At 42.2% G+C, this 288,358-nt stretch overlaps 2 protein-coding genes and 1 pseudogene across 2 annotated transcripts in view; 1 reads left to right on the top strand and 2 right to left on the bottom strand.

The window, feature by feature from the left end:
* LOC145404899 (serine/threonine-protein phosphatase PP1-gamma catalytic subunit B) overlaps positions 1–39,527 on the bottom strand; it is a 177,880-nt gene extending 138,353 nt beyond the window's left edge. Inside the window, exons 1-2 of the mRNA XM_080276400.1 lie at positions 39,210–39,527; positions 16,841–16,972 (exon numbers count right to left, since the gene is read on the bottom strand). Of these exons, the coding sequence (XP_080132526.1) occupies positions 16,841–16,972; positions 39,210–39,264 (187 nt within the window). The 5' untranslated portion in view covers positions 39,265–39,527. The remainder of the gene's footprint in view (positions 1–16,840; positions 16,973–39,209) is intronic.
* Positions 39,528–101,983: 62,456 nt separating this feature from the next.
* Positions 101,984–283,503, top strand: LOC145404968 (protein O-linked-mannose beta-1,2-N-acetylglucosaminyltransferase 1-like). The gene is made up of 13 exons (XM_080276473.1): positions 101,984–102,050; positions 102,362–102,511; positions 109,319–109,475; positions 121,285–121,520; positions 130,121–130,273; positions 137,601–137,699; positions 200,547–200,813; positions 221,306–221,479; positions 234,763–234,895; positions 235,141–235,293; positions 238,856–239,032; positions 246,622–246,756; positions 283,136–283,503. Exons 1-13 carry the CDS (start codon positions 101,984–101,986, stop codon positions 283,230–283,232), a joined length of 1,998 nt encoding a protein of 665 aa, XP_080132599.1. The 3' UTR covers positions 283,233–283,503.
* On the bottom strand, positions 173,589–173,703 carry LOC145405142 (5S ribosomal RNA; annotated as a pseudogene).
* Positions 283,504–288,358: the final 4,855 nt, after the last annotated feature.

Genomic DNA, 288,358 nt, shown 5'->3' with positions numbered 1-288,358 from the left:
ATATATATATAGCTTACAGGAGACATCAGGTGTAACGAACTTACTTTACCCCCTTACTAATTAGTCTTCATACGATTATTCTTCTTTTACCCTCTGACATACCCAACGTGACTCCCTTAAACCCTTCAGAACAATGTACTGGGATATTGCCACCGCCAACGATTCCATTCAGCTTAGGGGTAAATGCTCGTGGTGAACCACTTACAATATTCATTTGTCCATTCTGTCCAAAGACATTTTCATGTCATTCTTATTAACGCCAAACAATTCCATCCAGCTTAGAGAAGGCCTTTAGTAGATGGGATTAACAAAAGCTCTCTCCCACCCTTTCTGTGTTCCTAGTATCGTTATCATTGTAGTTTCCGAAGTTCTTTATGGCCTTCCCACACACCAACTTCCTAATATTTTATCCTTCACCACTGGGTCTTGGATACTCCAAGCTAATTTTTTCTCCCCCCCCCCTTCCCCTCTCAGGACTGACGCCTGGACAGTTTCTCGCTTCTTCACTCTAGCTTCATTCTTCCTTTCCGTTACCTGGCTTCTTTCATCTCTCATACTCTTTCCCGTGCTTCGTCCTCCTCCGCTTCTTTCTGCATTATCCTTCCTCCATCGATATCATGTACTTCATCTTGCTTTGGTTCAATTATTTCTCCATCTTTGATTTTTTATTCCATTCTTCATTTTCATTTTCTCTGTCTATCCATATCGCGTCTTCCCTCCCTATTTCAGCTTTCCTTTCTGCTACTTTTTCCCATTCAGTTACACTACTTATCTGTCCAAGCTCCCTGCAGTCTTTCAGGCCCCTTCCCAACAGTTTGTTCTTCCCTTTGACTAAACCACCCAAATCTTTTCTCACTCACACTCCATTTCATTTTTTTTTTTTTTAACTCCTTCCCTACCTCATTATTCTTCTTCAGTCACCAATAACAGCCCTTTCTCTCCAACCGATACCTAACTCTTCAACTTTAAGCTAACACAGTTTTCGTCCTTTCCCTATCTCCACTATCACTTCATCCTCCGTTAATATTTCCTTCTTCAGTCTCCACTACTTCACCTTTCATCCCACACATCGCATTTCTTCCAATCCCTAGGATCATTTCTTCTTCCCCTACTACTCACTCTTTCCTTCTTCATCCTCCATTATTACCTTCTTCATTCTCCACTATCTCATTTTTCATCCCACAAATGACACTTCTTCCAGTCCCTAGGTTCATTTCTACTTCTCCTACTGCTCACTCTTCTCGCCCATTTTCCTTCTCTCCAATATAATTTCCCCTCAGACACATTCCATCCTCGGTCCACTCCCTTCACATGGCCTCCTCTTGACTCCCCGACTTCCCCACCATCATTCACACTCCCCTCCCAACTCCCCCTCTTGATTCACAGTTCCACCATCTCGACTCCCCCTCCTAACTCAAGTTCCCTCCCAACTCCTCTTCATTTAGTTTCCCCACCCACCCTGACTCCCCCCTCCTGACTCACTTCCTACCCCAAATCCCCCTCTTGCTAAATGCTCACCCAACTCCCTCTCTTGACTCACAATACCTCCTTAATCCAATTTCCCCTCAATCCCTCCCCCCCCCACCTCTTACCTCACTTCCTCCCTAATTTCCCCCCTTCCCTCACCTCCCCCACCGACCGTCCTTTCGTGTCAACCCTGCCACTACTTGTGGCTGTGAATATGATAATCACAATACGTAATCGATCGCACTCCTATCACCACAATCACAGCATGCATGCCAAATAAACACAGAGAACATAGCATAAAATTTAATACACAATGCCCCACGTTGTGAACGTGTATACGGTGTAAATCCTAAGGAAATATATGTGGCACTGAAATACCACCACCACCATCACCACTAATAATACTAATACTAATAACAATAACAATAATAATAATAATAATAATAATAATAGCAGCAATAATACCGGTACCACCACCACCTACAGCCTACGGTACTACGACTACTGTTGCAACTAATAAATATATAAATGTTAAATCGAGAAAGCCGTTCAAGGGAAGATTTATGGAAACAGGCATTATAAAAATAAGCTTCGATATGTGCGAGATGCTTATCATACGTAGACATATGCATGCAGGAAGTGCCTAAAACTGGGATCAATTCGGGACACCTCCAACTGAGATGAGGGGGAAATAATGAAACAAGGAAGCATGACCAGAAGCAGCTAAGGCTAAAAGGAAACACAAATGAGTGCTGTCAAATACAATACAAAAGCAAGAGTTGGGTATTGCTGCAACCACGTACAATTACCCATGTACACAGAGGGGGGGTCGCAAGATAACAGTACAACTTGCATAACCGAACACAGACAGTACACCCGAATGTGACAAACAGAGATGAAACACTAAACACTGGTACATTACGAAACATAACTAAAAGCTAAACTAGCCAAAAGGAAGCAATCACAAATGTCCCGGTACATGGGAACACAAATATCTGCATAAACGAAAAGTCGAGAGCATGGTGATAAGGCTGGGATACATCAGAAGTGACTTTTTTTTTTTTTTTCCGGCTAAATACACATTGATAAATACTGAATGGGACACAAACAACGTGGAGTGGGTAAGAATGCCTGGTGAGTTTGAATTTTTCCTAAGTGTAAAACATTTCAGCACGGCGCGCTAAGTTTTCTCTTCCCAAGATGATCGCACTTTACTTACATACAAAGCACACACACACACACACACACACACACAGGAGAGAGAGAGAGAGAGAGAGAGAGAGAGAGAGAGGTGCCTAACTAAAACATTTCGGACGTCTTCGTCCAGGTTATGCTTCCACCCGTAAAACCAGAAGCCGAGTGTACTCTTAAGTGCCGAAGAAGGTAACGAGGCTTGGGGCTTTGTGTACTTCAGCTGAAGGAATCAAAGGGACTTGGGAGTGCCAATGGTGTCTGCCATTACTCCGGTCATGGCCTCATGAGCGAAAAAATTCACCTTCTATTCCGGCCGATAGCAGACTAGTACAACGGAGAACAAGCCAGTAGCCTGAGTGTAAATACGATAGAGAAATGTGCTAAAACAGAATAAATAAACCTAGGGAGTGAAAATACTATAATCTGCTCACTTTAGCTTAGCGAATAATTACATTCTCCATCTTGCTTTCCGATATGTAACAACAGATTAACACCATAATGATGCTAGTCACTAACAAGTGCTACAGAGGATGTACAATCATAGTAGTTTCATTCTACAGAAGCAACGAAATGAGCTGCCGCAAAACCTCCGCCTAGTGAAAATGAATGGGCTACAGATACTCAACGTAGTGTGAAATAAATAAGGTAAACAGAGATGGTACTATAGTCGATAGATCGCTAGAAAGTGACGTGAGGAGCGGAGTCCCACATCGGGTTATGCTTCACCCCCCTTATAATGCCAAGGCCAGTCGCTCAGACCAGCCCTCCACTGCACTCACAAGATTATCACACCCTCTTACTCTATTCCCTTACTCTTCCCGTTGACTCTCTCTCTCTCCACACACAACAATATTACAAATTCCGCACCTTATCCCAAAACAAAAATTTACACCCAGTGCACCACATTCTACCCCAAACAATACCACAAGCTTCCGTAACATTTCTGATTTATTATCCTCTCGCTCCTCCTCCTAATAGTCTTCCCCCCATCCCTCAACATTACTATCCTTCTCCTCTCTTACATTCAACATCCTCTATTACATTTTCTAATCTGCGTCATTTTAAACTTTACCACACTTTCTCCTCCTCTTGCCTTCTACTGCATTCCCCTTTCTCTCACCGCTCGCATTTCTTTTCCCCCCGTCTTCCATCCAGTAACCTTTCCATTCTTTCTTCCCACTTCTTCCTGTGAACTCTGACTCAGCTAATCCCTCTTCTTACTACCTCCATTCTAATCTCTAACCCACTTCCCCCCCTCCCATCTTCTCCTTCATAATCACTCCTATCTTCGTGCCAATGTTAATCGAGACGGGATATGGAGAGGAGAGAGGGAGTAACAATAAAGTACCGGAAGGAATGGGCAAACCAAAAGAAAGCAAATGAGAGCGGGGCTGATAAAACAGCAAAATGGAGAGAGAGAGAGAGAGAGAGAGAGAGAGAGAGAGAGAGAGAGAGAATGGGAAGGTAAGCAAAGGAGTGAATGATAGCCGGATCGACAGCGACATGGCTGACAGATGGTCAGTGAATGGATTAACGAGGGTAACGTGTATCCTTCACCTTTACTATGCAGGCCGTGTCAGCACGCGCTCACACGCACACACACGCACACACACACACACACACACACACACACACACACACACACACACACACTATACTTATCTACAAATATTATTTCGTGGCGAATCTAAGAAAAGGCGAAAAGCAAAAGAAATACGTTTATCATTAAGTTTTAATGAATATCAAAACGTGTGGATTTTCTAGACTACAGTGCATAACTAAACACTGACAAATATAAGCAGTTATATAAATGTCAATACGGTATACTGTAGTATACTGTAGCTTATATATATATATATATATATATATATATATATATATATATATAATACCTATGGTACTGTACCTACCGTTTCTCAAACTCTGTCATTTCAACAGCCAATCGTATGGATATTATAGGCAATATAAGTTAATGAAAGTATAGTAGCGTTGAGAAAAAGAATGTGAAAATACATTATAACCCTCTCCAGTACACTTCCATACATTTTATCATTGCTGGAAGAAAACAGTTCGGGATACAATAATCTGCCCTATACCAGTTAAGACCATCCGTTCTCCACTGTCACGGATACTGAGTCATACGGTACCTGATTCATCAACATGACAGTATCTGTTATGGAGTGTTGGAGATGGGGGGGAGTAAACACCTGATTCAATATAACATCTACATGTATATAACATGCAACCGCTAACCCAAAATTTCAGCTCAAAAATTACGGTAGCTATATAACTTACAAGCTATATTCACTCGGCAAAGCACCGTCTTGTCTAGTCCCACGGCCAGTCAACATGCTATATCCTCAATCCCTTAATCACAATATTCACAAAAAAAAAAAAAAAAAAAAAAAAAAAAAAGGGGGCACAAATGGTACAATCGCTTCGCAAAGTCGTCCTTGCATGAATTTCACCCAAGCAAATCAACCCAAATGCGACTAAACAAGGAAATACTCTTTCCAGATCTGTAAATCTTAACGAGGGGGAAAAAAAAAATACAGGAGCACTGAACCTGCAGCAACATTTCCCCTTTCACTTTAAACGCCACTAACACACTAAGGAAAATCTGAAAAACATAAGCGCTAACTGTACAACCAATAAGAGCAGTAACCAGCATAACACATTAAAGCACAGAACTGTCACCAAAATAAACAAACTTAATGATAAGACATGTGAAGTTTAAGCAAAGTCATTTAGAAGTCCAAACACTAGAACCAATTAACCCTTTAATCCAAATGCTCTTATATTCTTGCTACCACCAGAGAAGACAGATGTAGCCTTCACTTTTTTTCCCCTTCACATGATACGGACATTATTTACCCCCCCCCCCCTTCACTGCATGAGGTAGCTATTTCTTAAAACTTGTTCGGAAGTGGCAAAAATAAACCTGTAAATTACGTTAGCGGATTAAGCTCAGCCTGAGGACAAACTTCTCTATCAAAACCTCTAAACTCCATTAACAAGCAAAATACCAGCAAGAAGTAAATCCTGGTAAACAAGGACCCACGCCTAAACAAAGAAAATATGTAAGCAGGCATCAGGGGAACTATTTATCAAGGATTTTAAGACTCCTGAATCACTGTCTTCCTATTTCAAAAGCAATTATTCACTCCAGTCAGGTATGAAGTCTGGTAGCTTTATGCATGAGTGGATCAGTGTAAACAACGGTAAGTTTAATCCCCTTACTACGAAGACGTATTGTTCCATTTCATTCTTGCTATCATGAAACTATTTTACTTGATTTAGGAAAACCATAGTGATGTGGTCAGTGAAGGCTGTATCTACCTCCAGTTAGAAACGTATCTCCATGAGATTAGATTGTATGCAAAGAGGAAGCAAAAGGGAAATATACGTCATCGAATGGAAGGCGTTAAAAAGTTCAAGTATATTTAAGACTACGGAGCCGGTCCCTCCAAGCCGGCGAGATGTGATCACAGCCGTGTGCTGAGGCGCTTTCTCCCCCCCCCCCCATTTAACTACGCCTCCTCGGATAACTCCCATCCACTTCCCGCCGCCACTTTTTCCTCCCATCTCTCCCTGCCTACCTGACTGCTTACCTCCCAACACACACACACACACACACACACACACACACACACACACACACACACACACACACACACACACACACACACACACACACAATCACTATTATCACTGGAACCCTCCCCACGGTACAACTCTTTACCATTGTTCCCAAATATCCAAGCCCAGACACATCCTCGAACCTGCTCTCAGCAAACTGTTACCGCAAACCTGCTCCACTGCTTAACCTCCTCCACTTACTGATCACTCCTTACCTTAACTACCTTGCCTAGTTCCTTTCCCTTCAGGTCTCCTGCCCCATCTCTCACGCTTACTTCCTTCTCCACTGGCTCACCCAAAAATTCTCCTACCCCTCTACTCCCTCTAATGATCTAATCCGAGAGTATTCATGCGTCACATTCACACCCTGCGTTCCCTCACACTTAGCCACATTCTCTGAACTCATGTACGAACTCACTTAATTCTCACATTCTCACTTCATTTTCTACTTTCCCCATTCCTCACACGTCATTTCTGAATTCCCTCAATGCATTTACAAACTCTCAACATTAACCAATGCATTTTCGCATCCTCCAGCCTCTTTCAATTCATTTCCACACAGTCCATCTCCCTTCACCCAAATTAATGTTCACACTGGCACATAGCAAACCTCGAAGCCATGTCTAATCTGTAAACACCTGACAACGCTCGCCGTCCCCCAAACCGGTACAAAACGTGACCTTCATTCTCAAACCTGGGCACCCAATCACAGTGGTCATTTTAGTCATCTCCTAGCATCATTCCTTTTTTTTTTTTTCTTTCCTTAAATCTTTTTAATCATTTTCCATAGACCTGCCAAAATAAAAGTACTCTCTTTCACTCCCCCCCCCCCTCTCTCTCACACACACACACAATCATCCCCTTCCCCCCTTCCCATCAACAACCTTTTCTCCATAACACAATCCTCCGTTACACTCGCCACACTCCGCTCACCTAGCTCTCCTTTACTCATTCAAATGAACAACCCTAAACCTACTTCTTAATGCTTCTCCCCCTTGACCGTTTCCCCAAATCGTCCCGCCCCTTACATAGTTCCTTCCCGTGTCCCCTTCAAACTGTCACCTCATACTACTCTCCTCCCTCCCCCGTGTCACTCTCCCAATTCTTTCCCCAGTACGTTTTACCTCTCACCTACCTCGTCCTGTGTCCCTCCTTTCCCCCTCCCCCATCTGCCACCAGCGACACCCGCATGACAGTGGCCTCAACCCCGCCCCTCAGTGCCAACACTCACCACACACACTTTCCTCACTACCACTACCTTTGCTCTCTTTCTATCTCTCGCTCTCCCTCTCAAAAATATTTCTTCATTCTCCGCCATCATTCACCTGTCCTTATTTAGATGGTCCCTCCACACTTACTCATCCCATACTCGCTTAATTTTCCACCCCTCACTCTCCCTTCTCACAGTCTCCACTCCCTTACATACTCCCTCTTCCCTTCCTCATCGTCCTACATGCTCTCATCATCATCATCCTCCATCCATCACAATCCATCTTCCTTACTTCTCTGCATCACACTTTCACTCTACCTTACTTCTGTCCCTCTCACTTTTTTTTTTTAAACTTCTTTTGCCTTTCACACTATACGGTTCCTGTCTTCCTTTCCCCTCTCGTTTCCTTTCTTCTTCTCCCCCACACCTTTCTCCCCTTCTACTACTCACACACACACACACACACACACACACACACACACACACACACACACACACACACACACACTTCAATCCTTCAACACCAGATAAATCCATAATGTGCATTCACTATTCAATCAGAATAAATTTGGCGACGGAACTGGAAGGGGGATTGAGGGGAAAAGTGAACAAAGAGTAAGGAGGGCGACTGGGCGAGACCAGCAAAAGTAGCTGTACTGTATTTCTGTCTTGTGGTGGTGGCAGTGGTAGGCAGTGTGGGATGCTGGCACTGGTACAACTCTTAACACTCCCCCTCCCTCTCTTCATCCCACTCCTTTTATCCCTCTCTCTTCCCTCATATCACCATTGTTTTTATTCAACGCTTTTTTTGCTATTCATTTGTTTCCAGTATCCGGCAATACATTATCTCCCCTCTCTCCTTCTGTATTAATTCCCCCTTTTCCCTCAACTTTCTCTACCTCTTTCTTCTACACTGAACTGCACCCTACCTCCTGTTTCCTATATTATCAATCCTCTTTCAAGAAGTGACAAAATAAAAGAGCAAAACCACTAATGTAACCAACAGAATGGAAGAAAAATGAAGGCCAAGCTGATAAAGACCACGAGATGTCATACACACTGACGCAACTTCCAAGGCAGATACCCTGCATTACTTCTAACCCACTCGTATCTGTTCTTTTGACCTTCAGTGACAACTCAAGTACGGTACAAACTACTGGAATACAAAAACTACCACACACCCATAAACATAAAATACTAATACTAATAATAATAACAATAAATAATAATAATAAACCCATTATAAGCCCACCAAAAACATGTCCCACAGATAATTCCAGCAAATAAAAATACTCTACTGAAGCCATGAAGCAGAGGTGCACAGCCATCCTTTAACAATGAGCTAAGCATGTGTCACGACATGTTACACCACAAATTCTTTAATGGTTCAGTCATAGCCAATCGTTCCCACCAAAGTTGGAGATCAGAACTCTTGTAACAGGACCCCAACCCTCTCAACTAATCACTGAAACTGGTGACGTATTCTACTGGTTTATTCTTGCTACCTCCAGATAGTCTTGCTTACCTTGAGAATGACCTTTTAATGTGAAGGGATCAGTGAAAGAATTACAGTACCGTATCTAGCTCCTTATTTCAGTTTTGTTATGACTGAGAATAATACGGTAGCTAATACAAGAGGATGAAGTACCAAACAGCATGGATGAAATAAAGGGTACATTAGATTCGGGGTTTTGTCTTATGCTTGATCTAAGTTTTGAAAGTTTCTGGGGTGCAGAGTAATTGCTAAGTCCTATCCTCTACCACATCCACCAAGCCTGTTTCACTTCACCATACAGGCAGACCCCAATATACGCAATCCCAGATTAATATTTTCAGGCAAAACGATCTTCACTTTTATACCTTCCCCAGAACAGGACTTGACCATCCCTATACAACTGCCATGGTACGGGTAAATAAGCTCTGATATTGCTGCAAGATGCCATAATTACACTAAAATCATGAATGCATTATCAGTATGAACTATACTGAATAATCACTTCCTGGAGTTCCTAAGTGAAAAGTCAAATGTGAGTAAAATACATAGAATATTACTTACCACAAGGTAAGGAAGCTGGCCTACAGACATCAGTACACTGACTGTGAACCATAATTATGACAATACTGTAAAGAATTAACATGAATTTGAAAAGCCAGTTTTGACATCCTTAAGTCAACAACAGGTGTAAATTACGAGATATGGTTTAGCCTAATCTGCTTTTGGACTTAGTTAAGGTTATGTAACATCACAGCAGATTAACCCTGACAGGCCTCCTGACAATGCTAACAAACCCATGTTTATTTGTCCCATTTCACAGTACTTCATTACTTTTTTCCTCCAACAAACACAACTCTATCGTACACTGGGTTCTGCCTGTAGTTAATTCAAAATTCACTATTGTAACACCATGATCCAAAGAACAATGCCTCTATACTCCTTGACCATGTGGAGAGAATGGAGAATGAAAGTCACTAGGAATGTGAGTGAGGTGGAGACCAGGGATGAAGTGAGAGGTATGAGTGTGGGTGGTACAAGCTGGAAGGACGATGGTCTGATGGCCGTGGAAGAGTTAACATGGAGGCAATCTTTGTGCCCACCTCCTGATGTCTAGCTAGTTATATACAGTAAGATACCCTATACTCAAGAACTTTTTCACTTTACATAGTTCTCATTCCTTCCTAGCTCTATCCACTTGAGACCTACGTAACCTAAATAGTTTCTCCCAGCACATTAAATTTCAATTTCAATTATATATATATATATATATATATATATATATATATATATATATATATATATATAACACACACACACACACACACAGGTATCATCATCATCATCCAAACCTCCTTTCCTACCCTAGGGCAGGCTGAGGAGTTGCAACATCCAAACAGCCCAAATTTGCCCAATCCAATGGACCATGCTGCCATTCACTCACCATTCAAGCCCCAGGAATTCTGGCTATATCTGATACGGCAAAAACATTCACCACGTTCTGTAGCTTCACATAAAGATATCCGACAGAGTCAATCCAGACACTGTCACATTAAAAAGGAGCGCCAAATCCCTGATCATGCGCATCTCACAATATTCATCCAGCCAGTTCGATCTCTTGTCAGCCATCTAGCCTTACCGACTTCCAAACCTCTCTTCCTCACACACTCATCCACCATACCCTCCACCTTCTCCTTGGCCTACCTCACCTCCTCCCAACTTCAAATTCACTCAGATATACCTTTTTCACCATTTTATTATTATCCATTCTCTCCACATGACCATTCCATCTCAGTACACTCTCTTCGATTCCGGTGTCCACAGACTTCCTCACTCCGCACCTTTCACGAATCACATTATTTCGGATCCTATCCACTCTCTGTACTCCACAAACATTCCTCACCAGTCCCATCTCCACTGTTCTCACCCTTGACTTTTCATTTTCATGCCACACCATAGTCTCACATCCATATGTTAATGTTGGCACTAGTACTCCTTCATGTAAGCCTTGTTCAGCTGCAACACTCAATCCTCTGTTTCTTATCAAGGTCTTCATTGCACCAGCTACTTTCCATCCTTGTGTCACTCTACTTACCACTTCTTTTTTTAACATTTTTCCTCTCTTTTCTATCACTATACTCAGGCATTTGAACTCTTTCACCATTTCTAGTCTCTCTCCATTCACTGTAACATCGCACTGGGAGTCACCTTCTCTCTCAATAATCATCTATCTATCTATCTACTGCCAGACGCCTTAATCCCGTACGGATTGGTCACAAACAAATCGCCTCCACGTCGCCCTGTCCCCCGCCATTTCTCTCCCCTGCTCCCAACTCACACCCCCCTCTCTCATATACTTCTCCACTCCATCCCTCCATCTCATCCTCGGCCTCCCCCTCCCTCTCCCCCCCTCCACCTCACTCACATACACTCTCTTCGTCAGTCTTTCACCTTCCATCCTCTCCACATTGCCAAACCACCTCAGGGTGTTCCTCCTAACGCTTCCTATCACATTCACATACACACCACAACGCTCCTTTATATCCTCATTTGCCAGCCTGTCTCTCCATGTGACTCTACAGGCTCCTCTTAAATGACTCATTTCCACTGCTCTCACTCTTGACTTGTGTCCCTCTAACAACGTCCAAGCATCACTTCCATACGTTCGAGTAGGTATCACAATACTGTCATGCAGTAACTTTTTCACTTCCATGCTCACTTCCCTGTTTCTTATCACTGCTTTCAAGGAACCAGCAACCTTTCTTCTTTGCTGTACCCTTTCAAGCACTTCACTCTCCAAACTTCTATTCTTACTCATCACACTACCCAAGTACTTAAATGTACTCACAGTTTCCATCTCCTCACCATCCAACCTCACTGTACTGTACATTCACTGGCTTCACCTCTCTCAAAGACCATTACTTTACTCTTCCCTACATTTACTTTTAGATTCCGTTTCATACACACTCTTCCAAACTCATCCACCAATCCTTGCAGTTCCCCAAGGATAATCATCACTTTACTCTTTTCAACATTTACTCTAAAGGCAAGATCCTCACAGACATCAGCAAAACTCTGAACTAGTCTACCAAGTTTTTGTCTGGTACTTGCAAGTAGTACTGCATCATCAACATATAACAAATTGGAGATATTCCATCCATCACCATGCATTACCAATGCCATCCCCCTCTCCATTACTCATGTTTTTGCTTCTCTCATCACCCCATCCATATATATATATATATATATATATATATATATATATATATATATACACTGAACAATCACGGGAACATCATACAACCTTGTCGCAAGCCCTCACCAATCGTGAACCACTAACTTAGAAGCCCACTTACTCTTACACATGCTTCACTACTATCATAAAAACTCTTGACATCTAGCAGCTTACCATCTACACCATACATGCACAACAGCCAATCCAAGTCCTCTACTGAAGGCCTCACCCAACCTTCTCCACAATCTCCTTGACAGAGTCAATCTCTGCCACGTTTTGCCTGCAAATTTCCCTCTCTCATCTCTCCACCTCCTGTCTGGCCTTTTTCTGCTGTGCTTGCAAACTCTTGGAGTCCAATCAGTCAGCCTCTTGCTCCATTGGTTATTCCTTATTCTCACTACATCACCTGCCCACTTCCAGGTCTGGTCTCTTATTACTTCTACAATGTCTTTTCCTGTCTCTGAAAGATATTCCTAACAGTAACCTTTCCAGTGCTCTTTGATAACAGGTTAATTGGTTTTCCATCGATTTTATCAGTTTACAGGTCTTACAACCGTATGGTACATCATACGCTGGAATGATACATTTGTTACATTTATCACTTCATAATTACTAGCAAGCTACTTTTCATTATGTTTCATGTATACTTAAAGCTTTCCATCGAAATGTAATGAGTCTTTGTTTCCCGATGATGATCTTTCATAAGTTTCAGTATTTGCTCCATGTAATTATACTCCTCACTTTCAAGAATTTCTTCATTTATTTTGATGACGCTCTTTGGTGCAGTTTTACTACAATTCATCTTCAGCCCTACTCCAAGGCTTTATTTAGGCCATTTAACATTTCTTGCAATATCTCTACCAATTCTGAAATTAGGACAATATCATCTGCAAATCTTAAATGGTGTAGGTAGAAAGGTTGAAGAAAAAAAGAAAGGGGGGGAGGAGGGGCAGAATATATGAGAGAAGTGGAGGAGCGTTTTGGTAGATATGATTAGGAGCAGACAGGGGAGGTGGTAGTGCGTGCAAGGTATTCACAGAAGAAATCTGTGCAGCATGTAAGGTGGTGCATGGGGTGAAGAGAAGATGAAAGGGGGTGCATGGATCTAAAGATGTATCGATGTATAGGTATCAGTGGTATCGGCCCATTTTTAAAGTATCGGTATTGGAATCGGTATCGGCTGATTTTCTGCCGATACTACCGATACTTAAAAGGATTTAGTGCGTAGCATATCACTGACTGGAAGTTATTTTGTTAAACAGAATTTGGATGTTTCATAGGGATGAAAAATAAATCATTGGTAATATCCAATTACTTAGTATATATCATATTTTGAGTACATGGTGCATAGTAATACAGTACATTCTTTGGTAATGAGCCACATCTGCCACCATGGACATGTACGAGACAGGTTGGTAGTCTCTCATCAGCAGCCCAGGGCCCTGCCACAGCCCTCAGACGGCAGGCATCTCCCTCCCTCACTGGTATCGGTATCGGTCTAATTTTGTGGAAGTGAAGGAACAATTGGGTAAATATGAATTGATGCAGATGGGGGACGTGGAAGGTGTGTGCAAGATATTCACAGAAATATGTGCAGCATGTGATGTGGTGTGTGAGGTCAAGAGGAGACAGAAGGGGGTGCAAGGAACACAATGTTGGAATGAAGAGGTGAGACAGGCTGTGGCACAAAAGAAGAAAGCATACAATGAACGGATGAGAAATAGGGGCGTGGAAGAAGTTGAAAGGCGGGAGAGTTATATGTAGAAAGGAAAAGAGAGGTGAAAAGATTAGTGAGAGAGAGTAAGAAGAAAGTGGATGAGGAATTTGGAAGGAATTTGAGTGTAAAGTGGAGGGACTGTAAGAAAATGTTCTGGAAAGAGGTGAAGAGATTAAGACAGGGTAGCAGTGAAAGATAAAAATGGTAGATTACTAGTGGAAAAGGGAGAAAAAGTGAACAGATGGAGAGGACACTTTAAGGAATTGTTGAACACAGACAATGGAAGTAATGCGAGTATAAGTGACTGGGGAATGGCTGGAAGGAGGGAGGTGAGAAGACAGGAAGAAATCAGTAGGATAGAAGTTGTGGAAGCAATGAAGAAAGTCAAACTGGGGAAAGCCCCAGGAATTGATGGAGTGTGGGGTGAAATGCTGAAGCATGGGGCAGATAGATAGTGGTAGAATGGATGTGGAAGATGTGCAGATTGGCCTGGGAGGAAGGTGGAGTCTCTGAGGATTGGAAGTCAGGTATAATGGGGTGCTTCTGAAAAGCCTAGTATTCCGGTAGATGTCACCACCGTTGGGACAAACACAGTCCCCGCGCTGTTTAACCCGCGTCGTCCCGGCGACGTGAATTAACGTCCGCACATGATGTGCACTCATGTCCCGGCGACGTGAATTAACGCGGCAACATTGCAAGGTCCCTAATTTGCACAATTTTCAATTTTCGTGAGTGATTTTTGGCACGTATACACGGGAAAACTTCCTCTATTCCTCTACAAGATGCCAAGCAGGGACAATGTCTTACACCACATAACCTCTCCCCCCCCCTGCATGCCATTGCCTGGCTTCTACTCTTCCTGTACTGATCTTGATCAAATCAGGCACCAGTGATTGCCGTTTGTTACAAGCAAATATATGCATAATAAGCATAAAATAAAAGACGTGAGAAACGGGAAACCAGGGGAAGTGCGTTCATTGATCTCTATGATATTTGGTAGTTTTACTAATAAAACCCTAATTAATAAATTGCCCTATCAGTTTTAAAATGGTCTTTACCATTACTGAACAAAAAAATTTCCAAAATGTTTATGTATTTATTCCAAATCTTATCCCCTTTTGCCATGTTAAAAAAAATCATTGAAGTCTTGTTTGTCAGTCTCTGAAAAAAGTTTAGGCACAAAATGTTCCCCTTTCATTCCTCTTTTGGAAGGTATTTTGCTTTTTTTCTTATGTTCAAAACTAATGGAGTTATATCACTCCAAAGGACAGTAAGCTTAATTTTGAGGTATCATTCGTTTTCTGTTGACTTGCAGTGTCTGTACGATTAGAAACATGATTAGAAACAACTTAGATACCTTTGTTTTTATCTTATGGGTTAGGATTAGGGATGGTTATGAAGAGGTAGAGGGCATTGGAGAAGACAAAGTTGGAGAAACAGATGCAGAAGGTTGGGGATTGTCAGGTAAGGAGGGAAGTGGCGATGGTGGAGAATGAATTGCTGCTTCCGACACATTTTTCATCCCTTGAAATGGCTGCTTTCCAACATTGCAGTAGCTTCTTATTTGGTCGCCCCATCTTCAAAAAGTGTCCAAAAAACGATGAGAAATGGCCAAGATTTGTGCAGACTGAGAACGGGTTGAGACCAAGACTGGCACATCTCACCTCTCCCAGTGTCACAGCATCTCTGGCGTTTCCCGCCTCGTTGCCCCACCCTCCACACACACACACACACACACACACACACACACACACACACACACACACACACTCCCATTGCCAGACGTATGACAATATTCGTAGAAAAAAAAAAAAAAGGTCATATTATACAATGCACAGAACACAGAGATTTCTGCAGGCACATGACCTCAAAATTGGAATTACAAAATAATTTTTTGAAGGGGGAAAGAAGTCGTACTGCTGCCACATTTTTACAGAGAATGAGTGATACTCGGAGCTATTTTACGGGATAACTTTTGCTAATGCCTTTGTCAGTCGAAAATTGGTCCCTGCTGGCGTCCACTCCCCTTAAGACTTTGAGGATCCCAGACAAACTGTCTTACATGTAGGATACCAACCGATAAATGGGAAAAACCATGTGGACCTACCAAAGAACTCTGGGACCACCAGACACTTTTGCATTTAACATATACTATTCATTACGTGAGGCATATGATGCATGCCTACCGGATTGCTTCCCACAAGTGGGGTGACTCAGAATGCAGTTACCAATGCTGGTGGCAGGCTTTCCCACCAACTTGGGCTAGTAATAAAGAAGTGCTATGACAAGGGTGTGAAATTATAGGCCAAGTTAATGTAAAATGGGCATAGTTTTCATTTTTTGTACTAAAACATGCTATTTTACTCATTTATTTCTCATTACGTACTTGAAATCACACTTCTGGGAGGGTTATCAGACTTACCGGATTATCGGCGTTATCTGATAAAACTCACCCCAACTGAGCCGGTAGAGAGGGGTGAATTGTATATATACATATCAATCCACCAACATGGTACACTACTACATTCTATCAAAGAACCAATCAATCAGTACATTAGTATTGCAAGTTTCAGTATATAGCTGATAACTAACTGCACCACTTACTGTATTTCACTTTCATATATTTAATCCCCAAGCACAAAATATTAACTTATTTTGGCTACCAGTACTGTCACAACTCTACTCAGTGCAGGAGGCATCTTATGAACCCATGTGATTTACCATGATTTGTTTTACAGCAAAGATTAAGTCTACACACCCCAACAACTCTGGTTTCAATCTAGAGAAAAAACATATACATGATATAGAGGACACACCTTCTCTAACTTAATCTTCAATACAGAAGCTTTAGTGGTAACAATTAAAAAACTATCAGCATGTACTTACCACATATTTTGAGGGGAGCTTCTAATTCCAGAAGTATTGGCTGTGAAAGGAAGATTTCTCTGGACTTTAAGCACAACCCCCGGATTTCATTTTCAGTCAATTGTACATTCTTTCCTGGACGAGAGCCACGCACTGAAAAAGGTAAAGGACCAAGTTAGTTGGTAATCAAAAATTACAAGAAACTAATAAAATTATAAAATTGCGTACTGCTACTCTGGTTCACTATCTGTACTCATCACTCTTAACATTGCTAACACCAGACTTATTTAATCCGGCTTGGGTGAAAGATGAAGACCTTGAAGGGATCAGAGAGAATCCTGAAAATCTTCATTAACCCCCTCAGGCTAGGTGATGCAAGATACTTTTATTCAGCTTATGTACTGCCCCAGGTTTAAAACATATTAGTTACTGTCCTTTTTTATTTCATTCTGGCCGCCATCAGGCAGTGTTATTCTTTTTCAGCCCCCAAAGTTGAAAGGATCAGAAAGAATCCAGAGATAATCTTCAGTAACCCCCTTAGGCCAAAAATGTACCACACGTTATACTTTGTTCTGGATGATGCAAGATACTTTTATTCAGCTTATGGATGATGCAAGATACTTTTATTCAGCTTATGGATGATGCAAGATACTTTTATTCAGCTTATGTATTACCCCAATGTGGTAGGTGGGGGCGCTCACCATCCACTCATTTGATATAGTGCTGCTCTCGGGTGTCTGCTCTTTCCTCTCCTCCATCCTTCTTTCCTTCCATCCTCTTCTGTCTTTTTTCATTATTTCCTTGTCCTTCTGTCTACAGGTGACTTTACACTCCCTCTTCTGTCTTTCTTTCCTTCATTCTTTCCTCTTCCTTCTGCCTGTGGGTGACCCTACACTGAGTGACAAGCAAAATGGTTTCCTATACACCAGGAAACCATTTACAGTACTATGCTGGATGGTAACCATATAACCAAATTTTGGCGCCTGGTGGTTTAGTGAGCAATTATGGCGCTCCAATCGGAATGAGCCAGTGAAGGTTTATATCCAAGGGATGGTTGGGGTTTACTGCTCATGTAATGCCATTCAGGGATGAGTGAAATTAGTCACTCTCATCTTAAATGTCAGGAACAACTTGCCTAGCCCCGGGCTCCTATGCTCCTCATGGGGTAATGTAGGATCGGATGATGAATGAATGAATAAATGTATTACCCCAGGTTCAAGACATATTACTGTTCTTTTTTTATTTTATTCTGGCTTCCATCAAGCAGTTTTATTCATTTTTCAAGATCCCTCTGACTGATGTCACAGATGAGTCTCATAACACCTTGAACAACAAAGCAGTACTTTGCTACTTGTATTTTAATAAATTTCAAAAAAATCCTTCAACCACACACACACAGATGCTTCATAGCAAGCAGCACACAACTGTTCAGAGGCCTACTGAACAACTAATACTTCCTTCAACCTCACACCAAGCTTATCTACTACCACAATTCATTTTAACTCGCTGACTCTGAGAAACTCTGCAGGGCCTGTGGTACCACTTCCCCAGTCTTTCCAACAGAGTTCATGGTCATATTCGCTAAGTACCGGTATATGTTCATCAAATTCAAGGTATGTGTGTGCAATAGAAGCCACTGCAGTATCCTAAGCTGCAAATTTTTCATGAGCAAATTTATACTCTACCTGTATATTGTATACATTTTTATTTCAACAACCAGTTTTAAGGGGACGGGTATCAGATGAAAAAGGAGATTCTGAAAAATGGGTATCCCAGTTTCAAGGTCTGCAACTACTATAATTAAGCCTCGTATTTATCATTCTTTTTCTGTGTCTGCCCTCCTCTCCTCCTAATTCTTCATCTTTCGTGTCGCTTTTTAATACTCTTCTTTCCTTTTCACATGGTTTTACATTGAGTGACAAGCCTAATGGTTTCCTGTAAAGCCAGGAAACCATTTACATTGCTGGGTGGTAACCATATAACCAACCTCAACATGTTACCTTCAACATGTGGGTTGGCAAACAGTTAGTGCCCCTCCCTGTAAAATCACTAACTCAACAACAAACAGCCACCCCTCATAGGATTACCACGTATGGCTATAGAGAGACATATTGAGGACCAACATATAAATAAAAATATATATAAATAAAAACTAGGGATCTTCAATTCCAAATGGTCACTACTGAGGTAATATGGGTCACACTTTTTTTTTTTTTTTTTGGTCCGACACTGGCATAGGTTTCACAGCCTGCTACCAAGTCCCAGTAGTCCTCCTACGTACCACACACCTCTACATGTCACCACTTCGGTGCTAACATCCACAGTCCTTATTGAATACATGCTAGGGCTGTCTTATACAGGACTGGTGTATTGGTATTAACGGGGGTATTTTTACGGCATATCGGCGGGTCTTCTGGTAGATCAGTAAAGTCTGATTTAATGAAATTCAAATCCTTAAACTGTTCCTTGCCCCAGCGGGGATTTGAACCTGGGTCCAGTAGGACTGCAGGCCACCTCTCTACCAATTGAGCCACTGCCTCCTCCCAAACTACATCTGGGGCCACAGAATGAAGGTCACTGAAATATTAGTGTCTGACCTACCACACACTGGTAGCCTTGATCTCGGGAGGTGTCATATATCGCTGACTAGCAATATCCTCTCGCAAACATTTAGCAAATGTTATGTTTATATAATCAGACACTGTTCACACACAATGAGGCATTGCAAACATCAGCAGCTGTTCACTGACTAGTAAAATCCTCTTGCAAACATATAGCAAATGTTATGTTTATATAATCAGACATTGTTCATACACAATGAGGCACTGCATCAAACATCAGCAGTTGTTCCAATGTTTTCAGTAGGCATCGGGCCCCCTATGCACCAATACTTTTGTGACCCATAGTACTGTACATCACACATAACAATCGCTAACACATACATTCCCCCCAATCGTCCCCCACACTACCACACAATTACTCTCCACAGATACACCACATCACTAACATACCCATCATCATCCTGGGTGGAGATTTCAACGCCAAGTGGTCGGCCTGGCATGTCAACAACCCTGACACAAGACAGAGGGCTGATACTACATTCCCAGACAGATCATCTTTTCATACTGAACAATCTAGACCAACATACTCATATCCCACACCAAGCCCTCTTCCTCCCATCATCTCCAGACGTCACCTTCTGCTCCTCAAACTTCGCCCCCACTACATCATGAAGAGTGGCCAAAACCCTAGGTTCTGATCACCTCCCAATCATCATCACTACCAAAACCAGAATCACCCCAGCTGGCCACAAACACACACACACTACTTATAAGACAGCCAACTGGGAGGCCTTTGTAACTGAAACAGAACAACATTTCAAAACACTGAACAGTACACCCATCACAAACATCAACACCGCTGTGCACACTTTCAATACAATTATACAAAACGCAGACAAACGACACATCCCTAGAGGCAACAGAAAGAGAGACAACCCCAACTTCACACCAGAAATTCAAGGCCTCATCAGACAATGGGACACACTGCAACACTCCCCAACACCCCATACACAAGACACCATACAACAAATACATGAACTCAACACTCAAATAAACAATATCAGAACAGCAAACACTAAACTGGAAAAATTACCTCCAAACACTTAACCACAAAACAAACATCAGCAAACTCTACAAAACACTAAACAGCATCACACTTCCCAACAGCAACACCACACAATCACATCCTGCCATCACAACAACAGACACCATACCCTCAAACAAACAACAAGCAAACACTCTCATCAATCACTTTTCACAAGTCAGCCATCTAAACCCCCATTGCGACGACTGACGTTATCATCTGACGTAAAAGACAGTTCCCCACAGACCCAGACTTCGCACCTGTCACATACAATCAGACAAGGCACATCATTAGCAACCTAAAGCACTTATCCGCCTATGGACCAGACAACATAAACAACATACACCTTAAACACCTTGTACCATAAGGCATACAAGCACTGACCAACTTATCAAACTACAGCTACTCACACAACATAATACCCAACATCTGGAAGCATAGCATTATCATCACTATCCCTAAACCCAACAAAGACCCCACGTTACCCTCCTCACACCGTCCCATCACACTCCTCTGCACCTCCTCTAAAGTCACTAAACGACTGGTACTACAACTAGTCACACCTCACATTCCCCTAGCCCAGTCACAACATGGCTTTAGGTCACTACACTCCACAAACACCCTTCTTACAGACCTTACACAGAGAGTTTTCGATGGCATGAATTCAGCTAGGCCACCACACAGAACACTCCTAATCACACTAGACATTAGCAAAGCTTTTGATGCCATCCCCCACCACAACCTCACAAACAAAATACTCAATGCAAATATGCACAATAACTCAAAACAATGGCTGGCAAACTACTTAGCAGGCAGATGTGCACACATAACATTTGCCAGTCAGTCTTCTAACATCAGAAACTTCACAAACGGCATCCCCCATGGATTTGTTTTGTCCCCTACACTCTTTTACCTACACATGAACTACATACCCACACCCCACACACCACAGATACACATAGCTTCCTATGCAGATGATATAACACATGTACGCACCAAAATGCAAACACAGCTGCACACATCATTCAACCTTACCTCAACACACTACACGAATGGTTCACCACAAACAGGCTCAAAATAGCCCCAGCCAAATCTGCAGTGACCCTTCTCACAAACTGGACAGCAGAACAGTCACATCCCACACCTCACCATAAACAACACTCCCCTACCACACAAACACACACACAAAAAATCCTTGGTGGAACATACAATACATCAATGTCATTTAAACAACACATCACAAACATTAAAAATAAAATAACACCAAGACTCAATGCTCTGAGGTCACTTGCCCATACAACATTTGGACACAACAAAGAAACCACCACCACAGTATACAAACAATACATATGTACAATGATGAATTATGCAAGTCCTGCCTGGGCTTCTAACCTCACCAAAATACACTACAACACTCTGCAGACCATACATAACAAGGTCCTAAAAATAATCACAGGCTGCACAGCTACTACACCCACAGACCACCTACATCAAGAGACCAAAGTCCTCAAAGTCAAGGATCACCTAGACATGAGAGGCACCCAGTTTCCTGCTGCAGCCTCCACAAACCCATAACATCCACTATATTACATGGCAGCACATCCACCCATACCAAGGAACATCAAAACAACACCCAGCACACGATACCATACACAAATACTGTACTGTCATCTCTCCCCCCTTGCCCACCTCAGACCAGCTTCCAGAAGCATATCCACACTCAGATCACTCGCCGCTCCATTCAGTTACTTAAAGACAACACACAGCTGCATGCACGGCCTCCTGACATCCATCCTTCTGAATCCTATCTCCCTCGTGAGGACAGGGTCCACCTGGCCAGGCTGAGATGTGGGCACCATCCAGCCCTCTTAAGCTACCAGAAGAGGCTGGATGACTCCGTCACTGATGCCTGTCCAGGATGCAACACAGCACCCTATACTATTAAGCACATTATGCAAGACTACATTGCACACAATCACCTACGCCAACAACACAACATACACTCTTCGAGAGCTCTGTGGGAAAGCCCGGTCTCGTGGCTGTTCGGCCAGACTGCCTAGAGAACAACTACTACTACTACTACACTTTATGGGTTAAGAAAAATGTGTTGCTACAATTCCTTACAAATGTCTGGTACTTTTAAGACCAACATGGAGAAGGTAAAGGTATGCTTAAGGGGGTCATCAGAAGTAACAGAGAAGGGGAGGCGGTGGTTCAATCGGTAGAGAGGTGGCCTGCAGTCCTGCCGGACCCAGGTTCAAATCCCTGCTCGGGCAGGGAATTTCATAAAAAAGCAGACTTTACCAATCTACCGTAAGACCTGCTGACATATCGTAAAATTCCCCCGCTAATAACATTACACCAGTCCTGTATGAGACAGCCCTAGCATGTATTCAGTATAGACGGTAGGTGTTAGCACTGAAATGGTGACATGTAGAGGTGTATGGTATGTAGGAAGACTACTGGGCCTTGCAAGCAGACCGCGAAGCCAAACCCAGAGTTGGATACATAAAAAAAAAAAATTTAAAAAATATAAAAAGGCCAACCGACCCTCCCCACCCCATATAAGCTAAACAATTTTCCATAAAGATCAGCAAGCTGTTGATCAAACTCTTGTGTTAGAGGTTAGATGTGTATACTATACAGTGCTACTGGTACCTTACGAATTTTAATTATCAAACAACAATTACAATTTAAGCACTAGAACTATAAAAATACCATACCATTACACAAAGGAGCATATAATTAAGCAAAATACTGCAAACAGTTTCACTGTATGCAGAAGCTATTACTAGTTTTACTGGGAATGGCTTGTATGGTTGCAGCTGTTGTAACAGGTAGCTAAATAACGTGGGAATTCAGTACTGTAATATTTTTATCTCTGTGCTGACGACAATAGTTATCAATATAAAACAGATCTTCTGGCATAAATTATCAACTTGTTCAAACATCCTGTGCTGCATCTACTGTTCAAAAAGCTCCAGTTACTGTATCAGTATACTGTAGGCTTATAATTGGGCCTTCAATAAAACTGTTAGCTACAATCACTGATTTAATCAAAATAGCAAACAAGAGTACAGTACAGTATAGTACTCTATTTTGCATACCAAACATGCTATACTGATGCTTGAAAAAAATAAATAAGTAAATAAAAAATAATAATAATAATACAATGTGCAGTACAGTATACTGCAGTCAGGAGGGCATAACCATCTAGTATAGACATATCTAGCATATCTGTATCACTGGTATTTCCATAGACAAATCTTCAGCTATGGTAAGCAGCTAAGAAACATTAGAATTGCCGAAGCCTCCAAAATAGCATCCTCTAACTGGTCTCCATGTTACTGCTCTACAGTAATGACAACCCTAAACTAGTAATGCTCGTTATACACAATAGATAGCAACTGAAAATTCGGGAAACATGGCAAATCTGTTTTACGGGTAGCAATGCAACTTCAGCCTTTTTTTTTTTCTGAAATCTTATAAAGTTCTACAAAAAAAAAAGCAGCAAAGGTAGCTAAAATGACTTACTATACATACTGTACTACACAGTAAACCCTTAGTTATCATGCATAATTAGTACCGAACATGGTTCATGATAAAAGAACTGTGCAATAACAAATGCATACAACCTAAGGGATTTATCCTAATTGGTACCTGGCATCCCAAGTGCAAGCCCAAACTTTTCCTTTGATGACAGTTTAGACCCACTATATACATACATACTGTTATGGTAAATGTCAGAAACAAACAAATGCACTGGTAGGTTAAGAGAAGTGATAAAAAGGGCACATTAAGGAAGAAACTCATACCACAGAGACCTGAGATGGACTTCTGGTATGGTGCTTGAGGGCAGGGGGGATGGAGAGTTAGTGGTCTCCACCACCTGGGATTAACTCCTGAAGTAGGGCCTCATCTTTGAATCCCTCAAAACCACCAGAAACCACAGATAATGTACCACCATTGTCGGCAGAGCTCAGGTGCACAATAACAATGCTTTTGCGCCGAAAAATGCGCAATATCAGCAAAAGTGCAGATTTTCATCTTGCAATGATGTTAAAAACCACTATGTCCAAGGGATCACTGCATTTATTAATTTCACAATGAAAAGGACAAGCAATTACTGTAATAACAAAATCCAATGAAAGATACTGTACTGGTAAAATTATAAACCTGAGGCTACAATACTGCATCCACTTTACAACTTACACCTGTTACTGTACATATCCAATCAAGCCCATGTTACATCAGATTGTCTCAAATCATCTTGTTTACTGTATAAATGCCCCATCATGCTTGCATGCATTGGCCTAGGTAACTAATGGCGGCTCCTAACTGCTTGATCTCTGAAAGCCTCCCTATTTAGTCCCTTAACCCTGAGGTCAAGCTCTATGACCACGTCCCATGTGTTTTTTGGTTTGCCTCTCGCAACCTGACCCCCGACATTCAAACATCTCATCTGCACCCAACTGTCATCCTCCATCCTCTCAACATCCCCAAGCCATCTCAATATACCCCTTCCCATCACAACACCAATACGTTCCTGCCCCATCCTTCCTCTCAACTTTTCAATCGCAATTCTAGCCCCCCCCCAAGCCTCCTATTAAAGGATGCATTACACATCCATATAATCAACATCAGATAAACCATACACGTACATATGAGAACACGAAGTACGTAAAGAGACTTGTGAAGAGGAAAAAGGTGGAGGTAAATGATGATCTAGGAAGAAAAATAAATGCATACTACTCTGAAAATATGAAGTTACTTTGGAATTAGGTGCAGAAATGCATAAGTGAAAACGGAGAGAAATGTGAAAGTGTGAAGGATGTAAGAGGTTGATTATTAACCCATAGGGATGAAGTAAAGACCAGATGGAAAGAATATTTTGAAAGCCTGATGAATGGGAATAGTGACAGCACAGCAACTGACAACATGATTGGTTTTCGGGGTGTGAAGAGAAGGAATGCAATGTCAGGAAACGTGACACTCACACAGGTGAAGAACACTGCGAAGCGGCTGAAAAATGGGAAAGCAGCTAGGGTTGATGAGGCGTATTCAGAGATGATTAAGTGTAGTGGAGAGAGCGGAATGAAGTGCTTGTTGGAGATATGTAAGAAGGCATGGATGAGTGAAACTGTGCCAGCACAGTAGAAAGCAGCTGTGATTGTGACTGAAGTGAGTGATGAACTATCGTGGCATAAGTTTATCGAGTGTGGGAGGGAAGGTATATGGAAGAATTACAGAGAAAGTAAGAGAGATATCAGAAGTCCCAGTGAGTGATAAACAGGGTGGCTTTAGGAGTGGCATAGGATGTGTGGATCAAATGTTTGCAATAAGAAAGATAGTGGAGAAGGCTTGTGAGAAGGATTGTAAGGTGTTTATGACATTCATGGATCTGGAAAAAGCATACGACAAAGCAGACAGAGAAGGAATATAGAAGGTTCCACGCATGTAGGCTAAGATGTAGATGTTAAGCTGCTAGGTGCCATCATGAGTTTTTATGATGGTAGTGAAGCATGTGTAAGGGTAAATGGGCATCTAAGTGAATGGTTCACAATCGGTGTGCGCATGTGACAAGGTTGTGTGATGTCCTCATGGTTGTTCAATATATGTATGGATGGGGTGATGAGAAAAGCAAAAACAGGAGTAATGGAGAGAAGGATGGGATTGGTAATGAATGGTGATGGATGGAATATCTCAAATTTGTTGAAAGCTGATGATGCAGTACTACTTGCAAATACCGGACAAGAACTTGGTAGACTAGTGCAGAGTTTTGCTCGTGCCTTGAGAATAAATGCAGAAGAGAGTAAAGTGACGGTTATTGAGAGAGAAGACGACTCCCAGTGTGATGTTACAGTGAATGGAGGGAGACTGGAGAGAGTTCAAATACCTGGGTACAGTGATAGAAAAGGGTGGGAAATGTGCAAAAGAAGTGGAAACCAGAATGACACAAGGAAGAAAACTACCTGGTGCTATGAGGGTCTTGGTAAGAAACAGAGGCTTGAGTGTTGCAGCTGCATGAGGCTTACATGGAGGAGTGATAGTGCCAACTTTAACATATGTGAGACCATGGTGTGGCACGAAAATGAAAATTCAAGAATGGAAGCAGTGGAGATGGGACTGCTGAGGAATGTACAGTATGTGGAGTACAGAGTGGACAGGATATGAAATAATGTGATTTATGAAAGATGCGGAGTGAGGAAGTCTGTGGACACCAGAATCGAAGAGAATGTACTGAGTTGGTATGGTCCTGTGGAGAGAATGGATAACCCTAGTAGTGAAAACGGTATATCTGAGTGAATCTGAAGGAGGGAGGAGGTGAGGTAGGCCAAGGAGAAGGTGGAGGGATATGCATAAGGAACAGAGGTACGATATGGAAGTTGGTGAGGCTAGAGTACTGACAAGAGATTGAGCTGGTTGGATGAATGTTGTGAGAAGGGAATCACCAGGGATTTGGCACCCCTTTTTAACGTGACAGCATCTGGACTCTACTGGATATGTTTATGCAAAGCTACAGCATGTGGTGAATAGTTTTGGTATATCAGATAGAACCAGGATTCCAGAGGCTTGCATGATGAGTGAATGGAAGCGTGGCCCATTAGACTAGGCAAACTTGGGTTACCTGGACGCTGCTACTCCACAACTTGCCCTACGGTGGAAAAGGAGGTCTGGATGATGATGATGATGATGATGACATCAGAGCCTAAAAATATCCCCTTCCATTACTACCCACATCTCACTACCACACAGCATTACACTCCAAACATATGCCACATACAAAGATTCCTTTGCACAGAGGGAGAACACTCTCAATGTTAGCATAAATGACAGCTCTTTGAACTTCCTCCAACAACTCTTTAACCATAGCCACAGAGCTAGCTCCAGCCCCACTTCCAGCACATGCCCCCCACATAAACTCCTTCACACACTCCAACAAGATCAATCCTTTCACACCTGATAATCTCTACATGCTCTCCTCGACACTGCACCCATGAAATAGCATTATTTCACAGTCTACCTCTAATACCATACCAGTACATCCCTTTATGCAAACACTTTTCACAAAGATTATCACCTAATATCCAATGAAACCACAGAATTAGACATTCTGTATATTCTTACACTACTGATACTGCCTGCAATAATATACTAGCTACCTGTAGTATCAAATATCTGTCAGCAGGGACTTCTACTAGTGCTGAACAAATTGCTTAAAAATCAAACAATGCACAGTGCTGGACATCATTTCCTTCAGTATATCTGTGTTTGAATTGAGTTATAACAGAGATACAGTAGGGCAGTGGATGTTGGTACGGCCCTAACAATAGAGGACATTGTTTGGAAACTTCATGTTCTGTTGTTTGCAGCTGATATTGTACTGGTAAGTGAAGATGAAGGGGAACTGCAAGGCATGGTGAATGAGTCTGGGAATGTGTGTAAGAAACTGAATACAGAGGTCAATGTAGGAAAGAGTAAAGTTGTGGTCTTCAAGACAAATGTGGTCAATGAATGCACAATGAGGCTGAAGAGTGAGGAAATGGAAAATGTGAGTGAATTTAAGTACTTGGGTAGTGTAGTGAGTAAGGACTGAAGTTTTGACGATGAAGTGCTTGAAAGTATACAACAGGGATGAAAGGTTGCTGGTTCACTGAAAGCAGTAGGAAGGGAGGGGGGGGGGGTCTGCACGATAGTACTCGGTACTGTGATAACTCTAAACGTATGAAAGTGAAGCTTGAATCTTGTCGGAAGGAAGCAAGTCAAGAGAGAGAGCAATAGAAATAAGTCATTTGAGGGAAGCATGTGGAGTTACATCAAGAGACTGACAAATGAGGAAGTAAAGGAGCTTTGTGGTGTGGATGTGGATGTGATAGAAGGTGTTAGATGAAAAACAATGTGGTGGTTTGGCCATGTGGCATGGATGGGAAGGGAGAGACTAACGAGGAGAGTTTATGAAAGTGAGGTGGAGGGGGGAGGAGATCAAGGATGAGATGGAGGGACGGAGAGGAGAAGTACTGCTATATGAGTTGGGTGTGAACTGGGGAGAGGGAAGCAAAATGACAAGGGACAGGGCAAAATGGAGATTTATTTGTGGCCATCCCTTATGAGATGAAAGTGTCCGACTATAGCCTAGATCAGTGGTTCTCAAACTTTTAAGTGAGTGACCCTATTTGGAATATTTCAAGACTTCGTAACCCACAGGGTAAAAAAAAAAAAGGAGAGAGAGAGAAACTGGTATAGAGCCTATCACAGTTATTATGATTATGCTAATAGTGTAAAATGGATAATTACAATTTCAATTAAGTAAATAAAATACTGTACATTGAATGCATTAGGCCTAGTCTATGTCCCCGCAACCCACTTTTAGGTTGCAACCCATAGTTTGAGAATCACTGGCCTAGACAGACAGATACATAAATACATGAGAAATTCACTCCAAACCTACCAATACTACAAATGACATGTAATGACCAGCATTACTGGACTGTATATACTTAAGATACAGGCTGTTATCACATTGGGGAGGCTGTGGCTGAATTGGCATAGAGGCGGCCTGCAGTCCTAATGGACCCAAGTTCAAATCCCGGCTGGGGCAGGAAACTGTTTAAAGATTTTAATTTCATAAAAAGCAAACTTTCCAGATCTACCAGATGACCTGCCAACATGTCATAAAAATACCCCCACAAATACCAATACACCAGTCCTGTATGAGACAGCCCTAGCATGTAGCCTATTCAATACAGACGGTGGGTGTTAGTGCCGAAGTGGTGACATGTGGAGGTGTAGGAGGACTACTGGGCCTTGGGATAGGCTACTGCCCCCAAGATATAGGCCCTGAAGCCTTTGCCCAGGAAAAAAAAAAAAATCTGTTGCAACATGGTAACTAGCATCTGCACACACCAACAGTGGCTAGAAAATAAAATACTGGCTGTACCTGTAACTGGTACGGGTAACCTACGATAAAAATCTACAAAATGACCATACAGACAACTTAAAGTCACATCAGTATAGGTTTAAATTAGCACAACAAAATCTTCATTAACAGGGTAATTGGTCTAGAACCCAACTACTTTACATCAGTTAATGCTCTTCATCTACATCAAGTAAAATCCGTCACTAAAAGACACTGCTTTTCAAGGACAGTCATCTGATCACAAACAACTTTGCAGAATATGATGTAAACAAATTGGAGTGTTAACTAGCATGACTCATCAGTGCCATGAGCAAGCAGATATGTGGCAACAACTCTGCCTTGCCAACAAGCCTGCTAGCCTACACAGTGCACTGCTGATGCACGCTGCAAGTAATTCATAGTTACACCCTTATAATATATACCCATTAACAACACAGGAAACCTGTTACCAAGATAAGTGAACATCTCTGTCCTTATGGTACCAACACATTATGCCTTTGCATTATCATAACTACGGTACCGGTATAAATTTACCAAAATATACTTCCAGCAAATGGCAATATACAACAACTACTGCTAGTGTACACCCAGTTTTACTGCTATCAGCTTAAATTATTATTCGCACATTACAGTACAGCAGTACCGGTATATACGGAATATGTGTGTATGTACCGGTATGTATGTATATTTTACTTACCGTATATATAGCTATACTGTATACTGTATATAATGACACACACACACACAGTCCCCCTATACATATGCTTAACTTAGTGGCTTTGACTTCCCATGGACTGTAACGAAAGTCTATCCCCATATCTGACTACCTATATGACCCATAATAACACACAGTACCAATACTGTATATATATTCATATAAGCAATATCCAAACACTTTTCCATATCAACTTCCCTTCAAACTAAGGGCAGCATTAATACTGTGGTTATACCAGTAATAATTATATTCAACTCAGTAGAAACTGCCTGTCCTTGGGCTAAAGGGGTTAAAACTCCATTAAACCTTTACTGCACAAATGATGACTTAGGTATTTTACTCAAAATGACTTTACTCAGCTGCAGAATAACCCTGCCCATACTATATATACAGTATATATACAGTATGGTGTATATATATATATATATATATATATATATATATATATATATATATATATGTACCATCCATCCATCATCCAACTCTATGTTGCGCCATAAGAAGCGGAGGAGCCCTGGGTTTGGCAAGTTGGTCCTGACATTTAAGCTGAGAGTGACCAGCCTCACTCATCCCTGTGTGCCATTATGTGAGCAAAACCCCAACCATCCCTTGGATATAAACCTACACAGGTTCAATCCAACTGGAGCACCTTTATTATCCACCAAACCACCAGGTGCCATAATTTGCTTATATGGTTACCACCCAGCACAGTAGCCTAAATGGTTTACTGGTGTACAGGAAACCACTTGGCTTGACACTTAGTGTAGAGTCAAACATAGGCAGAAGGAAGGAAAGGAAGACAAAAGACGAAGTGTACAGTCACCTGTAGGGAGAAGGAAGAGGAAAGAATGAAGAAAAGAAAGACAAAAGAGGAAGGAAGGACAAGAGGGAAGGGCACACACCTAAATCAGCACTACATTGAGTGGACAGTGAACATCCACACACACACACACACACACACACACACACACACACACACACACACACACACACGTACTGTATATATATGTACCAGTATATATGGTACTGTTAAAAATTTTACTGGTACCCTATATGTTATATCTATCTATCTATTGATAGATAGATAGACAGATAGATAGATATAGATATATATACCAGTATATCTATCTATATATATACCGGGCACACACACACACACATATACATATACCAGTATACACTGTATATATAATGTACCCTATATACATATACAGTATATATATCTATCTATCTATTGCCAGACGCCTCAATCCTGTTCAGGGTGGCCACAAACAAATCGCCTCCACATCACCCTGTCCCTCACCATTTCACTGCCCAGCTCCCAACTCACACCCCCCTCTCTCATATACCTCTCCACTCCATCTCATCCTCAGCCTCCCCCTCCCTCTCCCCCCCTCCACCTCACTCACATACACTCTCTTCGTCAGTCTTTCACATGGCCAAACCACCTCAGCGTATTCCTCCTAGCGCTTACTATCACATCCACATCCACCCCATAATGCTCCTTTATATCCTCATTTGTCAGCCTGTCTCTCCATATGACTCCACAGGCCCCTCTTAAATAACTCATTTCCACTGCTCTCATTCTTGACTTGTGTCCTTCCAACAATGTCCAAGCTTCACTTCCATACGTTAGAGTTGGTATCACAATACTGTCATGTAGTAATTTTTTCACTTCCATGCTCACTTCCCTGTTTCTTATCACTGCTTTCAAGGAACCAGCAACCTTTCTTCCCTGTTGTACCCTTTTAAGCACTTCACCCTCCAAACCTCCATCCTTACTCATCACACTACCCAAGAACTTAAACGTACGCACATTTTCCAATTCCTCACCATCCAACCTCGCTGTACATTCATTGACTACTTCACCTCTCTCAAAGACCATCACTTTACTCTTCCCTACATTCACCTTTAGATTCCGTTTCTTACACACTCTCCCAAAGTCATGCACCAAGCCTTGCAGCTCCCCTTCGTCTTCACACAGCAACACAGTATCATCTGCAAACAACAGTACAGGGAGTTTCCAAACACTACCCTCTCTCACCAGGGCCACTCCAACATCCACTACCCTACCTTGTACCTCTTTTATTACCCCATCCATGTACAGATTGAACAACCATGGAGACATGACACATCCCTGTTTCAACCCAACCTTCAAATAGAAAAATTCACTCAGTTCACTATCTACACGCACTGCAGCCTTAATACCATCATACATACTCTTCACAGCATTCAACAACTTCTCATCTACTTCATATATTCTTAATACTTTCCACAATCCTTGTCTATCCACCCTGTCATATGCTTTCTCCAAATCCATGAAAGCCACATACAACTTCTTTCCCTTCTCTAGAAACTTTTCCACTAAAGATCTAAGAATGAATATCTGATCTACACAACCTCTTCCCTTCCTAAAGCCTCCCTGTTCTTCTCCAACTAATTCCTCTGTTATTTCCCTAACTCTGTCAATAAGTATCCTACCATACATTTTTCCTATTATACTAAGAAGACAAATGCCCCTATGATTACCACACACTTCTTTTTCCCCTTTTCCTTTGTACAAGGGAATAATTATACCTGACTTCCAATCCTCCGGAACTCTACCTTCCTCCCAGGCCAATCTGCACATCTTCCACATCCATTCTACTACTATCTCTCCCCCATGCTTCAACATTTCACCACACACTCCATCAATTCCTGGGGCTTTCCCCAATTTAACTTTCTTCATTGCTTCCACAACTTCTATCCTACTGATTTCTTCCTGTCTTCTCACCTCCCTCCTTCTCTCAGCCATTCCCAAGCCACTCATACTAGCAGCACTTCCATCCAATATATATATATATATATATATATATATATATATATACAGTGCTCGTCAGAAGTATTCAGCGTTGTCCGCCGGGCGCGCAATACTTATGGCCCAAAAAGAATCACCCATTTTTGGGGGTAAGAATTGAGCCATAAGTTTGAGCTCCGAGCATGACGTCACGGTAGCCTGAGGCCTTCTGACGCGCTGGTTGGTTCCCGCCTCAGTCGCCCACGGGCTGCCTGAGAGAGAGGAACTCCGCCGAGTGTCCCTCTCAAATTGCGCCATTTTTTACCGAGTGTCCCGCAGTGTTTTGGCCTTCAAAACTTTGTTATGGCACCTACCCGTGAACTATCGAGTGAAATCATATCCCAGATCATTGCTCTAAAGGAGGCAGGCCACCACACAAAGGAAATTAGTGAATTGGTTGGTGTGGCACGATCGACAATGCGTCGTTGGTGTGCGCGGTTTTGGGAGGAAAATGGTGGCGAAGTTCCCACAAAGAAACCGAGGTCTGGTAGGCCTAGGAAAACTTCCCCAAGGTCTGTTAATGTTTTAAAACGTGCAGTGGAGTTTAATCCTTGTGTGAGTGCAAGGAAAATTAAGGAGAGCAACCTGGAAGTGTTTGGTGAGGTGTCAGTGAGAACAGTGTCTCGTAGGGTGCATGAGCTTGGTTACACAAGTCACAGGCCTGTGAAAAAGCCTCTTCTCTCTAGCAGCCAGAGAATTCGTAGGCTTGCCTTTGCTAATAAATATCTAAATTGAGGTGAGGAGCAATGGTTGTCAGTGTTGTGGTCTGATGAGGCAACATTTAGTGTTACCTGTAACAGAGGAGCATGCAAAGGTAGTGACCCACTTGACCCACGGTATGTAGAAAGCACAGTTAAACATCCTGATTCACTCATGGTATGGGGTTGTTTCTCAGGGAAGGGTTTGGGGAAGCTTGTTGTACTTCCCAAGAACCTCAGAGTGAATCAGGATGTTTACCTGGAGCTTCTGTGTGATCATTTACCAGACTCCTTCGAGCTAACAGGTGCACGAGTGTTTCAGCAGGACAGTGCACCTGCTCACAAGGCCAAATCGGTCACCAATTGACTTCGTGACTGCGAGGTATCATTCATGACAGACTGGCCAGGAAATAGCCCAGACCTCAACCCGATTGAAAACCTTTGGTACGTCGTAAAGAAGAGTCTCCAAGGGAAGGACGTGAGCTCTCTGCCTAAGCTGGAAGCCGCCATTCGTGACTCCTGGGACAAAATACCCCTCCAGCACCTCAGGAGCCTCGTCCTTTCATTTCCAAGATGTCTCAGGTCCGTGAAGAAACGTAAAGGCTACCCTACGAAGCACTAAAGGTAAATAAAATGCATTATTTATATGTTTTTTCAATGTTGAAAGGTTTGTTTCTCAGGAGGGACGCAGGGCGCCCCATACTTCTGACGAGCACTGTATATATAGTATATATAAAGAGAGAGAGAGAGAGAGAGAGAGACAGATAGATAGATAGATATATATTCATCCCTCCATCCATCATCCAATTCTACGTTGCCCCATGAAAAGCATATACGGTATATATATATACACATCAGAAACTTCACAATCGGCATCCCCCATGGAACTGTTTTGTCCCCTACACTCTTTAACCTATACATGCACTACATACCCACACCCCACACACCACAGATACACATAGCTTCCTATGCAGATGATATAACACTTACATGGACGCACCAAAACGCAAACACAGCTGCACACATCATTCAACCTTACCTCAACCCACTACATGAATCGTTCACCACACACAGGCTCAAAATGGCCCCAGCCAAATCTGCAGTGACCCTTCTCACAAACTGGACAGTAGAACAGTCACACCCCACACCTCACCATAAACAACACTCCCCTACCACACACACACACACACACACACACACACACACACACACACACACAAAATCCTTGGTGTAACACACAATACATCAATGTCATTTAAACAACACATCACAAACATTAAAAATAAAATAACACCAAGACTCAATGCTTTGAGGTCACTTGCCCATACAACATTCGGACACAACAAAGAAACCACCACAACAGTATGCAAACAATACATACGTTCAGTGATGAATTATGCAAGCCCTGCCTGGGCTTCTAACCTCACCAAAACACATTACAACACTCTTCAGACCATACAGAACAAGGCCCTTAAAATAATCACAGGCTGCACAGCTACTATACCCACAGACCACCTACATCAAGAGACCAAAGTCCTCAAAGTCAAGGATCACCTAGACAAGAGAGGCACCCAGTTTCTTGCTGCAGCCTCCACAAACCCATAACATCCACTATATTACATGGCAGCACATCCACCCACACCAAGTAACATCAAAACATCACCCAGCACACGATACCATACACAAATACTGTCATCTCTCCCCCCTTGTCAACCTCAGATCAGCTTCCAGAAGCATATCCACACTCGGCTCACTCGCCGCTCCATTCAGTCACTTAAAAACAACACACAGCTGTATGCATTGCCTCCTGACATCCACCCTTCTGAGGATAGGGTCCACCTGGCCAGGCTGAGATGTGGGCACCATCCAGCCCTCTTAAGCTACCAGAAGAGGCTGGCTGACTCCGTCGCTGATGCCTGTCCAGGATGCACCCCATACTATTAAGCACATTATGGAAAACTGCATTGCACACAATCACCTACGCCAACAACACAACATACACTCTTCGAGAGCTCTGTGGGAATGCCCGGTCTCGGCCATGGCCTTCCTGAGAGACTCGGGGCTGTTCGGCCAGACTGCCTAGGGAACAACTGCTACTACTACAGTACATAATACAATGTATGATATGGTACATCTTTTATTATGCTGTTTATGTACTGAACAGTACTGTACATGTATTATAAATTACAGCACACAAAACATACAGTGGTACTTAAATGATGTACGGTATCATTACAGAATAAAGTACAATACTATACAACTACTCTATTTTTTGTTTCTCTTTTCAGATCTGTAGCCTTGGAATACAAATGAAAAAAATCTTAATATCATTAGCCACTTCCCTTCAGGGAATAAGACAAGTTTCCAAACTGAAGGCTAAACAGAGTCATACTGTACAACAATTTAGGAGTGGGCAACAAAAAATATTCATACTTTTGTACCGATATGTACAAAGTTTATTTCTTCAAAGTTATTTTAAAACTCCTGGATGGCCATGAAGCCTTGCATTTCCATTAAGCTACTGTCCTAGAGTCAATGTGCCAGCAGCCTTTTCACCTACTCTGTGACCTTCACATATTTCATAGGTTAATAGTACCAGTACTGTACATTAAAAAGTTTTGATCACCATACATAAAGTTTGAAGAAAAATAATGCACAAAAGCTTATTTTAAGCACACTAAAAGAGTACAATATGTAACAGGCTCATTTCTGTGATGCAAAACCACATAGCTGTACCGGTACTTCAGGCTATGGTGATTTCTATGCATAGTACAGTACCTAAACTTATGATCACTGCTAGCAAGCAACCCAGCAGTTAGGGTCTTGAAGATTCAATAGTGGAATGTTGTATGTGTGTCACGTAACAAGTATTTGCAAACAGTGGCTCACTGGAGATAATACTCTCAAGCTTGGTGTGTACGGTATTAGCGTTGCTCTTACGTGAAATCGAACCAGTGTACAGTACTCGTAAACTCATCTATTCAGTGGCTACATAGGGATGACTGTGATTCCATGTATATACAGCTACACAGTTTTGCAGAGCTCATGCAAGCCCATTACACAGCTACCATTTTATTGTGCTTTCAATGAATTACCAGTACTGAACTTGTGCTACCCACTTTTGCTCAAAGTTTTGCACTTTGAATACAAACAAAGTTGCAGTTACTTATTTCTGAGTCTAAATATCACTGGTTTGCATAAAAACAAATAAATAAATATCAGACAGCCAGAGGTAACACCTAAGCTGCCTCCTTAATGACTCAAAAATCAGAGCCACTTCTGTTAATTAACCCATTTGTGACTGATGTCCTAAATACAGGATGGAAGTAGGCATTTTCAAAGATAAGTTAGGGAGGGAAAGAACCCCTGGGACAGGGACCAATGAGCTTCGCGACTGAACCTAAAGGCAGAGAGCAGTACGCTTAGTACCGTACCCGGTACCCTTCCCACACAATCCCTCATACAGAAGCCCTAGGCACAAATAAGTTGTTAAATCTTTAAATTCTTGCTTGAACACCATTGAATTTTATACCTGTACTTTACCGGTACTGCAATGAAAGTGTATTCCTTAGCTGCATACTTGTGGTAGCACAGGAAAAAAATTTTCCAACTCATAAATACCGGTAAATATATATATATATATATATATATATATATATATATATATATATATACTGCAGGTAAAATTATCGTTTCAACCCCTAACAGAATTACGAGATTTTAAACCTTTTCTTTGGTATTTTGGACAATTCTAAGACACTTCCTTCTATGGCATTTTTGTCGCAAAATTATTTTTATTTTACTCTTGAAGCTAAACTAATCTTCAGGAGTAAAATAAAAATAATTTGCAACAAAAATGTCATAGAAGAAAAGTCTTAGAATTTTCTAAAATACCGAAAAAATGGATCAAAAACTCGTGATTCTGTTAGGGGTTGAAACGATAATAGAACCACACACACACACACACACATATATATATATATCACAATAAACACTAACCACAGTATAATCCACTGAAACAGACACGAAATGTTCTCGGACACCGTGAAGTTGATAGCTACACTTGGTAAAGTACATTAATTTTATCAAGTTAAGTACCCAGTATGTACACAGTGAGGTGGTTATAATGGCTGAGGGGGTCTAGGCCTGAAATTCTAGATAGTTAAATTACTGAAGCCTGGTGAATGCAAAGTCCCTGGATTAGAGACAGATCAAGTCAGTGACACTGTATGAAAAATGCTACTGCTGGCATCTGAGGCTGACATATTATTGATATTAACCCCGTTGACTTCTCAAAGCTGAATAAAACAATCAGATGTTGAAAAAAACACTGCAAAATTCATAATTAGAAGCTAAACCATTACAGAATCTGTCAAATGAGGTGACCAGCTTAACCATAAATGCTGTACTTGGAAATCAAAACAAAACCTACCAATTTCATAAGTAAACAGAAAAGTCCTACTAGTGTCACTACCTTAAATCTTGCACATTTAGCAAGACCTTAAGTACCTGAAGATTAAAATATTCTTAATTTGTAGAACAAATAGTAATGTTTCTCCAACATATGGGTATTATACTGATATCAGAAAAAAAGCCTAAATATACTGTACCTTTTTTGGTCTGCAATTTCTACTTACAGTCCTAAGACCTGACTAACAATATATACAAGTTCATTTCACAGCCAATGAACCAGAAGTTACATATATTCCATAAAGAACATAAATACTGGTACCAGTACTGTAATTTTGTGACTGCATCTAAAATAACTACTGTAGGTATCATACATGTCTGCTTGGTTCAGTGAGTACATCGACAACCAAAAAAGGCCAGTCCTTCAGGCTGAGCAAAAGCAAATAAAAATTGTAAATTACTAGTCTTGCTGGTGTAACTTCCTTCCCACAAACCGATTTATATACCAGTAACCATTTCACAGCTTATACTTATAAACTAGTTTTTAAGTAGTGTAAGAGGAACAGTGAAAATCTAAAGTCCCTTTTCATACTTAATCAAACCATAAAACTTGGTAAGGAACGCACTGCAGCTGTGAAGCTACTGTTATACACACACTAAACCCATGCAGATACCACCAATACCAATCTGGAGCCTACAGGTTTGACGTTTCAGTGTAAACACTAGAAAAGAAATATGATGAAAAATGAGGAAGTGACAGTGAGGTCAGGCCACAGGTAACCCGGCACTAGCTACCTGAGGACCAGCAAAAACAGCCCTAAAACAACTCTCACATCCACTTCGTCTCATCAGAATTCGTTACAGGGAAGGAATATTCAAGTATCCCGGGAGCCACGGAGTACCAGTTGCTCTATGCTTTTGGGCGAGATACTTTCACCTTCAGGTCTCCTGTTGACGACCTGGTGAAAATGGGCGGCCACCAGTTCCTTACTCCTATCCTGTAGCTATTCTTTCCTCATTCAATCAATAACGTTAGCACTTATCTTTTGACTCCTCTTTATAATTAAAATGATGACAGATAAGCAAATACGACGCTAATTTATGGGTAAATGGCCAGGGTAACCTCCTAGTCAAAATACCACAGCCTAGAGAAATATAAACAAACTTACCTTCTAATAATCTGGCGATGATGCTGTCTATATTAAGCTTATCGGTTTCCGCCATTATATTTGTTGCACTGGTGTCACAGTTATATCCGTTAGAACAAAGATTGATGCACTCAGAAGCCGATATCTATGGATACCCGAGCACAGAGCCACTGGCCCAACCCCCTACACTGAGCAAGATGGCAGCCGTAAGCCGTAACCGACGTCACCACTTCAAATATCCCCCCACCCGCAGACTTCTAAAACGTCATAAATATCGGCTTTATAGTACTTCTTACCAACATACACTCTAAATGTAAGTAAATTGGTGTGAATACTAATACAACTCGATCCGACAAAGGTTGAGACCGAAGTGACTTTGACTTAATAGGTGGAGTTTTATGGAGGGGGAAGGGAGTGAGCTGACGTCATGCGCGCGCACCAAGCTGGGCCCAGCGGGAAGAATGAACCCCTTTTGAGTACTCGCGTCACTACACGCATCATTACTACAAATGTCTCCTCTCGTCATTTGACTGCTTCTTGTGAATGCTAGTTAAACTGTACTTTTAATATAACCGAACTACTTATCATTCCGCCTAGATTAAGTACTGAATGAGAATATTTATCCATTACAAGATGCTCGATATTCCGGCGGGAAATAGGGAATGCTAACTAATTTAGCCTACTTCCCACCATTAAACAAACAGGATACTAGCTAGTGGAATAATGTATTTTACGAACATCATACGCATTTTGAAGTTTATGTATGCCTTCGATGACTGTTGGCGGATCATATTATAGCAGAACCTTGCCCTCTATTCTCATGTACTACTCAGAATAGCCAAGTCAATGCAGCAAATTTTGTCCAGTTCTACACAGAAACTGAAAGTCCCGATCTCCGGGGCAATAACCTAATCTAAAATCTCCCTCTTTAATTTATATTAAATATCCTCTGCCATGTCCGCCCTACCTCCCTACTCCTTACTGTAGCCTACCTTCAAATCATGACATAGCCCCTTAGTCTTGGCTATGTGGCACTTGGAGTTTATTCATCGCCTAACTTTGAGGAAATTCTAGTAGCTGGGAAAAGGATGCGGTAAAGATTATATATATATATATATATATATATATATATATATATATATATATATATATATATATATATATGTATGTATATATATATATATATATATATATATATATATATATATATATATATATATATAATAGGTGTGTGATATGACATGCACAGACACTGACTTAAAAAAAAAAAAAAGCTACTCGTTTCCCATTCCCTCTTCAGGATACCATAATAGTAATCGATTCTAGCTAACGTCGGACGACATTATCAGCTGACAGTAGGACTACGTAACGAGTCAGAAGTTATTAAGAATGTCAAGGTTAACCCTCTCATGGTCAGGCCAACTCCAGCATTCTGTTCGAGCTGATGTAAGACAGTTTTATTCAGCTGAAAATGAGTAAGGGAGCCTGAGCGTCAGCTCTCTCATGGCTGGGACAACTCTAAATTTATTTTCATGCTAATACCAGACGATTTTATATAGTTGGAAATGGGTATAAGAGCCTGAGAGTAGTAATATTGTCATTGTTAACCTTTCCATGGTCGGGACAACTCTGTACTTGTATTCTGTCCCAGGTAATACTCAGGAGGCAAAAGCCATTTCTTCAGGTCAACGAGACATGGGTTGTTATAAGAGGTTGTGGCGCACCATTTTAATCCTTGGGTCATCAGGAGCAATATCCAGATGCACAGCCTTGGAAATCAACTACTGTACTGTAAGCTGGGAATCCGTGATGGCTTCCAAGATGGCTGCCGATTCTATTTTACTGTATGATGGTAACTTGTCAATGAAACTGTATGCAATCATATTTATTCATGTTTTAAGGACATTTATATCATATTGTGTTCAGAATTTCAAAAAAAAAAAATTATGTTCAAAACTATATACAAAAGATTGTTTGAATTTAATAATTTTCAAAAATGAACAATACGTTTTCTTCTCTTTAGAAATGTTACATACTTATAATGACTGAGAAATTTAGCAAACATACAATTACTGGGTGTGTGTGCCAGAGAAGTGTCAGCAATTGAACATGTCATGAATATAAGTCCTTATATCATCTTCTATAATATTCCAGTAATTAAACATTTAATTCTTACACCAACGCACATTTGTGTGTGTGTGTGTGTGTGTGTGTGTGTGTGTGTGTGTGTGTGTGTGTGTGTGTGTGTGTGATATAACACAACCGTTATAATTAGTAAAACGACTAATACTGAGATTTAGTTCAATACAGAGATAATCTTGCTCAAATTGGGAAAAAAGAAATATAATATTCATAGAAAATCTAATCAGAGTCAGGGCTATTCTCAATTTCCTGGAAGTACTGGACTCTGGAACAGCTCTCTGGAGATCCACGGCATCTGCAGGCAAGATAACATGGAACATTTCGTTTGGCACATGAACAATTTCTTAAACTACCTTTTCTGCAACCACACGAAAGGGATGTAGACATCTCTGGTGGCCACGATTCTGCAGTCACTGGAACTGGCACAAGTTCTGCTTGTTTTACTCTCCATCCACATTCATCCAGCGAAGGAATGCAAGGCTTTGCAATGTGTACTGTCTTATCAGTGATTGTTGGCGGGGTAGAACGTTTCAGATGCTGCATAAAAGCATCCTCAGTAGGTGGAAGGGGCTTGAGAAGTGTGGTCTTATTGGTAGAAAAGTTTTGAGTGCGAATCTCACTCAAAGAAACATCTGACATCGCGTCATTCTTTGTGTAGACGGTGACAGGTAACTTCCTAGTCTGACTGATAATATCTTCACTTATGATGGCATTGCTGTCACTGCCAAAGTCTTGCAAAACATCCAGCTGGATTTTGTTATATGCTTCTAACCATCCTTTTGTTCTAGTAAAAAAAGGGACCGCTGGTGGTATCCCTGCCACTCAAACTGTGAACAGTTCGAAGTGAGAGGCATCTGTGTTGTTGCAGTGCTTTGGCAATGACATGTATGGGAAGGTAATTCGTCTGTTGCTGTCTTGCCCCGAAGTTCAGGAAGATCTTCCAACATGGTGGATGCATAATAAGGACAGAGGGGGAGTAACATCTGTATCGTTGAATGAACAGTAACCTGATGGTGCTGCCAAAACATGAAGACTGGAGTTGACACCATTTATCACACAAGTAGGCAAGTAACTGTGCTTTGTTTGTAGAACAAGCAAAGAACTCTAAAGGATCTGGTGTTTTGTGCTGGTCTGACACATCAAATATTTTTATTGCTTTTGGCTCTACCAGTCCTCATCTGTCATCTTTCTTCGTTCATACTTGGATTTCTGTAGCGATCAAAACACAGGTGAACAGCCACTGCATTAGCTGAGGCTTCACTGAGAATTACTTGTTTGTATCTCAGAGCCATGGCGGAAAACTTTTCATCTTTCACAAATTACAAACAATGAACCCAGTGCATGACATCGATCACTAATGCACATGCTTTTTGAACGGTGGCAACTTGTCACAGCTGCTTATGCCTGCATCCTGCTTTAGAGCTTTCACAAGACTTGATTTTGTTCCACATGCTCACACTGTGCCATCCTTATCAAATAAGGATGGAAGGTATTTACAGGTAAAGTTATGTCAAATCACTTAGAAATTATCATAAATGAATTCCATGTCCTTAAAAATAGGCCATGAGCATTAACTCAAATTCGAAGGGAACCTGGAAAAAACATCAAGAAAGCTAATTTTTTTCAGGAAAGCTACTGTACTTGGAAGCATGCTAAATCGAAATCCTTAAACAGTCCACATGAGCTAGTCGTGTGGGACGAGAATTCAAGATTGCCACCAACGGCATGGGACGCTTATATAGTTTTGGAACCAGAAGTCACATTTTTTTTTTTTATGCAAAGAAGAAGGAACCAAAGGCCAGGGGCCTGCAAATTGCTCCCCCCCCCCAAGAAAAGAAAAAAAAAACAATACAGTAGCGAGTCAAATTCAAGAGCCATTCATTTCGAGATGTCTGGACACACTGCGTTTGAAAGACTGGAGATCGTAGGCAGTAGGAAAAACTGAGGAAGACAGTTCCAGGGTTGACCTGTTGCATACATGAAGGGCTGGGAGTAACGATTAACTCTTGCATTAAAGAGTTGGACAGAAAAGAGATGAGAGTTTGTTGCTAGACGGGTACTAAGTGCCCGCTGTAGTGGTGGAGGAATGCAAGCGGACAGTTCAGAGGAGCAATGACCATTGAAGTAGCAACAGGAAAGAGATAAAGATGCAATAGTGTGGCGAAGAGACAGAGACTGAAGGGGGACAGTATGAGGAGGAGAGTTAATGAGATGAAAAGCCCTTGACTCCACATGTTGAGAAGAGCTGTGTGTGGGGAGCCTCCTCAACATGAGAGTTGTACTCTACACAGGGGCGAAGAAAACCCGTGTAAAAAGTCATCAGCTGTGCAGGGATAAAGAAGGTACTGAGTCGGCATAGCACACCCAATCTCTTGAAAGCAGACATTACAAGAGAGATATTAGGTTCTTTCCAAGGTAAATCCCGAGAGAATGAAACCCCAAGTATGTTTATAGATGATGTAGGAGTGAGCTGGATATTGTTAAAAATTAGAGGGTACTCCTGTGGAAGATTTTGTCTGGTTGATAAATGTAGAAACTGAGTTTTTGATGAATTAAACACAACAAGGTTATTTTCACCCCAATCAGAGATATGAACAAATTCAGACATTAGGTGTGCCATAGCCTCATCCCTGTTCAAGATCATTTGAGATCTGTGTAAGGAGAGTGACAACATGTTTATGGAGAACATTGTCTTGTATGCATTCTTTTTTTTAGGAGCATCTCATACAGGGTTCTGAGTTAGTTCAAGTTAACTTCACTCAAATACTTTTGTGTATCATGCATCACAGACACAACCGAGGCGGCAGAAAACATGTTTGCACGTAGAGCACGAGGGTAAGCATGACCTGTCAATATTTGCTTTACTGAATTATATGCATAGCATAGAGAGTCTCCCTTTGCCCTTGCCAGCCACTATGTTACCTATTGTTCCCATGTAAGACATAATTAGATGGAATCCGCCTATTCTTACAATGAGTTTAGTGAGGTGTGGAGAAGACTGGACTATTTCAACAGGTTTAATGTAGGGAGGTTAATCTAATGTTACTGGAGACACACCCATCTTTAACTTTTCTGTCAGTTTTTGTGCGTAATTAAGAGCCGAGTAAATAGTGTGTGGTTCTTTGGGATTATGGTTTAGGGATGGGAGAATTTAATTTCTGCTTATATCAAACTCTCCCTGTCTGACTACTGTCTGATTGAACCCACTCCACGACGGACACTGTTAGGATTGGATACAAAATAGCTGGCCAGCCACATATTGTCCAACCACTGTTGCTAACTTCAGACTTCCTGGGTTGAGGTTTGATGGTTCCGGAGGGACAATGAGCACATGTCTGAGACCTGGAACTGCTGGTTTTCTGTATTTCTTGAATGGTATCCCAGAATATCGACCAGCAGTAGCAGCTGAACGTACTGTGGTTGAACGAGGGAGCTGTGGTTCAGCATAGTCCTTTCCAGGGGTGATGCCAGCAATGCCACCCACAGCACACCATGTTCCATATCCAGTTGATGTGTGAATGTTAATGTCTGCATTGTCAACTACAAAATTAACAAGTGCCTCGTCCCACTAATACTCTTTCTCCCCAGTTGGTATCATTGCATCATACAGGCGTAGTATCCCCTGATAGTCGTCTGCAAATACGATGCTGCTAAGCAAATCTACTAGTTCACGAGATTCTAACCTATAATTGACGTATACAGGTATCCCCAATAGAATTGGTGATATGAAGGATCTGGGACGTGCTGCACTTGTTACACTGTGTACTATTCCTGTCTGACGGCGCATACTTTTGATCAGCCGAGATAGCAAAGGTACCAGAAGTTCTGACACCATATGTTCACGGTTATCCATGTCAGAAAATTTGGGATATTTTGATATGTTATATATGATGGTCCTCATTTGGCCATCAATAAGTGATGGAGCCACGTCTACAACATCCTCCGGTGTCAGATATGGATTTATCGCTCCTCTAAACCCATAAAAGCTGGTATTACATGATCAAGTGTGAATTTTACTCACTAAGCTATGGACGCGCCCCATGCCGATGGTGGTCATCTTGAATTTTTCGTCCTACTCGGTTAGCTTACGCGGAATGTTTAGAAAGTTTTGTTGATTTTGACTTAGGAGGCTTCTATGTAGCTTTCCTGAAAAATTATCAGCTTTATCGAATTTTTACCAGGTGTATTCTTAATCTCCTGGGCTAGAAACCCTAGAAAACTTTCATTACACTGAAAATAGTGTAAAGTATAACCAACTTATGAACACTTATAAATATGGCAGTCATCTTGGACTCCATCTTAGATTTCAAGCTTACAGTTGTTGATTTTACAGGTAGGGGTATGTCAAATTACTTTGAAATTAAAAAAAAATGAAATCTTTGTCCCTAAAAACCCTTGAAAATCAGTTCTATATTACATTTAAAATTACTGCAACTTATGACCAACTTATGAACATTTATTATCCTGGATGTCATCTTGGATTCCCAACTTACAGTAGTTGGTTTCCAAAGTTGTGCACCTGGATATTGTTCCTGGTGGTCCAAGGATTAAAATGATATGCCACAATCTTTTATAACAATCCATGACTGCCGAATCCTACTTGCCCGCTGGGTATGACACCAGGCGACTTTATCCATGAGTGTGTATAAGAGGCTGAAAGTGTTAATTAGACCCCCATGCAGACATCTTGATCCCTTCACCTCGCGAGCGTAATTAATAGTTAATGTTTCGATCAAATTCAACATGGGAAGGATCGGTGGCAGTGAAGGGGTTAACAAAGGCGATAGTTACTGGACGCTGCCCAGCAACAAATCTGCCGATTGACAGTGTGAAGCCACCACCTTTGCCAGACCGTATGAAGTTCTGTTCTGGGGAGCCAGCCATATGAATGCTGATCTTAACTGCAACTTATCTCGGCTGACCTCTGTGCTGACTCAGCTGCGGCCCAGCTTGGAGCACGACTTATCAGCGATGAGACGAACCCAAGTGATGAGGACCATCCCCATAGCCTGCAGTACTCAGTCCTGGTAGAATGACCTTTCATGACTGGATATAGATATAGTGCTGCTGTCAGATAGGTCATCGGAGGAAAGAAAGCATGGCTACTGGGATGTATCGAGTGGCTATTGGTGGAAGAGGACTACATAATAGGGCATTTCAGTTCTAGACACCCGGTATTTGGTAACAGACAGAAATGCAGTAGGAAGACTTCTAAACAGCCTGATGGTGACAAATAATTAAGATTACTACGTCAAACGTTTTACACACTCTTGGAACAACGAAAGCTAACCAGTCTTGACAACATCTTTACAAATAATGAAGACGCCATGGAAAGGAAGATCTATCCCCCTGAAACACGTGGCGCATTCTATTGGTTTATCCTATATACTCCCAGACGATTTTATTCATCCGAGGGGAGACTCCGTAGTGAAGAGGTATGTGGCGAAAAAAAGCGAATTTATTGTTTTTCCATCAGAGCTAGAGAAACTGGCATCTATATATTACTAAATTTCGGCGAGATCAAACTTCACATGTAATTTTATTGATAGTTTTGCGACACTGAAGACTCTGTGACAGTTTTCTAGATATCTCTCGAGTTCCGTGCACCTACCGACATTTTAGTGCCTATAATTTAACAAGTCGGGCTCAGTGAAAGTTTCATCCATTGACCTTTTACAGTCTATCCGGAGCTGAAAATAATCGTGTGAATATGGTAAGAATGAAAGACAGGATTTTATAATTGTCGGAAGAGAGAGAGAGAGAGAGAGAGAGAGAGAGGAGGGCTATTCTCCTGTCCTCTTTAATACTCCAATATACTCTCTCTCTCTCTCTCTCTCTCTCTCTCTCTCACACACACACACACACACACACACACACACACACACACACACACACACACACACACACACACACACACACACACACACACACACACACACACACACACACACGCACGCACGCACGCACGCACAAACACACCCGCTCGTTCCCATGTGTAATAATGATAGTGCTTTGTGGCCCTGACCTTCGGCAGGTAAATGACCTCCAAGATACTGTAGCAAGAACTTGAGAAGGCACAACAGAATTTCATTATTATTATTATTATTATTATTATTATTATTTTATTATTATTTTTTATTTTTTCTCGTTATTATTATCATTTTTATTTTCATTATTATTATTATGAATACCCTTGGGAAGCAAGAACGGGTGTTATGTTTTCTGCGTGTGTGTGTGTGTGTGTGTGTGTGTGTGTGTGTGTGTGTGTGTGTGTGTGTGTGTGTGTGTGTGTGTTTAAAACTAATTCATTTTTTTCCTGTTTCAACTTGACTTGATGGAAGTGTGGTTGTGGGACAGCAACTGATTAAACCTGTTGTTGAGAGCAATAGGTCACAAGACTATATCCCAAATCTGACAGTTTTTATCCATTTTAGACCAAACCTGGAAAAACGGTTGAGTGTAGGGCAAAAATGAAGTAAGTCAGTTTGGAGAACAGTCAGTCAAAGGCCAAAGTCACAGGGTAAGGTTAAGGTCACCAGTGGTCTGCATAAAATCGTGTCTGGGTAGCAAGAATTAAAAAAAAAAATGCGTCCTTGTGTTGAATGAGCTAAGAGCGTAGCGGGTACCAGGAAGCGAGTGTGGTCGGAGTTCGAACCTAAACAGTGACTTGATACTTTTTTTTTTTTTTTTTTTTTTTGAGAAAGTCCACAGCTTCTCACAGATAGCGCGATAACACGGGTGTGGTAACAACCAGCATGTAACTTCCCTCACCTTCTCTGTTGTACGCAGTAGGCAAACGTTTGTGTTGTCTTTGCCTAGGTAAACTCTCTCGCCTTTGTCTGTCAACTTGTACCTTTCCTTCTTGCTGGAAGTTTGCTGTCATTCAGCCAGTCCCAGAGAAGGGTGACCACTCCCAACCCTCTAACTATCGTCCTGTACCTCAAAAGTATTCGAGTCAATCCTTAATATAAAAATTTTAAAGCATCTTTCCTATCACAACCTTCTTTCTGATTGTCAGTATGGGTTCCGTCAGGGACGCTCCACTGGCGATCTTCTCGCCTACCTTTCAGACTCCTGGTCATCCTCCTTTCGGGACTTTGGCGAAACCTTTGCCATTGCACTTGACATCTCAAAGGCTTTCGATCGAGTCTGGCATAAATCTTTAAATTCCAAACTTCCCTCTTACGGTTTCTGTCCTTCTATCTGTGCCTTCATTTCTAGCTTCCTTTCTGGTCGTTCTATAGCAGCTGTTGTAGACGGCCATCGTTCTTCTCCTAGATCTATCAGCAGTGGTGTTCCTCAGGGCTCTGTCCTATCACCAACTCTCTTCCTTTTATTCATCAATGACCTTCTCAGCTGTACATCTAACCCTATCCACTCGTACGCTGATGATTCCACCCTTCACCTTTTCATTCGATTTCCGCAATGTCCATCTCAACAGTTACTTCAACAAACAAGGGATGAAGGTATGGCACACCTAATGTCTGACTTGGCTCGTATGTCTGACTGGGGTAAAAATAATCTTGTTTTTAACGCATCAGAAACTCAGTTTTTACACATATCAACCCGACACAGTCTTCCACAAGAGGACCCTGTAAGGTTTAATAATATCCAGCTCAATCCTATATCATCCTTGAACATGCTTGGGGTTTCATTCACTCGGGACTTATCTTGGAAAAATCATATTGCATCTCTTGTAAAATCTGCTTCCAAGAGATTAGGTGTGCTAAGCCGACTCCGTACCTTCTTTACCCCTGCACAGTTGTTGACTTTATACAGGGGTTTTATTCGCCCCTGTTTAGAGTACAACTCTCACGTGTGCGTTGGCTCCCCACATACTCTTCTTAATAGGGTGGAGTCAAAGGCTTTTCGTCTTATCAACTCTCCTCCTCTTACTGGCCCTCTTCAACCTCTGTCTCTTCGCCGCACTGTTGCATCTTTATCTCTTTTCTATTGCTACTTCAATGGTCACTGCTCCTCTGAACTGTCTGCTTGCATCCCTCCACCTCTACGACGGTCGCGTAGCACCCGTCTAGCAACAAACTCTCATCCCTTTCCTGTCCAACTCTCTAATGCAAGAGTTAACCGTTACTCCCAGTCCTTCATGTATGCAACAGGTCAACACTGGAACTGTCTCCCTGTGTCTGTATTTCCTACTTCCTATGATCTTCAGTCTTTCAAACGCAGTGTGTCCAGGCATCTCGAAATGAATGGATCTTGAATTTGGCTCTCTTTTGTATTGTTTTTGTTTTTTCTTGGAAGGAACGGTTTGCGGGCTCCTGGCCTTTGCTTCCTTCTTTCTTGCATAAAAAAAAAAAAAAATCAGAGTTCGGACTACCTCCTCCCCGGCTATTTAGTACATTATGCCTTAACAATCTGTTATATGTTACTGACTCATACTGTGTCGATATTAAAAAGACATAAATTAAGTTACGGAAAGGATTATGTTAGGCGTCACATGGAAAAAAAAAATATAAAGACAGCTTCTTGGAAAAGGTAGAAGACGAAAATAGAAGGTACAAACACTGCAACCCAAAAACATACAGTAAATGGATGTGGGCAGGTCACGTCCTTTGTAGAGCAGATAACACATTGACCAACAGGGTAACTGAGTGGCAGCCCAGAAACGGAAAAGACGAAGGGGCTGAGAGAGAACAAGGTGACGGGACGAGATTCAGAGGCTGGCTGGCATTAGGTGAACCAGGCTAATAATCAACCGGCCAAAGTTAAAAATGATAGATGAGATTTTTGCCCTGCAGTTGACTCAGGGAGACGATGATGATGACGATGATGATGATGATGATGATGAGGAGGAGGAGGAGGTGGGTTATGATGATGATGATGATGTGATGATGGTGGTGGCAGTTATTACGATCATGATGATGATGATGATGATGATGGTGGTGGTAGTTACCAACTTATAATGAGGATGAGGATGGTTGTTACCATGTTGATGATGATGATGATGTGATGATGATGATGATGATGATGATGATGATGTTGATGATGATGATGATGGTGATATTACATTAAAAGGGAATAATAAGGCGTACTAATGCGCAACAAGGCCTCCAATGCCAGGGAAAAGATGACGGACTTCGTAGTACCTCTTCCTTAGCGATTTTTGAAAGTAAGCCTGAACATTCTCTTGTGCATTATTATCGTTATAAAATAGACTTATTTTGCATCAGTAACATACAGTAGGACATCAACGTGTAACGTGCAAAACACACCACAAAGGAACAGGTGTCACAAAATCCCCAAAGCCACGTGAAATGCGGCCATATTGTATATGCAGTTGGCAAAGGTTCATGTACTTGACACAAATGGAAAAATGCCGCTACATGTCCTAAATATCAACGCTGTTGTATTAGTAAAATTTTATATGCACACTGTTCAGCTGTCTGTATTCTAAGTATAAGGCTGTACTAACGTGAAGTTTGTACTATCACTAGGGATGATTTTTTTTTTTTTCTGAGGGGGGGATGGAACTTTTTTTTATATGGAGACACACTGACATTATGCTATAGTACTTCATACAGACGTGAAAACCTGCACCATATCGTGTACACCCATTAGTATGGTGACGTCATTTGTTTTGATGCCTCTCTACAGTATAATTAAGCTTAGGATAGACCTTTCGATTGGAGATGCTAAATATAGACTTCATTAACCTCCTCACACATGGAGATCCTTCCTAACTTTAATAAAATCTTGTTATTAGTAACCTAATTAAAATAAGTCACGTTCGTAAGTAGGAATACACACCTACCCATGTCGCCCATTGTAGCGTCCACTGGTGCGTATATGAAACTTTTCCCCGTACTGTCGGTGTGTAGGCTACAGAGCTGGAAATAAAATAGCTCCACGTACAATCAGAAGTGGACACCACATTAGAGGACACAAACAGTTAGGCATCCCCGCATCCCTGTCTATGAATGCTGCAGGACGCCATCGTAGTGACATACTATTTTATTGGTCATATTCCTGATCGTAAACAAATATTGTTTGCTTCACCGATTGTCCCTTCTGTTTTCATCATACTAACTTCCTGAGACAGCTTTCAGAATTAATATGTGTAACTTAGTAATCAAGACACAGTAACCCAGAAAGATACGATGAACAATATTATCATGTTATGTGACCCCATTAAGAAAGGACAGCGCCGAGTGAGTGTGGTGAGTCAAGCGATGGCCTTGAGTAGTGTTTGTGTCATTACTTCAAGGCGCGTATTCTAGGTAGCCCTAAAAAATTCGTGTTCCTTACATATTTTATTTAGGATATTATGCCCTTTTACCCTTTTGTATGTTACTGAAATTAATTATTCTCTACTGAAAATAAATGCTTTATATCAAGAGAACTTCAAGATGCTTGATGGGGGCGCTCACCATCCACTCACTCGATTCAGTGCTGCTCTCGGATGCGTGTCCTTTCCTCTATTCCTTCCTTCTTTCCATCCTTCCTCTTCTGTCTTTCTTTCCTTCTTTCTTTCCTCTTCCTTCTGTCTACGGGTGATTCTACACTGAGTGACAAGCGAAATGGTTTCCTGTACACCAGGAAACCATTTACTATGCTGGGTAGTAACCATAAAACCAAATCATGACACCTGGTGGTTTAGTGGGCACTTAAGGCGCTCCAATCAGATTGAGCCTGTGCAGGTTTATATCCAAGGGATGGTTTGGGTTTTGTTGTAAAGGTATACAGAGTGCATACACAGCAAAAGGTGGCGGTGGTTCTTGTCACACACCTTCTTCAGCAAATATAAAGTAGTTGTTCTCGTTGACATAAAAAACTTCAAGCTTATTTTCCATTATGGTTAACTAATTACCTCGCGACATATTATTATGTTACATGTTACTAATGAAGACACTGTCGATAGTAGCCAGACGTAAGTAGCATACAAGCCATGTCAAGGTGAAACACACGAAGAAAACGGCAATGGAGGTGTAGCAATGAAAATGTAGCCTACGAAGTCTGCCAAGCCAACGGGAATGACTCATAAACACACTGCTGTGAACGACCACATGGGCAACTTACAGATTTTATGATACATGACGCACTGCACTCACACCACAGAGCAAAAGAATAAACAAACGTGACTTATTGGCCAATGTTGCAACATTACCACTCTGCCTGTTGTAAGCTTGCTGTAACTGGTGACCATTATAAAAACTGCAATTTCATAACACGAACTAATACGTAGTCGTCTCTACCGGTATGGAAACTCTACTATAACATAAAACAAAGACCTAAACCGACGCATCTGTTCTTACTTTCAGAAAATGATTGTTGACAAGATAAGGACGATTTCAACGTCTGAAATAATTAGGAGGCTTGGCTTTGTGCTTAAGCAGCACGCTCCCGCTGATTATAGACTGGTAGAAGTTTGTTTTATACAGAGGAGACACACATGGTAAACATAGTTAACCGGAAAATATATATATATATTTTTTTTCGAAATACAAGAAAAGGAAACATTAGAAGGTTCATCGTTTAAAAATAGCAATCATAATAGTACTACTTAGATTACTGCTACCGTTGCTGCTCCTGCTACTACAGTAATACTACAGATGCTGCTGTTGCTGCTGCTAATAACAATAACACTATCTCCAATCCTTTAGTATCTCATCTGGAGCGTAGGGGCCCGGGACTAGGCTACTTACTGCATACATAAGGCGAGAGCGACCAGTACGTTGTTCTTACGCGGTATTATGTGAGCAATAAATCCCGCACTCTGCTTGATGTAAACCCGTATGGGCGTCATCCGACTGGAGCGCCTTGATCACCAGGTGTTCATCTGGTATATGTTTACCATCCAACACAGTAAGTGGTTTCCTGGGCTACAAGAATTCATTTGGCTTGTAACTCATGGTAGAGCCACCTGAATAATAATATGATAACATAATGATAATCATCATCATCATCAGTAAAAACCATTTGTCGGTGAGGTACGAGCAAGGCCATTTAAATCCGAAAGCATTTAAATTTTGCCTTGCACCCCGAGGATGCCTAGAGTATATTGATGGCTATCTACCTACCAAGTTTCAGCCCTTTACGACAAACTGTCTGGCCTGTGGCCCTCTTTTGAAGATTTTCGACATGCTACACTTGGCGTGTGTCACGTCCCACGTGCACCGCCGGGGTGTGATGAAACTTATGAAAAACAAATCTTCAAGAATTGGGCTATCATGGATGCAAACCACGCAGTGATCGTCCCTGTGATTGCTGAGATATAAGCTTCTCAAATCTCAACAGCGTTACGATCGGGCCGGATTGGGCCGCTCATGCGTAAGAAAATGTCACTACTTGACAAGTGACTCACGAGGGCTTCGCCCTCGCTCATAATCATCAGCAGCATCAGCAGCATCCCAGCCACTTTTTCCAACCTATGAACGGGATGAGGATTTAGAATTATATTTCGCAGGTATTGGTTTGACAATTTTGAGTCCAATACTTCAAATTAACACACACACACACACACACACACACACACACACACACACACACACACACACACACACACACTCACAAAATAAGTAAGGTCAATCACCCAGATAAGACGTATAGATACTTCTTGTCGGTGTGGGAACCAAGGTGTCTGTTAGAGATTTTGGTAGAGGGGGTGGGAAGAAGGTGAAGGAACGGAAGGTGGGGAGAAACAAAATGAGAAATGAGGAGAGGGGGATGTAAAAGAATGGATAATGGGAAGGAAAGCTGTTTTTATGAAAGGAAAGAAAAACCTAAGGCCAGAAGCCCGCAAGACTGTTCCTTCCAAGAAAAAATAAAAACAAAATAGCACAATCAGTTCAAGATCATTTCATTTCGAGATGTCTGAACACACCGCGTTTAAATGTTTGGAAGTCATAGGCAGTAGGAAATACAGACAAAGGAACACAGTTCCAAAGTTGACCCGTTTCATACGTGAAATACTGAGAGTAACGGCTAACACTTGCATCAGAGAGTTGGACAGAAAAGGGATGAGCTGTTTGCTGCTAGACTGGTGCCACGCGCCCGCCGTAGTGGTGAAGGGATGCAAGCAGACAGTTAAGAGAAGCAGTGACCATTGAAGTCGCGATGGAAAAGAGATAAAGATGCAACAGTGTGGCGAAGAGACAGAGGTTGCAGGGAGCCAGTAGGAGGAGGAGAGTTAATGAAACGAAAAGCCCTTGACTCCAACTTGCTGAGATGAGCTCTACGTGGGGAGCCTTCCCACACAGGTGAGTTGTACTTTACACAGGGGCGAATAAAACCCGTACATACAGTCAATAACTGTGAAGGGGTAAAGAAGACACGAAGTCGGCGTAGTACATCTAATCTCTTGGATGCAACTTTAACAAGAGAGGTAATATGACATTTACAAGATAAATCCCGAGAATGATACTCCAGTAGGTCAATGATGATGCAGAATTGAGCTGGATATTGAAAAAAAAAAAAAAAAAAAAAAAATTAGAGGATACGCCTGCGGAAGATTTTGACGGGTCGAGAGATGCAAGAGCTGAGTTTTTGATGTATTAAAAACAACAAAATTACTGTACACAAATAAGAGATATAAGCCAGCCAAGTTAGACATTAGGTGTGCCTTAGCCTCATGGCAGTTTGTTTAAGTAACTGCTGAGATGGAGGCAACCAGAAGCGAATGGGAAGATGAAGGATGGAGTCATCAGCGCATGAGTGGATAGGGTTAGATGTAAAACTTAGATGGTCATTGACAAATAGAAGGAGGAGAGTTGGTGATAGAACCGAACCCTAAGAAACACCACTACTGAAAGCTCTAGGAGAAGAACGGTGGCCGTCTACAACAACGGCTATAGAACGACCAGAAAGGAAGCTAGAGATGAAGGAACATATAGAAGAACAGAAACCATAAAAGGGCAGTTTGGAAATTAAAGATTTATGCCAGACTCGATCGAAAACTTTCGAGATGTCAAGTGCAATGACAAAGTTTTCGCCAGTCCCGAATGGAGGATGACCAAGAGTCTGAAAGGAAGATGAGAAGATCGAGCGCAGTGCGTCCGTGGCGGCTATCGCATAGGAGGTTATGATAGGAAAGGTGTTTTATTTATTATTTTTTTCTTTGTTAAGAATAGAGTCAGCCATGATGATGATGATGATGATGACGACAACAACAACTAAACAACAACAACAACAATAATAATAGCCTAATATTAATAATAATAATAATAATAATAATAAATATAATAATAATAACAAAACCAGGAAGGCCATTGCTGACAGATAAGGTCCTATTGATAATTCGTGGGTCTGTGAGAACCCAAATGTCTCTAACATCTGTTTTAGAGGGAGCAGGGGGTGGGAGGAAAGGGAGTGAGGGAGGCGAGGGACTGGGCGGGAAGGAGAGGTGAAGGGGAAAAGTGAAGGAATGCATGGAAAGGAGAAAAAGTGAGAAATGAGGAAAGGAAAATGTAAGAAAGGGGAAAGTGTGTGGTAAAGTTTAAAGATTGAGGGGGAGAGGCGGAAGAAAGGTGAGGGATATGGAGGAAGGATGGACAGAGGAGGAGGTGAAAAAAGTGTGAAATTGAGAAGTGAGGAAGAGAGGTAGGGAAATGAATGTGTGGGAGAGACAGATGGAGGGAGAGAGAGATGGGTAAATGGAGAGGATGTTGGGGGAAGATAAGGCATGAGGGATAGGTGAGAAGAGGAAAAGGTGAGAGGAAGACGGAAATAGAATGAAAGGAAGGGACAGGTGAGAGGATGGAGAGGTGGGGAGGGGTGAGGAAGGAGGAGGTGAAAGAGAGGTAAAGGAATGAAAGGGAAAGGAGAGGTCTGCTGGAGAAAGATGAGGAAATGGGAGAGAGGGGGAGGGAGAGATAGAAGGGAGGGAGAAGCGAGAGAGAGAAGAGACAAGTAAAAGGAGGGGAAGGAGAGGAAGAAATGAAGAGGTGAGGAAATGGAAGGGGACGCAAAGGTGAGGAGGTGAAGTGAGCGGGAGAGGTGAAGAAATGGACGATGGAGAGGGAAAGAGTGAAAGTGAGAGCGAATTTCACACGATTTTACTGAACATAAGGAAGGCCTCATATAAGAGAGCTAAGTAAGGCTACGTTTAATTCTTCAGTTCGAGAAGCCTCTAGTAAGTTGAATAAAGTCGTTCGGAGGGAGCAAGGATAATAGAAATAGGACGTCAGAGCAGTGAAGGAGTAAACACTCAGGCTCCAGTGATTCACCTCCAACTGAATAAAATCGCCAAGTATGAGGACAAATAAAATAGCATACATGAGCTGAAGTCACCAGATGAAAATTACGTGGGAAAACACTGACACTCTCAGGCTCCAGAGACTCATCCATAACAACATAAAATCGTCTGGTGTCAACCCAAATACTGACGCAACCATCAGAGGATAAATAAAGGTAATACTGACAATCTCCTTATGACTTGCTTAAACGCATAAATAATATTATCTGGTGTTGGCCTAGACTACTAGAACTGACGCAATCATGATAACCGTACCCACGAACTGTGTGTGTGTGTGTAATTTCACCTATTCTCCAGAGTGAACGTCAAAATAACTGAGATTAGTTTAGGTAATGGTGGTTGAAGGACTGTGTGGGTTAGTTTAGGTTAGTCTGACCCTTGTTTTAATATTTGTACCTGTTTTATCAGTTGGCGAACATTTTCAATCATTTTCTATGTTAGGATCAGGCTATTTTACTACCATCATCTCTTCTCCCTTCCTCATTACCTACTTGTGTCCTTTCATTCATTCCTTTCCCATCATAATCCTTCCTCCCTTTTTCCTTCTTTCCCGTTTTTCTCCCGCCCTTCCTCCTTTTCTACTTGTGTCTTTCTTTCTTTCTTTTCATCCTTCTTCCTGTATCCTTCCCGTAACATTCCTTTTTCACCTTTCATTCTCTCTTTCTTGTTATCTCCATCCCTCCCCCCTGCTTTGTCCTTCCCTTTTTTCGTCTCCCTCGCTCCCGAGTTCCTTACTTCTGTCCTTCTTCCTTTTATTCCATCCGACTTCCATTCCTTCCTTCCTTCTTGCTTCACTCCTTCTTTCTGTCCTTCTTGTACCTTTGTTCCCATCCTCCTTCTCTTTTTGCTATCCTCTCTCATTTTCTCCTATTTTCTTCCGTCTCCTCTCCCTCCCTCCCTCCCTCCCCCTTTCTATCCTTCCTTCTTTTGTTTATTTGTTTCTTTCTTTCTAAGCTCTTCCTTTGTAACTCCATCTTTTGATCCTTAATTTCCCTTTCTCTCTGTTTCTGTCTCTGTCTGTCTGTCTGTTTCTCTCTCTCTGGTGACAAACGACACGTGCACTGGAAATTCAGGGAAAACCAGGGCATTGACTGAAAATTGGCCAACTGACCGGCGCCATAGAGTGTTAGGAATAGGAAACATCTGACTGGACATTAGTGATGTGGAATTCTCCAGGGTTCAATTCTAGGTCTCTTTATCTTTTACATCTGTGATATAGATGTGTGCATCGTCAGCCATAATGCAAAATTTGCGGACGACACAAAGCTAGGAGGTAATGCCTCATCATTCGAGAACATAAAAGAACTACGCTGGGACTTGGCTAAAACAGGAGTGGTCTGAGCGGTGGCAATTGCCGCTGAACCTGAATATGTGTAAGGTGATAGATACTGGCCATGTAAATCCAAGAATATATTATTCATTGTTAGGCAGTTATTTCAGCAGCAATGACTTGGCGAAATATTTAGGTTTTAGTAGTGACCTCAAGTTCTCCAAACACCGCAGTGAAACAGAGAAGGAAGTTCAGAAGCTTCTAGGTTCATATACAGTGGCAGTTTAGGTACAGATACAAGGAGATAGTCCTCACTCTAGACAGTTCTCTTGTAAGGCCGTATTTGGAATATCCATGCAGTGCAGTTCTGATCGCTGACACGGAAGAAGGATATCGTGAGGCTTGAGAGAGTCCAGGCTCGAGCTATAAAACTGATATCCATCCATCAGGTACATGGAATACCAGAAAAGACTGCAGGCACTGGTCCTCGTTTCGTTAGAAACTGGGGATTTGCGCGGACAACTAATTGAGGTTTTCAAAATCCTTCGTAGATTTGGCTTGGGCAGTAAAACATATTTAGCTTAATCAGTAACTCGACAAGAAATCATGGATAGAATGTTGTCCTGAAGAGCTTCCTCCATGATACTTTAGGTAATTTCTTCTCATACTGCAATCGGCTGCTAGCAGAGGGACGCGACAGTTCTTTGATATATCAGTTCAAAGCAAGGTCTGACACAGTTCTGTTAGGCTTAACTTAATGGTAGTTTGAATACTTCTCCCTTTCCTATTAAGTTTTCTAGCACAGCCTTTTTCCTCTGGGTTATGTGCACTTCCTTTTCCTTGTCTGTTCTGTGGGTGGGTGAGCTGGGTGGGGAGAGCCTTCATTCTTACTATATTTTTCTCTCACTAATAAAATAGCCATGTGCACCTGGCAACTTCATGGTACTTCCTTGGTATGAAACGTAAGACTTTCTGAGGTACTAATTGTCCTTGTAACCCCCCCCTCTCTCTCTCTCTCTCTCTCTCCTATTCAGTTTAAATGATGCTATCAGAAAGTAAGTCATTCCAATAACACCAGTAAAGTGCGCTTTGTGAGCGTGTGATGAGCGAGCGAGCGTTTGTACAGTACATACGTCTATCATCATAATTTCATCTTGGTGTAAACTTTCAATATTCCTGGTGAGGTAGTTGAACAATAACAGAAGGATAATTGAGCTAAAATATTTAATTTCTCATGTTTTTTTTTTCTCTCTCTAACACACACACACACACACACACACACACACACACACACACACACACACACACACACACACACACACACACACACACACACACACACACAAGAGCGCGCGCACGTGTGCGATCAACGTATGAAAGTGAAAAACAACTCATACCTAGCAACTCGTACGTCTCATATCAGATCATTTGCTAAAACCGTTCCCCCAAAACCTGGATTATTGTACAAGTTCGTAGCTGCTTCACTGACGAGCAGTTGGCTACATTTTATGAGTCATGTGCACTCTCAGCTAGGATATTGCTCACCCTTGTGGAGTGGATGTGGGGAGGTTGCACTAAAACAACTAGACAAAATTCAGAACAAAGCTGTTAGAATTATTAATAACCCTGCTATTACATATAAACTACCTCCCCTACAGGTAAGAAGGAATGTTGCCTCCCTTGCATTATTTTACAGTTACTTTTATGGCAAATGCTCAGACGAAGTTGCATCCATTGTGCCACCTCTCCATGCCTTCCCCTATGCTGCATGGGCATCTGTTAGCGCTCATGACTGGAATGTCACACTGCCATATTGCAATACTTCCGCCTATCAGAAATCTTTTATTCTCCGAACTGCATCTCTTTGGAACTCGCTTCCCCAGAGCTGGTTCCCCCTGAATTTCAACCTACAGCTGTTCAAATCCAACCGTTGCAGATTTTTTGTGAATGGAGGACACCGGTAATCTGGTGTATGGAATATTTTTTTTTATTCGTTTGTTTTTCCCTCCTCTGTTCTATTTTTTAAAAAATGTGCCACTTTCATGGTGCTCTGAATAGATTTCATAGCGGAGTATGTCAATTGAAGCCCTCGGTACATTTCCTTGGAAAGCTGGGATTCCAAGAGGTTTCTTTGGTCTCATGAGTAAGTACTGTATATAGCTAAAAAAGTTTATTGAATGTATCTTCTACGTGCTGAAAGAATCTCTTCTCTCTCTTATAGTAAAAAAGTTATTAGTCTCTGAAAACCATCTCGGTCGGGCCATGTTGGGTCAGGTTGCACATTTCTCAACTGAACGCAGAACAAGCATCGCTTTACTACGCTTGCTCACTTCGCTCGCTGCTCTCGGTCGCTTGTAATCAAGGCCGGACCACCTGGAAACGACCGTACACTCTGTATGGTATGTGTATCTTTGTAATTATGTAACATCCCTCCCCCCTCTCTCTCCCACTATAACATAAAAGCCCCTTGATCACGGAGGAGGAGGAGGAGGAAGGAGGAGGAAAAGGAGGAGGAGAAGGAGGAGGACAAAGACGACAACGACGACGAGAGAAGAGGAAAGGAGAGAGGAAGATGGAAGATGGAGGAAGACGAAGAGATGTGGTGAAAAAAAGTAAAGAGAGGGAAGACAAGAGAAGGAAAAGAAAAGGAGAGGAGAGGAGGAAGGAATATAAGATGTAGGGGTTGAGGGAGAAGGGGGGGGGTAAAGGAGGAAGGAGAGGATAAGATCAGAAGATGGAGAAGGGTGAACAGAGGGAAGGAAAGAGGAGAGGAAAGGAGGAATGAATATAAGATGGAGGAGGAAGAGGAAGGGATGATGAGTGGAGATGGAGATAAAAAGAGAAGAATAAACAGAGAGAAAGAGAAAAAGGAGGAGGAGGAGGAGGAGAAGGAAAGCAGGGAGGAAAATGAAAGGTGGTGGAGGAAAGAGAAGAGAGGAGGAGTAATGGAGGAGGGAGAGGACGAGATGAGAAGACTGAGAAGAGTAAACATGGGGATGGAGAGAGAAGAGGAAAGGAGGAAGGACTATGAGATGGAGGAGGAAGGAGAATGGAGGATGAGTAGAAAAAAATAAGCAGAGGAGGAGCAGGAGGAGGAGGAGCAGGAGAAGGAGGACGAGGAGGAGTAGGAGAAGGAGCAGTATAAGGGGGAGAATGAGCAGAAGAAGGAGGAGGGGGAATACAAAGGAAAGCAAACAGCAATAGACCTTATGGTCCTTTCAAGGCTGCTTGTTAGAGTAGACTATGACTACAAGACCTAATTTTACATGCTGAAGGATAAGGATAGCAAAGCAAGAAGGCTCCCCCTTACTCTAAACCCTCCAGGAAAGAGTAAGAAGGACCACCATGTAGCATGGGAATAATGACATGGAAATTTTATAGGAAAGACTGACAAGGAAAGTTTACATTCTGCAATACTTTATGTATAAGCTTCCAGTCTGAATAACTTGAAAGAGAAAGTAATAAAGTAGTATGAATAATAAAATAAATAAATAACTAAGGCGTGACATTATGTACGGATACGTTGAGTTAACAGGGCCTTTAAACACAGTGTGGAAAATGCACAGCGTGGATGTTCAGGGATGGTGCTGGAACTTTGCTTGGCGCTTTTAAGGTCGGCAGCAGTCATTCAGGCCCCAGCTCCGTTCACTCCATTGTGACAGGGAACTTTCCCATGAGGGATAAGCACACAAGTTACCTCCTGAACCAGTGACCCCTGGTGCATTAAAAAAAATCCGGATGGTGGTCACTTAACTAACAGGAAGAGAAAGAAGATCAGTGATCTACAGCCCATCACAGGACGAAAGTAAGAGTAGTGACTATTAACTCACGGCTATCTGTGCAGATCCTAGTCTGTGCTTACATTACTTTATTTGCATTTAATAAATTGATAAATATATAATGACGTGATGCGATGCTGTGTACAGGTACACCCACCAAAAAAATTATCGTTACCTCTGGGTGCGATGAACTCTGAAATGATTTGTAAAAGTGAAACTGTGTTCATATGGTACTGGTAGTAGTTCAGAACCCTTGGTCCTTATGTCATATTGTATCACACCACAAGGGTAACGAATATTTTTCTTGTGGGTGTACATGAAGTTCACAGGGTGTCTTGCAGACAAGGGGAATGAACTTACGCGTAGCTGATAAAACTAAGTTATTCGGAGAGAAATAAGAGTCAACTGAGAATTCTCGTGCAAGTACTTGTCTATTTTGTTTTTATGTCTTAATTTAGATACTGTTCACGGTATCTGAGGTAATTTGTTCCAGATATTTACAACTGTGTTAAGTACAAATATTTTGCTTCATGTGATTGGAAATACCTTCCCATAACTTTGCAGCCATTACTCCTGGTTTGACTCGACTGGTCTATTTCAAAATATTTATTCTTGTCTTAGTTGTCATATCCCTTCATGATTTTGCAAACTTCAGTAATGTCACCTCTTAACCAGCGTTTCGTTAGGCTAAATTATTTAAGTTCTTCAAGGCGTTCCTCATATGGTTTCTTTAAGTCGTGTATCATTTTTTTTATTCTTTGATGCATTTTCTCTAATTTTTCTATGTCCTTTCTGTAGTACGGAGACCAGCACTGCACACAATACTCGAGATCGGGGCGCACTAGCGAGCTGTGCAAGGCAAGTATGACTTTTCCCGATTTGAACTTAAAAGTTCTTCCAACAAAACCCACCAACTTGTTTGCAGTTTTAACCGCCTCTGTGCGCTGCTTACTCGGTTCTAGGTCATTTGGTATTATCACACCAAGATCCTTTTCATTGTCTGTACTTGATAACTGGATATTGTTGATTTTGTAATATGCATGGATGTTGTTATTTCCAATATGAAGTACTTTGCACTTTTCTATGTTGAATTTCATTTGCCATTTTTCTGCCCAGCGTCCCAAAGTATTAAGGTAATTTTGCAACTGCTGCCACTGTAACGTTGATGTTACTTTATTGGTTATTTTAGTATCTTCTGCAAATTTGGGTATTTTTATTTTAAACCCTCATCGTCGTTTATGAAGATAATAAAAAGTATCGGTCCAAGTACTGAGCTCTGGGGAACGCCACTAATCACTTTACGCCATTTGGATTTCTTTCCGTTTATGAGCCAGTCTTGTAATCATTTCTGCGTATTTCCTTTTATTCCATGGGCTTCTATTCTGCTTACGAGACGCTTATGAGGGACAGCGTCAAATGCTTTCTGAAAGTCGAGGTAAATTATATCTATTGTTCTTGAGTCATATGATATGTAAACATAACGGAAGAAGCCCAGTAAGTTAGTTAAGCATGAAAGTCTATGTCTGAATCCATGCTGCGAGTCTTTGATAATGTAATTTTCTTCTATGAAAAAAAAGTTAATTAACTAATTTATCTCTTACGATTGTTTTCATTAATTTGCACACTACTGATGTTAAGCTGATTAGTCTTTTATTTCCTGGAAGCGACTTATTTCCTTTTTTGAGAATTGGTGTTACATTTGCTATTTTCCATTTACATGGGACTTTACCAGTATTTAACTATTTATTGTATAAGACAGAGAGTGGCAGCAATAACTCATTTTTTGCTTCTTTGAGAATTCTCGGTGATATTACATCCGGGCCAGGGATTTTGTTTATGTTAGTACTACGTATGGCTAAAAGGATATCGCTGTTGTGGATAGTGTAGTTACTGAGGATGGTGCTATTTGCTTGGTTTATGGGTGACAGTAGGCATCTGGTGGTGTTTTCTACTGTAAAAACAGGAGGGGCAGCAGAGGGAGGAGGGGGAGGAGCAGAAGAATGAGGAGGTGAGAATGTGAGGAAGGAAGAGAAAGAAGTTGGTGACAGTGTGAGAAGGGAGGTAGATAAGAATGTCACGTGATTACTATATCTTATCTCTCGCTTGTTATATAACCTTCATTAATACCACCACTGCCACCATCATCATCATCATCATCAGCAGCAGCAGCGGTAGCGACAGCAACAACACCGGTATCGCTATAAACAACAACAATGACAACAACGTACCTGCATTATTGTCGTCATCACTATCATCAGCACATGCGCACTATCACTATCATAATTACTGTACTATCATCATTCTCCCAACCATCATCTCACTATCACCATTGTGATCACTGTAATCACTACCACCAACACACCTACACCATCATAATTACTATTATATTAGTGCAAAACAAGCTAAGAGGTTTATATTATATTTAAAGATAATTTCTTTTTAATCTAAATTTTATTGGGCTTCTTAGAGTCTTTTAAATTATCTCTTGGTCGTTTTATATTACATATCCGACAGTCCATTCCCTGAGGCCCAGAAGTGATCCTATATGGCACACCACCACCTGTCTGCACACATATAAGAGGATAAAGGTTTCCCTCAGCTGCACAAAATTATCCGGCACTGATAAGTCATTCCTTAAATTTGGTCGCTTTGCTTTCCTGTTTAACGTTTGTCGTTGGGAGACCGGCCTGAATTTTATGCGGCAGATTTGCTTCGCACCAAAATTTCTTGATAATTTATTTTGCTTATTGGATTTTACCATAGTTTGCAACAGTAGGCCTATCATACAAGAGGCTATTGACGTGCTATGCGCAGAGCATATCGCCAGGGAAGAGGTGTTACGAAATCTGCCGTCTTAAAATACGCCCCATTGCGTCACCCGGTCACTGTACACTGACGCCGGTGTGGGTGGATGGAGGGAGGGAGGCGTTAGACATGAAAAATTATGTGCATGGCTAAGGTTGGCATATTACCATTGTTTTTTAACTTCATCCCTTCGGTCCAATTACGTATTTCTTTTTCCTTCTGTTTTGCTATCTCGAGGCAGTCTTATTCATCTTAGGAGAAAGTTTCCGAATGTGAGGGTTTAGATATAGCCTTGATTTTCCCATTTCTATCAAGAAATCTCCCGTAATAAACTAATGGCACCAATAGAAGGTGTACCGGTACTCATAATTCACAGACGGGCCACTAATAACCTTAACTCATATGCAGAATTCAAACTGACCGATCAGTAAGGCAGAGCCCCAACTCATGTTCGATGGTCATTAGATATAGCGCAACAGTGGGTGTGAGATGACGATACCCACTTAGCACAGCCTATCCATTTCTAAATGTCTGCAACTGACTGACTAAGGAAAATACCCGGTAGACTTTGCAGCATAACACCACTCTCTCTCTCTCTCTCTCTCTCTCTCTCCTGAGCGTGTATGTACTCAGCTGGAGAAGGGTTTATTTCCATGATTCTGTATAATAACCCTCCTTATGACGCATACTGTAGGGTTAATGGTGGTGTATGCCAATAAATGTGACAGGTATAATAGGTTTGTAACAAGGGCGTTAACTAAACTGGACTAAATTGGTCGAGAGGAAGAAGCTGTAGTTCTGAGTTATGGTGGTGTTGGTGGTGAGTTATGGTGGTGGTGGTGGTGAGCCATGGTGGTGTTGGTGGTGAGTTATGGTGGTAGTGGTGAATTATGGTGGTGGTGGTGAGCTATGGTAGTGTTGGTAGTGAGTTATGGTGGTGGTGGTGGTGGCGGCTGTGGTGAGCTATGGTGGTGTTGGTGGTGAGTTATGGTGGCGGTGGTGGTGGTGAATTTTGGAGGTGGTGAGTTATGGTGGTGGTGAATTGTGGTGGTGGTTGTGAGTTATGGTGATGGTGGTGAGTTACAGTGGTGAGGTTGTAAATTATGGTGATGGTTAGTTACGATGGTGGTGGTGGCAGTTTATGGTGATGGGTTATGATGGTGATGTTGCTGGTGAGTCTTGGTGGTAGTGGAGGTGGTTGTGGTGGTGATGGTAATGGTGGTAATGAGTCATGATGGTGGTGGTGGTGGTAATGAGTTGTGGTGGTGGTGATGGTAGTGGTGGTGAGTTATGCTGGTGCTAGAGCTGAATAAAACTGTCTGCAAACAGCAAATAATAAGAGGGAAAAAAAAAGTCAATCAGACTTGAGGGATTAAAAGAATTTAGTTACAGGCACACATCTGGACATAACACCATGAGACCTTTACTGGCAAGGTGACTGCAGTGGTGTGTGTGTGTGTGTGTGTGTGTGTGTGTGTGTGTGTGTGTGTGTGTGTGTGTGTGTGTGTGTGTGTTTGAACTCCCGACGCCTTCATTTGTGTCCAGGTGGCTCCAACATACTGTGTGTGTGTGTGTGTGTGTGTGTGTGTGTGTGTGTGTGTGTGTGTGTGTGTGTGTTTACTATCCACAGGTATTCGTCAAATGTGCAATAAAATTTATATTTACACATTTATGTCACTGGGTACTGTATCTGTTAACAATGTCCCCCTATTGGTTGCATGACGGGCCACCTTAAACTTATATAGCCTCGGTAGACAGGCTCGTAGCCAGACTTTTCGAAGGAGGGAGGGTCTTTTCTGCCGAGTCTGGACTTGCATAGCAGCCGGCTGGTCAAAGGTCTGCTGCATGCATCCTATTGGGGTCTGAGTTTATGCATAAGCGGCGTTATGAAGTAGTACAAAACTTCTGAACGGAGAGTGACTCTTTTTGCACTGATTTTAAAAATATTCCTTGAGAGAGTGAACCTTTAGGCAAGCAGTGGGGGTCGTCCGATCCTCTCGAACCTCCACCCCCCAAAATACGGGCCTGGTAAAATAATTTTCATTCCACTGTCCAAGATATCTCACTAGAGAATTTACCTCGGCTATGCAGTGCAAAAGCTCGTTTTCTCCGCATTTCAGTGATCTGAATAGAAACACAAGCTTCATTTTGTCATTATTTTCATTTCTGTCTGATAAAGATCAGTTTGGCTGCCTGAGAAAAAGTGTCATAAAGCTATGTTTGTGGATAAGTGCAAGGTCAACGAATGGTTAATGGAGAAGACTCTAAGAACTCAGTGGGGAAATCTCCCTTTCAGGCTCAGAGCTGAGTGTCATATAATAGTAGGCGCGACCTGCCTCACACCGTTATTGACAAAGATATACATACAGCCTAGGGGTCCAGCATTCGCGACTGGCCTGAGACAACACAAACACAGGTTATCTCAGTATCCCAGCCTTTTCACTTTAATTATAAACCTTCACTTTAATTACATACCTTTAGTGGATGGAATAATTATGCAGGTATTAACTGGAATATCGACCGTGGCAACTGAGCACCACTGGGACAAAGTGACACCCTCTCAAAAGGTGACCACGGAGGGGCTCTGAGGGCACAAGCGATGTCAAGGCAGTACGGACGTATGTCCCCAACTGCCTTGCGCCCCTATTCCCCGGAACAGACTCAGCGGGAGTGCCGCAGTCCGCGTGCATTACTCTCCGACCGGACTAGCCCTCGACAGGTTCGGGGTGGGGCTGAAAAGACAGTCCCCAGCAGCACCCCTGTGACGGCCTCTAACCGCACAAACAAGGAGACGGCCTCTAGCTGCTCCAAAATAGTGACACGCCCCCTATCCTTCTGCAGCTGCCTGTCAGAGTGCGACACTGGTGACGGCCTCCAGCCGCACCAGCAGGCAGGTGCTGGCCTCTGCCTGCACCTCAACTGCACATCACTCCCCTTGCAGGACACAGGTGACAGCCTCCAGCCGCACCCGTGGTCAGGTGACGGTCTTCGCCTGCACCTCACCCACGGTCCTGTTTGGGAGTTGGGTCTCGGTGACGGCCTCCAGCTGCACTGACAGGGAAGGGACGGCCTCTAGCTGCCCTCCCCCTGTTGCCTACGGAACCTCGGCGACGGCCTCCAGCCGCACCAGGGAGAGGCATCACCACCAAAGCCTCTCACCCCCTGTGACTTCCCCCACGAAGGACGATCCTTGCTCGGCTCGCCCCTCCTGTAACTGAGCGGGATGTTCCTCCGCCCCTTTCCACTAAGGCAGCCCGCAGGAGGAACCTCCCTGCCTGGAGGAAGTGTGGCAAGGTCCTATGCTGTCCCCGGGAGTGTGTGCCATCCAGCCAGCGCCCGTGGAAGATGACCACCTGCTGGATGCGACGCTGCAGTCCGACCCTGACGGCTGCCCAATGGAAGGGAAACCGCAGATCCCGGACTCCCCGAGGCACCCTTACAACCCCAGGGTGCTACCTCTACAGCCCCAGGTGATGGGGACCTTCTCCCCAGGGTAGGTGCAGACAAGCATGCCTGCTCGTGCTGTTTGGTCCAAGCCCCAAGGACCAGACCACCCTGCCAGGCCCCACGAGTAGAGGGCCTCCCACCACACCCGACCACAGCTCCCAGCAGATGTCACCTTTGAGGGTCATCCCGTGGCCCTTGAGAGAAGGGACACCAGACAGGATCCCTCCAACACCTGGCTGACACCTGGGGACCACTCGGCCTCTGCAGCCTAGCAGGATTCTCCTGGCCTGCCTAGTGTAATAGTGACTGCCCAGACCTCTAGTGACCGTAATGCTCGTGACACATATTTGGACAGTGTCGAACTAGTGCCCTAGTGACTACGTAGTATGCCTATGTGTGTATACTGTGTTGTACTAGTGCTTTTACCACTGTGTGATATATGGTGAGACACTTATATTCAGATTGATGTCGGAGCCCAAGTAACAAACTGTGTGCAGTTCAATACCCTTCATTGTGCAGTGTTTGTCCAGCGTCCTTCTGACTGGCTTGTAACCTGCGCGATACCCACCAACCTGTCGGGACCCTCTAGTTTGTCCATCACAGTTGATAGTAAACAGTGTGTCGTGTGCAACTCCCATCCATATTGTACCAAGGTTGTAATCTGGATAATATATGTGTAAGGTTGTTGCCCAGAGTTTTATATCCTGCTCTTCTCGTTGTGTGTTCTAGCTCCGGTCTCGAAAGAGGACCCGGGCGCTATCGCTGGTGTTTCTAGGACGAGAAGTCGCCCTTAAAACACCTAGCATAACACTAACAGCTTCCATGAAAAACAGTTTTGACCATTATTCCCACTGACAGTGGTGGTGGATTGAATTTATGTTATTATTCTGTTACTGCCTGACTAATATATCATACTAAAATACGAGTTTACTGTAATCACCAACAATATTTCACTTGGCAGAGATATCTTCATTCAGAATGGTGTGAGGTTAGCTTGAATTTTCTCTTTAGAGAAGCGAATGAACTGAAAAAAATGTGCATTATAAAAAAAAAAAAAGTGTTATGCAGTGCATTCTGAGTCCCGACTTCTTGGGTACAGGTACGGTGCAACCTTGGGTTCTTTGTTCTCGACCGGGTCAGTTACAGACAAGGAAGGAAAGCCCAAACACCACTGGTCAAAAGGAACACTTATATATTAACAATAGACAATTACACACACACAATCTATGAGCAAAACTGTGGAATATACAATAACCAAATATTCTCAGAAGGCTAACTCTTACAATAAATCCTTCCACCTAGTTCAGCAAGCTTGACCTTTACATAGTATTCTACCTTTCCTAATAAAGAGTAATTTCCACAGTGTCACGGGTATGGTTCATCAATGCACCAGGTGCATTAGGTCTCGAGTATATGACAAGGTCAGTCAAGTATATCTCAATATACCCAAACGCGTGACATAGATGGCGGTGTATACTCAAGTCCCTATGAATATACGATCGTGTAACATAGACGGCTTCCTATGCTAGTTATATGCATCTGCGTGACATGGACAATACCCTAGCTATCCATATGCTACGTGCACATTACAGAGGACGAGAGGATATAGCACTTAAGATCTATCCGTGCGTGAAGGGCTCAAGGGGCGGGAAGGGGGGGGAGGGCGGTAATATCGGATTTCCACCAGGGCAGGTGACCGGGGGTATAGGACTTGGGGTTTGGGGCAGCGGGGCAGCACATGTGGGGGGGGGTCACTGGTGTTATCGGTCCATGTGTAACATTGGGGGTAGTCACACTTGGGGTGAACCCGTGGCCTAGTGCCACGCACTCCGCATGTAAGGTTATGGACACAGGAGTTCACAATTGCACATGGAGGGGGCAACACTGGGGAAACATGCGGGGGAGTGCACTGAAGTGGGGAGGGGAAAAGGGCTGGTCCACTGGGCTGGGGCTCACAAACACTGTGGGGGGGGGGGATGCATCCTTAGAGTCTCTTACTTATGGTACTGGCGGAGAGGAGGGCACAGGTCATGGGCGGCAGGAGGCCCTACGCCGGGAGCTTTAGGTGGTGGCAGGGCGTGGGGGGTGGGCCGTCTGGAGTGCAGTAAAGAGGTAGGTCATCTGTGGGGTTGCCATGAGTCCTGGAGGAGTTGGTGGATGGCGTGGTGGGCGGCTTCCTTGCCGTAGAGGCCCAGCAGGAGGTGGGGCTCTCTAGGCTAGGGCCAAAGAGGGGCAAGAGATGTGCCACTTGGCGCTGGCCCTTAATCGCCGTCTGGGTCCTGGGGGCAGACCTGGGGTGGCCAGGGCCTAGGACCGGCTGCAGGGAGCATGGCACCCTGGCTGAGCCACCGTCATGTCCGGCAGGGGCGGCCATCAGGGAAGAACTGCAGCCACCTGCACCGGGGGAGGTATGGCAGATGCATCAGGCATTGGGGGAGGCCTGCTGGCTCCTGGGGCTGCGGTCTCATCTGCTGGAGGAGGCCGTCAGGGCTGTACTGTGGCCTCTCGCCCCGGCAGAGTCTGGCAGCATCTGGGGAGGACGGGGCTGCAGGGACAGGACTCCTGGCCTCAGGGACGTCTCGCCCGGTCTGGTCTCTGGCGGGGTACCTGCAAGGGAGCAGATCCCACCCCCTCGGAGAGAAAGGTGGGGAGAGGGGTGCCTCTCATTGCCACAGGAAGGGCGGGCGGAGCAAGAGGTGCTACCCTTTGTAGGAGCTCAGGGACTCTCGGAGGGAGGGCGGCCGAGGGCCGGCTCTCTCACTTGGCGGGCTCGGTAGACCTTGCTGAAACTCCGGTCCGGGGTGTGCGTGGGGGGTCCGGGGGACGCTCGCACCCCCAGGCAGCCCTGTTGGGTACTGCCTGTGCTCCTACTGAGGACAGGGGTGGAGAAGGAGTCTGAGGAGACTCCTCCTGGCACCACAGACCCTGGCGGCTGGAAGAGGGCACCCACCGGGCTCTCCCGGCAATAGCCACAGCTCCGGTGGAGACCACTCCTGCCATAGGGTCTGGGACACCTGTCCCAGTGACGTCAAGAGGAAGAGGCCTGGTGGGCACTCCCGGGCTAAGCCATAGCTCTGGCGTAGTCTGTCCTCCTTCCATCGGGGTTGGAGCAGCCCTGGGGGACGACCTGTGGTCAGTCCCGAATGGTACCTCCAGTGGAGTGTACCCTGGGGCTCGCCTCCATCCTGGGGAGTACCGGCAAAGATCGTCTGGTAGACGTGCTGACGTGCTGGCTCCCGAAGGTGGGTGGGTGGCAGAGGGTGGAGAACCTGCGGTCACTCCACCCACAGTATACCCACTGGATTCTACTGTGCCGCTGCTTCCCCAGGGTATACCAAACCTCGAGGCTCCTTCTGAGTCCTCTGTTATATAGAAGGCCGATCCAATGGACTCGGCATCCGAGGGTTTGTTTGGGATCTTGCCACTGCAAGTGCCACCCCGATTCTGGCGAGTGTTCCCTCCGCTGAAGTGTAGCGTGCTTTTCCTGTACACTGCCGGGTGGTCTGGCTGCGGGGAAGAGAGGCGTCAGGTCACGGAGGATATACGTCGCTCTTGCCTGGACGGCGAGTCAGGTAAAACAGCCTCCCTGTCATCTCCTCGTGGGGTGGGTGTCACCCCCTCGTACTCTCTTCCTGGGGTGGTGGTGTTGGGTTCACCCCGCCGCTCGGGTATTTCAGTTAGCACCATCAGAGGGTAAGCACACAGCACGATCCTAACAGCTCTCACATAAAGGATTAAAATTGTGGCACAGCGTCTGGCAACACCTTTGTTTACAGCCATGACGTCACGGCCACTACTGTTGCTAGGCAGGGTTCAACCAGTACTGGGGGGGGGGTGTAGTAGTGTACGTTGATTTTATCATTATTAGATCGTAGTTTCTTAATATTTTGCCCTAGCTAGATTATATCGTAAGGCTATTTGCTATAATTTAATATCTAATGCAGTGGCTGCCGATATATTGTGTACTAGGTGGTTAAGTAGCCTACGTGTTCATTGCAGTCTGTTAACACCGTCATTACTTTTGATTAAATTTTTGCTTCTATCACGGTTTTATTTCTAGAAAAACACTTTCAAACTGGAGAGGTTAGGTAAATCAACCCCTTCAGTACAAGACGTCTGACCTTGCTTTAAGTTTATATATATATATATATATATATATATATCATCAGCCGTTCGAGTGTCCACTGCAAGACCGGCCTATCCCTACCGAAATGGGGACGATACAGCCAATTTATCTCTACCAAGTAGCTTAGCATTTCTAGTAGAGATTGTATGCAGCGTAAGAAGTGCTTGTAAGTGTAATTGTTGTGTTGGAATGGCTTTGGATGTGTGTGTAGTCTGTGACCCAAGTGTAATTGGTCTGCGCAAGCCAACTGGGTGCAAGCACACTTTAGAGTATGCGACACTGCTTCAACCACAGCACCCCTTGTGTCCGCCAATGCAGTACGTGGCCAGAAGAACGCTCCCGAAGTTTATTACCCTGGCGGGGCGCGAACTCTCGTCCTTCAGTGTACAAAAACGCATACTTTACCACTGAGGCTCTCATATATATATATATATATATATATATATATATATATATATATATATATATATATATATATATGTGTGTGTGTGTGTGTGTGTGTGTATACACACACACACACACACACGAGGCTCTTTACCCATCCACCTGCCAGTCAGAATATCAATACACACAGCATTTATCAGTAATTTTATGCAGGACAGATTAAATATGGCTCAGCTTTAGTCACCCACCTGTACAGTACCCATCGATCAAGCAAGGACGGTAATGGCATCACAAGTGTGGAGCTGTGGTGCAGGTGTGTGTGTGTGTGTGTGTGTGTGTGTGTGTGTGTGTGTGTGTGTGGTGCCTGCACATGTGTAAGTCATTAATGTGCGGCAAGGAAGAAACCTTTATCCGTATGTATACAGCGCTGTGTCAGATGCTGGGATCCGGCAAAAGAAAGTGTGAAAGACCAATGATCCTAACCTACATCTGTAGAGTTAATATAGACACCTTCCAAATATATATATTATTATATTAACATACAGTATATATGTGCTTATTCCACGTCTCTCTCTCTCTCTCTCTCTCTCTCTCTCTCTCTCTCTCTCACACACACACACACCGCTCGCTGGTGCAGTGGTAACGCTCTCGCTTGCCATCTGGTAGACGGGAGTTCGCGCCTCGCTCAGGTTGCGAAAAGTTTCACTGACAAAGTGGGTGGTTACTGTCCCCCTTGAGCAAGGGGACGGGTGTGTGCGTGTGTGAAGGTCACAGCCTTGCCCTTAGATCGGACTATATGAGCTCTCAGCTCCCTTCCGAGAGGGTAAAAGCTGACGATCACGACCATCAGGTGATCCTGAACGACCCGGTGAATTACACACACACACATATATACGCGCGCGCGCCTGATCTGTTACATATCTATACACACGGTGATGCATGTATTCATTCATGTATGTATAAAAGTACCTCATGTATTTTCACACCTGTATACAACCACATGTAAAAGCTCCCATTCATATGTCTAGATCATGTTTTTTTTTTCTGTGTGTGTGTGTTAATTTATCCCTAAGGGGTAAAATAAACATACCTGGGGGTTGTTGTTGTTGTTGTTGATTAACTCGGTCTGTCTGGCAGAAAAGATTCATCAACAGCACGCAAGCAACCACCCCTGCAGGGAAGTTCCGTGCGGTGAACCGATGTTCCCTTGTGGCAGACAGCACCTCGCTATAGCAAGGTGCAGGGAAAAGTGTGTAGGTTTGGTTCCTAGGTGGACGCCGCATGTGTGTCTCCACCCAGTTGAAAGGGATACCATAGAAGGTTCCACATCATCCCGGTATCTGTGTATATGGTTACCACCCAGTGTTGTAAATGATTTCCTGGGTTATAGGAAGCCATTAGGCTTGTCACTCAGTGTAGAGCCAACTGAAATGGAAAAAGGATTAATAAAAATGACTGAAAGGATGTAAATGAGAAAAATTCAAAGTAGCCAATAAGAAAGGTATACTACTACTACTACCAGTAATAATAATAATGATAATAATAGTAACTGGAACACCGAAAAATTGTCCAAGGACGATTTTGATAAAGAAAAACCTCCCACGGCCATTGGCTACTAGAAGCAGAGCAATAAAGGGACCTTGGGGTCATTCATCTTTTGCATGTAACCTTGCGTCATCACGGTCTAAAATTCCACCAAATTTGGTGGCTCTAACTTTAATCCTTCATGGAAAATTAGATGACATCTTGAATATCGGGAAAAGTCCCAATTTTTTATCCGGGCAATCTCAGAGAATAATCATCCTATTGGAACCATACTCTTTTCCGCACTGAGTCCTCCTCAGGACTATATTGTGGTCAAATTTCAGCTTCCTTGCTTAAGCGGTTCTTGAGATAGCGTGGCAGACTCACTATTCTGTGTTCCGGATAATATCCGGTTATCTCTTTGACAGATTGCCACCATATTTGGCCAATAAAATCCGACAGCTGTCCGACTAAGTTGACCAAGTTTGAAAGGTCTAGGCCAAATAGCCTTTGAAATGTCGTAGTTTAAAAATAAATAAGACTAATAATAATAATAATAATAATAATATTGACAAAAACAAGAAAATTTCCCTCATGGCTGTGGGAAGTTTTTATAACAGCAATAGTCGTAAAGCAGATGTGCAGTTTCTTCCTGTGCAGTTGGAGAGAACATGGGACACTGCATACCCGATCCTGCGATATGTGTGCCGATTTCGTTGAAATCCATGTACTCATTTTCTTCTATTTCTGATTGCTTGTGTTTTTGGGAGGAGGGGCTGGCTCCCCCAAAAATTACTGGGGGGAGGGTCGTGCTCCCTAAACATCGCATTATGATTGTACAACATGTACTATGATATCAAAGCCATATCTGCTCTTCTTTCACTATATCTGAGAATTTTTACTCTGGGCTGACACCCCTAAAAACGATCATTGGAAACTTGTATATAGCGGAAGACTTTCGGAGTAACCATAACTCACCTGGGATGTCTCATTTAAATCTTTTCCCCAATTACTGACCTTTTTTTTTTTTTTTTCCTTTGAGGGAGGACTCATCCCCCTAAAATCATTGGGGGTTACGCTTCTGAAATATCGCATTACAGAGGAGATATAACATGTACCCCCATAAGATATCGAAGCCATATCTGCCCTTCATTCACTGTTTCTGAAAACTTTTTATTTGGTGAGGGGGGCGGGGCTGATCCCCGTAAAAATCATCGTTGGAAAATTGCATGTAGTGGAAGACCTTCAGAGTAACCAGACGAACTCACCGGGGAAGTTTCACTCAAATCTTTCTCTTATTTCAGGTCGTTTTCATTTCAGGAGGGGGCTGACCCCAAATAATCATTGGTGGTGGCGGTAGGAAGGGGGGGGGCGGGGGCGGGCCTTGAATATTGCATTATGCATGAGAGTCCATTATACAACATTTAAGATATCAAAGCCATATCTGCTCTCCTTTCACTATTTCTGAGAATCTTTAATTTGGTGAGGGAGGCTGTCCCCTCTTACTCATGGTAGGAAAACTGTATATCACGGAAGAACTTCCCAGGAACCCGGCGAACTCATTTGGGCAGCTTCGTTCAAATCCATGTAATAGCCACACAACACACACACACACACACACACACACACAATATATATATATATATATATATATATATATATATATATATATATATATATATATATATATATATATATATATATATATATATATATATATATATATATATATATATATATATATATATATATATTGTATATGTATGTATATGCATATTAAGGGTATATTTGGACAGGAAATTTTCTCTAATACATACCTCGTTGAAAGGGATTGCAAGTTCTGCCTTGTGTTATATTCTTCAGTATATTTTCCTTACACCTCAGGAGTGCTTTAGTCTCGTCTGGTAGGTTGTGTACGATTCGCCGTGGTTTGATCCGTCCATTTCATTTCGGGTGCGACGCAATACCGAATCGGTGGTCATTTACCGAATCGCCACCGAATCCGCACTTCTAACTGGAAAATATTATGATTTTTATCATCATATATATTCATGCACACCTAATTACTTGAAATCCGGTCAAAATTTCTTGTTTAATTAATTTGGCTATTGATAAAAAATCAGGATTCATAGCCAAAACTCAGTAAAGTTAGCGGAAGTATTTTACTTTTATCTCGAAAACTCGGCTTGCCAGACTTCTACTTTGTATAAATATTGATTTAATATGCAAATACATTTACTTGCACTGTAAATCAATTTTTATGCAAAGTAAAATATGTCAAGGCGTGCTGTCGATCTAAATGGGAAATATCCGCTAGCTTTGGAGCGTTTTCGCTCTGAATCCTAATTTTTTTATTAGTTGATAAACTAATTTATGGTAGGTGGGGGCGTTCATCATACACTCACTCGATGTAGTGCTGCTTTGGGTGTCCGCCCTTTCCTCTCTTCTTTCCTTCCTCTTCTGTCTTTCTGTCCTTCATTCTTTCCTCTTTCTTTTGCCTACTGGTGATTTTACACTCCATCTTCTGTCTTTCTTTCCCTCTTTCTTTCATCTTCCTTCTGTCTATGGGTAACTCTACACTAGGTGACAAACCAAATGGTTTCCTGTACACCAGGAAACCTTTTACTACGCTGGGTGGTAACCATGTAACCAAAATATGGCGGCTGGTGGTAGTGGGTAATTATGCTGCTCCAATCGGATTGAGCCTGTGTAGGTTTATTTCCAAGAGGTGGTTGTGGTTTCTTGCTCACGTAATGCCACGCAGGGATGAGTGAGGCTGGTCACTCTCATCTTAAATGTCAGGACCAACTTGCCTAGCCCCGGGCTATATATATATATATATATATATATATATATATATATATATATATATATATATATATATATATATATATATATATATATATATATAAAGGGTATATTTGGGCAAGAAATTTTCTCTAATACCTAACGGTACTTCGCTGAAAGGGACTGCAAGGTCTGTTTTGCATATTTTCTTCAGTATATTTGTATATTTACCTTACACCTCAGGAGTGCCTTACTCTCGTCTGGACGGAACAAACTACGGCGAAATCATACACAACTTACCAGACGAAACTAACGGCCTTAGTCTTAGAGCATCTAATGCCAGCAAGAAGACTCAGCAGGTCATCGATCCTAAGGATGAAGTTACAAGAATGCACCTGGGGGGGGGGGTGAGGGGATGTCATCAGGAAAAATAATGGTAGGGGTTGGCAAGAAATAACTCCAAATATAAGCAGTTTCTTTTCACTTAACGAAACTGTGTTATTCTCACAATCTAAATCGAAAGGCGTGGTTGCATGTCATTCATTGGACATTGTTTATGAGATAGGAATCTTTTTCAGGTTAAAATAAACTTACTATACTCATATCGACTCATCAGTCAGATTTCTGTACAAGAGGCTATCAGCTGAACTGACCACAAATAAACCCACTACAGTAGGGAGTGTCATAAGAACAGTACAGCTATCAAGGTATACATTGTACACACATGAATATGTTTTTTATGAAAAAATGAAATAATTCATTGTTTGATTGGTTAATCAGACTTTTATTTGCAAGAAAATTACCACAGTATATATTTATTCCTCCCCCCCCCTCTCTCTCTCTCATTAGTTATTATGCTAAAAAATGTATGTTCATCAATATACCTTTCCTTATCAGCATCCCCTACCCTGCTTCCCGCGTAAGTGGTTTGGTTGGATGCAGTGGGAACAAGAGCAGAGTAGCAGTGTATAAGACTTTTTTTTTTTTTTTTCCAGAAAGGTATGCCTTCACGTGGTGTCACCGATATTACCGGGTGGTTCCTCTGTCCGGTTATGCAACTATCCCCGAGCTTCCTCTGTTCTCCCGAAGACGGACGATGGACTGCGGACGATCAGCGTCAGCCTTGGGTTTACATCCCAGATGAACTTGAGGCCACAATAAGAAAAATCGTTTGTGCAACTGTTTAACCCTCTAATGGGTGGGGCAGCTTTAGTGTTCTATTCTATTCAATGCTAGATTATTATAATCAGCAAAGAATGAGCTTTGGAGTGTGAATGTTATCAGTCTGTCACCGTTAAGCCTCTCATGGCTAGGACAACTCTGGTATCTTTTTAATTCCACCAGACGATTTGATTCAACTAAGAGTGAGCACCGGAGCCTCAGAATGTTAATTAAAGGTATACACCAGGTTCCCCCGCGTCCCAGCACTCTGTCTTATTTAGTCGTCTGGACCACGAATTCACCACAAAACTACGTTACACAAATTCGCCACATAACTGCTAATCTATTCGACTCTTAAGCACAGGTGTGCCACAGTCAGTATTTAAAATCCTTCTTGAATTGTGCATTAAACTACACCTGTATTCTTTTCCCTTCACATAGTTACCATACACTTCTTAAATATAATCGAGTGAATAATAGAGTATAAGAATGCGAAAAACAAAATCTGATGGTTTGACAGGGCTTCGGCGACTGGAGAGTTTATGTTAGTTAAGACCTTTGGTGAATATGATGTCAGGGTCGTAATAGCAAAGTTAGAAATGAAATGCTGATCCAGTTTAGTTACAGCCATCACCAGGTCCACTACAACCACCACCGCACTTCTACCACCGCCAATATTCCTGTCACTACCTCAGTCATCACCGCAACCAACACCACATTCAATTCACAACGAACACAACCAGCACCGTGACCAGTACTATAACCAACACCACAACCACTATAACTACCAACACCACAATCACAACCTTAACCAACTTCACAATCGACACCATAACCAACATTACAACCAGCGCCACACAACCAACACCACAGACACTAAAATTACCAACACCACAACCAACACTACAACCAGTACCAAAACCAACACCACAACCAGCACCATAACCAACATCTCAGCCACTTGTGAATCTCAGCTATTGAAAGTATCACCATCACAACCAAACTTCCACCACCACTACCACAGCCATCACCACCTAAACTACCATAACTACCACCATCTCCGCTACTGAATCTATTAACAGTATCACTACCGAAACTGCCACTACCAAACCTACCATTGCCACCACTACCAAAAGCAACAACATCACAGCCAGAACTGCTACCTCCACTACAAAACTACCACCACCACTGCCAAAACTACCACCATCACGACCAAAACTACCACCATCACGGCCAAAAACTACCACCATCACGGCCAAAACTACCACCATCACGGCCAAAACTACCACCATCACGGCCAAAACTACCACCATCACGGCCAAAACTACCACCATCACGGCCAAAACTACCACCACCTAGACCAAAACTACCACCATCACGGCCAAAACTACCACCATCTTGACCAAAACTACCACCACCACTACCAAAACTACCACCATCTTGACCAAAACTACCACCATCAGGCCCAAAACTACCACCACCGCTACCAAAACTACCACCATCTTGACCAAAACTACCACCATCAGAGCCAAAACCACCACCACCACTATCAAAACTACCACCATCACGGCCAAAACTACCACCACCACAACCAATACTACCAGCACCACCACTATCAAAACTACCACCATCACCACTATCAAAACTACCACCATCACCACTATCAAAACTACCACCACCACTACCAAAACTACCACCATCACGGCCAAAACTACCACCATCACCACTATCAAAACTACCACCACCACTACCAAAACTACCACCATCACGACCAAAACTACCACCATCACCACTATCAAAACTACCACCACCACAACCAAAACTACCACCATCAACACTATCAAAACTAACACCACCACCACTAGCAAAACTACTACCACCACCACCACCATTATCAAAACTACCACCACCACCACTATCAAAACTACCACCACCACCACTATCAAAACTACCACCACCACCACTATCAAAACTACCACCACCACCATTATCAAAACTACCACCACCACCACTATCAAAACTACCACCACCACCACTATCAAAACTACCACCACCACCACTATCAAAACTACCACCACCACCACTATCAAAACTACCACCACCACCACTATCAAAACTACCACCACCACCATTATCAAAACTATAACCGCCACTTCCAACATGACCACCACCTCTGCCAAAACTACCACCACCAAAACCACAACCACCACTACCAAAACTTACAACATCACTACCAAACCTGCCACCACCACTACCAAAACTACCACCACTGCCACCACTGCTGTTAAAACCATCATCACCATTACTAACAGTGTCACTACTATAACTGCCACCATCACATATAACACACCACTATTGAAGCTCTCAACACCACTACCAAAACTGCCGCCACCACCAAAAATACCCCCATTTCCAGAACTGAATGTACAAACCGCTACCAGCTGTTACTGTTGTTGTTGATCAACCCCAGTCTGTCTGGCTGAGCAGACCCACCTACTACAGGCAAGCATCTGTCCCTGCCAGACCGTTCCAAACAGTGAACTGATGTTCCCTTGTGGCTGACAGCGCCTCGCCACAGCAAGGTGCAGGGAAAAGTGTGAAGCTTTGGTTCATGGGTGGATGCTGCAATTGGCTCTCCACCCAGTTATCAGGGGCACAGTAGTAGGTCCCACTTCATTCCATGATCTGGTTATATGGTTACCACCCACCACTGTAAATGGTTTTCTGGCTATGGTAGTGGAGTTAGTGGTGTCGATAGTGGTGGTTACGGTAGCTTTACTAGTAGCGGTCACAAACATTAGGCACAACGAGTACAACTTTAACCTTTGAAAGGACGATGAACTTTCCTAACAATTAACTGTCGTTTCCTCTACCAATAGTGAATAACAGGCAACAGTCATTCAACTGGAATATTGTTTTATTACAGCTTTATATCCTACCCTTCAGTCCCAAGGTACATATTCGAAGATGTCAGGCGCAAAAACCGTCGACTGAATAAGTAAGCTACACTTTCACAACCAACAAAAATCAAACATATTTGTGCAAAGTGTGCGGATTAGCAGTGCTACATATTATTTGGAGAAAAAACGACTTTATATGGTGCTATTCATTTGACAAAAGGCGAGAAGATTCTTTCTAGAATGAAAATACCCATATGAATCAGGGTCAAGCATGATTATTATAAAAATAATGACTAGCGTACAAGATTACCCTAAGTATGCGTGAGGAATGGGCGCCACGTCCACACCAATAGACATTGGTCCACAAATATTGCAGTTTAGCTGACGAACGCTCAACTAAAAAACTAGTCGTGATAAAAAAAAAAATAAAAGACCAATTTATAGACACAGGACACAATCACTTATAAGAGAGCATTGAAAGGATAAGAAGTGATCTTAAGATCTGCAAAGTGCGTCTGAACAGAACAAATGATATGAAATATGATGCCGGCGACTGTGATTGAAAACATGTCTAAATTCACACAACGCATTCTTCGCCGCTTGAAACGCGGTAAGTATTTGTGTTTTGAAATTAAAGATTGTTATCCCAGCTCAGATTCTATAATGCATTCAGCTTAATTTTTTCCCCATTTGCAGCTTACTTCATGTAACTCGCAGTGGAAAAAAAAAAAAAAAGATAATACTTCGGGTCTACAATCTTTCCACTGCACTTTTCGTGACTAGCATTATATTCTAATGTTAATCTGTTACTACATATCAGCATTTAGGATGGAGCGATGTCAATTTTAGGCCAAGTTAAAGTAAAAAGAATAGTCCTATAGATTCTTGAGGGGAAAACATTGTCATAGAGCCACGTGCTTTGGCCAACGAATGAGTGCGACATGACTCATAAAACACCCACTGTGGAGAAACCTGCCTTCAAGGAGGGTACAGTTAAGCGTGTATATTAAGTAGTTAGAACTACGTTGGCCCGGTGGTCTGCTTATCTCATGATGCGTGCCCCCAGAGGTCCAAGTCAAGTAGCTTTTGACCCCACGTCGTGACCGACGTTTAATCCTTGACTTCGGTGACGTATATCTAATTTTATTCTTCCTGTCTCCAGGCGAGTTTTTTTCAGGCTGAGATTTTTCTAACAGGAAGGGTTATATATAAACATCATAGCCCCTGCACTGGCAAGGGGCTTTCCCAAACTGACTAAAACTATCTGGTAGGGGACATCGTCAGGATGTTGACATCCTGTGGTGTCTGCCGATACAGCCAGTATACCTCGACACTTCGACTTTCAAATGCATCACTCTTCCCACATAATTACTATTCGTACTTCTCGAGCAGTGTAAGTGTTAATTTTGGTTATCACTTTCTCCAAGAAGAAGGTACGGTCCTGCATTGGACCTAACATAGACTGGTACACATAAAGATACAGAAATAAGTGGCTGAAGGACTGCTCCCCTCCCATCACTGCGGCAAATTCAGGAATGAAACGTTGACACCTGGCACATGCAATGATAAATCTATTGTACAGGGTGGCTCATGCAGGCCCCATTTCTGCTCCGCCGGGAGACTTCTCGTCTTATGGAGACGGCTCAGTCAGTATTATCAATACCTACCCTGCATCATTTATTCATTTCTTATTCCCCCTGCCACAGCCACGCCCACGCTAGCAGACTGAGCCGTCCCTGCAACACTGATACTGCCAGCAACAGGATGCTTCTTGGCGGTGGCTGCGACATCCCAGTAAGCACTGCACACCAGGCACAGAATTGGAAGACGTATCGGAATGAGGCTTTGTATCAGTATCCTCAATATAGTGACGTCTTTTTTACCATTTGTTCTTGTTACCTCCAGACGATTTTCTTAGCCTTAGGATGAGCTTCGAGAACTGGAAGGGTAAATAAAATCGGCCAATATTAGCAAAATTATTACTAAAAGAAAGTAATGGGATTCAATAGGTTTAGTTTAAGAAAGGAATTTTGTGTCTGCGGGGGTCCTGAGTGTGTGGGTAGTTCAGCAGATATGTGTAGCATGAAAATTTACGTTGAGAACTCGAGACGATGAGTATAAACAAAGTTGAGCGTCTTAATAGCAGATGGATAGTCATGCGCACACCGTCATGTGTAGGAAGTCATATTATATTTACGGTGGATTCCCGACTGTAACTTAATTATTTCTACAGAAAGAATTACAGACACGAGAAGATTGTGTAGTCTTCCTTCCTTGATCTTTCCGCAGAATGCAGATCTAACCTACGATCCTTCTCTTATAATTAATATAGTCTACATTTTTGGAGGAATAGGAGACATGGGAGGGCTCTGCACTCTCCTTTCATTGTCATTTCTTGAAATGCAAAATATTCCATACTCTGCATTCTGATGCGTGTGTGGTTTCGCCCTTAAACTCATGTCGAAGATCAGTGAGAGTTTCAATGATTCATTAGGCTGTTGCCGTTGTGTACACCAAAATAAAAGAGGAAGCTTAGTGGAAAAATATGTCATCTGATTTGCAGATGATTTGGTACATAGTTACAAAGTTCACTTAATTTTGTGTTTCATTCTTTGTCATTATAGGCTCCATACATCAACACCGGAGGAAGATCAGTGAAAATTATTATTCTCCATGTTCTTAAGAAAACCTACTTTGGCTGGGGATATGGAGTCAGCGCAGTGGGGCAAGGCGAAGTAGTGCGATCTATATACGTTATTATCTCTTTTAATTAATCAGATAACGTAGTTAAGACAAAAAATAAAAAGAAAAGCCTCCGAAAAAGAAGCTTATGAAGAAAGCGCTAACCATATTATATAATTCGTGGTAGAAAAGGGTGCCCTCTATACACTCACCTGATCAAGTGCTACCTTCCCGTGACCCTACACTGAGTGACAAGTATGGTTTCGTGTAACCCCCAAAGCCAGATACTACGTAGGGCTGTTTGGCTACCATATAATCAAATGAGAAGCAGAACTTAGTAAGGCGCTCCAGCCGGATGTGGACATTAAGGAATTACATCCGAAGAATCGAACTGAATTGAATAATAGATTCCTAGCGCCAGGTATCAAAGACTATATGGTACTAATTCAAGGTAAAGATGTACGACTGGCAATGGGACTGAAACGGAAAAGGAGACGTAGAAATGGTTTCGGCGTAGAAGTGTTCTTGGCATAAAAGTGGTCTTGGTGTAGAAGTTGTCTTGGGGTAGAAGTGGTCTTGGGGTAGAAGTGGTCTTGGCGTAGAAGTGGTCTTGGCGTAGAAGTGGTCTTGGTATAGAAGTGGTCTTGGTATAGAAGTGGTCTTGGCATAAAAGTGGTCTTGGTGTAGAAGTGGTCTTGGTATAAAAATGGTCTTGGTGTAGAAGTGGCCTTGGTGTAGAAGTGGTCTTGGTGTAGAAGTGGTCTTGGTGTAGAAGTGGTCTTGGTGTAGAAGTGGTCTTGGTGTAGAAGTGGTCTTGGCGTAGAAATGGTCTTGGTGTAGAAGTGGTCTTGGTATAGAAATGGTCTTGGTGTAGAGGTGGTCTTGGTGTAAAGTGGTCTTGGTATAGAAGTAGTCTTGGTGTAGAAGTGGTCTTGGCATTGAGGTGGTCTTGGTGTAAAAGTGGTCTTGTTGTTGAAGTGATCGTGGGGTAGTAGTGGTCTTGGGGTAGTAGTGGTCTTGGCATTAAGTGGTCTTGGCATGTAAGTGGTCTTGGCATAGAAGTGGTCTTGGCTTATCAGTGGTCTTGACATTGCAATCGTCTTGGTGTTAAGGTGGTCCTGGCAATGAAGTGATCGTGACATTGACGTGGTCTTGGCGTTGAAGAAGTTTTGGCGTAAAAGTGGTTTTGGCTTTGGAGTGGTCTTGGCATACAGTAGAAGTGGTCTTGGCATTGGAGTGGTCTTGGCATTGGAGTAGTTTTGACGTTGGAGTGGTTTTGACGTTGGAGTGGTTTTGGCGTTGGAGTGGTTTTGGCGTTGGAGTGGTTTTGGCGTTGGAGTGGTTTTGGCGTTGGAGTGGTTTTGACGTTGGAGTGCTTTTGGCGTTGGGGTGGTTTTGACGTTGGAGTGGTTTTGGCGTTGACTTGTTTTGGCATTGAAGTGGTTTTGGCGTTGGAGTGATTTTGGCGTTGAAATGGTTTTGGCGTTGAAGTGGTTTTGGCGTTGGAGTAGTTTTGGCGTTGGAGTGGTTTTGGGGTTGAAGTGGTTTTTGCGTTGAAGTGGTTTTGGGGTTGAAGTGGTTTTGACACTGAAGTGATTTTGACACTGAAGTGGTTTTCGCCCTGAAGCAGTTTTGGTGTTGTAGTGCCTTGGTGATTGAAGTGACTTGGCGATGAAGCGGCTTGACGATGGAGTGGCTGGACGTTAAAGTGGCTTGGCGAAGAAGAAACTTGGCAATGAAATGGTCTGATTGGCCATATGGTTAAAAGGTTTGACCGACGAGGAGAGGAAGGGTCGACGTCAGTGGGAAGTCCTTAAGCATTTCATATCATGAAACCAAATGTCTAACCTGATAGGAGTGGAGAGACAATATAGGCCACAAAAATCACGAAAATATCAACAACAGAGGTGGGACAAGAGAAGAAGAGGACGATAAGGAGAGAAAGACTGGAGACAAAAAGGCCCCTTTTAGTCGCCTCTTACGAAAAACAGGGATACTGGGAAAATATTCTTTACCCCCTCCCCACGGGGTTTACATACGGGGAGAATCTGGGATTAATATTAGCTCACATAATACAGCTCAGGGCAGAACCGGCCACTCTCGCCTTTAGAGTTTGACTTAAAAAGTTATCAGGCCCGTGTTACAGGGCATACTAGTAGTTACCTTGTATCGTGCTTTGAAGGTCGGTATGATCTCTCTCTCTCACTCTCTCTCTCTCTCTCTCTCTCACACACACACACACACACACAATATCTATCTATCTATATCTATCTAAAATATCTATATACCTATCTATCTGTCTATCTATCTATATACACAGACACACACACAGACACACACGTGTGACACCGGCGCTCCGTACCAAATCATCACGGCTAGTGGCATTACCTAAATAATATCTTTGTATGAGTCAAGCTCAGTACCATGTTAGACTAAATGATTGTTCATTATAAAAAGGAAAAAAATAATAAGTTTCAACAAGACTTGTAAAAACAGGAAATAGAACCAAGACGAAAGATTACGCTGAGTCATCTCTGAGGTTTGTTTAGACTACAACAAGACGGAGATTGTAAGTATATGCTTTGCACTTTAAGTATTGCAAAATGGATACATACTTCAGTAAAACAAATTTGGAAAAGAAAAGGGATAAAGGTAAAAAGCAAAATGATGATTTCTACCAAGAACTGGTTGAAGTAGAGACCCACAATAGACTGGTTGAACGTGTAAACAAACTAGAAATGGCTTTCAAAAATGAAATTGATGAAATAAAGAAGCAGATGCACTTGCAAAAGGAAGAAATAGAAAAACTAGGAAGGGAGGCCAATAAGAAAGATACAACCATCATTGAACTAACCGTGGAATTGAGTACACTTAGGAAGAAAATGAATGAAATGGCAAGTACAGTAGTCAATCACGAGAGTGTTATGGAAGAGTTCAAAAATGACACAGAGACAATTAGGCAAGTTAGCAGTCTTATTGACCAGAGCAGTGATATTGAGGAGAAGATAACACAAGTAAATGAAGCTGTGCAAAGCTACAAAAATGATGTAGAAACCACGTATGCTGAAATGGTGAAAGTAAAGAAAGACTTAGAAACAAGGGTGGAGGAAAAAAGCATTAAAAAGGAGGTGAAAAGAATAATCCAAAACAATCCAAAGTTAGTCAAAGATTCAGTAGAGATAAACAGATCAATAGTAATCACTGGTATAGAAGAGGATGAAGTTAAAAACAAAATCACAAGAGACAAAAAGGAGATGGCAAATGTAATGAGCTTACTGAAAGAAGTATCAGAGGAAATCTGTAGTAAAGACATAGAGGAACACAAAAGGTTTGGGAAATACGAGAAAAGCAAGACAAGACCTCTAAAGGTGACTTTCCAGAGTGTAAACACTGTGGAAGAGATACTAAAAAATGCAAAGAATCTTAAGGAAAAAGAGGAGTTCAAAAATGTATGGATAAAAAGATGCCTAACACAAGAGGAACTGGAATTACTGAAAGAGAAAAGGGAGGAAGCAAAAACAAAAAATGAGGGAAGATCAGAAGAGGACAAGAAGAAATTTTTTTTTACAAAGTAATAGGATTGCAGGTACGAAAGTGGTACACAAACCGGATGGAAGAAAAATGAGGAAGGTAGTAGAACCATGTCATGACAAGTATTTAAACAAGATGATAAAGTTGATGTACTCAAATGTGGATGGAATGGTATCTAAATTACTAGAGATGAATGATTATGTCAGAGACAATGAACCACAAATAATATGCCTAACTGAAACAAAATTAATACCAAGGATATCAAATGACATACTAAACTTAGAGGAATACAATATATGGAGAAGAGACAGATATTTAAAAAAAGGAGGAGGAATTATAATATTAACTAAGAAAAATCTAAAAGTCAAGGAAATAAAACTAGATATACCATCACAAGTAGAACTGATTGCAGTAGAGATCGACACATCTGAAGGTAAAGTAATTGTAGCAAATTTGTACATGCCACCTAGATCAAACACATGGGAAAGAGACGAATATGAGGACCTGGCAGAGAGTACAATTCAGAGTGTAAGATCATTGCTAAATAAAATGGAAGAGAAATCGGAAAGAATTATACTAACTGGGGACTTCAATACAAATATAAATTGGAATACTCTAGATATAAATAGCCAAGAAAGCTGTTGGGACCAAAAGCTCCTGGATCTCGTACAAGAGTTTTTCTTAACGCAACATGTGAGGGAAACCACCAGAAAAAGAGGACTTGATGTACCTTCAGTGCTAGATCTAATATTTACAAGGCAAGAAAATGATATTGACAGTTTAATGTATCACCCTCCACTGGGCAAAAGCGATCATGCAGTACTAAATTATAACTTCAGGATAGCATATGACAAAGTAAACAGCAATGATAGTTACAAAAAGAGCCTAAACTATAAAAAGGGAAATTATCAAGACCTAAAGAAGTATTTCTTAGAAGTTGATTGGGAAAATGAGCTTAGAGGACAAGATTTAAATGCTGTATATAAAAATTTTTTGTGAATTTTATGAAATAGGAGTCCAGAAGTACATCCCACAGCACAAAGAAGCAGATAAGAAAATACAGAAATGGTTCAATACAGAATGTAAAAAATCAAGAGAAAGACGAGATTTGTTGTGGAATAGATACAGAAGACACAATAGTGAAAGGGCGTATAATAATTACAAACAGGCAAGAAATGACTATACAAGAATAAGGTGGGAAACCCAAAAACAGTTTGAGGAGGATATAATAAATAAAAGTAGTGATCAACCAAAGCTATTTTACAGCTATATCAGAAGCAAAACCAAAGAAAAAGATATAATACAATCCATTACGGACGAGGGAATCACTTATACACAAGAGAAAGATATTTGTGAAGCACTAAATAAGAATTTCCAGTTAGTTTTTACAGAAGAAAAAAATTTTGAGAGGGACTATGTGGAACACGCATGTCCACACATACTACCAGATATACAAATAGCAGAAAAAGTAATACAGGAGGAGTTAAGTAGATTAGACAGAGGAAAAGCAAGTGGTCCTGATGAAATTTCAAGTTGGGTATTACGAGAATGTGCAAAGGAGTTATGTAAACCATTATTTTTAATTTTCAAGAAATCCTTGAGTCAAGGGAAACTACCTGATATTTGGAAAAAAGCAAATATTGTCCCCTTATTCAAGAAAGGAAATAGACAAAATCCACTCAACTACCGACCAGTATCACTGACCAGTGTTGTAAGCAAGGTATTAGAAAAACTTAAAAGAAAAGCTTGGGTAAATCATCTAGAAGAACACAGTGTGATAACAGAAAGACAGTTTGGTTCCAGAAAAGGAAAATCATGTGTTACTAATCTGTTGAGCTACTATGACAGAGTAACAAACACAATACAGGAAAGGGAAGGATGGGTGGACAGTATCTATTTAGATTTCAAGAAAGCTTTTGACACAGTACCACACCAAAGACTTTTATGGAAACTGTACCATCAAGGAGGAATTCGAGGCAGACTGTTTTGTTGGATGCAAGACTTTCTCATAAAAAGAGAAATGAGGACAGTACTAAGAGGAAACTACTAATCATGGAAAGAAGTGACTAGTGGAGTACCACAGGGTTCAGTGCTGGCACCAATCATGTTTTTAGTGTATATAAATGATATAAACAGTAACACTGGAAATGAGAGCTATCTGAATATGTTTGCAGATGATGCAAAAATACAAAGGAGAATTACTAGCACAGACTCTTGTAGGGAGCTACAAGAAGTATTAAATAAACTTCATGAATGGAGTAGTACATGGCAAATGGAATTCAATGTGGACAAGTGTCATGTAATCAAGTTTGGTAAAAGTGGAAAAAGACCTGATTGGGATTATAAGTTAGGAAATAAAACCCTATACACATCAGAAAGAGAGAAAGACCTAGGTGTGATTATCAATAACAGACTATCTCCGGCTGACCACATCAGCGAGAAGGTACGGAACATGTATACACTGCTTGCAAATATGAGAATAGCATTCACATACATAAATGAAGACATGCTAAGAAGGATAATAACATCATTCATTAGACCAACCCTGGAATATGCATCAGTAGTCTGGAGTCCTCATCTCAAAAAGCACATAGACAAGATTGAAAAAGTTCAAAGGGCCGCTACAAGATGGATACCAAGCTTAAGGGACCTAAGCTACGAAGAAAGACTAAATAAACTGAATCTACCAACACTACAGGAGAGAAGGAGAAGAGGTGACATGATAATGCTATATAAATGCACATCAGGAAAGGAAAAAATAGACATAAATGATTACTTAACATATGGAGAAGCATCGGCAAGAGGACACTGCAAAAAATTGCATAAGAAGAGAGGTGATAAAGACGTAAGGAAATTCAGTTTCCCAAACAGAGCAATTGATCAATGGAATGCACTACCGAATGAAATAGTGTGTGCCAAAACAATTCACAAATTTAAGGATAAGTACGATAAATATGGTTTAAGACACGGGACAGTACGAGCTTGACTCATTCCTGTAAAGATACAATTAGGTAAGAACAATTAGGTAAGGTAAGAACACACACACACACACACACACACACACACACACCTGAGTACTCAAGGGGCCACTCTGGCAAACGGGAAAGTGTGGATACTATACAGTATACTGTAGTTAACGCAACCAATAGGCCTAATTCGAACCTGACCTTCATTGTATAATGCACAGCGTGATTTTTTAAGCTTTTTTTCAAGAAAAAGTGCGCATTATATGGTGAGAAAAATTATATATATATATATATATATATATATATATATATATTATATATACATATCTATCTATTTATCTATCTATACACACACACACACGAAATGCTACCCAAAAGTTCCAGTAATTTGCATAATGTAGGAAAATAAATTACCCTACCTCCTAGTTCTCACTGTCGCCTTCGAAGTAGTCCTCTTGGGCATGTACTGCATACAGTGGTCCCAGCGTTTTTCCACAAGTCCATGCATCCCTGGAAGGCTTCGGGCATACAGTAATGGTCTTGAGCTTCTCCGATTCTGTCTGGATCTCCTTAATCGAGTCAAAGCGACGCCCTTTCAGTCGTAGTTTCAGCTCGGGAAACAGGAAAAAGTAGCAGGGGGAAAGGTCAGGCGAATAGCGTGGGTGGGTAATGACTACCGTGTTAGTGGAAGCCAGGAACTGCCAGACGACAACTGATGTGTGGGCGGGGACGTTGTCACGATGCAGGACCCAGTCCTTGTTCTTCCACTGTTCCGGACGTTTGCAGCAGATGTTCTTCCTCAGACGTTGCAAAACTTCACAGTAAAACTTTCCACTGACAGATTGACCGGATGGAACGAATTCCTTGTGAACAATCCCTTGGATATCAAAGAAAACGATCAACATTGGCTTGATATTGCTGCGCCATTGGTCCGCAGTTGCAAAACCGCCCGGGCTTGAAGGGAACCCCAACTCAGTAGCTCATGTTCAGAGGACAAGAAGTTGACCCTAGAACATGGAGCATAACAACAAGTAATCCACGGCTATTACGAGCATGGCAACCAGCAAAAGACTGGCGTAGGACTGAGGTTCGAATGACTCAACACTCTGAAAGTCCCCCATACTGTCATGCAGCGACTTTTTTACTTCCATGCTCACTTCCCTGTTTCTTATCACTACTTTCAAAGAACCAGCAACCTTTCTTCCATTGTACTCTTACAAGCACTCCAACCACTAAACTACCATTCTTACTCATCACATTACTCAAATACTTAAACGCATTCACATTTTCCACTTCTGTTATGCCACGTACTCAGAGATCAACTTCTTACTGTCTGAGTATGTGGGTCTGATATTGGGTTCTTTCTAAGACCAGTCCAGAGCATGCACCCAAAGGAACTGGGCTTAAAAACACAGGCTAACCAGTCTTACACATATATTACCCACAAAGAATATAGTGACTTGACACAATACAATGTGATAGATTACACACACTATATGAATTATAAGGATCTGAGTCTGGGACTAATGGGCTGGTAAGATAACTGCAGGTGGCACCCAGATGTGGAAGGTGTCTCATCAGGTGTGCACTCTGAAGGGGCACAGGACCACTGTGTTACTCTTGATCATCGGGCGAGGGCTGCTGGATGGTGCAGAGTGAGGCCTTTCACTGAAGGGGCCTCTGTCGGTGTGTCGGCCCTCAGGGCTGGGGCCGAATGGGTCTAGTAGATGCGCCTCCTTGCACCTACCCTTAGTGGAGGATGGTTTGCCAGTTTGTCTAGGGAGGTCTCAGCTGGGATTCTGGGGGCGTCCCTCTTCGTCTGGTGTCTGCAGCCTCACCTTCGTCGGGAGTCTGACAGGGGCTGCCTGTGGTATCTCCTTTCCAGGGAGCCCGTCAGAGGTTTCCTACAGTCTCGCCTTCTTCGGAAGTCCGACAAAGACTGGTGACTTAGGGGCGCTGGTTGTAATGAGTGTACCCCAGGACTCACTATAGGGCCACTCCAGACCTCTTCCAGCAGTGACTCCACTGGGGAGCCTACTCTGCCCCCTTTGGTGCAGGGAGAGTGAGAGGGATGTCCCGCTCAGCCTCTGGAGGAGTGAGGCGAGCAAGGGTCGTGACCCTCTATAGGTGCCGAAGGTTTAGCAGATGAGAACCGCATGGTGGACAGGGCTTCCCCAGCGGGCATGGTGGGTGCCGCCGTGGTTCTGCCTGTAGGGTGGTGTGCTCAAAGGGCACATCCATTCCTCAAACCTTCCCTTGCTGTCCTAGGCCTCACAGGCGAGGTCTGTATAGTGGACGGCGCCTCCCCGACTGGCACAGTGGGCGCAGCCACGGTTCTATTAGGCATTGGAACTGCAGGCGAGAGAAGCACAGTGGGCGTCCTCTCCCTGGTGAGCACGGTGGGCATCGCTGCCGTCCTGCTCAGGGCGGAGGGTGCAGGTGAGGGAAGTACGGTGGGTACTCTCTCCCCGACGAGCTTGGTAGGAGTCGTCGCGGTCCTGCTGGTGGCTGTAGGTGAAAGGGGCACGGTGGGCGTCCTTTTCCCGACAAGCACGGTAGGCGTGGTCGCGGTACTACTGGGGGCAGTAAGCGAAGGGAGCACAGTGGGCATCCTTTCCCTGACAAGCACGGTGGGCGTCGTCGCGGTTCTACCTGGGTAGTCTGCTGACCCACAGATCCTGCCCCGATTCCGTTGAGCGCTGGTCCAGGGGAAGGGTAATACGGCAGGGCGACGTACCTCCAGTCGATTCCGTTGAGGGGAAGAGAGGCACGTGTTTTTTGGGGACATATGTCTGTCTTGTCGCGATCGCTCGTTCTCTCCTCGCGCCTTTACAGTATGGTCTCCCCTTGGTTCTACCCCATACCTATCTGGTATTTCAACTTCCTTCTCATCCAACCCCGCAGTACATTCAGCGACTCATTTCTCTCGAAGACCATACTTTACTCTTCCCCACATTCACCTTTAAATTCCGTTTCTTACACACTCTGCCCAACTCATTCGCTAAGCCTTGCAGGCTGCAGCTCCCCATCGTCATCACTAACATCTGCAAACAGTCAGGAAGTTTCCAAACATGCCCTCTCTCATTAAGGTCGCTCCAACATCCACTGCCCTATCTTGTATCTCTTTTATAACCCCATCCATATACAGATTAGAGAACCATGGAGACATGACAATTCCTGTTTCAATCCAGCCTTCAAAAAGAAAATTTCACTATCCACACGCACTGCAGCCTTATAACGTAGGCTACGTAGCACTCCCGGGATACTTTTGATCTTCACGGCATTCAGCAACTTCTCAGTACCTGAAAAGTATTATGTAAACGTAAGTAGGATACAGTATATTGTATCATGCCAGTTAGACCCGATGTGCAAGTTCAAATGAAATATAATGTTTATTCATATAGCTATGATTTACATATTTTTTATTACTTTAATGTTTAGGGAGGAGTAAATTCATACGTATGATCTTTTACTCAGTATTTCTCTATACTGGACAGCGGAATACAGTACTGATAGGTTTGGCTTTTGTCACTGGCTCATTCTTTTGCTGCTTTTGGCCTTTTCCCGCTTAAGAAATCTGGCAACCGTGTGATACTGTTGGGCCACAAACAAGAGTTGCTGGGATAGCCTGGGAAATTGGCGACGAGTGATAAATGACCAAGATCTGCTGACTTTACAAGTTTACATCCAAAGCCATTGAGAAGCAGAAGATTAAATGACCAAGCAGTGATTAAATGTGTCTGTGAGGTGCTGTTGAAAAAGCAATACCTTGGCTAACATCGCACAGTGTCATAGCATCAGCTCTGGAGGGAGTTAGTTTGGACCCTCATCAAGCAAAAATCCAATGATGAGCTGTTGAGAGAATTAAGTGGCCAGTCTTTCGCTCTAACACAGAAGCCTACTGAGTCATCAGAGCATCTAAGGGTAACAGTTTCAGCGTGGTATGTATATTTTCTTTGTAAATTGCTTTGCCACCATTTGCATCCTAGTATACCATGTAATATGTTGCATAATTGCAAAACCAAAAAGGTCCATATGCCAAGGAGCTGTTTTCAACATTGAGCAATGATCCTGTATCTGTGATCCAGTTTTTAAGGCATCTGAAGTTTCGTTTCGTTTCGTTTTTAAAGGCACCAACATGCTTGCATGTGTCAGCCTTGGTCACCTAATGGTGGCTGTCCACGCTGCACGATCCATTGCAGCCTCCCTGTTCAGTCCCTTAACCCTGAGGTCACACTTAATGACCTCGTCCCATGTCTTTCTTGGTCTACCCCTCATAACCCCACCCCCAATATTAACACTTCTCACCTTCCTCACCCAATTATCATCCCCCATCCTCTCCACATGCCCAAACCATCTCAATCTACCTCTCCTTATCACAACACCAATACACTCCAGTCCCATCCTCTTCCATCGTAAACCCAGCCCCTCCAGGTCTTGAACGCAGGGACGCACCGCACATCCACCTAATCATTGTCATTTCTGTACGTCTGAGCCGGCAAATATCTTCCTCCCTCACTGCCCAGGTCTCACTACCATACAGCATTACACTCCTAACACATGCTGCATACAAAGATCCCTTAGCATGTAGGGAGAGTCCTCTCAATGTCAGGAGAGGCAAGAGCTCCTTGAACTTCTTCCAACCACTTCTCACCCTAGCCACAGAGCTAACTCCATCCCCACCTCCAGCACACAACATGTCTCCCAAATAACAAAACTCTTGCACACACTCAAGAGATTCACCAGCAACTTCAATCCTTTCACGTCTGACAATCTCCACCTGCTCACCCTGACACTCGGTACACATAAAATCAGCATTATCTCGCAGTCTACCTTTGATACCACAATATCTCTTATGCACCCATTTATCACACACACCGCACAAGGTGGAATTACTTCCCATGCCCTTGTGGCAAACTGCACATGGCCACTCTCCCTCGTCTTTGACAGTACCGCCACCATCCTTAGATATCATCACTTTTGTTTTATCTGCATTTACCCTTAAACCCTCGTGCCCCATACCATCTCTCCACTTCCTAAACCTTTCCTCCGCCTTCCTTTCGTTCTCTGCAATCAACACCAAATCATCAGCATACAACAACTCCCATGGGAGTCCGTTTCTAAAGTCATGCAAAAGGGCCCCAAGTACCATGACAAACAACACGGGACTCAAGACTGACCCCCGATGCACACCAATATTCATGAAAACTCTTCGCTCAGATCTCCATTCACTCCCACCCGGGTGCGAGCACCCACACACACAACCACAACCACCCTAACCAGCCACTCCTCCAAGCCAAGCCCCCCCACTGCCCACCCCACCACCCCTCCAGGGACCCCACCAAAGCCCCCCCCCAAATCAACAAAAACAAAATAAAGATCCCTTCTCCTACCAATATATTTTTCCTGAAGCTGACGAACAATGAATATAGCATCAGTGGTCCCCCTACCTGGCATAAACCCAAACTGCATCTCATCAATATTCACTCTTTCTCTAATCATACCTTCTAAAACTCTCTCCATTACCTTCATTATATGATCCAAAAGCTTTATACCTCTATAATTTCCTCTTTCCAGGGCATCACCCTTCCCTGAAGTGATGTATGTAATTTTGGGTAATTACAGAATTTGGATGATTCGCTGTTTTGGACAATCAAGAATTAGGACATTTCCATTTGACAGTTTATAGGTCACAGCTACTAACTTTTTTCCAAAGTAAATAGCTACAAATGAACAGTAACCATAGTACATACATTTTAAATCCAACCTTCACCAGTGAAGGAGGATCAGATGGAAAGGCGATGGCAGGTACAGTACATACGACAGATGAACTGACCAGTCACATTGAGGCAGGGAAACCTATGAGAATGATTCATTTAGGTCGGTGACACAACGTAAGCAGCACGTCAACACTTGTGTGAGCAGCCACGCCTCCAGAACTTTTAATTTGAATTCAGTTAAAAAATGGCTGGCAGATGAGTTGACTGATTTTACAATTGTTGGACATTTGTGATTATTTTTTTCCAAGATGATGCAGATGTTGTCGTATTAAGAGATTATGGAGTGTTATCAAGAGAGGTTGACTGTCCTAACTTTAAACTACCTTGTCCACTTATCTATCTGCCTATTGCCAAATGTCTCAATCCTGCAAGGGGTGGCTACAAACAGATCACCTCCATGTTGCCCTGTCCAGTGCCACTTCACTGCCTTGCTCCCAGCTTACACCCCCCTCTCTCATATACAGTACCTCTCCATCCCTCCATCTCATCCTCAGCCTCCCCCTCCCTCTCCTTGTAATCACAGAAAAAACAAATATTTATGGTACTATGCATGCTGAACAACCTTTAAGAAGGTATGATTTCTACATTTTGAAGGCTATGTAGATAATTAATCAATGTGGGGGAGGGGTCTGGGGTGCACAGCCCCCCCAGGTAGGATAGCATGTTTTTTTTTGTGTGTGCATTTATTGCAAAACAACATGCAAGATATGATTTCCATATTTTGAAGGATGTTTAAATGTGATGAGATCATTAATCTTGTCAGGGGATCACACGCAGCCCTGCAGGGAGGATGAGTGTTTTTTTCTGGTGCATTTTTTTTATTCAGTCTATTTTTACCGTTGCTATTTTCTTTCATAAATTAACCCTTTAAACCCTGCTCCCCCACCCAAAACCCCCCATTTCCCACCAGTCCCATTAAACCCTGCTCCCCCATCCAAAACCCGCCGTTTTCCACCAGTCCCATTATCGTCAGAGAAGACCGGGGGGAGGTAAGTTGGAAGTGGTTAATTTGTAACGGAGTTGAGGTAAGTTCATTTGATTCACAACAAAAAACACCAGAAAAATATGTTGTCATTATTGAAATTCAAGGTTGCCCAAAACAGCAAATTGACCCTGGGTTTTGAAGTGGCACTGGGTATGTGGTAGCAACCATCATCCAGCAACTTGATGTAATGCTGCCTACTTCTTTCTTCACCTTTATCATTCTGTGTCTTTGTCTGTACTCCTATCTTCCTACTTCTCCCATCCATCTTGAAACCTTTTTACTGCAGGTGACTCTGCACTTAATGACAAACCTGATGGTTTCCTGTAACTCAGGAAACGTTTTTTTGTTGCATGGTAACCATGTAACCAGATAATGGGGTGATGTGATCCTGCTGTGGTGCCCTTGTTAACTTGGTGGAGAGATGTAAATATGGCATCCACCCGGGGACCAAACCGCCACTCTCTTCCCTGTGCCTTGGTGTGGTGAGGCGCTGTCTGCTTCATGGGAGCATTGGTTCACTGCACAGGATGGCCCTATAGGGGCAGTTGCTTGCCTGCATTTGAAGGGTTTGCTTGGTCAGACAGACTTGGGTTATTCAGCAAGAACAAGCATCCAGATTCTCTTAATACTTTGTGGTAATGTTATTTTTTTTTTTCTTTTGTCCTGATTGATACCATCTTCTACATAGTTTTGTTGTATTGAGTATATTTTAAAGCTTTTTAGTATTAGTATTCTTAAGGTTGTGAAACAGTAATTACCAACAGCCATATGAGAAGCTTTTGATTAAAATTAAAGTGAATCTTAAAAAGAAATCCCCCCACTTGGACTCCATATTTTTTTCATTGAATTTATTTTCTATATTCAGAGTTTTTATTTTCCAATTGATTATTTAGCGTAGATGCAAATAATTTCCCAGTGTTTATTTAGCTTAGATTAAAATTACGGTGAATTTTAAAAATAAAAATTCTCCCAGCTGGATCCAGTTTTTTTACTGAAGTTGTTCCCTTTATTTAGAATTATTGCTGTAAATGATTTTTTTTTTTTTTTTTTTCAGGATATTAGCCCTAACAGTGTTAATATACTGTAGTATCCCCCAAATGGATAGACATAGGTTGTGAAATGGGAAATTATGGGGTAAAAATCAGTAAATGTCTGTATTGTACTTAAACCACATTACTTACCGTACTTGAATGGGGGGTCCCCAACTCTGAAAATTCTATTGCTTTATCTCTTATTGTTACATCAGGAGAATAGGGGCCTGTGGCTAGACCACTCAGTTAAGACATTTAATATGAGATTGACCAATTACCAACCCCTAGTGGTATTAGGTGAGCAGTACAGTGTACCCCTTCTTATGGACCACACCTGATTGAAGTGCCTAACCCACTAGACTGCGATTGAAGTGCCTAACCCACTAGACTGCCAAGTGTCCATTTGTTGGCTGTACAGTACTTTTCATGCTTACTTTTCATGTACGTGACTACTCCATCCGTGTGTTATATACAATACTGTATATACGGTACTTTATATGCCATAGTGTGTGCTATATTGATATCATTAGTTTTCTTAATATGCTGTATGGTATTTTCTTTCTTAGCTGTCATGAAGAGAGTCTCACTTGGTAAGTTTTGAACTAGTATTTTTCTGACACAAAGCATGATCTTAAATGGAAGTAGTTCCCAATTGGTGGTAGCACTCTTATAAAGCACAGCAATTGTCTGATGCCTTCAGTCCAAGAAATCTTACTGTGTTCTCAAGGTTAGACAGAAGCTGTCAACCCCCACCATATATTAGGTGTACCATGCTCCACAAACGTGTACTGCAAGAATTTACTACACAAATGAACAGTACAAGTGTTGTTTATTGTACAGTATTCCTTAGTGCATGGAGGGTAATTATGGTCTTTGTGGCTTCCTGCTGTACATCAGGGCTTTTGGACTATACTGTATACCTCAGTCTGGGATACTTTTGTTGGTGCAACTGTACACGCACAATAGGTGTCTGTAAAGATGGACCGTTTCAGTATTCAAGGTTCTCACCACTCCCAGATACCCTCCCTCCACCCAACCACCCTTTGTATCACAGCTTGTATGTGTCATATCTCAGTAACTGGTTCACCTTTAGATAGGTTACTCTGCACTCACATTATGTCGATGGTGAAAATGAAACATTGATTTTCAGCTTTCTTGGTTTTATACATACCCACCTCCACAGTGCATCATAGTTTGTGGACATAACACAGTACAGTCCTTTTGTCTGTATTGCAACATTTTGCTCCTTGTTAGGCATCACATCAGGGAAATTTCATGTAATAGAAACAACAGAGCCCATGGGAAAAAAGGAATTTGATTCCAACATCCCCTAGTGTCACCCATAATGACCCTCTGTAAGCCTGCCTAAATCTTCCCCAAGTTGGTCTTAAAAGTACAAAGAATTCATAAGGAAGACTAACAACACATTGATTAAAATGCTTATTTGTACTGATGATGAACTGTGATAGAAGTTGGGCTTGATGCACAATAGGAGGGAGGTAGAGGTGTGCAGTGGTCTTTTAAGCAGCCATGTGCTTTGTGCAGTGCTAATAAGGTTGCACAGTGGTTGAAAATGCTATATTTCGTCCATGTTAGTCCTGTGTTTTGCTTTATGTGTGTCCTACCCACATTATACTAATTTTATGGACCAGATCATATGTTTGTTAAGTTATAGGTGAACAGTGCAATGGAAATGCACATAACAGGCAAATAGACTGTACTGTAACCAGGCCACCTTTTGTTTTGCAACTTGACACAATGACAGGAGGCCTGTGGTAAGATGATTTATTTTACTTTGTTACTGTATAGTGTACCCACAAACTGTTTACATCTAGGATATATATAAAATGTATGTCTGAGTGATTTTTTGGCATCACAGTTGGAGGACTGTCAACTATCATCTTCAAGCAAGATAACATATCACCTCGCTGGGATGTAGTTGCCTGTGAGTTCCTGAACAACACATTTCCTAATGTATGAATTGAAAGAGATGCCCACTTGCATTGTATTACTAATGAGCACATACAAGTACCAGCACACTACAGTATACTAAATATTGAAAAAATGAAAGTTATATCTTCTCATTAATATGCAGTATTTTGCACAAAATTATATAGCTTCAGTACAGTAATTTCACTTGTAATGTGGCATCTGCAGTTTGTCAGCATCAGTAAAAACATTATGGAAATCTGCTGTGTGGAAGATGCTGAGCCTATAGAAAAAAATGGCTTGTGATCGACCCATCCCAGAATCACCCCTAGTGACTCCCGAAGCCTGCCCCAACCACCTCATACTGGCCGTAAATGTATGGTACCAAGCAATGATAAACACAGTTAAAGACATACAGCAAAATTAGTGTGGAGGTGTATCACACCATCATCCAGACAACAACATCACATAGACCACACCATTACCCCACGCCATCACCTTTTTCCACCACCCACACCATCATCCAGACTACATCACACCATCACCTTTTTCCACCACCCACACCATCATCCAGACTGAGGTCATCACCCCAATCCATCACCAACACTATACCAGCACTCACCTTCAGTGGGCATCTGAGCAGTCACATGACCCACGCTGTGGCAGATACATCCCAGCAGTGACAGATGATGCATTATTTGGCCATGTTTGGCTTGTGGCCCCTGTATTTTTGGATATAGCCATGTTGTGGTAACTTTCAGGACCTAACAAAGTGCCTTCTGTGCTATAGGTAGTCAGCTTTATGGGGGAGTGTGTTATAGGCGAATGGACCATATTTTAAAAATTTAAAAGTTTTAAGAGATTTTGTGGCTATCCTGTAGAGTATTAGTGTGTGTAACCCAAGAGGTCTCGACTGAGCTAATTAAAATTGCTTGGCATTTGTTTCATTTTGTTTTTGAAGGCTCCAACATGCTTACATGTGTCAACGTTGGTCACCTAAGGGTGGCTTTCCATTCTGCTCAATCTGTGGCAGCCTCCGTATTCAGTCCCTTATCCCTGAGGTTACCTTCAATGACCTCGTCCCAGGTCTTTCTCGATCTGCCTCGATCAACCTCCCTCAGTCCTACCCCCTAACGCTACGGTAACACTTCGTTTTTTCTGCATCCAGTTATCATCGTCCATCCTCTCCACATGCCCAAACCATCTCAATCTACCTCTCCTCATCACAGCACCAATACACTCCAGTCCCATCCTCTTAACTCTTCCATCGTAAATCTAGCCCCCCAGGCCTCACACTGAAGGACGCATTGTACATCCACTTAATCATTGTCGTTTCTGTATGTTTGAGCCTGCGAATATGCTCTTCCTTTACTGCCTAGGTCTCATTATTATACAGCATTACACTCCTAATACATGCCACATACAAAGATCCCTTAGCATGGAGGGAGATCCCTCTCACTGTCAGGAGAGGCAACAGCTCCTAAGCTTCTTCCAACCACTCCTCACTCTAGTCACAGAGCTAGCTCCTGTCCCACCTCCAGGACATAAAATGTCTCCCAAATAACAAAACTCTTTCACACACTTAACCCTATCCCGTGAAGAGAGGAGCGTAAATTTTGGCTGTGCACATAACTCTCGCTCAAGAGCTTTCAGACCAGTCGCATAGATATTTTATTTCTAATGCTTTTAGAAAAGTTACTACTCATCATAGAAAGGCCACTTTGGTCTCATTTTGAAGATGAAGAGTTTTGCTTTGTTGTTCATTGTCCAAAAATACAATATATACAAAATAATTTGCAAAAAAAGCGAGCAGAATTTAGCTGACATGTTAAGTTTTACACTGTCCTTTAAAAAAATATTTGCCCAAAAAAAACTATTCAAGAAGTAATAATAGTTTTTGCTTCAGTATGTAGCAGAATAAATTTCTTTTTCAATAATGTATTATTGGTTAGTACTTGGATGGGTGACCGCCTGGGAACACCAGATGCTGTTGGCATCCCTACGTCAAGTGGGGTTGGTGGAGGATTAGTGCCCCTCCCTGTAAATCAATTAACTCTAAGCCCTTGGCCATCCCGTCTGGGATACATGGCGTCTGGCAATGAATGAATGATGAATTATATGTTGTATTTTCTTAAATAATAATGCCGCATATACATGCGAAAAAAAGAAGCATAAGTGTTCAGCGGGAGGTCAAGAGGCGTACATCCTACTTGTGAGGAACCTCACACCACACAGAGCCAAGCAAACCAAGTGAGCACGCATGCACCAGCTGTGGCAGGCACAGCTCCACTCACTTTTGCTCGTCATCCAACAAAAATGTCGACTCCCTAAATATTTCTTTAGAGATTACATTGGATGACGGGCAAAGTCGTCATACTGACGTCAGAGGTTGACAAATGCATGACGACCCAGGTCATCATTGGTTAGTCAAAGGGTTAAGAGACTTACCAGCAAGATAAGCCATAATAAAATACATACAGTAATGTATTTTTGTGGTAGAGGGGTTAATGGAGGTCGGTTCTAACACTTTGCCCTGAGAGGCCTGTCATGAACAAGATTGTGTAACGTTAGCTACAATCTAGTATAAAGAATATCTTTATGCAGAATAGGTTGAAAACTTATCCGTGTTAAACTTGGAATATTTATAATTTATAAAGCTCAACAGTGATAGGTATGTTTGTTAGTATATAACTTTGTTGTTAATGAGGCAATAATATACGTTTTCTGTTGCAGTGTGGGTGTGTCGGCATGTGGTGTGGACCGGACTTGTGGCATTTGTGGTGCTGGGTCTCTATGGAGTCTACCTTTTCTTCTTCGGCCCAGCTCCTCTCCATGTGGTGGAATTTTATTATGGCAATGAGTCCATGTCTATCCCATTCCAAGGTTATTGCTACTACAGTATATAAGATCTGTGCTGTTGTGTGGTTCAGTCATCCCTGTATTCTACTTACCAAATTTACTGTACTGAAAGATTGGGGACAGTGGCCAGCAAATGAGATATTTTTTTAGGTGCAGTTTTACATTGAAAGTTAAGTACAGTACTGTATATATACTATTTGTACATGCTGTGGGCATTTATCCTGTTGCCATCCAGGTTCTTAACCTGCCCATTTCTTCTACACCCCTCTGATTATAAGGTGCATATGCGGTGATCAGTGCCATTTTCAGTATATATCTCAAGTTTTGACATACATGCATTTTGAGTTGATGCAATCTTTCATGCTTCTTTGCTGTTCATCATTCTTCAGCAAAGCAACTCTCTTCATACCCGACCAGTACATACTCATACTTGATCTAGCACATTTCACACCTGCCCATTCATCTACCTTGCTCTCTTTTGTCTTAGTCTCATACCTCAATTCCTTAACCCCTCAAAACTTAATGACGTCCTTTTTTTAGTTTATTCTTTCTGCCACCAGACAGTTTTATTCAGCATAGAAAAGGCATCTGATATTGAAGAGGTTTATTACGGTAATATCAAACTCCCACAATTCAAAAGTCTGTTTCAAGTTGAATGAAAGTGTCTGGGGGTGATAAGAATAAAATGAATAAAGATGTCCTCAGGCACATTGTGTTATATTTATTGCAGTATGTTGCTATTACATTTCCTCATTCACATGCTGTCTCTTTTCACGTTACCATATGGGCCTGCCTGTTTTTCTGCACCCTGAGTGGGCACAGGACCTAGATCTAAGTCTTATTGGATCATTATGAGGGAGATGTAAAGGGTGGAGGATCCCTAGTTTGCATCCCCCACTCCATTTTTCCAGTTTCACATGCAGGGAATACATGAGTAATATTTTGCATTACCACCTCAGGATTTGGTTATTTGATTATCCAACTTAAGTGTGAAAAACAGTTTTTTTGATGTACAGGAAACCACTTGTTTCTTTTTCACACATTGTCATGTGATAAATAGGTGCCACTGCATCAAGTGAGTGGATGATGGGTACCCCCTATCTGGATGGTAATGTAGCAACTCAGTATTAAGGTATTTGACCATTGCTCTGTTATTTATATTTATTATTAGGCACTCACCATCCACTCACTTAATGTAGTGCTGCTCTCGGGTGCCTGCCCTTTCCACTCTCTCTTCTTTCCTTCCTTCCTCTTTTGTATTTCTTTCCTTCATTCTTTCCCCATCCTTCATTCTGTGGGTGCTGCTACACTGAGTGACAAGCCAAGTGGTCTCCTGGACAACAGGAAACCATTTATTGTACTATGCTGGGTGGTAACCATATGACCAAATTATGGCTCCTGGTGGTTTAGTGAGTAATTAAGGTGCTCCAGTCAGATTGAGGCAGTTCAGGTTTATGGTTGGGGTTAATTGCTCATGTAATGCCATTCAGGGATGAGTAAGGCTGGTCACTCTCATCTTAAATATCAGGACTCACTTGCCTAGCCCAGGACTCCAGCACTCCTCATGGGGCAACACTGGATTTGATGATGAATGGTGAATGAATGATTATCTATCTATCTATCTATTGCCAGACGCCTCAATCCCGTTTGGGGTGGCCACAAACAAATCGCCTCCAAGTCGCCCTGTCCCCCGCCATTTCACTGCCCTGCTCCCAACTCACACCCCCCTCTCTCATATACCTCTCCACCCCATCCCTCCATCTCATCCTCGGCCTCCCCCTCCCTCTTCCCCCCTCCACCTCACTCACATACACTCTCTTCGTCAGTCTCACCCTCCATCCTCTCCACATGGCCAAACCACCTCAGTGTGTTCCTCATAACGCTTCCTATCACATCCACATCCACACCACAACGCTCCTTTATATCCTCATTCGTCAGCCTATCTCTCCACGTGACTCCACAGGCTCCTCTTAAATAACTCATTTCCACTGCTCTCACTCTTGACTTGTGTCCTTCCAACAACGTCCAAGCTTCACTTCCGTACGTTAGAGTTGGTATCACAATACTGTCATGTAGTAACTTTTTCACTTCCATGCTCACTTCCCTGTTTCTTATCACTGCTTTCAAGGAACCAGCAACCTTTCTTCCCTGCTGTACCCTTTCAAGCACTTCACCCTCCAAACCTCCATCCTTACTCATAACACTACCCAAATACTTAAACGTACTCACATTTTCCAATTCCTCACCATCCAACCTCGCTGTACATTCACTAACTTCACCTCTCTCAAAGACCATCACTTTACTCTTCCCTACATTCACCTTTAGGTTCCGTTTCTTACACACTCTCTGAAACTCATCCACCAAGCCTTGCAGCTCCCCTTCGTCTTCACTCAACAACACAGTATCATCTGCAAACAACAGTACAGGGAGTTTCCAAACACTATCCTCTCTCACCAGGGCCACTCCAACATCCACTACCCTACCTTGTACCTCTTTTATTACCCCATCCATGTACAGATTGAACAACCATGGAGACATGACACATCCCTGCTTCAAACCAACTTTCAAAGAGAAAAATTCACTTAGTTCACCATCCACACGCACTGCAGCCTTCGCACCATCGTACATACTCTTCACAGCATTCAACAACTTCCCATCTACTCCATATATTCTTAACACTTTCCACAATCCTTGTCTATCCACCCTGTCATATGCTTTCTCCAAATCCATGAAAGCCGCATACAACTTCTTTCCCTTCTCTAGAAACTTTTCCACTAAAGATCTAAGAATGAATATCTGATCTACACAACCTCTTCCCTTCCTAAAGCCTCCCTGTTCTTCTCCAACTAATTTCTCTGTTCTTTCTCTAACTCTGTCTATAAGTATCCTACCATACACTTTTCCTATTATACTGAGAAGACAAATGCCCCTATGATTACCACACACTTCTTTTTCCCCTTTTCCTTTGTACAAGGGAATAATTATACCTGACTTCCAATCCTCCGGGACTCTACCTTCCTCCCAGGCCAATCTGCACATCTTCCACATCCATTCTACTACTATCTCTCCCCCATGCTTCAGCATTTCACCACACACTCCATCAATTCCTGGGGCTTTCCCCGATTTAACTTTCTTCATTCCTTCCACAACTTCTATCCTACTGATTTCTTCCTGTCTTCTCACCTCCCTCCTCCTCCCAGCCATTCCCCAGCCACTTATACTCACATTACTTCCATCCTCTACGTTCAACAATTCCTTAAAGTGTTCTCTCCATCTGCTCACTTTTTCTCCCTTCTCCACTAGTAATCTACCATTTTTATTTTCACTCCCCTGCTAACTTCACTTCCACCCTGTCTTACTCTTTTCACTTCTCTCCAGAACATTTTCTTACAGTCCCTCCACTTTACACTCAAATTCCTTCCAAATTCCTCATCCACTCTTCTTACTCTCTCTTACTAATCTTTTCACCTCTCTCTTCCTTTCCACATATAACTCTCTCTTCCGCCTCTCAACTTCTTCAACGCCCCTATTTCTCATCCATTCATTGTATGCTTTCTTCTTTTGTGCCACAGCCTGTTTTACCTTTTCAGTCCACCACGCTGTTCCTTGCACCCCCCTCCGTCTTCTCTTCCTTCCACACACCACATCACATGCTGCACATATTTCTTCTGTAAATATCTTACACATACCTTCCACGTCTCCCATCTGCTCCAATTCATATTTGCCCAATCGTTCCTCCACTTCTCCCTTATACTCTGCCTTTTTCTCATCCTCTTGTAACCTTTCCACTCTCCTTGCAACTACTCCTTCCTCTCGTCTTTCCCTTCTTCTATTCCTCCATCTTATTTGCATCCTAATTCTGGCCACCACCAAGTAGTGGTTAGAAAGTCCACTCCCCCAACCTCTATACACTCTTGCATCCTGTACACATCTTCGCATCCTTTCATCCACACACACATAATCAATCATTGCCTTCCTTTCATTCAGTTCACCACCCACCCTTCTCATCATTCGCCATGTATACCTGTGGATCATTTTATGCCTGAAGAGGGTATTGGCTATCACCAACCCCCTCCCAGCACAAATGTCCAACAATGGACCTAAGCTTAGAACCCATTCTCTGAGGCCAAGCAGTCGTCCGTTACAATTTGACATTATTAAACTACCTATGTCTATATTGAATGCATGCTAGGTCTGCCTCATTCAGGACTGGTGTGCTGGTAGTAGTGGGGGTATTTTTATGACATGCCATTGGGTTTTGGAAGATCAGTAGTTCCTTTTACTGAAATTCAAGTAATCAAAATGTTTCCTTATCCAGCCTGATACATTATCAAACATGTCATTACGGACAACAGTTGACTCACTAACCACTTGGCCACCACCTTTCCTTTTATTTTATGCTCCTTTTAATATCTCGACACAAAACCCAAGGCATTAAAAAAAGAAATCTTAAGTTTATGGTTGAAATGGTGCCAATTGGAGCCCCCACAAACTGGAAAAAGATGCCACTGCTTGCCAGATAACATACTATAAAATGCAAAAGTGGGGTCAACTTGCATTACCTTCTGTTATGTAACTTTTATGTTACTTTACTGAAAATAGGATATGTAATGATTTTTCTACATATAATACTGGAGAAAAAACAGTTTCTTTATCAAAGTATAATAGAAATGGAAGGTTGTGTCCATCCCAGTTTAAGGACAGTCTACATGCGATTATTAGTTGCCCGAGTATTGATCACTGTGATGTTTTTAGGTGGTGAATGTACATCTGTGAGGAAAAATTGTAAATGAGTATAAAGAAATTGTATATCACATAACAAATGAAGGAAACATGGTACTTAAACAATCGAAGATCATATGAACCTACTGAGCTCATATAGAGGCGCTTTGTCATGGGTAGTGCGGTGAAGTGTGTGTGCCTGCCTCCAGGAGCCCAGGGCGGCACTGGTGATGTGTATACACCACACCTGACACCTGCACTTTTTGAAATCAGCCAATGATTCTGGAAAAATATAGTGCCGTGGTCCACTGTGCAACTAAAATACAGTACACGTGGAAAAATGGACTAGTAGAACTGAGACGTTTTCTCAAAGCAAGAGGCATACCTTGCCTGTAAAAATTTGAGTTGCTGATCTCGGTCCCATAAGATTTCAGCTGTACAATTCTTCCTATTATTAAGTGTATAATGGACAGAATTATGTCAGGATTTGCCAAACAAAATATTACGATCTTTGGAAACTGTATGATAAATTTTTCCAACAACTGAGATTCATTTCACTTGGTAAAAAGTCCTGAATGCAAATATGCACAATATGATTCCGTGATTTTTAGTAAACTCGGTAGAGAACTTTTCAGCGTAAATCTCATTTAGAGCATCAGTAAAATATCTAAGATGACTATAATACTGGTATAATGCTTTATGCATGAGTAATAATCCCGATAGGAATTTTTTTAAAGGAAGATACACAAGCGCTGAGTGGGTAGTGACCCCACGTTATTTATTGATCCAGCAAACACTGGCAACTTTCAGGAGTTTGCGGAGGCTCTAATTGGTAACTGTCATGCCTAACTTGGAGGTGGGTGGAGGCTGGGAGGGGTTGGGGTGAGATGTTTTGATGGTGGTCATGGTATCAGGTGATCTGCTGTAATACTCCTGTAGTCATCGAGGAGCCATTCACTGCCCAGGGGTGGGGGTGCCCAGGAGGGAGCAAGGTGTCCTGGGTCATGTTTATGATGAGCTAGAAGAATTTGCACTTCAAAATGACTGGTGAAAAATGCATGAACTGATACACATATAAGATGTACAGTTTCTTGCACTTGCATGCCAAACATTGTCAAATGAATATTGTAATTTGTGTGTGAATTATTACAGATACAGGCCTTCTTCAGCTTATAAAATTAGCTGGTTTCTTAAGGTTTTTTAAGTTGGACCACAATATTGTAAATATCACTCACTGAGATGATAACCCACCCCACTCCCCCAGTCTCACCACCCTCAGAGTACAGTGCAAGTATCATCCATTCCTTCCATCACTGTATCTCAGTTGTTTTTTTATAACTGTTTAATGCATTGGTACCGAGCATTTCACGTGTTCAGGGTTGTGAATGCTGGAAAAGGATACCCTTATATGGTGGCACCAATCCAGTATAACTGGACAGCTGTGTTTCCTGGTTATGTAAAAGTTCCTCATCTCCTTCACCATCCCTTGAAAGGAGGTGGTGGACTGCAGAAGGGTGACTCAGCTTTTATTGCACTGGAAAGTTCAGATGAGCCTGGGATCATAGTAACAGCAACTACAGTGTGCTCTGTCTCCTTCAGATTTGTTACTATAAGTTATTCAAGCTTGACACATGTTCATTTTCTCTCCCTTCTCCAGTTGTTTTATATCTATTTTAGATTTTATGCTTTTATGTTTTTGAGGGAATAATGCTGTTTGTACAAGAGGAAAACACAGATGATACTCCAAAGAACAATAACACAATGAAAGCCTTGGAAGGGGGTGCAATGTGCGGTGGCTGATTATCAGTGAAATATTACCCTGTATACAGCAGCTGATTTAGTACTTGATGCATTATTCAAAACTACTGATATATAATAATTACTTCTGTGAAGATTTTCATCACCAACAGTTCTTTATAACTTGATCTTTCATAAGTAGAGAACTTTCTGCATATGATCTTTGCTTGATGTTTAGAGAGGGGTAATATTGCAGTGTTCAAGCTTAACCTTACCTTCATGTGATTTGGAGCTATGATAGTGTGTTGTGTGATATTGTGATAGATTGCAGATGCTAGTAAAGATGTGTTACTTTAAAATATCTTTTTGCAGATCATGGAGAGCGTGTGGTGTCACAGTACATGCAGGTGGGAGAGATTCTGCCCAACTGTGGCCTAGGGTATGTTTGCCCCCACAACCACTTCCCTGTACACATTTTCAGTGGCAAGAACAAGGATGACACCCCTAAGATTTGTGTCTCTGGAAAGTAGTGAGTGACATCTGTGGTTTTATTGCATAACCCTTTCATTGTTTTGATGTATTTTTATATTTTGTTCCTGCTGCTAGCAGACAAACTCAGCTAAGGAGAGTGCAGTAGTAGTGAAGGTAAACTCTCCAATTGAAAAAATTTCCTAAACTGAATATAATTGTCAGGAAGTAACAAGAATATACAAAAAAATATATGCAGTAACTGGACCCAAGTCTTTTGACCTTTCCAGTCTTAGTTATAGTAGACTGTACTATATAGCAGTTGTAGGTGAATAGCTATCATCAGCCCTGGAGTGTACTAACATAAGAGGAAATATGGCTACAAGCTTGATAACAAACCACAATAATCCTTTAGGCATGATGGGTGTTGAGAGAGAAAATTGTTGGTTACTCACAATGTGACATGATATTGAATGGAGAGACTTGAAGTGGTGAGAGAGTTTAACTCATGGGCTGTGGCATGGGTGTTGTGCAACAGGGTTTATGGTGTAGCAATATAGGCATAGCAGCTATTGCAAAATTACTTCAGATGTACATCGTTTTCTTGGAAATGGTATTTCACACTAACTTATGAAATAAGTTTGCTCAGATCACCACAGATTGAGAGTTGTTGTGGTCAGAAATTTCCAAGGCTGCGGGAAACTGGTAACTATATAATAGCTACCCACTGCTGTCACAGGCTCAGTGAGTTGCCAGGTAGCCAAATAAATCATAACTTGAGAATGACATACTACTTTCTACAATTTATTTCATCTTTTTTGCTGTTCCCTTAGCCAGTGTCAACCTTGCATTTGATTTCATCATAGAAAAACATTGAGACAGATTTGAGCCTTCCTCAGGTACTGACACCGCGGTACAATTCAACCTTGCAAAGTGATCAACTTTAGATAAGCGACGAGTGATTATATAGTGATTTATCACGTAGCATTGCCATTATAACATGGGTTCACTGGAGATATATTTTTGTTCAAGGGTCACCCACCCTAAAAAGTATCAAAACAAATTTCCAGCTCACTGAAAGTGGTTTCTTGACCCGTCTGATTCGTTACCTTGGAGGGTAGCCAAAAGCATGTTACTAGATACAGTAATACCTCATTTATCCGGACATAGTAGAGCCAAAGGCATGTTAGGATAGTGGCAACATCTGGATAATGAACACTATTCCCCTACCACACCCAGACCCTACCTATACTCACCTCCAACCTATATATACCTAACTTATTTGTACAGTACCTATGCTTAATTTGGCAGTGTTTTCTGGTCATTCAGGCATATTTAGACATCAAAATACACATAGGAATATCCAGAGTAATGCTAAACACCAAGAAAACCCTGAAAAAAATACCACTGAAAACCAAAAAAACACCCTACCAATACACCACTATGTACAGTACCCCTCCTAATTTGGGCACTGTTTTCAGGTCAATCTGCCACATGTAGACATCAGAACACACATAGGAATATCCAAAGTAATGCTAAACACCAAGAAAACCATGAAAAAAAAAAAGAAAAAACTGTCTGTCTATCTATTGCCAGGTGCCTTATTCCCATGTGGGGTGGCCACAAACAAATCACCTCCATGTCACCCTGTCCCCTACCATTTCACTGCCCTGCTCCCAGCTCACACCCCCCTCCCTCATATACCTCTCCACTCCATCCCTCCATCTCATTCTTGGCCTCCCGCTCCCCCTCTCCCCCTCCACCTCACTCACATACCCTCTCCTTATCAGTCTCTCACTCTCCATCCTCTCCACATGGCCAAACCACCTCAGTGTGTTTCTCCCAATGCTTCGTGTCACATCCACATCCACACCACAATGCTCCTTCACATCCTCATTTGTCAGTCTGTTTCTCCATTTGACTCCACATGCTCTTTATTTCCACTGCTCTCACTCTTAACTTGTGTCTCTCCAACAAGGTCCAAGCTTCGCTTCCATACGTTAGAGTTGGTGTCACAATACTGTCATGTAGTAACTTTTTCACTTCCATACTTACTTCCCTATTTCTTATCACTGCTTTCAAGGAACCAGCAACCTTTCGTCCTTGTTATACCCTTTCAAGCACTTCACCCTCCAGACTTCCGTCCTTACTCATCACACTACCCAAGTACTTAAACATACTCACATTTTCCATTTCCTCCCCATCCAACCTCATTGTACATTCACTGACTTCACATCTCTCGAAGACTATAACTATACTCTTCCCTACATTCACCTTTAGATTCCGTTTCTTACACACTCTCCCAAACTCCTCCACCAAGCCTTGCTGCTCCCCTTCGTCTTCACTTAACAACATAGTATCATCTGCAAACAACAGTACAGTACAGGGAGTTTACAAACAGGGCCACTTCAACATCCACTGCCCTACTTTGTATCTCCTTTATAACCCCATGCATATACAGATTGAACAACCATGGAGACATGACACATCCCTGTTTCAACCCAACCTTCAAAGAGAAAAATTCACTCAGTTCACTATCCACACGCACTGCAGCCTTAGCACCCTCATACATACTCTTCACAGCATTCAACAGCTTCTCATCTGCTCCATATATTCTTAATACTTTCCACAATCCTTGTCTGTCCACCCTGTCATATGCTTTCTCCAAATCCATGAAGGCTGCATATAACATCTTTCCCTTCTCTAGAAACTTTTCCATTAAAGATCTAAGAATAACTGTCTGATCTACACGACCTCTTCCCTTCCTAAAACCTCCCCATTTTTCTCCAATTAATTCCTCTGTTATGTCCCTATGTCAATAAGTATCCTACCATACACTTTTCCTATTATACTAAGAAGACAAATGCCCCTATGATTACCACACACTTCTTTTTCCCCTTTTCCTTTGTACAAGGGAATAATTATACCTGACTTCCAATCCTCTGGGAGTCTACCTTCCTACCACGCCAACCTGCACATCTTCCACATTCATTCTACTACTGTCTCTCCCTCATGTTTCAGCATTTCACCACACACTCCATCAATTCCTGGGGCTTTCCCCAATTTCACTTTCTTCATTGCATCTACAACTTCTATTCTACCGATTTCCTCAACTCTTCTCACATCCCTCCTTCTCCCAGCCATTCCCCAGCGACTTCTATTTGTATTACTTTCATTCACTAAGTTCAACAATTCATTAAAGTGTTCTCTCCATCTGCTCACTTTTTCTCCTTTCTCCACTAGTAATCTACCGTTTTTATCTTTGACTCCCCGACTAACTTCATTGCCACCCTGTCTAACTCATTTTATCTCTTTCCAGAACATTTTCTTACATTCCTTCCACTTTACACTCAAGTTCCTTCCAAATTCCTCATCCACTCTCTTTTTACTCACTCTCTTACTAATCTTTTCATCTCTGTCTTCCTCTCTACATATATCTCTCTTCCTTCTCTCAACTTCTTCCACACCCCTATTTCTCATCCACTCACTATATGCTTTTTTCTTTTGTGCCACAACCTGTCTCACCTCTTCATTCCACCATGCTGTTCCTTGCACCCCCTTTCATCTTCTCTTCACCCCACAAACCACCTCACATGCTGCGCATATTTCTTCTGTAAATATCTTGCACACACTTTCCACATCCTCCATCTGCTCCAGTCCATATTTGCCCAATCGCTCCTCCACTTCTCTCTTATATTCTGCCTTTTTCTCATCCTCTTGTAACCTTTCCACTCTCCTTGCATCTACTCCTTCCTCCTGTCCTTCCCTTCTTCTATTTCTCCATTTACTTGGACCTTGTTTCTGTCAGAAAGTCCACTCCCCCAACCTCTATATGCTCTTGCATCCATTACACACCTTCGCATCCTTTCATTCACACACACACATAATCAGCCATTACCTTCCTTTCATTCAGTTCACCGCCCACCCTTCTCATCACTTGCCATGTATACCTGTGAATCATTTTGTGTCTGAAGAGGGTATTGGCTATCACCAACTCCCTCCTGGCACAGATGTCTACTGAAGCACTGTCATTCTCATCTATCTCATCAGGCACATCCCACACTCACCAACTACTCCATCCACTTTCACATTCCCTACTTTACTATTCATATCACCATTCTAAAACACTCTCTCATTCCTTTTAAACTTTTCCATGCACACTTCCATGTTTGTCCAGAACTCTTCTCTCACTCTGGTTGCATGATCTTGTGTTGACATATAACACGCACACAGTCGCCCACATTTGTAGTCCAACTTTCAATCTTACCCACACAATCCTTGAGCCAACTGATCTATACTCTCTTATATTCTCCTTCCATCTGTTACTCATAACAATACACACTCCTTCTTTTGCCCTCTCATTTTCACCTACTCCCGTGCTTAACTCTTGGAAGGTGCGAACAAAATTTTGCGCTAGGATGGTGGGAAGTTATATGAAGGTAAGTTTTACTCTTGAACACTATTTTGACTGCATTTCTGTACTTTTACTCATAAGTTTTCAGTGTTTTATTAGCTTATCTTTTAATATAAACACCAGCGAAGATAATGGTATACCATTTACAACCAATTTAACCAATTTCTGGTGGCATACTTAGGTGTGGAATTTTTTTGTGGCCCTGGAGCAGTTATCACTGGTGTCAGATAACTGATTTTACAACCATCTTGAGGCTTTTTGTGGATGTTTATTGGTTATGCATTGTTTTATTTGGTGTTCAGCATTAATATGGATAATCCTGCATGTGTTTTGATGTCTAAATATGGCAGATTGACCTGGAAACTGCCAAAATTAGGAGGGGTACTGTACATACAATAGTGTGTAGGTAGGGTGTTTTTGGGTTTTGAATTTTTTTTTTTTTTTTTTTTTTTTTTTTTTCTTGGTGTTTAGCATTACTTTGGATATTCCTGTGTGTGTTTTGATGTCTAAATATTGCAGATTGACCTGAAAACAGTGCCAAAATTGGGAGGGATATTGTACATACAGTGGTATATAGGTAGGGCATTTTTTGGTTTTCAGTGTTATTTTTGTTATTTTGCGTTGTTTTCTTGGTGCTTAGCATTACTTTGGATATTCCAATGTGTGTTTTTACGTCTAAATATGCCTGAATGACCAAAAGACAATGCCAAAGTAAGCAGAGGTATTGTACAGATAGGTTAGGTATAGGTTGGAGGTTGAGTATAGGTAGGGTCTGGGTATTGTAGGGGGGATATTATCCCCCCTACTATTGGGACATGCCTTTGGCTCTATTATGTTGGATAACTGAGGGATTACTGTACTCTTGAACTGAATATACGGACACCTGTCTCTATGCCACTAGTACAGTAGAGTTGCGATTTAAGACCAACAGAAACAATGATCTTACTGTAATACGGGCATTTAATTTCATCCATCCATCCATCCATCCATCGTCCAATTCTACGTTGCCCCATCAGGAGCGTAGGAGCCCGGGGCTAGGCAGTTGGTCCTGACATTTAAAATGAAAGTGACCAACCTCACTTATCCCTGAGTAGCATTACGTGAGCAATAAACCCCAACCATACCTTGGATATAAACCTTCACCGGCTCAATCCGATAGGAGCACAATAATTACCCACTAAACCTCCAGGTGCCAAAATTTGGTTATATGGTTACCACCCAGCGTAGTAAATAGTTTCACCTGTATTTACTTAACCCCTAAAACGTGGATCGTCGCGTTTGCGACGCTCGGCCATAAGGGCAGGATGGCGGGTCGTCGCGTTTGCGATTTTAGTAAATTTTGAATAACCGCGGGCAAGCAGGCTCCAGCTGGTATTGTCTATCAGTACCACCACCCTCTAGCTACAATTAGCATACTTTACCTTTGTACTACTGACCTCAGTTGTTGCCAAATATCGCGTTTTCCCCCCGTACCCCCCCCACCACGGCCCGGCCAGCCTGGCTGTGATACATGGCAGCGCTCTGAGCGCTCAGAACTGTAAATCTGCGATCTCCTCTCACAAGCAGTTTATGCTACTAGGAAACGCTTGTTTCCCCAGTTGTAACACTAGCTTTTTTTCTCACGGTTTGCCTCTGTTTAGCGTCAGTTTACTGTAGGCTTTCAAAGTGAGATTATGGCGAGTTCTAGCTCTTCCCAGTCAGTGCAAGTGGCCGACAGGAACGAGAATAAAGTGGCAGACGTAAGGCAGAATAAAAAGTGCGCCGTGGTGATTTTTTGTGAAGTAATATGATTGAAAATAATGTAGTATACATGTTTTTAGCTGTGAAAATGGAAATGTTTGTTGAGTGACGGGAAGACCGCCGCCACAGTGCATGTCGGCCGTACGCTCCGTTGATTTTAGCCTTATTTTCAGTGCTTATTATACAAATACGGATTCCTAACTACCTTTACGTTGTAGTATAAAGTTTACTGTGACAGAATGAGGCTGTGGTAGAGGGGAAACCGGGTTGCTGGAGGTGTTAAAGTGAAAATTTGGTTACCCAACTTTGCAAGTCTCCACAAGTCCTTGGGTAGTCCACGAAGGCTCAACACCTGTCTCTGGAGAAAGCTGAATGTAAGTACTATCTGCCATACCAAGTATAATGTTCTAGGGTTAATCTCTGATTTTTGGCGAATATTTTCCTACAGGTACTCAGACCGCGATACAACCCCGCCACTCGGGGGGGATCGACTGTAAACACCCGCGTTTTAGGGGTTAATAACACGGTAATACCAATCAGTTGCATGAGAGAAACTGTGGGAAATGGGTGCGTTTAGGTATTGGATTTCCAGATACAACTCGTGTTTTATGCTTTTGTCAGTCACTGATTATCTTCCTTGACCCGACCTGACCCACGTGACCGCCATACCACCTGCCATAGCCTGCTGCCTACAGTCACTGTGATGAGAAGTTTATTTGCTTAATTCCTTGCTCCTCGTTTCCTCTCAGAACTCAGAGCACGTGGTTCCAAACTAACTTTAGTTATGCCTAAGCACCCTGAAAGTGCTGTAAACACAAGAAAAGCATTTAATCTACATGAAAATGTAAAATTGTTGGACGAAGTGGCGTGTGATGCTGGAGCTTAAATGCAAACGATCAGACTGATAAAATGAGTTGGGATGTTTATGATGTGGATAGTTTTCTTGGTTGGAAAAAAAAATTAACGATGAAGGAGCAGTAAACTTCATGTATTCGCCTATGGCGCTACAGGTGAAAAAAAAATAAAATAAAATAAAAAAAGCTTTGTGCGTGATCTTTGTTATGAACTGACGGTCTTTGGTCGAGAAAATTCAGATCTTACGATATGTGAAGACACTACGTGTTGACATAAATAGTTAGAAGTGAGTTAATTATGTGAGCTCAGTTCATGTGAATTATATTGTCATGCAAATTATACAGCATGGCTGACTTGTTTATTTTTCACGATTACTGCATTCGTGTGTATCTGAGAAGTGGGACACGCAATCACTCCATGCTGACGACTTCTTTATAGCTTTTTTTTTTTTTCCCCTTTATTGTTGATGACTAGTGGCTTTCAAAATGTTTCACACTGCATTTTTTTTTTTTTTTTTTTTTTTTTTTAATGAGTGCTGAAAGTGATTCCTGACGAAATATGCGTGATGCTGGGCGGCCATTATTCACGTGTTGTTTAGGTCAATTTTCAGCTTGATTTGTAATGAGGACTTTCAAGAGGCTTTCCGGCAATCCTTGGTGATTAAAATTTTTATGGGGAGTATTAGGGGGCAAAACTAATCTGTTAGGTTAGGGTAGAATGCAATAGCCATGCACTGTTGTGTCCAGTCGGTGAGGTTGTATTTGAACACGCTGTCTTGGGTGTATTAGGGCAGACATATTTGTAATAATCTATCTTTAAATATATTATTAACGAAAAATATGGGCTTCTAGAACCTAACCCCCTATTTTACATGTAAATATACTGTATGTCACGATTTAGCGCAAAACTGGTTTTGCACAAGGTTCTGCATAACCTGTCTCGTGTTGTATGAAGACTCTATTCTTGGACCGCATATGCGGACACCCGTCTCTTTGCCTCTAGCACTCTTGGACCACATATACAGACACCTGTGTCTTTGCCACTAGTACACTTGGACTGTGTGTGCAGACACCCGTCTCTTTGCCACTAGTACAGTATACTCTTTGACTGCTTATGCGGACACCTGTCATTTAAAGGTTGAGGATTTGAATTTTGTTAAAGTGGACTCAACAGATTTACGTAAAACCTGCTGATATGTCGTAAAAATACCCTTTCAAATACTAGTACATCGGTTCTGTATGAAACAACTCTAGCATGCATTCAGTATGGATGGTGGGTTTAGCACCAAAGTGGTGGCATGTGGATGTGTATAGTGCATAGGAGGACTGTTGGGCCTCAGGGAATGAGCTATGAAGCCTATGCCCAGAGTTGTACACATTAAAAAAAAATTATGAAAAGGCTATATCTGAGTTTCAAAGTGGGAAGAAAGTAGGATAAGAAGGATAGGTATGGTAAGTGAGTGTGAGAAAGCAAAGTACAGTGTTGGTGAAGCTAAGGAACTGGCAGTGGACTGAGCATTTTTGAAGAATTTTATTGGGAAGAGTGTATGACTAGGGTTTGGCACCCTTTTTTTTAACTTATCAGACTGACTGATTTGATAGGTAGTTTATGAAGTACCTATGCATGAGCTGTGTTACATTGAGATGGGGTCAGGATTCTGGGGAATTGAATGGTGAGCGAATAACAGTGTAGTCCAGTTAATTGGGCAGATTTTGGTTAGCTATCATCCTGTCAAGATTTTTCTTGCTCTTTGGACCCTTCCTCATGCCATCCATAGGTGGGAGAAGTCTGGTTGATGATGATGATGATATTGATAATGATGATGATGATGATGATGATGAGGAGGAGGAGGAGGAGAATTTTGTGGTTATACTGGCCCAAAGAATTTGCAATGAAGTACAGTATATGTGGTTCAGTTTTTAGGTCAGTAAGTGCTATAGTTATGGCTGCTACAGCATTCTGAGTTTACAGATTTTTCAGAAAAAAAAAAAAAAAGTATAATATTCATCTGATACCAGTTGTATGGGTATGAGGTGGAAGAGGGCACACTGAAGCACAGGGAGGCAAAGTTCTAGGTTGGTATATGTCAAGGTTGGTGATTTATTTTTTTTTAAATCAAAAAATGATTTTTTATTCATTCAGTTTGATTTTTTTAAAATTTACAATATGACCTCACTACAACGGACTTCAGTAGACTGGAATTTGCTTTTTCGGAGTCAAGGAGCTGACCGGTATTATTTCTTATACATCAGGAAAACTCTGAAAAAGCTAGAAGCGGTTCGGATTGCCTAACCTCAGGGCAGGTCGGCCATATTGCCCGCACGGTTTGTGTGTTTGTGCGTTGGTTGGTGGTGGGCTGGTGGGGTCACTATTGTTCTCCCTTGCTCTGGCCTCAGTCTGACCCACATCATTTCCCCCCACATCATTTCCCTGGAAGTCCCTGATACTGTATACTGCTCGAGGGTGATAAGTGAAATACTGTATACAAAGTGAACATCTTTAGTTTGTAAAATCGTAAATAGCAAGGTGCATAAAGTGTACAGTACAGTATTTGAAAAGTGTTTAAAGTTAAGTTATACCAATAAAGTACTTTCTAAATGCTAAAAAATTAGAAAAAGGGTCTGCATTAATATTAATAATAATATATATTTAAGACATCAAGCATTAAACATAGGTGAGAGGTTTGTGTGTTCATGCTTTGGTTGGTGGCGGGCTGGCGGCGTCACTATTATTCCCCCGTGCTCTGCCCCAGTCAACTCATATCATTTCCCCCAACATCATTTCCCCAAAGTCCCTGATATACTGCTCAGCGGTGGCTAGCGATAAGTGAAATATACAAAGTGAACATGTATGTTTGTAAGATAGTAAAAATTAAGGTGTATAAAGTGTACAGTACAGTATTTGAAAAATGCTTAAAATTAAGTACACCGCACGGCACACAAGGGAGAAGCTACATCAATTCCCGTCCATGCAGCCCCATCCAGTGAAGACAATCAGGAGGATGATTCACTGTTCCTTGATGATGACCCTGAAGATAATGGATAATGATTTTGAAGGATTTGCTCTGAAGGATTCTTCACCAGGTGCTGAATGATGATAAACTCCCAGCAAGGTGGGGGAGGGTAAAGTTGGGTGAGCCAAGTGAGTCGGAATGGTTACATAAGAAAACATTTTTCTTTTTATTATGAGTTTTATTGTGTCCAAGCCATGCTTAAATTTTACTGTGTTATGCAGTAAATTATTTATAGTGGCATTTGAGAAAAAATAAGAGGCAAATGAAATGCCATGAGTCAGAAGGAACTGGTGGGGGTGAAGTAGGGTGACCATGATTCATTCATTCATTCATTGCCAGACGCCATGTATCCCAGACGGGGTGGCCAATGGCTTAGAGTTAATTGTTTTACAGGGAGGGGCACTAATCCTCCACCAACTTGATGCTTTTCATAAATGAAAATATCTTATTTTGTGTGTTACATATGACCATTATCAAGTCTAAACCTTGCTAAAATTATACAGTGGTATGCAACAAGTGATTTTTAGTGGCATTTTAGAAAAGCTATGAGGCAACAGGGATATTGCCACTAGTTTAAAGGAACTGGTGGGATGAAGTAGGATGGTGGCTATGACACTTCATGTATGAAAAATATCTGCCTGTGTGTTACATATGGGCTTTATCAAGTCCAAACCTTACTAAAATTGTACTATGTTATGGAATAAATTATTTATAGTGGCATTTGAGAAATTTGAGAAGCAAATGGGTTAATGCCCTGAGTTAGAAGGAAATGGTGGAGTGAAGAAGGATTGTGGCCATAATGCTTTTCATGTAAGAAAATGTCTTTGGAGGGGGAAGTCCATATGCCACTTTTTCGGACCTTTGCTTTTTTGGGAATGGCTCGGGCCCCAATTAGTCCGTTTTAGTGAGGTTGTACTGTATTTGATTTTTCTGTTTATTATACAGTATAGCTAATATTTCAAAAGCAGTATACTGAATACTGTTAACTTCATGTCCTGTCTATCCACTGATGGTTCAGGCTGAAAGCTACTGCCCAGTATCCAGATACCTGTTCAAGTCCTGTCTGCACACTACTGGTTAAGGCTGAGTTGCCAGTGGTAATCAAGACAGCATATTCCAAAGCTGATTATATTACCACACAGAAAAATCTTAAGTTGATATTATTTATTATGACATGGCCTTAAGTGACCAAGCATAGCTAGTCCTATGGCTTTGGTTTTTTATTTATGGCTCATTATTTCGGATGTACAAATAATTTCAATACTTAGTTACACAAATGTAAAAATATTTTTTCTTTCATACAATGTAGCAATTTCTAATGGCACCATTCTCCAAAATCTGCTAACTTATTGCTGAAGTATCTGAATAAATGAATGCCAACACAAAGCTATACACAACTTTTATAAACCTTCATATTTTATTTTTGTTAACTTTCAGATAAAAAAAAAAAAAAAAATGATTTTTTTTTTTTTAATAGCAAAAAAAACAATGATTAACATGATTAAATCAGTTTGATTTAATCAACGCCAACCCTGGTATATATATTATACTTTAGCTGTAATGAGAGAGAAAAAATGTGGGAAATTCATTTTTCCTCTTAGTTGAGGTACGTCACAATCAGAACTACGGACTGTATTGAAGGAAGTTGCAGTGTATGGGTTAACACATATAGCTGTGTAAGCTGAGGGTCAGTCTTACTCATATTTCATGTAAAAGATTTTTCTGTTTACTGCATTTGCATTTGTCCATTTACCCTACAGTTAGTTGGTTTTGCTACAATTATGGTTCTGAAAAATAATACTGGGAAGTTTCCTTTAAAATTAGTAATTGAGCCCTCGTTTTTGCCAGCATCATCCAGAAGGATGTCAATAATGGAGGCCGTGGGTTGAACATGGTGGTAGTTGATGCTCATCGGATGCAGGCTGTCCATGCTCGGCGCTTTGACACCTATGCCATGGACTCAAGTGAAATGGAGCTGTTCCTACTGCGAGAAGTGAGACAGGGTGACATACTCATTGCACTCACCTTTGATGAAGCTTCACGTAACCTTGGACACATGGCCAAGAGCTTATTGGCCGAGTTAGGTGAGTTGTGATGCTCAACTGGATAAGACGTGGTGTTCTTGAAGTTTGGAGGTACTGTAGCACTTTGTGCTGATATTTGGATATGAAGATTGTAAGTGAACAAAGCCCATTCCAGTTATTGATATCTTTTGGGCTTGAATTCACACGGGAGATGTCACTCCTGTGGTAAGTTGACTTATCAGAGCTTTTATCTCAGTATCATAATCTCAAAACATTTACTTCTGGTTAAACCCCTGGTAGTACTGCCAGACCTCAGATCATGTGATAAATCCTGTGGTAACTTGAACAACAAGGAATGGATAACAAGGCTACTCAACATTATCACAGTTTTAGGTGGTTGTTGATAATTCAAGCTGACATCACACTGACAATGAGATTTTAATGGAAATAATGTTGCTTAGCCAGCAGATATATTTATCCGTTACTTTTGGTTTGGATGGACAGCAAAAGTGACTTGTCAGTTGAAATTTTCAAGATACTGAAAAACAGGTAATAAAAAAATAATAAATGATGCAGTCACAAACAGTGTATTTGATAGACGTCAGATTAGCTTCAGCTAGCTTCATTATTATATTATCATTGGTGGTTGTTAAAGTCTTGTATCTGTTTTTGGTTTGAGTATGTCAAAAATTTCACCAAATATGTAGCTTTCAAGATTTTATCATGCCTATTTGATAAGTAAATGGACTAGTCATCATTCTTGTTTATCTGTGAATCATGGCTTTGGTGAAGTTTCATTTTTGTTTTCATTTTAGAAGTCTCCAGCGTGCTTGCATGCATTGGCCTTGGTCACTTAATGATGGCTTTCCATGCTGCTCGGTCTCTGGCAGCTTATTTAGTCCCATAACCCTGAGGTCACACTTAATGACCTCGTCCCAGGTCTTTTTCGGTCTGCCTCTCACAATCTTACCCCCAACATAAATACTTCTCACTTTCCGCACCCAATTATCGTCCCCCATCCTCTCCATGTGCCCAAAACCATCTCAGTCTACCTCTACTTATCACGACACCAATACACTCCACTCCCATCTTACCTCTCAACTCTTCCATTGTAAACCTAGTCCCCCCAGGCCTTGCACTGAAGGACGCACTGCACATGCACCTAATCGTTGTCATTTCTGTACGTTTGAGCCTGTGAATATCCTCTTCCATTACTGCCCAGGTCTCACTACCGTACAGCATTAAAGTCCTTACACATGCCGCGTACAAAGATCTTTTAGCACAGAGGGAGAGGCCTCTCGATGTCAGGAGAGGCAACAGCTCCCTGAACTTAGTCCAACCACTCCTCACTTTAGCCACAGAGCTAGTTCCTGCCCCACCTCCAGCACATAACATGTCTTCCTAATAACAAAACTCTTTCACGCACTCAAGAAGCTCACCAGCAAGCTCAATTCTTTCACGCTTGGCAATATCCACATGCTCTCCAACACACCGCACACATGAAATCAGCATTATCTCACAGTTTACCTGCAGTACCATTACATCCCTTATGCACCCACTCATCACAAACACTGGGCAAGATGGAATTACTTCCCTCACCCTTGTAACAGATTGTACATGGTCACTCTCCCTCTTCTTTGACAGTATCACCCCCAGCCCTAGATACTATCACTTTTGTTTTATCTGCATTTACTCTTAAGCCCTTGTGCCCCATACCATCTCTCCACTTCCTAAATCTTTCCTCCACCTCCCTTTCATTCTCTGCAACCAGCACCAAATTATCAGCATACATCCCCGATGAGTGTTCATTTCTGAAGTCACATGAGAGGGCTTCAAGTACCACGATAAACAACAAGGGGTTCAAGACTGACCCCTGATGCACACAGACATGCATGGAAAACTCATCACTCAAATCTTCATTCACCCTTACCTGGGTGTGAGCACTCACGTACATGGCCATAGTGACCCTAACCAGCTACTCTTCGATACCAAGCTTTCTCATTGCCCTCTTCACCACCTCACTAGGGACTCTGTCAAAGGCCTCCAAATCAACAAAAACAAAGTTCAATTCCATTTTCTTTCCTCTATATTTTCCTGAAGCTGTCGAACAATGAAAATGGCATCAGTGGTCCCTTTGCCTGGCATAAATCCAAACTGCATCTCATCAATCTTCACGCTTTCTCTAATCATACCTTTTAGAACTCTCTCCATTACCTTCATTATCTGGTCTAAAAGCTTTATGCCTCTATAATTTCCTCTTTCCAGGACATCACCCTTCCCCTTGTACACATTTACAATTACACTCTTTAGCTAATCATCTGGGACAACACACTCATATATAATCATATTTATCAGATCAGTGACTAACCTCACTCCTATATCTCCTGAGGCTTCCAGCATTTCAGCAATCAACCCAGACATACCTGCTGCCTTCCTCACCTGCATCCTGCCTGTTTCCCCGCTCACAGTAGCAGCGTCAATCAAAGGCCATGGGCCAAACACTGGATCTGCTGGCTCCAAACCTTCCCTGTCCCAGTCAAACTCCTCATTCAACAACCAGCTTTATTGCTTTCTCCATGCGTCATTAATTTCCCCACTATTCACAACACTTCCTTCATCATTCTTCACACACTGCCCACCTATGATATCCCTATTCTCCCTCTTCATCTGATTTGCCACCTTAAAAATCATATTCTTCCCTTCCACATGATTTAGATTATCAATTAAAAGGTCAAGGATTGTGTGGGTCAAGGATTGTGTGGGTAAAGTTGAAAGTTGGAATACAAATGTGGGCGATTGTGTGTGTGTATGCGCCAACGCAAGATCATGCTAGAAGAGTGAGAGAAGAGTTCTGGACAAATGTGGAAGTGTGCATGGAAAAGTTTGGAAGGAATGAGAGAGTGTTTTTGATAAAAGTTTGGAAGGAATGAGAGAGTGTTTTTGATTGGTGATATGAATGGTAAAGTTGGTAATGTGAAGGTGGATGGAATAGTTGGTGAGTGGGGTGTGCCTGCTGAGATAGATGAGAATGGGAGTGCGTTAGTGGACATTTGTGCTGGTAGGGGGTTGGTGATAGCCAATACCCTCTTCAGGCATAAAATGATCCACAGGTATACATGGCGAGTAATGAGAAGGGTGGGTGGTGAACTGAATGAAAGGAAGGCAATGATTGATTATGTGTGTGTGGATGAAAGGATGCGAAGATGTGTAAAGGATGCAAGAGTGTATAGAGGTTGGGGGAGTGGACTTTCTGACCACTACTTGGTGGTGGCCAGAATTAGGATGCAAGTAAGATGGAGGAATAGAAGAAGGGAAAGACGAGAGGAAGGAGTAGTTGCAAGGAGAGTGGAAAGGTTACAAGAGGATGAGAAAAAGGCAGAGTATAAGAGAGAAGTGGAGGAACGATTGGGCAAATATGAATTGGAGCAGATGGGAGACGTGGAAGGTATGTGTAAGATATTTACAGAAGAAATATGTGCAGCATGTGATGTGGTGTGTGGAAGGAAGAGAAGACGGAGGGGGGTGCAAGGAACAGTGTGGTGGACTGAAGAGGTGAAACAGGCTGTGGCACAAAAGAAGAAAGCATACAATGAATGGATGAGAAATAGGGGCGTTGAAGAAGTTGAGAGGCGGAAGAGAGAGTTATATGTGGAAAGGAAGAGAGAGGTGAAAAGATTAGTAAGAGAGAGTAAGAAGAGAGTGGATGAGGAATTCGGAAGGAATTTGAGTGTAAAGTGGAGGGACTGTAAGAAAATGTTCTGGAGAGAAGTGAAAAGAGTAAGACAGGGTGGAAGTGAAGTTAGCAGGGGAGTGAAAGATAAAAATAGTAGATTACTAGTGGAGAAGGGAGAAAAAGTGAGCAGATGGAGAGAACACTTTAAGGAATTGTTGAACGTAGAGGATGGAAGTAATGCGAGTATAAGTGGCTGGGGAATGGCTGGGAGAAGGAGGGAGGTGAGAAGACAGGAAGAAATCAGTAGGGTAGAAGTTGTGGAAGCAATGAAGAAAGTTAAATCGGGGAAAGCCCCAGGAATTGATGGAGTGTGTGGTGAAATGCTGAAGCATGGGGGAGGGATAGTAGTAGAATGGATGTGGAAGATGTGCAGATTGGCCTGGGAGGAAGGTAGAGTCCCGGAGGATTGGAAGTCAGGTATAATTATTCCCTTGTACAAAGGAAAAGGGGAAAAAGAAGTGTGTGGTAATCATAGGGGCATTTGTCTTCTTAGTATAATAGGAAAAGTGTATGGTAGGATACTTATAGACAGAGTTAGAGAAAGAACAGAGAAATTAGTTGGAGAAGAACAGGGAGGCTTTAGGAAGGGAAGAGGTTGTGTAGATCAGATATTCATTCTTAGATCTTTAGTGGAAAAGTTTCTAGAGAAGGGAAAGAAGTTGTATGCGGCTTTCATGGATTTGGAGAAAGCATATGACAGGGTGGATAGACAAGGATTGTGGAAAGTGTTAAGAATATATGGAGTAGATGGGAAGTTGTTGAATGCTGTGAAGAGTATGTACGATGGTGCGAAGGCTGCAGTGCGTGTGGATGGTGAACTAAGTGAATTTTTCTCTTTGAAAGTTGGTTTGAAACAGGGATGTGTCATGTCTCCATGGTTGTTCAATCTGTACATAGATGGGGTAATAAAAGAGGTACAAGGTAGGGTAGTGGATGTTGGAGTGGCCCTGGTGAGAGAGGATAGTGTTTGGAAACTCCCTGTACTGTTGTTTGCAGATGATACTGTGTTGTTGAGTGAAGACGAAGGGGAGCTGCAAGGCTTGGTGGATAAGTTTGAGGGAGTGTGTAAGAAACGGAACCTAAAGGTGAATGTAGGGAAGAGTAAAGTGATGGTCTTCGAGAGAGGTGAAGTTAGTGAATGTACAGCGAGGTTGGATGGTGAGGAATTGGAAAATGTGAGTATGTTTAAGTATTTGAGTAGTGTGATGAGTAAGGATGGAGGTTTGGAGGGTGAAGTGCTTGAAAGGGTACAGCAGGGAAGAAAGGTTGCTGGTTCCTTGAAAGCAGTGATAAGGAACAGGGAAGTGAGCATGGAAGTGAAAAAGTTACTACATGACAGTATTGTGATACCAACTCTAACGTACGGAAGTGAAGCTTGGACATTGTTGGAAGGACACAAGTCAAAAGTGAGAGCAGTGGCAATGAGTTATTTAAGAGGAGCCTGTGGAGTCACGTGGAGAGACAGGCTGACGAATGAGGATATAAAGGAGCGTTGTGGTGTGGATGTGGATGTGATAGGAAGCGTTATGAGGAACACACTGAGGTGGTTTGGCCATGTGGAGAGGATGGAGGGTGAAAGACTGACGAAGAGAGTGTATGTGAGTGAGGTGGAGGGGGAAAGAGGGAGGGGGAGGCCGAGGATGAGATGGAGGGATGGGGTGGAGAGGTATATGAGAGAGGGGGGTGTGAGTTGGGAGCAGGGCAGTGAAATGGCGGGGGACAGGGCGACTTGGAGGCGATTTGTTTGTGGCCACCCCAAACGGGATTGAGGCGTCTGGCAATAGATAGATAGATAGAATTAAAAGTCTCTGTGACTCAGACTTTGCCCTGTAAACCTCTTTTCTAGTCCTACACTTGGCAGCCAAGTATTCCTCTTTGTTACCACTCTTCTTTCATTCCCAGAAAAGCTATCTTTTCTCCTTAACTGCAGCTTCTACACCCTTATCCCTCCACTAAGTCACTTCATGGCATGGCGGCCTCTTGTCCATCCACATACTGAATCAGTAACTCTCAAGAGGTTGATCTTGAGGGCTCTGTACTGTTCATTAACACTTCTGTAACATCTCTGTTCAGCCACCACTCTCCTCCTCACACTATAGAAGGCATCCCTTACTGCTTGGTTTTTCAACTTCCATATTTTTCCTCCTGGGTGGTTAAGTCCTCTTTTACATCACCCACTCCTTAACCCCTTAACCTCGGGGCGTCACTTTCGTGACGCATGGGAGCAAGGGATCATACTGCGGGGCGTCGCTTTTGTGATTCTGTGTTATTTTGAATTCACCCGGGCTTCCAAGTGGGGGTTTGTATCATCTATCAGTACTGCCAATGTCCAACACTAGTCAGCACTCCTAATCTCATCTGTACTCCCATCCATTGTTGACAATTTAGCCATTTCTCCCCATTCTTGACTCCCCTCCCTACCCCCCCTTCATTACCCTATCGTCTCGCCTGCCTGGCCATGCTATGCTAAGTAAATCTTCCCTGGAATTTTTCACTGATTTCATCCATTGAAATAAGCCCTATGCCCTATTCTTATACCAAATAATATATACAAGAAAGAAATAAGGTAAGTGAGAGTGCCATACACCTGGAATTGGCTAATTATCGCCTGACAACACCTCACGTGCACTCGTTCGCTAATTTTCGCTGTTTATTTCCCCTTGAAATATGCCGTATAATCTATTTTCGTAATAAATATACATATTAGGAGGGAAGGGAGAAGCCTAAGTGATATTTACATTCGCCTGGAACTACCTAATTTATAATGTATTGTCTAGATTTCCTGCCAATCATTTCACTGCTAAAATTAGCTGTGTCAAGAGGCTAAACGTTGGCAGTACTGATTTCCCTAGGTAGGCCACCACCCCGGCCCACCCTTATCAGTTCACTCTCATCTTCCAGTGTGGGGGTACGTCTGTTCGCTCTTGCTAACTTCAGGGACTTTTCACCCCCATGCAAAGGGACCTGTGACCTTTACCCCCTACTAAACCTCGTGTGGAAAGAGGTAAAGGGCTGACAATTGATAAAAGAGTGACTACGATCTTTCTATTGAGTAAAACAGTGCAAGTGGAATTGTAAATAATGTGTAAATAATGTGTAAACAGCAAGTGAAAGTAATGAATGTAAATATACGTGAACAGTGGAAAATAGTTTTTTAAGTTACTTCAAGTGATAATGCATAACTAAGTGTAAATAAAATAGAAATGTAAATAACGTAAATAAAATAGGGAACGTAAATAGAAATGCAAATGAGTAGTATTATAAGAATACGAGTATATATCCTAGGAGTAATGAAAGTGAAAGTTTCACTCTAGCATGTCTGAATACTATGAGTTATGAGAGTGAAATTGAAAGTGACATTCACTCTCAATGCTAGTATACAGGATGAGAAAGTGAATGCTACGTATTTTACTGAAAGAAATTGAATCCCTACAGTGACAATAAACTAATACTGCTGCAGGAAACTTATGGATAAAGACTGTAGACATATATAAGTGTTATATAGTAATAGGAATATAAAGTGTGAGGGGTTTTATGAATAATAAATGACAGAGTACCAAGAGTGAACTAGCGCAAGTGCGACGGTCAGACGCGCTCGTAATTTTCATTGCTTTCACAGTGTTTTTCTTTTTTGGAGTATGGATCCCAAACTACTTGAAAATCATAGAGTAGTGTTTATAATGTTAATATCTGGCTGTGGTAATCATATTACGGGTTGTCGGGAAGTGTAAAGTGGAGACTTCATTACCCAACTTCAGAGGTCTCCACAAGTCCTACGGTAATGGACGAAGGCTCAACAAACATTCCAGGAGATAGCTGAAGGTCTGTGCCATAAGCATATTTAATTTTAATATTCTAGGACTAATAACTGATTTCTGGCAAATATTTTTTGAGAGTCTGTCAGAGCCCGAATAACCCCGCGGCACATGCAAAACATTGGCAAACATGCCCGCGGTGTAGGGGTTAAGGAAATTATTTGAAAGCAATAATAGCCCTGCTACCAGTAGGTCAGAAAAGGGCAGGAGGCATGGCTACCTGGGGATATTGTGTGGTTAGAGGTGGATTGTCACTCACTCCCTGGTCCAGCCTCCTCCAAGTCCCTCTCTTTAGTCAGCCTCCTCCAAGTCCCTCTCCTTAGTCAGCCTCCTCCAAGTCCCTCTCCATAGTTTAAGTTATTTTGTGGCATAGTGTTAGTGCTCCAAGATGTTGTATCCTAAGTTAAGAATTTGTATTTATGGTAACTTGTTTACAGCAGCCTGGTAATGTAACTGTTTCCATTTAGTGTGTACTCTATTACCAGATATGGCTTACTGATCTTGTCTAAGTTTGTATGTTATTCTAGTAAGGTTAATAGTGTCCCACTTTGCACCTATGTAATATATAAAAGGACCTAGTTCTGTGATGTGCTGTGCAAAGATGTTGTAAATAAAGTAAGGTTATTTGTTGTTTTCCTTTTTTCTTAAAATGTCACCAACTTTGATTTGGACCTTCAAAGACGGAGGTCTTCCTGCGTGGACCATAGCACTGCTCACAAACATTCTTGCTTGAATTTTACAGCAGTTGCATTCTTTATCTCTTTTACTCACAAGCCTAGGATGATTAGTTTATTTTCCTACTACTACTACAGTATTTATAGTTATTGACCTCAGGGTTGGGAATTAAACAAAGATGCAGTTGGATATTGTGGAGCATAAAAAAATAACCATCAAGTGAACAAAGTTCATATATGGAAACGTATGAGACCTGTCAAAATTATTAAAAAAAAAAAAAGTTCAGTATAATCTGATAGTGATCCCTCATTCATACTTTCTCTTTCCTTGTTTTCTGGACTCTACCTTACACCATCCTTACATGGGTAAAAGAGGTCAGGTTAATGATATAATCTGGTAGTGGAATATTAATCATGTCTTTTCCCACATTTTTTCAGGAAGCAGCCAGATTCAGAACCTACAGTTCCGTGGCCAGTGGTATCTCATCACCCAGCGAGGCATGCAGGGCTTCTCGCCTTATGAGCAGCTCAAAGCATCCAAGGGTGGCGTATGGTCACCAATTAACGAGCACTTCTGCATCCCTCGCAAATGTAAATAATATGTACAAGAAATGAGTTGTCCATAAACTACACCCTTGTATCCCGTGTATTGTAAGGTTGGCTGAATTTGCTGATGTGAAGAGTGCTGACATTTAGACTGCTTCATGTACTGCTAACTGAGCTGTCTTGCACCGCATAAGAACTGGGATGCACAGTATATGGATCACTCCATATCTGCTTTTGCCATAGTGCCACATAGCCTCCCTAGGCTTGGTGCTAGCTTTTCTCACTAGTCATTCATTCATCTGCTTTTGCTTATTTGCCCATGAGGTGACGTTGAGAACTTTGAAGGTTTGAAAGGTTGAGTGAATAGATGTGTGATCTATTTTGTTGAGCACTTTTTTTTTACAGTGATTCTATTTCATGCTTTTGTACTTCTGGATCCTCTCCACACCATTTGTATTTTCATTGGAGATTAGATTTGGATGATGATGGTGTGTGGAAAGTTTAGTTAGGATGATTATAATGATATGTAGGATATAAGTTTGAGATAAATGCTAAAAGGTTCAATAGTTCTTGTGCCAAAAATATGATAAATGGAAAATTTAAGAATATTGTGGTAGGTATGATTCTCACATGTCTTGAAAACTGCTTAGACTGAAGGGGTAAAGCTGTTCCTGGAGAGATGAAAAATGGAAAACTTTGAGGATACGGTCATACGTCATTATAAATCAGGGATGTTAAATTTTTTTTTTTTACTCCAAAACATTTGGTACTTTAAATTGGGGAAACTGGTTTTATCTATCTATCTATCTATCTATACAGTAAGTCCTGGTATTTGGAAGCATTTTTCTTCAATGCCTCGTTTTTCGTGCAAGAAAAAGTTTCCTAGTTGTCTCACAATTTGCAAATTTCCCCACAATTCGATGCTCCCAGCCGGCAGCTGACACTCAGCAGACGATGCGTACCGATGCTTAGTCTAGGCACTGTCCATTTTTCTGTGCAACAGTTTTCCATGATCTTTATGCAGCACTTCCAGCAGGGCAGTAGACACACATAGAGTTTGTTATTGTTTATGATCGTAACGTACGATCTTCAGCCGTGTCGTGAATGCACAGCAGGTCCATCTGGGCAGTAGACACATGTGAGTTTGTTATTGTTTGTGATCATAATGTACGATCTTCAGCCATGTCGTGCTACTATTTCTTAACAAAGAATCATTACATGTTTCTCGTATCATCATCATCATCATCATCCGGACCTCCTTTTCCACCCAGGGGCAGGGTGAGGAGTAGCAATGTCCAGACAGCACAAACTTGCCCAATCCAAATAGGCCACACTTCCATTCACTTATTCAAGCCCCCGGAATCTTTGCTCCACCGGGTACGCCAAAACCATTCACCACTGCAGCTTCACACAAACGTACCCAGTTGAGTCAAGCTCGATGCTGCCATGCTCATAAGGGGTGCCAAAATCCCTGATCATGCACCCCTCTTCACAACATTCATCCAGCCAGCTCGATCTCTTGTCAGTTCCCTAGCCTCACCGACTTCCAAACCTCTCTTCCTCAAAAACTCATCCATCATATCTCTCCATCTTCTCCTTGGCCTACCTCGCCTCCTCCCTTCTTCAGATTCGTTCAGGAATATCTTTTTCACCACTCTATTGTCTGGTTGTAAGTGAAAAGTGTGTAGTCTGAGTCTGTCGGGAACTGTCTCTTACGTCGGTCTTCGGGATGGTGGTTTAGATGGCTGACTTGTGAAAAGTGATTGATGAGAGTGTTTGCTTGTTGTTTGTTTGAGGGTATAGTGTCTGTTGTTGTGATGGTAGTGTGTGATTGTTTGGTGTTGCTGTTGGAAAGTGTGATGCTGTTTAGTGTTTTGTAGAGTTTGCTGATGTTTGTTTTGCGGTCAAGTGTTTGGAGGTAATTTTTCCAGTTTAGTGTTTGCTGTTCTGATATTTTATTGTTTATCTGAGTGTTGAGTTCTTGTATTTGTTGTACGGTGTCTTGTGTATGGGGTGTTGGGGAGTGTCACAGTGTGTCCCATTGTCTGAGGATGGCAGCACATCCACCCACACCAAGGAACATCAAAACAACACCCAGCACACGATACCATACACAAATATTGTCATCTCTCCCCCCTTGCCCACCTCAGACGAGCTTCCAGAAGCATATCCACGCTTAGATCACCCGCCGCTCCATTCAGTCACTTAAAGACAACACACAGCTGCATGCACGGCCTCCTGACATCCATCCTTCTGAATTCTATCTCCCTCGTGAGGACAAGGTCCACCTGGCCAGGCTGAGATGTGGGCACCATCCAGCCCTCTTAGGCTACCAGAAGAGGCTGGATGACTTTGTCACTGATGCCTGTCCAGGATGCAACACAGCACCCCATACTATTAAGCACATTATGGAAGACTGCATTACACATAATCGCCTATGCCAACAACACAACATACATTCTTTGAGAGCTCTGTGGGAAAGCCTGGTTTCGTCCATGGCCTTCCTAAGGGACTCATGGCTGTTCGGCCAGACTGCCTAGGGAACAGCTACTACTACTACTACTACCAACCACTCTATTGTTATCCATTCTTTTCACATGACCATACCATCTCAGGACACTCTCTTCGATTTTGGTGTCCACCGACTTCCTTGCGCCATACCTTTCATGAATCACATTATTTCATATCCTACCCACCCTCTGTACTTCACATACATTCCTCAGCAGTTCCATCTCCACTGCTTTTACTCTTGACTTTTCATTTTCATGCCACACCATAGTCTCACACCCATATGTTAGAGTTGGCACTAACACTCCCTCATGTAAGCCTCGTGCAGCTGCAACACTCAAGCCTCTGTTTCTTATCAAGGCCTTCATTGCACCAACTACTTTTCTTCCTTGTGTCACTCTGCTTTCAACTTCTTTTGCACATTTTCCTTTCTTTTCTATCACTGTACCCAAGTATGTGAACTCTCTCACCAATTCCAGTCTCCATTCACTGTGACATCACATTGGGAGTCACCTTCTCTCTCAGTAACCATCACTTTACTCTTCTCTACATTTACTTTCAAGGCACGATGCTCACAGACATCAGCAAAACTCTGCACTAGCCTACCAAGTTCTCGTCTGGTACTTGCATGCAGTATTGCAACATCAGCATACACCAAATTTGGGATATTCCATCTATCACCATTCATTACCAATGCCATCCCTTTCTCCATTACTCGTGTTTTTACTTCTCTCATCACCCCATCCAAATATATATTGAACAACCATTGGGACATCACACAACCTTGTCGCACGCCCACACCGATCGTGAACCATTCACTTAGATGGCCATTAACCCTTACACATGCTTCACTACCTTCATAAAAACTCTTGACAGCACCTATCAGCTTACCATCTTCACCATACATGCACAACATTTTCCACAATCCCTTTCTGTCTATTTTGTCGTATGCTTTTTCCAGATCCATGAATGTGACAAACACCTTATGGTCCTTCTTGCAAGCTTTCTCTGCCGTCTTTCTCACTGCCACTCCTAAAGCCACCCTGTTCATCACTCACTAGGACTTCTGATATCTCTCTTACTTTCTTTATAATAATTCTTCTATATACCTTCCCTACCACACCCAGTAAACTTATGCCACGATAATTCTTGCACTCACTTCGCCCACTTTTATTTTTGTACGGGAGTGCAATCATAGCCTTTTTCCACTCTGCAGGCACAGTTTCACTTATCTATACCTTCTTACATATCTTCAACAAGCACTTCATTCCACTCTCTTCACTACACTTAAGCATCTCTGCATACACTTCATCAACCCCAGCTGCTTTCCCATTTTTCAGCCGTTTCACAGCGCTCTTCACGTGGGCGAGTGTCACATCTCCTAGCACTGCATTCCGTCTCTGCATACCCCCAAAACCAATTATTTATTTTTGTTTTGATGGATAAATACCTGAAATGGATGTAAAATAAAGCTTATCAATATTTAAGGAAGGAAAGAATAATAACCATCCCAATACAGAGATGGTAGACTCAGCCCACCAATTTTTTATTATATTTGACTATATTACAGCCTCTCTTCCTTGTAGCAGTGAGTAAAATAATGTTGTTATAATTTCTCCCTTCCTTTGAGTGACAAAGAGGGGACATAAAATGACTGGGGTTTAGTTGACCTACCTTGATGTCGAAAATTAAATAATCTGGTGAAAAGTGGCAGCTTTTCCTTGGTTAGTTACATTTGGAACTAGCCCATCCACTCTCAACACACCTTCACTTGCCACTCAAGCCAGTCTTCACTGTATTTCTGGTAAGGATTTTTGGTGTTGCAGCTCTTTATAACAGTTTTAATGTCTTTTCAGGCACATGTTTATTGTGTTGTAGCAGTAGCAAACACTCTTCGTTTAATTTTGGGTAGGGCCTGTTAGGTGTTATATTACTTTCTGATAGGGTAGGTACATGTCCCACCGGAACGCTCCTCTATTTTTCCCATTCATTCTTAACTTCACAATTCGGTTTCACAGTTCGCGAGGTTTTGGTGGAATATCCAAAACGTGAAAAACGAGGATTTACTGTTTATATATATACTGTATCTATCTATCTATCTATCTATCTATATATACAGTATATATATATATATACTGTTTATTTTTTTTCAGCAGACAAGAGTGAGAGCAGTGGAATGAGTTATTTAAGAGGAGCCTGTGGAGTCACATGGAGAGACAGGCTGACAAATGAGGATATAAAGGAGCATTGTGGTGTGGATGTGGATGTGATAGGAAGCGTTAGGAGGAACACACTGAGGTGGTTTGGCCATGTGGAGAGGATGGAGAGTTAGAGACGGACGAGGAGAGTGTATGTGAGTGAGATGGAGGGGGGGAAAGGGAGGGGGAGGCCGAGGATGAGATGGGGGGATGGAGTGGAGAGGTATATGAGAGATGGGGGTGTGAGTTGGGAGTGGGTCAGTGAAATGGCGGGGGACAGGGCGACGTGGAGGCGATCTGTTTGTGGCCACCCCGTACAAGACTGAGGCGTCTGGCAATAGATAGATAGATAGACAGAACATTATTAGGTCCTTTTGTGTAACTCCAGTGATATAATTTAGTTTATTCTTGCTACTAACATATGGGCCTGATGGGGTCCCTCCTGTTGTTCTCAAGAACTGTGCTTCTGTGCTTACACCCTGCCTAGGCAAACTCTTTCGCCTTTGTCTGTCAACTTGTACCTTTCCTTCTTACTGGAAGTTTGCTCTCATTCAGCCAGTCCCAAAGAAGGGTGACCACTCCCAACCCTCCAACTATCGTCCAATTGCTTTAATGTCCTGTATTTCAAAAGTTTTTGAGTCAATTCTCATTAGAAAAATTTTAAGGCATCTTTCCTATCACAACCTTCTTTCCGATCGTCAGTACGGGTTTCGTCAGGGACGCTCCACTGGCGATCTTCTTACCTACCTTTCAGACTCCTGGTCATCCTCCTTTCGGGACTTTGGTGAAAGCTTTGCCATTGCACTTGACATCTCAAAGGCTTTCGACCGAGTCTGGCATAAATCTTTAATTTCCAAACTGCCCTCCTATGGTTTCTATCCTTCTATCTGTGCCTTCATCGCTAGCTTCCTTTCTGGTCGTTCTATAGCCACTGTTGTAGACAGCCATCGTTCTTCTCCTAGATCTATCAACAGTGGTGTTCCTCAGGGCTCTGTCCTATCACCAACTCGCTTCCTTTTATTCATCAATGATCTTCTAAGCTGTACATCTAACCCTATCCACTCATATGCTGATGACTCCACCCTTCACCTTTCCATTCGGTTCCTGCAATGTCCATCTCAACAGTTACTTCAACAAACAAGGGATGAGGCTGTGGCACACCTAATGTCTGGCTTGGCTCGTATCTCTGACTGGGGCAAAAATAATATGGTTGTTTTTAATGCATCTAAGACTCAGTTCTTACACCTATCAACCCAACAAAATCTTCCACAGGTATACCCACTTATGTTTAATAGTATTCAGCTTAATCCTGCATCATCCTTGAACATGCTTGGGGTTTCATTTACTCGGGACTTATCTTGGAAAGATCATATTACATCTCTTGTAAAATCTGCTTCCAAGAGATTGGGTGTGCTAAGCCGACTCCGCTCTTTCTTTACCCCTGCACAATTGTTGACTCTATACAGGGGTTTTATCCGCCCCTGTGTGGAGTACAACTCTCATGTGTGGGGAGGCTCCCAACATACAGCTCTTCTCAATAGGGTGGAGTCTAAGGCTTTTCGTCTCATTAACTCTCCTCCTCTTACTGACTCCCTTCAACCTCTGTCTCTTCGACGCACTGTTGCATCTTTATCTCTTTTCTATTGCTACGTTAATGGTCACTGCTCCTCTGAACTGTCTGCTTGCATTCCTCCACCTCTACGACGGGCGCGTAGCACCTGTCTGGCCGCAAACTTTCATTCCTTTTCTGTCCAACTCTCTAATGCAAGAGTTAACCTTTACTCCCAGTCTTTCATTTATGCAACAGGTCAACTCTGGAACTGTCTCCCTCTGTCTGTATTTCCTGCTGCCTATGATCTCCAGTCTTTCAAACGCAGTGTGTCCGGGCATCTCAAAATGATTGAATCTTGAATTTGGCTCTCTATTGTATTTTGTTTTTCTCTTGGAGGGAACTGTTACTGCAGGCTCATGGCCTTTGGTTCCTTCTTCCTTGCATAAAAAAAAAAATAAAAATAAAAAAAATAAAAAGTTATACAATACTCAGGTAAGGAGAGACTTTTCAAACGGGCAGGGTTAGATGTAATCTTCATTAATCCCTTCATTGTGAGAGATCTCATCCTAAGTAGAATAAAATCATCGGAAGGTGGGAAGAACAAACAACAAAATTACAGTACCTAATTGGAGTGAAGGGATCACTAGCAAAAAGGTACATGAAGAAAAGCAACTTAAGAGAACATGCTGAATGGTACCAAGCATAATATTCATGTGTGCCAGGAAACTCAGCCACAAATATGGAGAGTCAGGGATCAAGAGGTGCATTATTACAAATCATATTACACTTCCCAGATTTCTTTTTCTTGCAATAGTTTTTTTTTTTTTCCAATAACTGTTAGGAAGTCATCAGCTGGTTTTGGCACTTGGTTTAGTGTCCGGTCCATAGAAAACATCAACTGTGTCATGGTCAGCCTCAAGATATGGATTCCTCCGTATCAAGCATTGTGCTATTTGTTTTTTATTTTTTCTTCCAACAGTGAAGGGACTCACCATCATGCCAGATCCACAGGCACTGAGGGACAAAGCATGTGTCATGTTCAGTGAGGTTGGGTTAAGTTAGGTTAGGCTGGCATCATTTGATGTGATTTTGATTTTTTATATTCTTTTCACAGTGGAGGGACGCACTATAATGCCAGATCCGCAGGTGCAGAGAAATGAAGCACGTGCGAAATTCTGTGAGCACCATGCAGACCTCACCGACTTCTGTTCAGGTGCCCACTTAATTTTAAATATTTTTTTAACCCCTTCAGTCTGGTGACATATTTTATATCTTATTCTTGCTACCTCCAGGCAGTTTAATTTGCCTCTGAGAAACCCTCATGTTGTGAAGGGGTAAATGAAGTTTATGTTTACCTCCTTCAGTTCAGAACATATCTCTTAAGTAGATCATACTGGTAACAGTCTGAAGACAGCAAGAATAACCTAAATAATGTCACCAGGTTTATGGGTGTGAAAAATAAATGAATAGTTCTTTGAATATTACTTTTAATCAGTGATCAGATTTGGATCCATTTGTCTGATTCAGTAAACCCTCTGTATGAGAAAACTGGGGGAAGTGTGACACTGTACAAATTTGCTAAGTTTAGTGTTTGATAATCATATTAGTGATGTAAGGTTTTGTTATATACCTATGCTAGTGTCTTAGTCACTTATGGTGCCCTAAATATTCGGTATTGTGTGAAAGCAAACTGTCATGTGGTTCATGGTTTGTTTGCCATGTCTGCCATATATACGTAAACAATTGCACTATAATGTGAGGATGTTGCTTGATTAGCTCACAAAGCTCCACAAAGCTGGAATTTGGTAAATTGAGGTATTATACACTACAGTACTGTAAAGAAGGTTTACTGTATTTTTTTTTTTTTTTTTTTTTTTTGTATTAACTCTTTCAGCTTGGTGCTTTTTTAAAATAATGATTTAAACACACACACACATATATATATATATATATATATATATATATATATATATATATATATATATATATATATATATATATATATATATATAAAATAGAGAGAGAGATAATATATGATATATATATATAAATATATATATAGTTAGATAGATAGATATAGTATATATATATATATATATATATATATATATATGTGTGTGTGTGTGTGTGTGTAAAAAGTATACGGTAGGATACTTATTGACAGAGTTAGGGAAATACAGAGGATTTAGATGGAGAAGAACAGGGAGGCTTTAGGAAGGGAAGAGGTTGTGTAGATCAGATATTCATTTTTAGATCTTCAGTGGAAAAGTTTCTAGAGAAGGGAAAGAAGTTGTATGCGGCCATCATGGATTTGGAGAAAGCACATGGCAGGGTGGATAGACAAAGATTGTGCAGGGTGGATAGACAAAGATTGTGGAAAGTATTAAGAATATATGGAGTAGATGGGACGTTGTTGAATGCTGTGAAGAGTACGTATGAGGGTGCTAAGGCTGCAGTGTGTCTGGATAGTGAACTGAGTGAGTTTTTCTATTTGAAGGTTGGGTTGAAACAGGGATGTTTCATGTCTCCATGGTTGTTCAATCTGTATAAGGATGGGGTTATAAAAGAGATACAAGGTAGGGCAGTGGATGTTGGAGTGGCCCTAATGAGAGAGGGCAGCGTTTGGAAACTCCCTGTACTGTTGTTTGCAGATGCTAGTGTGTTGTTAAGTGAAGACAAAGGGGAGCTGCAAGGCTTGGTGGACGAATTTGGGAGCGTGTGTAAGAAACGGAATCTACAGGTGAATGTAGGGTCTTTGAGAGAGGCTAAGTCAGTGAATGTACAGTGAGGTTGGATGGGGAGGAAATGGAAAATGAGAGTACGTGAAAGTACTTGGGTAGTGTGATGAGTAAGGATGGAAGTTTGGAGGATGAAGTGCTTGAAAGGGTACAACAAGGAAAAAAGGTTGCTGGTTCCTTGAAAGCAGTGATAAGAAACAGAGAAGTGAGCATGGAAGTGAAAAAGTTATTACATGACATTATTGTGATACCAACTCTAATGTATGGAAGTGAAGCTTGGATGTTGCTGGAGGGACACAAGTCAAGAATGAGAGCAGTGGAAATGAGTTATTTGAGAGGAGTCTGTGGAGTCACATTGAGAGACAGACTGACAAATGAGGATGCGAAGGAGTGTTGTGGAGTGGGTGTGGATGTGATAGGAAGCATTAGGAGAAACATATTGAGGTGGTTTGGCCACGTGGAGTGGATGGAGAGTGAGAGACTGATGAGAGTGTATGTGAGTGAGGTGGAGGGGGAGAGAGGGAGAGGAAGGCCAAGGATGAGATGGAGGGATGGAGTGGAGAGGTATATGAGAGAGTGGGATGTGTGAATTGGGAGCAGGGCAGTGAAATGGCGGGGGACAGGGTGACTTAGAGGCAATTTGTTTGTGGCCACCCTGTATAAGGGATTAAGGTGTCTGGCAATATATATATATATATATTGTTTTCGTTTTAATGGCTCCAACATGCTTGCATGCTTCAGCCTTGGTCACCTAATGGTGGCTCTCCATGCTGCATGATCCATTGCAGCCTCCCTGTTCAGTCCCTTAACCCTGAGGTCACACATAATGACCTCGTCCCATGTCTTTCTTGGTCTACCTCTCGTAACCCCACCCCCAATATTAACACTTCTCACCTTCCTCACCCAATTATCATCCCCCATCCTCTCCACATGTCCAAACCATCTCAATCTACCTCTCCTCATGACAACACCAATACACTCCAGTCCCATCCTACTTCTCATCTCTTCCATCATGAACCCAGCCCCCCCAGACCTTGGACGCAGGGATGCACTACACATCCACCCAATCATTGTCATTTCTGTACGTCTGAACCGGCAAATATCCTCCTCCTTCACTGCTCAGGTCTTACTACCATACAGCATTACACTTCTAACACATGTTGCATACAAAGACCCCTTAGGACGTAGGGAGAGTCCTCTCATTGTCTGGAGAGGCAAGAGCTCCCTGAACTTCTTCCAACCACTTCTCACCCTAGCCACAGAGCTAGCTCCAGCCCCACCTCCAGCACACAACATGTCTCCCAAATAACAAAACTCTTCCACACACCCAAGAGATTCACCAGCAAGTTCAATTCTTTCACGTCTAACAATCTCCACCTGCTCTCCCCGACACGCATACACATAAAATCAGCATTATCTCGCAGTCTACCTCTGATACCACTACATCTCTTATGCACCCATTTATCACAAACACTGCACAAGATGGAATTACTTTCCACGCCCTAATGGCAAACTGCACATGGCCACTCTCCCTCGTCTTTGACAATACCACCACCAACCTTAGATATCATCACTCTTGTTTTATCTGCATTTACCCTTAAGCCCTTGTGCCCCATACCATCTCTCCACTTCCTAAACCTTTCCTCTGCCTCCCCTTCATTCTCTGCAATCAGCACCAAATCATCAGCATACAACAACTCTCAAGGAAGTCTGTTTCTAAAGTCACGTGGAAGGGCTTCAAGTACCATGATAAACAACATGGGACTCAAAACTGACCCCTGATGCACACCAACATTCACGGAAAACCCATCACTCAAATCTCCATTCACTCTTACCTGGGTGTGAGCACCCACATACATAGCCATATCCACCCTAACCAGCCACTCCTCCAAGCCAAGCTTTCTCATTGCCCACTTCACCACCTCTCTAGGGACTCTGTCAAAGGCCTTTTCCAAATCAACAAAAACAAAAAGATCCCTTCTCCTGCCAATATATTTTTCCTGAAGCTTTCGAACAATGAATATGGCATCAGTGGTCCCCCTACCTGGCATAAACTCAAATTGCATCTCATCAGTATTCACTCTTTCTCTAATCATACCTTCTAAAACTCTCTCCATTACCTTCATTATCTGATCTAAAAGCTTTATACCTCTATAATTTCCTCTTTCCAGGGCATCACCCTTCCCTTTATATACATTTACAATTACACTCTTCAGCCAATCATTTGGGACAACACACTCATAAATAATCCTATTTAACAGGTCAGTGACTAACTTCACTCCTATATCGCCTGAGGCCTTTAACATTTCGGCAGTCAACCCAGACACACCTGCTGCCTTCCTCACCTTCATCCTGCCTATTGCCTTACTCACAGTAGCAGCATCAATCAAAGGCCAAGCGCCAGACACTGGATCTGCTGGCTCCAAACCTTCTCTGTCCCAGTCAAACTCCTCATTCAACAACCGGTTATAATGTTCTCTCCATGCATCTTTAATATCCTTACTGTTCACCACTACCCTTCCTTCATCATTCTTCACACACTGCTCACCTATAATATCCCGATTATCCCTCTTCACCTGACCTGCCACCCTAAATATCATATTTTTCCTTTCCCCATGATTTAGGTTATCAAGTAAAAGTCTCTGTGACTCAGACTTTGCCCTGTATACCTCTCTTCTAGCCCTACGCTTGGCAGCCAGATACTTCTTTTTGCTATCACCCTTTTTCCATTCCCGGAAAAGCCTCTTTTCTCCTTAACTGCAGCTTCTACACCCTCATCCCACCATCAGGTTACTTTATGTCTTGGTGGTCCTTTTGTCCAACTGCATGTTACATCAGTAACTCTCAAGAGATTGTTCTTGAGGGCTCTGTACTGTTCATTAACGCCTCTGTCTACAGCTCCCTGTTCAGCCACCACTCTCCTCAACTCGCTATAGAAGGCATCCCTTACTACTTGGTTTTTCAGCTTCCATATTTTCCTCCTAGGTACATAAGTCCTCTTTTTCATCACTTGTTCTTTAAGCACCATATCACAAATCAGTAGTTTGTGCTACTGCACACACTCCTCACTTCCTATAACTTTAACATCCCTCACTAATCTCCTATCGGCCCTCCAACCAGAAAATAATCTGTCTGACTGCTATTTCCCCCAGACTCATAAGTAATTAACCTGCTCTCTCTTTTCCTAAAATATGTGTTGCACACAATCATGTCCGTTGCCTCCTCAAACTCGAGTATCCTTTCCCCTTCTGCATTCCTTATACCATACGCACATCCCCCATGCACTCCTTCATAACCTTGTGCTCCTTCACCAACATGACCATTTAAGTCCCCTCCCAAAACCACTATCTCATCATCCTGCATACCACCCACTACATGTATTAAATCATCCCAAAATCTATCTTTCTCTGCTTCATCCAATCCTGCCTGTGGAGCACATGCCGATATAATTGCAGCTATCCTTCTACCGAACAGAATTTTCACTACCAGTATCCTATTGCTTACTCTCATAACATTCATAACATATTCCACCCATTTCTCCGCAACCATCACACCAACACCTCCATATCCGTTTGTCCCCCTTTGCCAAAACAACTTATAGCAACAGTCCTTCCCAACAATCTTTCTGGCTGATCCACCCCTGTACCGGATGTCAGGGGTTTTTAAAATATCACTGTAATTTTGATATAATGCTTAAATATTATTTAAATTGATAATAATATTTAATAATATTGAAGAGCAGAGACAATGATTGTCTTGCTACATCAAGCAACGATTACTTTACGCTGGCTTAGCACGATTCTCTGAGAACGAGAATTTATAAACTTCCTCAACAGTACACAGCAGAGACTAATTACTCACAATTGCTGAATTACTGTACTGTTAGCCTCTGGAGAAAGTTACATCACCCATGACAATAAATAACTAATACTAATAATAATAACATCAGGTTCTTGCTGATGCATTAACTCCTGGCACAACGGATTTTAAGTTAATACAACAAGACTGGTCTAAGTACCAGTTATGAATAGTAAATGTTTATGCAAGCTAGGAGCTATATGGAAAATAAGCTTAATTTGGATTAAATGAAACAAGAGTTTACTTACATTAAGCTCAAGAAAGGAACTGTTAAATTTATTAATAAAAAAAAAATAAATTTAACGTTACAATTCAAATCAATTAAATGAGACGCACTCGCTCACTCACACAGAAGCTAAATACTTACGCCTAGGAAAAACACCTTAACTAAACTCTTAAAACTAGGAAATACACAAAAGAAATACCAGTCGATGAATGCTTTGTATCACCTAGGGGGTGGGAGTTTGAAGAAACTGATACTCTGTGGAGCTTGGGATGCTAGCTGACCTCTCTTCACTTCTGAGCACAGGACCTCTCTCCGTCAAAGCCACCACTAGACTGAATTCAAATAATGTACAGGCAGGACGCACAAGCTACCAGAAGGCGTGGCTAACGGTTTAGGCAAGCAGAGGTGAACGATAAAGAAACAATAGTATCGCTCAGTAGCGCACTTAGTGACGTGCATCAAATCGGTCACCCCTGAAAACGGTGACGAATGATTTGAAAAGTATACCCCGAAATGGAGAGAGAAACGGTTAACTGAGTGATACATAATGAGTTTTCCACTAATAGTTCGTGGCTTCTCACAAAAAGGAAATGTCGCGAATTGATTCGTGACATTACGCCCCATGAAAATTAAATCTTTCTTCCTTCAAAAGAATGATTTCAATATACATACATATAAATCCTAACTCAGTCACAGAAGATTCACACTGTGGTGTGTGTGCTATCCTGCTACAGGAGAAAATCGCAGTTGCCAGTGAGTGAAAAAACCTCGTATTTACGTTAATAGAAGCAAGCTTGAGGGAAAAACTCCGTGACGACGGTGAAAATCCTGTACTCAGGTCAAACTGAGCGAAAATTCGCTACATTTACACTGACAACTAATTGTTGTGTAGTGTGGTGTATGTAATACACGGTGTAGGTGTGACAGTTGTAGTGTAACTGTACCTACGTGTAAAATGACACAGTAAATAATATGGCGACGACGAAGGCAGAGGAGAAGAGACAGCAGCGTGCGGCAGATGATCAGCTGGTCCGCACAGCAAAACTGCTACACCCATTGCTGAACCTGCAAAACCAATTAAGGTGGAGCATCAAAAGTGTCAATGAGACAAAATTCTTATTATGTTACAATTACTCTCTCTGGCTAGCAGTCAGTACATGCTATGAAAAGTACACTCGAGGTCGCCATTAATTTTAGCACACGATTATGGTTGGCAAGTTGAGAATCCCTGTGCAAACTCGGGTCTTCCATAGCCTCGAACTGCACACGGGTCCTCAACCTGTGCCTCAACCTACAGTACTTATATTAATATCGGAGAGCTGAGAAACCTTGTGCAAACTTGGGTCTTCCATAGCCTCAAGTTGCCTCTGCAGAGTTCTCACTTCCCCCTTAACCTACAGTACTTATATTAGTATCGGGGAGCTGAGAATCCTTGTGCAAACTTGGGTCTTCCATAGCCTCAAGTCGCCTCTGCGGAGTTCTCTCTCGAACTTCCCCCTTCACCTACAGTACTTATATTAGTACCGGGAAGCTGAGAATCCTTGTGCAAACTCGGGTCTTCCATAGCCTCAAGTCGCCTCTGCGGAGTTCTCTCTCGAACTTCCCCCTTAACCTACAATACTTATATTAGTATCGGGGAGCTGAGAATCCTTGTGCAAACTTGGGTCTTCCATGGCCTCAAGTCGCCTCTGCGGAGTTCTCTCTCGAACTTCCCCCTTAACCTACAATACTTATATTAGTATCGGGGAGCTGAGAATCCTTGTGCAAACTTGGGTCTTCCATAGCCTCAAGTCGCCTTTCAACTTCCCCCTTAACCTACGGTACATATATTAGTACCGGGAAGCTGAGAATCCTTGTGCAAACTTGGGTCTTCCATAGCCTCAAGTCGCCTCTCAACTTCCCCCTTAACTTACGGTACATAATATGTATGTACAAGCCCTGGACATAATGTGTCCTGTGGGGCCAGTGGGCGAGACGTCAGGTCTGCACCCACTTCACCACTACCCTGTCTCTCAACTGTCTCAGAGATTATGGGTGTGGTTACAAATGGCACAGGAAGGGCATGTCCCTGATTAGTGGTGATACTTTGGCACACACTACAGGAACAGACAAAACTATCTATGTCCCGTCCCATCCCTGGCCAGAAAAAGTCACCTCGGATACGGCCCTGGGTCTTCCTTTTGCCCATGTGACCTCCTGAGACTGAACACTGACCCCATTGTAACACTGCTAGGCGGTACTTGGCGGGAACGACAGACTGCAGTCGAACCTCGCCCTCGGGTGTTCGTGACTCACGGTAGAGCCGTCCTTGTTTGCGAAGGAACTTGGCTCGACCTCCCCGTGAATACTTAATCACTCGACCCTTTTGTTTGTTCCGCACGGTAGCAAGTGTCGGGTCAGATTGTTGTTCTTGCACAACAAGTTGACTACACATCAGATCTTGCGGCGATTCAATGATCACTGGGGTGACACAGTCTGGAGCCTCAGTCATGGCTCGTGTTACCGCAGCAGCCGAAGTCTGAGTGGCGCCATCATCGGAGCAACTATCCTTGACTCCTTGAATATTGCCTACTATAAAGTCAAATAGAGGCTCTGGCATGACAACTGCAAGTGTCGTACCAGTATAAAATGGAGATGCCACCTGGATACGTGCCTCAGGAAACAATCTCACTGATCCATCAATAAGCTTTGCATGGATCTGTCGACCTGTATACTGCTCAGGCCGAACTAAACTCTGCTTAACAGAGCAACCTGAGGAACCATTGTCTCTCAGGACCTTCACAGGAATGCCTCCCACAAACCCTGGCTGAACAAGGAAGGTACTGTCACCTGTGGGAGGGCCTGTGGAGGAAGCAGCTAGCCACTCATGAGGCTGCTGAATTGATGTGGCAAACATTGTGCCTTGAGGGTTATATTGGGAAGATGGAACATTGGCCATCTGTGGAGGGGGGTTCACTGTCACTGTGGGACTAATGAACTGTGGGGAAGTACCCACACTGGTAGGGACGTGACCACCAGGCTGCTGCTGAGGAATGAAGGCTGCATTCGCTTCCTGCCTCTTTTGAGCTGGTGGTGAAAAACTTTGTCCCGACGTTCGGTCACGTGGCTGATACTGCTGCTGGTTAGGGTACTTGTTGTACCTCTTCCACTCAGGTTTCTGAGTGTTTTGCCCCTGGTCCTTCCACTGCGGTTTTGGACTTTGACCATTACTCTGAGAACGGCCTTGATGCTGGGATTCAGTCTGAGACGGCTTCCCAGACTTGGCAGTATCTTTTCTGCTCCAGGTGTTTTGCTTACGAGCTTGATACCCGTATGCAGTAAAGAATGCATCAGCCTTCTCTGCCATTTGGCTGGCATCTTTCACCTGGCAGATCTTAAGCTGTGCTATGAGCTCAGCAGGCCACGACCTCTCTAGCTGTGTACGCAGCATAAGGTCAATTATCCCCTCACGCGTGGAAGGAGTTTCATCTTTCTCCATCCGCTCATTTAAGTAAGCTGTGAGACGATCAAGGAACTGAACAGCTGTCTCCTTGTCTTGGAGACGAGCTCGCATGAACTGAACTTTGGCGTCGTCTACTGTGAGACCATACGCCTTAATGAGTGCAGCTTTCATCATCTCATATGTGAGATTGTCTCCACGAATTCTGTGGAGAATATCGAGGGCGGGGCCCTCAAATAAACTAAGAAACTGAAGCCGCTTAGCTGCCTCATCCAGTTGATACATGTCTGCCATGTCCTCACGAGCTATGTACGGCTCGATTCGCTCGCTTTCCTTGTATGAAGGAAGCTTGATGCGTGGGGTCGCCAGGACATGTGCAGGGAGAAAGCTCGTGGAGCTTGGACCAACTGCAGCAGACATGTCTGAAGCCAAGGAATCTCGCTTGAGCTTCAGCACTTCAAGTTCATGTTTTTCTCGTGCTTCTCGCTCGGCACGTTCGTGTTCTCGTTGTTCCCGCTCGTATTCGCGCTCTTTCTCATGCTGCTCTTGTTCATAAGCACGCTCTCTTTCACGTTCCTCACGCTGTTCTCGCTCGCATTCGCGCTGAATCTTACGCTCTTCACGGGCATCATTCTCGCGCTGCTGCTCCTGATTATGCCGTGAGAGTATATACTCTTTAATTTCGGTTGGGTCCGAAAGACCCATTTCTTTGGCTTCCTGTAAAAATACAGTAGTAGCCATTTCGCTAATTTATTAAGCAAACCGAAATTGAGTACTGACTGCTTAGCGACGAATACTAATAAACACAAGTAAAGAGTACAGACACAAGCTAGTGGTGACCAGTCTTATCCAGTTAACTGGCAAAGAATAAATCAAAAATGTAAATGACTGGGAAGACTCAATAATAAACACAATGGTACGGCGACTTCCCAGAAGCGAATAAAATTGTCTGGCGTTACCAAAAATAAACTAGAGTTAAGTATTCTATTGATTAATAAAGCAAAATTCACTTGCTAAATTAAGGGTAAACACCAGTAAGCTTGTGCCTATAAACTTTAATGATAAATACCTAAATATGAATGAGTGAGCACTATCTCGTGAATAGCTTTAGAGCTAGGAGTTAATATCCTGGAATGAGGTCGCCAATTGTCAGGGTTTTTTAAAATATCACTGTAATTTTGATATAATGCTTAAATATTATTTAAATTGATAATAATATTCAATAATATTGAAGAGCAGAGACAATGATTGTCTTGCTACATCAAGCAACGATTACTTTACGCTGGCTTAGCACGTTTCTCTGAGAACGAGAATTTATAAACTTCCTCAACAGTACACAGCACAGACTAATTACTCACAATTGCTGAATTACTGTACTGTTAGCCTCTGGAGAAAGTTACATCACCCTTGACAATAAATAACTAATACTAATAATAATAACATCAGGTTCTTGCTGATGCATTAACTCCTGGCACAACGGATTTTAAGTTAATACAACAAGACTGGTCTAAGTACCAGTTATGAATAGTAAATGTTTATGCAAGCTAGGAGCTATATGGAAAATAAGCTTAATTTGGATTAAATGAAACAAGAGTTTACTTACATTAAGCTCAAGAAAGGAACTGTTAAATTTATTAATAAAAAAAAAATAAATTTAACGTTACAATTCAAATCAATTAAATGAGACGCACTCGCTCACTCACACAGAAGCTAAATACTTACGCCTAGGAAAAACACCTTAACTAAACTCTTAAAACTAGGAAATACACAAAAGAAATACCAGTCGATGAATGCTTTGTATCACCTAGGGGGTGGGAGTTTGAAGAAACTGATACTCTGTGGAGCTTGGGATGCTAGCTGACCTCTCTTCACTTCTGAGCACAGGACCTCTCTCCGTCAAAGCCACCACTAGACTGAATTCAAATAATGTACAGGCAGGACGCACAAGCTACCAGAAGGCGTGGCTAACGGTTTAGGCAAGCAGAGGTGAACGATAAAGAAACAATAGTATCGCTCAGTAGCGCACTTAGTGACGTGCATCAAATCGGTCACCCCTGAAAACGGTGACGAATGATTTGAAAAGTATACCCCGAAATGGAGAGAGAAACGGTTAACTGAGCGATACACAATGAGTTTTCCACTAATAGTTCGTGGCTTCTCACAAAAAGGAAATGTCGCGAATTGATTCGTGACACCGGACTTCCTGCAAACACGCCACATCCACCCACCTCCTACTGAATGCCTCAATGACTTCCCGCACTCTTCCCCTCAAACTTCCCACATTCCATGAACCCACCCTTGTCCCCCTGGGTGATTTACTGTCCTCAGGCTTGCTTTGAAACTTTTTCTTGTGTTTTGTCATATTCAGTACTAATAATGGGGGATAGACATACCACAGGACCCACTCACTGCACAGTCCCAGGTCCAGGCAATGGATCTGGGACCCCTAGCCCACCAGCTTACCAGTGACTGTGGTAGTGGCCTCGGGGCACCCTGCCAGGACAGCTGCAGGGACACCCTCCAAGCGCGCCTTGGCACTGCAACTATCCCACCGTTATACACCCACTGATAGGGCAGCCTCCTGGGGTGCTACTCCCAGGTTCGGGTCCCTCTCTATTGGGCGGAAGCGGCAGCCTGGGAACCGCAATGCCCTGTACCCTCTAGCACAGGCCTGAGCCCCATCTCGCCCTGGACCCAAGATCTATGCCAGCGGAACCCCTGTCACGCCTTCCCCCAGAAGTCCGCCACTAGGTAGCGGGGGCAAAGTTTTCTGGCCGCATGTCCTTGCTGGCACCAACCCCTGTAACGTAGTGGAATACGTTGTGTGAAATGTAAAGTGCATGTGGTGTAGTGCATAGGATAGTTAAGAGAAAATGTTTGGGAGAGTATGCTGGTATACTCTCCATATTACTGTCGCACTGAAAAGGTCAGCAGAGAGGGATGGTTAGATAGCTAGTGAAACAGGAGCTCCAGCTCTCCCTATCACCAGCATTCCCATTCCCCTCGGGAGTACCACCCTGTTCGGCCCGTGATAGATGTATATATATATAAATATATAAAATTCATTCATTCATCATCCAATCCTATGTTGCCCCTATGAGGATTGTTGGAGCCCGAGGCTAGGTTAGTTGGTCCCGACATTTAAGATGAGAGTGACCAGCCTCATTTATCCCTGAGTGGCATTACATGAGCATTAAACCTCAACCATCCCTTGGATATAAACCTTCACCGGCTCAATCCACTTGGAGTGCCATAATTACCCACTAAACCACCAGGTACCAAAATTTTGTTATGTGGTTACCACCCAGCGTAGTAAATGGTTTCCTGGTGTACAGGAAACCATTTGGCATGTCACTCAGTGTAGAGTCACCCACAGGCAGAAGGAAGAGGAAAGAATGAAGGAAAGATGGAAGAGGGAGTGTAAAGTCACCCGTAGGCAGAAAGACAAGGAAAGAATGAAGGAAAGAATGACAGAAGAGGAATGATGGAAGAGAGGAAAGAGTAGACACTGAAAGCAGCATTACATTGAGTGAGTGGATGGTGAGCGCCCCCCGCCTACCACATTTATGTCATTTATGGATCTGGAAAAAGCATATGACAAAGTAGACAGAGAAGGATTGTGGAAAGTTTTGCGCATGTACAGTGTAGATGGTAACCTGCTAGGTGCTGTCAGGAATTTTTATGATGGTAGTGAGGCATGTGTAAGGGTAAATGGACATCTAAATGAATAGTTCATGATCAGTGTGGGCGTGCAACAAGGTTGCATGATGTCCCCATGGTTATTCAGTAGATATATATATATTGTTACGGACTAGGGTTCAAACCCGTAACATCACAGAATAATGAACAACTCCCATCAAAAGGCAACAAAACTAGAATTACTACATTACTACAAGAATGAAAGTTACCAAAAATAATATACTGGAGGGTTAATATTATCCTTCAGTGAAACCCTAAAGCTATACAACAGCCAGCAAGATCATGACCGTTCATCATGTCATTGGTTTAATTCAGTTTTCTTTTGGTACCAGCAGTCAGATTAATAGCTTAGGCCTTCATAAATTCAAAGAAAATATAAAATCATAGATATTATTTTCATATAAATTACACTTTATACATTTACACCCTTACTCATACAAGATAACAGATTATACTTATCAACAGAGAGAGTTACACAAGGCACCACAAATACAAGGTAGGCAGACCCATGATGACAGGCAGGTCAGGTCAGGTCAGAGCTCGGAGGTGAACTGAACTAAAAAATGTATAACTTGCCGTCATCACCTTGGTCATTGAGCATATCATACAGTGCCAAATCTACAACTACTCATGAATAACAAATAAGTATTACAACTACTCATGAATAACAAATAAGTTAACAAAGAAATAGTTTACAGTACTTCATTATCATGTTTGAATGAAGACCAACAATAAGAAAATAATAATCCCAATATATCTATTCCTACGTCTGACAGCACTACTGGATGAACAGGCATATGAGAGCACAGGAGGGGGGGGGGGGCGTGATTCGAAACTACTGGCGCCAAGACAGCCGGCTTTTACTGCCTGGAGAAAAGGTGTCTGGAATTCCACACTCCTGGGCAGAAACACTGTTCATCTAGTAGTTAATCAAAATAAATGTAATACATAACAATATATATATATATATATATGGTGGTTTAGTGGGTAATTATTGTGCTCCAGTCGGATTGAGCCGGTGAAGGTTTATATCCAAGGGGTGGTTGGGGTTGATTGCTCATGTAATGCCACTCAGGGATGAGTAAGGCTGGTCACTCTCATCTTAAATGTCGGGACCAACTGCCTAACCCCGGGCTCCTACACTCCTCATGGGGCAATGTAGGATTGGATGATGGATGGTTATATATATATATATATATATATATATATATATATATATATATATATATATGGATGGGATGATGAGAGAAGTAAAAACATGAGTAATGGAGAGAGGGATGGCATTGGTAATGAATGGTGATGGATTGAATATCTCAAATTTGTTGTATACTGATGATGCTGTGCTACTTCGTGGGGGAGGCGGTGGCTGAATTGGTAGAGAAGCAGCCTATAGTCCTAACAGACCCAGGACTGAATCCCGACTGGGGCAAGGAACAGTTTAAGGATTTGAATTTCATAAAAGCAGACTTTCCTGATTTACCAGCAGACCTGCCAACATGTAATAGTACCCCTGCTAACACCAGTACACCAGTCCTGTATGAGACAACCCTAGCACGTATTGAGTATGGATGTTGGGTGTTAGTGCTGAAGTGGTGAGATGTGGAGGTATAGGAGGACTATTGGGCCTTGGGATGGGCCACTGCCCCCGAGAAATAGGCCCTGAAGCCTTCGTCCAGAGTTGGGCACATAAAAAAAAAAAAAAAAAAAAAAAAAAAAAAAAAAAAATGTTTGAGACAGCCCTAGCATGTATTGAGTATGGACGGTGGGCGTTAGTGCTGAAGTGGTGACATGTGAAGGTGTAGGAGGACTGCTGGGCCTTGGGATAGGCCACTACCCCCGAGAAATAGGCCCCGAAACCTTTGCACAGAGTCGGACACATTATAAAAAGAAAAAGAAAAAAAATGCAAATACCAGACAAGAGCTTGGTAGAGTAAAGCAAAGTTTTGTAGATGCCTGTGAGCATCGTGTCTTTAGAGTAAATGTAAGAAAGAGTAAAATGATGGTTACTGAGAGAGAAGGTGACTCCCAGTGTGATGTTACAGTGAATAGAGAGAGACTGGAATTAGTGAGAGAGTTCAGATACCTGGGTACAGTGATGAAAAACAGGGGAAAGTGTGCAAAAAAGTGGAAAGTAGAGTGACACATGGAAGGAAAGTAGCTGGTGCTGTGAAGGCCTTGATAAGAAACAGAGGCTTGAGTTTTGCAGCTGTGTGAGGCATACATGATGGAGTGTTAGTGCCAACTTTAACATTTGGATGTGAGACCATGGTGTGGTATGAAAATAAAAAGGCAAGAGTAAGAGCAGTGGAGATGGGGCTGCCAGGGAATGTACAGTATGTGGAGTACAGAGAGTGGATAGGATACAGAATAATGTGATGTGCAAAAGATTTGGAGGGAGGAACTCTGTGGTCACCAAAATCGAAGAGAGTGTACTGAGATCTATCTATCTATCTATTGCCAGACGCCTCAATCCCGTTTGGGGTGGCCACAAACAAATCGCCTCCAAGTCACCCTGTCCCCCGCCATTTCACTGCCCTGCTCCCAACTCACACCCCCCTCTCTCATATACCTCTCCACCCCATCCCTCCATCTCATCCTCAGCCTCCCCCTCCCTCTTCCCCCCTCCACCTCACTCACATACACTCTCTTCGTCAGTCTTTCACCCTCCATCCTCTCCACATGGCCAAACCACCTCAGTGTGTTCCTCATAACGCTTCCTATCACATCCACATCCACACCACAACTGAGATGGTTTGGTCATATGGAGAGAATGGATGACAATAAAGTGGTGAAAAAGGTGTATCTGAGCAAATTTCAAGGAGGGAGAAGGTGAGGTAGGTCAAGAAGATGGTGGAAAGATATAGCGGATGATGTGTGAAGAAGAGAGGTATGGAAGTTGGCGAGGCTAAGGGACTGACAAGAGATTGAGCTGGAGGGATGAATTTTGTGGGGAGAAGCACATACCAGGGGATTTGGCACCCCTTTTTAATGTGACAGCATTCAGATTGGCTCTGTCAGATAGGTATATGTGTGAAGCTACAGAATGTGGTGAAATTATTTTTTCGGCCTGTCTGATGGAGCCAGGATTTTGAGGGCTTGAAAGATGAGTGAATGGAAGTGTGAGCGATTGAATTGGGCAAACTTTGGCTGTCTGGATGTTGCAACACCTCACCCTGCCCTAGGGTGGGAAAGGATGTCCGGATGATGATGATGATGGTGGGGGCGCTCACCATCCACTCATTTGATGTAATGCTGCTCTTGGGTGTCTGCCCTTTCCTCTCCTCCATCCTTCTTTCCTTCCATCCTCATCTGTCTTTCTTTCCTTCATTCTTTCCTCGTCCTTCTGCCAGCAGGTGATTTTACACTCCCTCTTCTGTCTTTCTTTCCTTCATTCTTTCCTCTTTCTTCTGCCTGTGGGTGAATCTACACTGAGTGACAAGCCAAATGGTTTCCAGTACACCAGGAAACCATTTACTATGCTGGGTGGTAACCATATAACCAAATTTTGGCACCTGGTAGTTTAGTGGGTAATTACGGCGCTCCAGTCGGATTGAGCTGGTGAAGATTTATATCCATGGGGTGCTTTGGGTTTATTGCTCACATAATGCCACTCAGGGATGATTGAGGCTGGTCACTCTCATCTTAAATGTCAGGACCAACTTGTCTAGCCCTGGGCTTTTATGATCCTCATGGGGCAGCATTAGATTGGATGATGAATGATATATATACAGTTACCTCTCAACTAACACGAGTTAAAAAAAAAACGCGTTTTCGTTTTAACATGAGCAAATATTTAAGGAGATATGTTTAACTAACTAGGGTTTCTCGATTTAACGTGACTTTACACATATGTGATGGTTTCAAATTAGCCGCGCGTGCCTTGGACAGTCCCAAGCTGATAGACCGTGTGTGGCAGTTTATGCTTAAATACAATTTTTTATTTGTCTGTTGCTTAAACTGGTTTTATTCGAACTATAATATTTGAAAATGAAGTTTGGCCCCATTCTGAGCAATTTGGCTCATTTTCGGACAAAATTTGGGCAGGAAAATGATGGTAGATCTAAATTGTCACAACTTGATGCTGCAGAACAGAAAGAAGAAATCCACTCAGACCAAGATAGAGCAGTTCTTTATGAAGAAGACAGAAAACTTAAGGAAGTTATCTTCATCACCAGTAGCACGGGAGTCAGAGGAAGAGGAAGAGGAAGGACAGCAGAGCGAGGAGGGACAACAAATTTAGGGTGGGGAGCGGCGGGAGATGGGGTAGCGGGGTAAGGAGGGACAGCAGCAGACGACGAGTGATGCATAGATGAAGTGAGGCTGTGTTGTTATTGTTTGTGACCTACTTAATGTAATGAAAATGTTGCTTTTACTGTAGTGTTTTTATGACCTACTAATGCCTTAATAATGTTGAGGAACTTTCACAATGCCGTGAATGAAGCAGAATTGAAAGAGAATCCACGTAAAAAACGAAAACAGTATGTATTTGGGGAGAAGTAAACAGTGCTTCGGCCCAACTAGGGCTCAAATGTATTTATTTCTCCCCAGATATACTGTTTTTGTTTTTTTACGTGGATTTTCCTTCCGATTAATATTGTTGCTTTTCAGTTTAGAGTAGCATAACTCCCCAAATGGGTAGACTTTCTCAGAGTCCAGGAACGTAACCCCCAATATTACCATTGTTTCTTATGGGAAAATTATGTTTAAAAAACACGTTTTTAACTAACACGACCTCTCCAGGAACCTAACCCTCGCGTTACTTGAGAGGTTACTGCATATATATATACATATATATATATATATATATATATATATATATATATATACTGTATATATTTATATGTACTGTATATATATGTACACCCACCACAAATTGACTTAGGACCTACACACAGAATTACTATGGGAAAGTTGTCTGTCTTGTTTTGTGTTTCCACCTTTACCAAGTGAATTTTTTGGGCAAGAAGTAACTGGCAACTCCTCTGGTGTTGGTGGGAGGTGGTGAAACACTCAGCACGTCAGTGCTTGCCCAGAAGCGAGAGTGGGAGTATATGTTCCCGTCGCCCCGAGCTTGCACCTCCCTCTTTTTTTTCACATGCATTACTGTTTGGCCTGTTATTTTCCTAGAGTCGATTTGTCATGCTTGGAAAGTACTGCTCAAAGGATGAAAGGGTCCGTATCAGTGCATGGAGGCAGGATAATGTCCCTATCAACACGATTTGTGAATGTACTGTACTGGATGCGCAAAGTCAACCATCATGAAGATTCTTGCTGCAGCACGCGGCCTGCCTCCTGATGTCGTACCAGAGTCTGCATGTGTGTGTGTGTGTGTGTGTGTGTGTGTGTGTGTGCATGCATGTGTATTTACCTAGTTGTATTTACCTAGTTGTGATGTACAGGAAATGAGCTACGCTCATGGGGTCCTGTCTGTTTCTCAATACATCAAATTTTGCTTTAACCCGCCACGTCCCAGAGACGTGAATTCACGTCCTCACATGATGTGCACTCATATCCCGGAGACGTAAATTAATGCGGCAATAGTGCAAGGTCCCTAATTTGCACAATTTTCAATTTTCGCGAGTGATTTTTGGCACGTATACACGGGACACCTTCCTCTATTCCTCTACAAGATGCCAAGCAGGGACAATGCCTTACACCGCATAACCACTCCCACCCCCCCTGCACGCCATGGTCTTGTCAATTCACATGTTACCAGTGACCTGGCCAATAAAGACATTCAGGGCCAGAGTGATTCCCCAATCGATGACAATGTGGAGGACAAAGTTTACATAGCATTAGAGGAAGAAACACTTAGAAATGATGATCAGGTAATGTGGCAAAAGAAGGTCAGGAATGGTGATGAGTTAGTGAGTGAAACAATGCTTATAATGCCTATATTACCGTTTGAAAACCAATATACTCTCGTACTACATATAAATTTGTACCAAATAAATAAATAAATACCGTTTATGAGAGGTTTGGAATAGTTATCCTCCCATAGAACTCGTTTTCTTTGCAGCCAGCCTGATAGAAAACCCTGTAAGGTAAGGAGGTACTCCTACCTGGATCGAGTATTTTAAACCTCAGGTGAGCGATTTCTCTATGAATTTTCGATGTTTCTCACCAAAAGCGGATGTTTGAGGCAAAATAAAAAAAGGTCCAAAAATGTCGGGACTGGGGCGTACCACTGCCCAGAAAACGTCGGGATGGGGGGGGGTTAAACTCGTTTAAGTTATTAGACTGGACGATCTCTTTGTCCAGACTATTCCGCAGGTCTGTGCATCTATAAGGAAAACTATATTTCTTGATATCCTTCAAGCAGCTTGGCATCTTCAGTTTCATTCCGTGTCCTCATGTTACTTCGTATCCCATAGAAATAGATCTTCCCTGTCAATTTTATCTACTTCCATCATGGCCCTGAACACTGCAGTCATGTCACCTCTCTCTCACCTTTCCTCTAAGGAACGCAAATTCAGCTTTTCCAGCCTCTCTTTGTATGACATCTGCCAGGCTGGGAACCATCTTGGTTGCTGTTCTTTCTCTCAATCTTGTTTATATCTTTCTCTTTGTATGGGGACCACACTACTGCTGCATATTCTAACCTGGGGCGGATCGTGGCCACTATCAGTTTTTTCATCATCTCTTCATCCATGTAATACAATGCTACTCTTATGTTAGTCAAGAGTTTATATGTCTCTCTAACTGTCTTGTTAATGTGTTTTTCAGGTGACAAACTATCCTGAACCAACACTTCCAAATCTTTCTCTTCTCTTGCTTTTGTGATTGGTTCATTACCCATCAAATAATTCAGTTATGGTCTCTTAGTACTTTTACCCATTTCCAGTAGTTTACATTTTTTTTTGTTGAATTTCACTTCCCACATCCAGCATCAATCATATATCTTATCCAGATCCTCCTGCAGCATTTTACAGTCTTCCTCAACTTCTCCATTCCTCAAGATCTTTGCATCATCAGCAAACAGACTTGCATAACTGTTCATTCCATCTACCATATCATTTACATATATCCGGATCATTACTGGCGCTAACACTGAGCCCTGTGGGACTCCACTTGTTAATTCCATCCATCCAGACATCCTGTCCTTTATTACTGGCCTCATCTGTCTGTCTCTCAAAAAGTCTCTCATCCACTCCAGGAGGTTTCCCTTCAGTACTCCTATCCATCCATCATCCAATCCTACATTGCCCCATGGGAGCTTAGGAGCCTGGGGCTAGGCAGTTGGTCCCGACAATAAAGATGAGAGTGACCAGCCTCACTTATCCCTGAGTGGCATTACATGAGCAGTTAACCCCAACCATCCCTTGGATATAAACCTTCACCAGCTCAATCCGATTGGAGCGCAATAATTACCCACTAAACCACCAGGCGCCAAAATTTGGTTATATGATTACCACCCAGCACAGTAAATGGTTTCCTGGTGTACAGGAAACCATTTGGCTTGTCACTCAGTGTAGAGTCACCCACAGGCAGAAGGAAGAGGAAAGCGTGAAGGATAGAAAGACAGAAGAGGGAGTGTAAAGTCACCAGTAAGCAGAAGGACGAGGAAAGAATGAAGGAAAGAAAGACAGAAGAGGATGGAAGGAAAGAAGGATGGAGGAGAGGAAGGGGCAGACACCCAAAAGCACTACTACATTGAGTGAGTGGATGGTGAGTGCCCCCACCTACCACATAGTCCTCCCACATGCTCCAATTTCCACAATCGTTGCTTATGGGGTACCTTGTCGAAGGCCTTCTCCAAATCTAAATACACACAATCCACCCAACCGTCTCTGTCCTGGAGCACGTCAATCCGTCTTGAGTAAAGGCTCAACAAGTTGGAAACACACGACCTTCCACTTCTGAATCCAAACTGACATTCAGCCAAAATGTTCATCTCTTCCAGATATTTTATCCATCTATCTTTCAGGATTCTCTCGCACAATTTTGCAACCATGCTGATCAGGGACACTGGTCAATAATTCAGGGGTTCATCCTTGTTTCCTTCCTTATGACTGGTACCACATTTGCCCTCTTCTATTCTCGAGGCACTTTCCCCTCTTCCAGAGAACACACAATTAAATTGTGAATCTTATCCACCAGTTGTTTTCTGGATTCCTTCAGTACCCAATTAGAGATTTCATATGGTCCTGGGGCTTTCCCTACATCTTGAGTTCCAGTAATTTATACACTTCCTGCACTTCCACTTTTATATCTTTTATTACCACATTTCTAGTCACTCCCTCCCTTTCCACAAAATCCCTTTCATTATTGAGAACCGATTGGAAACATTTGTTCATTATTTTAGCTTGCTTTGCTGCATCTTTATGGACCTCTCCTTCTACTTTCAGTTTAGTGATTCCTTCCTTTTTTTTCAGTTTGCCATTGACAAATCTATAAAACAATTTGGGTTTTTCCTTACATTTGTCAATTATACCTTTTCCAAAGTTCCTTTCTTCCTCGCTACGTATTCTTGTATATTCTTTTCTAGTTCCTTTATATTTTTCCTTTGTTCTGTTATTACCTCTCTCTCTCCAGTTGTTTCATGCCATGTCCCTCACTTTTTTTGCTATCATACACCTTCTATTAAACCACTCTTTTCTCCCGTTTTCTTTCCCACTTACTCTTGGCACATATTTTTCCACTCCCAAATTATAGAGGTCTAGAAAGATATCCCACTTCTTCTGTATCTCTGTTGTTTCTCTGAATTTTCTCAAATGCACATTTTCTAAATATTTGCTCAATCCTGTAAAGTTTGCTTTCCCAAAGTTGTATCTTCCCTGCCTATAAAGCTTGTCTCTTGGCACCACTTTCCCTATTATCATCTGGAACTCAGTGACCACATGATCACTTTTTCCTTTAGGACACAAATATTTCAAAGATTCAGTTACATCAGGTTCTTTGGTTAGCATTAAATCTAATCAACATCAGGTTCTTTGGTTAGCATTAAATCTAATCTTGCTGGTGTGTCATCACCTCGGAATAGTGTCTCTTCTTTGACCCATTGTGCCATTACATTATGCACTGCTGTATTTAACAGTATAGTGCCCCACGAGTCTTCACTGTCTCCTGAGCCCCATTCCCCTCAGTTCACCTCTTTACAATTAAAATCACCCATTAGAATTATATTGTTGCTTTTATCAGTCACTCTCTGTAGATAACTAACCAGGTCTGACAACATCTGGTATTCATCGTCATTCCATGATCTTGCCTTAGGGGGAACATATACTACTGCCATATCTCTCTTGCCATACTGCCCAGTTTCTAATTTCATATTTATCACTTCAGCCCTACCCTCTCCCATTTCCACAGTATCCACATTTATGTTGTTCTTCACTGCCATCATCACTCCTCCTCCCATTTTTTCTTTTCTGTCTCTTCTCCATAGTTTGTATTTACCATCTCCCACAGGGATATCAATGTCCTCTCTTAGCTTGGTCTCTGCAAAGCACATAACATCTGGTTCATGTACCCTCAAGAAGTCGTTGATTTCTAACCTTGCTGATATTAAACCTTCGACATTAGTACAGTATATGCCACTTTCAAACTTTTTTCGCATTTTATACCCTCTTCTCTTTTCTCTCCGTCGGTTCCACTTCCTCAGTTTCTGATCCATAACTCTCCAATACTACTGCCATATCTCTCTTGCCATACTGCCCAGTTTCTAATTTCATATTTATCACTTCAGCCCTACCCTCTCCCATTTCCACAGTATCCACATTTATGTTGTTCTTCACTGCCATCATCACTCCTCCTCCCATTTTTTCTTTTCTGTCTCTTCTCCATAGTTTGTATTTACCATCTCCCACAGGGATATCAATGTCCTCTCTTAGCTTGGTCTCTGCAAAGCACATAACATCTGGTTCATGTACCCTCAAGAAGTCGTTGATTTCTAACCTTGCTGATATTAAACCTTCGACATTAGTATATGCCACTTTCAAACTTTTTTCGCATTTTATACCCTCTTCTCTTTTCTCTCCGTCGGTTCCACTTCCTCAGTTTCTGATCCATAACTCTCCAATAAAACACTGTCTTTTGTCCCTCCATTCTCTGTTAATTTTATGCCTTTGGTTCTTTTACTAACTCCTATATTTTAGCCCTTTCTTCCTCATTTGCATTTCTCCTTATCCAAACATTTTGAACTCCTCTTTGTCTGATAATTTCCATGTTCTATTGATGATTTCGTTTACCATTACCTGGTACTTAAATTTTACCTTCAGTGACCTCGCCCCTCCTTCATCGTACTTTCCTAACCTAAACACTTCTATAGTCTCTTCTTGAGCTTCATTGTTGCCCTCCATAACTAATGATATTAACTCTTTAACCTTACCCTGTTCTTCTGTTTCTCTTTATATCTTACTGTCATAAGTTTTTCTTTTCCTCCTGAAATTACTGTATATATATATGTACACGTATGCAGGGACGTCATGAAGATACGAGGAGTTAGGTTCCCTTTGGCATAGTCGTAAATGAATTCTCTTATAACGAAACACGTAACTCATGGTAAAATATTGGTTGGGTTGAAGGACCCCATCAAAGGCAAGTTTTCAAGCTAAAATATACGATACCAAATGCAACAAACATATCTATATTACTGAACTGTAGAGAAAGCAACTTGAAAGAACAAATAGTATGCAGATAACATGACTGTACATTAATTAAACATATAAAACATGCATATACTACTCTATAGGTGGTTGTGTTGGAGGTGGGAAGCTGGCGGTCGCCAGCTGAGCAGCCATGTGAGATTCCCAAAGCCATATTATTGTATCTGGCATGTTAAAATTATCACTATTTGATCAAAATTATCACACTCATAAACAAAGGCTTTTCTTCACATAAGTCGGTAATTACTGTGGAATTAATATACTTATATGTGGAGTGATTAATTAAGATTATTGAATTTGTTTAACAGCTAAGTACCTATCAGATTATAGTACAGGTTATCGTAAGAGTTACTAAATCCTACTGTTGTACTAGTCTTACAGTAGACTTGTTAATTTTGTGATCCCCGATTTATTTTTCAGATAATGATATTATGAATGTTATCACATTATCACATGCTTGCTATCGTGTATTGCAACGTGTGCCAAAATATTGCATTTTGCAATAATTATTGCACGTCTGGCAATGCTGCAGCTGAGCAATCCCGCTATTTCTGTCCGAGGTTGAGAGAAAATGGCGGTGACTGTGTTTGCTGGGATGACTGAGTTAGAATCCTTCCACCTCGCCCCAGATTGAATGTCATATCATTGGATTTTCGAGATCGTATAACGAAAGTAGTCCCTAATTTACCCAGGTTGTATCATCGGTTTCGCATATAAGTGGTCATATAACAGGACCTACCCGCATATACATATACATATCTATCTATATCTATCTATCTATCTATCTCTGTCTCTATTTATCTGTCTATATACAGGTAACTCGCACGGAACACGATCTCACGGAACGCGCTCGCAATTATACACGGTAAGGGCTGGGATACATATAAGACAATGTAAGATTAAAAAACCATTATGAAAACTACAAATTAATGCAGGAGAGGCCTTTGAAAGATCAAATCCTCGAACGTCACCGCAACGCGCGGTTTGTTTTGATTACGTGACGATCTAGGCGGGAAATTATTCAGTGAGTGAGACATTCCCGAGTACAGTAGCACAGTATTTGTAAGTTAAATATTTACAGTACTGTACTGTTCTGGTAAGTTTATGTGCAACTTAAAGTACTATTAAATAACGTTAAAGCAAGAAATAAAGTCTTATAACCAGTTTACCTGATAGGCGTCAGAATATTGCCTTTTTTATTTGTTCGTTTTTTCCACAGTACTGTACAGTATTTGTAAGTTAAATATTTACTGTTCTCGTATGTACTGTACTTGTAAGCACTTAAATAAAGTTAAATCATTAAATAAAGCCTTGTAACCAGTTAACCCGAATTATATGATTACCCATGATCGGCGTCAGAATATTGCCTTTTTTGTTTGTTCGTTAAACTCTTACTGTACTGCTTTTCTACAGTACTGTATTTGTAAGTTAAATATTTACTGTTCTGGTATGTACTTGTAAGCAATTAAAGCATTAAATAAAGCCTTGTAACCAGTTAACCTGATTTATATGATTACTCATGATCGGCGTCGGAATATTGCCTTTTTTGTTTGTTCGTTAAAGACTTATAATAAAAGAAAAATACATTTTTGTCTTGGTATCTTTACCTATTTGCTCAGGTTTGCTGTAATGGTTTGGATCATTTGATGCAATGCAACTTGTAGAAAACTGTGAATAAACTTTCGGGAAGTGAACGAAAATCTGGGACATGAGAATGACCTTGACTTCACTCTCTCATGTATCATCTGTCAGTTCACCACCTGCTATCGTGATGAGTGGATGTACGATTTTTTCGCTCGTGGCCATGCCTAACCACGCATAGGTACAACCATTATCTCGACCCAGACAGAAAATACAATCTTTTTCCTCCCTTGCAAAACACAAACAACCACCCTGTTTACGAGACAGCAATATATATTGCAAAAATAACAAGGTAAAATGATAAAGATGAACGTAAAATGATAGAGAAAGATGAACATGTTATGACGGAAGAAGTACGTTTTCCCCGTCTGTAAACGTATTTATTTCTGCTTTGTATCTGTATTCGTAATAATTAGACTTATTGTTAGTTCTGAAACTGCATTACAATTCTATTTTTAGCCATTCTCGTGGTGTGGGAGCTGGAAGTTGTGACACAACTTCCTTATTGCTAATCGGACTGACCCTCCACTTTATTCTCCCGTGGCAGAGTCTAGCCTTGGAGGACGTGCAGTTTTCTCATTTAGGACTGAAAATTCAACTCTTTCGCTCCCTTTTCCAAGCATGGGCACAACGATAACGTAAAAAAAACTCGAAACTACCATAAATATATATCAAAAAGGTGAAAATGTATTCATAACATTTTTTTTTTTTTCAGCCATTCCTAACAGATTATGTACTGAAATCATTCGATATCACAGTACTGCACTTCTAAGTTAAATATGTACTGTTCTGGTATGTACTTGTAAGTTAAAGCACTGGTACCAGTTAACCTGATTTATATGATTACCTATGATCGGCGTCGGAATGTTTCCTTGTGTTTATGTACAGTATTTGTGTGTTGAAGTTTTGCTCTGGAGTACTGTATTTGTGAGTTATAACATTAAATAAACCTTCTAACCACTTAAAGTGCTTTCTAGTGATTACCAGTGACAGATAACAGCAAAACAACACAACGGGGTCTAGGGAGCAAAATATGGAGTAGTTTAAATATACGCGATTTCGCACCTAACACGGCACGGTAGGAACGAAACCCACGTGTTCCGTGCGAGTTACCTGTATACATACATACTGTATACCTGGAAACCATGTACTTTGCTGGGTGTTAACTATAGAACCAAATTATGGCGCCAGGTGATTTAGTGGGTAATAAAGACACTCCAATTGGATTGAGCCTGCTCAGGTTTATATTCAAGGGGTCGTTGGGATTTATTGCTCATGTAATGCCCCTTAGGGATGAGCGAGGCTGGTCACTCTCATCTTAAAATTCGGGACGAACTTGCCCAGCCCCGGACTCGTATGCTCCGCATGGGGTGACTTGGTGGATAGATGGATTTTACATTTTTCAGGGTAATGCTGTATGGCTTTTATCAGTTTAGGATAGATATCTCTGGACATGATGGGTTAAGTACTTGAATTTTTATATATTAATTATTTTTCTTTGTAAGTAAAACTTATTAGGTTAATGTTTATCTTATTACAGCCATTAAGTGTGCCTTTTTATGATGCCTTGTTAGTGTTTAGATACCTGTATTCCTTGAGATATACAGGTATTACTCTATTTTTGCCTGTAGTTTGTAACTACCATCATTTCCCAACTTCTGCTGTTCCCCCTCAACTCACATGGTCCCTTTGCCTCACTTCTTTTTTCTCCAGGTACCTTCATACCACCTCTTTCTCCTTTCTGCCTATCTGTTTTTCTTACCTTCATGCCTCATTTTCTGTTCCCAAATTTCTTCTCTCCATTCGCCTACACTCAACCTGGTCTCCTGCTTCTATTCTTTTACTGTCCTCAGCATTTACTCTCCTACCTCATTCCATACCAACTTTCAGTGCTGGGCAGCTGCACACCAAGTGGGAGGTCCGCACCCGCACTTTGTTACCTGCACTTCTGTACACCTTTAAGTTTTCGCACTTCTGCACCCGCATCCTATTTATATATCTGCCCATCTGTATCTATATATCTATCTATCTATCTGTCTATTTATCTATCTATATATATATATCTCTCTCTACAGTATTTATATATATATGTATGTATATATTGGAGCCTCTGTGGTACAGTGGTAGAGAGTGCGTTTCGTACACGGGTGAACCAGGGTTCGCGCCCGCCAGGGTAATAAACTTTGGGAGTGTTCACCCAGCCACGTACTGCATTGGCGGATACAAGGGGTGCTGTGGTTGAACCAGTGTCACATACTATAAAGTATGCTTGCACCTAGTCGGCTTGTGTGGGCCTATTACACTTGGTTCACAGACTACACACGCATCCAAAGCCACTCCAACAGTACAATTACACTTACAAACACTTCTCACCCTACATACAATCTCTACTAGACAGCCTAAGCCACTTGGTAGAGATACATTGGCTGTATCGTCCCGACTTCGGTCGGGATAGGCCGGTCCTGCAGTGGATACTCAAACGGCTGATGATGCTGATGATGATATACACTGGGTTGTGGTGGGTGGGGGTGCTCACCATCCACTCACTCAATGTAGTGCTGCTGTTGGGTGTCTGCCCTTTCCTCTCCTCCATCCTTCTTTCCTTCCATCCTCTTCTATCTTCCTTTACTTCATTCTTTCCTTGTCCTTCTGCCTATGGGTAACTTTACACTTCCTCTTCTGTCTTTCTTTCCTTCATTCTTTCCTCTTCCTTCTGCCTGTGGGTGACTCTACACTGAGTGACAAGCCAAATGGTTTCCTGTACACCAGGAAACCATTTACTATGCTGGGTGGTAACCATATAACCAAATTATGGCACCTGGTGGTTTAGTGAGTAATTAATGCTCTCCAATTGGATTGAGCCGGTGAAGGTTTATATCCAAGGGGTGGTTGGGGTTGATTGCTCATGTAATGCCACTCAGGGATGAGTGAGGCTGGTCACTCTCATCTTAAATGTCGGGACCAACTGCTTAGCCCTGGACTCCTATGCTCCTCATGGGGCAATGTAGGATTGGATGATGAATGGATGGAAATATACAGTGGGCTTGCCTACTGTGCGAAGTCAGAGTGCACGAATTGCATTGTGCGTGAGTGACCAAAAATCATAACCAAAAACCTTGAATGCGTGAGCTTACCTCACAGAACACGAGGTAGAGGCAAGAAGTGGCTCAAAAATGCCATTTTCCATTAGTACACGACCCCACCCCCAAACAACGCACCAATAGTGACATAGAGGCTCATGGGGAAATTGCTCAAGAGGAGTCTACAGTAAGAACTCGCCAATAACAACTTCGACAATAACGTTTTCGGCCATAATGGTAAGTTAAAATAGATACCCACTTTCTATGATAATGATGGTTATTTTGTGAATACCAAGTTGTTATACTGCCAGTATGTCCATAACAAGATGAGAAATGAAACAGACAAGCAAGAAGAGGTGAAAGAAATTGCCGAAAATGTGAGCAGTAGCGAGGAGGAGAGGGAGGATCCTCCCCTCACCACCTAGCCTGACTTGCCCGCCACCGTCCCCTCCTCCTCCTCCACTGCCGCACCTGACTCACCAGCCGCCTCCCCCTCCACCTCCAAAGCCCCAACTGACTCACCTGCTTCACATGGCATACCTGCAACCCCCACCATAATGACTGTTGCTGCATTCTGGAAGGAATGTACCATTCGACAGGCCGTAGATTTCGTCGTCAAAGCCTGGAAAAATACAAAATTGGCAATCACTAAATAAGAGTGGTGCAGCCGGGGTGGCAGCGGTGGCACTCTAAGTGTGTTGCCGTGCCTCGGAACCCCTGTTTTTTAAGTCCATCAGGCCTGTTGTCTACTGTTGTTAAGGTGACTGCCCATATTTTTGTTATTGTAGCTATATCTGTAGTACAGTATCCGAAAAATTTGACCTTTATTGTGTCTCTAAGGGCCAAAAAATGTCCAGGTATGAGGGGGTACCGTCCATATGTTATTTTTCCTAAAAGATTATGTATTCTCAGTGTGCAGTTTCACAGTGCATGAGGACCAGGACCACCCAATCTCTCGCACACTGTGCGAGCCCACTGTATATATGCTGTATATAGTGTGTATATATATATATATATATATATATATATATATATATATATATATATGTGTATATATATATATATATATATATATATATATATATATATATATACAGGGAAGAAATAAACAGGAGAAGACAGACGCTCATAACAAGCTACACACATCAGGCTCAAGTTGGTGAAATAGCGGAACCATCGACATCGTCTGCTCCTGTTCCTGTTGAGGATGAAGAGGATGCAATGTCAGAAGTGTCAGCATTGAACTTTGAAGGATTTATGGCCGAAGTGAGTGACTTTGATGCTCCTGGGGAAGGTGATCAAGAGGAGTCTGCGGAGGGAAGTGTTGGTGCGGTGGGGAGTGCGGTGCTGTAAGTGTTGCCGCGCCTCAGAACCCCTGTTATTTAAGGTCATCAGGCCTGTTGTCTACTGTTGTTAAGGTGACTACCCATATTTTTGTTATTGTAGCTATAGCTTTAGTACAATGTCTGAAACATATGACCTTTATTATGTCTCTAAGGGCCAAAAAATGTCCAGGTATGAGGGGATACCGCCCATATGTAATTATTCCCATAAGATTATGTATTCCTAGTATGCGAATTCCCAGTGCGCGAGCTCGTGCACCGCCCAATCTCTCGCGCACTGTGCGAGCCCACTGTATGTGTATATATATATACAGTAATCCCGCATTTTTTGCGGATTTTTTGTCTACGGTTTTGCCCTCTCACGGATTTTCTTAGCATTAATAAGTTCAACTAAAATATCCTTGAATATACAGAAAACAAAAAATTTGAAATTCCCGCAACTTCCAATTGTAGCGCGGTAAACTCACGCCACCCTCTGTCCCTTTCCCGCGGCCCCTCTGCCAGTGTTACCATATCTAGCATAATTTTATTCTTTTAGCATAATTTTGATAAAATTTTCGAGTCTGGAATATTTTTTAGCATATTAGAAGTTTTAGCATCATTCTAGCATAATTTAGAATGGAATGGAATATTTTTGGAATAATTTTATAAAAGCTACAAATCAGAGAGAGAGAGAGAGAGAGAGAGAGAGAGAGACGAATAAGGTAAGAAGATGTAAGGTTTGAATAGTTGGTTACTTTCAGTTTGGGCTTGGTTGGGTTGGATTAGGTTAGGTTAGGTTGGATTAGGCTAGGTTAGGTTTTAGGTTAGGTTCGGTTTGGTTCGGTTAGGTTTGGTTAGGATAAGTTTGAGCTTTGTATTTTACCCATGAAACCTAGGTTTTTCCGATGGATTTTGGTATGATTCATTCGATTTTCAGCTTCATTTCAGTGGGAAATGACCATTTTCTGTGTTTCTCCCCCTCCCTATAACCCCCGATTCCCCAAAGATCCCCCATTGTTGCAGGGGGATGGGGGGGGTCATATCTCAAAATCTGGTTATTTCCGACGGAAATGATGCTCAAAATCGAATGAATCACATCAAAATCCATCAGAAAAACATAAGTTTCGTGGGAAAAAGCAGTATGGGCAGAAAACCGATATTTACCCTCTTACTGTATGTAGGTTATTTTAATATTTTCATAGTAAACAGTACATAATTAATATATAGCATGAATATGTATAGAATTTTATCATTTAGCTTCAAGTTAGCATAATTCATTTTTTACTTGGAACAAATTTGCTCAATCTAGCATAATTTTTTCACTGCCCTAGCATAATTTCGTTGTTTGGGTATGGCAACACTGCTCTCTGCCCCGCATAATCCTCAGTCCACGCCTGACTGGCTCACGTGTCTGGTGTTCTTGTAACCGTACTATGATATGAGCCTCTTGCCTCCCACTTGCTTTCCACATGGCCCCAGGACGTAAGCCAGCCTCACCAAAGGCTAATAATACAATTAGTAAGAACTCCAAAGTGACAAAACGATCAAGAAAAGTTATGACCTTAGCAGAGAAAATTGTGTTACTGGACAAGCTAAGAAGCGACCGTACGAGTGTTTGCTATCACCAGTTAATGCATCTTTTCATTTTGTACCGTTTTGTGAATAAATGTGTAGATAATTGTGTATTACAGTACGGTGTTTACGTTTATCCTTCATAATGGAGTATGTGCTTTCAATCTTGTAAGAAGGTATTTCGGGATGAGTATGGAGGTTTCGGAACAATTCGCAGTCACAACAAACACAAGATAATTCGCCTTCATTAATGAAGATAGCTATGGGTGACGCTAGAATATAATTCAAAGGCGACTACAGCGAGGAAGAAACAGGTTAATTATTGACTAAAGGTGCAACTAATAAATAATATCCAGAACCTACGCTACTGAACATAGACACTTTTGGATCCCCCTGAAATATAGTTATTAAAGTATTGATTAATTAATAATAAGTATATTTATCAAAGTATTGATTAGTATATTTATAGAATGGCGGGGAATCGTCCAGGGTGCGAATTGTTCTGAAGGGGAATCGTCCATGTTTTGAAGGGGAATTGTCTGACGGCGAATTGTCTTGCAATCAGTATGGACGTGGACTGTGTGATGGGCAGCATGGTGGACACAAGTGCAAGATTCAATTGTTAATAGAGTATTCGCGATTTTAAATTTTCGCGGGGGTTACAAGAACGTAACTGCCGCGAAATATGCGGGATTACTGTATATATATATATATATATATATATATATGTATAAAATATATATACAGTATATATATATATTCATTCATTGCCAGACGCCATGTATCCCAGACGGGGTGGCCAATGGCTTAGAGTTAATTGTTTTACAGGGAGGGGCACTAATCCTCCACCAACCCCACTTGACACGTATATTTATATATATATATATATATATATATATATATATATAGTACCCTCGCGTCCAACACGGTAATATTGTCATGCACGGATCCCGTGTTGGACCAAAAACATGTTGGACAAACAACAGAGCTTATGGGGAAAAATGAATTACATCAGCAACCCTAGGAAACGTCACCCTAAATACCTACCATATACCTATACATGTATTGGTACTACTGTAATTTTAATAAATGATAATCTACTATGAATGATAACTAACCTTTTAGGATAATGTTGGTGGGCTTGCTGGGAATGGAAGGTGATATCCTAGACTAGGTAGTCCTACTGGGTCCCTGGAGGATGGCTGCTGGCGTCACTAGCGGGTAATGGCTGCTGCTCCTCCTCAACCTCCCTCATAAATTCTTTGAAATTCCTCTCCACTTTCTTCTGCCTCTCGATGAATTCCAGCTTGGCTGCCTGAGGGAGGTGCCGCCGCTTCTTGGGGTTCTCAGAAGGCTTCCTAGGCATCGTGAGCAGGGTAAAATACAGTAGCATGGGCAGAAAATGCAGCGAGAAAAAAGCACTGTCCAATGCGAATTATGCAGCTGAGTGGCACTGTGGCGGGAGAAATTTAAACAAAACCACGTGAGAGCAGAAGCGTTTTTCATTGGGCAACATCACGATCTCATCACGATAGTGGGCGGGGGAGGCTACTTGATCGGAAGTTTTGATTGGTTGTCAGCGTCACGGGAACGTCCAGTATGACCATGTTGGACCAGGGGTGATCGTGCTAGAGGCGAACTCTGCGGATTTCGCCCACTTCTCGGAGCTTCGTCAGTGTTATGCTTACGCACCCGTTTTACAGTACTTAAATCATATTAAATCGTACTAATTTTTTGCTCTCCGTGCTGGACGCGAATCGTGCTGGACTAACGCGTGTTGGACATGAGGGTACTGTATATATATATATATATATATATATATATATATATATATATATATACAGCTACTGCAAATTGACTTAGGACCTCCCCCCACTAGGTTTAAAAAAACACAGAAATCATACTATTACACAATGTTTGTTCATGAAATGCCATTCATTAATATGAAATCATGTGTCCCTTGTATTTCAGGACCAGTTGGATGTGTTCTATCACCCCCTGGTCCATTGGCTGAAGTAAGGCAGTCGTGTTAAGACGTAAAAATATTGTCCTTATTTTTCCATCCTTGGAACACAATTTAGCAGTGGAAGGGTGGGCTGGGGTGTTGTCATGGAGGAGCACAGCCTTAACATCCTCCTTACTGATGCCAAACAAGTTCTGGTGCTGCCGAACGGAGAGGTCAAAACTGTGATGAAACCAGTCGGTTATAATCTCTGGGTTGAACCAGCCAGAAGGGTTGCTGTGGTATTCCGTAGGAAGCTTCTCCGTAATATCTTTCAGAGCCCTTGGGTTCCTACTCTTACCCACAACAACTGGTTTCAGGTGGTGAGACCCGTCGGTGATTGTGCACGCCAGCACCGATACATGAACCTTCGCACTCTTCCTCCCCGGAGTGCTGCTTATTGTCTTGGAGGCCTGCATATTTTGGGGGAGTGACTTCCAAAAAAGACCAGTTTCATCAGCGTTGTAGATTTGGAAGTCGTGGAGGCCATCCTTCTTCCTCAGCTGACGAAAGTGGTTTATGAAGGGGTCCACTGCGTCAGCATCGGCACTGAGAAGCTCGCCTGTGATTGCCATATTCACAATGCCGTGACATCGCCTAAAGCGGCACAGCCAGCCATCACTGCACTTGAAATTCTCATGGCCTAAGTGACGAGCAAGCCTCTGCGCCGCATGTTGAATATCAACATCATGAACAGGGACACCCTCTCTCCTGCGTATACCATTTGTGCACTGTCTCGTCGAGATTTTCCATAGGAAGTCATCGCTTGTGGCACAGTTCCTTCCCCTTCTTGCTGGCTTCCACTGCTTTCATGGCCTCCTTCACCTCCTCTTTCCCCTTGATGAGGTCATCGACTGTAGTTTTCTGGAGGTTGTATTTATTCATGAGTTGACTTTGTGTTGCCTTTTCCTCAAACTCCTGAATGATTTTGTACTTCTCAGTCAGGGAGAGACTCTTCCTCTTCCCCTTGCATGAGGAGGAAGGGCTAGTTGATTTTGAAGCCATTTTTGCCGTTGGTACGAAGAGTTGATAGGTCACACGTGGTACGAGAGGACATGCACGTGAGAAAGGTAAGGCCAGAGAGAATCAGATGGAGCGAATACTATGTACAGACTGAGAAAGACCCAGCGTGGAAAGGGGTGAGGTGCACGAGCTAGCTAGCCTACGTGACTTGTTGTACAGGCGTTCCCTCAGTGGTGAGTCGTGGGAGCCAGATGCAACGCGAACTTCCGCTGCATACACCGAACAAAGATGGCTATTTCTGGCAGAAGTTCGCTCTGGGAATTGTGGGTCGCGAACTTCTGCCGCATACACCAAACAAAGGTTACTATATCTGGCGGAAGTTCGCACTGGAAATGGTGGGTTGTTAAATCCGAAGTTTGCTATTAAAGGGTTTGTTATATCGAGGGTTTACTGTATATATGCAGTATATATAGGGTATATATATATATATATATATATATATATATATATATATATATATACATATATATATATGTATAGTATAACCTCATTATAACGGACTAATTGGGGCCCAAGGCAATCCGAAAAAAGCAAAATTTCCAATAAAAGAAACATCCGGACTTCACCCTGCAAACCCCAACTTTTTCTGACATAGCAGACATTTGTCCAGATCACACCAATGGTTTTAAACTGTTTTCAGTACCATTGCAGTACTGTACTGCATTATACTGTATATTCACTGTAATAATCAAATGGTATACTACTGTATATATAATAATGCAGTACCGTACTGTGCACTGATGAACATGTCTTTTATTTACTCTATTTTGGTGAACATAGCTGAAGTGGTCAGGCAGTGTGGACTGCTTCTGGTATTATCGGACTTTTTCCAATATTTAAGAATTTAGTCCAGTAACTCCTTGATTCCGATAAAAGCGAATTCCGGTCTATTGAAGTCCGTTATATTGAGGTTTTACTGTATAAAGTTTTATCACAAGGAAATATATAAATTTTTATTGTTCTATTAACCCATCACATCCCAACGATGTATGGGTACGTCATCTTTTTTCACGCTGAGACCCGACAACGTACTGATACATTCTGCAATTGCAAGGTCCATTATTTGCACATTTTTCAAGTTTCACGGGTGATTTTTGGTAGGCTTGTGTGGGAGACCTTCCTCTACCAGCTGCCAGGCAGCGACACTGCCTGACCCCGCGTGACCCTCGTACATCATTGTCTCAGCAACTCACTTGTTAGCAGTGACCTGGCTAGTAAAGACATGTTGTGCCGCGGTCTCTCCGACAATGAAATTCAAGCCGCCCATGATGCCTTCACAGGCGAGAGTGATTCCCCAATTGATGACGATGTGGAGGACAAAGATTACATGGCGCCGGAGGAAGAAACAAGTAGTAGTGATGAGGAGGTACCGTCACCAAGGAAGGTGCGGTGTGTTGATGTGTTCAGTGAGTGAAACAACACTTATATCATCTATATTATTGTGTGAAAACCAACATATTCTTGTACTACACATAAATTCGTACCAAATGAACAAATATCTACCTATTCTGAGTGTTTTTCAATAGTGGTTTTTCGTAGAAAACATGACAGTAGCAGTGCGCGCCCAGAGAAGACAATACTAGGTGTTTGAAGGGACACCTGTATAGCGCACTTATAAGCTCAGGTAAGCACTACTTTTGTTTTTTTCCAATGTTTCTTATAAAAAGCGAAGGTTTGAGCCAAAACAATATTTTTTGAAAATCTGCCAGGATTGGGGGGAGGGGGTCATTGGTGAGAAATCATCCAGGATGAGACGGGTTAATACATTTTTCATTCATTGCCAGACGCCATGTATCCCAAACGGGGTGGCCAAGGGCTTAGAGTTAATTGTTTTTACAGGGAGGGGCACTAATCCTCCACCAACCCCACTTGACACATAACTTGACACGTAGGGATGCCAACAGCATCTGGTGTTCCCAGGCGGTCACCCATCCAAGTACTAACCAGACCCAACGTTGCTTAACGTCGCTGATCGGATGGGAAGCGGTGTACTCAACGTGGTATATAAACATTTATTTAATATTCAGTGATCGAGTTATCTAGGCGTATTTGCTGTCTGATCTGGAGAAGAAGGAAAATGTGCGGCAGGGATGCATCATGCCTGCGTGATCATGGATTTCAGTGATTAGTATTTAATATTTAATACTGTTTATCATGTATGATCAATTTTGCCTGCAAATGCAGCGTGATCAATGTCTCTTTACATTTCTTTTCCTTTTTTTCTTTTTCAAGTGCGCAAACGGGTGTGTGGACCAATCCTCACTTCTGCCTCCGCACCTTTTTACCAAGGTGACCACGCACTGCACCTCCTCACTCCATTTCACACTTCTGCACAGTGCAGATGTTTGGAGATGCGGAAGGCTTGCGGAATTTTCCCAGCACTGCCTACTTTGTCCCTCATGTCTGACTGTCCTACCTTAATCTCCACTTCTTTGTCCCTCCTCCCTTCACTACCGCATCCCATACATCTTTTGTCTCTCCCTTTCCCTCTGCTCTACTACCCCATCTCTTACCTTTTTCTCTCACCCTTCTCCTCAGTTCTGTCCCTTACCTCTTGTCTCCCTCTCCCCCACTCTGGTACCCCATCCCCTACCTCCCTTACTCCTTTCACTCCTCAGTACCATTCCCTACTTTTCCCCCCTCCTCTCTCCTACCATACCCTTTCACCTACTTCTTTCCCCTCTTTTCTCTCCTACCATACCCACTCTTCTTCTTTTCTCCCTTTTTTTTCCATACCCTGCCCCATACCTCCTGTCATTTCCCCCACCCCCCCCTTTTTTTTTTTTTTTTTCCCCATACCCTGTCCCATAGCTCCTATGTCATCCCCCCTACCCCCCAACTCCTACACAACCATCAACATATTTCCTCTTCTGCCACCTTCTTTCTCCCCCCTCTACAACCTCATCCCATATCTTTACCTCTTCTCTTTATTCCTCCTTATTATCTGGTACCCTGCCCTTGACTTTTCTACCCTCTTCCCTTTTATTTTCTTACCCTCATACATTTTTCTACCATGTACCTCCTACTTTCTCACACTCTACCTCATGCTTTCCTGCGCTCTAACTTTCTCACCCTTTACTCCAACTTGTTTGTACTGTCCTGCCCTCTGCTCCTTTCTTTCCTGCTGTCTCCCCCCCCCCTTTTTTTTTTTTTTTTTTTCCAAAGAACCCTGGGCTGAAAGCCTGCAAAACTTGTCTTTTTAGAGAGAGAGAGAGAGAGAGAGAGAGAGAGAAAGAGAGCTTGTCATAAATGACTTTTTTTTTTCACTGACTTTATGCTTTCAAGTCATCAGTAAGTTAATGAAAAATTGAAGATTAAAGTTCCATTAAACGGCCTTTTTTTCTTTGACTTTATGCTTTTAAGTCATCAGTAAGTTAATGAAAAATTGAAGATTAAAGTTCCATTGTTACTTATGAAACAAGTTACCATTTTCCTTGAATTTATAATAGCAGTTATGTGTAAAAAGTTGTGATACTGTATTTAGGAAAACATCTCCCACTTGTAACGAGGATTACTTTTATAGCCAGCTCATTCCATCCATCCATTTTTCTTATGTGCCCTCCATCCCCATGATTTAAAATACATCTCATGCTTATCTTGATAACTACTTGTATAGCCATATTACTCCAGCCATCATTCCCCTCTTGCCCTCCATGCCCACGGCCCCAAACAGCTTCTGCCCGATTTCGTCCACTGAGACTGAGGCTGAGGTTTGGTGGTTGCCGGGGGCGAGGGTACACGTGGCACAACACTGCTGGCTGTATCACCGGCTGGTGTACCGTCCAACGAGCAGCCATACCAAGATGCTAGATTGGGCAAGAGGCTCTGTGGTGGGCTTTATTGAAATTGAAAATGGATACAATTACTTTATTCTTAACCTGTTTGGACAAGAGTTGTCTGTTATACATGTACTGTACTTTATTCTTGCTACCACTAGATGATATTTATTCAGCTTTGACAGACCTTCAGCATTATCACTGACTGGTCCACATTCTAGCGAGCAGCTACAGTCAGATGCTAGTTAGGGTCAGAAGGCTCTGTGATGTTCTTTTTAGCAGCTGCATATGGTAACGAAGAGGTTTGTCTTTAATTCCTTCAATCCAGGTGCTTCCATTTTGGCTTGTTGCTACTGTATAATTTTTACTCAGGTCAGACCTGTAGTAATGAAAGGTTTAGGGAAGGCTTATTCTTAGCTCCACCAAAACAGAAAGTCTCTCCAGAGCTGAATGAAATTGTCTACTGGTAGCAATAATAGAATCTAAAGTACATCATCAGGTTGAAGGGGTGAGTGGTGGTTGTATGAGAGGTAGTTACCAAGTGCAGATACAAGGTACCAGTTGACACAAAAACAAAAAGTCTCTCCAGAGCTGAATGAAATTGTCTAGTGGTAGCAATAATAGAATCTAAAGTACATCATCAGGTTGAAGGGGTGAGTGGTGGTCGTATGAGAGGTAGTTACCAAGTGCAGATACAAGGTACTAGTTGATCAGGGGTTGCAGATTGTAATGGGTGAAGTTTATTCTTAATGGATATTGTGAGTGGTGGCATTTCTTGATGCAGATACAAGATATACAAGATACTGGGCAAGTGTCAAAGATCAACATCGTCATCAAACACCATCACCATTACTGTCGTTGTTGTTGTCATTAATGTTTTCATTGTCATCATTGTCACTGTTGTTGCCATCATCTCCAATGCCTTCCCTTCTTTAGAACCCTCCTGGGCCTTGACAGAACCACCTCCAGCTACTTTTTCCTTATGATGTTGGCCTCTTTAACTCGTAAAACAGTGTTGGAGATGGTTGCCTTCATCTGGTGTTACTGATAGCAGCCAGTCAGCTCTGATGTCCATTTATACAAGTATCTCCCGGACTGGAGACAGTGGACTGCGGGAGAAGGCCAGCTTCAGCCTACAGTCCACCAGATTCATATTTCAGATGAGCTGGGGCTAGTGCTGCTAGTAGTACAGTACTCTCTCAGATAAGAGACGCACTTCTTCCTTTGCCTTCTCTCTTATTGCTTTACAGCACTGTCCATCCATCCATCCATCATCCAGTCCTGTGTTGCCCCATGAGGGGCATAGGAGCCCGGGGCAGGGCAAGTTGGTCCTGACATTTAAGATGAGTGACTAGCCTCACTCATCCTTGAGTTGCACTGCATGAGCAATAAACCCCAACCACCCCATGGATAAAAACCTGCACCATCGCAATTTGATTGGAGCAACTTAATTACCCACTAAACCACCAGGTGCCATAATTTGGTTATGTGGTTGCCACCCAGCATAGTAACTGGTTTCCTGGTGTACAGGAAACCATTTGGCTCATCATTCAGTGTAGAGTCGCCTATAGGCAGAAAGAAGAGGAAAGAATGAAGGAAAGACAAAAGAGTGAGTGTAAAGTCCCCTGCAGGCAGAAGAAAGAGGAAAAAATGAAGGAAAGAAAGACAGAAGAGGGAATATAAAGTCACTCATAGGCAGAAGTAAGAGGAAAGAATGAAGGAAAGAAAGACAGAAGAAGAAGGAAGGAAGAGAGGAAAGGGCAGACACCCAAAGCAGCACTACACCAAGTGAGTGGATGGTGAGTGCCCCCACCTACCTTGACTGTAATAAATAAATATATTTTTAATGACTGATGTGTGAAAAGTGGTCTTTCACAGTGAAAAGAGTAAGTACTTCTGTAATTAATTTTGTACAAGGGTTAGATTTGTATTTGTGGGTTGTGACTTGGTAACTGGGGTGTTTTAAGAACAGGTCTGTTTTATTTTTGCAGGCTGAAGATGATACTAAAGTTAGAACTTCTTGTTTGAGAGGCTGATTTAATATTGTGTGCTCCTCGGTACAGGGTGGAGTCAAAGACTGTACATCAAGTCAGCTCTCCTCCTCTTGCATGCACTCTCTCTTTGTTGCGCTGTTGCATCTTTGCCTCTTTCTTCCTGCTATTTCACTTGGTCACTGATCTTTTTGCAGTGTGTGTGCATCCATCCTCCATTGCAGTAGGTGCATGGCTCCTATTTGGCAGCACATTCTTGATGCTTTTTTTTTGTTGTTGTGCTCTTTAATGCAAAAGTTAACTGATACTGTCAGTCATATATATATATATATATATATATATATATATATATATATATGCAACAGGTTAACTTTGAAATTGTCTTCCCCACTGTGTATTTTTCTCTGTCTTTGACCCCCCAGTCTTTCAAATGCATCGTGTCCAGGCATTTCGTAATCACTGGATCTTGAATTTGGCTCTCTTTTCCACTTTTCTTGGAAAGATCAGCTTTATGGACACAACCTTCGATTCTTTCTTCTTTACATAAAAAGAAAAGATGGTGTCATTTTGTTGTTGTGGATATGAGTGCAAGTCTTGTTATGTTGTTGCAGTTAGTAGATAGTACTGTGACGTATAGGTTTTTGTACAGTGGGCAGATTTCTTGGCAAAGAGATAGCTCAAGATAGCAGTTGGTCTCATCTTTGTCATATATAGTAATCCCTTTAACTCTTTCATCCCCGGTAAATATTTTTTCTCTTATTCTTGCTACTGACAGACGGTTACATTCAGCTTAGGGGAGACAACTTGCAATGAAGGGGTTAATGAAGGATATACCTAACCTGTCCAGTTTGAAAAGCCTGTCCTAAGGTGAACTAAACTGTGTGGGGAGGAAAAGAACAAAGTATGAAATATGTCATCAGACTGAAGAGATTAAGACGTGGACGCCTAAGTCCTGGACACCCCAAGTCCCAGACATTTTGGGCTTGGGTCCTTGGACGCGCGCCAAAAAAAAAAAAAAAAAAAAAAAAAAAAAGCCGGTGTTCATCCCTACTTTAAATAAATTTGCTGCGCAGTGATGAACAGCTGTGTTTTTGTGCATGGTAGAGCGCCCCCCTACATCCCCCAGTTCCTGCCTAACTACCTCCAGGAGTAGACACTTGTCACCATGGCTGCCTCACATGCTCATTTTTATGAATAAACAGTGAATAAACTGCAATACCTCGCCACTAGACCACATAGGAATTTACAGTGTTGTGCAGTGTTAAGAAATTAGAATTCAGAGTGCAAAGGAGTAATTGCAGAGTGCAGACTGGTTTGTTGCAACTGGCGTGGCACAAGTAAGAACAGAATGTGCAGTGTTAAACAATTATAATTCACAGTGCAAAGGATTAAGTGCAGCACAACACTAGATTACTGTACATGTTTCAAGAGCATTTTCACCACTGTTAGAGCCTTAAACTCCGGTCACACATGTCACGGGGGGATGTGAATTTAAGAATAAAAGCTGATATTAATCAAAGGTACACACAAAGAATTGACGTGAAATCAAGTAGTAAGTTTTACTTCATGCAGGCTTACTTCGCCAATTCTCTAAAGACGAGAATTTTATAAACTTTCTCATCAGTACACAGCAGAGACTATCTACTCGTGAATGCTGTATCATTAGTACTGTTAGCCTCTGAGAAAGTGTGATCTTCACTTCCTGACAATCAATAATTAATAATAATATTGAACAAGTTCTTGCTGAAGCATAACTCCTGGCTGGCACAACGGATTTGAGTTTTGATACAAAGGAACTGGCCTAAATACCAGTTGTGATTAATATAAGAAGTTTGTGCTAACTGACAGTAGCAAACTAAATTAAGCTCAGTATGGAGAAATTAAACACATTAACACAGTTAAAGGAGCTCAAAGAAAAGAACTGTAAATTTATTGATTACAGTAAAATAAATTTATGTTACATGAATCTCAAAATGAATTCAAAGGGGGAATTCACGGTCACAGGGGGACTTGTGAATTCAAATAGCAAAGGAAATACACTCACTCATTCAAAAGCTAATCAGACTTAAGGCTAAGAAAACGAATGAAAATACTGGTCAGTGAAGGGAACGGAGCTGAAGCTACCCAAGACTGGGCATTTCTGCTAGGGCAGGCTGCTGCTCGTTGGCTCTGCTCACTGCAACCGCTCATCAAACTCGACGGGGAAATATGGGGAATCGTTGAACTCTGGAGACTAGGCGCTAGAAGACCTTCTCTCTCAGGTCTTGCACAACGAACCTCCTCCCGTGGCTGCTCGACACCAACTGACTCATGTAAGCAGCTGGGCACGGCCCAACGGTTGAGAGGTAATGTGAAAACGACAACTACACAAAAATTTTCACTCAGTGAAACACACTGTCTATACGGAAAGACAGTCACTTATAAAACAGTGACAAGGGTTATGAAACTCATTAAGATCTGAGTACAAAAGCGAGGCAGTTAATGGTCTGAGCGAAACTTTACACATTTCAATGAGATTCAGACTTTCCCTTATACAATACTAATACAATGTCGCAAATTAGTTCCTGGCAACACACAAGTGACTCAAGGCCCGACCGCCGCATGAGTCACAGTCGTAATGCATTTTTTCATCGATTGTCCCTTGATTCGCCGGCAAACCCCAGACTCTTTTGGGTGCTTGTGAGCCGCTGGGATGACTCATCGGCCTCACGACTTGCCAAAAGTCGTGTCACAGTTGCGTCGCAGTCGGGAGTGTTGTACGTCGGTCGTGAAGCAGTCTTAGCTCAATCGGATGCATTGTGATGCAGTCGTTGCGTGTCGTGATGCTATTGCCGACAAAAAAAAACATTATGACTTCGTGTCCCTCATCAACTGACTAGACACAGGAGAGGTCCATGGTGATGTGTTGGGTGTCATTGGTGGTCCAGGTGCGATGCCCTGCCCCACACTGGGTGTCATTGGTGGTCCAGGTGTGATGCCCCGCCCCACGCTGGATGTCACTGGTGGTCCAGGAGTGATGCCCTGCCCCACGCTAGGTGTCATTGGTGGTCCAGGTGTGATGCCTCGTCCCATGCTGGGTGTCACTGGTGGTACAGGTGTGATGCCCTGCACCACGCTGGTGTCACTGGTGGTCCAGGTGTGATGCCCTGCCCCACGCTGGATGTCATTGGTGGTTGAGGTGTGATGCCCTGTCCCATGGGTCGGTCATGGGGGGGTTGGGGTGCATTCCCCAAATGCATTTCGCAGTCGTCTTGCGTTCGTGGGCGGTTGTTTCACGGTTGTGGCAGACAAAAATTCATTAAATTTCAAATTTGAAGACTCGTAGTTCCGTCGCCTCGTGGTAACCTCATGATCTTGTCGTATTTTTGAGTACGTCACGACCAGTCGTGAGATAGTCGTGAGCAGAGCAGATTCGGGGTCAGTGAGGAGGCACGGGAGCCAACTAAGACACAACCTTGAGTCGCATGGCAGTCGGACCTTGAGTCGCTTGTGTGTGACCGGGGCTTTAAAGGAGCTGGGGTAATCTTTGTAACGGCCACAGATGTGTTGGAAGTACTGTACTTTGTACATTACTAAATGTTTTCCATACTTCTAACTCCTCATTCTCTGGTTCCTTTTCATTTATTTCATGCTTTCTGTCCCTTATTTGTGTGAATAGGGTCTCAAACAGGTGCTGTGCATGTCTAGTAGGGAGTTATTTAGGTGGTTTTCGGTGTTAGGTTGGGTTAGGGTCCATAAGTCCCGGACAAACCCAAGTCACGGACATGCCTTTGGCTCTGTTATGTTGGATCTTGGAGGGATTACTGTTCTTAAAAATTTTACATGGCAGTATTTTGTGCATGCATGAGTCAGCCTTTTTTTCATTTGATAGTCTACTGCAAGATTCTGGTCAAGTTCCCTAATCCTGAAATCCCCTCTCAGGATCTCACAGCACATTTCCATTGCTTCACCTTCAGGGACTCTCACTCTGCATTCAAATTTGTATTGCTCTTTATGCATATACTCACACATTCTCTTCTTGTATATAAAATACTTTGGCCTACCCATGTGCATTACCTCATTAACATTCTCAGGGCCCAAATTTCTTCATAATCTGTGCATGTTATTGCGTCTCTTATTGTGTTAGTACTCATTCATTTCCCCATTTTCACTTCAGTGCTCAAGTCTGTGAACATCTCCCTCTTTTGTAACCCTCATTTTACTACAGTATAGGATCAAAGCTTGTATACAGGAAACACATGGGTTCTTTTCAAATGGAAATTTGCTGAAATAGGTGGCTTCTTGTACAAGAAACTGGTCTCAGTTTGTGCATGGAAATAATGTAGTATTGATAGTGTCATGTAAAGTATAATACTAGCCAATACTGTGTTGTTCCATTGGAGGATAGGAGTCTGCGGCTAGACTACCTAAGTCCAGAACATTTAAGGATAGGAGATATATCTATACTGCAATTTACAGATGAAAAAACCTCTGGTCACCTCAAGAACCTGAACTCTAGCTTGTAGAACACAGTCCTTTTCCACCTGAGACCACTGCCACCAGGTGTCTTGTACACACAGTGAAAAAGTATTGTGTAGGAGGGAATTGTTGATTTCATGAAATTATTGATGCAGCTCACGATGTCTAAGGAGAATAATTTATAGTTTAATGCAAGTGTGTATATAATAACAGTACTTACTATGGATAAGACAGAAAATTTCACTATGTTGTTGTTGTGGCCCCTGGCCCAGGTTTATCTTGACATGAACCTAGTGGACTGTAGGCTGAAGTTGCCCTTCACCTGCAATCCACCATCCCCCTTTTTGGAAGCTGAGTGATGTTTGGATAACCAGGCACCTCAGCCTGTCATACTAGTGCCACAACATGAAGGCATCCTTCACAAGCACCTGGCAAGCAATATTGCATTATCTTGAAAACAGGATGAGAAATTCTTGTAAACCTGCATTATTCATTGTCTTAGATGTCAGCTTGTTTCACATGGAGTGTGCATCAATATATAAAATCAAGTGTACAAGGGTCAGGATTATTGTTTTAGATAGTACGGTTGGGCTGTTGCTCATAGAAGATAGTACAGTGCAGATTAATATTGTGTGAGGGTTAGGTTTATTGATGCAAAAAGGAAATGTCTTGCTTAGTATTACAATCTTTTCATGTCTGTACAAAGAGATAGTACAAAATCAACGCTGGAGTGGAACAAATGTGTTTGTTGTCCCCATGGTTGTTCGGTATGTGCTCATATAGTAAAATTCCTGTAATCTGACAACCGATAGTCAAGAACCCAGTAACCTGGCATTTGGTGAGGCCATGAATAAAACAGGAAAAAAAAAAAAGGTATGGAAGTTAGCCTTCTTACTATATTGACAGTTTTTTCATTTGTGTTCAGCTAACAGGATGATTTCTTTCAAAGTGGAAAGAACCTGTAATACACAGTAGTGAAGGGGGTAAAGTAGGTTATGTATGACTTCATTTTGAAAAGTCTTTGTCAAGCTGAATAAAAGCATATGGATGTAGTGAGGAAAAAATAATATACAGTACTAGGGTTATAGGGGTTAAAGGAAAAAAAATAATTCAGTACTGTATAATTATAACACTGTCTTACAAAATTTATTTCCTCAAATAAATTTTGTAAGGCAGTGTTCCATGGTTTCATAGGTCATCCCCTTGCGTAAGTACACATTCTTGTGGTGGAATTAGAGGTGAGCAGGATGTTTAACTCTATTGTGACCAAAAGACACCAGTTTGTGTTAACCCCTGGCCAAGCACCCCCCCCCCCCACTGCTTGGGACCTCACAGCCAAACCTCTCCTGTACAGCCATGTGCCCAAGTTTATAAATATTTATTTTCCTGCCTTCTGTTTTGCTTCTGCTTCCATACTTCTTTTTCCCCAATACTCATGGGCAGTTTTACTTCCTGTTGGTGATGTAAACAAGACTGATTGAAGCAAAATGAACTGCTGTTTCAGTAAATCTTTTCTTCACTTCACTTTTTAAATATAAATATACAGTTCACCCTCGCTGTAGTGAACTAATTGGAGGGAAACCAGGTTTGATAAAGTAAAAAATTAGATAAACTTGAGGGGTACCCCCCACCTCCTTAGGTGAGAATTCAAACATGTTTGTAAAATTAATGAGTACAATACCATATTCTGGTACTAAAATGAAAACTGTATCCATTTTACTTGAACATTGTCCATAATTTTGCCTTTTTGCAGTTTATTTCATATCTTTGTCATAGCACTTCATCATAACCAGTACAGTATTACTGTAATCTGTTCTTACAACTCAGCAGTCATGATGGGGAGAGGGCAATTTCAGGCCAGGTTTGAGCAAAAAGGGTAAGAAACACATTTACACTGTACCAGTATAGATGGCTGCACACTGCTTACATCCACTCATTTTGTAAGCAGAACACAAAATGAACATTCACTCATCATCACTGTCAGCAAAGATGACTTCTGGTGGCTATGGTGTCACATCTGGGATTGAGAGTTCAGAGGTGCCGGAGGTTGGAGTCCTGGAGGCTGTGGTGTTGGATCCTGAGACTGTGTGGAGGCTTGCTAAGGAGGTTGATGCTACAGACAGTGGAGGTCCCTGACTCTGTGCAGAGCCTCTTGGCAGTAGGAGAGGGAACAGGCTTGAAAAGCTGGGAGATCTTACCCTGGATCTTCCTTGGCTGCTGCTACTGCATTAATTCCAGCCTGATGAGCTACATGATGTCATTATGTTGAGCCAGAAGTCCTCCAACTCTGTCTATGATGGTCAGAATTGTTTCTGCAGCATTAATGCCTACAGCTAGAGATGGTCCAGGTGCCTCCTCCTCCTCCTCCTCCTCCTCCTCCTCCTCCAACTTTCTTATTTTGTTGATTGTATGTTCATTGCTTTGGATAGGTTAGGCTGGTCTGTTCTAGTTTGGTCTATTCTAGTCTGGCCTAGTTTAGGTTAGGTTAGGTTAGCTTCATTTGTGTTCTGTTATGTTCAGTTTAGTTAGGTCTTGTCAAGTCAGGTCAGGATAGATTAGGTTGGGACTGGAAATTCTGGCTAGGTTGAACGACATACTCATCTTTCACCATTGCACTAGTGTCAGGTAACGGTGGCATGTGGTTAGTGTGGGTCATGTCGTGATGGTTAGTTTGGTGCTGGTGTAGGTGGTTTGTCTGGTGATTACTATGGCTGCTGATGGCTAGTGTGATGGTAATGGTGATGGAGACTAGAAGAGGGGTTTCATAGTTAGTAATGTGGTGATGGTTGTTAGTGTTGGCTTTTGGCCTTTGGTTCTTTCATCATTGCATAAAAAAATGAAAAGGGGATGATGATGATGGTTAATGTAGGGGTAGGTTGTGATGGTGGTGGTGACGGTTAGTGTGATATCAGAAGAAGGATGTTGTCATCATAATCAAGTGGAGCTTACAAGAGTGAATGGTAGGTGGTGAAAAAATATAATCATATGCTCAAGTAGTGAACATTATGCTTCATTGACTGAGAAGCAAATATGCTAGAGTTTGCTGTGTAGTAGACAGTGCAGCACACATGTGGACATGTGCACATTTTATTTGACTCAAATTAAGTACAGTGTCACTACATAGCAGGCACATGCAAGATAGGAAGCTGTATGCTTACACTGCCATGCACACATATGTGAAAAATAATTCTGACCTGGATTAAGCGTGTCAGTTTGTTTCATTTTTTATTTTCTTAACCTGTGGATTGCGCAGTTACCTTTTTTTTTTTCCCACCTTGTGGTGCACAAAAAATGAATATTTTTTTTTAGTTTCTGTTTATTATAAACTTGAAGATAAACATCTAGGACATCATCTGGTGAAAAGAAACAATCTCTCTCTCTCTCCGTCTTTGCGTAGGGCCATGTGTAAGTTTATGTAGGGGAGTAATTAAAAAATGAATTTAAAAAAAAAATTTTTTTTTGTTTTGTTTATCATAAACTTGACTAGCTGATCAGGTGCAGGTAAGGGGATGGGTCTGTTATGATGTGGCAGGGGTAAACCAGTTCTGCTGTCAGGCCCTGCTGCGGATGTCACTGATTGCATTGCGCAGTTGACCCTTGTGCGGTGTGGTGCGGTGAGGATCTGTCCCTTCTCCCCTTTGGGGTTAAGATGCGAATGAATGTGTTTGAGTGGATGAGTAAATGGGGAGTGTGTCGTCCTGTCTCGGCTACCTCCCTTTCCTTGGGGGAAGCAGCCTAGGTATATAGATAGATAGATAGATAAACTTGAAGATAAACATTCAGGAGATCATTTGACAAAAAGATAAAAAATCTCTCTATCTCACCATCTTTGCATAGCACCATACATAAGTTTGCATAGGGCTGGAGTAGTTAGCAATGATGCACGGCCAGCACAGCCTTAGCTGTGGCTCGCAGCACGACGCTACCCAGCCTGAGCTGTGGCTCGCAATCCATGGGTTAAGTATGTGTGTTATTTGTGACATGTAACATAGATGATACACATATTTTAGAGGTACTGTATTTGCATATTTAATTAATTTTCATTTTAGATTTTGTAGAGATTTAGAATATCTAGAATGTGTAGCTTAAAAATGGTAAAAATTGCTAGCTGTTTGTTGCTTGTCGAAATAAGTGAACTGTTGTAGGAAGCTAGTGTTTTGAAATATGAATAGTATTAGTTGATATTGTTGGAATACCTGTATTATTGTAATGAATTTTCCATTATAGGTTAGTACTTTCAATTGAAATTTATTAGGATAGTATAATAATATCCTTTGCTTTATCATCATATGTTCCTAACCCCATCAGTATAGTGAGACCTTTTGTATTTTCCTTTTTAATTCCATCAGATAATTTTATTAAACTTTCCCTTGACCTGTTATAGTCAAGGGATGAAGACTGCTGTATGGAGAAGGGTATACTTACAATAGGAAGATAACAAGGATTACAATAAAGTATAAAGGCAAAGAGCATGTGGGATTTATATCGATAGTTTTTATTTTTTTTAGCCCTAAGTTCACTGGAATGTGAACATGTTGGATTGCATACTGGTTTTCCTTATTTTGCAGTCCATTAGCCTCATTAAGGGAGATAAGAAGGGAGTTGAGGGACATTTGTATAACCCAGGTATATTGGTGCAACGGCTGGAGTCCCTCTCCAGCACCTTGTTGGTAAAAAAGTTACTTTGACATTATAGGAAAAGGGGAAAAAGAAGTATCTATGTGGTAATCATAGGGGCTTTTGTCTTCCTATGGTAATAGGAAAAGTACAGTATATGGTTGGATACTTACTGACTGAGGGAAATAACAGAGGAATTAGTTGGAGAAGAACAGGGAGGTTTCAGGAAGGGAATAGGTTGTGTAGATCAAATATTCATTCTTAGATCTTTAGTGGCAAAGTTTCTAGAGAAGGGAAAGAAGTTGTATGCAGCCTTCATGGATTTGGAGAAAGCATATGACAGGGTGGATAGACAAGGATTGTGGAAAGTATTAAGAATATATGGAGTAGATGGGAAGTTGTTGAATGCCGTGAAGAGTATGTATGAGGGTGCTAAGCCTGCAGTGTGTGTGGATAGTAAGCTGAGTGAATTTTTATATTTGAAGGTTGGATTAAAACAGGGATGTGTCATGTCTTCATGGCTGCTCAGTCTGTATATGGATGGGGTTATAAAAAGAGATACAAGGTAGGGCAGTGGATGCTGGAGCAGCCCTAATGAGAGAGGGCAGTGTTTGGAAACTCCCTGTACTGTTGTTTGCAGATGATACTGTGTTGTTAAGTGAAGACGAAGGGGAGCTGCAAGGCTTGGTGGCTGAGTTTGGGAGAGTAAGAAACAGAATCTAAAGATGAATGTAGGGAAGAGTAAAGTTATGGTGTTCGAGAGACGTGGAGTCAGCGAATGTACAGTGAGGTTGGATGAGGAGGAAATGGAAAATGTGAGTGCGTTTAAGTACTCGGGTAGTGTGATGAGTATGGACGGAAATTTAGTGGGTGAAGTGCTTGAAAGGGTACAGTAAGGAAGAAAGGTTGCTGGTTCCTTGAAAGCAGTGATAAGAAACAGGGAAGTGAGCATGAAAATGAAAAAGTTACTACATGACAGTATTGACACCAACTCTAACGTATGGAAGTGAAGCTTAGACGTTGTTGGAGGGACAGAAGTCAAGAGTGAGAGCAGTAGAAGTGAGTTATTTGAGAGGAGCCTGTGGAGTCACATGAAGAGAAAGACTGACAAATGAGGAAGTGAAGTAGCGTTGTGGTGTGGATGTGGATGTGATAGGAAGCGTTAGGAGAAACACATTGAAGTGATTTGGCCATGTGGAGAGGATGGAGAGTGAGAGACTGATGAGGAGAGTGTATGTGAGTGAGGTGGAGGGGGAGAGAGGGAGGGGGAGGCTGAGGATGAGATGGAGTGGAGAGGCATATGAGTGAGGGAGGTGTGAGCTGGGAGCAGGGCAGTGAAATGGCCAGGGACAGGGTGACATGGAGGCGATTTGAGGCCACTCCTTATTGGATTAAGGCGTCTTGCAATAAATAGATAGATAGTCATTACAGAGAAGTGAAGTTAGCTAGTAGACTCAAACTCAGTTAGCCATAAACTCCCACTTGTTTATGTGGGGAAAAGGAAAGGGTGAGATTACAGTTTGTCTTTCCTTTTGAATTTCTGGTTAGATCTTGTTTCTCATGCTTGAACAGTGTTTTTAAATTGGTTTACAGTACAGTACTTTTGTTGTTAACATGTTCAGATTTTATGATTTTTTTTTTATATGATCACCTGTGCCACCCCTGTTGCCATCTTAACTGAAGTACTGTATAGGAATTCCCTCAGTTTGTGATAGGATTGCATCAAGTAAAATCACCTTGGATAGCAATAATGACCCATTACACATTATAATGTGGGTATTTTGAAGTTACATCATGTGGCAGCTGAAAGTTACTTTATGTGACTTTACCCCCAGTACTAAGCTAGTCATACTCAGTAAACATCTAAACAAGCACAGTACCATCTGTACAGTACTCTACAGTAACAAAACGCAAAGCAACCACGATGGCTTGATAGCTGATGATCTTGGCATCCACCCTGCAGACAACAAACACTGTCCAAGGGGTCAGGTTAGTATTTTTTCATATCAGACATATAAGATACCATAGCAGGGGTACCAGGCATTGCATGGGTAGAACACCATGACTGCGAATGCTGTCATTGTCAGGTTCCCTGGGTGGCCTTTCCTTCTGTGGGAAAAGAAACCTGGGGTCCCATTTTACCCACTGAACCTATGTTCAAATTTATCCAGGGATATGTTCCCCATGTACCATGTTCATACCTTGGACCTATTTTCCCCACTATCCACCTACCAACCAACCTTGCAAACCCACCTCACCTACCCTGCCTACCCCACCCCATCAGTCCCATCTGACCCATTGCAGATAATAAAAATGGTTGTAGAAGTAAAAAACTCTGTGATAGTTGGCTACCATGTTTCCACCATGTTCTGTATCTAATGCCAGATGCCTTAATCCCATATGGGGTGGCCACAAACAAATCGCCTTCATGTCGCCCTGTCCCCTGCCGTTTCACTGCCCTGCCCCCAACTCACACTCCCTCTCTCATATACCTCTCCACTCCATCCCTCCATTTCGTCCATGGCCTCCCCCTCCCTCTCTCCCCCTCCACCTCACTCACATACACTCCTTGTCAGTCTCTCATTCTCCATCCTCTCCACATGGCCAAACCACCTTAATATGTTTCTCCTAACTCTTCCTATCACATCTACACCACAATGCTCCTTCACATCCTCATTTGTCAGTCTATCTCTCCATGTGACTCCACATGCTCCTCTCAAATAACTCATTTCCACTGCTTTTACTCTTGACCTGTGTCCCTCCAACAACGTCCAAGCTTCACTTCCACACGTTAGAGTTGGTATCACAATACTGTCATGTAGTAACTTTTTCACTTGCCTGCTTACTTCCCTGTTTCTTATCACTGTTTTCAAGGAACCAGCAACCTTTCTTCCTTCTTGTACCCTTTCAAGCACTTCACCCTCCCTCTTCCCTGCATTCACCTTTAGATTCCGTTTCTTACACACTCCTCCAAACTCATCCACCGAGCCTTGCAGCTTCCTTTTGTCTTCACTTAACAACACAGTATCATCTGCAAACAACAGTACAGAGAGTTTCCAAACAGTGCCCTCTCTCATTAGGGCCACTCCAACATCCACTGCCCTACCTTGTATCTCTTTTATAACCCCATCCATGTACAGATTGAACAACCATGGGGACATGACACATCCCTGTTTCAACCCAACCTTCAAATAGAAAAATTCACTCAGTTCACTATTTACACGCACTGCAGCCTTAGCCCCCTCATACATATTCTTCACAGCATTCAGCAACTTCCCATCTACTCCATATATTCTTAATACTTTCCACAATTCTTGACTAGCCACCCTGTCATATGATTTCTCCAAATCCATGAAGGCCACATACAACTTCCTTCCCTTCTCTAGAAACTTTTCCACTAAAGTTCGAAGAATGAATATCTGATCTACACAACCTCTTCCCTTCCTAAAACCTCCCGTTCTTCCCCAACTAATTCCTCTGTTATTTCCCTAACTCTGTCAATAAGTATCCTACCATATACTTTTCCTATTACACTAAGAAGACAAATGCCCTCTACATATAACTCACTCTTCCGTTTCTCAACTTCTTCCACGCCCCTATTACTCACCCACTCATTATATGCATTCTTCTTTTTTGCCACAGCCTGTCTCACCTCTTCATTCCATCCTGTTCTTTGCACCCCCTTTCGTCTTCTCTTCACCCTACACACCACCTCATGTGCTGCACATATTTTGCACACACCTTCTCCTTCCCCCATCTGCTCCAATCCATATTTACCCAATTACTCTTCCACTTCTCTCTTATATTCTGCCTTTTTCTCATGCTCTTGTAACCTTTCCACTCTCCTTGCATCTACTCCTTCCTCCCGTCCTTCCCTTCTTCTGTTTCTCCATTTTACTTGGACCTTGATTCTGACCACCACCAAGTGGTGGTCAGAAAGTCCACTCCCAACCTCTAAATGCTCTTGCATCCATTACACACCTTCGCTTCCTTTCATCCACACACACATAATCAGTCATTGCCTTCCTTTCATTCAGTTCACTACCCACTCTTCTCATCACTCGCCATGTATATCCACCATGTTGACTTTATTATTTTTAATGAGTTCTAATCATGGCCGTCAGGGATGCCACTTTAGCAAATGTAATACAGTATGCACGTCAAATTAATCGAAAATCATCACACCTGTTACAGCTATTTAGAGTTTTGTATTCATCCCCCCTGATTTCCAGACAGACAAACATTATATATATATATATATATATATATATATATATATACAGTAATCCCCGTACTATCTGAACGCCCACTTTCCGGACACCCCACTTACAGGACATTGTTGGCCTGGACCTTCGGAACCCAAAAATGGTCAAAAAAAGAAAAAATCCCCCCAAAATCCGAATTTTTTCCCCACCCGTAATTTGAAATTGCTGCACGGTACCGAACAGCTGTTTACACTACGGCCCCTTCACCCCTTCCTTCCTCCCCCCTCCCCTGTTAGGGTCGCCATTTGGTATTTTTTATTACCATATGTGGGCCAATTTCGTAATGAAAAATTCATTTGGTAATGAATCAGAATACTACTGTAATGCATTACCAGATGGATTTTTCACATGTATGAGGATACACAGGATGGAGCTGGTGGATTGTTTGCTTTTTCTGATTAATCTGCTAGCCTACATATCATGAAAATAATCAACATGCTGTTAATTATAAGGAGAGTGATTTCCACTTGTATATACGTATAGTTAGTGAAGAATAAATGCTAGCTTTACGAATTTGGTAATGAAAAGTTAAATTTGGTAATGAAAATTGAGGAGTTTGGTAATGTGGCTGAGTTGCGATCTGGCAACCCTGCTTCCCCCTCACCAACAGTTACTGCCTAACTTCGATCACGAGTGGATGCTCATCGCAATGGATGCCGCACGTGCTCATTTTTGTGAACAAACAGTGAATAAACTGCAATACCTTGCCGTTCCACCACATGGGAATTTACAGTGTTGTGCTGTGTTAAGCAATTAGAATGTAGAGTGCAAAGGATTAACGGTGGAGTGCAAATTGGTGGTTGAAACTGGCATGGTGCAATATACAGAATGTGCAGTGTTAAGCAATTATAACTCACAGTGCAAAGAATTACTGTAAGTGGAGCACAACACTGGATTACTGTACATGCTTCAAGAGCATTTTCACCACTCTCAAAGCCTTAGAGAAGGCGGCCACAAACATCCTGTAAGCACCCTGGCTGAGGTACAGTCACTTCTAATTCCTCATTCTTTGGTTCCTTTTCATTTATTTCATGCTTTATGTCCATTCATTTATTTCATGCTTTATGTCCATTATTGGTGTAAATAGGGTCTTAAATAGGTTTAAGTAGGTGCTATGCATGTCTGGTAGGGAGTTATTTAGGTGGCTTTCAAAGTTAGGCTGGGTTAGGGTCCTTAAGTACAAGTCCAGGAGGCTGGGGCCCACTATCTGGACGGGACCACTTTCCGGACATGCCTTTGGCTCTATTACGTTGGATAGTAGAGGAATTACTGTATATATATATATATATATATATATATATATATATATATATATCTGTCTATCTATCTATCTATTGCCAGATGCCTCAATCCCGTTTGGGGTGGCCACAAACAAATCGTCTCCAAGTCACCCTGTCCCCCGCCATTTCACTGCCCTGCTCCCAACTCACACCCCCCTCTCTCATATACCTCTCCACCCCATCCCTCCATCTCATCCTCGGCCTCCCCCTCCCTCTTCCCCCTCCACCTCACTCACATACACTCTCTTCGTCAGTCTTTCACCCTCCATCCTCTCCACATGGCCAAACCACCTCAGTGTGTTCCTCATAACGCTTCCTATCACATCCACATCAACACCACAATGCTCCTTTATATCCTCATTTGTCAGCGTGTCTCTCCATGTGACTCCACAGTCTCCTCTTAAATAACTCATTTCCTCTGCTCTCACTCTTGACTTGTGCCCTTCCAACAACGTCCAAGTTTCACTTCTGTACGTTAGAGTTGGTATCACAATACTGTCATGTAGTAACTTTTTCACTTCCATGCTCACTTCCCTGTTTCTTATCACTGCTTTCAAAGAACCAGCAGCCTTTCTTCCCTGCTGTACCCTTTCAAGCACTTCACCCTCCAAACCTCCATCCTTACTCATCACACTACCCAAGTACTTAAACGTACTCACATTTTCCAATTCCTCACCATCCAACCTCGCTGTACATTCACTGACTTCACCTCTCTCAAAGACCATCACTTTACTCTTCCCTATTTTCACCTTTAGATTCCGTTTCTTACACACTCTCCGAAACTCATCCACCAAGCCTTGCAGCTCCCCTTCGTCTTCATTCAACAACACAGTATCATCTGCAAACAACAGTACAGGGAGTTTCCAAACACTATCCTCTCTCACCAGGGCCACTCCAACATCCACTACCCTACCTTGTACCTTTTTTATTACCCCATCCATGTACAGATTGAACAACCATGGAGACATGACACATCCCTGTTTCAACCCAACTTTCAAAGAGAAAAATTCACTTAGTTCACCATCGACACGCACTGCAGCCTTCACACCATCGTACATACTCTTCACAGCATTCAACAGCTTCCCATCTACTCCATATATTCTTAAGACTTTCCACAATCCTTGTCTATCCACCCTGTCATATGCTTTCTCTAAATCCATGAAAGCCGCATACAACTTCTTTCCCTTCTCTAGAAACTTTTCCACTAAAGATCTAAGAATGAATATCTGATCTACACAACCTCTTCTCTTCCTAAAGCCTCCCTGTTCTTCTCCAACTAATTTCTCTGTTCTTTCTCTAACTCTGTCAATAAGTATCCTACCATACACTTTTCCTATTATACTAAGAAGACAAATGCCCCTATGATTACCACACACTTCTTTTTCCCCTTTTCCTTTGTACAGTGGAATAATTATACCTGACTTCCAATCCTCCGGGACTCTACCTTCCTCCCAGGCCAATCTGCACATCTTCCACATCCATTGTACTACTATCTCTCCCCCATGCTTCAGCATTTCACCACACACTCCATCAATTCCTGGGGCTTTCCCCGATTTAACTTTCTTCATTGCTTCCACAACTTCTATCCTACTGATTTCTTCCTGTCTTCTCACCTCCCTCCTTCTCCCAGCCATTCCCCAGCCACTTATACTCACATTACTTCCACCCTCTACGTTCAACAATTCCTTAAAGTGTTCTCTCCATCTGCTCACTTTTTCTCCCTTCTCCACTAGTAATCTACCATTTTTACCTTTCACTCCCCTGCTAACTTCACTTCCACCCTGTCTTACTCTTTTCACCTCATTCCAGAACATTTTCTTACGGTCCCTCCACTTTACACTCAAATTCCTTCCAAATTCCTCATCCACTCTCTTCTTACTCTCTCTTACTAATCTTTTCACCTCTCTCTTTCTTTCTACATATAACTCTCTCTTCCGCCTCTCAACTTCTTCCACGCCCCTATTTCTCATCCATTCATTGTATGCTTTCTTCTTTTGTGCCACAGCCTGTCTCACCTTTTCATTTCACCATGCTGTTCCTTGCACCCCCCTCCGTCTTCTCTTCCTTCCACACACCACATCACATGCTGCACATATTTCTTCTGTAAATATCCTACACACACCTTCCACGTCTCCCATCCGCTCCAATTCATATTTGCCCAATCGTTCCTTCACTTCTCTCTTATACTCTGCCTTTTTCTCATCCTCTTGTAGCCTTTCCACTCTCCTTGCAACTACTCCTTCCTCTCGTCTTTCCCTTCTTCTGTTCCTCCATCTTACTTGAATTCTAATTCTGGTCACCACCAAGTAGTGGTCAGAAAGTCCACTCCCCCAACCTCTATAAACTCTTGCATCCATTACACATCTTCGCATCCTTTCATCCACACACACATAATCAATCATTGCTTTCCTTTCATTCAGTTCACCACCCACCCTTCTCATCACTCGCCATGTATACCTGTGGATCATTTTATGCCTGAAGAGGGTATTGGCTATCACCAACCCCCTCCCATATATATATATATATATATATATATATATATATATATATATATACTGTATATAGTACAGTTTATATATGTATATATATATATATATATATAGTACAGTTTATATATATATATATATATATATGCAGCTACTGCAAATTGACTTAGGACCTCCCTCCACAAGGTATTAAAATACACAGATATCATAGTATATCACAATGTTTGATCATGAAATGCCATTCATTAATATGAAATCATGTTTAAGCAACGTTGGGTCTGGTTAGTACTTGGATGGGTGACCGCCTGGGAACACCAGATGCTGTTGGCATCCCTACGTGTCAAGTGGGGTTGGTGGAGGATTAGTGCCCCTCTCTGTAAAACAATTAACTCTAAGCCCATGGCCACCCCGTCTGGGATACATGGCGTCTGGCAATGATGATGATGATGTTTCCCTTGTTTTTCAGGACCATTTGAATGCATTTTGGCATGGAATCACTTAGATCTCTAAAGTAATCTAAGGACATTTCTTTGCACCAAACATTTGTCAGTTCAGTCTTAACGTTGTCCGGATTGTGTGTCTTCTTCTCTGCCATGATTTTCTTCATCTTGCCCAGCAGTTTTCTATCGGATTTAGATCCAGACTGTTGCCAGGCCAGTCAAGGACCTCAATCTGATTATCCTGAAGCCATGTTTTCACCTTTCTTCACGTGTGACATGGAGCTGAATCGTGCATGAAGAAGTTGCACCCATGAATAGCAAAAAAGTTTAACAAATGATCTTTCAGAACTTGAATATACTGGCCACCATTCACCATCAAGTTCTTAGGAAAAAAGCAGAGGCCTCCCCTTCCCATTTCACCTGAGAAACACTCCCATACCATTACTGATTGTGGGTGCTTAACAGTGGGCACTGTGTAAGCAGGGTCACATCGAATACGGGAGGGAGGGCAACAAACATTGGTAGAACGCACCTGGAACACTTGAAATGTGCTTTCATTGAAAAACATACCTTTTCTCCACTCATCTGATGTCAAGTGTGCATACTTCTTGGCAAACTGAATGTGCTGCTTCTTCATGCGGTCAGTGAGAAGCGGTTTCTTGGCTGCGGTGCGGCTTGGCAAACCCAGCTCCTTCTGCAAGCGGTGTTGGATAGTTCGAATTGACACGTCTTGTTCAGATGGGGATGCATTCTCTTCAATTCTGCTGCTGTCAGTTGAGGATTCTTGATTTCTTCCCTCTTCAGAAGCGTATCAGTACCTCTGGAAGTCGTCCTCTTCTTTCCACCACCATGCTTGTGCACTTGTACGACATCAGGTGGCAGGCAGCGCGCAGCAGCAAGAATCTTCATGATGGTTGACTTTGCATGTCCAGTACGTTCACAAATAGTGTTGATAGGGACATTATCCTGGCTCCATGCAATGATACGGACGCTCTCATCCCTTGAGCAATACTTTCCAGGCATGACGACTCAACTCTAGGAAAACAACAGGGCAAACAGTAATGCATACGAAAAGAGGAAGGTGCAAGCTCGGAGCGATGGGAACATATACTCCCACTCTTGCTTCTGGGCAAGAATTGATGTGCTGAGTGTTTCACCATCTCCCACCAGCACCAGAGGAGTTGTAAGTTACTTCTTGCCCCTGAAATTCACTTGGTAGAAGTGGAAACACAAAGCAAAGACAGACATCTCTCCTATAGCAATGCTGTGTGTGTAGGTCCTAAGTCAATTTGCAGTGTGTGTGTGTGTATATATATATACATATATATATATATATATATATATATATATATATATATATATATATACACGAGCTGCTGCCCAAAAATTCCAGTAATTTGAATATTGTTGGAAAATAAATTACGTAACCTCGTAGTTCTCACTGTTGCCTTCAAAGTAGTCCCCTTGGGCATGTACGTGTCTACTGTACAGTGGTCCCAGCAAATTTTTTCACGAGTCCATGCATCCCTGGAATGCTTCAGATGTGATGGTCCTGAGCACCTCCTGTGATTCTGTCTGGATTTCCTCAGTCGTGTCAAATCAACACCCTATCAGTCATAATTTCAGCTTGGGAAACAGGAAAAAGTCACAGGGGGCAAGGTCAGGTGAATAGAGTGGGTGGGAAATGCCTACTGTGTTAGTGGAAGCCAGGAACCGCCTGACAACAACTGATGTGTGGGCGGGGACACTTGTCATGATGCAGGACCCAGTCCTTGTTCTTCCACTGTTCTGGATATTTGTGTCAGATGTTCTTCCTCAGATGCTGCAAAACTTCACAGTAGAACTTTCTGCTGACAGATTGACCGGATGGGACGAATTCCTTGTGAAAAATCCTTTGGATTTAGAAGAAAATGATCAACATCGACTTGACACTGCTGCGACCTTGACACAATTTTTTCAGTCTCGGTGAATTGGGAGACTTCCATTGCGATGACTGCTGCTTTGTCTCATAACCATAAACCCATCATTGATCACTAGTTATGACCATGGAGATGAAGGTGGTGTTATCTCTGACCTGATTCTTGAGCTCCCTGCAAACTGCAATGTGATGTGCCTTCTGCTTGTCACTCAGGATTCTTGGTACAAATTACAGTATGCAGCGATGCGTCTCACGCCCAACATGTCCGACAAAATGCTTTGCACGCTCCCGTATAACAGTCCAACAATATCACAAACATCATGGATTAGTCGTCTACGATCTGAAAGGATAGCCTGATGAACATTTCTGACGTTTTCTGGTGTTGTTGCCGTTGACAGTTGTCCAGAACGGTCATCGTCGTTGATGGATGTTCGTCCTTCCTTGAACCTCCTATACCAGAAAAATGTTCTGCTTTGGGATATGGCATTGTCACCAAAGGCATGCTGAAGCAGCCAGTGAGTTTCTGCAGCCATGTTGTTGATCTTGAAGCAGAACTTGATGCAGGTTCTTTGTTCTGTGAGGTCTGCCAATGCAAAACCCCCAAAGCACCTACACACCACATTACAATGGTAAGTGTAGCTGAACCACATGTCCGCTCACAGACACGGCCGGGGCCACACTGACGCACAAAGGTTGCTGCTGACTCCTCCTATTGGCAAAAGGTAAAACTGCAAATGGTTGACTCCCTCTGTTCAAATTACTGGAACTTTTGGGTAGCAACTTATTCATATATATACTGTATATATACTGTATGTACAGTATATATATATATATATATATATATATATATATATATATATATATCTATATATATCTATATATATATATATATATATATATATATATACCAAATGGTTTCCTGTACACCAGGAAACCATTTACTACACTGTGTTGTAACCATGTAACTAAATTATTGCACTCTAAATTATTGTGCCTGGTGGTTTAGTGGGTAATTAAGGTGCTCCAATCAGATTGAACCTGTGTAGGTTTATATCTCGGGGGTGGTTGGGGTTTATTGCTCACGTAATGCCAATCAGGGGTGAGTTAGGCAGGTCAGTCTCATCTTTAATATAAGGACCAACTTGCCTATTCTTGGATTCTTACGCTCCTCATGGGGCGATACAAGATTGGATGATGGTTGGATGGATGGATGAATATACAGTGTATACTGTACAGTAATCCCTCCAAGATCCAATGTAATAGAGTCAAAGGCCTGTCCGGGACTTGGGAAAAATGCCCCTGGACAGATACTTATAGACCCCAACCCAAACTAACTTTGAAAGCCACCTAAATAACTCCCTACCGGACATGCACTGCACCTAATTAAGACCTTATTCACACAAGTAAGGGATAGAACCATAAAATAAATGAAAAGGAACCAGAGAATGAGAAATTACAAGTCTGTCTATCTATCTATCTATTGCCAGATGCTTCAATCCCATAAGGGGTGGCCACAAACAAATTGCCTCCATGTCACCCTGTTCCCCACCATTTCACTGCCCTGCTTCCAGCTCACACCCCCCTCCCTCATATACAGTACTTCTCCACTCGATTCCTCGATCTCATCCTTGGCCGCCCCCTCCCTCTCCCCTCCTCCACTTCACGCACATACACTCTCCTCGTCAGTCCCTCACTCTCCAGCCTGTCCATATGGCCAAACCACCTCAGTGTGTTTCTCCTAATGCTTCCTATCACATCCACATCCAACACTGCTTAACTTCCTCATTTGTCAGTCAGTCTCTCCATGTGACTCCACATGCCCCTCTCAAATAACTCATTTTCACTGCTCTCACTCTTGACTTTTGTCCCTCCAACAAGGTCCAAGCTTCTTCCATTCGTTAGGGTATCACCATACTGTATATATAATTATATATATATATATATATATATATATATAGCAACGTTGGGTTTGGTTAGTACTTGGATGGGTGACCGCCTGGGAACACCAGATGCTGTTGGCATCCCTATGTGTCAAGTGGGGTTGGTGGAGGATTAGTGCCCCTCCCTGTAAAACAATTAACTCTAAGCCGTTGGCCACCCCGTTTGGGATACATGGCGTCTGGCAATGAATGAATGAAATATATATATATATATATATATATATATATATATATATATATATATATTGTATATATATATATATATATATATATATATATATATTGTATATATATATATATATATATATATATATATATATATATATATATATATATATATATATATAGTGGTGGGTGGGGGCGCTCACCATCCACTCACTTGATGTAGTGCTGCTGTTGGGTGTCTGCCCTTTCCTCTCCTCCATCCTTCTTTCCTTCCATCTTTGTCTGTCTTTCTTTCCTTCATTCTTTCCTTGTCCTTCTGCCTGTGGGTGACTTTACACTCTCTCTTCTGTCTTTCTTTCCTTCATTCTTTCCTCTTCCTTTTGCCTGTGGGTGACTCTACACTGAGTGACAAGCCAAATGGTTTCCTGAACACCAGGAAACCATTTACTATGCTGGGTGGTAACCATATAACCAAATTTTGGCGCCTGGTGGTTTAGTGGGTAATTATTGTACTCCAATCGGATTGAGCCCGTGAAGGTTTATATCCAAGGGATGGTTGGAGTTGATTGCTCATGTAATACCACTCAGGGATAAGTGAGGCTGGTCACTCTCATCTTAAATGTCAGGACCAACTGCCTAGTCCCGGGCTCCTATGCTCCTCATGGGGCAATGTAGGATTGGATGATGGGTGGATGGATGGATGGATGGATATATATATATATATATATATATATATATATATATATATATATATATATATACTGTATATATATATACCAGTGTATATATATATATATATATATATAATCATATTTATACTGTATATGGTATACTCCAAGATATGATACCCCTAGATGTGATACCATGGCTTAGTGATGGGGGTAGATATACCACCATACCCCTCCCATCGATGGCCAAACCCCAGTTTGATGATGGGTGTAGCTTTTTGTTACCAATTTTGATAATGTTTTAGACTTAAATTTTGTATTTAGGTTGATTTATAAACTGTTTTTAGACTTAATGTGTTTTAGTCATAGGTTGGGTAAACATTGTCATTTTGGGGTGGAGTTTAGTTTTATTTTTTCCAGACATATTTGATGATTTTCAGATTTTATTTATGGGTGTAGGTGAGATTTTAGGCTTAGTTTAACTTGTTTTAAAGCTATTTGAGGGTTTAGATGAGCTAGAAACTTCTTTTTGGACTCAATTGGGTGGGTTTAGGACTTGGCTGGGGGGGAAACCCAAGACTCAGAAATGGATCCCTATACATGTTAAATCTACCCTGTTATATGATATCCCATCTGCTGTTGATATTGAAGAGGGAGAACTCTAAAGGATACTGTAGGATGGTGGTAAGATCTTTCTTATCAGTGCATTTAAAAGTTGGACTACGAAATATCAGAAACCGAAGTGATAAATGTATCTTACTCTCCCTCCATACTTTTACACTATCCTGCTGCTCTAGTCATAATTAATTCATATTACTGTGAACTAAGTCATCTCTGTGCTTCCTACAGTGAGCCAGCGTGAGGTGCCACTGAAACCAGCTGTACTGACCAACCGACAGTTGGTGGGCAGCGCCATGTTCAACACTCCCATTATGGTGATGGGGGGAACCTCTCTAGCAACTCTTACTCTTACACTGGAGACTATACTCAGCCAGCCTGGGGTACAACCGCGCTATGTAATTGTTATGTACAACTCAAACATCCTCCCAGATGCTCCTCAGCTCTGTCAACTCTTTGGCTTTTCTGCCAGACCGACAACTGCCACACAGTATTATCGTGAGTAACAGGAATTCAGCATATTGTTGTTAAGTAACCCCAGTCTGTGTGGCTAAGTAGACCCATTAACTGCATGATAGTAGTCGCCCCTGCAGGGCTGTCCTGTGCAGTGAACCGATGTTCCCTTGCAGTTGACAGTGCCACACCACAACAAGGTGCGGGAAAAAGTGTGGAGGTTTGGTTCCTGGATGGATGCTGCATTTCCATCTCTCCACATAGTCAGTGGGCACTATAGGCTTCACTTCAGCCCATGTTTTGGTTACCTGTATAAGGTCACCTTGAAGTTTCAGTCATGGTAAGTTGGTAAAGTTAGGGATGAAGCTCACCTGGTATATACATTCCTCTGCTTGTCAGTTTTCTCTTGTAGTCATTATTCCTAAGTTGAGGGAGGCTTAGAATCTGCCAGTGGTTAATTCTTTTTGACATGATTCATGAGGTAGGAAAATGATGGACATGCCCTAAGAGTGAAGTAGATATAGTGGAATAGTTAGCAAACCTTTGTCTGAAATTGTACATTAGTGTGGTTGGTGTCAGTTGACAGACTTGGTGAAATGTCAGTGAAGTATCAGTCATGAGAAATCTGGTGGATTAGTGTAGTGGATATCAGTGAATCAGACCCAGTCATGTAATATGCTTCAGGTGATGCAGATACAGAGTATGCTGTAAGTGAACCGATAGGTAGGTATCGCATGCTTGCACAGTAGTTCAGAAATTGTAAACAGATTGTGATATGAAATTGCATCAGAAGGAGAATATATGAGATTTTTTTTTGGGGGGAGGGGGAAAGTTCCTGAGATGAAAAGCCTTTACTGTGGTCAGATAAAATGAATTGTGTCTTTTATGGCAGATTCAACAGACTGATTTTTAAAGTTCCTTGAGAGAAGTGACAAGGCTTTTGATGCCAGTAGCACATTTTCTGGTTGGCTTTTACCTCATCATTCTGATGACGGTATGTATTTTTGTGTGTTATTATTGCCATCTCCAGATGATATTATTACAGTACATTATTCAGTTTAGGGAACACCTCTTGTACTGAAGGGATTAATAAAAGCTGTATCCTAGGATGAATAAAATTGTCTAGAGATAGTAAGAATAAAATAAAAAATCATCAGAATGAAGAGTTAACCTTTTACACCCCACGTACTCCTTGTATTTTCCAGTTATTTCTTATCTACTCATATTCAGTGTCTTTTCTAGATTCGTAATTACAGCAGCTATTTTCTGTATGCTTTCAGAAATGCCTCTGCCTGACACTAAGTTAACCCCATCAGTCTGATTTTTTTTGTTTTTCATCATATTCATACTAGCTTTAGACCACTGTGAAATCTTCTAAGTTGTGGCTGTATGATACTGAGCACACACCGTGATTTGAGAATTCCGTGATTTAGAAATAACTAATCTTGTGGAGAAAATTATTTGAGTAATCTTGTGGAGAAAATTATTTGAGTGTGTCGTCTCAGAAAAGTTACCCCTCTAATCTCCAAACCTACATCAACCTGGTCACCAATGAACACCAACAATCTTCATGCATGGTGCGGGAGGGAAGGCTGTGGTTGGCTTATATGTAACTGTCTGTCTATTTATCTATATATTGCCAGATGCCTTAATCCCGTAAGGAGTGGTCACAAAAAAATCGGCTTCATATCGAACTCTCCCTCGTGACTTTGCTGCCCTCCCCCCATCTCACACACTCCTCTCACATACAGTACCTCTCCACTCCGTCCTTTCATCTCCCCCTCAGCCTCCCCCTCCCTCTTTCCCCCTCCACCTCACTAACATAAACTTTTCTCATTATTCTCTCACTCTCCCTTCTTTCCCAATGGCCAAACCACCTCAGTGTATTTCTCTTAATGCTTTCTGTCATATCCACATCCATACCACAATGCGTCTTCACTTCCTTATTTGTCAGTCTGCCTCTCCATGTAACTCCACATGCTTCTGTCAGATAACACAATTCCAGTGCTCTCACTCATGACTTGTGTTCCTCCGACAAGGTCCAAGCTTCACTTCCATACGTCGGAATAGATATCATGGTACAATCATGCAGTGACTTTTTTACTTCCATGCTCACTTCCCTATTTCTTATCATAGCTTATAAAGAACCAGTTACCTTTCTTCCCTGTTGTACCCTTTCAGGCACTTCATCCTCTAAACTTCGATCCATACTCATCACACTACCCCTGTACATAAATGCACTCACGTTTTTCATTTTCTCATCATCCAGTCTCACTGTACATTCAGTGACTTCATTTTTCTGGAAGACCACTACCTTACTCTTCCCTACATTCACCTTTAGATTCTGTTTCTTACACACTCTCCCAAACTCATTTACCAGGCCTTGTAGTTCCCCTTCCTCTTCACCTACCAGTACAGTATCATAAGCAAACAACGGTACAGGAAGTTTCCAAACATTGTCCTCTCTCATCAGGGCTGCTCTAACATCCACCACCCTACCTTGTATCTCTTTTATAACCCCATCCACATACAGATTGAACAACCATGGAGACATGACACATCCCTGTTTCAATCCAACATTCAGACAGAAAAACTGACTCACTTCACCATCCACACGCGCTGCAGCCTAAGCACCTTCATACATACTCTTCACAGCATTCAACAGCTTCCCATTTACTCTATATGTTGTTATTATTTTCCACAATCCATGTTTGTCCACTTTGTCATACGCTTTCTCCAAATCCTTGAAGGCTGCATTCAATTTCTTTCTCTTTAGAAACTTTTCCACTAAAGACGTTAGGCTGAATATCTGATCAACACAACCTCTTCCTTTCCTTTAACCTCCCTCTTCTTCTCCAGCTAATTCGTATGTTATTCCCCTAACTCTTTCTATAAGTATTGAACCATATAATTTTCTTACTGCATTGAGAAGACAAATGCCCATATGATTACCACACGCTTCATTTTCCCCATTTCCTTTGGATGGGAATAATTATACCTGACTTCCTATCCTCCCCAACTCTACCTTCCTTCCAGGTCAATCTGCATATCTTCCATATCAGTTCTACTACTATCTCTCCTCCATGCATCATCATTTCACCACACACTTCATGAATTCCTAGGGCTTTCCCCATTTTGACTTTCTTCATTACGTCCATCCTTCTGATCTCTTCCTCCCTTCTCACAGCCATACCCCAGCCACTTATATTCCCATTCCTTTCATTACCTATGTTTAACAGTTCCTTAAAGTGTTCTCTCCTTCAGCTCATTTTTTCTCCCTTCTCCAATATCTATCTACCATTTTTATCTTTCACTCCTCTACTAACTCTTTTATCACCCTGTCTAATTCTCCTTACTTCCTTCCAGAACATTTTCTTACATTCCCTCCACTTTACACTCAAATTCCATGCAAATTCCTCATCCACTCTCTTCTTACTCTTACACGGGCCGAACAGGGTAGTACTCCCGAGGGGAATGGGAATGCTGGTGATAGGGAGAGCTGGAGCTCCTGTTTCACTAGCTATCTAACCATCCCCCTTTGCTGACCTTTTCAGTGTGACAGTAACATGGAGAGTAGACCAGCATACTCTCCCAAACATTTCCTCTAACTATCTATGCACTACACCACATGCACTTTACATTTCACACAACGTATCTCACTACGTTACAGGGGTTGGCGCCAGCAAGGGCATGCGGCCAGAAAACTTTGCCCCCGCTACCTAGTGGCGGACTTCTGGGGGGAGGCGTGGCGGGGGTTCCGCCGGCATAGATCATGGGTCCAGGGCGAGATGGGGCTCGGGCCTGTGCTAGAGGGTACAGGGCATTGCGGTTCCCAGGCTGCCGCTTCCGCCCAATAGAGAGGGGCCCGAACCTGGGAGTAGCGTCCCAGGAGGCTGCCCTATCAGTGGGTGTATAATGGCGGGATAGTTGCAGTGCCAAGACGCGCTTGGAGGGTGTCCCTGCAGCTGTCCTGGCAGGGTGCCCCGAGGCCACTACCACAGCCACTGGTAAGCTGGTGGGCTAGGGGTCCCAGATCCATTGCCTGGACATGGGATTGTGCGGTGAGTGGGACCTGTGCTGTGTCTGTCCCCATTTATTAATACTGAAGATGACAAAACAAAAAAGGTTTCAAAGCAAGCCTGAGGACAGTAAATCACCCATGGGGATGAGGGTGGGTTCATGGAATGTGGGAAGTTTGAGGGGAAGAGCAGGGGAAGTCGTTGAGGCATTCAGTAGGAGGTGGGTGGACGTGGCGTGTTTGCAGGAAGTCCGGTACAGGGGTGGATCAGCCAGAAAGATTGTTGGGAAGGACTGTTGCTATAAGTTGTTTTGGCAGGGAAGGACAGACGGATATGGAGGTGTTGGTGTGATGGTTGCGGAGAAATGGGTGGAATATGTTATGAATGTTTTGAGAGTAGCGATAGGATATTGGTTGTGAAAATTCTGTTGGGAAGAAAGATAGCTGTGATTATATCGGCATATGCTCCACAGGCAGGATTGGATGAATCAGAGAAAGATAGATTTTGGGATGATTTAATACGTGTAGTGGGTGGTATGCGGGATGATGAGATAGTGATTTTGGGAGGGGACTTAAATGGTCATGTAGGTGAAGCAGCCCAAGGTTATGAAGGAGTGCATGGGGGATGTGCATATGGTCTAAGGAATGCAGAAGGGGAAAGGATACTCGAGTTTGAGGAGGCAACGGACATGATTGTGTGCAACACATATTTTAGGAAAAGAGACAGTAGGTTAATTACGTATGAGTCTGGGGGAAATAGCAGTCAGATAGATTATTTTCTGGTTAGGAGGGCCGATAGGAGGTTAGTGAGGGATGTTAAAGTTATAGGAAGTGAGGAGTGTGTGCAGCAGCACAAACTATTGATATGTGATATGGTGCTTAAAGAACAAATGATGAAAAAGAGGACTTATGTACCTAGGAGGAAAATATGGAAGCTGAAAAACCAAGTAGTAAGGGATGCCTTCTATAGCGAGTTGAGGAGAGTGGTGGCTGAACAGGGAGCTGTAGACAGAGGCGTTAATGAACAGTACAGAGCCCTCAAGAACAATTTCTTGAGAGTTACTAATGTAACATGCGGCTGGACAAGAGGACCACCAAGACATAAAGTAACTTGGTGGTGGGATGAGGGTGTAGAAGCTGCAATTAAGGAGAAAAGAAGGCTTTTCCGGGAATGGAAGAAGGGTGGTAGCAAAGAGGAATATTTGGCTGCCAAGCGTAGGGCTAGGAGAGAGGTATACAGGGCAAAGTCTGAGTCACAGAGACAATTACTTGATAACCTCAATCATGGGGAAAGGAAAAATATATTTAGGGTGGCAGGTCAGGTGAAGAGGGATAATCGGGATATCATAGGTGAGCAGTGTGTGAAGAATGATGAAGGAAGGGTAGTGGTGAACAGTGAGGATATTAAAGATGCATGGAGAGAGCATTATAACCGGTTGTTGAATGAGGAGTTTGACTGGGACAGGGAAGGGAGCCAGCAGATCCAGTGTCTGGCCCTTGGCCTTTGATTGATACTGCTACTGTGAGTGAGGCAATAGGCAGGATGAGGGTGGGGAAGGCAGCAGGTGTGTCTGGGTTGACTGCCGAAATGTTGAAGGCCTCAGGCGATATAGGGGTGAGTTTAGTCACTGACCTGATAAATAGGATTATTTATGAGTGTGTTGTCCCAGATGATTGGCTGAAGAGTGTAATTGTAAATGTGTATAAAGGGAAGGGTGATGCCCTGGAAAGAGGGAATTATAGAGGTATAAAGCTTTTAGATCAGATAATGAAGGTAATGGAGAGAGTTTTAGAAGGTATGATTAGAGAAAGAGTGAATATTGATGAGATGCAGTTTGGGTTTATGCCAGGTAGGGGGACCACTGATGCCATATTCATTGTTCGACAGCTTCAGGAAAAATATATTGGTAGGAGAAGGGATCTTTATTTTGTTTTTGTTGATTTGGAAAAGGCCTTTGACAGAGTCCCTAGAGAGGTGGTGAAGTAGGCAATGAGAAAGCTTGGCATGGAGGAGTGGCTGGTTAGGGTGGTTATGGCCATGTATGTGGGTGCTCACACCCAGGTGAGAGTGAATGGAGATTTGAGTGATGAGTTTTCCGTGAATGTTGGTGTGCATCAGGGGTCAGTCTTGAGTCCCATGTTGTTTATCATGGTACTTGAAGCCCTTTCACGTGACTTTAGAAACGGACTCCCGTGGGAGTTGTTGTATGCTGATGATTTGGTGTTGATTGCAGAGAATGAAAGGGAGGCGGAGGAAAGGTTTAGGAAGTGGAGAGATGGTATGGGGCAAAAGGGTTTAAGGGTAAATGCAGATAAAACAAAAGTGATGATATCTAGGGTTGGTGGCGGTACTGTCAAAGACGAGGGAGAGTGGCCATGTGCAGTTTGCCACAAGGGCGTGGGAAGTAATTCCATCTTGTGCGGTGTGTGTGATAAATGGGTGCATAAGAGATGTAGTGGTATCAGAGGTAGACTGCGAGATAATGCTGATTTTATGTGTACGGCGTGCCGGGGTGAGCAGGTGGAGATCGTCAGACGTGAAAGAATTGAACTTGCTGGTGAATCTCTTGAGTGTGTGGAAGAGTTTTGTTATTTAGGAGACATGTTGTGTGCTGGAGGTGGGGCTGGAGCTAGCTCTGTGGCTAGGGTGAGAAGTGGTTGGAAGAAGTTCAGGGAGCTCTTGCCTCTCCTGACATTGAGGGGGCTCTCCCTACGTGCTAAGGGGTCTTTGTATGCAGCGTGTGTTAGGAGTGTAATGCTGTATGGCAGTGAGACCTGGGCAGTGAAGGAGGAAGACATTCGCCGGCTCAGACGTACAGAAATGACAATGATTAGGTGGATGTGCAGTGCGTCCCTGCGTCCAAGGCCTGGAGGGGCTGGGTTTACAATGGAAGAGTTGAGAGGTAGGATGGGACTGGAGTGTATTGGTGTTGTGATGAGGAGAGGTAGATTGAGGTGGTTTGGACATGTGGAGAGGATGGGGGATGATAGTTGGGTGAGGAAGGTGAGAAGTGTTAATATTGGGGGTGGGGTTATGAGGGGTAGACCGAGAAAGACATGGGACGAGGTCATTAAGTGTGACCTTAGGGTTAAGGGACTGAACAGGGAGGCTGCAATGAATCGTGCAGCATGGAGAGCCGCCATTAGGTGACCAAGGCCGACACATGCAAGCATGTTGGAGCCTTTAAAAACGAAAACGAAAACGAAATACTAATCATTTCCCCTCTCTTTTCTTCCCTACATATAACTCCCTCTCTCTTCCATCTCTCAGCTTCCTCCATGCCTCTGCTTTCCGTCCACTCACTTTATGCTTTCTTCTTTTGTGCCACAGCTTGTTTCACTTCTTCATTCCATCATGCTGTTCTTCGCACCCCCTTTCATCTTCTTTTCACCCCACACACCACCTCACTTGCTGGACATATTTCTTCTGTGAATGTCTTGCACACACCTTCCATCTCTCCCCTTTGCTCCAAATCATATGTTCCCCATTGCTCCTTCACTTTGCTCTTATATTCTGCCTTTTTTTTCATCCTCTTGCAACCTTTCCACCCTCCTTGTATGGACAACATCCTCCTGTCCTTCCTGCCTTCTATTCATCCAATGCATTTGTACCTTGACTTTCACCACCACCAAGTGGTGGTCAGAAAGTCCACTCCCCCAGCCTCTGTATGCTCTTGTATCCATTACATGCCTTCTCATTCTCTCATCCACACACACATAATCATTGCCTTCAGTCCATTTAGTTCACCACCCACCCTTCTCATCACTTGCCATGTATACCTGTGGATCATTTAGTGCCTAAAGAGGGTATTATCTATCACCAACACCCTTCCCACTCAAATGTCCATTAGAGCACTACCATTCTCATCCACTTCTGCAGGCACACCCCACTCACCAACTGCTCCATCCACCCACACATTCCCTACTTTTCTATTCATATTTCAAATCAAACATGCTTTCATTCCTTTCAAACTTTTCCATGCATGCTTCCACATTTGGCCAGAACTCTTCTTTCACTATGCCTGCACAATCTTCCGTTTGCACATAAACATACACAATCGCCCACGTTTGTATTCCTCCTTTCAGTCTTACTGACACAATCCTTGAACCAGCTGATCCATACCCTCTTCTATTCTCCTTCCATCTCTTGCACACAACAATACAATTACCCTCTTTTGCCCTCTCATTCTTACCTGCCCCTGCACATGTATAGGTATACTCCACTGTACGATCCCCCTTTATGTGAGCTCTGCCTTAGCGATGTAAAAAAATTAACACCCTTCCCTGCCTAATGATGGCCAGTCCCTGGTTAGGTGATGGGTATTGTTTTTTAACCAATTTGGATGATATTTTAGACTTAAATTTTGTATTTAGGTTGATTTATAAACTGTTTTAAGACTTAGATTAATGTGTTTTAGTCATAGGTGAGGTGAACACTGTCATTTTGGGTACAGTTTACTAAGTTTGATTTTTTTCCAGACTTATTTTTTATGATTTTCAGATTTTGTTTTTGGGTTTAGGTAAGTTAATAAACTGCTTTTAGGTTTAGTTTAGCTTGTTTTAAAGCTATCTGGGCATATGGGTGAACTAGGCACTTATTTTTTAACTCTTTTGGGTGGGTTTTGTAATTTGTAGGGGGGGGAGGAATCCCAAGGCTCCCAAATGCATCCTTATACTTTTTATGTTATAATGTCCCTGTTTAACGATACCCCGGCTCAGTGGTGGGTTTTCCCAAATGCATCTCATCGTTAAAGCGGGGATGACCTGTACCCCATCCTTACTCCCACTCTTTCACATACACCCATCCATTTAGTCTCAGTCAATCCTTATATGTCCAATTCTGCACCCTCAAGCACCTGGACAACCTCTCTCTCTCTCTCACCTTATCATTTGTACCCCTTATATTCCATATTGGAATTCGTACCATGTCCTTTGTCCTATCCTTGATCGTCACCTGTTAGTCAGTCCTGGTCCGAAACATTTTGTTTGTATATTTAGTTATGATAACGGGAAGCGACTGAAGGATACGTGTCAGGAAAGGAGGTTGTGCATTTGTAACTTGTTTTACAAACACAAAGATGCAGATAAATATACATGGTATAGAGGGAACGGGGATTGTGTTGAAAGGAGCCTGATTGCTCATAGAGAGGTCGATGCTGGGAGGGGTTGCTGATAGGAGGGCCGTGAGAGGACGATGTGGAGGTCAGTCAGATCATATGATTATGGTATGCAAGATCAAGCTGAGAGGGGTGAGGTGGACCAGGAGAGAGAGGAGCAGTCAGGGAAAAAGATTAAAAGTCAAGAAGCTGAGGATCAAAGAAATGGCAGATGAATACAGGAGAAAAGTAGGGGAGGAGTTGGTTAGAAATGCTAAAGCAGTGTGTGGTGTGGCAAGAATAACAACAAAGAAGAATGGTACGGCATGGAGGAATGAAGAGGTTAAGAGTGCAGTGGAGGAAAGAGGAAGAAGTGGCTTGAGTGGTTGCAGGACAGGGGTTCAATTGAAATAAGAACTGAATACAGTATATAGAAAGCAAGAAGCATGTAAAGCAACTAGTGAAGAGGAAAAAGAAGGAGGTAAATGATGATCTAGGAAGAAAAATGAATGCAAACTACTCGGAAAACAGGAAGCTATTCTGGAAAGAGGTGCAGAAATGTAGAAGTGAAAGTGGAAAGAAATGTGCAGGTGTGAAGGATGTAGTTGGTAGATTATTAACCCATGGGGATGAAGTAACGACCAAATAGAAAGAATATTTTGAAAGCCTATGAATGGGAACAGAAAGAGCACAGTAGGCCAGCATGCACTCCAGTAGAAGTTTCTCTAACTATCAGCACCAAACTATATGCACAGTACACACTACACTTCCTTTTCCAAAATTCAAAAATCATGGCAGCGCAACACGTGGCCTTGGAGTCCCCAGGAGGGGGGGGGGACCACAAATGCCCCATCTTCCACCCCTCTCCCGGTGATGACTCAAGCGGCCTGGAACCACTGTCTAACTCTCTTCTTCTTCATTTCTGCAACATTTGTGGGCTTTCTTCTAACTTTCACTCTGTTGAGCATCACCTCTCCATCTCTAAACCTCACCTTCATTTTCTAACTGAGACTCAGCTGTCTGAGGCTCCTGACAGCAGACCCTTTTCTGTATCCTCCTACTTTCTCCATACTCATTTCAAAGCCAAAGGTGGCTGTTGTGTATACATACGCAACGACTCATCTTGCTTTCTTGTTCCTGAACTTGATTCTTCTGAATTCTCTACACTCTGGCTTCGGCTTTCCTGTCATTCTCTGACTAAATATATCTGCGCTGTTTACTTATCCCGTAATTCAACTATCAAAAATTCTTTGACTATCTTACTTTTACGATGGAACACATTCTGTCCATTTCTCCTTTCTCTGAAATCTCCATTCTAGGAGATTTCAGTGTTCACCACCACCTTTGGCTTTCCTCTCATTTCACTGATCCACCTGGTGAACAAGCCTACATCTTTTCTATCCTTAATGACTTAGAGCAGCTTGTGCAGTACCCTACCCATATCCCTGATCGCCTTGGAGAGAGCTTTGACATACTTGACCTCTTCCCTACAACTAATCCTTCTGCTTACACTGTTAATCTTTTCTCTCCATTGGGCTCCTCTGATCACAACCTTATTACCTTAACGCGTTCTTTCGCTCTGGTACGCCCTGTGGACCCTCCAAAGAAACGTCGTCTGTGGCACTTTGGAGCTGCGGATTGGGAGGCCCTCAGGCAGTACTTCTTTGATTTTCCCTGGAATGTTATTGCTTCCATGGCCGGGAGCCATCTGAGTGTGCCTTGTGCATTAGAGGTTATTCTCCCGGGCATGGAAGCATACATTCCTTTCTCATATCCTCTGACTAATGTAAGAAAGCTTTGGTTTAATCACGCTTGTTCTAATGCTGTCCGCAACAAGGAGAGAGCCCATAAAAGGTACCGGAACCAACCCACCTCTGAATCACATCATTTTTACGTTTCTGCCCGGAATCGTGCTAAGTCTGTTCTTTGCTCAGCTAAAAATAATTTCATCCATACTAAATGCTCTCAACTCTCCAATTCGATTTCTTCCCGCTCCGTCTGGCACCTTGTCAAAAACCTTTCTAACAACTTTACCTCATCATCCTTCCCTCCTCTCTTCTACTGTGATGGTTCTGTAGCTATATCATCTACTGATAAAGCAGATCTCTTCACTCAGACTTTCTCCTCCAGTTCCACCTTAGACAATTCCAGTGCTGTTCCTCCATCACTATCCCCCTCTGAGTTCCTTATGCCTGACATTAAAATTTTTTCAGTTGATGTATTTTCTGCCATCACTGGCCTCAATACTAACAAGGCATATGGGGAATGATGGAGTCCCTCTTGTTGTCCTCAAAAACTGTGCTCTGTGCTTACACCCTGCCTAGGCAAACTCATTCGCCTTTGTCTGTCAACTTCTGCCTTTCCTTCATGCTGGAAGTTTGCTCTCATTCAGCCAGTCCCAAAGAAAGGTGACCATTCCCAACCCTCTAACTATCGTCCAATTGCTTTAACATCCTGAATATCAAAAGTTTTCGAGTCAATTATTAATAGAAAAATTTTAAAGCATCTTTCCTATCGCAACCTTTCTGATCTTCAGTATGGATTCTGTTAGGGACGCTTCACTGGCGATCTTCTCACCTACCTTTCAGACTCCTGGTCATCCTCCTTTCGGGACTTAGGCGAAAGCTCTGCCATTGCACTTGACATCTCAAAGGCTTTCGATCGAGTCTGGCATAAATCTTTAATTTCCAAACTGCCCTCTTGTGGTTTCTATCCTTCTATCTGTGCCTTCATCTGTAGCTTCCTTTCTGATCATTCTGTAGCTGCTGTTGTAGACGGCCATCATTCTTCTCCTGGATCTATCAACAGTGATGTTCCTCAGGGCTCTGTCCTATCATCAACTCTCTTCCTTTTATTCATCAATGATCTTCTAAGCTGTACATCTAACCCTATCCACTTGTACGTTGATGACTCCACCCTTCACCTTTCCATTCGGTTCCTGCAATGTCCATCTCAGTAGTTACTTCAGCAAACAAGAGATGAGGCTATGGCACACCTAATGTCTGACTTGGCTCGTATCTCTGACTGGGGTAAAAATAATCTTGTTTTTTTAAATGCATCAAAGACTCAGTTCTTACACCTATCAACCCGATGAAATCTTCCACGTGTGTACCCACTAATGTTTAATAATATTCAACTTAATCCTGCATGATCCTTGAACATGCTTTGGGTTTCATTCACTCAGGGCATTCTTGGAAAGATCATATTACAGTACATCTCTTGTAAAATCTGCTTCTAAGAGATTGGGTGTGCTAAGCCGCCTCCATTCCTTCTGTATCTCTGCACATTTGTTGACTTTATACACGGGTTTTATCCGCCCCTGTGTGAAGTACAACTCTCATGTGTGAGGAGGCTCCCCTCATACAGCTCTTCTTAGTAGGGTGGAGTCAAAGTCTTTTCATCTCATTTACTCTCCTCCTCTTACCGGTTCCCTTCAGCCTCTGTCTCTTTGCCGCACTGTTGCATCTTTATCTCTTTCTATTGCTACTTCAATGGTCACTGCTCCTCTGAACCGTCTGCTTGCATTCCTCCACTTACACAACAGGCGCGTTGCACCCGTCTAGCAGCAAACTCTCATCTTTTTTCTATCCAACTCTCTAATGCAAGAGTTAACCGTTACTCCCAGTCCTTCATTTATGCAACAGGTCAACTCTGGAACTGTCTCCATGTGTCTGTATTTCCTACTAGCTATGATCTCCAGTCTTGCAAACGCAGTGTGTCCAGGCATCTCGAAATGATCAGATCTTGAATTTGGCTTTCTCTTGTACAGTATTTTGTTTTTCTCTTGAGAAGGAATGGTTAATGCAGGCTTGTGGCCTTTGGTTCCTTCTTCCTAGCACAAAAAAAAAAGAAAAAAAAGAAAAAAATAAGAAAACATGATTGGTTTGGGGGGTTTGGAGAGAAGGAATGCAGTGCCAGAAAACGTGACACTCGCACAGGTGAAGAGCACTGTGAAGCAGCTGAAAAATGGGAAAGCAGTGGGGGTTGATGAGGTGTATGCAGAGATGATTAAGTGTAGTAGAGAGAATGGAATGAAGTGCTTGTTGGAGATAAGTATGAAGGCATGGAGGAGTGAAAATGTGTCAGCAGAGTGGAGAAAGGCTGTGATTGTACCGCTGTACAAAAATAAAGGTGAAATAAGTTAGTGCAAAAATTATCTTGGCTTAAGTGTATTGAGTGTGGTAGGGAAGGTATGAGGAAGAATTATTACAGAGAAAGTAACAGAGATATCAGAAGTCCTAGTGAGTGATGAACAGGGTGGCTTTAGGAGTGGCAAAAGATGTGTGGATCAAACATTTGTAGTGAGAGAGATGGTGGAGAAGGCTTGTGAGAAGAACTATAAGGTGTTTATGGCATTCATGGATTTGGAAAAACCATATGACAAAGTAGACAGAGAAGGATTGTGGAAGGTTTTGGGCATGTACGGTGTAGATGGTAAGCTGCTTAGGTGCCCTCAAGAGTTTTTATGATGGTAGTGAAGCATGTGTAACGGTACGTGGACATCTAAATGAATGGTTCATGATCATTGCGGGTGTGCGACAAGGTTGTGTGACATGTCCTGATGGTTGTTCAATATATATACAGGTCTATATATATATATATATATATATATATATATATATATATATAGATAGATAGATATATATATATATATATATATATATATATATATATATATATATATATATATATATATATATATATATATATATATATATATATATATATATATATATATATATATATATATATATATGGATGCGGTGATGAGAGAAGCAAAAACACGAGTAATGGAGAGGGGGACGGTGTTGGTAATGAATGGTGATGGATGGAATATCTCAAATTTGTTGTATGCTGATGATGCAGTACTACTTGCAAATTCCGGACAAGAACTTGGTAGACTAGTACAGAGTTCTTGCTGATATCTGTGAGCATCGTGCCTTGAGAGTAAATGTAGAAAAGAGTAAAGCGATGGCTATTGAAAGAGAAGGTGACTCCCAGTGCGATGTTACATTGAATGGAGAGAGACTGGAGTTGGTGTCAGAGTTCATATACCTGGGTACAGTGACAGAAAAAGAGGGAAATGTGGAAAAGATGTGGAAAGTAGAGTGACACTAGGAAGAAAAGTAACTGGTGCAATGAAGGCCTTGATAAGTAACAGAGGCTTGAGTGTTGCAGCTGCACGAGGCTTACATGAAAGAGTGTTAGTGCCAGCTTTAACACAAGGATGTGAGACTATGGGTATGGCGTGGTAGGTGGGGCACTCACCATCCACTCCCTCGATGTAGTGCTGCTCTTGGGTGTCTGCCCTTTCCTCTCCTCCATCATTCTTTCCTTCCATCCTCTTCTTCCTTTCCTTCCATCCTCTTCTTCCTTTCCTTCCATCCTTTTCTTCCTTTCCTTCCTTCATTCTTTCCTCGTCCTTCTGCCTATGGGTGACTTTACTCTCCCTTATCTTCCTTTCTTTCCTTCATTCATTCCTCTTCCTTCTTCCTGTGGGTGACTCTACACTGAGTGACAAGCTAAATGGTTTCCTGTACACCGGGAATCCATTTACTACGCTGGATGGTAACCATATAACCAAATTTTGGCGCCAGGTGGTTTAGTGGGTAATTATGGCTCTTCAATCAGATTGAGCCAGTGAAGGTTTATATCTAAGGGTTGATTGGGGTTTATTGCTCACGTAATGGCACTCAGGGATGAGTGAGGCTGGTCACTCTCATCTTAAATGTCAGGACCAAATTGCCTTATGTTCCTCATGGGGCAACATGGGATTGGATGATGGATGGATGGATGGATGGATGTGAGACTATGGTGTGGTCTGAAAATGAAAGTCAAGAGTGAGAGCAGTGGAGATGGCACTGCTGAGGAATGTATGTGGAGTACAGAGAGTGGATAGGATATGAAATAATGTGATTTGTGAAAGATGTGGAGTGAGGAAGTCTGTGGACACCAGAATTGAAGAGAGTGTACTTAGATGGTATGGTCATGTAGAGTGAATGGATGACAATAGAGTAGTGAAAAAGGTATATCTATGCGAATTTGAAGGAGGGAGGAGGCGAGGTAGGCCAAGGAGAAGGTGGAGGGATATGTTGGATGAGTGTGTGAGAAAGAGAGGTTTGGAAGTCAGTAAGGCTAAGGGACTGAGAAGTGATCAAGCTGGCTGGATGAATATGGTGAGGAGAAGTGCATGATCAGGGATTTGGCACCCTTTTTTAACGTGACAGCGTCCGGATTGACTCTATTGGATACGTTTATGTGAAGCTACAGAATGTGGTGAATGTTTTTGGTGTATCAGATAGAGCCAGGATTCCAGGGGCTTGAATGATGAGCGAATGGAAGCGTGGCCCATTGGATTGGACAAATTTGGGCTGTCTGGACATTGCTACTCCTCACCCTACCCTAGGGCGGGAAAGGAGGTCTGGATGATGATGTTGATGATTTTGTTAGTTGTTAGAGAGACACCAACCCTCTGCCAACCCACTTCTTGACACTCAGGGAACACGTGTTGGTTGGTTATAAGGTTACCACCCAGCCTATTTAATGATTTCCTGGTTCACAGGAAATCATTTGGCTTGTCACTTAGTGTAGAGCTATACCTGAAATAGAGTACAGTATCACTGCACTGAGTGAGTGGATGATGGGCATCCCCACAGACCACAGCTTGAATATGATGGGTTTAGTAATTGCCATGCTTGACTACGATTGGTTTAACCCCTTAAGTACCTTGTACAATGATCACTGTTTTCCAAGCTTGGTACGTAAATCCCTATGTCCCACGATCGTAGCAAGGTTACATAAAACTGGAGAGCTGTAACCCAGCCTCTTTTATGATTTAAATGGTATCTAGCCAATGGAAACCTAAGAGATCTGGTGTTGGGAGGCATGACCTGGCCCCCTTCCTGGGTGTGGGGACCCCCCCTCCCCTGCTGGAGTCCATCTCTCCACCTCCCTCTGCCCTATTGGTTCCTGTCCTCTGTGTCCCCTCCCACCCAAATTATCCCCGATACCCCCTCTATTCTGTATTGGCTGTGTGTGGCAGGTATATTCCCTCCCTTTTCCCCACCTCATAATGCACTCCCACACTCCCTGTGCCTCCCTGTTCCCCTTTATTTCTCAAGGACATGCCATTCTCGCTCAGAGCGGAGTAATTTTTTTTTTTTTTTTTTTGATGGTTGATTGTGCGGTAACCATTAGATATATAAGAGTGAAATATACATTTTGTGGAGTGTAATATCAAACTCTTCATATCTATAAGGCCAAAATTTATATTGCTGCAATTTTTTTCCATTCTATTTATGTGAGGGGTAACAATGTTTATTTCTGATATATTTTGACAGTCAGTATTGCGGTAACTATTAGTCTTATGAGAGTGAAATATACATTATCAGGTGTGTAAGCTTGGGGGGAGGCTGTGGCTCAATGGGTAGAGAGGTGGCCTGCAGTCCTGATGGACCCAGGTTCGAATCCCGGCTGGGGCAGGGAACAGTTTATGATTTGAATTTCATTAAAATCAGGCTTTACTGATCGACCAGAAGACACGCCGACATGCCGTAAAAATACCCCCGCTAATACCAATACACAAGTCCTGTATGAGACAGCCCTAGCATGTATTCAATATGGACGGTGGGTGTTAGCGCCGAAATAGTGACATGTAAAGGTGTATGATATGTAGGAGGACTGCTGGGCCTTGATAGCAGGCTGTGAAGCCTATGCCCAGAGTCCCCCCCCCCCAAAAAAAAAAAAAAAAAAAAATCTGCAAGAAGAAAATTTTACCTTGGTGATAGTTGAAAAATTGAACCCTTTTTGTGGTTCTGGGGGTAGGTGGGCTGGGAGATTTGCGTACTTAAGGAGTTAAGCCTGACTAGACGTGCGGACTTGAGGTAATGGTGGCGCGTATTACAGAATGCATGGGAAAAGCGTCACTTTTCATGGCTGCATCTGCCTATTTTGTGTAATTTCATTAATTTACTGATATTGCAAACATGCATGATGTTCTATCTATTAATCTATTGCCAGACGCCTCAATCCCGTTTGGGGTGGCCACAAACAAATTGCCTCCACATCGCCCTATCCCCCTCCATTTCACTGCCCTGCTCCCAACTCACACCCCCCTCTCTCATATACCTCTCCACCCCATCCCTCCATCTCATCCTCGGCCTCCCCCTCCCTCTTCCCCCCTCCACCTCACTCACATACACTCTCTTTGTCAGTCTTTCACCATCCATCCTCTCGACATGGCCAAACCACCTCAGTGTGTTCCTCATAACGTTTCCTGTCACATCCACATCAACACCACAATGCTTCTTTATATCCTCATTCGTCAGCCTGTCTCTCCATGTGACTCCACAGGCTCCTCTTAAATAACTCATTTCCACTGCTCTCACTCTTGACTTGTGTCCTTCCAACAACGTCCAAGCTTCACTTCCATACGTTAGAGTTGGTATCACAATACTGTCATGTAGTAACTTTTTCACTTCCATGCTCGCTTCCCTGTTTCTTATCACTGATTTCAAAGAACCAGCAACCTTTCTTCCCTGCTGTACCCTTTCAAGCACTTCACCCTCCAAACCTCCATCCTTACTCATCACACTACCCAAGTACTTAAACATACTCACATTTTCCAATTCCTCACCATCCAACCTCACTGTACATTCACTGACTTCATCTCAAAGACCATCACTTTACTCCTCCATACATTCACCTTTAGATTCCGTTTCTTACACACTCTCCCAAACTCATCCACCAAGCCTTGCAGCTCCCCTTGGTCTTCACTCAACAACACAGTATCATCTGCAAACAACAGTACAGGGAGTTTCCAAACACTATCTTCTCTCATCAGGGCCACTCCAACATCCACTACCCTGCCTTGTACCTCTTTTATTACCCCATCCATGTACAGATTGAACAACCATGGAGACATGACACATCCCTGTTTCAACCCAACTTTCAAAGAGAAAAATTCACTTAGTTCACCATCCACACGCACTGCAGCCTTAGCACCATCATACATACTCTTCACAGCATTCAGCAACTTCCCATCTACTCCATATATTCTTAATACTTTCCACAATCCTTGTCTATCCACCCTGTCATATGCTTTCTCCAAATCCATGAAAGCCACATACAACTTCTTTCCCTTCTCTAGAAACTTTTCCACTAAAGATCTAAGAATGAATATCTGATCTACACAACCTCTTCCCATCCTAAAGCCTCCCTGTTCTTCTCCAACTAATTCCTGTTCTTTCTCTCTGTCAATAAGTATCCTACCATACACTTTTCCTATTATACTAAGAAGACAAATGCCCCCTATGATTACCACACACTTCTTTTTCCCCTTTTCCTTTGTACAGTGGAATAATTATACCTGACTTTCAATCCTCCAGGACTCTACCTTCCTCCCAGGCCAATCTGCACATCTTCCACATCCATTGTACTACTATCTCTCCCCCATGCTTCAGCATTTCACCACACACTCCATCAATTCCTGGGGCTTTCCCCAATTTAACTTTCTTCATTGCTTCCACAACTTCTATCCTACTGATTTCTTCCTGTCTTCTCACCTCCCTCCTTCTCCCAGCCATTCCCCAGCCACTTATACTCGCATTACTTCCATCCTGTATGTTCAACAATAAGGACGTGTTTCTTGATGCCTCGTATTATGAATCCACTATCAAGAAACACATGATTTAAGAGATTCCACTGTATTTCATTCAGATAATGGGAAGCTTCTTCCAATGAAGCAATGAGGTATAATTTCAAATAAACTTCTCTATGAAAGATCTCACCAAAGCTATATAAAATTGGAAAATGGTAGGAAGAATAAAATGAAAAAGCTGTTCATGGACTCAAAGGCTTAAGTGTATCTGATTAGCACATTTGGCATCTGATTAGCACATTTGTGCTCCCTAACTTTTATCTGTGGCAGTACTCTACTAACTTTTCAGAATGGGACCTCCCAACAGTTTGTCCCTCACATCTGCCAAATGATAAAAGTTTCCAGGGTCTCAAATTCACATGGAACATTGTACAGGGACTCCAAAGTCAGAGATCATTAGTAGCTCTGAGACAATAAAAACAACACTTATTTCTTTACAGTATCCATATATCTTTTACCCCTTTTACCCCTTAATAGTAGCCAGCATTAAGCGTCATTTTGGTGTAGCAGTGCTAGTGATGTTGAGTTAGTGCAGACTGTAAAAAACTGCAAACAGTTATGAGAAGGGAACGAAGGTCACTGGTATGTTTACACGACCAAACTCTGCCATCCCAAGCATTCAGACAGACACTTCTTCTCGGATGTTTTGACCCTTATGTTTCCATGTTAATGGCATATGCGCCATAATTTTATAAATTCTTTTGTGAATCATAACGAATCACAGGATGGGTTTAGGAAGCGAAAAGATACTTTGCCAGGTGCATCAGACAATTCTCTTCACATCTTTAAGAAAAAAAAATTGATTTTAGAACTCTGAAATAATGGTCCTGGGGCTGGCCAGGGGAGCACGCAGATTTCTGAAGGCATGGCCATTGAGGGGTTAATGTTACTGTCTTCTGTCTGTCCCACCTTGTAGCATCATATTCACCTTGTACAGTATGTAGAACATATTAAAATACTTGTAAACAGAAAATATGAGAACAGTTTAAACAGCTGATGGGGAGGCATCTGTTAGATCCAAAACATGTTGGAACTGAATCTAGTAGAGTGAGGATTTAGTGTGCTATTAAAATGGTACAGTAGTAAGTAAATAATGGTGGATAACATGAGTTTCCTTCTTAGAATGAACAAAATTGCACACAGACCATTGGTATACTCAGCTGTAACTTGTAAAATGTGTTGAAAACAGGAAACCATTGCTCTCAAAACTCACTGACTTTGAAGCAATTTAGTGTAATGTAAATCCACACATCTTGACCTAGGGTGGAAAGGAGGTCCGGATGGTGATGATGAAATCCACACAGACTAAGTACAGTACTTTTTAGTTACATCTGACTGTACCATTCTTATTCTTTCTTTCACTGGTCCAGCCATCCCACAAGTGTGGCATTAGTGCTCTCTTTGCTTAGTACACTGGGTAACAGTGAACTGTCAAATGACACTGGCCTCTCCATTTTGTTCTCTCCTCTGCTTTTCTCATTTCTCCAAATTTTCTTTATTTTTTCTCAGAGAACATTTTATTGTCTTGCCACTTGTTATGGATCTGCTGTCAAAGCTCCACATTCACCCTCTTATGTGTTGTACTTTGCTTTGCCACTCTTTGTTTCCTACATATCTGCGGTGTTAATTGTTGTTAACGAGTGTGGATGGAGGCATTAGACAGCATTTTCAGTAATGGTATAGGTGTTTGAGTGAAGACATGACTGTGTTCATAGGTATTTTAGTGCATGTATGTGTAGTGAATTAATTGTTTGTATGCTTACAGAGTTAGTGGGTGCAGTGTTTGAAACGGCAGAGTCAGTATTCCCAGGGTCAATGTTTGTAATGATTATTGAGGAAGGACTGCTGCTGGCGCCAGACTGCCTCTCCTACACTGCCTCACTACTGCCTCTCCTCCATGACCCCACTGTCCTTGCCATCTCAGCGTGGAACCCCAATGGTGAGATTGGGTGGGGCAAAAAATGACTGAGTGTTATGTTCATGGCTGAGGTTAACCCCTTCAATCAGATGACATTTTGTATTTTTTTCATGCATCCTCCAGATAAATTAACTCAGTTTAGGATAGACGTTTCAAACTGGAATGATTAGATATAATCTTCAGCAACTTCCAGCACAAGAGGTCTTTCTGAAACTAAATACAGTTATCTGGAGGTATTGAGAATAAACTGAGAAATACATCATTGTAGTGAAGGGGTAAAAGCCACAGTGCAGTGCAATGCTACTGTAATTGATAGCTTATATTAGTAATTGTTGATCATCAGCTTTTTTATGCCTGTGGAAATGAAGCTCTTCAATGTACTGTTGTTATTGCTCAACCACAGTCTGCCTGACGAAGACCCATTGACCTCAGATAAGCCACTTCCCTGATGGGGTTGTCTCACAGTTTCCCTATGCTGCTGTTGTTATATGTGTGTCTTTGGGTATCATGTGCTGTGCAGTACTCCTTTATGTGTTTCGTGTCAAGCATAACACATATTGTCTGTGATTCCACCCAACTTACATCTAAGCTGGTAGCTTTGGAGAGTTGGGTGGTGTCCTTATCTAAGCCTAGGTAGGTGAACTTGATCAGCTCTATTTAACCTCTTAACCGCGGGGCGTCACTTTCGTGATGCTTGGGAGCAAGGGATCATACCGCAGGGCGTCACTTTTGTGATTCTGTGTTATTTTGAATTCGCCCGGGCTTTCAGATGGTGGCTTGTATCATCTGTCAGTACTGCCAATGTCCAACACTAGTCAACACTCCTAATCTCATCTGTGCTCCCATCCATTGTTGACAATTTAGCTATTTCTTCCGGTTCTTGACTCCCCTTCCTACCTCCCCTCCATTACCCTATCCTCTCACTTGCTCGGCCGTGCTACGCTAAGTAAATCTTCCCTGGAATTTTTCACTGATTTCATCCATTGAAATAAGCCCTATGCCCTATTCTTATACCAAATAATATATACAAGAAAGAAATAAGGTAAGTGAGAGTGCCATACACCTAGAATTAGCTAATTATCACCTGACAGCACCTCACGTGCACTCGTTCGCTAATTTTCACTGTTTATTTCCCCTTGAAATATGCTGTATAATCTATTTTCATAATAAAAATATATATAAGAAAGGAAGGGAGAAGCCTAAGTGATATTTACATTCACCTGGAACTACCTAATTATTGCAGGCCACCACGCTGTATTCTATGCTAAGTAAATCTTCCCTGGAATTTTCCACTGATTTCATCCATTGAAATAAGCCCTATGCCCTATTCTTATACCAAATAATTTATATGAAAAAGAAATAAGGTAAGTGATAGTGCCATACACCTGGAATTGGCTAATTATCACCTGACAACACCTCACGTGCACTCGTTCGCTAATTTTCGCTATTTATTTCCCCTTGAAATATGCCGTATAATCTGTTTTCGTAATAAATATACGTATAAGGAGGGAAGGGAGAAGCCTAAGTAATATTTACATTCACCTGGAACTACCTAATTTATTATGTATTGTCTTGGTTTCCTGCCAATCATTTCATTGCTATATATTAGCAGGTCTCACAAGGCTGAAGTTGGTAGTATTGCACTCACCCTAGCCAGGCAGCAGGAGGCCACCACTATCAGTTCACTGTTGTCTTTCACGGTGAAAGTACATCTGATTCGCTCCTGCTAACTTTGCCGCTTTTTAGCCCCATGCAAAAGGCCCTGTGACCTTTACCCCCTACTAAACCTCGTGTGGAAAGAGGTAATGGGCTGACAATTGATAAAGAGTGACTACGATCTTTCTGTTGAGTAAAACAGTGCAAGTGGAATTGTAAACAATGTGTAAACAGCAAGTAAAAGCAGTGAATGTAAATATAAGTGAACAGTGGAAAATAGTTTTATAAGTTACTTCAAGTGACAGTGCATAACACAGTGTAAATAAAATAGAAATGTAAATAATGTAAATAAAATAGAGAACGTAAATAGAAATGTAAATGAGTAGTATTATAAGAATATGAGTATATATACTAGGAGTAATGAAAAAAGGTTCACTCTAGCATGTATGAATACTATGAGTTATGAGAGTGAAGGTGAAAGTGACATTTACTCTCAGTGCTAGTATACAGGACGAGAAAGTGAATGCTACGTATTTTACTGAAAGAAATTGAATGCCTACAGTGACAATAAACTACTATTACTGAAGGAAACTTATGGATAAAGACTGTAGATATATATAAGTGTTATATACTAATAGAAATGTAAACTGTGAGTGTTTTTATGAATAATAAATGACAGAACACCAGCGGCGAACTAGCGCAAGTGGGAAGGTCATACGACCTCGTAATTTTCATTGCTTTCACAGTGTTTTTTATTTTGGAGTATGGATTCCAAACTATTTGAGAATCATAGAATAGTGTTTCTGGTGATAATATCAGGCTGTGGTAATCATATTACGGGTTGTCGGGAAGTGTAAAGTGGAGACTTCATTACCCAACTTCAAAGGTCTCCACAAGTCCTACGGTACTCGACGAAGGCTCAACAAACACCCCAGGAGAAAGCTGAAGGTATGTGCCATAAGCATATGTGATTTTAATGTTCTAGGACTAATAACTGATTTTTGGCAAATATTTTTAGAGAGTCTGTCGGAGCGCGAATATGCCCGTGGGAGCCGCAAGAAAAAGCAAAACAAGCCCGCGGTTAAAGGGTTAAAGATACATCTGATGGGTGGATGTCTCTGGGAGGGAGGTGCTTATAGTATTGAGTTCATATCAAGGTGTTGTACAGTATGTTCCCCTGCCTTGTGAGAATAAGATTGACACCTTGCGTTGGAAACTAGGAATTTGCAAAATATGAACCATTGAAACAATGCAAATAAGGGTATATGGTCAACACTTCACCCAGTTTTGCCTGTTTATTTTCCCATTATTGCTCACATGACACACTACATTTTAAGGTTACCAGTACAGTATACCGTAGTTGATCCACATCCTCTTGCAACTTCCTACAGCTTGTTGTCTCTACAGTTTGTTTCATAATTTTGTGCATCATCAGCAGAGATATTCATGGACAACAGACTCTTACTGTAACGGGCTAATTGTGGGGAAGCCTGATCTGATAAAGCCAATACAGTCAGGTTTTGTTATACTTTAGTTCATTATGTGATAAATCGCTACAATGATGAACTAAAAGTTATACTCATTTTTGGAATAATGATGGCAAAGTGACTGTGAATTTACTAAAACAATATTTGTGACAGTTGCCTCCGAGAATCATGTGGATGCAGTGATGCAAGCAAACTGACAGTAAGCTTTCTGAGCCAACATGGCTGCCCAGAATTTACATGCACAGAACCCCCTTCTCAGGTCTCTCAGCAGGCAGTGGCCTGCATGCCACCCCTTTAAAGACCATGCCATGCTCGCCCAATTCTTACATGTTCCACGTCCGTGATTGTCTCCCTTGTATTCCCTGAGTTACCTGATGTCCTTGCTTGCATAAGGCCATCATGGCACCAATGCTATGAGATAACAGTGCAAGTATGTAACAAATAGTGTGGCGTATGATTGTAATTTGAGAGAGAACTTTTAGTGTGTGTCATAAGTGAAACTTGTAATATTGAATCATGTTCGGTGTTAACCCTAGTAGAAAACATGCCTCTGATGCTACTTTGGGCAAGGCATACTCAATCCCATGAGGTGAAATTAGACCTCGTTAAACATCATAAGGAGTGGCAGGGAACAAGCAAAATTACAGGTGCCTTAAAGTTGTCCCAGTCCATGGTCTCAATGGTGATTTTTAAAAATCAGACACTGTACTGGTGGTGTTACAAAACATGTGTTCCCTGACTGATAAATGACTAACCAGAGTAAGGGAACCTATACTAGAGGAGTTGGAGTGTCTCCCACATGAACTGAACCAAGCAAACCAGCACATTCATGGAGGTTTTATTTGCATCTGTGGAAGAATCTCAGGAATAAACAAGGCATGGAGGCCAAGGAGGAGTTCAATGCCAACATGAGCTGGTTCGAATGGTTTAAAGCTGTTGGTTAGTACAACTAACGTGGAAGAATGGTCCACAGGCATAGCAGTCCAACAGAAGTTCCTGTCTGGCTTAGCCAGGTCTTAGCAGATGGAGGGGCCAAGGCAGGACCAAGCATGGCATAAGGTAGCGTTGGAAGGGCCTGGGAGAGCCCATGTCAGATGCACAAAGTTCCCCTATGCAGAAAGCTCTTCACTGTAGTATGCATGTGCATCATTGTTTGTGCATGCGCAGTAGCTGTCACCAGCACAGGTTTTGTTTTCACATAGTTCCCCAGTAGGAAACCTAATGATCCAGCTTAACCTAACCCAGTTTATCATAGCTTGGGTGAGGGACTTTCCACTCCAATACTCCTTGATTTTAACCCGCCCCATCCCGACATTTTTGGACCTTTTTTTTTTTTGGCTGAAACATCCGCTTTTGGTGAGAAACATCGAAAATTCATAGAGAAATCGCTCACCTGAGGTTTAAAATACCCGATTTAGGTACAAGACCTTCCTTATCTGACTGGGTTTTCTAACAGGCTGGCACCAAAGAAAACAAGTTCTATGGGAGGGTAACTATTTTATCCACTCATTAACAGTATTTATTTATTTACTTGGTACGAATTTATATGTAGTACAAGAGTATATTGGTTTTCAAGCAGTAATATAGGCATTATAAGCATTGTTTCACTCACTAACTCATCACCATTCATGACCTTTTTTTTCCCACATTACCTGATCATCATTTCTGAATGTTTCTTCCTCTAATGCTATGTAAACATTGTCCTCCACATTGTCATCGATTGGGGAATCACTCTGGCCCTGAATGTCTTTATTGGCTACGTCACTGGTAACAGGTGAATTGCCGAGACAATGGCGTGCAGGGGGGGGGGGAGAGGTTATGCGGTGTAAGGCATTGTTCCTGCTTGGCATCTTGTAGAGGAATAGAGGAAGGTGTCCCGTGTATACGTGCCAAAAATCACTCGCGAAAATTGAAAATTGTGCAAATTAGGGACCTTGCAATGTTGCCGCGTTAATTCATGTCGCCGGGACGGCGCGGGTTAACCACCTAGGAGAACTTTCAGGACAAGGAAACTTTGTGCATATGACACTGGGTCTCCACTCACACCCTTGGCCTTTTCGTTGTCCACTTGCTCTTTGAATTTTGGGTCAAGTAAACAAACTACACTTATTGCAGCTCCAGTGCTTGGATCTCCTCCCAGGATACCAACCATTTGATGGTAAGCTTCAAAACTTTCATTAACTTTTAAGATTATTGGCTGTGTGGGGGGGTGCAGAGAATATCAGATATATAATTAACAATGTCAGGGTAACTTAGTAACTCATCCCAGGAAGCATAACCCAGGTTGGTAGTTAAGTACGGATATACTCCAATTATTCTGATTATTCGTGCATAATGTTTCTTGTCTTCTTGTTCAAAGTCATCCTTATACACAGTAAAAGCTCTAGATTGACCTTTCCATGTGTTCATACAGTAATTCCAGACATGATAAAATTTTGACTTTCCAAGATTCACGTTTACTTCCAGGTCAGTGTATAAGCTGCTCTCTTCATCATGGCGCATCCAAGTTGATGATGTCCATGGAAACCCACTGTACTCATGAGACTGTTAATCTGCATAAATTCAACATAACTTACACCAAAGAGAGAGAATACATCACAATAATATGTAAATTTTATAGTGAAACAGGCACAGTACATTGTACTGGAATTCTATCTATCTATCTATTGCCAGACGCCTCAATCCCATTCGGGGTGGCCACAAACAAATCGCCTCCATGTCACCCTGTCCCCCGCCATTTCACTGCCCCACTCCCAACTCACAACCCCCTCTCTCATATACCTCTCCACCCCATCCCTCCATCTCATCCTCGGCCTCCCCCTCCCTCTTCCCCTCTCCACCTCACTCTCATACACTCTCTTCGTCAGTCTTTCACCCTCCATCCTTTCTACATGGCCAAACCACCTCAGTGTATTCCTCCTAACGTTTCCTGTCACATCTACATCCACACCACAATGCTCCTTTATATTCTCATTTGTCAGCCTGTCTCTCTCTATGACTCCACAAGCTCCTCTTAAATAACTCATTTCCACTGCTCTCACTCTTGACTTGTGTCCTTCCAGCAACTTCCAAGCTTCACTTCCATACCTTAGAGTTGGTATCACAATACTTTCATGTAGTAACTTTTTTACTTCCATGCTCACTTCCCTGCTTCTTATCACTGCTTTCAAGGAACCAGCAACCTTTCTTCCCTGCTGTACCCTTTCAAGTACTTCACCCTCCAAACCTCCATCCTTACTCATCACACTCCTCAAGTACTTAAACATACTCACATACCATCCAACCTCGCTGTACATTCACTGACTTCACCTCTCTCAGAGACCATCACTTTACTCTTCTCTACATTCACCATTAGATTCCGTTTCTTACACACTCTCCCAAACTCATCCACCAAGCCTTGCAGCTCCCCTTTGTCTTCACTCAACAACACAGTATCATCTGCAAACAACAGTACAGGGAGTTTCCAAACACTGTACTCTCTCACCAGGGCCACTCCAACATCCACTACCCTACCTTGTACCTCTTTTATTACCCCATCCATGTACAGATTGAACAGCCATGGAGACATGACACATCCCTGTTTCAACCCAACCTTCAAAGAGAAAAATTCACTCAGTTCACCATCCACACGCACTGCAGCCTTAGCACCATCATACATACTCTTCACAGCATTCAACAGCTTCCCATCTGCTCCATATATTCTCAATACTTTCCACAATCCGTGTCTATCCACCCTGTCATATGCTTTTACCAAATCCATGAAAGCCGCATACAACTTCTTTCCCTTCTCAAGAAACTTTTCCACTAAAGATCTAAGAATGAATATCTGATCTGCACAACCTCTTCCCATCCTAAAGCCTCCCTCTTCTTCTCCAACTAATTCCTCTGTTCTTTCTTTAACTCTGTTAATAAGTATCCTACCATACACTTTTCCTATTATACTAAGAAGACAGATTCCCCTATGACTACCACACACTTCTTTTTCCCCTTTTCCTTTGTACAAGGGAATAATTATACCTGACTTCCAATCCTCCGGGACTCTACCTTCCTCCCAGGCCAATCTGCACATTTTCCACATCTATTCTACTACTATCTTTCCCCCATACTTCAGCATCTCACCACACACTCCATCAGTTCCTGGGGCTTTCCCCGATTTAACTTTCTTCATTGCTTCCACAACTTGTATCCTACCGATTTCTTCCTGTCTTCTCACCTCCCTCCTCCTCCCAGCCATTCCCCAGCCACTTATACTCACATTACTTCCATCCTCTGCATTCAACAACTCCTTAAAGTGTTCTCTCCATCTGCTCACTTTTTCTCCCTTCTCCACTAGTAATCTACCATTTTTATCTTTCACTCCCCTGCTAACTTCACTTCCACCGTGTCTTACTCTTTTCACCTCTTTCCAGAACATTTTCTTACAGTCCCTCCACTTTACACTCAAGTTCCTTCCAAATTCCTCATCTGCTCTCTTCTTACTCTCTCTTACTAATCTTTTCACCTCTCTCTTTCTTTCTACATATAACTTTCTCTTCTGCCTCTCAACTTCTTCCACTCCCCTATTTCTCATCCATTCATTGTATGCTTTCTTCTTTTGTGCCACAGCCTGTCTTACCTCTTTATTCCACCACACTGTTCCTTGCACACCCCTCCGTCTTCTCTTCATCCCACACACCACATCACATGCTGCACATATTTCTTCTGTAAATATCCTGCACACACCTTCCACGTCCCCCATCTGCTTCAATTCATATTTGCCCAATCGTTCCTCCACCTCTCTCTTATACTCTGCCTTTTTCTCATCCTCTTGTAACCTTTCCACTCTCCTTACAAATACTCATTCTTCCCATCCCTCCCCTCTCCTATTTCTCCATCCTAATTGGACCTTGATTCTGGCCACTACCAAGTAGTGGTCAGAAAGTCCATATCCATTACCCATTTTTGCATCCTTTCATCCACACACACATAATCAATTATTGCCTTCCTTATATTCAGTTCACCACCCACCCTTCTCATCACTCGCCATGTATACCTGTAGATCATCTTGTGCCTGAAGAGAGTATTGGCTATCACCAACCCCTCCCAGCACAAATGTCCACTAACACACTGCCATTCTCATCTGTCTCAGCAGGCACACCCCACTCACCAACTATTCCATCCACCTTCACATTCCCTACTTTACCATTCATATCACCGATCAAAAACACCCTCTCATTCCTTCCAAACTTTTCCATGCACACTTCCACATTTGTCCAGAACTCTTCTCTCACTCTGCTTGCACGATCTTGTGTTGGCGCAAACACACACACAATAGCCCACATTTGTATTCCAACTTTCAATCTTACCCTCACAATCCTTGACTCAACTGATCCATACTCTCTTATGCTCTTCTTCCATCTTTTACTCACAACTATACATACTCCTTCTTTTGCCCTCTCATTCTCACCTACTCCTGCACATCTACCCCATCCATACTCCCATTCTCTCACACTCTCACCCCTCCATTTCGTTTCAGTTATTCCGCATACATCAACTTTCGCACCCTCATGCACCTGGACAATCTCTCTCTCTTTCACCTCATCATTCGCTCCCCTTACATTCCAAGTTCCCATAACCATGTCCTTTGTCCGGTCCTTGGTCATCATCTTTTGGTCAGTCCTTGTCCGAGGCTTGTTTTTTGTCTTTTTAGTTAGTTGTTTTCCGGGGAGGGGTACTAACCCTCCGCCAACCCTTTTAGTCGCCTTTTATGACAAGCAGGGATACTGGGGGAGTATTCTTGAAAAAACCCCAGGGTAGGAATTAAATTAGATTTATTTATCCTTTTCTTGTTTATATCTTATAATGGTTTAATTCTGATATTATTGTTGATTTATCTGTCTGTCTATAGCCAGACGCCTTAATCCCCTAAGGGATGGCCAGAAACAAATTGCCTCCATGTTGCCCTGTTCCCTGCCATTTTGCTGCCCTCCCCCCAGCCCACAGTCCCAGCTCTCATACACCTCTCCACCCCGTCCCTCCATCTCATCCTTGGTCTCCCTCTCCCTCTCTCCCCCCTCCACCACACTCATATACACTCTCCTCATTACTGCTTTCCATCCTCTCCACATGGCCAAGCCACCTCAGTATATTTTTCTTAAAGCTTTCAGTCACATCCACATCCACACCACAATGCTCCCTCACTTCCTCATTTGTCAGTCTGTCTCTCCATGTAACTCCACATGCTCCTCTCAAATAACTCATTTCAACTGCCCTCACTTTTGACTCATCCTTCCAACAAGGTCGAAGCTGTGCTTCCATATGTCAGAGTTGGTTTTACAATAATATTATGCAGTGACTTTACTTCTACACTTACATCCCTATTTCTTATTGCTGCTTTGAAAGAACCAGCAACCTTTCTTCCCTGTTGTACCCTTTCAAGCACTTCGTCCTCTAAACTTCCATCCATACTCATCACGTCTATTGTCCACATAAAAACACCGAACAGTGAGGACCAGGTGAAAAAAATGCTGCATATTGATAATTTTTTTGAAAAAATTATAAAACTTACTTTTTATGACAATAACCAGGCAAATTCATAACCAGCCACTCTACAGACATTCAACTTCATCTTACAACATAAAGGAACACATTAGCTGTTGGACTGCGGTACTACTTTATGTATAAAATTAGCAGCATTGTATGCTAATGTCTATTTTTTTTTTTTTTCTGGGTAAAAACAATAGTACCTTTACTAAAAAGTATGTGGATAAAGTAGAGAGAATCAGCTTTAAAATGATGTAAACTCCATTATCCTAGGTATAATAGTTTTTGCGGTATCGTTCTTCAAAGTTGTAAAAACTTTTAATGCGATTTCTGCCACTTTTTAAAAATGGTGCATGGCTATACTCTTGCACGCGGGGCCTCATGTATGGTTGGAAAACTTAGGTATGACATACATAGGACTTGCAGAGAGTCTTGTTAAGCAACAGTAAGACTGTTAGCTACAGAGTGCCGTATTATCACTGCACTTTTTGATAAAGCTCAACCATTATGAAAGAGAAATGTTTTGATTTATGTAAAAAACTTGGCAGTCTAGTAAGTTAAAGTGCTTCAGTCAGGTGTGGCTCCTACCTGTCCAGTCCTTGGGGTGGTTAGGGTTAATTGCTTACACCATGCCACCCAGGAGTGAGAAGTTGACCACTCTGTCTGCAAATTTCTGGACTGAGTAGCCTTGCCCAGGATTCCTTGTGCTTGTGATTGGCCAAAAAATAATTGGATGATGGATTTATAGCTGGGTAATGGAGTTAGTATAACTTCAAAATTCCTGGGTACCAGTACATAACGGTATACTTTTTGACCATCCTTTGTATATCATTCTTTTTTTTTTTTATATAGTCGTGAAGTAAAGGAGTAAATAACACAGTACAGTATTTGCAGTACCTCAGATGAAATTGTAATAGTTTTTTTGGAGTTTTCTATTTTATGTTGATTTTTTTCTTCTTCAAAGGCATACTTTTATGAGCAAGTTAAAGGACTGTTTTGCACAGTTCATGATGGTTGAAAAATTGATATACTACAGCTGAATTGTAGTATGAGGGTACACTCCTTAGTACAGGAACACTTACGTGAAAGAGTTTATTGCTGAAAGCAAGACTGTAATGAGCTGTAATGAGCAATAAATGGTCATGTGCTTGCTGGAGAAATGTCAGTGAATCTGAGTACTAAAGATGTCAGTTCTGTGATGAATGTTTATGGAAACATTAGAATGTACAATAACTTCTCAAAAACGCGAGGGTTACGTTCCTGGAGAGGTCGCGTTATCTAAAAACGCATTATTTAAACATAATTTTCCCATAAGAGACAGTGGTAACACTGGGGGTTACATTCCTGGACTCTGGGAAAGTCTACCCATTTGGGAAGTTATGCTACTCAAAACTTGAAAGCAACAATATTAATTTGAAAGAAAATCCACGTAAAAAACAAAAACAGTATATTTGGGGAGAAGTAAACAACATTTGAGTCCTAGTTGGGCCGAAACTTTGTCTACTTCTCCCCAAATACGTACAGTACTGTTTTCGTTTTTTACGTAGATTTTCTTTCAATTTTGCTTCTTTCATGGCATTGGGAAAGTTCCTCAGCATTATTAATGCATTAGTAGGTCATAGAAACAATACAGTAAAAGCAACATTTTCATTACAGGAAGTAGGTCACAAACAATAACAACACACAGGATCACTTCATCTACACATCACTTGTCGTCTGGTGTTGTCCCTCCTCACCCCACTCCCCCACCTCCAGTCCTCCCCCGCCCCGCACCGCTCCCCCTCCTCGCTCTGCTGTCCCTCCTCACTCTGCCGTCCTGATATGTAAAAACTTAATTTACCATAATGAAACTGATACAATATATATATATATATATATATATATATATATATATATATATTTTTTTTTTCAACTGAATAAATTAAACCATCCCTGAGACGGTCTATCAGCTTGGGACTGTCCAAGGCACGTGCAGCTAATTTGAAAACATCACGTACGTGTAATGTCGCATTAAATCGAGAAATCCTTGTTAGTTAAACATATCTCCTGGCTTAAATATTTGCTCGTGTTAAAACGAAAATGTGCTGTTTAAACTCACGTTAGCTGAGAGGTTACTGTATTGCCTTAAGGTATCATAATGCTAATGAAGAATTGTGTTTTAGTGTTTGCTGATACAGTCTGGATTTTATAAAGGTTTTCATGAACTGGACAAAAGTAAATGCTAAATGTTTCTGAATAAATTGCTGTATTATGGTAGGTGGGAGTGCTAACCATCCACTCACTTGATACAGTGCTACTCTTATGTGCCTGCCCTTTCCTTTCTTCCTTCATTCTTGCCTCCCTTCCTCTTCTGTCTTTCTTTCCTTTCTTCTTTCCTCTTCCATCTGTCTATGGATGACTCTACACTGAGTGACAAGCCAAATGGTTTTCTGTACACCAGGAAACCATTTACTATGCTAGGTGGTAACCATATTTTCAAATTATGGCACCTGGTGTTTTAGTGGGTAATTACGGTTCTCCAATTGGAATGAGCCGATGGAGGTTTATATCCAAGTGGTGGTTGGGGTTTATCATTCTCGTAATGGCACTCAGGGATGAGTGAGGCTGGTCACTCTCATCTTAACCCTTTTATGTTTATGGGTGCAGTCCAAATTTCACCCACTCATTATCATTTAACTCAGGCTGCATCTGTGCACATTTCATCTGCTCATTACCATTCGATGCAGGTTGCGTTGAACAAAATGACCCCTGTTTTCTTTTCTTTTTTATAGAATGATTTTGCATCCATTTCTGGGTGAGAACAAAGCACTACTTGTGTCCCCATGTATCCCTCTGCCACGCTAAACCCATGCAACACCCACTGTTACCCCACTGCCCCAGTCAGTGTGCTACAAGCCTTGCTCGAGCATAATTTCATTTTGTGTTCCATAAAATTGGCCCTGATTGACCTGAAGTAATTCTTTATACACCAAAATGTAGCAAAATAATTCCCTATAACTTTTTCTCAGTATCTTTTACCATAAAATTTATATTTCTATGAGAAAAACTGAATTAAAGAAAAATATATTAAGGCATAAATTACATTCAGCTGATCTTTTTTCAACACCATAAGCAAGTACATTTATTCAGGATTACAGTGAAAAAAAATTACGATTGTTGAAGCATAAATAAGGATGTGAGGATAAATTGTTAAGAACTATTGAGTGTGTGAGAATAGCTCGGTGACGGGGGGTCTCTTATCTTACAACACCATAAGTAAGTACATTTATTCAGGATTACGGTGAAAAAGAAATTTGATTATTGAAGCATTAACAAGGGTGTGAGGATAAACTGTTTATGAACTATTGAGTGCCCAGGCATAATGTGGTGACAGGGGGGAGGGGGGGGGGTCTCTTAGTGTGTGGCCTCGGGTGCCGAGGCCTGCGTCCCGAGTACTCACTCGCAGTAGGACTTAGCCGGTGTCGAATGGTAATGAGAGGGTTAAATGTCAGAACCAACTTGCCAAGCCCCAGGCTTCTATCCTCCTCATGGGCCAACACTGGATTAGATAATGAATGAATAAATTGATGTAAATTTGTGCAACTTATCAAAAGACATAAGACTCAAACTACCAAATCTAAATAAAATTCCCACTTACAGGCTATCCCAATGTGTCATCACGGCCAGACCTGGCATATCGTACAGAAGACTTCCCGGGTCAGGCCTTTACCCTTCGCCTTTCTACATACTTTAATCAGTTAAAACCAGACCTCCAGCGCTGCTGCAATAAACCGTAAGGCTTTCCAGAGTTTGTAATTAAGACTCAGAGAGAGTTACAGAGGGAAGTTTGGCTATAGTTTAGATATGGTATGTGAAGGACTTGTAATTTAAGAAAAGTTGTATAGTTGATAGTGAAAATATCCCACCATACAGATTGCTACCTAAGCTGCTTTTGCTTCTTAAGAAAAGTTTACTAATCATTTGTTAATTTTACCAGTGGGATATTAACTGTATCACTGCATATTGTTTACCAAACAGAGGTTGGATGGGTTGGCTTGAAATTGGACGTTGGGAGCGGGAGGTGGTGGTGCCTGATGTTTCACGGGTGTTGCGACGTCCAGTAGGGTCAGATCTTGATCCCCCCACCCCTCTCATATCTGCACTCTTCCATCGACTTAGGGCAACAAACTTGTAAGTATGTTTTTCTTGTAGGAAAAGAAATTTCTTTATGAATGTAGATTAACCATAACTGAAACCTCAGATGGCACATAACTGAACTTCAGATTGATAAGAAACCTGTTGAGAAGGAACACTGCATTGCCATGACAGAAAAGCTTGTCAATCACAGTGGTCAGTGAAGCTATGCTAATCAGGTGTATCCATGCTAATCATGTTCATTTATATGAATCAGATGAAAAGTGTTGCCCTTGTTCTAATCATGTTCATTTATATGAATCAGATGAGAAGTGTTGCCCTTGTTCAAGACCTGAGATACTATCTTAATCCCTACTTTTAACCCACTAAAACATATCCCGCCAACCCAAGGTTGTTGGTGCCAACGGTTTTGGAGAAATTGACCATGGTGGCAGTCAGATGTGTGCCAAAGCAAGAGGTGCTTAGAATCTCTCAATACAATCTGGCTGGCTACCTTTGGAACTGAACTTTGGATTGTGCAGTATTTAGAATATGGCTGTTTTCTGAAGGGCTAAGGATGTGAGTTGGGATATTATTGGTCTTACCATGATCAGAAGACCAGGTATTGTTGTTTGATAATCACATGTACAGTAGGGTACAGATGCAGAACAGAAAGAACATTGTATAGGATTATTTTTACTCACTAACACCAAGGTGATGGTATTGATGAATTCATTTAGCATAAATGAGGGTATCTGGCCCAGTTATTAAAATAATGTATAAGAGAACAAGATGAAGACCATCCAAGTATGTTCTCCAGCATCAACCTGTGAAGATAAAAGTAAAAGTTATATAGAGATGTAATAAAAGTAGTGAAATATCAGAAAATCTGTAATACATTTGTGTATTTGTGATAGAGGAGACATATGATAAATAAAAAAGTAGGCTTGAAAAGGGTGGGTGAGAATGCCATTTAGGTTTTTAGGAATGAGTCACCAGAATGATAGAAGCAAAATTATAATTGAATACAGTATATAGAAAGAATAAGGTGATGAATATTGTCTTCCAGAACAAAGAAGGTGGGAAGTGGAGTTCAAAAGGCCCATATGATGAAAAATACTGTACAGTAGATAGATATCATCCTTCCTGACATAGCACAAAATGCTTAAAACTATCACAGCAGTGAACAGAGTACAAGGTCTGTCCAAAAAGAAACCAAACCATTAAAACAGTGCACCAACTAGCAGGCATAGCGTGCTTGCAATGGGAGCACTGTTTAGCAGCAACTTTAAGCTTTAGTCTAACTTTGTCTGCATCATGCCATGTCACTTAGTCACTGAGGTACACGTGCTTGAGTGAATGTGTGTTTAGTGCTCCTGGCGAATTTTCTTCTATCTCTTTTATATGAAATCTGCAACTTATTCAGGGTGGATTTCAACTGGGGAGGGAGGGGGGGGGGGAGTTGACAGGGGCCAGGTCTGGAGAGTACAGTGGTTGAGGGATACTAGTTGTCTCATGGATCACCAAAAAGTTATGGATAAAGAGCAGTGCTTGAGAAGGTACATTGTCATGGTGCAGCATCCAGGTTTTGTTAGTCCATGCCTCAGGTTCCTCTTTCATACTGATTCCCCCAGACACTCTAAGATGTTCAAGTAACACTTTTTATTGACTGACCATGTGGAACAAACTCATGATGAACGACACCCTTCCAGGAAAAAAAAAAAAAATATCAACATCACCTTCATATTTGAGGGACTCTGACATGCCTTTTTTTTTGGTTGGTGTGATGACCTTCCCACCTGCTGTGATGGCTGCCTTTTTGTTTTGACATTGTAGCCATACACCCATATTTTCATGACGTGTTCTGACATCTTCCAGAAAGTTTTCATCAGCGTTCGAGCAATCAGACATCTGACTGGATTTGAAACGGATCTCTTTTTCCATATAAATGTGGCACAAATTTTGCGGCAACACGATGGATCTTCAGTTTTTTGGTTAATATCAGATGCATACCTCTTCTGAAACTCCAGACATTCAGGCAATGATTTTTGCAGATCTCAGCATGCACTTTCTCATCGTGATTGTCAATTGTTGTCATGGAAGGCCGTTCAGATTTGGGATCATCTTCAGTGGATGTTCATTCCGATCTGGACCACTGGAACCGCTTGTGACATTGTGTACAGCTCAAACAATCCTCCCTGTAAGCTTGTTGCAACATCTGAAAAGTCTCCATAAAATTATTTCCAAATTTGAAACAGAAGTTCATGCAAAACACACAGCTCTTCAGACACCTTCATTGTTCGGCTTGCAACAGATTGCGAAATTGCCAAGTGCACTAAACACATGTTCACTCAAGCTTGTGTACTTTGATGACTAAGTGACATGGCATGATACAGCCAGCGTTAGACTAAAGCTCAAAGTCGTCAATACTCGTTGCTTCTGTTGCGATCACGCTATGCCAGCTAGTTGGCATGCAATTTAAAAAGTTCAGTTTCTTTTTGGACAGAACTCGTAAATGTAGGAAGTAATTACAGAATAGTGAGAAGTCAGATAACTAGATATCAGAAGAAAGAACGACAGACTGATATGAAGGCAACTTTAAAACCATCTTTCTGTGAGTGAGGAGACAATATAGTTTAGTATAATAGTGCAGATTCAGCATCTGCAGCTGATGGATTAATTAGATGACAGGACAGAAAACTTCAAGAGAAGAGTTAATGAAGTAAAAAAATAATAATAATAAACAAAAAAAAATATGGAAAATGGATACATTAGGGTAGGGGCATGAAGGGGTTTTGGGATCTGAGTGTACTCACACATTCTTTCCCTGTGACACGTTAGAAAGTAATGAGAGGTTTTACGATGTGTGGAGATAGGTACAGAATGTTTAACGACAAGCACTGGATTGCTCACTTTTACACATGCAAAGGATATTTAACTCCATAAGTCCTATGGCATTTTTCATTATAATCGATCCACTACTATTTCATTTTAAAGAACCTAGAAAGGATGTCTTTCTCTAGTAGTGAAAGGATAACTGAAGACTACACTGTATATCTGACTCCTCCAGAAAGAAAAATTCATTCATTCATTTCATTCATCATTCAGTCCTAGGTTGCCCCATGAGGAGCGTAGGAGCCCGGGGCTAGGCAAGTTGGTCCTGACATTTATGATGAGAGTGACCAGCCTCACTCATCCCTGAGTGGCATTATGCGAGCAATAAACCCCAACCACCCCTTGGATATAAACCCTCACTGGCCCAATCCGATTGGAGCTCTGCAATTGCCCACTAAACCAAAATTTGGTTGTATGGTTACCACGCAGCATAGTAAATGGTTTCCTGGTGTACAGGAAACCATTTGGCTTGTTACTCAGTGTAGAGTCACCCAGAGGCAGAAGGAAGAGGAAAGAAGAATGAAAAATCTCTCCAGAAATGAATAGCATCATGCACATATAGCAAGCGTAAACTAGGAAAGAAAAATGTTACCAGAGTGAAGGGGTTATGAAGTACTGTAGAGCAGAGTGTGAATTAACAGTTCTTATCCTTACAACAGATCTCTGCACTGCCAGTTGAGAGCATTCTACCTTTGTGGGCTGAACTTATTGTTGTCATTTGCAGGGAGATGAGTGCAGTTATTAGCAACACAGAGCTGCTGCTGGTGGATCGTTACGAGAATTATCTGAGTCAGCTTCTCAATTCTTCGAGCACCAAAACTCTCACCTTCACTCATTCAGCCCTTACTGATTGTGCAACTGCCTCCCCTACTGCTGGGCTCAAATTGCCTGTTCAGGACAAGTGAGTTGAGAGTTTAGAAATGTCTATCTATCTATCTATCTATAGCCCGACGCCCTAATCCCGCAAAGGGTGGCCGCAGACAAAACGCCTCCAAGTCACTCTGTCACCCACCATTTGACTCCCCTCCCCCCAACTCACCCCCCCCTCCCTCATATACCTCTCAACTCCATCCCTCCACCTCATCCTCGGTCTACCCCTCCCTCTCCCTCCCTCCACCTCACCTACATACACCCTCTTAGTCAGTACACTTAGTCAGGTTTATCCCTCTTCCCTGAAAAAGGTAGGTATCAGAATGAGAGGAATGCATTAGTTAAAACCTTATTGTTCAGTTAGCTAATGTTGTATGAGCCCATTATAACATGGGTTCAGTAGGCATTTATTGCCAGACTTTTAAGATTTGAACCTTTGGAGGGATATTTATCATTAGCCCAAGTCCAAAACAAACCTAAAAAAAAATATTCCTATGTAAAATAACACAAATTGCTTCTGTTTACAGATAGAAGTTATGACAGTTCTTCAGCTTGTAGCTGATTTAATGTGAGATATGAGCCATGAGGAGCCTCTGTTGTACAGTGGTAGAGTGTGCATTTTTGCACACTGAAGAACGAGGGTTCGCCCCCACCAGGGTAATAACTTTGGGAGCATTCTTCAAGCCAGATACTGACTGGCCGGACATAAGGATTGCTGTGGTTGAACCAGTGTCACATACTATAAACTATGCTTGCATCCAGTAGGCTTGTGCGGGCAGATTACACTTGGTTCACAGACTACACACATCCAAACTCATTCCAACGCAACAATCACACTTGCAAGCACTTCTCACCCTACATACAGTACCAGACAGCCTAAGCCACTTGGTAGAGATATATAGGCTGTATCATCCCCACTTCGGTAGAGATAGGCCGGTCCTGCAGTGGAAACTCAAACAGCTGATGAGATGAAATGAGATGAGCCATGAGAGGTTTGCTCAAAATTGATTTTGCGCTAAATCTAAATGTTATTTATATTATAACCTGTCATAACATAACTCCATCAGATACTTTGGGTTACCTGTAGTCCATTACCAGTACAGTATGCCATTGTTTTAAAATGAGGATGCATTTGAAAAAATCCATTGCAAAACAGTTTATCATAAACTGAGCCAATTATACCATTGGTTCAGTGGGGTTACATTTTTAGGCCAGGGACACCTACCAATAGAGTCTAAAAACAAGTTTCCAGCTCACCTAAACTGGTTGTTATTTCATGTCACTGCACTTCACTTGCTGCTTACCATCAAAAATAAGTCTTAAAAACATGTTTCTAACTCACCTAAACTGGTTTTTATTTCAATTCATTGAGCTTCATTTGTTGCTTACCGAAAAAAATAAGCCTAAAAAAAAAAAAGTTTCCAACTCACCTAAACTGGTAGTTATTTTAATTCACTGCACTTCACTTGCTGCTTGATCTCAGCCACCACACTCCTGTTCCATCATGGATGCAAACACACCGATAATGCCATCTTAGAACAAACAAATGACTGTAGATTTGCATAAGGGTGATCGTATGAATGAAATATAGCGATCGTATATTGACCAGTGGGGCTTTGCATGGGATTATATTTGTTGTATGAGTGAGAATTCTACCATGTACTGAAGAAAGGTCCTAAATTTTTTGCCATTGTAAAAGCGATTTATCATATACCAGTTCATTGTTTAACCAGGGTCTGCTGGTTACTAGATGAGCACAACCCTTTGGCAATTAGGGATTTTTGAAGATGAATGATATTGTCATGATTTTTAAAAAATTGTTACATCCTTTCTGTTATCTGTTCCCTCAGGTGGAGTCTGAAAGCGGGAGAGTGCAAACTTATTCACTTACATTGATGAAGCTTGTATTATATATTAGAGGTGTCACAATTCTTCTATTTATCTATCTATCTATTGCCAGACGCTATAATCCCGTAAGGGGTGGCCATTTGACTTAGAGTTATTTGTTTTACGGGGAGGGGCACTAACCCACTTGTTGACATGTAGGGAGCACGAATGGATTGGTTATATGGTTACCACCCAGCATTGTAAATGGTTCCCTGGCCTACAGGAAACCATTTGGCTTGTCACTCAATGTAAAGCCACCTGTAAAGGAAAGAAAAGCAATAGGAAGTGACAGGAAAGATGGGAGAAATTGGAAGAGAGGAGGGCATGCACAGAAAAAGAATGATGAAGGCAATCACAATTCTTGTAATTGTAAAAATAATGTATGTGGGTCGAGTGCTAGCGATATCTCAGAGGAAGAACTGGCGCTTTTGAGAAACGAAAGACCAGATTATTATTATTATTATTATTATTATTAATTACATTGTCTGCTGTTGGTAGTATAGTGCAGTTATGATTTATGCCAAAACAGTGTTGAGACATCTGCAACCAGGTCCTACTGATGACTGCTTAATTTCTTGCCTGGTATAGATCAGTGACACTGAGTCATTTCCCCCTAAACCATGTTTTATTAACCTGCTTATAGGCCACCAAAAGAAAAATATGGATTATCCTTTCACAGTGAGTGGGTCCTCCTAAGCTGAAAAAATCAATAGGTGATAGCCAACGTAAAATAGAAAAGATCATTGTAAAAAAAATGGATTAAGTGCAAGCAAGTAGTAAAGAGATGTGCAGCTACCTTTTGTGTGTAGGTAGGATACTGAGGATATATAAATGGATGAATGAACAGGTGTTCACGCTGATCCTGATGCCATCACCACTAGCACAATTACAGCAGCAGCATTGTCGGGTTTAGAGGGTATACCAAGGAATGTTCTAAAAATTCCATATACAGTATGGATTGAATAGAAGATGGGAGAATGGGAAAAATGATGGAACATCAGTAAAGCTGTAAGGTGGGTGGGAGAAGGCAATAGGTTTATACTCTGGCCATAGCATGGGCCGAACAGGGTAGTACTCCCGAGGGGAATGGGAATGCTGGTGATAGGGAGAGCTGGAGCTCCTGTTTCACTAGCTAGCTAACCATCCCCCTTTGCTGACCTTTTCAGTGTGACAGTAACATGGAGAGTAGACCAGCATACTCTCCCAAACATTTCCTCTAAGTATCAATGCACTACAACATTTCACACAACGTATCCCACTACGTTACAGGGGTTGGCGCCAGCAAGGGCATGCGGCCAGAAAACTTTGCCCCCGCTACCTAGTGGCGGACTTCTGGGGGGAGGCGTGGCGTGGGTTCCGCCAGCATAGATCGTGGGTCCAGGGCGAGATGGGGCTCAGGCCTGTGCTAGAGGGTACAGGGCGTTGGGGTTCCCAGGCTGCCGCTTCCGCCCAATAGAGAGGGACCTGAACCTGGGAGTAGCGCCCCAGGAGGCTGCCCTATCAGTGGGTGTATAATGGCGGGATAGTTGCAGTGCCAAGACGCGCTTGGAGGGTGTCCCTGCAGCTGTCCTGGCGGGGTGCCCCGAGGCCACTACCACAGCCACTGGTAAGCTGGTGGGCTAGGGGTCCCAGATCCATTGCCTGGACCTGGGACTGTGCAGTGAGTGGGACCTGTGCTGTGTCTGTCCCCCTTTATTAATACTGAAGATGACAAAACAAAATAAGTTTCAAAGCAAGCCTGAGGACAGTAAATCACCCATGGGGATGAGGGTGGGTTCATGGAATGTGGGAAGTTTGAGGGGAAGAGCAGGGGAAGTCGTTGAGGCATTCAGTAGGAGGTGGGTGGATGTGGCGTGTTTGCAGGAAGTCCGGTACAGGGGTGGATCAGTCAGAAAGATTGTTGGGAAGGACTGTTGCTATAAGTTGTTTTGGCAGGGGGGGACAGACGGATATGGAGGTGTTGGTGTGATGGTTGCGGAGAAATGGGTGGAATATGTTATGAATGTTTTGAGAGTAAGCGATAGGATATTGGTAGTGAAAATTCTGTTGGGAAGAAAGATAGCTGCGATTATATTGGCATATGCTCCACAGGCAGGATTGGATGAATCAGAGAAAGATAGATTTTGGGATGATTTAATATGTGTAGTGCGTGGTATGCGGGATGATGAGATAGTGATTTTGGGAGGGGACTTAAATGGTCATGTAGGTGAAGCAGCACAAGGTTATGAAGGAGTGCATGGGGGATGTGCGTATGGTCTAAGGAATGCAGAAGGGGAAAGGATACTCGAGTTTGGGGAGGCAACGGATATGATTGTGTGCAACACATATTTTAGGAAAAGAGACAGTAGGTTAATTACGAGTGAGTCTGGGGGAAATAGCAGTCAGATAGATTATTTTCTGGTTAGGAGGGCCGATAGGAGGTTAGTGAGGGATGTTAAAGTTATAGGAAGTGAGGAGTGTGTGCAGCAGCACAAACTGTTGATTTGTGATATGGTGCTTAAAGAACAAGTGATGAAAAAGAGGACTTACGTACCTAGGAGGAAAATATGGAAGCTGAAAAACCAAGTAGTAAGGGATGCCTTCTATAGCGAGTTGAGGAGAGTGGTGGCTGAACAGGGAGCTGTAGACAGAGGCGTTAATGAACAGTACAGAGCCCTCAAGAACAATTTCTTGAGAGTTACTGATGTAACATGCGGCTGGACAAGAGGACCACCAAGACATAAAATAACTTGGTGGTGGGATGAGGGTGTAGAAGCTGCAATTAAGGAGAAAAGAAGGCTTTTCCGGGAATGGAAGAAGGGTGGTAGCAAAGAGGAATATTTGGCTGCCAAGCGTAGGGCTAGAAGAGAGGTATACAGGGCAAAGTCTGAGTCACAGAGACAATTACTTGATAACCTAAATCACGGGGAAAGGAAAAATATATTTAGGGCGGCAGGTCAGGTGAAGAGGGATAATCGGGATATCATAGGTGAGCAGTGTGTGAAGAATGATGAAGGAAGGGTAGTGGTGAACAGTGAGGATATTAAAGATGCATGGAGAGAGCATTATAACCGGTTGTTGAATGAGGAGTTTGACTGGGACAGGGAAGGTTTGGAGCCAGCAGATCCAGTGTCTGGCCCTTGGCCTTTGATTGATACTGCTACTGTGAGTGAGGCAATAGGCAGGATGAGGGTGGGGAAGGCAGCAGATGTGTCTGGGTTGACTGCCGAAATGTTGAAGGCCTCAGGCGATATAGGGGTGAGTTTAGTCACTGACCTGATAAATAGGATTATTTATGAGTGTGTTGTCCCAGATGATTGGCTGAAGAGTGTAATTGTTAATGTGTATAAAGGGAAGGGTGATGCCCTGGAAAGAGGAAATTATAGAGGTATAAAGCTTTTAGATCAGATAATGAAGGTAATGGAGAGAGTTTTAGAAGGTATGATTAGAGAAAGAGTGAATATTGATGAGATGCAGTTCGGGTTCATGCCAGGTAGGGGGACCACTGATGCCATATTCATTGTTCGACAGCTTCAGGAAAAATATATTGGTAGGAGAAGGGATCTTTATTTTGTTTTTGTTGATTTGGAAAAGGCCTTTGACAGAGTCCCTAGAGAGGTGGTGAAGTGGACAATGAGAAAGCTTGGCTTGGAGGAGTGGCTGGTTAGGGTGGTTATGGCCATGTATGTGGGTGCTCACACCCAGGTGAAAGTGAATGGAGATTTAAGTGATGAGTTTTCCGTGAATGTTGGTGTGCATCAGAGGTCAGTCTTGAGTCCCATGTTGATTATCATGGTACTTGAAGCCCTTTCACGTGACTTTAGAAACGGACTCCTGTGGGAGTTGTTGTATGCTGATGATTTGGTGTTGATTGCAGAGAATGAAAGGGAGGTGGAGGAAAGGTTTAGGAAGTGGAGAGATGGTATGGGGCAAAAGGGTTTAAGGGTAAATGCAGATAAAACAAAAGTGATGATATCTAGAGTTGGTGGCGGTACTGTCAAAGACGAGGGAGAGTGGCCATGAGCAGTTTGCCACAAGGGCGTTGGGAGTAATTCCATCTTGTGCGGTGTGTGTGATAAATGGGTGCATAAGAGATGTAGTGGTATCAGAGGTAGACTGCGAGATAATGCTGATTTTATGTGTACGGCGTGCCGGGGTGAGCAGGTGGAGATTGTCAGACGTGAAAGGATTGAACTTGCTGATGAATCTCTTGAGTGTGTGGAAGAGTTTTGTTATTTGGGAGACATGTTGTGTGCTGGAGGTGGGGCTGGAGCTAGCTCTGTGGCTAGGGTGAGAAGTGGTTGGAAGAAGTTCAGGGAGCTCTTGCGTCTCCTGACATTGAGAGGGCTCTCCCTACGTGCTAAGGGGTCTTTGAATGCAGTATGTGTTAGGAGTGTAATGCTGTATGGCAGTGAGACCTGGGCAGTGAAGGAGGAAGATATTCGCCGGCTCAGACGTACAGAAATGACAATGTTTAGGTGGATGTGTAGTGCGTCCCTGCGTCCAAGGCCTGGAGGGGCTGGGTTTACAATGGAAGAGATGAGAGGTAGGATGGGACTGGAGTGTATTGGTGTGGTGATGAGGAGAGGTAGATTGAGGTGGTTTGGACATGTGGAGAGGATGGGGGATGATAATTGGGTGAGGAAGGTGAGAAGTGTTAATATTGGGGGTGGGGTTATGAGGGGTAGACCGAGAAAGACATGGGATGAGGTCATTAAGTGTGATCTTAGGGTTAAGGGACTGAACAGGGAGGCTGCAATGGATCGTGCAGCGTGGAGAGCCGCCATTAGGTGACCAAGGCCGACACATGCAAGCATGTTGGAGCCTTTAAAAACGAAACGAACGAAACGAAACGAAACGATACAGAGGTATAGCATGAGAAATAGTAAGATGGTAGGTTAGGATGAAGTGAAGGATTGCATTTGAGTTGGGATGTGCTCCTCATGGAGCAACGTAGGATTGGATGATGGATGGACTTTTTTTTTTTTTTTTCCCCCTTACAGACATGTATTATAGCCTTGTAGACAGACATTTTTCATCCTCCCATTGTAGTTCTACTTTCATGTGACTGCACTTCATAACTCAGGAAACCTTTTCCCATACTGAGTGGTAACCACATAACCAGCAAATGGATGCCTGGTGGTCTTGTGGGGTAAAGCACACCACTGGATGTATCCATTACTGATCCAAGTCTGAGGAATGATTGTGCCTTACTGGTCACATACTGTTACCTGGCAGTGAGCAACTGGCCATATCGAGCAGAAATGTCTGTACTGAGTAGCCAAGCCTTAGTCCATAACCCATGATATATCAGAAAAGGATTGGATGATAGATTAGTCGGGTGGGAGGGTATACAGGATTGGGCATGAATTCTGATTTTTCTCCAGTGCTTTGAACTGTACAGAACCTGAAACATTACAGAGAGTATGGAATTCAAACTCTGTCATCTCTGTTCCTTCCACCCAACTTATCCACTTGTCACAGTGACTTGGTCACATGATGATGGATGCGTGGATGAGGATAGATAAATAAATAGATAGGCTTAAGAAAAGTAACAAGCTGCATGTACTCAAGTGAAGAAACATAGCCTTGATGTAACAGCACTATCTTTTGCTCTATTGTAACAAAATACAGCAATAGGTATCTAACTTGGTTTCTGTTTTCCAATCTTCCATCCATTTTCTCCCCTTATATTTTGCTTCCCGCCCCCTCGTGTTGTCTATCCTTCTCTAAATGTGTTGCCTTTCCTCACAGGCCAGGAGTATATGTGCTGCCATACAAAGAAGGCGACTTGGTTGGCCTGAGTGGGATGAAACTCCTCTGTCGATGTTTTGGTCTCTTCCATGAAGCCAGCTCACCTCCCAGGGGACTCCACCGTGGTATCCTTAGGTGGGGCATGTTGTGTTGCTTTCTAAGCAGTATAAGTGCTTATGATGTAGTAATTTTCTACTACATAATCTTTAAAAATAATGCAGTATATATATATATATATATATATATATATATATATATATATATATATGGTAGTGAATATCATTGTTTTCTTGTGTAATGCAAACATGTATCTACAGATATGATTTGTGTCTAGTTAATGCCTTTCATGAGACTGTACAGTATTAAATGCCTTTGAAGTGGAGTCCTGATTAAGGGGGGAGTGAATGAGTGTGTGGCCTGTTTAATTTGTCAAGCGTTTGGCAAATTCATTTTCTGTCAGTCCTTTTCTTGCTCACTGGATCCTCTTTCTCCCCATCCTCAGAGAGGAAAAGAGGTCTGGATGATGATGATGATAATAGTTAATATGAGTGTCAAGCAGTGTCATTTCATTTTGTTTGTTGACAAAGATTTCAACATGCTTGCATGCATCAGCCTTGGTCACCTAATGTGGCTCTTTACATAGGTCAGTCTCTGGCAGCCTCCCTATTCAATCCCTTATCCCTGAGGTCACACTTTATGATTTCATCTCAGTTCTGCCTCTCACAGCACCACCTCTGATGTTCACACTTTTCACTTTCCACACCCAGTTGCCATCCCTATCATCTCCACATGCCCAAACCATCTCAGTCTATCCCTCCTCATCACAACACCAATACACTATAGTTCCATCCTTCCTGTTAAGTCTTCAGTCATAAACCTAGCCCCTCCAGGCCCCACAGTCAAGGACGCACTGCACATCCAACTAATCATTGTCATTTTTGTATGTTTGAGCCCATGATTATCCTCTTCCTTTGCTGCCCAGGTCTCACTACCGTACAGCATTACACTCCTAGCACATGCCACATACAGAGATCCCTTAGTGCAGAGGAAGAGTCTTCTCAGCATCAGAATAGGCAACAGCTTCCTGAACTTCCAACACAGACTCCTCACCCTAGGCACAGAGCTAAGTCCAGTCCCTCCTCCAGCATGTAACATTTCTTCCTCACACTCAAGAGACTCACCAGTAAGATCATTCCTTTCATGGCTGACAATCTCTGCATGCTCTCTCCGACACACCACACACACGAAACTGACATTACCTTGCAGTCTACCTCCATTACATCTCTTATGCATCCACATATCACAAATACTGCACAAGACAGAGTTAATTTTCACACCCTTGTGGCAAATCACTCATAGCTGGATGGATGTGCTTATGGTTCATTCAGTAGGAAACCATTGTGGCCAGTGATCAAGGGTTTGAGGTCCAGTATTTGTTTGACTTCTGCCGTATCTTGGTATATACAATGAGGGGGGAAAAAAAAGAAAACTGCAAGGTAGCCTAGAGCATGAGGTGCTTAATGAGCCTGATTAAACTACTTCCATCACACTGATGACATAAATCTAATTTTATTCTTTATCCAAACAATTTTGTTCACCTCTGGGGAGGCTGAACTGATGATGATATAGCTTTCATTAACTTCAATATGAGGGTATTCTCCCAGAGTAATAATCATCTCGTCAAAGCAAAAATATAACTATAGATGCATCATTGGAATGAAAGGATGAAGCTCCTGACATCACTTTCTCATTCAGAGAAATAGGGTTTTACCTGATCTCTATTTGTTACATGCTGTACAGTTTATTTTACCACCTTTTCCACAAACTGAGGGAAGGAAGAATGTATGTGATAGGACAGTCAGATTTTAAATGGAACTTGAGACTTGGTACGGCTTTGTTCAATACATTATTACACAGTAATATCCTCTTGTACATTATATGATGCAAACTGTCAATATTAAAGGGAAAGACAGTATATTGATGAGATCCACTTTGGGTTTATGCCACGCAAAGGGACCACTTGTGCCATATTCATTGTCCAACAGCTTCAGAAAAAATATATAGAAAAAAAAGGGAGCTGTACTTTTTGTTGAATTGGAGGTCATTGACAGAGTCCCTAAGGAGGCGGTGAAGTGGGCAATAAGAAAGCTAGGGATCAAGGAGTGACTGGTTAGAGTGGTTATGTCTGTGTATGAGCACCCAGGTGAGGGTGAATGGAGATTTGATTGACAAGTTTTCCATGACTGTTGGCATACATCAGGGGTCAGTTTTGAGCTCCTTATTGCTGTCATGGTGCTTGAAGCTCTCTCATGTGACTTCAGAAATGGACTCTTATGGGAGATGTTTTGTGCTGATTATAAGGTGTTGACTGCAGAGAATGTAAGGGAGGTGAAGCAGTGATTTAGGAAGTGGAGAGAAAGAATGGGGCACAAGGGCTTCAAAGTAAATGCGTATAAAACAAAACTGATGATATCTAGGGCTGGTGGCAGTATTGTCATGGCAGAGGGAGAGGGCACAAGGGCTTCAAAGTAAATGCGTATAAAACAAAACTGATGATATCTAGGGCTGGTGGCAGTATTGTCATGGCAGAGGGAGAGTGGCCATGTGCAGTTTTCCACAAGGGTGTGGGAAGTAACTCCATCTTGTGCAATATTTGAGTGCATAAGAGATACAGTGGTTTTAGAGGCAGACTACAAGATAATGTTGATTTTGTGTGTGCAGTGTGTTGGAGAGAGCATGTAGAGATTGTCACGTGTATAGATTGTCAGGCATAAAAGGACTGATCTTGCTGGTGAGTCTCTTCAGGGTGTGAAGAGTTTACTATTTTGGGGGCATGTTGTGTTGGTGGTGGGGCTGGAGCTAGCTCTGTGGCTTGGGTAAGGAGTGGTTGGAGGAAGTTCAGGGAATAGCTGTCTCCTGACATTGAGAGGGCTCTTCCTCCTTGTTAAGGGGCCTTTGAATGTGACATGTGTTTGGGGTGTAATGCTGTGTGGCTGTGAGACATGAGCAGTAAGGGAAGAGGATATTCGTAGGCTCAAACGTACAGAAATGACAATGATTAGACGAATGTGTAGTGTGTCCTTGAATGTGAGGCCTGAGAGGGGGCTAGATGTACAATTGAAAAGATAATAATAAGGATGGAACTGGAGTGTATTGGTGTTGTGATGAGGAGGGGTAGACTAAGATGGTTTGGTTATTAGGAGAGGAAGGAGGCTGACAATTGGGAGTGGAAAATGAGAAGTGTGGACTTTGGGGGTATGGTTATGGGAGGCAGATGAAAAAAGACCTAGGACGAAGTCACAGAGTATGACCAGGGTAAGGGACTGAATAGGGAGGCTGCCAGAGATTGAGCAACAAGGAAAGCCACCATTAGATGATCAAGGCTGACACATGTAAGCATGTTGGAACCTTTATAAATGATATGATACAGTGCATACATTTTGTATCTTAAGTTTTCAAGATCTAATTTTTTGTAAACCTTTAGGGGTCAACTTTTTGTAGAGATGTCTGTTAAATGCTAGTTATTATACAATGATTAACTGATCGATTGAAATGCTTATTCCTGTGAAGGTGTATGGGGTGCATACACAACAAAAAGGTGGTGGGCCTTGCCACACACCCGATCAGTAAAACACAGTTAAATACAGTCAGTGGATACAATTAAAACTTGGCCAGGTCATGGAATTTCATTACAAATGCTGCTCAGAGAGATTAATACTAGTATAAATGTTACCAGGTACACTGTGTGACATGTGTCACACCGTCTTCAGGTATTTTGTGGATTTTTGTTGTTTATGCATTTTTTTCTTGATGTTCACTATTACTGTGGATAATCCTGTGTGTGTTTTGATGTCTCAATATGGCAGAATGACTGGAAAACAGTGCCAAAATTAGGAGGAGAACTGTACATACAGTAGTGTATAAGTAAGGTCTTTCACTCTCCATCCTCTCCATATGGCCAAACCACCTCAGTGTTTCTCCTTATGCTTCCTATCACATCCACATTCACACCACAATGCTCTTTCACATCCTCATTTGTCAGTTTGTCTCTCCATGTGACTCCACAGGCCCCTCTCAATTAATTTATTTCCACTGCTTTCGCTCTTGATTTCTGTTCCTTCAACAAGGTCCAAGCTTCACTTCCGTATGTTAGAGTTGGTATCACAATACTGTCATGTAGTAACTTTTTCACCTGCATGCTCACTTCCCTGTTTCTTATCACTGCTTTCATGGAACCAGCAGCCTTTCTTCCTTGTGAGTGAGGTGGAGGGGGGATGAGAGAGGGGGAGGCCAAGGGTGAGATGGAGGGATGGAGTGAAGAGGTATATGAGAGAGGGGGGTTTGAGCTGGAAGCAGGGCAGTGAAATGGCAGGGGACACGGCGACATGGAGGCCATTTGTTTGTGGCCACCTCTTATGGGATTAAGGTGTCTGGCAATGAATCGACAGATAAGTATGGTGTTTTTTGGATTTCATTTTTTTTTTTTTTTTTTTTTCATGGTTTTCTTGGTGTTTAGCATTACTTTGGATATCCGTGTGCGTGTTCTGATGTCTAAATATGGCAGACTGACCTGAAAACAGTGCCAAAATTAGGAGGGGTACTGTACAGTACATACAGTAGTGTATAGTTTTTTTTTTTTTTTTTTTTTTTTTTTTTTTTTGAATATTCATATGTGTGTTTTGATGTCAAAATATGGCAGATCGACCTAAAAACAGTGACAAAATTAGGAGGGGTACTGTATACACAGTAGTGTATAGGTAGGGTGTTTTGGTTTTCCAATGTTTTTTTTCGTGGTGTTCTTGGTGTTTGGCATTATTTTGGATATTCCAATGTGTTTTGATGTCTAAATATGACAGATTGGCCTGAAAACAGTGCCAAAATTAGGAGCGGTACTGGACATACAGTAGTTTATAAGTAGGGTGTTTTTTGGTTTTCATTGTTTTTTTTTTTTTTTTGCATGGTTTTCTTGGTGTTTAGCATTACTTTGGATATTCCTATGTGTGTTTGTGGTAGGTGGGGGCGCTCACCATCCACTCACTCAACGTAGTGCTGGTCTCAGGTGTCTGCCCTGTCCTCTCCTCCATCCTTCTTTCCTTCCATCTTCTTCTATCTTTCTTTCCTTCATTCTTTCCTCATCCTTCTGCCTATGGGTAACTTTACACTCCCTCTTCTGTCTTTCATTCCTTCATTCTTTCCTCTTCCTTCTGCCTGTGGGTGACTCTACACTGAATGACAAGCCAAATGGTTTCCTGTACACCAGGAAACCATTTACTATGCTGGGTGGTAACCATATTACCAAATTTTGGCACCTGGTGGTTTAGTGGGTAATTATTGTGCTCCAATCGGATTGAGCTGGTGAAGGTTTATATCCAAGGGGTGGTTGGGGTTTATTGCTCACGTAATGCCACTCAGAGATGAGTGAGGTTGGTCACTCTCGTCTTAAATGTCAGGGCCAACTGCCTAGCCCCGGGCTCCTACGCTCCTCATGGGGCAACGTAGGATTGGATGATGGATGGATGGATGGATGGGTTTTATGTCTAATTATGCCTCAATGACCAGAGAACACTGCCAGATGTAAGCATAGGTAGTGTACAAATAGGTTAAGTATAGGTTGGAGGTTGGATATAGGTAGGGTCTGGGTATAGTAGGGGAATAGATAGATAGTGTTCATTATATGGATGTTGCCACCATCTGGACATGCCTTTGGCTCTATTATGTCCAATAAATGAGCGATCACTGTATATACATATATATATATATATATATATATATCATCAGCCGTTGAGTGTCCACTGCAGGACCGGTCTACCCCTACCTAAGCAGGGACGATACAGCCAGTGTATCTCTACCCAGTGGCTTAGACTGTATGGTAGAGACTGTATGTGGGGTGAGAAGTGCTTGTGAGTGTGATTGTAATGTTGGAGTGGCTTCGGATGTGTGTGTGTAGTCTGTGAACCAAGTGTAATCAGCCTGCCTTAAGCCAACTGGGTGCAAGCATACTAGTATGCGACACTGGTTCAATCATAGCATCCCTTATGTCCGCCAAAGCAGTAAGTGGCTTGGTGAACACTCCCCAAAGTTTTTACAACTCTGGCGGGAGGCGGACCCACGTCCACCAGCATGTGAGATGTACACTCTACCACAGAGGCTCCATATATATATATATATATATATATACAGTGGTTCCTCGTTTTTTGCTACTTGGATGTTCCGCCAAAACCGTGCGAAATGTGAAACGTTGAAGTGTGAAGTTAAGAATCAATGGGAAAAATAGAGGAGCGTTCTGGTGGGACACGTACCTGCCCTATCAGAAAGCACCATAACACCAACAGAAAGTACCATAACACGAAACAAGCCCTACCCAAAATTAAATGAAGAGTGTTTACTAGTGCTAAAACATCATAACACAATAAACATGTACCTGAAAAGACATTAAAACAGTTATAAAGAGCTGCAACACCAAAAATCCTTACCATAAATAAAGTGAAGAGTGGCTTGAGTTGCAAGTGAATGTGTGTTTACTGTTGAGGGTGGATAGGCTGGTTCCCATGCTGAGCATTTGTCAGATTATTGCTCTTCAAATACATAGTAATCTTGTCCCTTAGTATCTTCTCGAATATCTTTATCATGTGGGAAATGAGGGCAACAGGTCTGTAGTTTCTTGCTTGACTCCCAATGTCACTAACCAAGGAAAAACTGCCAGGTTTCACCAGATTATTTAATTTTCGAAATCAAAGTCTGTTAACTAAACCACGGTAATTTTATGTGCCCTGTTTGTCACTAAATGGAAGGGAGAAATTATAACAACATTATTTTACTCACTGCTACAAGGAAGAGAGGCTGTAATAATAGTCAAATAGGATCAAAAATTGGTGGGCTGAGTCTACCATCTCGGTCGTGGGATGGTTATTATTCTTTCCTTCCTTAAATATCGATAAGCTTTATTTTACATCCATTTCATGTATTTGTCCATCAAAACAATCATATATAGTGTTATGAGAAACATGTAATGCTTCTTCATAACAAAATAATATCATGACAAGGCTGAAGATCGTACATACAGTACGTAACGATTGTAAAGAATAACAGACAGATGTGTGTCTAATGCCCCGCCTGACCTGCTGTGTATTCATGACACTGCTGAAGATCGTACGTTATTATCAAAAACAGTAACAAACTTACATGAGTCTACTGCCCCGCTGGACCTGCTGTATAAAGATCATGGAAAACTGTTGCATAGAAAAATGGACGGAGCCTAGACTGAGCATTGGTATGCATCATCTGCTGAGTTTGGGCTGCCGGCTGGGACCAGCGAAATGTAAGGAAATCCGCGAATTGTGAGACAACTCGGAAACTTTTTTCTTGTGCGAAAAACCAGGCGTCGAAGTAAAATGCGAACGAGGAACCACTATATATATACATATATATATATATATATAAGTAATCCCTCCAATATCCGGATGCCATTTTCCGGACATCCCAAATAACCGGACATTTTCGTCCCAGGATCCAATATTCCAAAAATGGACCAAAAACCGCAGAAAATTCGAAAAAAATCCAACTTTTTCCCGCCCGTAATTTGAAGTTGGCGCGGGCGAGCTGTGTTTTGGTGTGTTGTTCCGCCGATGTCCGCTAGAGCGCCCCTGCATCCTCCCCACTTACCGCCCGTCTCTTGTTGTGTGTAAACGCTCGTCGTCATGGCTGCCCACGTGCTCGCTTTTGTGGTGGTGCCTTACCTGCTGCAGGCTCTCCTGCTGCTCTCATGCCTCTCCTTCGTGTGTGTGATGATGGCCCCGCCGCCTGAGAAGAGGAAGAGAGTGGTTTTGATTCTGGAGAAGAAGAGGGAGATATTGGACAAGGTGGATGCGGGATGGTCTACCTCACCCATCCTCCGTGAATTCAACCTGGCCCGGTCTACTGTACTTTGTTTGATATCAAGAGATCCTGTGACAAACTCATGCAGTATACGACTGACTTCTCGTCGAAAAGCAAACGCAACGTGGAGAGGAAGGTGATGTATACTCCCAAGTATGCAGAAGTCGACCGCTTTACGTTGATTTGGTATCGACAGCAACGAGCTGCTGGTGTGATGGTGCGTGGCACGGAGCTGAAGGCTGCTGCTGAGAAGTTCGCAAGGCTTCACGACGCCCTAGACTTCAAGGCATCCGAAGGTTGGCTCTTCGTGTTCAAGTTACAACATGGCCTTACTAACCGTAAGTCTCATGGCGAAGCTTTGGACGCCAATGTGGATGGGGTTGACGAGTTTCGGCACAAGGTGAAGGGCTTGATTGACAGGGAGGGCCTAACTCTTGGTCAAGTCTACAGTTCTGACGAAACTGGCTTATTCTGTCACTTTTTGCCTACAAACACTCTAGCCGAGGGGACAGAGAAGCGTGTACCTTGCCGCAAGCTCTGCAAGCAATGGATATCTGCTTTGTGTTGTGCCAATGCTAACGCCATGCACCGGCTCAAGCTCGTTATTGTTGGCCATGCGAAGCAGCCTCAGTGTCTTCGTGGGGTGATGGATGTCCTTCCTGTTGTCTGGTACCATTCTTTGAAGGTATGGTTCACAGCCCAGATCTTCAAAGACTGGTTCCACCGCCATTTCATCTAGGAGGTCATCTGTTATCAGACGCAGAAACTGGGAATCCCATGTGACCAGGTAAAGGCCCTCCTTCTCCTCGACAGTGTACCTGCCCACCCGTGCGACAAGGAGTTGGTGGCTGAGAATGGGCGCATTAGGTGCATGTTTCTGCCACCTAATACTACTGCTCTCATCCAACCAATGGACCAAGGAGTTATCGTGGCAACAAAGAGGCTGTACCGAAGGAAGTTCCTGGATGAGGTGATGGTTGTCTTCGAGGACGAGGACGAGCGCAGGGAGGGACGGGACATGCGAGGCCAGCGGACTTTGGAAAACCTTCGCCGCTACAACATCAAGTCTGCCATCTACAACTGGGCCAGTGCATGGAAGGAAATCCCCGTCAAGACTCTAGAAAATGGTTGGTCTCATCTGTTTCTCGGAACGGATGTGGAGCGTGGATGACTTCCATGCACATCTACATGCGCATGGCAACGATGTTGATGTGGACGAAGTGTGTGAGTGGTTGGATGACGACGAGGGCGATCCTGGGTATCAGACCATGTCTGATATCGAGATCGTATCTTCAGTTGCAGGTGTCAGTACCCAACTTGAATATTCCAGCGAGGACGGCGTCGATGATGCGGACTCCTCTCAGCATGACGCTATTCCAGCCATCCCCAAGCTGAGCGCACTCCGGGAACACCTAGAGTTCGCTCTGGACTACCTGGAGCACCGGACTATGACAGGGAGATGGGGCCCTTGGGACTTGTGGAGGAAGTGCGCGCTTTCAGGCAGTGCATCATTAATCGTCAAAATCATCGTTCCTTGTGTCAATCAACAATTGACAGCTTTTTCAGGCCCGTGACCCCTGCTGTGCCCAGCCCTGGCTCCACTCCATTGCCTCCCCAAGACAGGCCCTCATGCTCCGAGCCACAGCCCAGCACATCAGTCACAGTGGAGTCACCACTCGACGTGAGTTTGCGCCTCTCTTCAGAGTCGTCTGCAGTGGGTACGCCATCAACACAACCCAGCGACACACCCCTAGGTCGCCTGCATGTGCTACTCCCAGACTCTGACAGTGATTAGACGCCAAGAACTTCTCCACTAGACCACACGGGATTTTACAGTGTTGTGCAGTGAAAAAAACAGTGCATAGTGTTTAGGATTTAGAGTTGTGAGTGAAAAGACTAAAATTTAATGGACTGTAAATGTAACGTAAATTAACATGAGTGTGTTTTGTTTAGAAAATGGTTTTCAGAGTGATAAGACAATGTGCAGAGTGCAACACTTATTTCATTATGGTACAATGGAGCGCAAGCAAGACAAAGAGTGCGCAGTGTTAAGAGAATGGAATTCTGAGTGCAAATGACTAAGTTCTGTGCAAGACTTCATGAACAGTGTACTGCAAGTGCTTCAGGAACTCCTTCTTACTGTCAGAGTCTGAGAGGAGGCGGGTTATTCATCGAGATGACCAGGGACTTGCTGTAAGTACCCAGAGTGTTTCATATTGTACTGTAGTTTTTTCCATACTTACCTCTAACACCTCATTTCACTCTTTTATGTCCCTTATTGGTGTGAATAATGTCTTAGATGCTATGCATGTGCAGTAGGGAGGTGTTTTTCTGAGTTAGGCTAGGTTAGGGTCCATAACTACCAGTCCAGGATCCAGGGACTTGTAAGTTCCCAGAATGTTTAATATTGTATAAACCTATCTCAAAAACCTCATTTTATGGTTCTTTTGCATTTATTTCAGTCTTTTATGTCCCTTATTGGTGTGATTTGGGTCTTAAATAGGTGCTATGCATGTCCAGAGGGAGTTGTATCGGTGTTTTTCTGAGTTAGGGTCCATAAGTACAAGTCCAGAAGGCTGGGGCCCAATATCCGGATGGGATCACTATCTGGATATGCCGTTGGCTCTATTACATAAGATATTGGAGGGACAATATATATATATTGGTGGTAGGTGGTGGCAACCATCATCCACTCACTTGATGTAGTGCTGCCTACTTCTTCCCTAGCCTCTATCATTCTTTTTCTGTCCCTGCCCTCCTCTCTTCCTATTCCATCTTTCCTGTCACTTCTTATTGCTTTTCTTTCCTTTGCAGGTGGCTTTACATTGAGTGACAAGCCAAATGGCTTCCTGTAAGCCAAGAAACCATCTACAACGCTGGGTGCTAACCATATAACCAAACCATATGTGGTCCCTACGTGTCAACACGTGGGTTTATGGAGGGGTAGTGCCCCTCCCCATAACACAAATAACTGAAAGTCAGATGGCTACCCCTTACGGGATTATGGCATCTGGCAATAGATAGATATATAGATATATAAATAAACACACACACAGTAAATCCTTGTTTTTCGCGCTGCGCATGTTCCGCCAAAACCGCGCAAAATGCGAAATGTCGAAGTGTGAAGTTAAGAATCAGTGGGAAAAAATTGAGGAGCGTTACGGTGGTACATGTACCTACCCTGTCATAAAGTACTATAACACCAAACAGGCCCTACCCAAAATTTAATGAAGAGTTTTACTAGTGCTAAAACAGCAGAACACAATAAACATGTACCTGAAAAGACATTAAAGCTGTTATAAAGAGCTGCAACACCAAAAATCCTTACCAGAAATAAAGTGAAGACTGGCTTGAGTGGCAGGTGGTGTGTTGAGGGTAGATGGGCTAGTTAATAGGAGACATGGGCCTCTCTGGGGAAGCCCCATCACCTATGCCGAAGCCCTCGAAGTTGAACTCAGGCTCCAGCACCTCTACTTCCTCTCTGTCCACTTCTCCTCCTTCATCCACCCCTGCTGGCACGTCCAAGTCTTTGCAGAATAGCAGCCACATTATGTCTCTTATGAAAATATCGTGTGATCCGGGCTTGTCTCTGCTTCTTTATGTTTCTGTTGTAGACGGCCATCACTTGAGGCTTCAGATCACTCAGGGTTGATAGGATGTTGGGAGCCTCAGGCATAGTCCAGGTGTATGCATCAAGATGGTTGCCATGTCGGTTATGGTGGACAGGGTGGTTGCAAGATGGCTGCCAACAGGTAAGCACTGGTATGCGTCGTCAGCTGAAGGTTGGGAGCATCGAATTGTGGGGAAATTCGCGAATTGTGAGACAACTCAGAAATTTTTTTCTTGCGCGAAAAACGAGGCATTGAAGTAAAATGTGTCCAAATACGAGGACTTACTGTCTGTATATGTATATATATGTATATGTACAGTAAAACCTTGCTGTAACGGACTTCAGTAGACCATGATTCGCTTTTATCGGAATTGAGGAGCTACCAGACTAAATTCTTATGTTTTGGAAAAAGTCCAAGAAAGCCAGAGGCAGTCTGGATTGCCTGACTACTTCAGCTGTGTTCACCGCAGTGAGGTAAATAAAAGACATGTTTATCAGTGTACAGTATTAATATATATATTATATTCCATCCATCCATCCATTATCTAATTCTGTGTTGCCCCATGAGGAGTGTAGGAGCCTGGGGCTAGGCAGTTGGTCCTGACATTTAAGATGAGAGTGACCAGCCTCACTCATCCCTGAGTGGCATTACGTGAGCAATAAACCCTAACCACCCCTTGGATATAAACCTTCACCGGCTCAATCCGACTGGAGCGCAATAATTATCCACTAAACCACCAGGAACCAAAATTTGGTTATATGGTTACCACCCAGCATAGTAAATGGTTTCCTGGTGTACAGGAAACCATTTGGCTTGTCACTTAGTGTAGGGTCACCCACAGGCAGAAGGAAGAGAAAGAAGATATGTCTGGAAAAAATCAGAGTAAGGAAACTGTACCCAAAATGACTTGTTCATCACACCTATGACTAAAACACATTAATCAAAGTCTAAAAATAGTTTATAAGTCAACCTAAATACAAAATTTAAGTAGAAAATATCATCAAAATTGGTAAAAAAAATAAATAAATAAATAAAAACATTATTATACCAGGGTTTGGGCATTGTTAGTTGGGGTAGGGTGGTATTTCTGCCCCCACTGTTAATCTGGGGTATCGTATCTCGGGGTCTGCCTGTATGTGTATGTGTGTGTGTGCATATATATATATATATATATACTGTATATGTACACCTCTCCCCCACAGTTCGACAGGGATGCATTCCATAAAAAGTGGTTGAAAATGAATTGGTCAAATAACCGACCAATTTTTTCCATAAGATTGTTAAGAAATAGGGGGTTTGATTTCTGACTGTCTTTGTCATTCAAAAGATATTCAACAAAGAGAAAAAAATACTGGTTAAGATAAATGAAAAGACACGAACTTGAGTTGTTTTCTTACAGACCTGCCTGCTCAAGAAAAATTATTTTAGTACAGTAATCCCCCATTTATCTGGACATAATAGAGCCAAAGGCATGTCCAGATAATGAACACTATTCCTCTGCCATACCCAGGCCCTACCTACAGATCTTTTCCACATGACGTCACGAGTCATGACTTTTGTTTACGGCGCCACATTGGACGGCAAATTGTTGGACGTCTAGCAAGCGAGAATTGTAGAATCCACAATTATATTCCACTGTTGCGCCTTTGGCTGTAAGACAAGGCAGAAAATTGGAAGTTAGGTACACTTCTACCAGTTTCTAGTCAATGAGGAAATGCAACAGAAGTGGATAGCTGCCGTGAAGAGGGAGAATTGGCAGTCGATGGTCTACTCCTGCCTCTGTAGCAAGCATTCCGTATCAGGCGAGCCAATGATTTGTGAGTAGATACAGGCATATTTACCATTCTTAGCAGTTGTAGGTGTCATGGGATATCCTAATTATGTTAATGTCACAGAGCACAAGACCCACATGGCCATGTGTGTGCATGGGAAAAGAGGGGGAGGGTCCATGTCACAGGCCTTGTTTTGTTATTATTCCAGAGTTTCACCCAAACCGAATCGGACTTAGCAGTGATGATCAAGAATGTTAAATGCGTACGTAAAACTGATTAAATTACGGATTAGGTCATACTTAAAGTGAGGTTAGGTTAGGTTAAAGCTTATATTTTTATTTTTTCATTTTTTTTCAGTGTGATGCATATGAAACTGATATGTGTGTCATGGTGGGTGATTTTAATGACAGTGCAGTACAGAACATAGTTTAACAACACTTCAGTATAATACAGTTATATACCACTGTGAGCCTGTGTGCTAAACAATGTTTCAGTTACAACTGAAGCATAATTACTAGTACCACTATTTATAATTTTCTATTTTATTTAGAAATTGTTGCTTTAAAGAAAGCAAAACTGCCAATACATGCTCCAATTAAATTATACATTTTTCGCTTAGTACAAAAATACTTTAATTACAAATAAGAGGGTAAATAATGTACTTGTATCAACAGCCCCTATATTTATCTTTTACCAGGTATGTAACTACTAAGATTTTTTTTGTTAATATAAAATGTAAAATTATTAAAACTATATTGTTGAAGTCTTTTAGTTTTATGCTGTGGTACTCATCAGCTGAAATAAATGACATTATTTAAAAATGTGCTGATGTTTTGTTTCAGTTGTAATGTAAAAGTTAACTTCAAGAGTAATTTTGACAGTTTTGGGATACACTATCAATTATGCATTTTACATAAAACTAAACATACAGTATATAGCCTGTGTGTATGTATCGCATATAGGCCTATAATTACTGAAATTTCCAAAATGAAACTAACCATACAGTACAGTATATAGGCTGTGTGTATGTATCTAGGCCTATAATTACTGAAATTTCCAAAATGAGTAAATTTTTTGGTAAATTTCCAGAATTACACCCAACTTACCTGAAGCTTAAAATTTTCGTTTGTTCATGTTTTATAGCGTGATTAATTTGAATCTGATATTCATTTGTTGGATTTTTTTTTTTTTTTTCTAAATTCCAAACCAAGTTAACCCAATCAACCTAATCTAACCAAACCTAACTTAGGACCTAACTTGAAGATTAAGAAGAGAGGATAACTGCAGTAGGCCAATAGGCCCATGCTAGACAGCTCCCACAAGAGTGTGACTAATTTACCCTGCCTACAATAGCCCATGCAGGCCCATGCTAGGCAGCTCTCAAAGGAGTGTGACTACAAGAATGACAAATTTTGTATGCATTCCATACCTGTCATATGCTTATATAGCCTATGCTTGAAATTTTCTAAAAAGGGGGCAGTAACTAGGGTACATCACTGGGAAACCTATTCCATTCATAAACTACTCAATTCCCAGTCATTGTATACAATCCCTTCCCCCCTTGGCCCCAGTCATATGTTTATATAGCCTATGCTTGAAATTTTCTAAATAGGGGGCAGTAACTATGGTACATCACTGGGAAACCTATTCCATTCATTAACTACTCAATTCCCAGTCAATGTATACAATCCCTCCCCCTCTTGGCCCCACGTCAATAATTTACTGATTACCAAGATGATTTACAAGTACCGTATGTCAATTCCAGCTATCTACATTCCATATATACAATATGACATGTCTGTTTACCTTGAAGGATGCCCCGGTGAACTTTGATAGAGTGTTTACCAAATAGTGATAGATATCGCCATATCTGAAATCTGGTTTCGGTTCCCAATCCTTGAAACTCCCTAGATATGGTGTAAGGATCTAGCCCTAAACAGCTTAATCTTGTTCCTGTACAGATCTTGGTGTTGATTCAGATTTCTGCATATATCTGACAGTTTCAACCCTGACAGCCCTGTCTAGACAGCCATTACTACGAGGAGTTTGCCCTCCAATATGGAGTCGTAAACAAAACCACGTGATTTCTGTGACGTCACTGGAAAAGGTTTATACCTACCTCCAACCTATACCAAACCTATTTGTACACTACCTGTGCTTAATTTGGCAGTGTGTTCTGGTCATTCAGGCATATTTAGACATCAAAACACACATAGGAATATCCAATTAATGCTAAACACCAAGAAAACCATGCAAAAAAAAACAATGAAAACCAAAAAACACCCTACTTAAACACTACTGTATGTACAGTACCCCTCCTTATTTTGGCAGTGTTTTCCGGTCATTCTGCCATATTTTGACATCAAAACATACATAGTACTAACCAAAATAATTTTCAACACCTAGAAAACCAAGCAAAAAAAACTGAAAACCAAAAAACATCCTACCTATACACCACTGTATGTACAGTACCCCTCCTAATTTTGGCACTGTTTTCAGGTCAATCTGCCATATTTACACATCAAAACACACAGGAATATCCAAAGTAATGCTAAACACCAAGGAAACCATGAAAAATAAAACAACGAAAACCAAAAAACACCGGACCTATACACGACTGTATATACAGTACCCCTCCTATTATTGGCATTGTTTTCAGGTCAATCTGCCACATTTAAACATCAAAACACACATAGGAATATTCGAAGTAATGTTAAACACCAAGAAAACCATTAAAAAAACACTGAAAACCAAAAAACACCCGACCTATACTCGACTGGAACTGTTTTCAGGTCAATCTGCCATATTTAGACAACAAAACACACACAGGAATATCCAAAGTAAAACTATGCACCAAGAAAACCATGAAAAAAAAACACTGAAAACCAAAAAACACACAGTACCCCTCCTAATTTTGGCAGTTTTTCAGTCATTCTGCCATATTCAATCAAAACACACATAGGATTAACCATATTAATGCTAAACATCATGAAAACAATGCATAAACAACAAAAATCCACAAAAAGACTGACGACAGTTTGGAAATCTGTTGTCTGTGATGAGTGATTGCTCCTGAGGCTCAAAAAAATTCCATGGCCAAATGTGTTACCGAAAATTGGTTATATTGGTATAAATGATATACCATCATCTTTGCTGGTGTTTATACTATAAGCTAATAAAAACACACAGAACTGAAAAGTAAAAGTACAGAAATACATTCATATAACTTCCCACCATCCTAGTGCAAAATTTTGCCAGCACCATCCAAGAGTTATGCATATGTCTAGGTGCAGAATTTCATGAGCTTTCTCATGGTTACTGCAGAATTTCAATACGAGCAATAGTACTCGAATATATCACACAAAAAACTTTGAAAACTCATGAGTCAGTGTTATCACCACGGAGGACGGTAAGGACTGAGGAAGTGAGGGGGAGCTGGGAGGGTATGGAGTAGGAACAGGAGGGGGGGAGAAGCGAGACTTTGGGCAGGATTTTCCCCCTTCTGTCAACAGGCAGACGGGTGCTTTTGCCGTACATTTAGTTGTGGCTCGCGGTCTGTTAGATGCCGAGTGGCCATGCAGAAACACAACTCACCATGACCGGGGGACTTTTGACTTTTGGTAGAAAGATGGACGGCCACTGTCGCCGAACATGTACTCGTGGCTTGTGGTCTGTGTTCGATGGAGGTGGTGGTTGGGAAAGACTTAGCCCCTGTGGCCGTGCAATATTAGACATTCTGTGGGGAATCCGTACGGATGTTTTTACACCGCTTGTAGGTTACAGTCATATTACTTGGGTGCTGGAGGTTTGTTGGGAGGAATGCACGATTTTGACCAGTCAGTACTGGGGCAGATGGACTCTGGTTGTGGGTTACAGAGTGCTTCCCGCTGCCAGCTCAACCTCAGTGGCCACGATACCGAATGTCTGAACATGTTGTCTGGCCAGCCGAAGTTGTCGGAGACTTTTATGTCCGGATACGAAGCGTCTGGATAAATGAGGGACTACTGTACTAGAGTAAAACCTCGATATAACGGACATCAGTAGACAGGAATATGCTTTTATCGGAATCGTGGAGCTATCGGACTAAATTCTTGTACAGTATATTGGAAAAAGTCTGATAAAGCCAGAAGCAGTCCTGACTGCCTGACTGCTTTAGCTATGTTCACCACAATAAGGTAAATAAAAGACACATTTATCTGTGTACAGTACAGTATTATTACAAGTATTTTACCATTTGATTAGTGTAGTGAATATGTAATACAATACAGTACAGTTGTACTGCAATGGTAGGGAAAACAGTTAAAAACCGTTGGCGTGATCCGGACTGTCTGATATATTGGAAAAAGTCCGGATGTCACCTTTATTGGAATTTCGACCATTGGTGTGATCCAGACAAATGTCCGATATACCGTAGAGGCATACCCCGGTTTAACGATCTAATTGGTTAGGTAAAACCTCATCATTAGGCGGGGTATCGTATATCGGGGTACTTTTAACACGTATTTCAGCGTGGACCGTTTACCAGCCTTGAGTTTCCCCCCAAATCAACCCCAAAACCCACCCAAATAAGCCCAAAAACAAGTTTAGAGCCAATCTAAATGGCCTAACAGCCGTCAAGGAAACTAACCAAAGCCTAACACCTGTAAATAACTCACTAAAACCAACAAATAAAATCTGAAAATCGTCAAATATAAGTCTGGAAAAAATCAGGCTTAGTAAACTGTACCCCAAAATGATAATGTTCACCCCACCTGTGGCTAAATCGCATTAATCTAAGTCTAAAAACAGTTGATAAATCAACCTAAACACAATTTTAGTCTATCTATCTATATACCTAGGCTGCTTCCCCCAAGGAAAGGGAGGTAGCCAAGACAGGTCGACACACTCCCCATTTACTCATCCATTCAAACACATTCATTCACATCTTAGCCCCAAAGGGGAAAACGGACAGATCCTCACCGCATCACACCGCACAAGGGTCAACTGCGCAATGCAATCAGTGACATCCGCAGCAGGGCCCGACAGCAGAACTGGTTTACCCCTGCCACATCATAACAGACCCATCCCCTTACCCGCACCTGACCTGACTAGCTGATCAGACCAAATGCGGGAGAATATCCCCTCAGGGCTGCGTCATCACTTATTCATTCACAATTTCTCTCCATTTATTTCTGTCACGCACAGCCACTCTTCCTTGCTCAACAGACATCCCTCTCGCATCCAGCGCTCTCTTCACACTGTCCATCCATCCTATTCGTGGTCTTCCTCTCAGCCTTACACCTCTCACATCAGATCTAGTTATCTTTTTCACCAATCACTCATTATCCACTCTCTCCATATGCCCAAACCATTGCAACACCCTCTGCTCAACTCTACCAGCCATCTCCCGAACAACTCCAGTTCTCCTTCGCACTTCATCATTTTGCACCCAATCCATACGCGTCACTCCACACATACTCCTCAGACACCTCATCTCCATTACATTCAAACTTTTCCTCTCTGCTACACCCATATTCCATGTTTCAGCCCCATATAATGCAGTCGGTACCACAACACCCTCATACAGCCTTCTCTTTACAGTAAACCCTCCTTATACGATGGGGTTCCGTTCCTGAAAACCCCATTGTATAGCAATCCATTGTATAGTGAACCTGTTATAACATGTAGTCAATGGGGATACGTTCCCAGACCTGCCTAAATTCGCACATTCACACACCTTAACACTCACATACTTGAAATATCCTTATGTTTAAACATGTAAAGTAACACATTAATAATGAATAAAGAGGGGAAAAACATGAAAATAACAGTATACAGTAGTTCTTACTATTACTTAAGTAAGTAGGATTGTTGATGCCCCCTCCGAGGCTAAGGGACAGTTAGGGCCTCACAGCCCTCACTCATCACTGGCAGAACTGGCTGACTGGGCAGGGCTGGCTGGCTGCACAGAGCTGGCTGATGAGTCTGGACTGGCGGATGAGACTGGGCTAGCTGGCTGGGTGGGGCTGGCTGATGGGGCTGGACCAATCGATAAGACTGGGCTAGCTGGCTGGGCAGGGCTAGCTAATGAGGCTGGACCGGTGGACACGTGTATGTGGTCTAATGCCGACAGTGTGAGGACGTTTTTGTTGAGTTTGCACATTCGCTGTTCACTGAGCCGCGGATGATCCATCGTTGTTGCAAATCGTTCCCATTGTGTAGTGGGCATAGGGTACTAAAATTTTGACATTGTATAAGCGAAATATCGTACAATGAGGCACTGTATAATGAGGGTTTACTGTAAATCCATTCTAAGTGAACGACATTTAAACACTTTTTTCATTCCTCCCAGCACCTTTCCTACTGCATTTATTCTAAACTTCACTTCTTTATCTATTCTTCCATCCACAGCAACATGTGACCCTAGATATTTAAAACAATCTACCTCCTCAAGCAACTCACCATTCAAAACTATATTCATCCCCCTACCATCTATCAACCTCGCACACTTCATCACTTTACTCTTATTCTCATTTACTTTCAATTTCCTCCTTTCACACACCCTTCCAAACTCCTCTACCAACTGTCTCAATTTCTCCTCTGAATCAGTCACCAGTGCAGTATCATCTGCAAACAGCAGCTGCTTCAGATTCCACTCCCCACCATCAACATTCACCAGACTCAGACCTCCACCTAAAACTCTTCCATTCACCTCCCTTACAACACCATCCATGTAAATATTAAACAACCAAGGTGACATCACACATCCCTGTCGCAGCCCTACTCTCACGGGAAACCAATCACTCACAGCATTTCCCACTCTTACACACGCTTTACTATTTACATAAAAACTTTTCACCCCTTTTAGTAACCTACCATCAAGTCCATACAATCTTAAAACAGTCCACAAAGCTTCCCTATCAATTCTATCATACGCTTTCTCTAAATCCATAAATGCCCAAAACACATCCTTGCCTTTCGCTAAATACTTTTCACACACTTGTCTCACAGCAAACACCTGATCAACGCATCCCCTCCCTCTCCTAAAGCCACACTGCTCATCACCAATCACTCCCTCTGTACCCTCTCTAACTCTCATAATTAACACTCTACCATACACCTTACCTACAACACTCAACAGACTTATACCCCTAAAGCTAGTACATTCATACTTATCACCCTTGCCTTTATACAACGGGACCACACAAGCACTTGCCCAGTCAATTGGCACCATACCTTTCTCAAAGCACACATTCAACAATCTTACTAACCAGTCAACAATAGTCACTCCACCACTCTTCAGGCATTCCACAGCACACCCATCCATACCTGCAGCTTTCCCTGTTTTCATCTCCTTTACTGCCTTCTCCACTTCCTCCTTCGTGATCAAAGAATCATTCAACTCTCCCAACACATTTATTCCTTGCACCCTTCCATCCGCCACAATCTCAGCCACCCTTTCCTCCTCTACATTTAACAATCTTTCAAAATACTCTGCCCATCTCTTCCTTACTGCATCCATCTCAACATCCTTCCATCCTCTGCTTTTACTCGTTCTTCCTTCCCAGACTCTCCCTTTTGCACCCTTTTCACCTCCTTCCAAAACATTTTCTTATTCTGTTGAAAATTCTCTGTCAGCCGCCTACCCCACCTCTCATCTGCTACCACTTTAGCATCACGCACAGCCCTTCTCGCTCTATTCCTCTTTTCCTTATACCTTTCATATGAAATCTCATCCTTCCTCTGCAGCCACACTTCATATGCACGTCTCTTCTCAGCCACAGCCATACTTACTTCCTCGCACCACCATTCACTTCCTTTTCTTACACCACCACCCACACGTCTCACACCACACACCTCTTCTGCATGCCCCACCACAGCACTCTTAAACAACTGCCATTCCTCCTCCACGCTGCCATTTTCCCGATCTTTCACTGTGTTCCACTCATCTTTCAATTTCTCCTGATACTGTATCTTTTTCTCTCTTTTATCCAACTCACTCACTTTCAAAACCTCCCTGTCACACCTAACCCTCCTAGCTCTCACCCATCTCTTACCTACTCTTAACTTTCCCTCCACCAGGTAGTGGTCAGACATACCTCCACCCTCCCCTCTCAGAACTCTCACATCCAACAATCTCCCTATTACATTCCTAGACACAACCACATAGTCCATTAAAGCTCTATCAACAACCCTTCCACCCTCCTGTCTCACCCATGTATATTTTAGTCTAAGATATTATAAAAATTGGTTTTAAAAAAATCAAAACCCATCGTTAAACCAGGGTTTGGCCATTGTTAGGCGGGGTATGGTGGTATTTCTACCTCCATCGTTAAGCCAGGGTATTGGATCTAGGGGTATCATATATCGAGGTATTACTGTATTGGAAAAAGTCCGGATGTCGCCTTTTTCAGAATTTCGCCCTTTTCGAAATGGCTTGGGCCCCAATTACAGTAATCCCTCATTTATCCAAACATAATAGAACCAAAGGCATGTCTGGGTAGTGGGAACATCCAGATAATGAACACTATTCCCTTACCATACCCAGACCCTACCTATACCCAAGCTGCAACCTACAGTATACCTAACCTATTTGTACAGTACCTGTGCATAATATGGCAGTGTTTTCTGGTCAGTCAGGCATATTTAAACATCAAAACACACAAAGGAATATCCGAAGTAATGCTAAACACCAAGAAAACCATGAAGAAAAACCAATGAAAACCAAAAAACACCCTACATATACACTACTGTACATACAGTATCCCTCCTCATTCGGCAGTGTTTTCCAGTCATTCTGCCATATTTTGACATCAAAACATACATAGGATTATCCAAAGTAATTTTCAACACCAGGAAAACCATGCAAAAAAAACATTGAAAACCTAAAAACACCAGACCTGTACACTACTGCATGCACAGTACCTCTCCTAATTTTGTCAGTTTTCAGGTCATTCTGCCATTTTTAGACATCAAAACACACATAGAAATATTTTTAAAGTAATGCTAAACACCAACACAACCATGAAAAAAAAACACTGAAAACCAAAAAACACCCAACCTATACACTATTGTATGTTCAGTAGCTACCCCTCCTAATTTTGGCATTGTTTTCAGGTCCATCTGCCATATTTAAGTTATCAAAACACACATAGGAAAATCCCAAGTAAAGCTAAACACCAAGAAAACCATGGAAAAAAAAATGAAGACCAAAAAACAACTGACTTATACACTACAGTATGTACAGAACCCCTCTTAATTTTGTCACAGTTTTCTGGTCATTCTGCCATATTGAGACATCAAAACACACATAGGATTATCCATTTTAATTGTAAACATCAAGAAAACAATGCAGAAAGGACAGAAATCAACAAAAATCTGAAGACAGTTTGAAAATCAGTTATCTGTGACAAGTGATTACTCCTGGGGCTAAAAAATAATTCCTCTCCCAAGTATGCCACCGGAAATTGGTTATATTCGTATAAATGGTATATCATCATCTTTGCTGGAGTTTATACTATAAGATAGGCTAATAAAAACTCATAAAACTCGTAAGTAAAAGTACAGAAATGTACTTTTACTTCAGGAGTAAAACTTCCACCATCATATAAATTTCCACCATCCTAGTGCAAAATTTTGCCACCACATTCCAAGAGTTAAGCACAAGTCTTGATGCAGAATTTCATGATGTTTCTTGCTCTCACTTTGGAATTTCGATATGACCATTAGTAGTTGAATAAATCACAAAAAATCTTTGCAGTCTGTTAGATGCCAAGTGGCGGTGGCACAGTTGGTAGAGAGGTGGCCTGTAGTCCTACCGGACCCAGGTTCAAATCCCCACTGGGGCAGGGAACGGTTTAAGGATTTGAATTTCTTAAACTCAGACTTTGCTGATCTACCAGAAGACCCACCGAGATGTCATAAAAATACCCCCGCTAATACCAATACATCAGTCCTGGATTGAGACAGCCATAGCATGTATTCAATATGGACGGTAGGTGTTAGCGTCGAAGTGATGACATGTAGAGGTGTATGGTATGTAGGAGGACTACTGGGCCTTGAAAGCAGGCTGTGAAGCCTATGCCCAGAGTCAGGGGGGAAAAAAAAAAAAATTGGTGAAACACAACTCATGGTGACCAGATGACTCTCGATATTCGGCAGAGAGGCAGACGGTTGCTGTCACCGAACATGTACTTGTGGCTTGTTGTCTGTGTTCAATGGTGGTGGCAGTTAGAAAAGACTTAGCCCGGTGGACGTGCGACATTGTAAATTCGGTGGGGATGTGTATGGACATTCTGACACCGCTTGTGGGTTACATTCGTATTACTCAGGTGCTGGAGGTTGGTTGGGAGTGATTGGATGAGCGTGCGGCTTTGACCATTCAGTTTAGCTCTGGTTGTGGGTTACAGACTACTTCCCGCTCACAGCTCGAGCCCAGCGGCCATGATACCGAATGTCTGAATGTGTCAGCTGGCCGACCGAAGTTCTCGGGGACTTTTATGTCCAGATAATAGAAAGTAAATTCAGATAATTGTTTAAGAGCAAAGGTCCAGTGTCCAGATAATGAACACATCCAAATACTGAACATCCAGATAAATGAGGGACTACTTTAGTCTGTTATAGTGAGGTTTTACAGTATATACATCTCAGATGATTGACATTTAATATTCAATCAAAAAAATATTGGAGAACAAACTAAGTCTACCTACATAGCGATATTAAAGAAAGCCGCCTTAACGCCTTCGATAGTGTGTTTATTGCTGATCCCTCCGATTGGACATGACGTCACCACACCAAACAAACTCAAATGTATTCAATTTAAAACCATAAATAGCAACGGAAGCCTAACTGGAAGCACTAAAGCCTAATTTGGGAGCTTTGCCCCCAGGACCCCCCAATGATTATAGCCTACCTAACCTGTGCAAACTAAGATGTGCATTAAGTAAAATTGGCGCCAAAGCAGCATCGTGGGTTAAGAGTGTTTGTCACCTGACTGGTGCAATCGTCACCTGACCATGTGATGATGAAACACTCAGGCTGGTGAGCAAATGACTGCACTTGACAGGGGTAATAGTAGGAGTCTTGGGTGGAGTCATGATGGTGCTGTAGTATTCCATGAGGCCAAATTGAAACGCAGACGGATGAAAAGGCAACCGATCAGCAGGGCAGAGTGCAGGAGACTGAGGCAGTTCAGCCGGTTTGTCAGGCGGCGCGCGGTTTGAATTATCGAAATGGCGGGGATAACCAAGTCAAACAATGAAAAAGGGTACATTTATAAATGTCAAAACAGCAGTCAGATAACAATCGGTCGAAAACCAAGGGCTTGGTGTGTGTATGTGTGTGTGTGTATATATTGAAAAAGGGTATAGATTTATAAATGTCGAAACAATGAATTGTCGAATAACGATCGGTCAAAAAATAAGGGCTTGGTGTGTGTGTGTGTGTGTGTGTGTGTGTGTGTGTGTGTGTGTGTGTGTGCGTGTTTTATATATATATATATATATATATATATATATATATATATATATATACTAAATATATATGCAGTAGGATCTCACCAATAATGACTTCGACAACAACGTTTTTGGCAATATCTGTAAGTTAGAATAAATTCCGTTTTTATAAGAACGTTTGGATTCACTTGAATAATGGTTATTTCATGAATGCCAATTTGTTATACTGCAAATATGTCCGTAACAAGATAAGGAATGAAACGGACAAACAAGAAGAGATAAAGGAAATTGCCGAAAATGTAAGCAGTAGTGAGGAGGAGATGGAGGATCCTCCCCTCGCCACCTCTCCTGACTCGCCCGCCTCCGTCCCCTCTACCTCCAATGCCCTACCTGACTCACAATCTGCCTCCCCTTCCACCTCCACAGCCCCACGTGACTCACCTGCAACCCCCAACATAATGACTGTTGCTGCATTCTGGAAGAAATATAACATTCAACAGGCTGTAAATTTCTTCGTCAATGCCTGGAATAATACAACACTGGCAACCATTAAACATGCCTGGTCAGCATTCCAGCCAGAACTCAAGTCTGCTGAGACAGAGAGAGAGTGGCCATCAGAGTTAATGACTAATTACTGGACTTCTAAATCAGATTTCAAGAAAATACCAGAAACAGCATCACAATCGAGTGAATGCCCGCCATGGGTCACTTACCACTCACTTTCACAAAGTTAGCCAGCCGAGGAAGAACAACAGAGAAGGGTTGAAAAGATGATGACATTGGGGACTTTCCTGATGATTTTGACTTTATGGGGTTTCATCAAATGTTGATGGAAGTGGGTGATCGTGGCGACGAGGCCAGCGAGGGGTCAGGGGGTACACTGCAGTAGCATCCATGCGCAAGCCTCGAAACAATCATCATACCAAACATTTCATAACTCTTTTATGGTGAGTTTTATATTACTCTTGATGATTTAATAACCGATCTTATTATTTCAGCTAAAAAAAAAAAAAAAAAAAGTAGAGTAGTGATGGGAGGGCTCCAGGTGGGAAAAGTGGATAAAAGTCCTGGAGTGGCGGCACCAATAAACCCTTTATACATGTATTTTAATGTCACGCAGATAATGTTTTCGCTAATAACAGAGTTACCAATTAGATGTTATTAGTGATGTATATATATATATATATATATATATATATATATATATGTGTGTGTACTGTGTACAGTAATACCACGATATATGATACCCCTAGATGCGATACCCCAGCTTAACGATGGGGGTAGAAATACCACCATACCCCGCCTAACGATGGCCAAACCCTGGTTTAATGCTGGGATTTTTTTTTTTTACCGATTTTCATTACATTTTAAACTAAAATTGTGTGGTTGGGTTGATTTATAAACTGTTTTTAGACATAGATTAATGTGTTTTGGCCATAGGTTGGGTGAACATTGTCATTTTGGGGTACAGTGTACTAAGCCTGATTTTTTCCAGACTTATATTTGGCGATTTTCAGATTTTATTTGTTGGTTTTAGTGAGTTATTAACAGGTGTTAGGCTTCGGTTAGCTTCCTTGACAGCTGTTAGGCCATTTAGATTGACTTTAAACTTGTTTTGGGGCTCATTTGGATGAGATTTGGGCTTGGTTGGGTGGGGAAACCCAAGGCTGGTAAACGCTCCACATTACATGTTGAAAGTACCCCGATATACAATACCTCGCCTAAAGATGGGGTTTTACCTAACCAATTACATAAACCGGGGTATGCCTGTATATATATATATATATACACATCAGTGGTCATGTGGAGAGAATGGATAACAAAAGTGGTCAAGAAGGTTTATCTGAGTGAATTAGGAGGAGGGAGGAGGCGAGGTAGGCCAAGGAGAAGGTGGAGAGATATGGTGGATGAATGTGTGAGGAAGAGAGGTTTGGAAGTCGGTGAGGCTAGAGGCTAGGGAACTGACAGGAGATCGAGCTGGCTGGATGAATTTTGTGAGGAGAAGTGCATGATCAGGGATTTTTGGCACCCCTTTTTAATGTGGCAGCGTCTGGACTGACTCTGTCGGATACGATTATGTGAAGCTACAGAACGTGGTGAATGTTTTTGGCGTATCCGATAGAGCCAGGATTCCGGGGGCTTGAATGATGAGTGATTGGAAGCGTGGCCCATTGGATTGGGCAGTTTTGGGCTGTCTGGACATTGCTACTCCTCACCCTGCTCTTGGGCGGGAAAGGAGGTCCGGATGATGATGATGATGATGACTAGTATATACAGTATATATATATTTATATAGATATATATATATAAGAAATACAACATTCAACAGGCTGGATGACTTTGGGAGTGTGTGTAAGAAATGGAATCTAAAGGTGAATGTAGGGAAGAGTAAAGTGATGGTCTTTGAGAGAGGTGAAGTCAATGAATATACAGTGAGGTTGGATGGTGAGGAATTGGAAAATGTGAATACGTTTAAGTACTTGGGTAGTGTGATGTGTAAGGATGGAAGTTTGGAGGGTGAAGTGCTTGAAAGGGTACAGCAGGGAAGAAAGGTTGCTGGTTCCTTGAAAGCAGTGATAAGAAACAGGGAAGTGAGCATGGAAGTGAAAAAGTTACTACAGGACAGTATTGTGATACCAACTCTAACGTATGGAAGTGAAGCTTGGACGATGTTGGAAGGGCACAAGTCAAGAGTGAGAGCAGTGGAAATGAATTATTTAAGAGGAGCCTGTGGAGTCACATGGAGAGACAGGCTGAAAAATGGAGATATAAAGGAGCGTTGTGGTGTTGATGTGGATGTGATAGAAAGCGTTAGGAGGAATACAAAGAGGTGGTTTGGCCATGTGGAGAGAATGAAGGGTGAAAGACTGACGAAGAGAGTGTATGTGAGTGAGGTGGAGAGGGAAGGGGACGCCGAGGATGAGATGGAGGAATGGGGTGGAGAGGTATATGAGAGAGAGGGGTGTGAGTTGGGGACAGGGCAGTGAAATGGTGGGGGACAGGGCGACGTGGAGGCGTTTTTGTTTGTAGCCACCCCCAACGGGATTGAGGAGTCTGGCAATAGATAGATAGATAGATATATATGTGTGTATATATATATATATATATATATATATATATATATATACATACATACATAGTAATCCCTATACTATCTGGACGCCCACTTTCCGGACACCCCACTTCCCGGACATTTTGGGCCTGGACCTTCGGAACCCAAAAATGGCCAAGAAAAGAAAAAATCCCCTCAAAATCCAATTTTTTTCTCATCAGTAATTTGAAATTGCCATGTGGCGCCGAACAGCTGTTTACAACACGGCCCCTTCACCCATTCCTTCCTCCCGCCTCCCCTGTCAGGGTTGCCATTTGGTATTTTTCATTACCAAATGTGGGCCAATTTGGTAATGAAAAATTCGTTTGGTAATGAATCAGAATAATGCATTACCAAATGGATTTTTCACATGTATGAGGATACACAGGATGGAGATGGTGGATTGTTTGCTCTCTCTGATTAATCTGCTAGCCTACATAGCATGAAAATAATCATCATGCTGTTAATTATAAGGAGAGTGATCACTTACACATATTTCCACTTGTATATATAATTAGTGAAGAATAAATGCTAGCTTTACGAATTTGGTAATGAAAAGTTAAATTAGGTAATGAAAATTGCGGAGATTAGTAATGTGGCTGTTGCGATCTGGCAATTCTGTTTCCCCGTCACCAACAGTTATTGCCTAACTTCGATCGCGAGTAGATACTTATTGAAATGGCAGCCACACGTGCTCGTTTGTTGTGAATAAACAGTGAATAAACTGCAATACCTCGCCACTAGACCACACAGGAATTGACAGTGTTGTACAGTGTTAAGAAATTATAATTTAGAGTGCACAGGATTAACTGTGGAGTGCAAACTGGCGGTTGAAACTGGCAGTTGAAACTGGCGTGGTGCATTGAACAATATGCAGTGTTAAACGATTATAATTCACAGTGCAAAGAATGACTGTAAGTGCAGCACAACACTGGATTACTGTACATGCTTCAAGAGCATTTTCACCACTGCCAAAGCCTTAGAGAAGGCAGCCACAGACGTGCTGTAAGTACCCTGGCTGAGATACAGCCACTTCTAATTCCTCATTCTTTGATTCCTTTTCATTTATTTCATGCTTTATGTCCATTATTGGTGTGACTAGGGTCTTAAATACGTTTAACTCGCCACGTGCCAGCTATTTTTGGCCCTATGGGTCGCCCTAGTGCCGGCCATTTTTCGTCCTTTTTTTGGGGAGGGGGACTGAAATGATAGATTTTGATGTGGAAACAACAAATTTCACCATTAAGATGCTCACCAAGGCTCGGAAATGAGTTTTATTGAGTCCTGCATACTCGTATACAGGTATAGCCGCTTTTTCACGCTCACCACATAGGTGAGAGAAAGCTGTTTTCTGTGTAAGGTATACTCAGGTATTTATACTGGGAAGGTAGAGCAATGTTCAGTACACTTTTCTGATTTACTTATTACTTCAACATCTGTCACAATTTGCGTGTCTTTCTCACTGTGCATGCATTATCTTACACTTACTTGAAGACAGGTACAACCATGCTTCATTACGTACAATCCTGGCACTTACAAGAAGGTATTTACAACTTGACTTCACTATATAGTTCCTACACTTACAAGAAAATATTTACAACTTACATTTACATGAAAATATTTACAAAATGCCTTCACTACGTACAGCACTGGGTGAGGCACACAGGCAGAGTGAGTGTGAGGGGGGGGGAGCGAGTGAGTGTATGGCCTTGACATCCTGGAGGATGGTAGAGGAACAGTTACCATACATGCCAGCCAATTTTTACCCGTGAATCTTGAAAAATGCGGTCACAGTGAATGTTTTTACTTTAGACTGTTTTAAAATGGCACTGGCTGCAGAATTATGTCAAACCGTTTTAAAACGGCACTGGCACGCAGCAGGTTAAATATATGCTAGGCATGTCTGGTAGGGAGTTATTTAGGTGGCTTTCAAAGTTAGGCTAGGTTAGAGTCCTTAAGTACCAGTCCGGGAACCAGGGGCCCACTTTCCGAACGGGACCACCTTCCAGACATGCCTTTTGCTCTATTAAATCGAAGTGGGAAAATTACTATATACATCTATCCATATATCTATATCTATCTATCTAGATAGATAGATAGAGATATATATATATATATGGTGGCGACCATCATCTACTCACTTGATGTAGTGCTGCCTACTTCTTCCTTAGCCTTTATCATTCTTTTTCTGTGCCTGTCCTCCTCTCTTCCTATTTCTCTCATCTTTCCTGTCACTTCTTATCGCTTTTCTTTCCTTTACAGGTGGCTTTACATTGAGTGACAAGCCAAATGGCTTCCTGTAAGCCAAGAAACCATTTACAACGCTGAGTGGTAACCATATAACCAAACCAAATCATACGTGCTCCCTACGTGTCAGCAGGTGGGTTGGTGGAGGGTTAGTGCCCCTGCCCGTAAAACAAATACCGTAACTCAAAGTCAAATGGCCACCCCTTACGGGATTATGGCGTCTGGCAATAGACAGATATATATATATATATATATATATATATATATATATATATATATATATACAGTATATATTTGTACAGTATATCTATCTATCTATCTATTGCCAGACGCCATAATCCCGTAAGGGACTGTAAATGGTTTCTTGGCTTACAGGAAGCCATTTGGCTTGTCACTCAATGTAAAGCCACCTGTAAAGGAAAGAAAAGCGATAAGAAGTGACAGGAAAGATGAGAGAAATAGGAGGAGAGGAGGACAGGCACAGAAAAAGAATGATAAAGGCTAAGGAAGAAGTAGGCAGCACTACATCAAGTGAGTAGATGATGGTCGCCACCACCTACCACCAATATATATATATATATATATATATATATATACACAGCATATAGATTGCTGAGATGCTGGATTGCTAGCTAGATTGTTCTGGAGAATTCCCGATGTTTGTTGTAGTTCTGGTACGAGTCAGTTGCCAGTTAGCCTGGTGTTTGTGAGCATAGGTATTTTGTAAGTTATGCATTAATTTTTGTGCTTTTTTCTCTCTAATATTTTATTGATATGAATGTTTGTTAAATGTAATTTAATTTATATTGTATGCCAAACATGTTAGAGTGTTATGCAGTGTAAGAAAACTCTTGCATGTTTGGGATGTCTCCAAGTTGGTAACTGTTGTAACCATTGACCCCTTCGGGAACGGGCATGCACGAGAAATGTGGAAAATTGTTGAACACTCTAGAATATAGGGAGCTTATATAAGGATGGGGAAGAGACTAGAGGAAGTTCAGTAAGTTTTCAGTTCAGTATCAGTGTAGTGCAATGTCAGTGAAGTTTGTGTGAAAATAGTGAAGTGTTGTTGTCAAGCATTAAATGTAATTGCAGTTAGTGAAGTCTGTATAGTTCCATTTCTTGTGAAAACAGTGCAGTGAAGATGGAAAGCATTAAGTGTAATTACTTGGAAAATAAAACCCAGCATGTATTTACGACACCTGAGCTGATCTTGTGTGCTGTACACCGAAAAGTTGGCCATAGGCAGAACAACTCACTGGGCAGTGCCCTTCCTATACTGTACTACTGCTGTTGGAGCCTGTGGCAGTGTGGGACGGGGATGTAACAGTGGTGTCGGGAGTGTGGATCTTTTTGTGCTGCAGTGAGTAATCTTCAACCTGGAGCAAGGGGATGTGCAGACAAGATCCCGAGCTGGTCAGAAGAACGAGTTGTCAGTGGCTGCAATCATGAAGCGCATGCAAGCACAAAGTGTCCAATTACAGGCACAGAATGAAGGAAAGAAAGAACTCAAATAACAATTCCAGGCACAGAATGAGGGACAAAGAATTTAAAGAACAATTACAGGCACAGAATGAAGGACAGAAAGAACTGAAAGAACAATCACATGCACAGAATGAAGGACAGAAAGAACTCGAAGAACAATTACAGGCATAGAATGAAGGACAGAAAGAACTCAGAGAACAATTACAGTCACAGAATGAAGTAATGAAAGAATTATATGAACTGCAAGAGGCACTACAAGAGCAACAGAGGGAATTACAACTGAGGATGCAAGGACAGCTAGATGCTTTCATGGGGGAAATGAAGGAAGAGCAGTAACAGTTGGAGGAAATATACGCTGAGCTACAGCATAAGAAGTGTGAGGTAAGCAATAACGTGATGGAGTTCAGACAGCATCTAGATGACCGGCTGAAGCATGTAGACGAACAGTTGAAGACAGTTAGTGAGGGAATTGTAATGGAGTGTAGACAGCATGCAGACAACCAGCTGACGATAATTAGTGAGAGAATTGAGGTTGTAGAGAAATATTGCACTGCTGAGTCTCAGTTAGTGTACAGGGAGCATATGAAAAGAATGGACAGTGTATGGTGAATCTTGACAGATCCTAAGCATCTAAAGGTAGCATTACAGGGTTGAATAATCAGAATGCAGAAGTTTTAAGTCCTGGCCTTAATTACGATGCTCCAGTTTTTAGGCCCCAAACCAGTGAAGTGCATGGCTATAATGGGGGTCAAGTTAAAAAGAAACCTGAAGAATTTGATGGCAGAGTATCTTGGGAAGCTTACCGTGCACAGTTTGAGTTACTTGCTGATCAGAATGGTTAGGATGATAGGCAGAGGGCAATGCAGCTTGTTACTAACCTTAAGGGTGCCGCAATGGAAATTCTGGGCCAGATGTCGGTGATGGAAAGGAAAAGTTATCAGTCCCTAATAGAAGTGCTGGAGTGCAGATGTGGGACTATGTACCGGACTGAGGTTTACAGAGCGAGATTCCAGAGCCGAGTATGAGTTCAAGGCAAATCCCTACAGCAGCTTGCTCATGTCCCGGAGAGTATGGCGTACAGCATCTAACCTGTTGGCTATTCTTCTGAGGGACCTGTTCATTGATGCTCTTGATAGTGCTGAGTTGAAAGTGCAAGTGAAGCAAGCACAGCCCAGAAGCATGTAAGAAGCACTAGCCAGGGCTCTAGAATTCGAGTCCTACATCAGGTTCAGCATGTCCACTTTTTAGGCAAGTAGTAGTGCAGGATTCAAGACAAGAAAGGCGCAAGTACGTGCAGTGGAAGAGCCAGGACATAGGAAAGAGGACTGTTTAAGTGGAAGAGGGAACAGGAGAAGATCAGAGGAAGTTCCTGGTATTGTAAGAAACCAGGACATCGGAAAGTGGATTGCAACAAGTGGAAGGGAGAACAGAAGACCAAAGGAGGTTGCTGCTTCTGGGGGAAGCTGGGACACAAGAAGGTGAGTTGTTACAAATGGAAGGAGGAGGAAGAATGGAACAGTGCAAGGAAATCCACGATTGCAACAAATGGGTGTTGGACATGTGGTCAGGTGGGACGCTTCAGCTATGAGTGTCCAAATGAGAAGGATGAAGGTAAATTAGTGAAGGCTGGTGACAAGAGGCAACAACCAGCCAGGTTTCCCCCCAAAAAAACACCATTGAGGAAATGCAGGAGAACCTTGGTGAATAATGTGCGAGAAGACAGAAGAACAGAAGGCAAGCAGCATAGTAGGAATGGGAATCATAGCAAGAAATGCTGCCATACTGTAGTGACAGGGCCTGTGTCAGATGAAGAAGACCTGAAGAGGATGCAGATTTACAACCAGTGCTAGAGTGGCTGCAGCAGAGTACAGTGCAACCATCTTGAGAAGAGGTTTCTGGGTTCAGCCCTGCGACTAAGAGCTATTGGAGTTAGTGGGACCTTCTTCATTTGAACAGTAGACTACTGGAACATCAGTGGCAGACACCCAATGGCCTCAGCAAGTACTGGCAACTGGAGGTTCTGAAGAAAATGAGATCTGGGATCTTGGATGAGTCTTATAACCCAGTCAGTAGTGGGCACCTGGGAGTGAAGAAAACTCTAAGCCAGCTGTGACAGAGGTTCTACTGGACAGGTATGCGGCAGGATGCTGAAGAGTGGTGTCAGGCTTGTGATGTATGCTGTGCCAAGAAGGGACCCAAGAAACGTGGCTGCGCCCCTCTCCAGCTGTATCGATGGAAACTGTCACGGTGAATATTGCTGGGCCTTTGCCACTCACTGAAAGAGGAAAGTGGAATAAATGTGTTGCCATGGACTACTCCACAAAGTGGCCAGAAGCCTATGCTATCCCAATCAAGAGGCTGCAACTGTTGCTCAAGTGATGGTTGACCAGTTCTTCCATTGTTTTGAGATGCCACAGGAGCTAGATTCAGACCAGGGTAGAAACTTTGAGTCTGCTGTGTTCCATGAATGCTTTAAGTTACTGGGGATCAAGAAGACCAGGATGACCCCACTAAGGCCACAGTCAGATGGAATGGTAGAGAAATTCATTTGGATCCAGGGATAAGAACTGGCCAGGTACTGCATAGAGGGACAAACAGAATGGGAACAGAAATTAACTGCATTGTTGATGGCATATTGGTCCGCATCCCATTAGTCTACCGTCTACACACCCGCAAAACTGATGTTGGGCCTTGAGTTATGCTTACCTGTTGACTTGTTAATGGGAAGACCACCTGGTGAAGAGCTGCCTTCAGACACCTCCAGTTATGCGAAGCATCTTCAGGAAAGGCTGGCTGAGGTACATCATCAAGTGCGAGAAGCCTTTAAGTGATGAAGTGAAAGTATGATGCCAAGGCAAGTGAGGTGAGCTTCAAGGATGGTGACCAAGTTTGGTTATACAATCCTCAGCAGAAGAAGGGACAGTCACCAAAGCTGCAGACCCCATGGGACAGGCCTTACACTGTGTTGGACCACCTATCATACGTAAAGTATCAGATTCGGGGAGGCAGGAAATCTAGCCCAAAGGTGATACATGTGAATCCTCTGTGGCAGTACCATGGACCAGGACAATACAGCTGGGACATCTCCAAAGAATCATGCTCACCTGTAGCCAAGGATGATGATGAGGATCAAGGAGCTGAAGTGCAAGAGGATGGTGACAGTTTCCCAAGAGAAGTGCATCAGGAAGAGGACCAAGACATTCCAGGAGGAGTGGACTGTGTGGAAGAGCAGGGACGTCGTTGGAAGCGGCATAGAAGACCTGACAAGTTGAAGGATTACTTTGTGTATAATTAAATGTTTAGTTTGGATTAAGGACTATGCTTGTATACATTGTCTAGTTTTGTCAGGATGACAAAAGGATTAGGGAGGGGCAAGTGTTGAGAAACTGGATTGCTAGCTAGATTGTTCTGGAGAATTCCCAATGTTTGTTGGAGTTCCAGTACGAGTCAGAGTTGCCAGTTAGCATGCACTTTGTGAGCATAGTTATTTTGTAAATTATGCATTAAATTTTGTGGACTTGTTCTCTATAATGTTTTATTTATGTGATTGTTAAATTATGTAATTTAATGATTGTTAAATTATGTAATTTAATTTATGTTGTATGCTAAATAATTTAGTTATGCAGTGTAAGAAAACTGACATGTTTTGGATGTCTCTGAGTTGTTTAACCGTTGTAATTGTTGTCCCCTTCGGGAATGCATGAGAAACGTGGAAAGGTATAGAATGCTTGAGAATAGGGAGCTCATATAAGGATGGGGAAGAGACTAGAGGAAGTTTAGTCAGTTTTCAGTTCAGTTTGAGTGTAGTGCAGTGTGAGTGCAGTGTCAGTGAAGTTTGTGTGAAAATTGTGAGTGTTGTTGTCAAGCATTAAGTGTAACTGCAGTTAACAAAGTTTGTATAACTCCAGTGCTTGTGAAAACAGTGAAGTTGGAAAGCATTAAGTGTAATTACTTGGAAAATAGAGACATTGAACTTAAAAAGCCAGTGTTTATGTATGACACCTAAGGTGATCTTGTGTGCTGTACACTGAAAGGTTGGCAATAGGAAGAACAACTCACCGAGCAACGTCCTTCCTATACTGTACTACCGCTGTTGGAGCCTGTGGCAGTGTGGGATGGGGATGTAACAATATCATTATGTATGTATGTATATAGTACAACAGCCATGTTCTTGTGCAAGCTAGCAATTCCATTTCTTCTCAGATATTAACTATAGATGGTTGGAACAAGTCCAGCTCTCACACTGAACAAATTGTTTGCTTCAGTAGACACATATAGGCTGTTCTTCTGTTGAGGACTGTCTCTTTAATGTGCATGTGCGAGTCTCTTTGAGATATGTTAAAGGTATAAATTTGCATAGTACAGTACTGTATTAAATTCAGATAATAAAATGGCTGTCAGTACAAAGATTAATGTTAATAATAATAAACAGGCAGTAATATATGTAAGATATCGGCTACAGTGTTCAATTATAAATAAGAGATTGGCTACAATGTCCAAATATATATAAGAGATCAGCCACAATGTCCAATAGACAAAAAGAATTTATAGAAGGCAAAGCTGCGAAGGACTGACATTTGAGTAGTGAGTCTACAATCATAAATCATAAAATTGTACAGATTAAGGTCATTAAATTTTATTGGTTGTGATTTTTCTATAGTTATATTTTAATAACTATAGTAACTTCAGTGGTATATGACATTGCTATATCTCACAGTTTAATATGAGTGTAAAAATATTCCATGGCTATTACAAGTACGGTAGCCAGCAGAGGACTATGTAGGACCAAATTGAGAATGACTCAGCTCTCTGGAAGTCCCCCATTGAGGTGAAGTGTATGTATGTTTACACAGAGTAAAAAGTTTCGGACACACCTTGCATTATGTTGGAAGAGCCAGATTATATACCAGTAACTCTTTATGGTTGTGTATACAAGGACTTATATTTGCTTTTATCCCACAAACACTTCAGCAGAGCTAATGGCCACTGATCTTTCAACAGGTTCAGCATGAGAGGAAATGAAGTAATCTTCTTGAGCAACAAGAGCCCTCACTTTATGCTGCCACGTTACAGTGCCACCACCCTCACGCTGCCTTGACTTATTCATTACAAGGATAGCTTATCTCTCTTATTATGCCAGACAGTTATTTTTAGATCAAGAGGAATTTTCGTGATGAAGGGTTAGTGAGTTTTGCCACATGGATTTAGTTTGGCTCTGAGTTCTGTAATTGTATTTGTCCCACTCCACTCTTCACACTCCAGTTCACTGTCATTAGTTTTTACTGCATGTGTGAGATGTTGGGATATTGTGAAATGCTGAATCTTAATTGATAATCTATGTATCAGTGCTGTTTGGCTCAGAAATCTGATACAGTGTTTCTCATGCTTGATGGGAAAGTGGAATTCATCACCAACGATGTTCTTCATTTTCTTTGAAGATGTAGAATACTGCACCATAATCTCAGAATGCACTAAAGAGGGCTTTAGAACTTCGAAGAATATAATCATCCTCACTCTCACTCACACCTCAAAAGATAGGATGAGGACTTGTAACATGTGCAGTATATTGACTCAGGGTCAAAGTTGTACATAGAAACTTTATAGACAAATGTCCTATAGGAATGGATGTGTTCCTGTATTGTACAGTATTACTACACATCATTAGAGTGCAGTACAACTTATAAGATGCTGTAAGAATAAGGCTGTGATTTTGTGCACATAGCATTTAAGCTATTAGATATGAAGGTAACAAAGATAGAAGACATGTCTAGAGAACAAGCTCTGGTTGTAAGGATAAAATAGCATAGAGACTATGTCATTACCATTCAGTGTAGGTGATTACCACTTGAAAAAATGGGAATTCAGTCATGCTGAGCTGAGTGGAGTAGAAACATACAGTATGGAAGTTATTAATGTTTTAGATGAGATCAAATGTCATGTGTTTTCAACACTGAGGACCCTTCCATAACAAGAATGACAAGTACAGTTGTTGAGTAAAAGAAAATAGTCTTTTTACAAAGGAAGAAATGATGCATCTTGTACGTTTTAGTCATTAAATGGTTGTGATGGGTACATTTATAATAGGTGATTTGTAGTTGATAGCATTTTTCTGGTAAAAATATAAAAAAAAATAAAAACTTGAAAGTTTGCTACACCTGAAATATTTGAAAAGCCAGAGGTTGTATTGTTTCAGTAAAATGTTGGCAGTACAGTACAGTACAGGTGCTGGAATTAATAAGTCAATTCAGGAGACTGTTATAATATTAGAGGTTCCTGCAGTTAGAGACACCAGGAATCATTTATTGTGGAATAATGTGTCACTGACTGAAGTGAGTACAGTATAGTTAATCCTCCTCTGATAAGGTAAATATGTTACTGAGGTGCCACGTGAGATGAGGGTACTGTTGAAATGCTGACTACATCATTAAAATGAAACAAAGGGAAAGGCAAGCTCCCAGGTTTTGGAGATAATTTTTTTGATGCCTTGGATTATTAGATTTAATCAGCCTGCATCTCAAACAACAGATTGCAATCAAGTACTGTACTCCATAGCAAAACCAGGTACAGTATGTTTCTATCTTCATCAGATGCTTCAGAATTTTTGTCCAAAATGGGGTTTGCCTTCCCCTGTGCAGTCCTGATATATTGCCTTATGTGTCTTATGGGAAAATAGAGGTTATGTTCCCAGGCCTTTTGAGAAGGAGTGGGTTGGTTCATAGATTTAAAAAAAAATCAGAGTTGAAGGCTAAACAAATAACTGGACTTTAAGTTCATCCAAACAGTTTTTGCCTTAGCCAGATTAAGAATTGCATTGTTTGTTTCATTCTGAACATAATGTGTAAAACTGGTAGTAAAGTTAACTCCCAAAATTAGAATGTTATGTTTTGTTTTCAAAAGAATTTGTACATATTTGCATGTGTCTGCCTTGTTGACCTCATGGCAGCTGTTTATGATACACAATCTCTGGTATCACCTTGGTTTTATCCCATAATAATTCTGTACCATGTGATCCCAAGAGTTCTTAGATGTGTGTTTATAATGTTATGTTTTATTTTCAGAAGAATTTGTACATATTTGCATGTGTCAGCCTTGTTTACCTCATGGCAGCTGTTCATGATACACAGCCTCTGGTATCACCTTGGTTTTATCCCATAATAATTCTGTACCTTCTGATCCCAAGAGCTCTTAGGTCTTTGTATTGGTGCATTACTCACCACATTTGATTCCTGGATCTTTTACTCAGTTTTCATCATCCATTCTCTCCCCATGATCAAATCACCTCCGTCTGCCCTTACACATTACGAGCCATTTTCACGGTTGTCCCTAACCTTCCGGGCCCGAGCATGGCTTGGGTCTGAACCAAATGCACCTTTGGATTTCACAGTCCCTCTGAATGGCTTTTGAAAGTTTACGAACATGGGGACATCAGCCTGTGTTGATGTGGTAGGGTTTACAGTTCTGTGTGGCCAAAACATAGATGTACTAAACTCTTAGAGAGAAAAGACACCTCACCCACCACCATCCATAAGTTGAGAATACTGTATATAGAAATTAGAATGTGATGTGTAATGAGTAGAATTTAATGGTGAATGGAGGGAAGCAGTAAGTTGTGGTCTTTGAGAGAAATGAAGTCACTGAATGCACAGTGACGCTGAATGGTGGGGAAATGGAAAATGTGAGTGCATTTAAGTACCTGGGTAGTGGTGAGTAAGGATGGAAGTTTAGAGGATGAAGTGCTTGAAAGGGTATAACAGGGAAGAAAGGTTACTGGCTCTCTGCATTCAGTGATAAGAAACAGGGAAGTGAGCATGGAAGTAAAAATGTTGTTGCATGATGGTAATGTGATGCCAACTCCAATGTATGGAAGCGAAGTTTGGACCTTATTGAAAGGATATCTCTGTATTCAGTGATAAGAAATAGGGAAGTGAGCATGGAAGTAAAAATGTTGTTGCATGATGGTAATGTGATGCCAACTCCAATGTATGGAAGTGAAGCTTGGACCTCATTGAAAGGATACAAGTCAAGTGTGAGAGCAGTGGGAGTGAGTTATTTGAGAAAAGCATGTGGGGTCACATTGAAAGACAGGCTGACAAATGAAAAAGTGAAGGAACTTTGTGGTGTGGATGTGATAGAAGGCATTAGGAGAAATACATTGAGGTGGTTTGGCCACATGGAAAGGATGGAGATTGAGAGACTAACAAGGAGAATGTATGCAAGTGAGGTGGAGGGGGCAAGAGAAAGCGTGTGACCGAGGATGAGATGGAGGGATGGAGTAAGAGAGGTATACGAGAAAGAGAGGTGTGTGAGTTGGGGGATGGACAGCATAATGGTTGGGGACAGGGCAATATGGAGGCGATTTGTTTGTGGCCATCCCTTACGGAATTAAGGCATCTTTGTATAGGTATTTAAATAAGTAGAATGTGATGAATATGGTGGTTAGTTTGGCTGGAAAATCCACTTCACTCAACTGTTATTAAAATATTCTGGAGTGAAGAAAATCACATGAAGGCAGCAAACTTAAAGAGAAATGTCACAGGAATGAAGTGGCTAACTAACGATATCCTTACCAAGTGTCTACTTGAAACATTGTAAGTTGAAATGAGAAGAATGCACAGTGTTGTAAGCATAAGTAAAAATAAATATGGGGAAATAACAGTTATATAATAACATCTAATGACCCATGGTTTTGTTTACTAACGGAAATAGTTTTAGTATGTGAACATAAGGTATTTTCTAAGTGGGGTGTGTTAGTTAGATCAGCAGTATTACACTGGACATCTGATATTAACATTTTCAGGAAAATATGCATTAGACAATGATTCTTTTATTTCTTCTGGGCCTGTTTGTTTTGGAGCCTTCGACAGGCTTCAGAATAAGATGCCATAAGTTGCCTTGTATTCAGGTAAATTATAGTCCCCTAAAAATGTACAAATATGAGGTACCTGTATTTTCTCTAAAAGGTGTGTACGGTAATTATCACAGCAATATTACATCGGGTATCTGATTTCAAAACTTTGATAAAAGTATGCATTAGACAACGATTCTTTTATTTTACAGGCAACTACTGTGATTCACGGACCCACCATTCGCACCCCCCGCAAATTGGCGGGTTTGTCCCTCACAAAAAATTTCTACAGATCGTAATCGGATTGTGGCGTCTGGCAATAGATATAGATAGATAGTAATTGGAGGAGTAGCATTGGGTCTGATTCGTGGCATTGGTGTCTTCCTGCATGGCCAGTCCTGTCGCCCCCAAACAAAGCTGCCATGCTACCGTGTCACCCTACCTCTGTCTCATTGTCTGCTCAGTGACCACTGGAAATGTTTCAACTTCCTGCAAGTATCAAACTTTCTATCTTTATTGTGCCTTACACTGCTCTCACATGTGCATGTTATAATAACTGGTATTGCAGTGCTGTGCTGAACTGTTTAGTGAATAACTGTCCTATTTTGTGAATTTTTTTAGTACTCTATAGTGTTATAACTTGTGCTCCCACATGTGCAATAGTGTTCTGCATTATGGACCCTAAGTGAGCCAGAAGAAAGCGACAAGCCTTTGGGAGAAGGTTAAGTTGCTTGGTAAGTGTAGGGAGGGCATGTCTTATGCAGCTGTGGGAAAATTGTTTAAAGTGAACAAGAGCACAGTGCATTATATTAAGAAAAATTAGAGTAAAATTTGAGAGGCGGTGCAATCCACTGCACCAGCCTCAGCCAAGCATGTGTTGCTAGTAAGAAACAAAGTTATTGCATGGATTGAAGGCCAACACGTAAAGGCAATCCAGTTGACTCTAATGCAGTCCATAAGAATGCTAAGTCACTGTATGATCAGATCAGCCCTGCACCTGTCAATCCCAAGGCCCCTAGCACCAGTTCACACCCAGCAGCTGCTGCAGCCAGTCCTCCTCCATTCTCAGCTAGCAATGGTTGGTTTGACAGCTTCAGGAAACATTATCTCAAAATGTCAGGGGAATCAGGGTCAGACGATCACGAGGAAGCTGCGACTTTCCCTCCTGAACTCAAGAAAATCACTGAATAGAAGACCTGAACAAGTTTGGAATATGGATATGACAGGCCTTTATTGGAAGAAAATGCCTGAACATATCTACGTTGCTAGGGAGGAAAGGAGGGCGCCTGGGTTCAAGACTGCTAAGGACCACTGCACCTTACTACTGTGTGGCAGTGCTGCTGGCCACATGATTAAGCCTGGGTTTATTTATAAGTTTG

The sequence above is a fragment of the Coenobita brevimanus genome, chromosome 65, assembly GCF_032717465.1.
Source record: "Coenobita brevimanus isolate Jiangsu-jjx chromosome 65, ASM3271746v2, whole genome shotgun sequence".
In the NCBI taxonomy this organism is placed as follows: Eukaryota; Metazoa; Arthropoda; class Malacostraca; order Decapoda; family Coenobitidae; genus Coenobita; species Coenobita brevimanus.
Note: the sequence above shows the minus strand (reverse complement) of the source record. Positions and strands in the feature narration are given on the sequence as shown.

What these genes read in the sequence shown, in the direction of transcription:
- LOC145404968 (XM_080276473.1), top strand. Translation starts at nt 101,984, where the DNA reads ATGACGGGCAAAGTCGTCATACTGACGTCAGAGGTTGACAAATGCATG. An exon ending in CTTCTGCATCCCTCGCAAAT is followed by an intron (nt 130,274 to 137,600) that starts GTAAATAATATG and finishes TTCTTTTCACAG; the next exon opens with TGGAGGGACGCACTATAATG. An exon ending in CTCAGCGTGGAACCCCAATG is followed by an intron (nt 221,480 to 234,762) that starts GTGAGATTGGGT and finishes TCCCACTTACAG; the next exon opens with GCTATCCCAATGTGTCATCA.